General features: G+C 40.6%; 10 protein-coding genes across 22 annotated transcripts; 6 read left to right on the forward strand and 4 right to left on the reverse strand.

Annotated features, from left to right (window-relative positions):
* Nucleotides 1–2,952: 2,952 nt before the first annotated feature.
* Nucleotides 2,953–39,384, reverse strand: LOC113172639 (protein FAM126B). Of its 2 annotated transcripts, XM_026375620.1 has the most exons (14): nt 39,299–39,384; nt 38,602–38,844; nt 26,072–26,156; nt 22,728–22,805; nt 21,207–21,308; nt 19,644–19,823; nt 17,627–17,707; nt 15,553–15,668; nt 13,975–14,070; nt 12,065–12,181; nt 10,327–10,414; nt 9,962–10,118; nt 9,056–9,247; nt 2,953–6,641 (listed from the first exon to the last, which is right to left on the reverse strand). In XM_026375620.1, the coding sequence occupies exons 4-14, from the start codon at nt 22,776–22,778 to the stop codon at nt 5,980–5,982; spliced, it is 1,842 nt and encodes a 613-aa protein (XP_026231405.1). In that variant the 5' UTR covers nt 22,779–22,805; nt 26,072–26,156; nt 38,602–38,844; nt 39,299–39,384; the 3' UTR covers nt 2,953–5,979. The 2 variants fall into 2 exon arrangements, with proteins under 2 accessions (XP_026231405.1, XP_026231406.1); XM_026375621.1 differs by lacking the exon at nt 9,056–9,247 and having other exon boundaries at nt 38,602–39,326.
* Nucleotides 39,385–39,710: 326 nt separating this feature from the next.
* On the forward strand, nt 39,711–43,100 carry LOC113172640 (CASP8 and FADD-like apoptosis regulator). Of its 2 annotated transcripts, none has more exons than XM_026375622.1 (10): nt 39,711–39,976; nt 40,065–40,394; nt 40,495–40,600; nt 40,732–40,867; nt 41,336–41,385; nt 41,472–41,541; nt 41,776–41,822; nt 41,930–42,008; nt 42,340–42,844; nt 42,962–43,100. In XM_026375622.1, the coding sequence occupies exons 2-10, from the start codon at nt 40,102–40,104 to the stop codon at nt 43,086–43,088; spliced, it is 1,413 nt and encodes a 470-aa protein (XP_026231407.1). In that variant the 5' UTR covers nt 39,711–39,976; nt 40,065–40,101; the 3' UTR covers nt 43,089–43,100. The 2 variants fall into 2 exon arrangements, with proteins under 2 accessions (XP_026231407.1, XP_026231408.1); XM_026375623.1 differs by having other exon boundaries at nt 40,068–40,394.
* A 2,621-nt stretch (nt 43,101–45,721) lies between these two features.
* On the forward strand, nt 45,722–113,401 carry dip2a (disco-interacting protein 2 homolog A). 11 transcript variants are annotated; one of them, XM_026376152.1, is made up of 40 exons: nt 45,727–46,340; nt 83,337–83,408; nt 86,987–87,106; nt 87,199–87,318; nt 90,097–90,366; nt 92,297–92,434; nt 93,527–93,568; nt 95,906–96,025; nt 97,176–97,373; nt 97,492–97,583; nt 97,692–97,802; nt 98,820–98,943; nt 99,026–99,135; nt 99,309–99,411; nt 99,862–99,926; nt 100,379–100,472; nt 101,031–101,150; nt 101,272–101,386; nt 101,934–102,073; nt 102,520–102,656; nt 102,904–102,984; nt 103,355–103,482; nt 103,664–103,778; nt 104,040–104,241; nt 104,336–104,445; nt 104,764–104,844; nt 105,229–105,346; nt 105,684–105,805; nt 105,988–106,099; nt 106,248–106,357; nt 106,576–106,706; nt 106,870–107,038; nt 107,422–107,592; nt 108,266–108,295; nt 109,523–109,584; nt 109,826–109,883; nt 110,244–110,318; nt 110,583–110,757; nt 110,927–111,050; nt 111,349–113,401. In XM_026376152.1, exons 1-40 carry the CDS (start codon nt 46,217–46,219, stop codon nt 111,599–111,601), a joined length of 4,842 nt encoding a protein of 1,613 aa, XP_026231937.1. In that variant the 5' UTR covers nt 45,727–46,216; the 3' UTR covers nt 111,602–113,401. The 11 variants fall into 11 exon arrangements, with proteins under 11 accessions (XP_026231948.1, XP_026231937.1, XP_026231938.1 ...); XM_026376153.1 differs by having other exon boundaries at nt 104,336–104,436; XM_026376159.1 differs by lacking the exon at nt 45,727–46,340 and adding an exon at nt 47,884–47,944.
* A 282-nt stretch (nt 113,402–113,683) lies between these two features.
* si:dkeyp-118h9.7 (sacsin) lies at nt 113,684–132,248 on the reverse strand. The gene is made up of 8 exons (XM_026376257.1): nt 132,118–132,248; nt 131,651–131,696; nt 130,724–130,811; nt 128,013–128,124; nt 127,251–127,397; nt 125,710–127,141; nt 125,523–125,611; nt 113,684–125,355 (listed from the first exon to the last, which is right to left on the reverse strand). The coding sequence occupies exons 2-8, from the start codon at nt 131,677–131,679 to the stop codon at nt 114,428–114,430; spliced, it is 12,825 nt and encodes a 4,274-aa protein (XP_026232042.1). The 5' UTR covers nt 131,680–131,696; nt 132,118–132,248; the 3' UTR covers nt 113,684–114,427.
* An 82-nt stretch (nt 132,249–132,330) lies between these two features.
* LOC113173024 (zinc finger protein 154) lies at nt 132,331–134,687 on the forward strand. The gene is made up of 2 exons (XM_026376259.1): nt 132,331–132,543; nt 132,826–134,687. Exons 1-2 carry the CDS (start codon nt 132,520–132,522, stop codon nt 133,891–133,893), a joined length of 1,092 nt encoding a protein of 363 aa, XP_026232044.1. The 5' UTR covers nt 132,331–132,519; the 3' UTR covers nt 133,894–134,687.
* prmt2 (protein arginine methyltransferase 2) lies at nt 134,067–138,385 on the reverse strand. The gene is made up of 9 exons (XM_026376258.1): nt 138,174–138,385; nt 137,888–138,094; nt 137,414–137,575; nt 136,282–136,446; nt 135,927–136,102; nt 135,258–135,387; nt 135,025–135,161; nt 134,733–134,904; nt 134,067–134,557 (listed from the first exon to the last, which is right to left on the reverse strand). The coding sequence occupies exons 1-9, from the start codon at nt 138,258–138,260 to the stop codon at nt 134,525–134,527; spliced, it is 1,269 nt and encodes a 422-aa protein (XP_026232043.1). The 5' UTR covers nt 138,261–138,385; the 3' UTR covers nt 134,067–134,524.
* Nucleotides 138,386–139,056: 671 nt separating this feature from the next.
* ercc1 (excision repair cross-complementation group 1) lies at nt 139,057–142,179 on the reverse strand. Its single transcript, XM_026375743.1, has 9 exons — nt 142,015–142,179; nt 141,409–141,834; nt 141,210–141,313; nt 140,910–141,009; nt 140,394–140,470; nt 139,917–140,016; nt 139,643–139,714; nt 139,416–139,484; nt 139,057–139,326 (listed from the first exon to the last, which is right to left on the reverse strand). Exons 1-9 carry the CDS (start codon nt 142,072–142,074, stop codon nt 139,264–139,266), a joined length of 1,071 nt encoding a protein of 356 aa, XP_026231528.1. The 5' UTR covers nt 142,075–142,179; the 3' UTR covers nt 139,057–139,263.
* Nucleotides 142,180–142,960: 781 nt separating this feature from the next.
* si:dkey-67c22.2 (uncharacterized protein LOC792544 homolog) lies at nt 142,961–153,574 on the forward strand. Its single transcript, XM_026376436.2, has 10 exons — nt 142,961–143,112; nt 144,770–144,860; nt 145,403–145,610; nt 145,820–145,896; nt 145,989–147,812; nt 147,912–148,308; nt 148,467–148,996; nt 149,881–150,368; nt 150,496–150,588; nt 151,381–153,574. Exons 2-9 carry the CDS (start codon nt 144,833–144,835, stop codon nt 150,568–150,570), a joined length of 3,627 nt encoding a protein of 1,208 aa, XP_026232221.1. The 5' UTR covers nt 142,961–143,112; nt 144,770–144,832; the 3' UTR covers nt 150,571–150,588; nt 151,381–153,574.
* Nucleotides 153,575–169,259: 15,685 nt separating this feature from the next.
* Nucleotides 169,260–185,153, forward strand: LOC113173812 (neuroligin-4, X-linked-like). Its single transcript, XM_026377383.1, has 9 exons — nt 169,260–169,621; nt 170,991–172,049; nt 172,787–172,939; nt 175,652–175,837; nt 176,269–176,719; nt 176,951–177,164; nt 177,562–177,686; nt 180,878–181,487; nt 182,263–185,153. The coding sequence occupies exons 2-9, from the start codon at nt 171,419–171,421 to the stop codon at nt 182,668–182,670; spliced, it is 2,778 nt and encodes a 925-aa protein (XP_026233168.1). The 5' UTR covers nt 169,260–169,621; nt 170,991–171,418; the 3' UTR covers nt 182,671–185,153.
* A 31,025-nt stretch (nt 185,154–216,178) lies between these two features.
* LOC113173750 (immunoglobulin superfamily member 10-like) lies at nt 216,179–232,365 on the forward strand. Its single transcript, XM_026377284.1, has 12 exons — nt 216,179–216,282; nt 216,750–216,976; nt 217,167–217,296; nt 218,741–218,982; nt 219,532–219,683; nt 220,435–223,874; nt 224,537–224,678; nt 225,203–225,338; nt 226,270–227,403; nt 227,536–227,743; nt 228,587–228,808; nt 228,910–232,365. Exons 2-12 carry the CDS (start codon nt 216,789–216,791, stop codon nt 231,076–231,078), a joined length of 8,163 nt encoding a protein of 2,720 aa, XP_026233069.1. The 5' UTR covers nt 216,179–216,282; nt 216,750–216,788; the 3' UTR covers nt 231,079–232,365.
* Nucleotides 232,366–248,116: the final 15,751 nt, after the last annotated feature.

A 248,116-nucleotide genomic window follows, 5' to 3' on the forward strand; every position in this document is an offset into this window, starting at 1 on the left:
TATTGTTTAATATCCACTAACACAACTACAACAAAAAACTCCACCACCAAACTCCCCGTTGTAGTGATGTGTCTTCAAACACACAGACTGACTGAGCTTTCACTCAGCAGAGCGGCTCATGGGATGGGTGTACGTGCTGGGCAGGGTGGCCCCTTAAACTATGATCACCATTTGATCACAAGTCAACACTCACCCTTTTAAAACGAGTAAACAGTTGCTGTAGACCAAATTTATTCCCCTCCAGCTGCTCGATCATCTGCTGTGGGTGGACCATGTTGCCAGATTTGGGTAGCATTTCTGGAAAATAAATAAATAAAATAAATCAGTTCAGCTGCTAAATTAAGTTCTGTTGACCGGCTGGTATAGGGTGGCTGCAGGTGAGTGAGTGGGCGGAGTCGAGAGAGCCAGGTAGAACTAAAGGAGAAGAAGGGAATTGCACCAGACAGAAAATGACATTTTGTGTCACTAGACAACAGACGTCATAAGACAATGGATGTGACGGAGTAGTCCAATTAGTGCTGGGTTCTTCTTTGCCGTTTTCATCTACATTGTGTAGCAACTCAAACCATCAGATTGTGTAATTATTTCTTGTGCAGGTAAAATCCATTCATTACAAACTATTGCAGCTTGCACTGGCTCCTCCACCTTTGTGTGGTTTCTCTCATCTCTTTAGCCTCATTGTTACTACACTGTGTTTATGAGAGATAATTTCCAAGTTGCTAAAACAGAATCTTTAAATAAAATCTAACCGGTTCATCTGCACAAGGTGTTATGTAAAAGTATCAATAATGTTAAAGGAAACTCCTGAAAAATCGACTTTATTCTCAACATTTCAACTTAATTTTAAAGCAGTCGTCTAAATGAGAGCTGAGACAAGCAGGAAGTCGAGTATTTCATCCACAGACCTCCACACATTCCTGTCAGCTTTGTCAGCTCTTGGAGGATGGAGAGAAGAACGGTTCCCCGATGTTGCAAACAGAAAAACAACAACACTTTACAAGTGATTTATCATAGTTTACTTTACCCTTTTACTGTCAGTGGCTCCTTTCACTTGGTCAAACGGCAGCAACAAGCAGAGGTCGGGAGAAAGTGCTTTGTTTCATGTCAGGTGTTAAAGAACTTGTTGCCAGGTGACACCTGCAGAGGAATAAACCAAGGATCTTATTACTGAATGGAGCACTGGTCGACTCAGTAGACGTATAGGACAAATTTTATTAAAGTTGTTATTAACATTAGAATTAAAAATTTTGTCATTTTATTTTTTTCTATGTATTAATTTTATTTATTAGTTAATATTATTAATTATTTTAATAACATGGGTCACAAGGTCAAACTAGTAACAAACAACTTTTATTTATAATTGTAGTTTAATGTAAATTATTACTAATTCTTATTTAATATACAGTCTTATATGTTTTCATTTGACTGTTATTTGCATTTTGTTATTATTATGTCATGTTGTGTTATGTAACTAATTCCTTTAGTTTTATCAGTTTTTCTATCATGTTAAAAGATAAAAGTTTTGAATATATTAATTGTGTTGAAGATGACTTATATTTTAGTCACTCTCAAGAAGTAAACATAAAAATGATTCCATCATGTTCAGGTGTTGCTCTGAATTACCACCACCAGATGTCAGAAAACCACCACTAAGGGCGTCTCATCACAGACCTGGACCAAACTGTGAATAAGCCTCATTATTAAGAGTTACACTTAGTACAAGTAAGTGGTGCTGCAGCTATAATTCAGATTCTCTGATCAGGTAGAACTGTGTGGTCAAGAGTGAATGACTTCTGTTACTATAAAGACATATATGACATATATGATATCAAGTTAAGTAAAAACAGCAGCTGCTAAAGCTGATCTTAACCACTTTACGTAGTGAACGTTTACGTAGGCTCAAATGAATACATCATTTATTAGGTGATTCATTTTTTTTTTTTTAAACAAGAGTCTACATCTGCAAAAAGTATCTGAAAGCATCATTTAATTGTAGTGGATCAGCATCAGCAATGAATTAGATTTACGTTACCAGTATATGTCGGCACCCACATCAGCTATTATAGGGTCCTTCCTTATTTTTGAGGCATCGCTTTATTAAATCATGTAGCAGAGAAATCAAAGCAAGAAGAGATTTGATTCTGTTGCATTTGATTATTTCGCACCAAGAACTGTCTTTTTTTTTTGCCAGATGTAGTGAACTGGTGCTGTGTTTTTTGTGGTTACGAGAGTTCAGTCATACACTGAGAACTTCCACACACAAATCAGACAGACACTCTGATTCCCTTACGGCACAATATTTATTCAACAATATACAGAATCATTTCTCTCTACATATCAGTCTGATCTTCAGGGGTTTTTTTTCTTTATATTTATCTTGCTCTCGCCTTTGTACATTTATTTACAAGATTTAAAATAAGTCTCTCCATTTATACAACATCAATAGTACAGTGTTATCACATCATACAGCCGCTTCCCTTGAAGCAGGTAGATTAGATTCATCACTGATAATCTGTTTATATCTCATACACCAACTGATGTCTTTGAGCCACAGAGCAGCAAACTGACAGATGGGCTCAACATGCACCAAAAGGTCCAGGTGTGGCTTTCTCTCTGTGAGGGCAGTCGGATGACAAATGGATGGTCCTCTTATTTCACCCACATGAGAGAGGTCCTTCACTCTGTAGCACCACAACAGAGTGTTTGAAACAGAATGACTGCATGGGGATACTGTTGAGGACTTGCACCTTAAAACAAATAATCAGCTTTAATGCATCTGCCCCATCCCACATGAGAAGGATCAATGAAAGCCAGTGTAAAAAATAAAAAGGAGGGGGGCGGAGAAATGTTGCATAGAATCAATTCTGACCTCGAGAACATAAATTTTGGTGCTGCCATTTTTAAAATGTGGCTTTTTGATAAACTCCTGAGACCATCTAGACCCCTGTAACGTTTTTTTTTTTTTTCTGGTTTTAAAAAGAAAAATTATAAAGAGCTGTACCCTTAGGCTTTAACAAAAATAGCATTGTGTTGGATGTGACATCACATAGAAGTACTACTTCATAGAAACTAAAACCCTGCATTGAGTGTATACACATTTGCACATCTATAATATATCATCTCGATAACTATCTTGAGTAGAGAGGTGGATGGATTAAAGTGCATTATACTGTATGAAAACAAAGCCCACAGTTATCACGTGCAGGACGGGAAATGAACTTTGACCACACAGTAGCAGAAGCCGTCGGAGGATTCATTTTACCACACTGTAGGAGATTTGTTTTGAAATGTAGGTGGACCTCATTAGGATTTCTGAGCTTGTAATTCAGCAAAAAAAAAAAAAAAGCCACTGCCAAGTTTTATTGACATCTGGTGGCTGGTGTTCATTTCCCACCCTGATCACATGCAAATAACAACAGACAGAGAGGGATTACTCTAAGTCAACATACAGTACCAACATGGCTGCTGGTAATCTCAGTCAGGGGCACTCATATTAATGACACGAACACATCACCAGTTTTAAAAACAGTGAAAGGTGCTACTCAACTCACAGCAAAATACAGCAAATGGGAACCTGGCTCATTGAGAGCCGCACAGCACAGAGACAGACCAGGTGAGAGTTTGAACTCAAGCTTCACTCCTCCCTTCTTTTTCTTCTTCTTCTTCTTCTGCACTCTGGTCCAACAGGCTGAGGAGGTGGAGCATTGTGAGACCAAAGAGCAGACAATCAAAGCTTTTTGGCCTGAAATGTTTAAGGCTAAAGCACGGAGAGGACTCGCTCCACACCAGGAGTAGCAGCTGCCAAGGTTTTCAGCACAGCAGGAGCAGGAGCAGGAGCAGGAGCGTGTGGGATTTACACTGCAGACTGAACTGACTTTTATATACATTACATAATTCATCCTCATTTTACAAGCACGTGAGCAGGACATGGGAAATGCAACACAACAGCGGACATCTACAGTACATCTATAGACCCATAATATACTGCTTTATACGGCCAACAGCACAGCTTAGTAATGATTGTGAAAGTACAGTGTATCACGCACGCTTGTGACGGGTGAAAAGAAGATGCACGGCAAAACAGGTGAAGCTGGTCTAAGGGCACATGGAGCCATACCTTCCAAACATCCCTTTTATTGTCCCTTAACTTTGAAATAAGACAAGTAAGCAGAAATAAGAGGCATTTAACTTAAGACACCCAAGCAAAAAAAAAAATTTTTTTTTCTTTAAGGAGAGGATGTGTATTGGCACATCTGGCAAAGACAAGGACAAGACAAGGGTTTGGCTCATTGGCTGTTTCACGCTCAGTAGGGCACTAGACATGCAGACAAGCACCCTGTCTTTCAATCACTCAGCCTGGACAGGGGACACTATGAAAAGGCTAGGCATTTAACAGCAGAGAGGATCCAACTCCATGCACAAGGATAAAAAATTGCACTTTTGAAAATCGTTACATGAAATGAAAAAAAAAAACAAACAAAAAAAACAAAAGATAAGCAGGACATTTCTGGGAAATTAAAATAATAAGGTAAATCTCAACGTTGTTGTTTGATACACAAAGAAAACATAAAGACAGTCATGTTCTTGTTTTGCAGCTTTGTGCATGAGGCCCATAACTCCTTGTGGGAACACAGGCAGACTCTTCAGTCATCATAGATGCTGTGTCAAACCATACCGGTCTCCGCTCAATATTTCCCCCCCCCCAAGCTGGCCAAGCTCTCCTGTTTCAAACCAAATGGGGTCTTTAAATCCTGCCTCTGACTGGGAGGCGGGTGTCTGAGTGGCAGGTGAACACATAATGAGGTAGAACAAAATGTTTCATGAGCATCCAATCAGAGCACAAACGAGACGATTGTCGTAGTGACTGCTGCTGCGGAGTGACCAGTGCAGGCCTCCAGAGGGCAGTAATCCACCGACTCAACCGTGACACTACACCACAGCCCTGAGCACCAACTGACAAACAAACTTTCAGATGGTAGGACCCATTTAACAGTTTGAGCCAGAATAACAATCCAGCATGAAACACAGCCGTTGCCTTTGGCCTCCAACACAAATCTGCACATCTATAAATTCTGGTTGTTTCAGCTTCAGATTTTTAAATTCAGTCACATGACATTGTTTTTCTCCTGTAGCTGCACAGCAGTGATTTGTCCAGGTAAAAGCTTGGGTCAATACAGATTCTTTATATATTACAGTTTGGTTCTACCTCCATTTTAAAAGTTTGTTTCTATAGAACAAATCATCGTCATCATATTATTGTTATTAATACAGAATAAAATAAAGGTAATGGGCTGAAAATTGTGAAAAGTGAAAAAAACAAAACAAGAAAGCTACCTTCTTTGGATTGTAATAAAAAAAAAAAAACATTTAAATAATATTTTTTGCCTAATTAAAAACAGCCATTTACAAGGAAGATAATCAGCAAGAACGATTGCACGTGAGCCCGAGAATGAAAGGGGAAGGAATGAAGAGAAAGAAATAGCTCTCCTCCACATGAGCGATGGGGTTATTGCTGATTCACGTTGACTGATTCAGTCAGGAACTCAAAAAAAATCTGAAATGTCATATTTCCCCTGCAGCTAGGGCTCCGACTTCTCTCTCGACGTTTCCTCCTTCTGAGGAGAGTTTCTGTGTGGAATGCTTAGCTCGGTCAGACGGGAGGATGCAGTGACATGCTCGACTCGTTCTCTTGTTACGGTCTCAGTGAATCTACCCACCAGCGACGACCGCAGGTCATAATTGTACATTTAATGAATGTAAGAAGGGTGGAGACGCAGTTCTTGAGATCTGAAGATGTTTCCTGCACATACACACATACACACACGCACACATCAACAGAGACAGGTAGACAGAGGTTGTCATAGTAGGACTGTAGAGAGTCGCAGAGACATCTGCATGAGGATGTGTGTTCTAGGTATTTTTTGTGTGTGTGTGTGTGTGTGTGTGTGTGTTTGTGTCTACAATGCCCTGCACTACACGTTAGACCTGTGATATGATCTGCATGTTGAAACTGGGGGAGCGGGACTGCTTGGTGAGGGGAGCTCCAGGAGATAGGAGTTCCTGGGTGCCCTCTGGCCTAATGAGGTGCTCCTCCTGCAGGCTAATGGCGGAGTGGCGGTGCGAGCCCCCTGCTGGAAGCCCTCCTTCCTTGTCAGAGCCTCCCACTGCTTCCGCTCGCTCATCCTTACCTCCGTTCACGTTGAAATTCATGCAGTCAAAGGACTTGCTGGAGGAGGTGCTGCCAGTCCTGACCAGCGTGGGCCCCACAGGGAAGCTCAGGTGCTTCTTTATGGGGCTCAGCTGGATGGTTTCCAAGGCGATGCTGGTTGGGGGCGACTGCTGCCTCTGGTGATACCTCTTCACAGCAGCCTGGTGTTCTGCTGACAATTCCGCCTGCTTATCTGCCTCCCTCTCTCGCTCCTTCTCCTTTTCCCGCTCTCTCTCCTTGTCCCGAGACAGCCGGGCCGTGATGGCTTTCTTGATGCTGCTGCTGCTGCTGTTCAGGCTGCTACCCCTCGGCCTGACACTGACACCTGCCTTTGTGCCACTGGGCTGGCTGCTGTTTGACGCCCCGGAGGAGAAACCCTCATCTGGGTCGTTGATGTTGAAGGAATCCTCTCCACCACTCATACCATCAGCATCTGAACAAGAGCATGAGCCGACATACACAGAAAGAAAACATGATAGACAAACAGAAAAGTGAGCAAGGTCAGGCATATATATTCATTCATTGTTATACCCTGACAGAGCACCTGCAACCTCAGAAGCTAATCACTAATAGTACTGTACTGTACCAAATTGAGCACATTCCAACATTTAAGTAATTTAAATCTATTAATCCACAGAAAGGTCAAAAGCTTTGCTGCTGATTGTTGTTAACACTGATGTCAGCAGCCCTGTGACAAACTCTAATTAATCTGAGGAATAAGAACAATAATGATTAGAGCGTGTATAAATAATGTTGAATAAATTAGCTGACTAAATTCTAAGACACACACACACACACACCCACTCGACAGGGCATGCAGCTTCATTAGCTCAGTCATTATGCACCAAACCGAAGTACGGTTCAATACAGTACACAGTGACCTTGAGCTCTTGGTCATCTGATGTAATTCAGATCGACAAAAATTGGATTATCTGTCTGCTTAGGAAGGGCGTGAGTTCTAAAACCTGCCTGATACAGTAAGTGTGCAAAGCTTGCTTAGTTAAATAAGTCATTTTAATATATTTTAAATGTCAACAATAAATATCTGCTGATAATTTGTTAGGATTCCAACATGAAGACATCTGAAGAATAAAAAAATTTTAGTCCATTTATGACCTTATTGATTGAAAGCTGAAAGGGAAAAAGATACATTGAGTTAAGAAAAAGCATGTTATTGACATACAGTATGTAGGGTACATCCTGTTAAAAGAAGAGACAGGATCAGTTGTCTGTCTCCGTCATGCATCGCTGGGACAAGCAGAACTGGCAACTGACACTAGGGAACCACGGGCAGTACCAGAAAAGAAATGGGGAAACCGAGAAGAAGAGGTCTGGACTGACATGCACATAACATGAGGAGAAGACACATGCTCTCCTGCCCCATTCCTCGTTTCTCCTGCAACACTGACCCAGTGGTCACATGGTCGACCGGCGGAGACAAGCCCGTGGAGAGCACTGAGGCAAGTCCGTACACCTCATCAGATCAACAGCAGTCCAGTCAGAGCTGACAGCCCACTAGGCTAAGTGGACCAGTCTGCAAGGCAAAGCCAACCCAGATCCAAATCTAGAGCAAAAAGCTCTGAAATTTCAAAAACATAGCTGCAACTAAAGTGTGTATGCCAGTGTTTTAGCATGCTAAAACATGCTAAAACACCGTTTTATTTAATCCTTATTTACATATGTGGTGCATTTGTAGCTACTGGTTTTCAGTAGTTGGCTGCAATATAACAAAGAGCTGTGTGGTATTTTGTGGTAAATGCAAAGTACGTAAATGCAATTTCAACACCTTTCTGGATTCTGTCACCTCAGATGTATCAAGTTTATCAAAAGATATATATGTTAGGGAAAAAGACGAGATGGCGCACAGACAAACACTGACTGTCAATCCAGGGAATGAGGTGATCTTCGGTCATTTTACAGGAATCCGAATGGTGTTTTGAGACCACATGTGGAAATGAGCACACATTCAACAAGACAAAATGGCTCATAAATAGCTCCTATGCAGCATAGTTTGTTTGTTTTTTTTAACGTTCCGTCTGTTCATTTGGCCTCATCGTTTAAAATTTTAAAAAGTTTGAGGGTTTCATGTTTTAGCTGAAATTATCGAAGCTTGCTGTAGCATGCACATGCATGATGAATGGCTCATTCCCACTCACTGAGCTGAAGAAAAAGACATGTAATATGGCAGGGCAAAACATTACCATATAATAATGCTGCTGGACTGAATAAATAACACAAACTTAATGGCCTCTTCCTGCAGAATGACTGCTGTCCTGAGTGACCCAAATATATGGTGCTGCCAAAAACTGTGGGGCAGTACAGGAACAAGATGTTGGTAACACTGTGGCAGTTTTGTTAAACGGATGTGTTTTTTTTAAAGAAAAAAATTAATCCACAAACCCAATTAAAGGACATGGAAAGTCAAGAAAGCGCAGAGTAAAAGGTCAAGCTGCAGGCTGGGCACTGAACATGCTCAGTGAGTGACAAGGGCAGCAGTCTAAAGTAGACCGGAGGCATGGTGAGGAAAAAGAAGGGATATGACAGGCCCATGCAAAATGGCCACTGGCCACTCTTCCTTTAAACCCGGAATAGGCGACTCTTCCACTCTTGGATGAGATGAAAGATAGCAGTGGTCTGCTAGTAGAGGGGTTGTTGGCTGAGGGTCTTATAAACTGGATGAGTTAGTATACTCTGGGGAAGTGAAGAGGCAGCCAAAATGGGAACAGCAGATTAAACCCTCTCAAGTCGAGGAGGGGTAGGAGGAGGTGGGTTGGGAGGATACAGACTGAAAGGGCACTTCCTCCTGAGATGCTCTCTGCTGTGAGAGTGTCCGCCCCTGTCCCCTACCCTCAAGTGTGATGGGGGGAATGATGCTGCTGCTGCTGCTGCTGTGGTGGCTGTGAGCCCTCCTCTCCTCTTTGGCTGCTGCATCCCAGGGAGTGTGGTGGTGGTGGTGGTGGTGGTGGTGGTGGTGCTGGGCGAGGCTAGGAGTATTGACGGTGAGGCTCAACTCTGCTTCGGTTGAGTAGTCAAAACAATCTGGGAGTCAACAACACAGATGGGGAAATGTGTTTCTTTAGTGGCAGCAAGCCTCAACCATATTGGGCCTCAGCACAGCTGGCACAGCAGGCCTAACAGTGGTCATGTGTAAATTACAAAATACAGCAAAAAAGGAAGTGGAAAAATATGAAATGCCGATTAATAGCCATTCTCCTGGGTAAAATTTAATCAGCAGAATCTATAGGCACCATTTTGTCAAGAGCTCCTCTTGAGCCAACAAATTTTAACTGATGATCCGAAGCACAACACACACTTAATAGACAACACAAGCAAAAGAGCAATAAGGAGCAGTGAGTAGCACAAGCTCTGCACAATAACAAACATGAAACACCATCTGGATGATGCCAATGGTGTGACTGGGTTGTACAGAAAACAGCTTTCCTTCTCACTGCTAAGGACAAACATCACAAAAGTAATTTTCTCACCAAACAGTTCCCTCTTGTGGACTTTCGCAGATCAAAAAAAAAAAAAAAAAAAAGTAACAGCTTGTAAGGTTAACTGAACACTCAAACACTGAAAACACTTCTTGCACAACGTTCCTGCCCAGTCTACCTTGAGGTGCTAAATGAACAAGGATGACAAATTAAATTGTGATGGATCTACTGTGCTGTCACATCTACTCAAATGTCTCCTGTGGCATGTTTCACTTAGCTGCATGTTGCAGGGCAAGAAGGCAGATTTTTTCAATCTTACCCTCTCTCTTCCAGCGGTGACGCCGGATGGAGGCGGTGGTGATGGCTGAGATAGAGATGCGGCTGATGGTGGGTGTCACCTCCACCTGGAGCACCTTGCGTCCCCGTGGTTCATCGGGGGCGCTTTCTGGCAGCGAGTTCTTCATGGCGTTCCCCAGCTTGAGTAGATAAAATACACACATGCACAATCAATATACACTCAAATGACTAAACCAGGACAGGACAAGATTTAAAGCGCAGTCATGAGCTAATTTTGCTACAATAACGGATTTTAAAAACTGCACAGAATCTGCAGCGATTTATGCAAAACATGGCAGCTCAGTATGTAATTAACAACATGCACACACATGCTACTTTTGATCTTACCAGAAGAGGCTGGGAGTAAAGCTCCAGCTGAGCTCTGTACAGAATGTCCTCCAGAGCTTCCCGTCCCATCTCCCACTCTCCATTGTATCTGTGCATCAGAAAACAAAACACAAATGCACACGTCACCTCACACATGCATCTTAATGATGTCTTACTTGAGTGAACAGGCGCGTCTGACAAGATGCCTTGATGTCTGAGTCACATTGCTCTGAAATATTATTAGACATTTAGTAACACCTGCAGCTACGGCGAGCGAGGGAAGGAGGAGTTTGGCACATGTTCAGTGAGTGATTAAACGTCTCCGTCATTATTCGCTTCACTGTTGTCTGTTAAACTTGTTTCCAACCTTTTTTGAAGTAGGTAAAGTAAAGTAGAACACAGAAAGAGAGCTTAATGAAGTGAAAGTGTTTGAAAATGCACAAGGTAATAAAAAAATCTTACATCTGAATATGTGCGGCATGTGTAATTAATCTAAAAGGAACAAATAATAAACAGAGCAACAATCATTTGGAAATAACACAATGTATACTGATGCATATTTATGAAGATCCAGCCCAATTATGTAATATGCAAAAGAAGATTAATTATACTGCACAAGCCGATATAGTGCTCATGAAGCAGTACATTGCTTGCTATGCATAAAGATCACTATGTGTTGTAAAGAAAAAAAAAAAAAACAGTAATTACATTCATACGATGCATGCGAATGGTAACTTCTTTGAATCATCTGTCCCTTTAATAAAAAACAGAGCTGTCTTTAGCTAAGATTATGCCACATCCCCCATATTCAGCCAAGAGGGATGAGAAGAACGGTATGAATAAATAAATAAATACATTACGTATAACTGCACGTCTGAACTCTCTTTTATCTGGTCCTGCACATGCAACAACCACACAGCCACGGAATAATGCGTTGGGATCCCTTTATACTCGAGATGAAAAGAAAGGGGATGAATGGGCAGGTAAAACGGGTTCTCTGATGTTGTGAAGGCTTAAGACAATAACTCCAAAAGATATATTAATCCTGATTTGATATTCTAATATCCCTGCACACTGCTCCCTTTCTCTCTTCCTGTGGCATTACAGTGCTGTAGCATTAGCGGACATATTAACCTAAATCCTAGACTGTCCTCGGCAAGTTCCAAGGTCTCTCTACAGTACTAGTATGGACCTCTGGATTCATGTTGATCTGCTCTTCACGTGCTCCTGTTCGCACCAAGGGTGAATATGAAAGCTCCAGCTGGAACCAGGGTGAACTATGGTAGGGATTACTAAAAAGGCTATTATTCCTTCTCACACATACACACTCAGTTTTTTTTTCTCCCAGCAGCAGTGACTGCTCCAATCTCCTGATTGCTGCTGTGTAGCCTCATGTGGTCGATAAAGCAGAATGCATACTCATTCTCTCCTGCTCTCCTTGCTACATCATCCTTAGCAGCAGTGACTTCAGTCACTACCGTATCAGGGGATCCATCTCTGAGGACAAGCTGCCATTGTGGAGCTATAATCTGCTTTGCAATGACTGTCCTCACCGGGGATGAAATCACCTGCCTCCACAATGTACTCTTGATGTAATCGGTCTATACAGTAGAGAGCTTCTGTCCTTGGTAGCGCAACTTTTCATTCTCTACAGAATAATATTTCTGTGGTCAAAAACAAAACTTCAAATAAGCTGCTGGGTGAGAATATAAGCACGCATATGGACACAACTCGTTATTTCAGCAACAAAGATACATACATAGCGTGATAAACAGCAGTCAGCATCTGCACCATGAATTCGGGGTCTAGTAGCACGCGGTTGCACGGTTCCCTCCAGAGCTTCTGCTGCTGCCGAGGGAAGCCACATACACACAACCTGAGTTGGGAACACACACACACACACACAGTTACATCAGTAAGGTGAGTAAAGACGTACTGAATCAAGCACACACAAAAGGAAGTGGTTTAGGAGGAAATAAAAAGATTGGAGATATTTTAATGTGTACTTAAGGAACATTAGGAGCTTCGGCAAGTAGCTGTGTTTTGAACAATTTTTAAATACAATGTAATTGTGGATTGAACATTTTAATAATATTACTGGTGGTAATGTTTCACAGTAAGAAATAGAAAGAGAAAAGAAGTATTGTTTGTGACTTTGGGAAGAGTCTCCAACTTGTCTTTACAACACTTCACTGGTCTTGGTGGTGAAGAACGTTGCTATTGGTGAGGCTTAACATAAGTTGGGAAAGGCTAATCAAAATAAACCATGCAAGTGTGCAACCCTCAGCCATGCTTACATGTGGTGATTGGACCACGATGTATGTGTATCAGAGGACAGCTAAGAAAAATAAGAGAGCATTGCAAATAGAAAGTCAATTGAACTCAATTTGCTGAGAGCAGTTTCTTAAAAAAATACTGCCGGACATGCTCCTCTGGCGCTGTACATGTCTACTGATGAACCCAGCCTCTGTGCAGTCGTCTTCACACTGTTCAATGTCTTGTGACGGAGACTTATGGTGATTATGGAGTATGGTGCTTATGGAGTATCTCAGTATACCCCACCCTCTGTGTCCAGACTATAAATGGACTATTTCACTGTCACCTATAAGGAAGTGATTCAGGTGTAAAACTGAGAATGATGAGTGGGAGATTTGGTGTGAAACTGCAAACATGAAGACAAAGCTACTGGGACCCGTAGTTAATAGAATAAAAACAATGTACGACAAATATGTTATTACTTATATTTTTACTCAATAAGCAAATAAGACCACCTCCTCTTCCTCACTCCAGCTCCTCTGACAAACAGAGGAGCTGTTAACTGACTCCCCGTCATGCTATTTCAGTGTTTTTTGTTGTTGTCATTAGACCTGTCTGTTTACACTGAATCAGGTGCCACTGTCACTTGCAACAAGGGCGATCAGGTCTGGTACTGCCATTGCAAACATTGCACATGTAGTTCAAAGTTTGTAAGCCCACAGGGGTGTCTCTGCATGGCCTCTAACCTCTGCAGGACATAGCAGAGACCAGACAGGAGATGAGGAAGGAAGATCTAAACGAAGAGGGAACATATCAAATTGTGAGCTAGAGGAGCCAAATTCTATCTACTCTACATCGATACAGGTCAGGAAAGGTTGGATGAGGCTGTTTTCAGGGTCCGTATTGTGAAGCTAAACTCAAAGAGAGCATTGTTCTCGTGCTCTGAAATCTTCACAGTCACAGTTTGCCGTCTGTCTAGACGGAGCCTGCTTCAGGCACTGTCTGCTCACTCGCAGCGGGGAAGTCCTCACATCCTGAAACATCTGCATGCTGCTGTGAAACAATCACTAGGCAGTGGCTCAACTACAGATCCTCATACTGTGAATTTCACATTGATCTTTCTTGTAACTCCAGGGCATCTCGGAGTTTCCAAGACAGAGTAAGTTAGGCATGTGCCCAGGACTGATGCTTATTTTTTTGGGCCAATAACAGAAATCTGGTTCCTAATTAAAGTGCACTTATCAAAACCTCCTGCAAAGACGCAGGTCAGTATCAAGGTCAGAGTGTATGGGTACAGGGAGGAGGAGGAGGAGGATTTAATCCTAAATTTCGATGATGGTTATCGACGGAGAGAAAGGACAAAACTGTATGTGGAAAGAAAAAAACAAAAAGCCACACATGCATTTTTCTCACCGTGAGCTCATTCTGCAGACTGATTGATAGGACGAAAGGGGCATGTAGACCACAGCAGAGTTGTAGCAGAGCATGAGGAAACACAGCACTTCAAACCTACAACCACAAAGGGCAGTGTTAGAGGGAAATAATTGCATTAATACAAACTCTTATTAGACTCCAATGTTAAGACAGAGAAGAAATGTTAAATCGGTTTTAATCTGAAATCAATTTAACCTCGACCGACACATTCAAACCCACCTTTTCTTTGTGACACATCAATCATATGGAGTTGATCAAGCAATTTATCAAATTTGTGAACTATGAACTCTAGTAAGCAAAGTGCTTACCTAAGCAGCTTTGCTTATTGTGTGCTACAATACTGCATGGAGATAGTACAGTTACCATCTTGAAACTCTAAACTCATCACACACCACACAGTATTATCAGGTAAATCACTTGTACTGTAGAACTCAACACCTGTTACGCAGTTGTTTAAAAGGCATACACTACCAATTTAGAATGACATATAGATCATGCTCCTGAAATCAGTGTACTGTAATCTAATCAATTGACATCAATACGATTCAACTGTTACTTAGGTGCAAAGTGCACCTCTTTATAAAATCCATCATTAACTGTTACTGTTTAAACCAGACTACTGATAACCCGCAATGTTCATTGAGCTTTTAAAAATCTACCTACTGTAGAAAAACTACAAGAACTAAGCTGCCTATATATCTGAAGCCAAAAGAAATATTGCATTTGAGTCGATTTGTGACAAACTGCAGATACTTGGGAATGCTGCGTTGTATAGAGATGAATTAGGAAAGTCTTTTTTGGATGCACTATATGCACACAGCATTGTAGTTACAGCATCATAGATAACAATGGTAGGATGCCCGGGAAGTGCTTTCAAGCTGAAATAGTGTTTATGAGAAGTAAGCCCAGAGCTCCTGAGATGTGCCGGCTCATACAAATGGATTTCCAGATAAGCTATGAGGACGTGCCTTCCTGAATTTCATTCAGTATATTTGCGATGCTCTTTGTTCATTGTAGCTGCAGGGACATGCGACACCTAGAATGAATCAGTTTGATCTGTGAGGACCTCACAATCTCATCTCTCCTAGTTCAGATGTGTCTGTGTGTGTCACTGTAAACAAACACATGTACAAAGTGCATAATAATAATAAAAAAAAAAAACATTTTGTGGCATGATTCCAGCACTCTTCATTATTATGCTAAGATTATCATTCATCCACAGTGGCAGAGAAAAGTGGGAGCCAAAAAAGCTTTCAGGCCCACAGAGTCTGTGCAGAGGTAGAAAGTATTTTTCATCTTACAGTGATTGATTAGAAGGAGGTAAAATAAAACTGTGATAAAAAAATACAAATAATATCAAATATAAAAAAATAAGAGGACGATGACATGAGCGACGCAAATGTTGTTGTCTACGTTGTTGCTCATTCTCTGTGTCCCAAAAGCAACAAGGTTTCATCTGGTCTGGTAACTAACTGAACAGGCCGGATTTCACCCAATGTCTCTAAACTGCCGCAACCTCAGTTTAGACATTTATACTACGTGTCAAATGATTTGTACCTGTTCTGAGCTGTGAAGGTCTCTCTCTGAGGGTGGAGGCCACTGTACACCACTCTGATCAGGTCATGTTGACAGAGAGCCCCCTCTGTCAATGCCATGGACCCCAGGCTTGAAGGCTACACACACACACACACACACACAAAGAAAAACACTTTTACAACATGCTAGTAAACTGGCAGTGAGGACGGTGCGAGTTAACAAGTGTAAACAAGTCAATGTGCCCTTCAAGCTGTTGATTGACAAACAGGGTTTTTTTTGCTGTGCTATGATGGAAAACTGATTAGTGTTCACATTCTATTACAGAGACATTCAATTACTGCTGGATCTCTGCCAAACTCTCAACTTTGACTGGACCACTGCAACTAGCAGCACTGGACATGTTCCTTTTGGCCCTCTTGACTGGTTTCCAAATTTAAAACTGATTTTTAAACTTGTCAGTTGATAAATTATTGACGATGCAATCTCCACTAGAATATAATGTATCTGTTACAATTTTCTGTTATAAATTGCTTCATGCAACAATGTAATAGTCCCTTACAATACTTAATCCATGTTTCAGTTTGAGCCTATCCAGTTTCTTATAATGCTTCTGAACACCTGTATACTGACAGGTCAGGGTTCCCTGCAGTGTTTCAGTGCAGCTGAGCCACCTCTTTTGACATAAGAATCACCACCTATAACATAATACAACGTAGATCACCTGAAAACCTAAATTCTTTGTTCAAGTGGCAATATGTCACAAGTCACATTATCCTAGCAACTCTAAATTGAATTGATATTTGGTTCTAAGTATCTAAGGTGACTCTGAGCAGAGAAGGAGGGGAGGATGGATTAATTCAAGAAGAAAGACTGGAGAGAATGCTAATGCTGAAGGGCTTGGGATAAGGTCATGTGATGTGCAAAGCCATACTACAGCCAGGAAGCTTGTTGCCAGTTAGGTACGTTACACACACAGACACACACACACACACACACACACACATACACATACACACACATACACACACACAGCCCTCCTCCTGCCTTCATGTTTTCTTCATTCTCTCAGAAAGGAGAGAAGAGCCTCTCAAGCTTGTAATTACTGCGATAAATTGCCCCTAGTGCACACCACACGCTGTAGTCCCATCAACATATCAACACACATACTGAGAACCCTGTACTGTAGGAAATTACACTGCGTACTCTTTGCTGTGCTCTGGGTAGCAGAAAAAAAAAAAAAAGCCTGAACAATGGCCAAAGAGACCCTGCGTCTTTCTGCCCCTAGTAAATAGTCCAAGGTCAGCATGTCTTGTTGAACACCTTGCTAATGAATTCTAACTCAACACAAATATCAATACTGTGCTCTGTTTTAGCAGTCAGGTCAGAGGTTTGGGGGGGTCGTAGGAGACACAAACCCAGCATGCCAGAGAGCACAACTAAAGCTCAGTGAATACTAAAGTTAAAAGCTTCCTGCTTTCAAAAAAAACAAAAAACAAAAACAAAAAAAAAAACAAAAAACAAAAACAAAACAAACAACAACTCAGACAGAGAAGTGCAAACTTGATATAGCTTGATTAGTTTTTTTCTTTCAAATCTGAACTAACAAAAACCAGAACAGACAGGGAAGGTATCAGTACGGTCAAAACTAAATGACAATAACCAAATGAAAGGTGAAGAGCCCGTCGTTAGTGAGACAATATTTCCTGAAAGATATTTAGAGCAGAGCTTTTGTATGCACAAAAGGTGATAGAAGTAACTTTGTGAATAACCCCCGCGGTTCTGAAGCTGCAAGCGTTATGACACCTTAACAGACAGAAATGGATCAGCCCTGGAGAGGAGGTTAATGAAAATGCATCACAGCCTTGGACACTGAGGAGGTGTCAACTTCCAAATGGCCACTTAAATTAAGTCTCCCCCCAACTCCCATGGTCAGAGAGTAGAGGAGAAGAGGCAAAGAAAGAGAGATGAGTACGAGGATGCAGCAAAAATGTTAAAAGAGGCAGAAAGAATAAACAGTAGAGTAAAAAGTGACTACACCTCTGAGAAGAGAGGTGTAGGAACAAACATTGGCTGAGACGACCGAGGAGCTTCTTACCTCATGATATATTGATGGTTTGGACAGAGATGGGATTGTAAAGGAAAGGAGTTTGCTGTTGCCGTCTTTGTCCACGATCTCCTGCAAAACCGGGGAGAAAAGAGGAGGGAGGTGATGACAGAAATGCAGTGTCAGTGAGGGGATGGAAAATAGTTAACAGCCTGGTGCACGATTCTGAATTACACTGATTTGACTTGGTAAACGTCACATTCAGATTTCAAACTCACTCAGTTTAGCTCTTCTCTCAGGACTGGGTGATAACATTTAACAGCAGACAATTAACAACTGCTGCACACGCCACTGTCTCTTTCTCTGCCGGTACATGTTATTGACTCTGACAGATTAAATGTCATTGCCAGGACCCTCGGCACTCAATTCCAATTTCACACAGTGATACACAACACAAAGATGAACGTGTCCCAGCAAATGATGCCATTTAAAAAAAAAAAAAGGTAATGCCTGATTATCTGCACCAGTCTCAATCACAGACAAAATGATAATCAAGAGCATTTACAGAGAAATACAGCTGAGCATTTTTCATTTGGCAGAGAGCACCTGTTACTCCTACTTTGCTCTGCAAACCAATTATATGCTGCTGAGTAGAATCCAAGTGCTGTGTTCGAGTCAACAAACCAATTATTTCTACCATATGTGAGCATGGGAGACCTTGTTAACTGATTGAGTGTTGTAAAAATAATCAGTCTTTACAGTTTTACATCTATTTCTACCTACCTACTATATTTTTGACAGATGTGGAAAGTGGGGGAGTTTGATATAATACTAAATATGGATCAATGTACTTTAACAAATTTCCTTTTTCTTATCACAGTGGTCATATTTACTGCATATTTTCAGCTGTGTGAGGTCACTGCAAGTATATACATGCAATGAATATCAGTTTATCCATCCATCTAACCTTCCATTATCTAGGTTTTGGAATGTGGTATCAAAAAGGCTTTTATCCCTTTTATCTCCCATTCCCTGACATTCAGCATACTGCTGGTTCGGGGTTGGTTCAGGCCTTGCTCTGCCCTTCACTGGATAGCAGTATATCTCTGAATATCTGATGGGCTTGTTGAGAGCAAAGCTGTTTATCAGAGCTCAGTCAGCAGTGACCATTGGCAACACAGTGTTAGGTGTACATACAGTGTGTATGTGCGTGCATGTGTGTGTGTGTGTGCGCAGAGTGGTATAGACACAGGGATAAATTATGCATGGATATACCTTTAGCCATGCCAGTTGACATGCATCTCTTTCTATCAATACTCCAGCTCTTAGCCCATTTCCCTGAGGGTGTTTCCTGGTGATGCAATCTAACCCGGGTCTATCCATTAACCAGGCTTTTCCCTGTGGATTGTCTTTCTTGTCAACAGACAAGCAGCCCGACTAATGCTCCACCTGTATTAGGTCTAAAAGATAACCAGTGATTTGCATATGTTTTTTTTTCCCACACTAAGATCTATTCATAGGCACCTTCATGGTTGTAAAAACAAACCAGGCATGTTGTTAAGAAAAGTACAGCCGTTTTCAAACAATAGTAAATATGTCTTCTTTAAACTAGTATATAATAATAATGCAGGCAGAGTTTAGGACAGAGTTGAGCATTTAGAGACCATGTATTTGAGGAATTGGGACACTGATACTAATAGCTATGTTCCTCTGTTAGGGTCTATTACAGAGCATTCACAGTTTCTCTAAAGGACTTATCTTGACACGGCACACAGTCACTGTCTAAAAAATGCACCAACTGTCCAACTAATGGACAATTTTGCAACAGATGTTCATATACCTCTGATCCTTCACTTGTTTTAAGTCAAAAGCTCCTTTAGGACAGCCTTTCTGCTGGTGTTACTTTGCATCTCTCTTGCTAACCACTTGATCACATTAAAATATGGATGCAAAAAAGATGCAAAAGTATATCTCACAGCTAGAATGTTTGGAAATCATAGGGCTGAGTCTATTTTCTATAAAACGGCCCAACTTTGCCCATCTCATCACCACCCCCCTTCACACCCACCAGGTTATAGATGCCCAGGAGGAGGGCCTCGATGCAGCCATTGCTCTGGCGATCCCTGCTGGCCGTGATGCGCAGATATACCCACACCAGCTCAGGCAGGAACTGCAGGGTGAAGCGTCGCAGGCGATCTTCAGAGCTCCGGTAAAGCTCGAATAGCTGGTGGCACACAGGCTCCAGCAGCTGGATTGAAGGAGGAAATAAGTGAATGCTAATTAGCACACCACTGACACCATACTCAAATACTCACTAAGGTTCTACTAAGATTAGAATATAAACTTAATATAAAATGTAAAGTCTAAGTCATTTATACCACCACTCTGCAGGCCTACATTTTATTTTTATCTGTTCCAGTTATGACAGTCTAACTAGTGACAGTCTTTCTGAACAGGCATCAGGAAGAGAGCGTGACAGTATCTTTGCTCCACAGCTCTCGTTTCAAAACACGAATGGATGCCACCCAGCTGTAACATGGTAGAACGGACAGATGGAGAAAAATGTTTGCTGCCCATTAGTAGAGGGAGGTGCATAGGAGCAGAGGGGATAAATCACTACAATGAAAGTCTGGTCAGATGTAGTCTCAGGGCAGCCAGCAGCAGCAGCAGAGCCAGTGTGTTTATACTGTCCAGTGGTCAGAGGACTGAGTGCCCACACAGCATTACTCCGCCTCTGTGTGCTGCACTGTGGCCAACTGTGAAATAAGTGACAACTTATTAACACATTTGGTAAGGCATCTGGCCCTCCCTGTCATCAGCCAAAAAACAAACAAACAAACAAAAAACAACCTTAACATGCAACAGTCAAGTATGCTTCACAATCCTCTCCAACTCGCACGCACATTTACATGCTCTCACTTCCTGGATTGCTTGTCCAATCATTAATGGGATTGTGCAGTCAGACTGACAGCAGTAATGGAATTTATATCCCCGGTTGCTTGACACCAAGATTCGACCATGAAAGAGCAGAGAAAAGAGAAATGGAGGCACCAACTGTGTCATTAGAGTGAAATTAAAGTCCCGTCTCATTGAGCACCCCAGGCCTTTGCTCAAAAATTGTGTCATTATGTCCTTTAAAGAGGAGAAAAAAAATAATAGTTTAGCCCTCCTGGTGTAGGAAATACTTGCACATTACCAGTGGAATGCCTTAGTGTCGCACTACAGAGTGCGTATGAGTCTGTGACTTAGGTTGTTCATACATAGTATGGTATCAGTGTTTCCATCTCTGACTACGTATGCAGCTTCTTCATTGCGGGCAGCAGATGTTCCAGTCAGAGTGCTCTGAATGTGTGTGTGTGTGTGTGTGTGTGTGTGTGTATAGTGAGGGAACACTGTGTGCCAGCTACAGGTAACGTAGCTGGCAGTGCCACTGTGCCTGTCTATCACACTCTCCCACAATGCCGTGCGCTTGTGTTTTGGTGGCACATTTACCCTGCAGCCACAGCTGTGCGTCGGCTTCTTGCTCATTTCCAACTGAAACCATATCATGTGAGTCACAAGCAACATATTTGCTTGAGCAACATCATACTGGGGAATCCCTGCATGTGGGTGTTCGCCCTCTGCGTCTCACCTCGCTGTTGGGGTCTTGGATTACTCTGTAGAGTGCCGATACCAGAGACTTCTTTAGATGAAGGCTGCCGGCGTAGCTGGGGATGTGGGTTTCTGGTAAAGACTGATGGGAGGAAAAGAATGGTTGGCTGAGCAATGGCAAGCAATTTGACATCTCTTCACCAAGCTACTGTGACACACGGGAACTAGAAAATATTATATATTTCATATATAATTATTAATACACAGACTTTTTACAAATATGACCACTTTTAGTGTAAGCCCCTGCATGCATGTTAGAGGTGGTGAGTGGGAAGACCGTAATTGAGGTTAATGACAGTAAAATGCTTGATAATAATTTGTAGACTGCTGTTAGTCCGTTGGCCATGCAACCTCCTGCAGGTTATGTTTCCAAACATATCCACTCTACCTCATGTTCCCTTCTGCTACTTTTAACCTGCCAATATACATGTGTGTGTATATGCAGGGTGTTTAAGTATTTATCACTGAGCAACAGTTCAGTGATCTTTCCTTACTGCCTCCCTGTAAGTGAAGACCACAACTCTGATACAGAAGTCAGTAATTAATTAGCTCTATCTGTGCTTTTCCCTCTGTGCTGTGTCAAAACACCATTAAAAAAAAAAGAAAAAAAAAAAGATCCCCTTCTCCGAGGCAGAGTCAGAGGCACTATAGAAAATGTGGAGGAATCACCGACTGAGAAAGTACATAAAGGAAGATCAAGTCAGAGTTGATACATTGGTCAAATAAAGAATCACAAAAGTACTCTTTGAAGGCACCGAACATGACAAGAGTGATGACAGGCTCCGAATGATTGTGTGTTTGTCTGCAGATAACAGAAGGCAGAACTACTCTCTCAGCACGGCCTCAGTATGGTCATTTTGAGGACAGAACACAATGTGCCAGGCCTGCACCACTCACACCATGAGTCATACCAATCTATTCTCCTCACTATTCATCATACTCCCTTCTTTCTCTCTTTTGCAATCCTCTGCCACCCCCTTGATGCACTAAGTACTAATTCCTTGTGACCATTAATACAGCGGCCATTTCAGGACATCTATGTCTGATCTGTTTTCAGTTTACTCCAGTGTCCACTGTTCAACTTTCACTCAACAGCAGCCACATTTTCAATACAATTTTGTCACGTTGTTGTTTAGAAGCATGCTGAATACACTCACTGCAGTTGATTTATGAGGTTACATACCGACTCGTTGTACATGTTTCAATTAATTTAAGTACACGTACGCGGATTGCTAAAGGGAACTGACTCAGTTCTACTGTTTCATTATCAATTAGTGCTTGGAAGTAAATTATATGTCAATAATAGCTGTAATATCCATAGCCTAATCCTTTTTTGCTTCAGACTGTATAGAAAGTAAGGGATTTGAATAACTGTGTAGCCTTAACTTGAACCGGACAATTAGCTTGCACTGATGAAAGTTGGATGATTCTGTCCTCCAAGAACCATAGTTACCATAGCTCATAGGTCCAAAGAAGAGCTTCTGGAGTACGTTTTCTTTACCTTGAATTCTGAGAGCCATTCTTCTACAACACCACGCTCTGAACCCAGCATCTTCCTCAGCGACCACCACTTGGCTGCCTGTTGGACAGACAGGGACAGAGAATGGGGCAAGAGGGGAGGAAGAGATTCAATGACAGAAAATGGGAGCAGTGATTGTGAAAGAAAAGAAGACATGAGACACGAGAGCAAAGTGGAGGAGAGTAAAGTGAACATTTAAAGAAACAGCGACTTAGTCAACAATCTTCGCTTGCAATGATATGGTGAGAGACAATGTCCGTGTTTTATAATGAGACCCCATTTAGGCCATAAAAGATGTACTTGTTTTTTTTTTTATTCTAAAATGCATGTTCTACACTACACAGATTTTTCCCCCCATTACTTTCCACGCATTCCAGTCCAGTATGTAAATTAAGGGACTGAATATTTAGTTAGCATTTAAAGTATTTTATCAGTGCTAATGCAGTGTGATTTGAACAAGGGTTATGTATACTAATCCCTTTTTGTGAGTGCTTCTCTGTCAGTGTTACTAATCGACTATGTTGGAAATATGTTAAAAACTGTGAATTCTAATTAAATCATCTTGATGATGTTTAAACTAAACCTGGCAAGAAACAAATGAATTTAACTGAATAATAAGGGCTGCAATATATTAATGCTTTACTATAACAGAAATCAGAGGTGTGAATTTCCTCAGTGCTGCTACATAGTCCATATCAAGACAGATCAGATAAGACATAAAAAAGCCCATCTTTAGTTTCTTTAAACATATTCTGTCAGGCTGCAGGCACACTCTTATCCATGGTGCAGTTCTCTGGATCCAGCAGCTAAAATTAACTTCAGCAAAGTGCCCAAAATAACAAGTCTTCAGACCTCATCTTGTGCAAAATATATTCCGATTTAATGATCCCATAGGAGGTTTGCTATGAACCAGGCATGTGTCTCAGCATGAGAGTGTGTGACAGACTCCAGTGACAGTCTGGATACAGACTGTATGATGTTGCAAAGGGACTCTGTGTGCCAAGCAGCCAAAATGACAAGATACGATGATGAGATAAAAAAATGCTTATGTAACGGCAGATGCAGCTCACCATAGCACTCCATCCTTTCTCCCTATCTGACGCTTAACACCCTGCAGAGATGATCGTGATTGATGATGAACATGACATCATTAGTCTTTAGGAAAACCAAAAACACATGATAAAAATGTGGCAACAACCAACTCTCCACCCACCATACTGCTCAGTAAAACTTTTTCTTTTGAATGAAAAACAGAACAACGTGAATATAAATGTAAAAGGCAATCGACCATAACCTAGATGCTATTCTCATAAGCAACTACATGATTGGCACACACAGTATATATGTATATAAATCTTTCAGACAGACGCAATCCCTAAATCTAACCTCAATAACAACACCATGTGGTGAATGAGTCATGGTAACACTGGAGCATGTCCGACAAGAGCCAACAATGAACACAATATCCACGGTCAACATGTTCCATGTCTTTTTGTGTCATGTGCGACCTATTGATTTTTAGTTCATCTGTAGAGTCACCTGTCACCTGTTTACGGTCAAAACAGCATGTAAACTTTTCCCCTTAGAAAAACAGTTCCTCTTACAAGCTTGTTGTGGTTTTGATTTAATAGGATTAGGGATTAAGACTAACTCAATTTATTTACAGGTAAAGGATCCCACTTAACATTTAAGGCAACAGTCACAGTATACCAACCACATGCTTAAACACTAGTACTATAAGTGTTAGGCTTAGATTTAAATTATATACTGGGAATGTAACAGTGGCGTTCAATTGTTGTAAAGTATGAGACTATAATACTGATCACATACGTGTCTAAATAAGTGGCATATATACACTCACCGCAGCTTACACTACGACTTCACGTTATAATTATTGTATGCAGCAAATTAACGTCACAACATGTGACAGAGCGAGACAAGAGTGTTGTAAATAAACTTAGTGCAGCTTTATCTAGGCGTCCTTGGCTGAATTTCAGACCACAGAGAAAACGCAGACAGTTATTCAGTTAGAGAGCCAGGAAGTAGGGGTGGATGAAACCATTCAGATTCAGCACTGAAAATGCCCGAACTGGTAATATGCACACACAGACTTTGTCAGACTTAGCAACCGGTGCTTTTGAGACATTACAGCAATTGTCTTTCCTGGAAGCCACAACAGTGTAAAACTGTCAGCAATCCTAATGCTCACTCCCACAGTAAGTGTTAATGTTGACACACCCATATTTAATCTTATTTAGCACACCCAAATCATTAAAGACCAGGAATGTTGAACAAGCTCTAACACTTCTCTGCATTTACAGTCCATGTTTTTGTTTTTTATGTGAAAATGACATCCAATATAAATCTCCAAACGTGTAGTAAAGGGTGGAAATCACACACAAATGCCATATTAAAAACTAAACTAAAGGCCAGAAGAGATAAAGTTTATATTCAAATTAAGTAATATATGTGTTAATTATCTTATACTAGCCATTCATATAAGTCTAGTATTACTAGTATTTCACACGAGTATTCAGGAGATATCATCTTCAACAAATCCAACATAAAATGATGCATAACTCACTGAATGATGCAGATAAGCCTGAAAATGTTAGAAAACAGGCTTAGAGGAAAATATTCAATTTGCTGTTGGGTTGGAGGAAGCAGAAATTATGTTCATTGCTGAGATCAGGTGACGATCTGAATGAGCAAAATCTTTGTGTGTGAGCACACTCCTGAAATGTGTGTGAGCTGAGAGGCTCTTTTTAGTAAGCTTGTTCAGCTCTTCGAGAAAGGCTGACTCATTCATTTCCACTGGCTTGTCAAACTGTCAAAAGACTCGCACTAAACTGAAATTCTCCATCGGCAGAGCAGGCTTACCAGTTACCATAGGAACTGTGACTTTCAGGCAATGATAAATATTCACCAACAAGCCATATCCATTCTGAAATAAAACTGTTTAGACTGTTTATTTTTTCTCAAATGTATGTTAAAATGATGACAGCACCACACAACTAAAATCCGAGAATGGGAAATAGTTGTTGTTATGGCACCAAAACACTTAAAGTGAGAGCTCAAAAACCAAAAACCAGATGGAAGTGATGAAAGTCAGCAAAATTAAGCTTTGGGTCTCACAAGTCATTGCATTTGCAAGACTCCAAATGACATGTGTGCACACGGAACATGAAGTCTCTTATGGTGACTGAAATGTTTACTTTATCTTTAGGGATGCCAATTTGCACTAGACAGGAAAAATGCACTGGTATATGGAATTCAGTGTTGATTAAAAAATAGTATATATATACTTTTTTTTTTCCTGTACTCACCTCAGTGTCCCAGAACTCAGATCTCCACTGGGAGAGGAAAATGGTTCTCCACAGCGTCACACATCTGTCACTCACTGGGGATCACCTACAGTAAGAAGACGCAAAATGATTTAATCATCATAGGAAGGAAAACATGGACATAAGATGTGCATAACATAATAATTGAAATGCAACGTTACAGTCTGTGCTTAACAGGAAAATGCTTCTGGTACTACAGTTGTCACTTCTGTCATATTTTCCAAATGGACATGTGAAGTCAAAAGTGTCCATTCCAAAAGAAAGAGTATTTTAGAATATTGATCAATTATTTGCCATTTTTGTTTCAAAAATCAAAAAATGCTTAGCTCTTCGGTTAAACCCCCTTTGCAGCAAGGATTACCAAGAAACACAGTTTAAATGAGTATTTCTGAATCCATCTTTGATTGTGTTGAAAATGAACATTTTGCTCGTAAGCAAACAATCCAGAAAATAAATAATCAGTCAGGAAATGGAACAAAGCAGCTGACAACCTGGAAGACTGTGCTGCAGCACAACCCTTCACTAAAGATGCTCGCTTTTAACATTATCAAACACTGCTGTGATGAAGAGAGGCTTTACTTACAGGCATGCACACATTTTTTGTTTTATAGTAGCAACAATTTCTTACACATAAAAGGTTATTTTGAGTCACGGCACAAGGAGTCAGTTTTTAAGTTCCTTATTGTTGCATAGCAACAGTCAGCTGGCTAACTTGCTGTCCTTGTCTGCTAAAAATGCATCTTGAGGCTCCACGCCCATAGAATTTACTGTATTTGGCAAAATGAATCAAGGCTTCAGTGAAACACAGGAAGAAGCTGTGGAGACCACGTCTGCAGTGCTGCGTGTCCCTGACAGTGCCACGCCACTGAGTGCTCATTCTGATCTCAAACATTTCCAACACAGCCTTGTGTTTATGTCGAGAGATCCTACATCAGCAGGTCATTACAAAGAGTCAAGGAAATTAGCCTGCAGAAGTTCAGCCTCTCTAGAATAATATGTGTATCCCCTCAATCTACTGGAAGATGTAAAGAAGGTATTCATTTTCCTTTCTGAGATGAAGTGTACTCGTGTGAGTCATCGAAGCCGAGGTTAACGGTGTCTTCAGGCTGAGTAAGGAGGTACAAAGAATGAATAGTACAACCTACTTCTACAATAAAATGTAATTACATTATACATTGTATGACATTATCATACAAGTTTATACCATAGTAGTTCTCTTTTTTGGAATCCTTGTGTGTCACTATACAAGATAAACCTTTGCATCTGATACCCCCGTCTGTCAGACTGGGCTCTTATTAGGTTTTTATCATGTAGCCTGAACCCAACATGACATTTAAAGTTCAAAATACCAAAATCTTTTAAACTGCATTAAACTGAACTTTGCAAAAGTCAAAAGCACTTTGAAAGATATAATAAGATGTTGCAAAGTTTAGCCCAACACAAGTTTCCCCCTGAGAACAATAATTTAAATATTCTAAAATGTTTTTCTGTAATGAGAAACAAACAACTTCTTAAATCCACCAATTTCATGCTTAAAGCATAATTTGTACTGAAAAAGAACACACATATTACATCCAACAATGTCTAGGCAACAGGAAAAAACATCTAATAGCCTCACACATACAATAATCTGTTTTGTAATGTATGTAATCTGGTTACAATATTGCATAAATGGCTGGAACTGTACTTGCACCCTCCTCATTCCAGTATTTGTGTGTCTATTAACAGCAGTGCTCTCTCCAGTCAGCCGTCACTGGCTAAATATGTCATATACCTAATGAGGCCTATCGAATGACAATAAGCAAACTTTCCTTCCAGGGCTGCTCTTCCTCTACACAGGACCTGCTCATTGTCCTGTTGTGGACTCTCGAGGGAATAGGAGAGTGCCAACCCATCCTGTTTACAGCACTTAAAACCTCAAATCACAATCACATTGCTAGATATGCTGCTAAACGGCCCATGAAACAAAGGAAACAAAGCTTCTTTGTAAATTCATAGTGAGGACCTTCCCCCTTGACCAAGTTAACACAGGTTTCATAAAGTGTTTAGTATTCAGTGTGTACAGTGTATATTCAAGTGTATAGCCTGTAATAATCAATTATCATAACTTCATCACATTCAACATCTGGCAACCTTGAAAATCAAAATTCGTAAAATACAATTTTAGGAAAATCAATCCAGTGGCAAAATGTTTAACTAAAATTGAAATTTGATAATAACTTCTCAACAATTGTCAGATCTCTTTTGTCAGCCTCTACACACCATGTACTTGTTGAAACAATAGTTCATCACTTTCACACCACCGCTGATTAATACGAAAAGTGAGACGCCAAGTCATGCACACATTGAGTATTACGTGCTGTTCTCGCTGCCCTTTAGAAGAAGGAGAAATTGCTCAATATGCAAATTCTGACTGCGAAAGTTTTCAAATTGGATCCTGGAAACTCAGCTGTCGCATTACTCAAAAAGTACTGCATTTGGTAGGTAATGTGTTAAATGAAAAAGAAAAAAAAAAAACACCATTAGATTAACATCTCCAATGCTTGGGAAACATTTGGGTGTGTGGGTGGGTGTGCTATGACTTGACTTTCACCCAGTCGCTTCTTACTTCTCCTCTCTCCTACCAACACCTGCCAGGACACAGGACAAGAACAGCTGCAGTGCGTGAACCTTACTTTACCGCTCTTTGAACAAACACTCCAAGCGTGGTAGTGAAGTCGGCGCTACGGCAGACAGAGGGCTCGTATGTTTAATCCCACATTGCTGTTCTCTGTACTGTACACTGTAAACATAAACAAACCTCTTACGTTGGTGCTTAACTGTAAAATACCTTAGGGGGCAAGCTCCGGTGCAACAGATGACCATGCTGATAAAAACAAGGGCTTTGAAAAAGCTGACATATTAGCTACAATGCTGAACATAAAACCAAACGCCTTAAGCTTACAATCCATCCTTTTACTGGCTGGGTTTATATTTTTTTGTGAGTGATAAATGGAGGACTTCCCCAATCACCCACTCCTCACTCATAACAGACAGATGAATCATGTGAGCATCCGTGACTAAGTGACTTATTAACCAATGTAAACAAACACATGGTTACAGTACAAAGAAACACTGTCAACCACCGCTGCACCCAGAGCAAGGGACAGGTGACGGACCTGAAAATTCAACAACACACGTGATCCTGTCACAATCTACTGCAAAAACTACCCTTGCCCCAGTTGTCTCTGGGGAAATGGGACTTCTTTTTCTGTCTCACCACAGGGCCGAGGCGCAAGGAAGATTAAACAAATGTATCCGCAGATGTATCAAAAGCATGATGGCTGGTCGCTTCCTATGTGTGCAATTGCCAGGTGGAAGCGCCCTGTTATAGTTGTGTTATAGTTATTTTAGTTGTTATAGTAGTTATAAATTTAGACTCTGTGGTTTCAACACAGGTAGAGTACCAAGGTCCCTCAAAGGTTCCCATCTGGACAAAGATCCCGCTGTGGAATAGGCGTCTGAAGACAAACCAATTAACACTCAACTTGTCTAAGTTCTTTTTTGGGGACAACATTTCCCACTTTCCCTGCCTGTGTTGGCACTTTCTTTTCCCTCGGCTCCTGAATGAATGGTTTTTGAGCTGTAATCAAGAACTGGCCTAAATGCCACTGAAATATAAGACACAACCAACACTTAATATTTGGATCTCATACTGAAAAAGGGCTTTTCCCACTTAGCGCTGTGGTAGTTGCTATTTGAGCGAAAGGGAAAAAAACTATTGTAGTATTTCTCTGATAATCACCTAAAGTTTATCAGAAATGAACCAACTTCCCCCACATGAGCTGGCCCCAAACACAAATCTGCAGGCAAAGGTTCACAACATCCATCAAAGCACAGCAACATGTAAGAACATTAGCAAGAAAAATGAGGACAGTGGAGCACTGTTATAACAAATGCAAATAAAGCAGTATCATTAGTGAGCAGTGCGAGAACTGGGTGCGATTCTTTTTAGCGTACCATGCACAGAAATGTTTTAACTGCCTAAGCAAAAGATTGTTGTTGTGTGCTGCAGACCTCCAAACAACAGTTTATCTGCACCACAGCTGAAATGTCACCTTTCTTTCTTTTTCTTTTTTTTATATCACAACTGATATCCACACACAATTATTTGGGAGTTAAATTATGAGGCTGTCGTGACGTGATGATGAGATTAGCGGGAGGCTTTAGCAGAGCAGGGCGTGGTGGAGAGTCAAAACAAATCAGATTCCCTGTTAGTTCAGCCAAGCGATGGGGTGGACGTCTCGCCTTTATTTCTGGCAGTTCTCTGTTTGGTGTTTACACAGTGCCAGGTAACAACAAAAAGACAGACTAGACTATGAAGTGTTTTGTAGTCAACATGCATCTTTCTATACCCATTAGAAAGGACAAAACAGCTGTTAAACAATAAAGACCACTGACACCTGCAAAGTTTTTTTTTGTTGTTGCATCCTAAAATATAAAAGATAAATAATAATAAGTGGTACACGTTTTCCCTTTTAAAGCCAACTCCAAAGTTAAACCTTTATGTGACAATGCATTAAAATAATTCCAGTGTTAGCATCTGACTTTGTTAACTTGTATCAAGGAAAAAAAGAAATAAAATGACTTACTAAATATGGAGGCAACACATGTAGCGTATGTGTATGTGTGTTTTCTGTCAGCCTGTCTCAGCTTCTCCTCTCTGCCCTAATTGAGCAGTGCCAGGTTTCAACAGTCCAACACTGGGGATTTTTCAAGGTCAGCTTAGCTCACTCAGCCATGAATTATTGAGCTTGAGCAGCACTGTGCCTGTTCTGTTTGCATTACTTCTTTGACTCTGCCCTTTTTCTCTCAAGTTTGATCACGGCGACCATGACAAACTCAATATCCAACAATGATAGTGTGACAATTTATTGATCCCTGTTGAAACATTTTCTTTTCTTATAACCTTCAACAGGAAGGTCAGACCAGGACTGATTCAGTCTTCAGTGCAAACAAGTATTGAGTAAATTAAATACGTTGTACGTGTACTCAACTGGTGCTACTCAAGTGCTCCAATCAGAAAATACACGTTAACATTATATGACTGAACCGACATGAGTCAGGGCAGGATTGAATTTCAGGTTAACAACAATCTGGGGCAGGCTCATGACCACTGTGACTTTTGCTTCAGTCTGTTTACTTGCACACAAACACAAACCAAAGCCCACAAACAAAAACAAACAAACACGTGTGAGCTAGTCTCGTCTCCTCGTTGCCCAAGTATTCCCCTACCACATTTGACAAAGTCACCAGAGAATTGTAGTCATCATCTTTGGTGCAAGTGTATTTGCAGAAAATACACACAATCGCAAACACACACACACATACACATTATCCAACCACTTTCCCTAGGTAGAGGGATTAACTCTAATACCTGACCACAGTGAACCAGTCTGCTGTAATCTCCATCCCTGTGCCTCTGTGTCAATCGTAACAAGAACCAGCCACTCATGAATGGAGCAGGCTGCCTGCACAGGAATAGAATGGGGTTTATTAATAGACGATACAGCACGGGCAAATTACCCCTGGTGCCTGGTTTTCTACACAGAGTGATGACCATACACAATTACAGAGATGGGAAGGGAGGCAGGTATTCACCACAGTGAAATGTCATCGGACAGACTTCGGTGGGGAAAGGTCAAAAAGGATGGGATGGCTTCATTTTTGATGTGTTCAAACACATCCCTTACAGAATCTTTCAATCCCAATCTCTGTTTAGTTTCTGTCGCCTCTCCTTCTCACACTACAGGCATTGCCCTATGAAAACAAACACAGATGACATACACAAATGAATGATACACAAATTCTGTTGCAAGCAAACATGGTGGACAAATTCTGATGCTTCGAGCCACTCATCACAAGGATGAGTGCATATTGCACAAGGGTACTTGTGTGTATTTATCTGTAAAACAACATATTAATAATAAGAACTTGTGCCATTTCTGAACTGAAAACAGTGACTGAAGTCGATACGTTCCGGTCCAAACCAAAATTGTGGGAAGAGACACAAAAAAACACTCCAAAACTGAATTTATACAGGTAATAACACAGAAAGAAAATACAGATGACAGTTGCACAGAACAGAGAGAAAGAGTGAAAAATTGGTTACTATTTCTCTCTCATCCTCTGCTCATCTTTCATAGGCCAGGCTGAGGGGAACTGAGGCGTACGCACATCCTGGGCTAAAATTAGCTCTGCTGCAGCTGCAGGGCCAGACGTGTAGGGATGGGCCCATGTTGCAACTAAGCATACACACACAGGACCCCATCAATTAGACAGGGTGAGTCTCACTACACAACAGCACAGGTGAGTGCCAGCAGCACCCTGTCTCCTTTCTTTCTGCTCCTCTGACTGAGGCATACAAATGCTTTCGATGCAAATGAAGTGTGTACACACATACAGCATAAACACACTCACGTACACATACAAACACACACATGCTGGCTTTTGTTGATGTCCTCCAGAATGCCCAAATGTAACCTCACCTCGCACTGGGATCAAGGAGGAACACTGACTTCATTGGTCAATAGGAACTTGACTTATAAATTATTTGCATTCAAAATAATAGTTATGTGATCTCCTGAGTGACTCACTGTGAATTCTTGTATACAACTCCCTGTAATATTCAGAAGCGTATGATAGAAGCTGACACATTCCCAGAACAGTAAGTTTGTTGTCATTTATTTGTGGCTGCACAACACATACAATATGTTAATATTAGCACTTTTTAAAGTGGGATCATAAATCCTGTCCTCCTATAGGTTGAATTCAGTAATGTCAGTTATTTTCTAAGCCATAGTTAGTGGTGGTGCTAATACCTTTCATTTTAAAACTGTCCATTATTACATGGCCACTAGGTACATCCTCAAATGAATATCAAAGAGGTTAAGAGCCACTTCTGAGTGTGAAAAAGAACTGCTAATGTACTGCTTGTGTGCTGTATTACGTTAGATTGTATGAGGTTTGCCTAATAAACTGCTTCAAACAAGAGCCATGAGGCGAGGGCAATGTTTTTTATGAAAGCTTTGGCAGTCAGGGGTTCACTGACAGTTCAAACTGCAGACACATGACCACTAATTCCACTGCATTTAGCGCTGCTGCTGACGGTGGGTACATGGTGTGCGTGTGTGTGTGTGTGTGTGACTGCATGTGGGGCGTCAGCTAAGCATTTAACTTTACTCTAGAGAAATGGAGGAAAATGCTGTGCTGCCATATAAGCTGATCAGGAGTCTTCTAACAATGGGCCACTTCCAGCTTTCATGACATGCCAAGACCACAGCCTGCATAACCAACGGATCAGCAAAAGGAGAATACGAAGAGGACGGGGCTTGTTACCACCTCAGATGCTTGGGGGTCTGCAAAACCGCTGAATACCAAGAAAGACCTTGGCCTCTCAACTTCCTCCCACCCCAGAGACACATAATAGTTCTTAAATCAAATTGTTTCCTATTCAGTATTAAACACAATGTGGGCTACATTTTGGCTCCATCCATTACACTCTGCAGAGAAATTACACGAGCTGGACAATGACATACTGTAGTTCTGCTAGCCAAGTTAATAACCATTAGCCATTGAGCTGTGGCCAGACTTTGCCTTGCCAATGAAACACTCAGTCACTCTTGGTATTTTTAAACCCTGACCCCTAAGAATGCAATTATGCAATGAAATGTTTTTGTTTTAGAATTCTGATTGTATTTAACCCTCTGTATTTGATTGCATAATAAATTGGCATTACTTTTTATTCCCAAACAATAGCCTCTCCACCTGCAGCATTAGACAGACAAATGCAAGGTACAATAACGTGTGCTAACTGGTGCTTCACTGTCTCAAAACACATCTCAGAACTTGCTTCAGCTAAAGCCTCCATTTTCCTTCCATGTCTTTTCCGCCACATCAAAACAACAAATAACTGGCAATAACTCAAGGGCTGCGGGAATAAAGCAGGCTCTGGCACGTGTTTAACTTCAGACAGGTGCTGAGCCATGACCAGAAAGCTGAGCTGGGAAGGTGAAGTCCAGCAGAGAACACGCTCACCGTTCGGTCATATTAATGACTTCACACTCACACTCACGACACACAGGACTAAGGGCAAAGTTCAGGTGCATTTCAGTATCATGTAAAATGTGTTAAGGTCACCCGCAGGATGTGTTGCTTCCTTCTGTTTTGCAGCACATGAATTGAGCCTATCTGATCAAAGCACGGTTGTAATGTTTGGCAGAGAAATAGAATTTATGTGGTACACACGTATTTCATAGAAAATTTGTTGGAAAATATCAGTGTCATAACAAGAGATGTAAGAAAAAAAAACCAAAATCTAATTCCTTCCCATAGTCTTCAACTGAGTTCAGTCAACCTGTGCAAAACCTGTGTAATTTTCTATCTAACTATCTTAGCCGTTTGTCCTCTGGACCTTTCACTAAATAGCAGGTTGGCTCTTTTTAAGCATAACAGTCAAACATTCACCGACTCTACCTTCTTAAGCATGGACTCATTGACTGTCAGTAACTGTTAACTAAATGCTTTTTTGATGAATGAATAAAATAAATCAACTTGAATTTCTATTATTGCACCATGTGCAAAATGTTGACACATGAGAATTGAATGATTACAATAAGCACAAATCTTTGCCAGGGCTCTCCTTGATCTGTTGATCTGTGTTTGTTCACAAAGTATCACCAGGTTGCAAGAGTGAAACTCATTGAGTCCCTGCTTCACATGTAACTACAGCAATGCTGGCTATCTGTCTACAGACTTCAATGCCGTGTCAACAAACGGCAACAAATAGATGAATTAATAAGCAAAGGTTTCAGCTTAATCTCTGCTAGGAGCGATTATTAAACAGCTTCATCATCCACAGCTGTTATTTGTAACTATGCTTCTTTGTAACAGCTTGCAAGATTTATTATTCTTGCTTAAGGCTGATTTAGTGTCATCTAGCACTGAGGGTACAGATAGCAACTCACCGAATTTGCTTTCATAAAGGGGGCTAATAATTCTGACCTTGACTGTATATCTCAGTGCACATGAACTTACTTTTCTGACCCAGTGACTAATTCTTCCTCAGATTTAATATTGTGGATGTTTTCGACTGAAGGAAGCAAAGTAAAAAACACCTTAAAGCCCAGTCTAACTGCATGCTCATGTTTAAGGCAGTCTGCTATTTGACAGGTTGTAAAACAAATTTAAGATGCTACTTCCATGAAAATAAAACAAAATGAAAACAAACTCTCCAGAGTAAACCCTCCTAAATTATATGCACCTTTAACTGTCTCGCAAAGTCTCGCCAATCTTAAATATGTTTCAATCATATTTTAGTCTTTTTACAGACATTTTACAGAACAGAAATTTAATTAAAACCATGAATCAATGCTTTAAAAAAAAATGTGACTTTATTTTTTGGCCAGCCCTGGAGGAGTATGATAGTTTGAAGTATAATTTTATAACTGTCCTTTTATTTTTAACTGTTTATTGGACAGGGCTAAAATATATAATCCTTCTATCTAGTGCACAATGGTGGATCAAAGGCCACACATGAAGTGTGGAAGGCAAGGTGAAGTCTGTGACACATACATACATACAAACCAACCGGTCATACTGGACAGCAGAACAATGACAATGGCGTTAGCCACTTCCATGGGAACAAGCCTAACATCTCTCCATAGTGATAATATACGTAATCTAATCGAATCTAAACATTAGCATGCATCCTGCAAACCACCACTCTGATAATGGCAAAAGAATTTAGCCGCAAAAGTCATATTTGTTTTCACTAAATATTAATTTTAAACTTATAAACTATTGTATGAATAAAAAGCAAATAAAATAAGTTTACAAATTCATATGAAACACATAATAAAACTAGCCACACCACTGTCTTGGGAAACATACCCTGTGATTCCCAAACCGTGTTGCAATCAGTTTTGAAAGTACTAATTCATTTACAAACAAAACAGTACACACATCATGCTGCTCTACCTCTTTTGGAGCCCCGGAGACAAGGAGAAAGAGACGAGTTGCTGGGCAGAGACATGCTGACTATCATGGAGACAGCAAACAGACAGACAGGCCTGATACCTGGCAGTGCAGTGAATCAGCAGCACCACAGCTCTCTCTACATATATCCAGCTAATTCTTGAGGCTGTCCACAAACACATCATGACTAGAATGACTAAAAAAAAAACAAAAAACAATCTGGATAGTAAGTGACAACAAACAAAACAAAAAAATCTACTTAAGAAATTAACTATCTTGTTTTATTGGCCTCCAATATTAAAATTCAGATGTTTCTACTGGACAAAGAGCAAAGGCGAGGTGGTTATGTGTCACTGTGGGAGAACATACAGTGGAAAATAGCACCCACTACTAATCCATGGCTGGCTCATTACAGATCTGATCCCCTAGGCGTGTGCATCACAATAGGCTGGAGGAAGGCGACACAGTCTCGATACAGTTAAAGCTATAAAGCTATAATATGGAACTTTTTTCAAACATTTTAAGAGAAATGCTATCAATGCCTTGCGTGGGGCATGGTTCACCATTCTAACCTATTGGTATATTTAATCATTTGTGCTTGACCTGTAAGCTTTGCAGATTCGTAATCAGTATAATTTTATAATACCTAATACCTGCAGGGAGAGTAGAAGACAGTAGAAGAGCGTAGCAGAGCAGAGTTGTGTTATCTAGTCAGCTCAAATACTGGCACAAAGTTTACAAAAGTTGACCTCAAGCTTCCTGTGACAGGCCTCTGAACCATTAGGCAAGCTGTCCTGAGTGTCCTGTTTGATAAGTGAACTGAACAACTCCACAATAGCTGGACATGCTACCACTGGATAAACTGAGCAGCAGGAGAAACTCCTGGAGAGAGAGAGAGAGGTACAGATTAAACAGGGTAAATTGAGTTTCTCTCTAAAATAGACCACAGCTCTGTTAGACCCAAAACGCACAGTGGCAGAGATAGAGCAAGGGAGGAGGAGAGCGGAGGATGACGATTGAGGATGAGCAGCAGATGGCATGGAATTATCTGGATCTTCAGCTCTACATCTTTGCCCACGACGCCATTATTTGAGGGGCGGCTTACTTATCACGGCCAGTGTCACTTCGGCAGCAGTCAGTTCATTTACCGATATCAGTGTTAGAAACTGCAAACTTGTCAGCTACAGAGCAACTTGGCAGACGCCGACTGATTTTGGCAGAGAAGCAGAGAAGTTGCTGTTGTAAAAATGGGTTTTGTTGATCACTTTGGTCCTTGAGTGACTGGTCTAGACTACATCTGCGACAATCAGTCGATTCCATTTAACTGACTAGTTGATTGTCAAATTTTTTTGTCATTGAGTTAATTGATAAGGTCATTTTTTTCATGAGCAAAAGGACAAACATCTCAATGATGCAATTAACAGGGAAAACAATCAGCAGAATAATCAGTGATGAGATATAAATAATGAGTGTTAGTTACAGCCTCACTCACTGCTCTGTGCATGTACAGCTTGTTAAACAGTGCTGCTACAGAGTCAGGTGTTGCAGGTTTAGACAGAGTGCTTGAAAAATACCATGAACAATATGAAACGCTTCTATATAAAACGTTTGAGCAGCATCAGGCCGGATGCTAAGGTAAGAATAAGGTAAGTTCATACCTAACATAACTTGGCCACAAGTACAAACACGTAGCTGCTGCAGCTGCAAACCCACAGCCACGCTGGTGGGATGACTAATAGCTGCCCTGAGAGACAGAGAGCAAAGAAAGCAACAAAACAAACACATCCACAAGTCGCTGACTTGCCAACCAGGCTAGCAAGAGAAAGAGTACAGCAAGCAGAGGATCCTCGGTCACATCTGTTTAACGTGACTGTGATTTGATATCTGCGCCTGGAGGAGCTGCGGTGGCACAACAAGCCGCTCGGCTTCTTTTGGCACCAAGAAGAAAAAACAAGAGAGACTTTTTCAAAAATAAAGCCATTTTAACCCAAAACAGGAATCACCTGAGTGTGAAGCGCCACAGTAAATAAAGAAAGCCAGTGTCCGTGCTCAGGTGAGCCTCACTACATGCTAACACAGGTGCTGTTTCCTAACGCGTCCTCTGCGCAGCTCCGTTAGCCGCTCAGCGGACGGACTGCTAACTACCAAACCTGCCACGAAGGCTGGACCTGAACGTCAACGTTAGCTAAGGTTACCTTAGCCTGGCTCTGCATGCCGCTAGCCTGCCTGTTCTCCCCTCCCTCAGCGGCTGCTGGACGTCCTCACCCCCCCCCCCCTGTTTATCCCCAGTCGTGACCAGGCCAAATCCGCCGGCTGCCTGGCTCCACCACCACAGCGTCCGCTGTGTGGGCAGCTGGCAGCGCGCTAACGCCGAAGCCTCCTCGGTTTTACAAGCACATCCACGGAGCTGGTGATGTCCCTACTCACCAGCAGCCCGCGACTACGACTACCTGGGAAACCGTGGACGTTTTCCTGCCACCAGGTGATAAAATACTCACCCGATCTGAAGCTGGTTATGCCAATGTCAACCGGGTGACTGGGAAGGGGACAGCAGGAGTGGTGTTCGCCCCGAGCAGTCCACCCTGTCCGAGCGTCTTTCTTCCAAATGCCCCCTTCTCTCTGCGACCAGCACCTCAGTAGCCTGCGATCTCTGCAATGGTGCTGCTGAACCACAGCGAGACGCGATTGGACAGGCTGAGCGGAACTCAGCGCGCTGTGGCGAGCGGAGAGCATGAGGAGACCTGCAGGGGGAGCAGCAGTGAGGCCTTCACGACTGGCGGAAATCTCACCACCACATCAAATTTCACTGTCCAGTACACACACGACGTGAAAGCAGAGATACTGTGCGCACTTCAACGCACGTATGTGGTAAAATACATGAAAACTAAACGTAGTCTAAAGTAAATAGCACGAACCTACCCGTAGCAAATACATACGTTTATTGTCAGGCGAGCCTATTCCTAGCACATGTGCAAAAAGTACACCTTGTTGTTATTACAATAGCCCATTTGCATAATATATCACTTATTCTCTCCCTTTTATGCAGAGTCAATTTTGATTTGCAAATGTCCTCAAAATCTTTTACTTTAGCATTAACAACAGCTAACGATTTTCATTATTGACCCATCTTTTGATTCTTTTCTTAGTCAATTGTTTAGCCAATAAATCAATGTAAATGTGCTCAGAGGTCTTTACCTTGTTTTAATCCAACAGTCAGAAACTCATGACAAAGAAGAGATTTAAAAAAATAAATAAATGATGAAAAGAAATAGTTTTTTTTTTTTCTTGGAATAAGAAGCAAAATAACATATAACTGATTAACCGTGTTCTACCACTATCTCTATAACTACCATAAACTATGAGTAACTTATTACAGTGTCGGATAACATTAAATGAGCTATTAAAGGGATTGAGGAGAGAGTTTTACAAGTTGTCACAGCGGAGAAGTCCGATTCTTCCTTTAAATCAGCAGGAACCAGGGCTTTTTTTTATTAGTTTATCCAGCTGTAGCTGCAAAGTGCTGCTTGTTGATGTTGAGCCAATCACCTGCTGCCACGGACTAAACAACTAACGAACTGCGCACATTTTGCTTTCACTTTCGGTTTTGGTCGTCGTCTAAAACTTCGTGTGCAGGACATAAGATAGTTTTTCCGACGTAACAGCTGGGGGTACAATCACTTCGAGACTATTAGGACCGCCCTGATATGTGCGTGGGTCGATATTTTCCAGCTATCATCGGCTTTGGTTCCTTTTTCTTTAACAAGGTACTTCCCGATGGGGATTTTTGAAAAGCTTTGCGTCATCATTCATATGTTCCGTAATTGCTCACGTTTGTCTGTCAATCGCCTGATTTCGAGACCCTCTCCTCTTAAGGTATGCTACTCTATCATCCCTCCACTATCTACTGCATACATATGTTGTGTTTTATAATAACATGGACTGTCTTCTTGTTGGTTGTTAGCAGTTAGCTCCCAGCTGTCACTCCTCTACCAAAGCCCATGGCTCTTTCAAACCAACATCAGCTCCAGATGATCAGTCTCATGGTGGAGGCTCTCAGCAGCAGTGAATGCAGGACCCTCGTCTATCTGTGCGAAAGCTTGGACACCGACGACAGCGTGACCTTCGCCAAGGAGATGCTGCAACGTAAAGTGACACATGAGAAAGGCCAGCTGTTCATGCCGGCTCTCACATTGCACCTCAGACGTTACGATATACTCAGGAAGGTTTTTAAAACCAGCAGAGAAGAGGTGGAGAGGGATCCTGAATATAGGCGAGTCCTGTCAGCATTCAGGTAAGACGTGTTTTAGGATATCATGAGTCACAGTTTAACAATCCTAGTTTACATACTTGTTATTCTTTAAATGCCCTAACTGTAGTTTATCTCTCTGTAGAGTACTGATGGTGAATATAAGTGAAGATATGACCAAGGATGACCTAAACAACCTTAAATTCTTGTTAGGCAATACGTTATCTCGTGACAGGATAGAAAAAGCAAAGGTACAAAACAAAATGACCGTCCTGTTCTGTTTTCACTACTCACTGTGGCAGTTAAATTCTGATGTTATTATTTGAAACAAACATTGAAATGACCCAAACACACATTTCCCCCTCTCTTTCTCTTCCGGCAGAATTTTTTAGATGTTATCATTGAACTGGAGAAGCTGGATAAAATTTCACCCGAAAGTGTCAACTTAGTAGAGGAATCCTTAAGACACATCAACAGGATTGACTTAGCCAAAAGAGTGGCTAATTACAAAACACCAGGTACGGCTGTTTTTTATTTTTAATCCTTGTAAGTTTGTGTGTGTACTGAGCATGTGACACGAAAATGGTGGGAATGGAAACTGAAAACTTTTGGGTAGGTTTCACAGCGCTGAATTAGTTCACGACCCAGTTATTAAAGGCTGTTGTGGTTGAGGTTCCAAAGAAACAGATCATTGCTGTATATGGCATACTGTACATATTTCTGAAACAAACTAAACAGTAATGATGAAGTAAATGATGCTTTACCTGGGAATAGAAACCTGAAACTCCCACCACAGGGAAAGCCAAAAACTATGTCAAGACAAATGTTTGAATCTGTTCAGGTGCATTCCAAGTTTTAGGTAACTCCATGAATAAACAATGGTTTTATTTAAACACATAAGTGCATAAAAGTAATTGCAAAGTACCTTAAATTCTACTTTATATGTCATATTTACTTAAATTTCCCTCTGTGTGCACGTTTTACAGTTGCAACACCTGAACAACATTCATCTCATCAGCAAAGATGCAGAGCTCCTGTAAGTATGACACTACAAAAATGCATTTTCTCTCTGATAAACTATATCAAGTTAACAATACTAATACTAAATGGTACTGTCTTTAGTGCCCACTCGCTACTCCAAATGGCTCCCATTCAGTACAGCAACCAGGACGAGTACAGTTTCGTCATACTGGTAAGACAGTCTATATATTATATATATATTAACATATTACAGCAGCTTCAAAGATATGTATTCACCAGAGATGGCAAAATCAAAATAGTATATTCAAACCAATGAGAATATTGGCAAATGTTATTTCAGACAATGATTTATACCGTTGATACCCAGTGAACAGCTGGAAAACACCAAGTCACCCACTGTACAGTAGTTTACTTTTCATGTTTCCATATTACTTTCTATCATCAGCCACAGCAAACATGGCAGCACCCATATACATCCAGCAGAACTGCCAGGTGAGGTTTATTCTTATTACTGGAGCACTTTTTATCCATAGTTTTTAATGTGTTGAATTAGTGATGGACATTTTTGAAGCTCCTTTGCTTGTTCTTTTGCATTTCAGATTCCAAGTGATTGGTACAAATTTAATACTAATCCCAGAGGAGTTTGTCTTATCATAGACTGCGTGGGTAACGATGGAGGTGAGATTCAAAACACTTTGTACCTACTAGACCCACGGTCTTTATTCTGTATTCAGATTCTTTACCTACAATGCTCTGCTACATGTAAACCCCCTGCATTTCAAATCCTACCTTAGTAAAAGTACATACGTATCATAATGACAAAATGTCAACTTACTTTTACTTTGGTACTTTCCATTACGGGGGTGTGGTCACAGTGTGACAACTGGTAAATGGCTGCGGGCAGTCAAACAACACTGATGCCCTGTATAGACTGTGTGTGTGTGTTTATTATACAGATCCTACAAGGATCTCAACATTGTACTTAACTTATTTTGTTTTGCTTCCTCAGACATGTTGGAACAGACATTTAGGGCTCTTCATTTTAACGTGGTTCTCTACAAGTGGCTCAGTGTGCATGACACACTTTCAGCTTTAAGAGTGATATCCAGACAGAGAGAAAACCTCAATGGGGATGGGTTTGCCTGTTGCATTATCAGCCGTGGCACAAGAACTCACCTCCTATGCACAGACTATCACAGTACAGATCTTCCTCTGGACAGTGTCAGAAGCCTCTTCACATGTGATGCATGCCCCATGCTGGCTGGCAAACCCAAAATGTTCTTCATCCAGAGTTACAGCGTCCCAGAATTTCAGCACTGTCACAGGATGCACCACAGGGATGAGGATCTGGAGACCGATGGCTGTGATGGGATGTCCACATATGGCTACATCCCTAAAGATGCAGATGTGTTCTGGAGTCACTGCTGGACGGATGACCGTCAGCTGGAGCAAGGACACCATCGTTCCATTTACCTGAAGGCTCTGACAGATGGCTTACAAAAAGGCCAAAGGAGGTACAGGCAAACACTCAACACCTAACTTACCTTCCCCTTGTTTTAATAAATGTTCCATAGAAATGATAAGCTCTAGAAGCTACAGACTAAAATGTTGTCTTGTTTGTGCTCTTACAGGAAAACTAAGCTTGTTGATATTCATACTGAGGTGAACGGGGTAGTGTTTGAACACAACAAGAGGAATCCGGGAGAAAACTATCGCATCGATCTGAAACATACTCTAAGGAAAGATCTTTACTTCTAATAAATTATTTCATAACATCACCCTTAAGCGCTTAATACTGTCAGATGCATACTAAGCTAGCATATCATAGCCTGAGGAGAACAGTTTTACTATGTGTACAGAGACACCTACTGGTTGTATTTATTTGAAACATTGAGTGGGTACAGGAAGATGAAGGACAAAAAATAATATTTAACTGGGTGCTACTCAATGCTGTACAAATTTGTTTTTGTATATATATATATATATATATATATATAAATATTTGTAAATGGATATACAAGTGTACTCACAGGTTATCAACCCCTATATCTATTATTCAATAACAATGATGCTGTGAATTGCCTTTTTCTTTATTTAGTGCAGCTAAAACACTAACGTATTTTTGTGAGTAACCACTATGTTGTGCAATTAAATATTTTTTTCTATAACAGCCAGTAAGCAGTGCATTTTTTTGTTTTTTAATGATTTACACTATTTCTGTTATTGCAAAACCCTATATTGTACTGTTTTAAAAGGTCTAAAATTAACTAATTCCTACCTAACGTATTTATTAACAATATTCAATTATAGTTTCCAATGTACGGTCACAAGAAAAACTATTTTTTATATACTTTTTTTTATAGAACATTCCTGTTAATCATACAGAGTGGGGTGGAAAAAGTAATGACAAGTAGTTTATGTCAGAGTCAAGATTTAAAAAAAAAAAAAGAGTGTCAAGGTTGTTTTGTGTTTGAAGTGTTTTGTTTGAAGAGCAATGGCTTAATATTTGTTGTCCTGCCAAGGGTGCTATGCCTATTTGACTATTTTGTATATGGTTGACTCATGAACTGAGGTTTTAACCAGCTCCAATTAATCCTTCAAGTCTATCTTCCAACTTACTAATACTTTATCCATCACTCTGTATGTTTCATATGTGTGTTTTATGAACACATTAAATATCATGACTGTGTTTTATCAGCTTAGAAATATTGTGTTATTTTAACTTTGTTCTTTTAGTCATGATCAGATCATATTTCATGACCCATTTATACAGAAAACCAGGAAACCTTGCCATTACTTTTTGGTGCGGCAGCATTAACTTTTAAATTATATTCACTGATCAGCTATAACATTATATGATGATATGTGAGGTTAATGTTGTGACTGACATACATAAGCTATCTTACTCCATTAAAGGAACTTGATAATACTGTATATTTAATATTATTGTGAGCTTAAATAATCTGCCATTTGAATGTATGCATGTGTGTATTTTCCTTTGAAATAACCCAAATTCTGCCAGTGCATTTGTCTTTCCTTGAAATGTTCCTATATCAATCATTGTTATATGTACAGTTTGTTCCACAATTGACCATTTTCATTTAATACAATGTCAAAATATTAAATATTCTCAAACATTGATTAAGATTTTGTTTAGTTCTGATTTAAATATGCACTACTTTCAGTTTACTTGCTACACTTACAGGACAGTGCAGCTGAATGTACAAAAATGTATGTTTATTTTGTCAACTCTGTTCCTCTAAGCACTTTTCATATTGCAAAATAACAGTGGTAAAATCATATTTTTAAGTAATATTTATGAATAATCCTTATAAGGTCTGATCAGATTTGGGATTTGACCCCAGGATATTTCCCTATTTCTTGCCACCTCTGGAAAAAAAATGTCTCAACTAGTCTAGTGCAGTCCTAGAACCTGAAGTAATAGAAAATCCTTTGACACCTAAGTTGTCATTGAGTCTTTCTTAGTGTTATGCTGCAATAGCACCATTCTGGTGTGAAGAGTAGAGCAAAGGTGGACACTGTGATAAGCACATTAACTGCTACTGAGGCCACTAATGGGACAGACATGTTTACAGGAGCAGAAACCAAACCCGTCTATATCTGTCCAGTTTCCTCTTCCTGCTCTCCACATGTCACATCCTGCTGTGTTGGAGCCTTATTAGCAATATCTCCTTGTGCCTTCTGCTTCTCTTCATTGCTTCCCTTCAGATGACATGCTCTTCTTTTCTTTTCAACTTATTCAGTGCAATAAAATAGACTTTAAAAGGTTCGTTGATTAATCAATTGGTTGATTGACAGAGACATTAGCAGCATCTATTGTCATGACTGAATTTCCAAGCAAAGATAACGAAAAAGAAAAGAATTCTCTGGTTCTGGCCTTTTAAATGTGATCCTCAATGTAAACGGAATATCTCAGGGACTGAAATTAGAGTAGTCTTTTTACCACAGGTGTATAGTTTTCTGCTGTTTGTTGGATACTAAGTTTTTTTTAATGTTTTCTCAGAGATGAAAACAAATTGTATGATTTATGCTCAAGACTAGAAAAATAAGGAAACAAAGGCTTTATTTATTATATATTTATAGGACTTAAACACTTCTATTTTAATCACTACTTAAACTTCACCCAATAGGCTATTTGTTGTGTAACTATTTCAGATCGAGGGTGATCTGGCTTGATGGTGTAATGATCAGTGGTGTGTATCTTATTACTCTTAATGTGTTAAATAATTCTTTTTTTGTGTGACATCTCAAAATTGTCTTAATTCAAGAACACCAACGCTGTAAATAGCTCAGATCACTGCATGCTTTTATCCATTCAGCTGCACTGTCCTGCAAGAAGCAGCAGCAGCAGCAGCAGCAGCAGCAGCAGCAGTAGCACCGTTGTGACAGCAGGGGGCAGGCGAGTCGTACGGGCAGCAGCAGGAGCAGGAGCGCGCTCACAAACGCGAGAGTCGGCGTCGGGGGGCGCGCACCGTGGGGGCTGCTGTTGCTATGATGCAATGGCGACTGCGCCGTGGGACGCGAGCGACGAGTTGAATGAGTGTTGTCCGCACAGTTGAAGTGAAGCGGCCGCCGTCAGACGGCACGGAGACGCCGGCAGGGCCCCGTCCCAGCACGCTACACGGGAAAGGCGCAGCCAGGTGTGTCCGCTAGCCTCGCAGCTATAGCCGTGTCATGACGCTCGCAGAGGGGGTTTTTCTACTCACACATCTGTGCGACGTCGCAGCGAGAAGGGAGAAGCACCAACACCCCGTTTGTCCTCTTCAGCCGAAGCCAAGTGAGAACGGGTGGTTTGATCATTTGAACCTTTGCTGCCATCGTCCTCTACACCGGAGAACCGGTGGACCTCTTCTTCGCGGACCACCATGGCAGAACGAACCTCCGCCGGGTTTCTAACCATGATGCTGGAGCCCACGCCGGCTGTCGCTATGACCCTGCCGGCGGAGGTCCGCGAGAAGCTGGCCGAGCTGGAGCTGGAGCTCTCCGAGGGTAAGCTGACAACATGCACACGAAGTGCCGTGAGAAAGCGTGCTGGTCTCCTCGGAGGGGCTGGTTTAAACGTCGTTTGTGTGTAGCTACATATACATTCAGCCTATGTGACAGCTCCAGAACCACCGCCCTTGATCGAGGCTTTGTGGCTCAGGCTTGAAAACATGCCAGCATCATCGAGGGCAATCTGCTCCTATCAATCATTCCCAAACTTGTGCTGTAGTTTTCTCCTCATCTCTGTCGACTGCAGCTCAAGGACTTAGTAAACTAACCTAGACGTGACTGGTTAATGGGTTGCACGGTTTTGTGAAGACTGATCGTCGTGGAGGTTTAGATAACATAAGTCAAACTCCAAATAACACGCCCGATGTGATGGCTATCTGCCCTCATGTTAACAGCTGAGCAGACACACCCATGCTGCTGTTATGTGGCTCTATTCTTATTTGTTTTTTACATAACCAAACGGGTTGTCCTTTTTTTTTTTTTTTTAAGTGTCTGGAAACTGCAAGTTAAAAAAAAACTAAAACGCATTCGCTGGACATTAAGATAAAAAGTTTGTCAGTCAAACAGTTTGGCTGATCCTACCAGTCTGTACAAGGCTGTGTGTGTGCAGCCATGTGTGAAATCATGCGTGTCCTCAAATTTATATCTTGATCAACTTTAGTGCAATAGAGCAATGACAATGGGTCTTACAGGTTCATACAATCTTTTTAAAGTTATTTAACAAGATTAAGTTAAATCTGAATTCTTTGGGTTGCAGCAATGAATTCAGATTTGTATGTACCTGCTTAAAGTCCTGCACATTGTGAAAGCAATGTTAATCCATAGGATTTATTTTGCTTAACAGTTAACTGTGGTCATCTAGCATTTCACAGAGTAAATAAAGCTAGTCTCATCCTTCTGTTAAGTAGATATCCTTAAATACAGTGTTTCAGTACAGTGTAAATAATGGGTAGAGTGCTTGTTTTTCAAGCTTTAGTTTTTTTTTTGTTAGTTCAGTGACTCATTATTCAGTTGTGTTCCTTTGGTTGAGCAGTGCTCACTTGGTAAAATTGGCTGAGCTGTGGCAAAGTCATACTAATTAATGACCCACATTAGGTCTGATTAGATTTGGGATTTAACCCCAGGCTGTGACCCTATTTCCCCCCCAACCCTGAAAAAATGTCAGCTCAACAAGCCAATGTGTGTAGTCTTAGAGATTATAATAATAGGAAAGCCCATGTGGGTGGATAGTTCAATTCTGCATTGAGCCTTTCTTTCTAGCACCATACTGGTGTGAAGAGTAGAGGAAAGGTGCACGCTTTGATAAGCACATTAACTGCTACTGAGGCCACTAATGGGATAGACATGTTTTCAGGAGCAGAAACCAAACCAGTCTATATCTGTCCAGTTTCCTCTTCCTGCTCTCCACATGTCACATCCTGCCATGTCAGAGGCTTGATAGCAGTATCTCTCTCACTCTTGTGCCTTCTGCTTCTTTCTGGCTTTCCTTCCACTGACGTACGCTGCTGTCTTTTTCCAACTGTCTAGCTCCTTCCCTGCCTCTCCCCATCTCCATATGTCCTCACTCATCTCTCTGATCAAAGACTGCCATTCTCTTTCAGGTAAAAGGAAACCAACCTTGTATTTCTTCACTCTCAAATCTTGTTCTTGTATGCTGCCTTGAACTTTTCACCTCATGATGATGGTGCCCTTCGGTTGCGTCCCCGTTGCATCCTGTCTCGGAAAAGAATAGAAGACTTGTTTTATTGGAAGGAGATGAGAGCATGGGAATCCTGCAGGTTTCCTATCCTTCTCAATGAGCTCTTCTCACAGGGATTTACCGTCAGGCCTATTTTATCCCACAGAGAGACACATCTCAGTGTTAAGTATGTGTGAATATGCCAGTAGGTGTGTGCGGGAATCCTGTATTATTCATGAAGTAGAATAGATGTGTCATGTATGTTTTCTTAAGAAGTGTAGAAGCATCAGCCGCTGAAATACCAAGACTTTGAGACAGTCTGCTGAATACTACTCCAGCATCAGCAGCTTAGGCCTGCTGATGTGTGAAATAAACAATCTGAACTCTTATTGTGGTTAGAATAAATAGTATTTCCTCTAGAGATGCATATTCTTCCATTTCTCTTGCCATGTTTTTATTTACCTGTGAACGTGTCCTGAAATCTTTTTATTACCTCTCTCTGCTGTCTTCAGATGATTTTTTTATGGCAATGAGAACACCTAACATGTTCAAATGCCAAGTTACTTTTTCTGTGTTACTTTTTTGTTTTTTTGCCTAAAGCTTGTCTTAGTGCTGTTTGGTTATTCAGTTGATCTGTTGTTTAATAATTTAAATCCACTTAACTGTAGTTTTAGGGGTCTGTCTTGTGGAGCAGGATTACTAAGTAATCTGGATTCAGTCACGTGAGTTAAAACCTGGTTTTGCTTTACAGTTGGAAAAATCCAAACCTTAATAAATCTTTAGTTTTAGTTTTTAACATGACAAGACTAAAGGGATACTGACATTATGCTTACTCCCTTTCTTCTGCTTACACTGTAGTCTTTATATGGAACGAATGAGGTATAACATGTTCATTAATTACCATTGGCAGTTGAATTTTTGTTACTTTTGTCCGGCCTAGCTGTTTCCCTCCACTTTCAGTCCTTTCCAAAATGCCAGTAGACCAGTATTTTTAAGAGTTTAAGAATCAAAAACTTGGCTGCACCAGGCTGTGTGGGTGGTTACCAAGCAGGCCACCAACTGTCATCAGATTCTGATTCAAATGACAGTAAATCTAAATGTTGCTGACTGGTGCATGGAAATATGTAACAACAGATTTCTCCTACTGAGCCACAACAAACCAGTGAAAGAGATGAATATGAACAGAGACTTCTTGCAGAAAAACCAAAAGTGTAAACTTTAGCTTATAGGATCCCATAATTAGCAGAAAGAAGCTCAGTGAAAAATATGTCGTTAGAACCTTTCATCAGTGCAATTATCTATTTAGCGTGGTAATTCTGCTTTGTGAGATATGTTGCTGTTGCTTTTCCCAGCAATACTGGTAGACTGAAATCTCCTCCTACCGTATTCTACACATCATAGTTATTGGAAAGGATCTGTATTATTTCTCAGCTGACCTGGATGCAGATGATGGGGCGTAAAGGAGGGCAAGAAGATGGATGATCTCTATTATGTCCTGCAGGGAGGAAAGAGAGGGAGAGACATGTCTGCTGAGTAATTCATAGTCTCACTCTATCATTCCCTGGTTTTCTTCCCTCCTCCCCTGTTTGCACTCTAAACCCTCTGATTACAAAGTCATTTTTAGTCCAATGCTGGTGTTTGCTGCAAAACTGCCAGACCCCTGGTTGGTCATTGTGCTTATTTTGCGTGCTCCCATTCAGCAAACATTTACAGAGCAGCATGGTGGGGGTTTGGTGCCGTTTAGCTTGTTTAAATTCAGGGGAAAGTGTTATAGCAGATCTGAGGTGTTTGGAAGAAGAGCCAGTAGAAAAAACTAAAACTGAAAATACACAATTGTGGAGTGTTCATCATTATGACACAGCTTGTCAAGGCAGTTTAATGAGACTCATTTGTTCTTGTTCTTATCTGTATCCTACTATCTGCTGCTGCAATGACCCAATTTCCCTGTTGAGATCATTAAAGTTTCACCTTATCTAATTACTTAGATAAGGTCAAACTTTGCTCACTGTAAACCTGTAAGTAAAGAAGAAAGTGAAAACCCTATGGTTATCAACCTCTGGCACTGATGGTGTAATGATCAGTGGTGTGTATCTTATTACTGTTAATGATTGCAATCCACCAAAAAATACCTCTAGTTGTAAAATCACCATTTCAAGGCATTGTTCTATATAACCTCATTGTTATCTGGCGTTTCTGCAGCATTTACATCATCAAGGAACTCTCTTGCATCAAAACGAGTGCTCCTAATTACTCCATAAACATTAATGGTAAGACTACATATTTTGATTTGATTCGTGTGGTCATGTGATAATGGGTAACATTTATTTAGTGCAATTGTATTAACCTAGGAGATGAATGATCAGTTTATATGTCAGTCAGTACAACAAACTTTAAAAAATTCACATTAAAATATTGTCAACGTAAACACTGTTATTTAACCCATGTCCCTTTTTTCTGAGTTCACTGATTACAGACATAGGCCTTATATATGTCAAACCTAAAAATACACATATCTCTGATTACAAACAACCCCAATCTTGCTCTAGTTAGCTGATTACCTTTTGCCTGACAGGTTAGCAGCTGTAGTTGTAGGCAGCACCACACAGTAATGGATTTTATAGACCTATTATACAATTAAAATCACAGTCGTGGGTCTGCATACTAGGTGGGGTTTGTGGATAGCTTTGGTGGCCAGCAGTTCTATGAAATGTCTTTTTGGAAAGTATGAGTGTACAGGAAACCCCAGTGGGTTGACCCGCAGAATTTAAGGAAAGACCATTCAGTGAAGGGAAAGACTGCTTATTGGTCCTGACTCATTCCTTTCTGTGTCCACGTACTCCCACCACCAGCTCATGAAGAAAGAACTTCCACTGGACTCACCCAGTGAGTTTAGCCTATTGTTGAGCAAAACCAAAAATGTGATGAATGTAGACTCACATTGTGCATTAAGAGCTTTGAAAACATGATGGACTTAGAGTGATTATCGAGGGGACTTTTAATGACTGCTGGTTAGCGCCAAACTAAAACAATGTTGATCCTTGGAGTGAGCTAGCATACTGTAGTTATTGTCCAGTTCAGAGATAAAGAGGCAGCAACAGTATACTGTACCCATGCGGTAGAGGACGACAGAATGTGGACAATCATAAATATTTAAAGGGTGTGTCTCAGAGCAGAGTAGAGCTTCTGTGCTATTGTGCCTGTATACTGTATGTGAGTCCGTGCACATTTTAAGCATGTACAGGTTTGGTTGTCAATCCATTAACTCTTTTATTTGTACCTCTAGGTGCTGTGTTAAAGTGCTCCTTTCTGTTTATAGAGTACAAACCGCGGTGCCGTGTTTCATATGAACCCAACAAATATCTACAGTGTCAGTTACTGTCCTGATGATTCACTTTGCTGTTTATACTGTAGGTTCTGGCAGTTTGTTTTCTTTATAGTACCCTGTCTCTTTCTTAAGAGGAGTCTTGAATATTTAATGGATTGCACTATGGCAATGTAATATCTATAAATCAGTATTTTCCTGCTTTGTTTATTCAACTGTGAATTGGTCGGCTGAGAAGTTTTAACCATTGCGGTAATTTAAGTGTCTCTACAGATTTCTGTGCCAGAATTGCTCATTTATTTTATTCTCTTTCATTGGATTTGACCAAGTGACACTGACGTATCGGTGCTGATTCAGCAGTGTTTTATCGCATTGCTGTGGTTATCATTGGGGTTACAATTAAACGCCGCACATTTAGATTACATTGTTCACATTTTGTAACAGTAATCAGCTAGAAGAGCCACTGAATGAGTACCTTGTAGTTGGTATAAAAAAACTTGATTAACACACAGGACATTTTAGGGCTGGAATGTGGAACACATCAATACGTCACTATATTTACAGTCATCACAAATAATGGTACCTCCCACTCCCCAGCGTGCTGAAAATACATTCAGTATTTATCCCCAAAATCCCAAACACTGTTATTGAATATATGGGATTTTATAAAACGGAGACCTGAATAAAATGTTGCTCTGTACTTTGTAAGACAATTTAACAACAAAACATCTTCGACCTCATGCATAAGGTTTATTACAGTGAGCTTTGTCTTATTGGTTGGTATCAGTACCTGGGAGTAGTTGTTGCCTTGACAAAAGCTCAATGGAAGATTCCCTAGAGCAGCAGATGCTAATGGCTAGCATGGCAACACCAAGATGAACCAACCAGGATATTTTTTTTAAGGTAGCAGCACTTGGCACAACTTTATATCTTCTTCATTTTCATGAGTTTCATGTCATCTTTTTGTGTCCTTGCTGTGAGAACGATGTCATGTGCAGTGCAGAGCAGGACAGTGCAGTGGGTGCTGGTGCCAGGGAGATCTGCTGACCAAACAAGCCTCATAACCCTGATCAAGGACAGAATTCACTCTGCTCTGTGCACTGCATGCTTGTGGCTTTTGTTCTGCTTCTATTAGCTTCCTTATGTAAATTGTCTTCTGTCTGTTCACCTATCTGTGTGGGTATCTTTGATCCCTCACCCTGTTGGTGCCCATCTGGTAAAAACGGAGGGTAAGCAGTTGGATAGCAGCTAAGCATCCCACTTTGGCAACCACTCTGGACTCTCTGTGGTTCAAACACAGGGCCACTGTCAGATAGCAGAACTTACTCTTAGTGCTGCGTATTACAACTCTAAAAGACAGAGCATCAGCTGTAGGACCACGTTTTCTGTTCATATTTGTATTTTCTGCCTAAGTACACACACAGCATGTGTACTGCAGTGTTTTCAAGGTGCCTTACTTGCTGCAGAAAAGAGGGGGTTGCAGGGCTGAGGTCACTGAGCTGTGCAGGTAGCCTTTATATACTAATAAGTTTTTCAGGGCCCAAGGTAAAAATTCACAAACTTTGTGTCTCTCTCTTTTTATTCACTTGCCTATTTTGTTTAATTTTAAATTGTTGCTTAATATTTTACTGCTGTATTATGGTTGTAACATAATACACCTTGCACAATATACTAACATTTTTCCATACATGCTTTTACATATTCATTGTGTAGGATTAATGGACTTTATTTGCTTTCACTGTTCTAAAGGTTTTCTGCTTTTGTTCACCTGTGATACTGTTGACACAGCCAGGTCTACATCTCACTAACTCCACTCTTTATCTCCTGAATACTTGCTGTTTTTACTGCCTTTGCTGTATTGTCACATCCCCTTAAAGGGTAAAAGGCTGTTATGTTGATGATGCACATGTGAAATCACACCTAGAGGCATTACAGAAGCTCATGATTGTCTATCCTATCATCTGCCAGATCTTGTTGATTACAGTGGATAATCATATTGATTATAGTGCTGTTAAGAATCCCTGGTAAAAAAAGGCATCCAATGAGAAGAGTTTGTGGCATTAATTAAAATGTTTGATGGTAATTGATTACAGAGAGGTGATGTGCTGGTCAGTGTAATCAACTCCTATTAGCTTCTCCTGACCTTCTCTGACCAAGAGCTAGCAGAGGTCGGCCTGCACAGCATGACAGGACCGTGTGGAGTGCTGTGAACTTAGCTCTATCAGCAGCTGGCCAACAGGCAGCCCTCAGTGAAAGTAGGGAGGGAATCCAGATAGTTATCAGTGCTCAAATGCTAATATGGCAATGCTGCTTTACAGGATCATCGTTTTGATAGGATATACCTAGTCTCAGTCTTGCTTTGTAGCCAAGAGTGATGCCTAATTATTGTGATCTGCCTATAATGTAATGTCACTAGAAAAAGGTATTTTATTTTTAGCAAAACAACAGTGATACTTAAGAGATGACCATAAACAAGATTACAATTGTTTTGTTCATTCAGTCTGTGTCTAGACTTACTCAGGTGTGATGTGCCGATCAAAGACAACCAGAGCCCTTTGTAGCAGCGGCAGCGGGCAGCAGGCTGCATTGTGAACTTTCCTAGTGGAAAACAAACAGGCAGAAAATGTCTGGAATGTGCTGTAACCTATCAGCTTAACTGTGAGGAGAGGGGTTTCTAAACACCCACCACTCCTGGGGGGATTGACTACACACAACAAACACAGATAGAAAGGATAGTAGGTTGTCCCAGCTGTTAAAAAGAACAAGGCCAAGTTTTCCCTGCTTCTCCTTCCCTCATTCCCTGAGGTGTCCCTGTAGAATATGAGAGGGAAGAAGAAACAGAGAAGAACTGATTGATTTCTTTTTTTTTTTTTTTTTTTTTTTACTGTGGGGCTAAAGCCAGGCTTTTTTTAGACATTGAGCTTAACTTGCCAGACTGTTTCTTGAGTCTGTGTGATCTGAGCAAGCAGTTTTAGGTGAGCTCCGTTGCTGTTGCTCTCCAGAGACTTTTCCCAGTGTGTTATTTAGCATGTACCTGTAGCCTGAATGAAAGAAGCGACACAAAGGAAGGGCAAGTCAAGACTGCGTTGAAAGCTCCTAAGGCATAACTGACAAGCTGTGGAGACTCTTTCAGCTTTAAATAATTACTAACTAATGCCTGTAAAAGATACATTGTAAATCACTTTTCCTTTTGTGTTGTAAATCAACTTGACGAACACATTGTTATCTATGGCACTACTTTTTCTGAGTCAATGCATGAGGCATACACACTAGTGCCAAGTGCCTTGGGTTAAGGAAAAACCTTGGGTCTAAAAAATTTACGTATTCCAACAAGACTGAGTCAGTACCATGATTTAAAAGAAAAACAATAGTAAACAGGGGAATTAATATTCCAAATCTCCAATGCAGCTACATTAATATCTGATTTAACTCTTGCTTTAACGCTTGTTTACAAACTGTCTAATTATCAAGTAGAAATAGTGGACATAGATACCAACTGAAATTACCTTTTTTTTTTTTTTTTTTTTTTTCTTTAGTTTTGATCAGTTAAAAATAAGGAGAAATCCTTCCTCCTGCTGCTTAACTGTGCGATGAACGATAAATTATGGTTTGATGTTGCTAAACATTGAATTCCTTTAAACTCACAAATAACGCTAATAGATTGACACGGCCAGAAAAAAAATATTCTTCTCCACTTTACTTGACCTCCTCTTTGAAGATTAGAGTACAGTAGAGTTCCATATTGTGCTTTACTTCTTTTCCTTATATTCCTTATTCTTCTGTAGCTATGAAAAGAAAACTAAAACGAGCATCTGCAGTTATGTAAATTGGCCATGCTCTCAGTGTCTTTTTTATAGTCAGGTGGGAATTACTATCTAAGGAAATTGCATTCAGTCTCCATTCCTGAGTAATGATGTATGAACATGGTTTCTCATACTATGTGTTCAAGGTCTAAAGTAATCACTGTGATGTTTTCTCTGGCACTGGCACTTACACAGATGTTTTTACCGATAAAGACTTCGGAGAGCAGTGTTACTTCTACTTGAGACCGTGAGGAGAACTTTATTAAGCCAAGTGTCTTTAACTGAACTTACACAACAGATGAATGCAGCTAGTTTTTTGCTCTTGTGTCCCACGAGTAGTATCCAAAATAAACCAAACACTGGTCAATGCTGATAATCGGCACAGATCGTTTTGTCATTGCCTTTGGCAGTTTTGCAGCTTGTCAACACACCCAGAGATTTTGAATAACCTTTTTACACAGCCTTACTTGTGGAATCCCAGGCGCTCGGGGAGGAACAATGTCACAAATACAACTTTAAGCTGACCTGTAATCTAATATAAAACACACACATCACATCTTTGCGCTCTTACTCACAACATTCTTGATATAGAGGTCACAGGCCTCTGTGGTCTGTGGTAAACTCGCCCCATGATGACAGTTGTAGCTCAGCTGTTGAATCTTAGAATTCTCCTCTTATCCCCTTTCTGTTTACTTTGCTATTGCCCCGTGCAGACTGGTGTGTGCTGTCTGTACGTTCCACAAGGCTCTAATTCTTCGTGGTAAATGTTCATCAAGTCGTTTGAGAGCTTGTCTTGCTTTAAAGCGTCTTTCAGTCATGTGCAACAAAGCCACAATCTGATACGAGCTCATGATTCAGTATTGTCAATAAATATAGTGAACCCAAATATACTGCCCAGTATGTCATTAGCTGAGAGAAGCAGTCAAGTCTGAAATGCCAGCAAGTGGCAGATAACTGCTGGCAGTCTCTCCTAGTGTGTCATGCCCCTGATGACACACACACACACTTGAGTGCAAACTTTCTCTTGAGGCTTACTACTGCAGCCTCCTCCTTAATTGGCAATTGTGTGGCGTGTGTATGTGAGTGAGTAAGCCTCGTGATCGGAAAACCAGAAAGTCAACCCATGACAGAGTTGCTGCTTCCTTATCCCGTCCTTGTTATTTAATTTGACGAGTCGAACTGAATTTAATTTTACTGTTGTTGTGGTCGGGCTAGGTCTATATTTAGCTATCAGGACATTAAATCACACTATGCTGATGACCAGGTAACTCTATTTGCTTGACGAGGAGAGTAGTATGAGGAAGAGATCTGGCACAGCTGCCATGAAAGATGAAGATCGATAGGACTAAAGAGTTACAGAACAGAGGCTTGTTTTTAATAAAGGGAACACATCAACTAAGTTACAGCTGAATCCTACATTTCGAACTGGTTCCCTACTTGTACACATAATTTTGTGTTACTCCTTTGACTACTAAATAAAGAGTGCATTCTGTCTTTAAGAGTAGTTAACTCTTACCTTTAGAAAATATTCAGCGACTGTAATGTTGGCCAAGCTAAGTGCTTTTAAAGGTACTGAAAAATGTCAGTGAGGAAAATAGTCAGTTTCTTTTTTAAGATGACATACCAGTCAACTCCACTCCACTTTGCAGTTTTGCCCGTTTTTTTGAGGTCAAAGTCAGTCCTTCCAAGCCAAATTTAAAAAAGGTTTGTATTTACATGTCTGTGTCCAAAGGGTCAGCTGAAGGGGAAGAAAAAAGGGAGGAAGAAAGGAGGAGTGGGAGGTTTCATGAAGCTGGATTTAAATTTCCCCTTCCACAAAAACAGCTGGAGAATAACAGACCAGGGGAAACTCAGTATATGCCAGTTATTCATAGTTATAGTTGAGTTGCAATGAATAGTTGAAGTGCTGAACTTTACCGGGATATAACAAATGCTGAAAGTTAGGGCTGTGTGTTCAGATACTCCAAACCCTTCTATAGTATGTTCACTCAGTTGAACCTGTCACACTGCAGCAGTATAATGTTCATATCTGCTTTTGAAGGAACCTTTGTGTAGTTGCATATTAATCTATCCTTGCTCAGTCGTTGAAATAAATTATTTCTAGGTCATCACAGCAAAAGTGGGGCTGACATGCCTTATTTCCTTAGACTATTGGAAATGTGGTATATCTAAAGCACTTGTCCTTTACGGGCTTTTGTAGCAGTGTGAACACACACACAAAAAAAAATATTATTGATATTTGTTTGCAATCACATTTTCTTTTGTGTTCACTCCTAAAGAAATTTGCAAAGAGCAGTGCTAATGAAAATCAGTATCATTCCATAATTATTCCAACATCTGAGCGCATTGTCACTTTTGTCCTTTTCAAGGGTTGTGAAAAATAAACTGTCTACAGCAGGGTCGTCCTCAAGGCCTTGACCTCTGACCCACTGCTACTGATGCTGCATCAAGATTAGAGCTATATCCCCAACAGGTCACAGAGTATGAATGATAGCTAATGTTGAGATTCAGCATGGCTACCAACAATCTGCATGTTTGCCTCAGGGCAGAATTACTTGGTTGCTGGATTAAGATCAACTGTTGCTCCCTGTGCCCACAGATGATCATCTGGGAGCCCTGACTCTGCTCTGTATTTTTTGCTGTCAGCAGGTTATATGCATGTTGGTGTATGGGCCATAGACTCTATAGTCTAGGTTATGGACATAGACATACACACAGATGTTCCTTCCCTATTTCCCTTGTCTCAGCCTGTTAGTTGAGTTAGATCGTGGGTCTGGCCTTTGGCTTACATGTGTGTGAGAATAAGTGCAAAAGCAGATCCCTGTACTGGCCACCCTGTCTGTCCATGTATTCTTACTCCCAGTCTTTTGTTCTGCAAGGAGTGGTGTAGGGTGTAAAGCACTGCGCTCTGCCTCGCTAAGTAAAAAAATGCAGTTATAAGTTTAAGCCAGATAGTTTGTTTTTGTCTTAGAATCAGCTCCAATTGTTTTTGAAGTATCAGTTCACAACTCGAACCCCACCCTCAGCAATCTAACACTGGTTCCACAAATAAGGGATATTTTGTCTGGTGTAATGCGGCTGGTATTTATTAATTGCATTTGTGGAGATGTTTATTTTAAAACAATATGCTACAGAAGTTCATGCATTCCTGTGGTGAGTTCATGACAAACCTTTGGCTAAATCCTCAGGAATGACCAGTAATTCCTGAGGTTTGAATTTATCCTCTTTACTTCACCACTTGTATGTTGTTTACCGCATGAGAACAGATCACATGGTGCCAGGGTGTCAGTGTCACTGTAGTGTTACTTAACCGACTCTGAAATAGTCTACTTTTCTGGCAGAGATTAAGTTACTTATACCTAATAAGTGTCACCCATCTCTTGCCCAAAGCGGTTTCAAACTTACACTAAACATTACAAATATTTGACTGTTTATATGCAACTTTAAATAATGAAATCTCAAAAGACCTGCTTGAAACTTTAATTTCCCTAGAGACTGAGGCATCACCACATTAGCTAATAGAGGCCGATTAGCCTCCAGTGTCGTTGGCAGACAGTATCAGTTGGCTGCTGTTGCTGAGCATAAGCCTTGCAAACAGTATCAGCACAGCAGACTCTCTTTACTATCCTTCACATGTCGTGGAAGAACAGTGAGCAGCTCTGCTGCTGCCTGGTCTGACGGCTCCCTAACATTGAATTGTGGGCGTATTTGGAATGTGGGGCTGGAAAAAGGCCTGGGAGGGCTTTGAGAAATTTTAGAACAAGCATATTATTCAGTTGTTTTCCCCATGTATGGGGAAGCAGCGAGAACTGGCAGAGCACCTCAGGAAGCTGGTGGAATGGACCTCAGGCAGTTGTCTGTTTGACAGACATGAGCAAACAAGCAGTTGTTTGTTATTATATATATATATATATATATATATATATATATATATATATATATATATATATATATATATATATATATATATATATATATATATATATACACAGATAGCATTGTTTTCCCACAACATATGTATTCTGAGTTACTTGTGCGCAGGTATACCCTGTGAAGTGACATGTTTGTTGGATTGAAGGTTTACATGCTGGGTTTCTTTAAGGCACATTTCTGCATGTTATTGTACCACAGATATGACAGAGCAGTTTACTGCCGATCCTTTTCTTTCTTTCTCTTTGTCTCATGAAGCTAACCTCACATTACCTTAGGCTGGAATCCTCTATGTCTTTACTGGGTTTCTGTTTGCCTGCTTGTCATATTCCTCGCTGACAGACTCACTCACGGGTTTGACCGACAATAATGCTTGAGGTTTCAGTGTGGAGGATATTGATTAAGCTGCTTTGTGGATCGAGACACAAACCATGAGACAGTGAGAAAGGGAGTAATGTCAGGCAGGAAGGGAGCATGAAGTATACACAAGAAAGTAAAGGACTGAAGGAAGAGAACAAGAGCTGCTGACATACAGAACAAAGGATTAGAGTGTGAAGTTTGGAAAAGGAAAAAAAAATTACCACAGGTTACCACAAGTATACACAGAGATGATTGAAATTTAGCTTGCATCACAGATTGAGTTGCTGGGAAATACTGTATGGGTAACATCACATTTTGGCCATAATTTTTCACCACCTACAGTTTGAAAGGTAAAGATCATGTTTGGATTTTTCAAAGCTGTTTCAATGCTCTTGTACAGTTGATGGCTCTTTATTGACATGTTAACAAAATGAATACATCTGGATAAAATTTACAAAACCTGTACAGATAATTGAGTGTTCCTGAAAAAAAGAGAGACTGAAAGACCGTGTTGTCTTTGGCGTACTGGTTGAGGGCCGGCCATCATACATATTTTTATTCTGTATGCTGTGACTGCTGGCAGAAAACAACAACCTCTGTTTGAATTGCTTACTGTATATGTATTTTTAGCAGAAGAACTTCAAAAGGATTCATATATTCACATGCCAAGGCCATAAAAAGGCAAATTTAACTGGAAGAAAATGGTGACTCATGAGACTTGTGAGAAAAGGGTTGGATTAATTGTGTAAATCCTTTTGTAGCTTCATCAGTTACTGTACATTGTCTATCAATGGACTGTACAGGTGTGTGTTTTACAGACGAGGCTTCAGGCTATGCCAGCTATGGGATATGCCTGTCTCACTTTTACATCAGGTATACAAGGGAGTAACGATGAGACAGATAGAAACCTAGAGCTCTTCTCACTGATCGCTGATTAAGCTGCAAAAGAATCTCTGTTGGATTGTTAAATTACTTTAGCCAGGAGGTGTTTTTAGTTGTGTTAGTGTGCACATACAGGTCACAGAACAGACAGAAATATTTTTTTTATGTTGACAGTATAAAAATTGAGCTTTATTCCAGTTACATTCTTTTCACCTACACTGGGCTGCATGCTGTGTTTATATCAGCATGTTAGGCCTGAAATACAGTAAATAAAACATGCACTAATGTGACAAGAAGTTCTTACTTTTATTTAATGGTTTACATAATAGATGGAGTGTAGTTTGGTGTGCTTACACAAGATCTGACATGAACACAAAATAGAAGTGTAACCATGTATACACTAGTGTGTGTAAAATAAAATTCAATACAGACTAGTGTAAAACCAAATACAGCACAGAACATTTAGTCTCAGAGCACTTGTTGCCTAGTGATGTAATGAGCCTACAGGTCACATGGGACCACTAAGGGTGTCCACTTACACTCTTAGTCTCAGGCCATTTGGGCAATTTGTGTGCTTCCTGCCTCTAGATGAGGCCTTCACAAGTGGCTTTATCCCAGTGCTGGGGTGTGTGACTGAGCAGCCAAGCATCCCTAAATCAAAAGAGGCTTTTTGATATAAGAAGCTGTCCTTCTTCACCTGCTTATCTCAGCCATCCAGCTAGTGCGATAAAATAAAAATGTATCCAAGTGGACGTGAACATAGATAGATAGATAGATAGATAGATAGATAGATAGATAGATAGATATAGATGCACCTGCTCAAGCAAATGTGGATGGTGTGTGTCCTGTGATTGCAGATTGGAATGTGTGTTGTGTTTGCTTCTGGAGGCAAAGCGCAGTCATGGGTCAGCAAATGCCCCAGTCAGTTGCACACTTCCTCTCTGTCTGTCTGTCTGTTTCTCTCTCCAGGAACTGGGCAGCTTGCCTACAGAGGGAAGTGGGGATAACACCATCCTCTTTAAAATGATTGCTCTCCTGTCCTCATTGTCCTTAAACATGTAGACAGGCTGCTCTGATTAGTTAATGAGCTGGTACATGGATGCCTCTTTTATGATGGTGTTGCTTCATCATTATTATTGAACTGTCAACCATTAATGGATTTTTTTTTTTCCACTTTCTCAACGAAAGCAAGAAGCAAAAAAAGCAAATGTTCCCCCTTTTGGCACTTGATCTCTGTGGATCCCTCAAGTTTACTTCTGTTTACTGTTCTTAAACACTGCGTGATGTGATTGCAACTACCAACAGCCCCGAAGATGCTTTATTGCAGACTGGCTGGTGATATTTCTCGTTGATATGTACCACAGAGGACATGCCACACATTCAAAAGTTTAGTTCACGTAGTTCTTATTGTGAAGGCTGCTTTATGTTCTTGCCTCTTATACCTTTGTGACCCAGACTAGAGTAAAAAAGATAGATGAATGGTGTCAGTTAATTCCTAAAATATGTAATAGCATCACGATTTGTACAGAGAAGCTGTAACAATGGCGTCTGGCTTTGTGGATTTTGCAATATTATGCTAGTAAAAATGGAACTGGAAATTTTTCACCTCTTTCACAGTAATGTCTCATGTGGCGAACTCCTCTGTTGGAGCACTGTGGGTTGAAAAAAGTCTCATGTTCCTGGTTGTCATATAGTGTTTAGTCAACCAAAGGAATAGTCCTGAGGCCTAAACAACACACCTACAGTAGCTTCATCCCCCACTGAAATTTCACCACTTGAAATGATTGTTGTCCACGGGTATATTATTAAACCTTTCGAATTCTGAAATTCAGTGCCATTCTTCTGAATCTTCCATTGAATCATTTTGGTTATCGCCTTTTTGGATGGTTGGAAAAGCAGGAAAGTCTTTTCGGATGAGGGGTTTGCTGTGAGGTAACCAGTGTAAACAGTGTTATCAGGCACACTGCAGGAGGAAGTGTCCGTCATCAGCTGAGCGATCAAACCTTAGCTGCATCCTTGACCCAGCTCCTTTTTGTGAAAGTTAGATATTTTAGAGGCTCCACATTGATAAGCCTATGGGTTTCTACACACATTTAATTGCTTCTGGTGCATGACTGAAAAAATTACCACTGTTTACTTTTTCAGTTGTATTTGCTTATAGTTTTGAATTGATCTTAAAAATCTATTACATACCATTTAGAAAGCATGTTGATGATGCTTCTTGCTTTTATGTAAAAAGAACAACACAATTGTTATACCATAGCAGTGCATCAAATCAAATTTATTTCATGTTGTGAATCAATGTAGACAGTTTTACCTCTTGAATCAGCTGGGCAGGTTGAACTCTAAGGTTTACTGTGTAGCTGACTGGCTCTTATGCGACACATGCAGAGCTGCAGGCCTTTTCAGCCTCAGTGAGGGGACATCAGCTTCAAAAGAGCCTGTGGTCTGATGTTGACCTTTTATGCTTTACGTACACCTTCAAGCTGTACATACGTTTGAGTCATAGCTGGTGAACTAAAACTAAAGTTGCAAACAAGTAGTGGCAGCTTTGCAGCACCATTAAATTAACCAAAGCCCAACAAGGTCGCACGTGGCAGGCCTATTGGCTTCTTAACATCAGTTTGTGAAACTGTAGCAGAGAGAAGCTGCTCTGGATTAATGTTATTGAATTTTGGTGCGGGAGATTAATGGAACAGTGGTCTTGTTAGGACCAGTAAGGACCACAGTAGTTGTATTATACCCCCTCATAGTCTTTCCTTATACCTTTCCTATAGTTTTTCATTGAGTCATAAAGCCCAGCCCAAACAAAAGACAGTTTCCATTTCTCACTTCTAGCTTGAGGAGGATGAGATGGAGGTTGGTATTCTGAAAGATGAGACAAAGCTACGAAACTCCCTTCAGGACACCATGAACACAGACCTGCACTTTTTTAGAGCTTGTGTGTGAAAGAAGTAGAAGACAAATGGTAAGATGAAGAAATTCAAGAAGACGGAGTGAAAGAAAGAACAAAGTGGCAAAAGGGGAGAAAGACATGAAATGAAGCTCATCACTCCTTCTCTATTGTATGTAGCAGATCTCAGGCATGTTTTAACACTGATGACATTTAGCACATCTGTGACCTCTGCTAGCATCTTGCCTTGCAGCATTGCACCATACAGTATGGCAACCAGATGACTGATTTGCAAAACTATCCAGTGATGTAGTGCTTTTTTTGTGTGGAACCTTTCTCACCATACATGGTCACAGTGAATTATTCATCGCCTACAGATAATGGAGGAAAGAACAGAACATTTTTCTGTGTGTACTTTGTATCAGACTTGAGGTCAGAAAACATGATTTTAGTATTTAATTCTGGGGGAAGTTAAATTTACAAGGCCAGCATAAAGCAGCAGAGCACCTCATGTGCAAATGTGGTCAGCGTTACTGTATTTACTTAAAAACACGGCACCAGACCTCCGTTATCAGGTTCATTTCATGTTAGCCTAAACAGGCTAACATTACTCTCTGGTCTCAGCTTCATAATCCTCAGTGCACATTTAATCAAACAGTTCACCATGAAGGACATTTATTAGCTGTTCTGAAGCTTTTCACGTGATCTTCAGATGGTGTTTGATCACTAAAATTCCATTTTGTCTAAGCACTGCAAAGACTGCTCATTAAGTCAGTTTAAAACATGTGATTCGGAGTCTGCTTGCTACCCTGGAAACACCAGTAAACTCCAGCTGCTGATAAAGATCATATAACATGATCAAAAGCTCCAGAGCAACAAGATGACACTTTTGGAAAGTCTGTATTCCTAATGGCTGTTTTCAGTGTCGGTAATGAATGTTGTACTGAGAGTGAATGTATTATTGAATGAATGGTTTCTGCTCCACTCTGATCATTACTCTGAAATCCTAAGTTCTGTCTGTGAATACAAACAGCAGCACGGCACCATCTGTATTTTGTGCGTGTGTGTGTCGGTGTCAGTTACTTATGTTTGAGTGAGTGAGTGAGTGTGTGTGTGTGTGTGTGTGTGTGTTTTTGTCTGGTATGAACGTGCAGTGTTTTTTTCCTTCCTTTTGTCTTTGTGTCTGTGTGTTTTGATTGGGTGAGGGCAGGCTGTTAGTGTGCTTTGTCTGAGCTGATAGTAGTAGACTGGCCATGACTTGTGTCCCTTGTTTCCTGTGGGAGGCCTACTCACAAACACACACATTCAATCACACACTTGCTTTTGCTGTGTCTCCTGTCAGCATGTCTTTATCTAGTGGAGCTGTGCACTTGTCTTTCGTGTCATTCTCTCGTCTTTCTCCTTCTCCTTTTCAAAGATCTTTTTTTTGTTTGCACATTTACTTCTCTTCTGTCTTTCTTCCTTCCGCCCTCTTACACACCCCTTGGTCTTCCTGCCTCCTGTCCTCTGTGCTTCCTATCCAATCCTATTCAAGTCAAGCTTCCTGTTGTAGTCGATGAAAAGCACTAAAGTTTTTCTGTTCCTGCAATAGTCTCACTGTATCACTGCATCACCAGTCCTTTGGTCCTTATAAGGAAATGATCCAGAGAGCTCTGGCTTTCTCAGAGAGATGTTTAGTTGATGATTTATTGTAATGCCTCCCCCTCTATCTCATCTCGGAGGATTCATCTGGCCAGCACATAGCACACCTAAATGGTCTGAGTCAGCATCTGTATTTATAAACTGCTGTGGGGTTGTGCTAAAGAGCTGGTCCCAGGTTTATTATTATGTAGTATCACACAATGATCCGTGTGGAAAACTAGAAATGCAGTTCCTCTTTTTACCTGCAATGGTGATGTTGTTAGACAGCCTTGTTAGACAAGCTGTTAAGTCATAGTTTGTGATAGATAGTCCTAAACAAGAGAGCATGTGTTTACATTATTAATCCTTCCAGTACAATGAATTTCTGTCATCATGTCACTCTTCAACTGTGAGCAAGCGAATGAGTCTATGAATGCTCTGTAAACCATTGCATGCTCCTGCATGCATTAGCAACACATGTTGCTCTGCAAATTGAGCATGTATAGAATACAGTATGTTCTTTATTTATTTATTTTTTTTAGTTCACCTGTGCAATTAAACAATGCTTGTTGGAAGCCTCATAGTGGAGTGAGCACCAAGCATTTATTTAACAGCAAATGACCGACTTGCCTGGTTTCACTCTTTGCTAGGACTAGAGATACAGTATGAGGACTTGTGACAAACCTGTGACAAACACACAGGTGGTTCTCAAGAACAAACACAGACACAGAGATCGGGATTAAGGTCTTGTATTTTATGTGTGTGTTAATGCGGCTTGTCATAAATGTGTAGGCCTGTGGAGATTTCATTACTTTACTCATCTTTGACACTTTAATTTAAAACAAACATACAAACAAAACGGTATTTGCATCCATTAAAATGTCTCTGTAGCGTAGTTTAAAGCATGTTTCTTGTACATGTATGATATCTGGGCGTGAACGTGTTTTATTGTTACTTTTGTGTGGTCCTGTTTTCCCTAAGCCTTATCTTACGTTGTGCCTCTTTGTCTCCTGGTATGTGCAAACAGGCATTCGAGTTTACCTGAGTGTACATGTGTGTTAACTGTTTACGTTTCCCACCTTGTGCTTAGTATGCAAGCATGTGTGTGTCATACTGGATGACATTCATTAAGTCATCCTCTACAGAGTGTGTTTGTGTGTGTGTCTGTGCGTGTGAGACATAGCCAGTGGGCAGGTGTCAGGTGGAGTGACGGTTGGCAGCTGGGAAATTGGAGGATTTCCTCTTTTTAACAACAACTGATTAACTCCCACACTCTGCACTGTGCATTCACACATAGGATTCTCTTGTCAAGACTATAATTTTAGTGTTATTTGTAAAGTTTAAGAGCAGCTGACTTGAAATTACTAGCAGATCTGTGTCTAATAAAAGAAATTGTGTATTTTTTGAGATTAATAAATAATTGGTTACACCTCTTATGAGATGTCTGAGCCAAAAGTGTTGCTTTAAAGTTGTTCATTTGCTGGAGCAACTGTCATGTGGAGTCATTTTTTCAGTGGAGAAAATTAGTTAATGCATAACTGACTAATTGCTCTGTGCAGAAGAACGAAAACGAACTACTCAAAATTATAAAATAGACAGCTACTAAAAATAATATCTAGATACCTAGCATTTATAGCATTTAGACAGTCATGTAGCTAAAAGAGGAAGGGAGAGAGACAGACAATGAAAGAGAAGAGGAAAAGAAGTAATGGCCTGCAATGGCTTATAAATAAGCTTGCATGGAGAAGGAGGGAGAGAAGGCAGTGGAGTTGTTTGTTTTTCATGTCAGTCTTGTCTGTGAGAATTGCCTTTGTGGAATAAGACTTCCGTCAAACAGCAGACAGATACTGTACAGCTACTAAATACTGACTCTCAGCCTCCTATCTCTTTTTTTCAAAACTAATTTTGTTGTTATTTTCAATAATGTGCCAATCCATGTGTTAGCAGTTAAACTGCTCTTACGATCACATTTAGTTACAGATCAATTTCATCTCCTGCTGTGCTATTGTTACTACACAAAACTTACCATTATTCTGTTCAGCATTTTTTGGGGGGGGTTATTTTTCAGGTTGCGCACACACACATGCGCTCTGCCTTTCTTCTCTTCTTGAATTGACCTCGAGTCAATCAGGGTCATTTGACCTCCCATCACCCCTGCAGATTAGTTGCCATTATTATCACACTCCATTAAACTACCATGAACAGTTGAAGAGGCCAAGAAATCACGGGCCCAGCTGCCTCCTTTGTAGTCTAATCATAGACCTTCTATGAGTCTAATCTACAGATCTTTAGCTTCTCAGCTGAATGTTTGATCTTTAAAGTAACACACACACGCACTACATGTGTAAAACGCTGCATGAGTACTCAAATTACTTCTATAATGGACAGAGAGGCCTACTGTAGCTGTGAGCTTTATTTGATAGAGGAGAATATTAATGAAAAATAATAGATGTTAGATTTCAAGCTCAAGAAAGAGATGGGAATTCCTATAAAATAGTTTAGATATAAGATATAAGATAGAAAGAAAAAAAAGATATAAAGAGAAAAACAATAGACGAAAAAGTGTCAGAGCTTCTAATACACACTAAACACATAGTGTGTATTAGAAGCTCTGACACTGGTAACAAAAGGATAGACATGGAGTGCCCTGTGATCTAAAATGTCATTGAGCTGAAAACGTGTTCCTCCTCCCTCTGTATCCTCCATAATTCTTATTGCTGCTCAGCAATGTGACAGATCCTCAAACTCCCAGTGACATCTGACAGCACAGAACAACATCGCAGTTTTCCTCTTACTGCCTCTTACCTCCCCCTTTTACTTTTCCTTTTTTTATTTCTCTCCTCAGAGAATTTACCATGCACACAAAAACACACTCTTGCCCTGCTCTGCCAGCCTTGTGAAACGTTGGTCTGATTGGATGATGCTGGGCTGTCGTTGCTCTGCTCTTCTTAAATCAATTTCCAACAGCTGCACCCACCTCTCTGCTCCCTTCACCTGTCATCCTCATCTCTCTAGTTCCTTCTCCGACCAGTCTGTCCAGTGGAACTGGTTTCCTTGGCTGTTGGTAGATGCATGTTGACTTTTCTCTTTCTCTTTCTCTCTCTCCCTACTCTCTGCTTTCCTGTAATATAAAGAGGGACTGTAAAAGCTCTACACACATTTAAGTTTTGTCAGTGCCAAACCTAAACAGTAATAAACGTCTAAGGTGCACCCTGTGCAGTTTGGCGCAAAGCATATCCCTAAGAATTAAAATGAAAATAGGTCAATGCAGTAGTGAGTAACGGTACAACTAGAATGACTATAACGGTAGAACAGAAGTATTACAGCAAATAAGACATATTGTCAGTAAATATGAAGACTAGTTCCCTTGCAGTCCATTGGTTTGAACATTTTCTCACTTCCCCAGTTCTTAAAAGAATTACAAATGTATCATCCATTACAAAAGCTTCAGTGTAAAGTGGGTAAATTGTGAAATTACACTGAACACATTCTCTGTGGATTCCAGACTGAGCTGAGTGTTATCTTAACAAATCCTTTAAATATGAAGTGATGAGGAATAACTTAACTGTTGAAGTCTATCTTGTGGCCCTGTGTACCCTCACCGGAGAAGTGGGTTTCAACCTCTTAGTATATTGTTGACAAATTCTTTCTTCTCAGCTATCAGCCATGCAGGGTAGATTAACTGGTGGATGGATGGTCTGTTTTGAGCCAGAAAGAGCTTCACATTTCCACAGGCTATTATGTAGGTGTGAATCAATAAAGGGTGGTATAAAGAGTTGGCTGACATGACATATGTTGCAGCTGAGAGCGTGCCATTGATGATTTATTCTGCTCCCTGATGACTCATAAAATTGATCAATTAATCACAAAGGATCAGGTGTCTAATCGGTTCAGATTTAATGTTTTGCATGTGGCTGTCTGTATGTGTGCCTGTGTTTAATGTCTGTATATTAAGTCTCTCATATTGTCCCATCTGTGCGTTTTCTAAATCAAACCTCCTCCCTTTGTGTTGGCAACACCTTCTCTTTTTATTTGAAGTACAGCTGTACACTCTACCGTTGTGGGTGTTTTCATGTCCAAACGTCTTCACCAGGAGCTCCTTCCTGGTTACGTGTTGTCCCTCGCTCCCAGTATCCACACACTTTCCACGCTTCACCATTCTTAAAACCAACAGGAAGGTGGAAAGGAAACAAAGAACCCACTTCCTGTATATACAGCTAGCATGCTACACAATGGAGGAGGAAGTGCCTGGCAACTGTAAGGGAGGCCCTGGAGTGTGAAGGGAAGATAAAGTGGTCTCCTTGTCCTATAAATCGGTCATTCCCCCTCTGCTTCTCTTTTTCTTTTCCCATCCTCCTATCTTCTTGTGTTGACCTGCGCCTGTTTATTCTCTGAAATGATAAAACACATCCTATTTCTCCTGTAATCTGATACTACTGAGTGCAGTGAGCAGAGACATCTAGCTTTTTGCTTTTTTGAATATTCATTTTGGAGTTCAGTGATTAGGAGTGGTTTAAATTTACAATGTCTAGTGTGATCTTTTTTCTTTTGACTTGGTCTTCTTCTCTCACTTAAAGCTGAACTATCAGTGTCTGATTAGTACATTTACTCCCTGTGTCAGACAATCCTGGAGTTTGCTTCTGCTGTCACCATGGTGACCTTTGCTTGGGACAGGCAATGTTGGACCACAGGAGACTCTGGTCTAGTGTTGCAGATGCTGGAAGCCTCCCTTTAAATCACCAGTGCCGGAGTTGCTGAATCGGACTGAGAGATACACATGCTGCCAAAGTCTGTAAACAAGAAGACAACAAAGAGAGGGCAGACTTAATACAGTCACGTAACTGAATGACAATAAAGACCAAGAATAAGTGTGTTCAGTGTTTTTCTGCCCATGCTTCCCTGCTTTGTATCATTTGAAAGATAAAACACAAGTCAGAGAGGTGAAAAGAGAGGTCCACTGTAGCTCTTATCTAACCCATCATGATTCATCACCTTTCCCTTTCCTCCTACCATCCACTGTTTTCGACTGCAGTCTGCAACCCTCCATTGGCAATACTTTAGGGAGGCAGGTCTTTGCTTGGCTCATAACTTCAAAGTGTATGCCCTCTTCTCTTTTTCCTGCCGACCTTCTCAATCCTACTCTTCCTTTATTTGTATTCTCTCTCTCTCTCTTTTCTTCTCAGTGTTCAATCAATACCTTTTCCCCTTTGTGCTCTTTCTCTTTCTCTGTCTCTCAGCACCTCTTCCCTTTCCTGCTCTGCCGATCCTTTTTCTTTCCACCCCTATCTCCCTTTGAGTGAATCTCAGCGGTCCAGAGACATCAAAGGAATGTCTCCCCCTCTTACAGCAGTTATTTACCCAGGCGGGCAGGCAGATTTCAAGGCCAGGTACCCTCAGGGGAGACTCCAGAGCAGCATGGAAACACACTGCACCTTATCTGGTAAAGAGACTGTGGAAAATGTAATGGCTTGTATTAGGATTTATGTCATCCTTAGTAGAATGTATAGAGAAATGGTTATGAAATACGAGGCATTGTTTGGCTGCAATCTGAGAGCAGTAAGAGAGCGAGAGGATGAAGAAAAGCTCTGCCTGAGAACTTAAAACTAGGCTGTAATCTAAAATGACTAACCTACTACTTTCTTAATTTTCGTCTTCACAAGTATTTTTAGCAGAGCTTCCTATTTTCCAGGAAAGACCATAAGGCCTATTGTCAACAGCACTGAGAGGAACAGCATGGCATCCATCTTAACCACTGAACTTTATACTGTATAATAGTTGCCTGTAGTCGGGATTATACAGCAGGCCTAACCACAGAACTTTATAGTGACATGCCTCCATTATCAAATTTCCTGTTCTGCAATCTGCCCTCTATATCATGCTTTACAGAAGTATAAGGAAAGTATGGTTTTGAAGTTAAAATGGCGTGTCTTGCTCATGTACTCTTTAAATTTAATTCCTTTTGAATTAACGCTTATAGTAGAGACTATAAACTAGAAAATGTGTTGTACTTATTCTTTCAAGGTGTTTGCATACCTAGTTCACAGAAGGTAACACATATGTCCAGTTGTGGGTTAAGGTGTTGGTGACTTACTAGTGAGGGGTCCCTGGTCCTGTCATGTCACAACTTTGCTTCTTTAGGACAAGAAGATCTACGGTAATAGTGCTACATGGCAAAAATGTAAACGCACCCATACAGTTAGTAGCTGATAGTAGCTAGCTCTACTAACACAAAAGAACGCAGTGCAATTCCTACACATGCAAATGGACTCACCCCTGGTTTCATGACCCTGTTCAGTCAGAGGTGACCTTCGGTCAGAGGGTGGAAGGTTAGAGTCTAACATCCTGCACAGATTAGTTTAACCTGAAGGGAGCTGTGCAGTTGCATTAGCCTTGTAAATGCCTTTGAGAAGAGGTCACATGCTGACGTTGCTTTCACATACATTAGCTCACATGCATCATCACAGCAAAGAGCAGATATCTGTCACTCACCCTTGCATCCATCCCTGCTTCCCTTGTCCTCTCCCACCTCATTGCCCTTTTTCTCTCACCCCCTTCCTTTCTTTATTGGCTCACATCTACATTCCCAGTAGTTACACAAAAAACAAATTTCTAGCAAAGTGATTTCGTTTGGTAGCTGCTCCTCAAACCTATTAATGTTACTGTTAAAGCTGTATTCACGCTGTCATTATCAAATCATAGATGGATGGTCTGTCTTGTATTTAATCTTTGATCCAAATAATCACTGTACAGTAGCAATAGTAATTATGGAATACTGGCAAATGTCCAATAATGTGAGAAATCCTTAATACTTTCTATTATTTCAGTAAGAGCCTCCAACAGATTATACATAGATATACTAAAATGTAGGAGCATATAGTTTATGCATATACTGTTTATAGTCTGCAGCCAAGTTAAAAAAATACACTACCTAAAACCCATGTGGAATAATGATGATTACCACTTGCCTGGGTGGGTCAAGCCTGTTATTTTGCAGTTCAGTGTAGTTCTTTGCTCGAGATCCTGAAGTAAAGTGATCACACAGAGTCATTAGAAAACACACAAGCACTGTGGCAGATGAGCACAGGCTAAATCCTGCCACTTCCTTTGCATTTATACACACACCTGAAGACAGGTTTTGCTTATACAATCTAAATATACAGTAAATCAATCTGGCAAATCATATATGACAGTATGAGGTGCTGTCTGAAAGCTGCTGGTCTTCAGACTGTGTCTCACACTCATTACAGAGCCTAGAGCTGCTTGAGGCCAAAATGAAATTATGCTTTTAATAGTCTGAAATAGTAGTAATGGGGAGTTATCCGTAGGAGATTTCACTGTTATACTGTATTAATTGAAAAGTGATGCTTATTTTTAATGCAAGGGCAGATGTTCGAAAGAGGGACTCGAGTAGTGCAGCATGAAATTTAATAGAGACATTTAGAATGAAAATACAAAGACATGAAGCAACCTTTTTTTCCTAGAAATTATATTTATGTACACCTGATTTGCAACAGCTATATAAAATGTAATTGTGACCAGATTTGTAATAACGTTAATATATGTATTTGTCTTTGAATAAGTTAGTGTTTATGCTTGTTTTAAGAAATTGACAGTACTCAGTTAATGTTTGAGGAAGATTGTGGTCTAAGCAAGTTTTTGCTTACATTAAAGTAGATCAATGACCTTTCACCTTCCCCCGAAATGTAAGAGGAAGGTATACTACAGCTTTAACAAAAAATGGGAAAAGGAAGTTGATAAAGACAAGCTGACAATCCTAAATGACAACAAGGACAAGTGGAAACATTCAAAGCAGTAATGATGCAGGCTACATGTCACTATAGCACCCTCTGTTGGACAGATTAGACAAAAGCCCACTGCCATCAAACTTTCAGTGTGAACTCCGGAGGGGCTGAGCGAGATGTTATCATGTAACACGATATGCCTGTTTGACAGGAGCATTATTCCCACTGTTTTCCAGCTGTGTGGATCACTTTATCACAATGTCATGTTGATGTGGGTTTGACTATAGCTAAGGGGCCAGAGGACACTTTAATTTGTGAATGTAAAGATGGAAATAATAAATATGTATAAAAATTTGTATTTAAACAATGCAGTTTGTGTATGTATGTGTGTGTGTGTTTGTGTGGCAGCAGCTGTAGTTGCTGTTCCTCTGACTAATGAACTCATTAGAACAGGAGCTCTGCACATGTGCTCCAGCTGGACTGTCTCCTCATACTACCTCTGCTCTCATTAATACTACTACTCACCTTGTGTGTGTGTGTGTGTTTGTGTGTTGGTTTTAATGTTAGTTTAAATGTTTGCCATAGACTGCATGGGTAGCAAAATGAGCTTTCTCTTTTTAATACACTCTTTAATTCCGTTTTAAACTGGTTCATGTAATAACCAAAAAAATAAATATAAATTAGGAAGTCCTGTCTGAACGAGAATGTAGGCACAGCAGCGTGATGTCAGGTTGTTACTCAAACTTACCTTGTTACCAAACTCAACACTGTTTATTTACTGCATTTTTTATGTCCTCTCCTCCAGTAATAAATATACTGTCTGGGGCAACCAGATGTTCCAGCCAGCCCTGGTCTTGTTAATAGGGGCAGGGGCAGTGTTGAGCTGTGGTGTTAAAATTTAAAAGGCTTAAGTCCAGGCCTTGAGAGCGCTATCACTACTCCACTTAATTGCTTGGGTGCAGCTAGAGGAGCACAGTTCAGCTCGTTGGGGGTGGAGAAAGTAAAAGTGCCACACTATTGAATCATAGATCATTGGTCACATGCATAGACAATGTGTATGTACAGTATGTCTACATGCTTATCTGTATGCAGGAATATATTTAGCCCGTTTTCATGGGGATCAACTTAGAAACCTGTACAGAAACTGTTGTCTTCCCTCATTATCACTGCCACTTTGCCGAACACAGATTCTGCCGAAGCTATTTGCAGGGATAAAGCTGGAGGTCTCTAGGATTGAACAATGAACATTACTAAGTAGAAAATACAAATTGCAGATTTAGAAGTGTTAGGGTTGCATTTGTGTTTGCGACACCTCGATTCTATAATTTTAGGTGTTGATACTGTCAGTTTGTGATGTAGAGAGAGTGGGAATGGAAAGACAGGAACAGATGGTTTGTGAAAAGAGGTGAGGCTTGTGGTCATCCTGTCCAGCACCTGGTGAGCTCATCCTGTTGTACTGTTTATTTATGTTGGCAAGAAAGAGAACGACAGTGGAGCAGTGAATGACTGTGTCGGTGTATGTGAGCAAAAGACAGATAGAGATACTATAATCTAGCTATCTGAACATATTTGTTGTGTGTCCACCTTTTGTGTTGTGTTTTGCTGTGTTGTGTTTTGTTGTAGTTATGCTGTGTTGACCCTGTCTAACATTGCGCCTGTACCACGTGTTGAGATTTGTGTGTTATGTAGCCATCTTTAGGCTTAATTCAGATTTAGCTCAGACCTCAGATCAGTGGAAAAATAGAGCCCTCTTCAGTATACAGTAGTATCCTGACATGGACAAATGAGTTTACAATTAAAATAAATAATAATAAAGTACAATTAGTGTTTGTACACATGGGGTCACATTGTTTTGCTGTTTCAAGCCGATTATAAAAATACTAGGTCCCTACTCTGCTCTCTTTAAGCTATGTATATCTGGAAACAAACAGTTTCACATCAGTATTGGTGACAGGAAATAAAAGGGCTTATGGTAGGTGTCTAAGATAAAAAAAAGTAAACACAGAGCTTTCACGTAACCATACACTGATGTCGGACTCCCTCCATGACATGATCCAGACATGATTAACAGGCAAGAAACAAAAGACTTAACTGTGCCGCTTGTTAGACCTCAGGCAATGCTAGTTATCTGTAGCCCCTGACATGGTGATATGGATACACAAACACAGTTGGGTGCAGTAGTATGTAAGACCACAAAGTGTATGTGTGTATGCACCCTTTAATTGGATTGCCACGGCGCCCATGTGTAGATGTTTAGCTGTCTTGTGTGTCCATGCAAAAAACACCTGGCTCTCTCCCACCCCTCCATCCCTCGCTATGGCAAAGGTGTTTATGTGTGTGTATATGCAAGGAGCTTAACTGCTAAGCCTGTGTCAGGCCGGTGAAAGCATGGTCATTCATATGGTAATAACCAGGCAAAGGCGAAGACAATAAATCTCTCTACATCCAGGGAGACGGAGTTTCTTTACACAACAGTCGATGTTGGAAGAGATGGAAGCTGCTTCTGCCAAGTGTGGGGGAAGCCAAACTCAGCAGCATTAGTTCTTGTTTGGGCAGTAACTTATGTTTTAATTGTTATCGCTGTCTGTAAGTTTGACTTTGGAAGGCGAACTAAACAAATGACTTGGCAGGATTATGCCTGTTACAGTACATTTTTGAACAATAACTAACATTTGCAAAGAAAAAGTAGTTTAATTTTTAGCCTCATATTAATCAGATCAAATTGGATTTAATCATTTCCGGCTCAGGTTATTCAACAGATCCCTTTAGGAATGGAAAACAGCAGCATGTGTGTCTACGCATGTAGAAAATATAGCAGTAAGTTGCCCATCAGGGTAGTCCTGTCCACGTTTAAGATTCTTGAGCCGTGACGTCCTAATGGGAGGATTATTAGTAAAACTGAGATTTTGCTTGACTTAATCTCTTCCTTCTTCACCTAATCATTCCATCATGTTAATAGTCATTACAGTCCATATCCAGCTGGATATTTCAGTCATTTCCTGTGAAACCTGGACTGAACACAGACCAAGTTTTTCAATGAGAGCAAGTTGGATGAAGCTCAGGTTTTAGACAAGGCAATTTCTTAGCACCTATTTACACACTATTGATGCTTCTTTGTGTAATGACAGTATCAACTTGGAAGTACTGGCCAAACAACATCAGTAACACGCATGGTTTTCTGCAGCTCAAGAGAGGCGTTGAAGCTGTCGCCCCAAGTAAGGCTGATTTATGGGCATGCCATCGAATAACTGAACCAGCATGGAATACAGTAGGGTTGGCACACATGATCTAAACATGTTAAGTACAGTAGTAAGCCTAATTGTAACTGGAGGCACATGGAGGTTCTTGGCAGTGAACAAATTCTTGTGTTTCATAAGTCTTTACTTTGACGCTCCCACAGTGGTTACGCCTGTCACACAGATGTCTCGCTCCACAAATCACACACATAGAGAAACACATACACTAAGACACAGGCAACATAAAAGCACTTTTAGACAATGAGGGAGCCTAGTCTGAAATTACTTTTACAACACAATTCTTGCATTTCTTGACTTTCTCCAGCAGCTATAAATAGTAAAATAAATGTCTATGTGCAAATGAGATCCCAAAGGAGAGTGGATATCTGAAGATGTCAACAGGAATACAGATAAGGCTGTTTTTTTTCCCACCCCAGCGCTCTTTGTTCTTTGTAAGATAGCTAAATTCCCAACTGCACTGCATAATGCTGAATAGGACAGCTTCCACAGCTAAGTAGGTGAGATGCATGTTTACACATCATGAATCTCTGATCTTGCTGAGATCCAGAATAGCAGCACATCGCTCTGCTGCCGTGCAGCTTGTGCTACTAGAGCATATGTGTTCGTGTTCATGTGTGTGCAAAGCCCTGATCACTGACTCTGACACTGCTTTAATAGTTGACTTGATCAGCATCTGTCTCTTTTTAAGAACTGGTGCAGCCATCGCACACATGTGTCTGTGCCTGTGTGTGTGTGTGTGTGAGTTTCTGTGTACAGTATCAGTGTTTATTTGTGACTGTTAATTATGGCCCCCCTCTTGTCTGCTGCTCAAATCAGTGCACAGCTGCAGGGCCCCCTGTGTAAGGCAGCACTGCATCTAATGTCTTATTATTCACGCTGTCTGTCTGCTCACCAGCCACACAGAGCCTGGGGGATGGAGGAGGATTTGGAGCTCTGTGTGTGTGTGTGTGTGTGTGTGTGTGTGTGTGTGTGTGTGTGTATATATCTGATGAGGGGGTTATGTATTAGCAAAGTGGTAATAGAGGGTTTGCTCAGTCTCCTAATTCGTTGGCACTACTTAATTAAAAGCGATGCGACAGTGTGATTGGAGCCGTTGATGGATGGAGACTGAGAGACGCCCAGGCACTTTAGGATCAGGGGTGTCAGAGTGTGTGTGCGTCAGCATGTGTCTGTGTGTCTAGTGAAAGGAAAAGGAAGTCATTACCTTTTAATCATATCCTCCTTTATCTCTTCTCATTTTTCCTCTTCTCTCCTCATCCCCCTTTTTTCTGTCTCTGAATTCTCCCTAAAGCCCCCTTCAGTCGGCCCCGACCCCCTCCATTTCTCCAGCTGGCTCTCAGTGTCAAGCTCCTTGTCATCTTCAATCAACCCCTTTTTTCTGCAACACTTAACCATCTTCCACCCATCCCTGACTGTGAGGATATGTGTCACATAAAGGATCCTACACTGTGCATTTCATGTCATTCAACATGACTCGAGCTGTATTTTTGTTATAGCTTGAGGTTACACAGCATCTCCTGGTATTACTTAAATGCTGCTACTGCTGTTTACATCTGGGAGCTACATTTAATATATGACTTAATTGAACCAAACTGCAATGGGAGCAGGTTCAGGACTGCTGTCATGCCTAGCTGTCAAGCCTAGCTGTCAAGCCTGTTGACAAAACACACTGCATTTAAGAAAACGGTTGCTACATTATTACCTGTGTGAAATCATATGTAGTGCCTTGAATGCTTTGAAGAAAAGAGAAACTTGTTCAGTGTGGTTCAGTTCAAATTATGCTCTCACCTTGAGGTAAATACCTGTGTAACAGTTTTTATCTTACAAAACTGAAGGAGCCCTGGGACAAAATATTATTATAACGTTATTATGATGCAACACAAAAACTCTGCTTCTAATTTTAGTAAATACACATTATTTGCTGCACAATTCAATTCAGAGTTCTTTTAAAACAACAATACATAACGATTTCATAATAAAAAAAAGAAATCTGTAAATACAGCATACAGAACCCAGTTTTTTATATAAGGCTAAATACAAAACATGCAGGAGATGTTCAGTTTACTATCAGTGTCACAGAAAAATGTGAATGTTACTTATTCATTTTTTGTGGCTTGACTAGTCAGTTATTCAGCTAATTGATTACAAAGGTAGTACTTATTGTAGAACCTTACTGTATAGTGTAGGGGGCTTCTTTTTTCTTTTTTTATCCAGTATTTAATGTGTGAACAGTCTCACATTGTTTGAGCTTATGCCAACACGTAGAAAGAGACTGACCCACTAGTCTGATGTGACATGTAATTGATGTCAGTCTCTAGCGGTGGAAATGATCCAATGTGTGTGGGTGTTTTCCTGTAGTGATAGTGCAGGATCATTAGTGTGTGTTAGCAAGGAATAATAGAGTTTAATTATATGAAGCTATTCATTGCAAATTACTGCCATAGGGGGAATAGGTCTAATTTTTACAGCGAAATGCTAATACACACGCAAACATGGGCAATAAGCCTGCTGGGACTTCAGCAGTAGTCATTCTCCAACCAGTTTAAACACAGGACTGTGTTTCTCTCCACATCAAAGGGTTCCTCATCACAATAAGCCAAACCTCACCCCATCATAGTTTCTGCTTCACTTAAAGTACAGTCTAACAATTTCAACGTGGGAGTTACAGCTAGTTACAGTAAGGGCTTCAGAGACACTGTGCAGGTGTACATATTTTTAGGTTTGGCTGTGGCATCCAGGTGTGTGGTTAATGTACATTTACCATCATGCAATGCTATGGACTCAGGGAAACATTAACTCTAATGCTGTAGTTACCTGTACCAGTATAGAACTGTTTGCATGTTCTGTAATTTGACCTGTGTAACATGTTATAACAGGCTAACCAAGCCTGTTCCGTACTTCTTGTACAGTGTGAGTAGCGTGTGAGATCGGCATGTGGGAAGGTGGGGGGGCAGGGGTCTGCTTTTACACCCTAATCTTGCAGCCTAGCTTGGCTTTGTGGAGCCCTTAGCTGGGAGGAAAGAGAGAAGAAGGGAGGGATGGAAAGAGAGAGAGTCAGAAGGGGGGGGTGTCAGGGTAGTCTTTTGAAGGGGAGGGGAGAGTGGGGTTTTAGAGAGGGCGAGGGAGGGTATTGATGGGAAGGCAGAATGAGGGAGATGGGGTTTGTTCATTCTCCAGCTCTCACTATGAAAGGAAACAAAGGATGCTGAAGGGCCTGATTTATGACAGACGGACTTTTGAGAGTTTGTCTGTTAGCGTGTTAGCTGGTTGGGCTCTGCTGACCTGACTGCCTGTATTCTGCCACTGGCCTCTTCTTCTGCTGTCCCTCCCTCCCTGCGTCTGTGCATCCCTCTGTGCCGAAGACGTCTCAACGCTACCCTGATAGCTTCCCTGGTTTCTAAATGTGAGTGATTCTTCCTGCATCTGTGTGGAAACTATCTAATGGGGCTGCTTTTCTCATTGCACATTATACTTTTACTATACTTTTATTCTGCAGCATGTTCAGTGTGGCATGGTTAATAATCTAGACATGTGGTTAGGTTTGAGGTGTGGATCTGCTGTTTCTCCATTTATCCTTCAGTTTTCCCCATATTCATATTTCTGTGCCTTTTTGTCTATAACAAGTACATCTTCTGCATACGTCTTGTGCACAGCATAGGTAGAGCATATGCCCATTTCCTCCAGGCTACACTTTGAGAATAAGATGGATAATTCTCAGAGCACACTGTGCACACCTGGATCAGGTCATTTCTGGTCTTCTGATGGAAAAATGACAGCATGTCACAACCTGTCTTGGGTAAGGCTTAATCAAATGCGTGAAACCACCTTTTGTTTGCTGGAACGCTAATGCTGAATGACATCTGGCCACATCTGCTGGTTTTGGAATAAATACACAAACAGGGAGCAAATGCTGCTCTGCCTAAATATTTAACTGTGGTTTTTTGTGGCTCAAGGGCAGACGGCTTGGTTGCTGGCTTGGCAGAAATGTTGGCACATTGTGGGTCAGCCTGGTCCAGGAGCTGTCATTAAGGGCGGGCCACTACTTTGGCTGTGTGTGATGTAGGAGGAGAGGGTGGCAGCGTGGCACAAACATGAGGATTTTAATTTCATGGTTAAGTTAAATTTTGGACTATTACTGTAAAATACGGACAAAAATTCTAAGAGATTTTTATAACATTGGTAGTGTTGATTGATTGGCAGCCCAGAGAAAGATTTCCTTCATAGCTCCACATGTATGCACACACATAAACCTTGGTGCAATATTTTGTCTTTTTAAGAGGCAGCCAGCACGAGGGGATAAACACAGAGATGCAGGTTTTAGCCACTGAGACCAATCCTGTGTGATTGTCTAACCCTTGCTGCTGCTGTTCTGTGTGTCTGTGTGTAGGTGTGTGTCTGGTAGTGTTGATACAAGTGTGTATGTGTGTGACATCAGGGCAAATTGTTGAGAGCAAGTGCTGACACACAACACGGCCTGGCTTTCTGCATCTAACGGAAGAGAGAAAGTGAGTGTGACTGTGTGTGAGATTGTATACACCTTGTCATGGTACTAATTTATTCCACTTGTTTTTATTAAAATAAGTCACACCCTAAGACTCCCCATCTTCATTCAGAGCTCAGTATTTATCCTTATTGTGTTCGTGCTGGCTTTGTAGAGGAATGTGCTGTGTGTCAGTTTTTTTTTCTCCTGATTGAAGAGTTCTGTCCGGGCAGATGCAACGTAATTCTCTAATGGGCCTTCATTGGACGAACAGCTCCAGTCAATAGCCATCAGTCAATTAAAGTCAATAAGACAGAGCAGAGAACAGCAGGCTCTCTTGCTGTCACTGTTAGAGGGTCACAAGATGGACTGTCTTTTTTTTTTTCTCCAAATTGGATTTGTGGCTAGCTGTGAGGAATGTTTCATGTTTACCGTAACAATACTGGATGATTTGCCAGAATAACAACGAAAAAAGCCTCTAGTTTCTGGTAAATAACATTTTGTCACTTCAGTTTGATGGAGACTAGAGTAAATAAAATTGGCATTAAAGCCCCAAAACGTTTACCAAATGCTTATCTTCTTCTATTCCTTCCTATTCCTTTCTTCTCATCACAAGCTAGTGCAGGTAATTAAAGGGCAAGCGTGTTAGTTGGTCAGAAAATGACTGTGACACTTGGCATGTGTGACCTGCCAGCCCTTGAGGGTTGAGATGAAGGTGAAGAGGTTAAAGTGGAGGGATGCCAGCTAAGGAAAGAAAAACCTTGATGATGTTCTCTCTCTTTCAACCCTCCCTCTTGTGCTTTCGTTCATCTCTCTCTTTGACACATTCGTTTTCAGTTTTTATTTACTTAAAACCCCCCTGCACCCTTTCCTCCCAGGTGCTTGTTTGGAGATGTTTCCTTTTCTTTACTGCTCAGTTACATGGCAAAGCCTGTAGTCAGTGCAGAGAGGTGAAGAGGGTCATGAAATGTTTCTCACTCTGCTGTAAACAGATTATAAACTACAGATTGTCCCTTGTGGCTAGGTAATTTGCCATTTGTGCTAAGCTTCTCTACATCCATCCTTCCATCTCTCTTCCCTCATTGACCTCACAATCCTTTCCCTCTTTTGTTATAGCCAAAGCAGCAGGCCACATATTGACCTTTGAATCTTTGAATTTCTCCCCTTATGGCACTCAAAGCTCCAACAGAGAGCGAAAATGTAGGGTCTGTCCAGGAATACAAACACATACACAGATGTGCATTATGTATATGGACACACAGTTGTTTGTATATTGATACATCTTTTTTGTTTTGCTGCTTATGATTCGAGTTGAGGGTCAGTCTTTACCATTGAATGCTTAAGTCTATTCCTGCATATTGAATGACTAAGCTGTTTGTTCTCAGATCAAAAGATTAGCTCCACTGAGACATAACTTGATGGATCAGTGTGTGCTAGGGGCTGCTAGGCCAGTGAGGCCACTAGCCAGAATTCGGAGCTGCCGTGGAGAATAGCCCTCTATTGTGTGGTTGTCAGGCTGCTTGGCTGCTGTGGTGCACACACTCAGACATGTTGGCATGCACACACACATATACTGATATACACACAAACACATACACACAGGCACACACGTAAACAGAGACACTTATCACCAGAAAGAGTCAGTGTCAGGTCAGCCGGCTCAGTCTGTGGACAGCACTGCATTGTTGCTAGCCTCCAGCTCTCCTGGACATTTAACAGTGTAGGCATTCAGCTGTTACTGGTGACTCAGGACCAGCGGGCAGCACAGCAACCAGTGTGACCAACAACACCTGCCTTCACACTTACACACTGTTGTGTTCAAGAGACTTGAATAAAGTGTTGATAGAAGGTTATAAGTGTGTAGTGTACAAAGGTACTCTACACACAATACACTGGACCTGTAATAATTAATATAGGTAAACACTGACTGTGACCCAAGCTGAGAGCCTGTACAGAATAATATATGTATATGTATAAATATATATATATATATATATATATATATATATATATATATATATATAAATAATATAAAGGATAAAGTGCCTCAATGTTGCGTGAAATGATTGTTTGATGCTTTTTTGACATCTGTCATTAGAAGAATTAGATAGTGCTTGTTAGAGGTTGTATTTAGAAGCACTGTTGTGTATATACATATGGTTTGTGTAAGAGGTGCTGACAGTGAACTCTCACTACATGAATGAATAGCCTTTTGTCCATGAAAGAGCAACCCTCCACACTGTCGGCCTCAGCCTGTCTGATATGCAAAAATGCGATAGTACCAAAATCATATCCCGGCTAGTTCAACTCAGCACCCTGCCAAAATGTGTCAGATTTAAGCCATTGCTAGATCTACCATGCCATAGTATTGCTTAGCCTAATACTGTACTACCATGCTCTATCTCTCCATCTATCTGTCTCTCTCTGCCTTCATCTTTCTCCTTCTTTATTTATTGTAGTTACTGTAAATCCGATGCTTGAGAAAGCTGGCATATCGATATTTTGTTCAAATAGTGCCATTAAAATACCATGCAGCCAGAGTTTATTTAACATACCGCCTTTTAATTATGTGTGACGAGACAACTCAGGCAGACTCATTTCATGCTGAGATCAGCAATACTTTTACTTGTGGTAGAAATTCTGAAAAAATGTCCCTTGTAATGTATCTTTCTATCATTGATGAACAATTGCAATATCACTTCCTGTGTGTGTGTGTGTGTGTGTGTGTGTGTGTGTGTGTGTGTGTGTGTGTGTGTCTGCTTGTGGGATGTCCAGTTGGTAAATGCTGGTCATCTGCTGCCCCAGCCCTTCTTTGGTGCCCCATGGTGCCAGTGTATCTAGCCTGGCAGTGTGATCCTGAGGCACTTGTGCATGCTCACACACACACACACACACACACACAGGCCACCGCCACCATGGCACGGCTGAGCTAATGACTCATCTCTCTGTCCCCCTCTCCTCTCTCTCTCTCTCTCTCTCTCTCTGTCTGTCTGTTCCTCTGTATTTCTCTGTCTCTGTCTGTACAGGAGACATCACTCAGAAGGGCTATGAGAAGAAAAGAGGCAAGCTGTTGGCACCATACATCCCACAGATACAAGGTAAGGTTCAGAGAGAATTTACTGTGCAGAACAGGTTTCTCTCTGCACTGGCTACTTGCTAGCATTGCATTGCAGTTAGCTTAGTATCCTTGCAGGAACAAAGACAATAAAATGTTATCAACTGTTTATTTACTTGTATCTATATTCACATACAGTGCATTTATCAATGCAACAGTGTTCCAATAAAAACTGACATTGCACTTACAGAGGCAAAGAAGAAAAAGGAAGACAAAATCATAGTTAGAGAGAAGCGAAACAAAAATAAAACCACTAAACCGTATGTAATTATGTACATACAAAGAGCGAAAGCCAGCTGGTTGGAGATGTTCCTGCTGGGGTGTCCTTAATTCTCTGGACCAGGACTTTAACTGGTCCACATCCATCCTTGGATCTGTTTATTAATGACACATTACTGCATTACATTACTGTATTCATCATATTTCTTTATACTGTAGTACATAAGAGCCAAAAAAATGGGTTGAGATTGTAATGATAAATCTAGATTTGAATTGTGATGTTATATTATTATATGTTCTATTGAATAATGCTGTCATAATACATATGACAGATTCTTCAAAAAGAGGGATTTTATCACCTTATTATTTTGTCACATTATTTTGAAGATTTTTTTTTTTTTACTTTCGTTTTGGGTGCTTGAAAAGAGAGGTACTGATGTTGAAGAACAATAGATGTGTGTGTCTTATCTGTGAGTTACTACTTATTATCTGTGTATGGTCTTTGACTATGTAAAGTTCACTCATATATATATATATATATCAATTCAGTGTATTTTTAGTCCCAGCCGGGAAGTCAGTCAGTGCTGGCTGCCTTGAGCAGACTATGAGGTTGAGTTGGTTTGTGGTGAATTGGAGACAGGAGTGTCTGTCTGTATCCTTCATGCTTCTCCGTCCTCTTTGGGGTCCATGGCAGTCTTTGGTTTGGCCCGGTCTCAGAACATCAAGCCTTAGTGGAAACCAGAGTCTGGTGTGGGCTGCTCGCTCAAGGCTTTCCACTGGAACAGACCTATTATTTAGCTTGGGTGTATCATCTCCATCATTCTCTGTCTTTCTCTTGATCCCTCTCTCTTGTTATCATGGATTTGTATTTGCGTTTGTGTGTGTGTGTGTGTGTGTGTGTGTGTGTGTGTGTGTGTGTGTGTGTGTGTGTGTGTGTGTGTGTGTGTGTGTGTGTGTGTGTGTGTGTGTGTGTGTGACTTCCATTCAGTCTGGATCCTAACACCTAAAGAAGGGAGGTAACAGATAAAGAGCAGATATACACAGTGCATATGATTCTTCAAGTCCAAAACAGGCTTTCTGTAGGATTTGTTGGTGTTTAATGGAACAAACATTCAGCACAATGAATTTGTGGGTTAGGGTTGAATAGTTGGTTGAAATAGGAGTCCAACAGACTGTAGGTTTCTGAATTTCATAAGCTGGTTTTATGACCCTATACTTAACTGTAGGACTGTTCATGTGCCAAAGGCAATAAAGTAGGTGAACAAAGCCAGTGGTGACCCTACTGGGAATTCAAGCATTCGTGTTTGGTGAACTTTCAGGTATATTATCTTAGCTTTACCTTATCTAAAGTAAATTTTTATTTTATGAATTTGAATGCACCAATCGCTCTTTTAGAATTATAGTATAATAATGGTAAATAATATTAATCAACTCATTAGTTTATATTACACACATGCAATGGGTACAGACACAGCACCGGTAAGTATGGACATCAGACAGGTGCTAAAAATTCATCAGGGTTCACTGCGAACCAATAACAACATCTGCTGTGACGGAGCACACCTCTGATTGGCTCAGTGCCATGTGTCTCTGAAGTGTGATCTACCCAGCAACCCGGGTCTGGTGTCCTGGCGTGTTTTAAAGACCTTTTTCTGCTTCTCCTCCAGGAGCCGTTGCATCAATGTTGTGGGTTATCAGAGTGACTTAAGGAACCAGCTTATATATTTCTGTTTCAGTCCATGCTTATAGGATTTGATGTGAATGTGTGGTCCCATGCAGGTCTGTCATATTCTATGCATTATGTGTGCTTAAATGTTCTCAAGGCAATATTGAACTTGACTATTTGAAGCTTCTTTCGTTTCATTCATATATTCAATTCAAATACAGTAGTTGAAGCATATGTGAATGTTGTTTAGCATTGCATTGTATGTGCTACTGCTGTCTGAGAGTTGCTGACAGTGTGGACCACAGTGATCCCCACTAAGCTGCTGCTGAAAAGCCGGGTGGGCTGATGGCTGGCTGTCTGGCCGAGTGTCTGACTGGCCTGCCAGCATGTGTTGGATCTAGCAGGCTGAATGTGGCCTTGGTAGAACTCTGTCCTCAAAAGTTTTTTGTTTTCCAATGTTATACCATCTAGTCAAGTGGTGTTGTTCACAGGTCAGAATAGGTACACAAGTAAACCCTTGAAAACGCCCTCAATCTGGTTATTGACAGTTTTTAGGTGCACCATTTCTGATTTTTAAGCCTTCTCTGAAGTGACTCATAGCTTCTGTCATATTCAATTGTAGAGTCATTAAAAATGATTGGGTTGTGACAGCAGGCCAAATAGATACTGGAAAAATGCCTAGTTGTAATGGTTTAGTGAGACAGAGCTACAGAACTACAGGATCCTTTTTAACTACACTCTTTGTCCCATAGTAAGGAAGACACACCTTGTGAAGCTGTTGAGGTGTATTGCTGAGTTACAGGACAGATGCTGTTGCTTTCACAGCTTTCTCCTCCACTATGTCTGATGTTGTTGTCCAAGTCTGCCCAAAATAACTGCTAAAAAATTAAGCACAGGAAAACAGGCAAATCATGGATAATATATTTCTTCAGTTGGATTGTTTCTATTTGGTATTGTTATTATGTGTGCAAATTTACATGGCTAAAAATATGCACTGAAAGTATATTTATGTCATTTAATCACATTTACATCGTCTTTGTTGCATTGAAAGAAGACTCACATGCCCCCCCCCCACATACATCAAATACATCACTATGAAAGAATGAGGGGCAGCACTAAGACAGATATTAAAAGACTGCTAATAGGGCTTGAACTGTGATCTTACAGACAGACAGCAGTCTTGGGTCTCCCCTCTGATGCTAACCACTACTTTGTTAATAATGCTCAAATGAGAATTGCATGAACAAAAGCAGGGAGGTTGATGAGTTTGATCATTGTTGAACACTCCAGTCAGAAGATGTTGTCTTTTTGACATTTGTGGTCCCGAATCGCCTCGTTTGTGTTGCGTCTGTGTAATTTGCATTTGCTTTCCTTGGAAAGCTCAGAGGCAGCTGCAAATCTGCGAGAGAGGCTGGATTAATTAAAATGAATACTTTCTTCACTCCAAGCTGCTGTATTAGAAGAAAGCAGCCTAAATAGGGATTACCATTAAGGCTGTGGATACTTGATCTTGTCGAACAATGTTAAGCAGTTCTATGTCCAAGACATATTCTGAAATGATTTTATGTGCTCGTATTGTTTATTGATATATCTTTTTTTAGGTAGAGGATTATGTAATATTTGTTTCTCTCTTGTAATCAACTGTCTTCTCTTGCTTTGGTCTTGTCTTTCTGCAGGTGTAGATCCATCATTGCAAATTGACAACAGGATACAGGCCTCCTCCCAAGCTCTTCTTCCAGGTTCAAAACACAACAAAACGCGGGCTGCCAACACCCGGGATGAACGCTTCAGATCTGGTAATCATGTGTCCAAGTCTTTAAAGTATCTGGTGCAGTTTTTGTGTTGTTTTTTTTAGCTGTGGCTAAACTTTATGGTTGCGTTCTTGTAGATTTGCACACAGAAGCCGTCCAAGCAGCTTTGGCAAAGTACAAAGAGAGGAAGATGCCCATGCCCTCCAAGAGACGATCTGTGCTAGTTCAGTCTTCTGTTGAGGCATGCACCCCGCCAGGTAAGACCTCCCACAGTCCACCCAGGGCACACAGGAAACTGTCAAGATATACTGTATGTATACTCTGGATTGTTTACATGTGTGGTGTTGTGTGGAACACTGACACTCCAGTATCTCCAGTATGAACATAATGTGGACAAGCATTTTCCACTGGAAAGACATGCAGTTTGATGAATATGTCCTTTCTTTGTGATGAAGGACTCTCAGTACTCAGTACTTCTCAGTATTGTATTTCCCAGCAGACCCTCCCACGTGAATGCAAATGGACGCATAATCAGATGTTTAACAGTCTCAAAATGTTGACCTTTCCCCTGCTTTTATAACAGCCTGTGTTGTGGCCCAGTTCTTTGAATTTTTGCCATTCACTGCATTGTAAATGCAATTGTGTAGCTTCTCTTTGTGAGATTTCCAAGGTCCAACAGCCCATTTAGTGTTGTAACTTTTGCCTAAATGTTTGCTCAAATGATAGAAAACATGGTGATCTCTTCAATGTGTTAATGGCTTTATCATCAGTTTTGGGTAAAGAGAGGACACAGCAGTTTAACAAGCAGCTAGATTAAGAGCTCATACATTGGTGTTTGAACAGAAAAAGGAGGTAGGTGCGTCATGGTTTTGAGTCACTCAGTGATCTGCTGCTGGGATAAGGTGTATAGGCTTGGCTCCACAGACCCTCAAAATTACACCTTTTCTACCTGTTTCAAGGCTTGTGGCTGCTATGGGTTTGGTGTGCACACAGTGACTATGCTTGTTATTTGTTTGAGTGTTATGTCTAAGATTTGTAAATGACAGACTTCACGATACCACATTAGCATGGACGTTAAATGTAATGTGGTTGTGCTGTGGGGTAATATTTCTATTATCATGTACCAATATTGTTATCTTTATCCTACATGTGCATGTGTGCATCCTACATGTCTGGCCTCTAGGAGCACTAGTATAACTAGAAACAGAGTCTTATTTGCAACCTTCATGGTTCATGCCTCAGTCACACAGTAGATGGTGTAAAATATTATATGTGATAAGCAACAGCACCTTACCGTTGTCACGGCCTCCTTGTACATCGTGAGTGTAGTCAGTGCCACTTTCGTGCACCAGCCATAATGAAGGTGTCACCACTTGCTGGGCTAGTTTCACTGATGCAGTAGAAATAACTGAGATTTCACAATATCTCTCTACCTCCATCACTGCCTCTTTCTCTGGCTCAGTCTTTATCATATTATTGTCTTTGTCTGTATATCTGTGAGTCATTTTGTTTCTCAGTTTCTTCCTCGTTCTTTCCACCTCTCTGTTTCTACTTTGTTCTCTTTCTCTCTCCCAATATGTAAGTGTGTCAAGGTTACTGAAAGAGACTGGAGAGAGGCAGAGGAATAACAAACAGAATCATAAATGTGAGATAACCCACATGAGTCTGCCAGCTGTAGAGACATTAAATTTTAGCTTGTTATAATCAATCTTCCTCCAGCCTTCTTCTGACAGCCTCTGCAAGGCCACGAGGAACCTTGAGGAATGTAACAGTGATTTTAATAGTTTCTCAATTGATATACTTGTAAGCAGATTAATCACATGAAGGCTCATTAGTTTAGAGAACATCCATCAGGCATGTGCTGATCACACACACAGGCTTAACCTTTGTTTTCAAAATGTTTCTTTCTCATCCTCTCAGTGGACTTGAGATTGGTTTTCCACATTAAAAGCTTTGGTTTGTAAAATATTCTCAGGGTTCGTTGTATAATATTTTTGTCGTGTGAGTGAGTTTTGTACTTTTCTCAGGGGTTACAGAACAAGCACTGCTGTTGACTTTGTTAATGATGAACAGGGGTAGTGTGGCCTTGTCTTGGTGATTTTGAAAATGGTTGTTCATAGGAATATTTTCTTTTCTAAAGTAGTTGAAAGTCTGTTTAGCCCTTTTACTGCACTTAGAATGCAAATCTCAGACTAGCCTGCTCTTGTGTAACATTCACATACGCTTACTACTGTAAACGTACAGTATCAAAGGAATAGACATTTCTAGGAGCTTGGCAGATGAAGTTGAATGTGTTCATTTTGAAAGATCCTTACCGTACTTTGAAGTTGTTCCTGTTTGGGCTATTTTTATTTCGACCAAATTGCTGCCTGGAGATATGTCCAAATCACAATAACTGAAACATAAAACATAGCTTGCAATCTAGCAAGTAAGTTTTTAGCTTCTGTTTCTACCTTATTCAAAGTATTATAGGTATGCATATATGCAAATTTCATAAAGCAGCGCTCAAGCACAAATATTGATCAGTTCATGTATAAATCTAGTGACACACTGAAAACACAACTCACATTTTTTGTCTTAAAATGCCCATATTTCCTGTTAACTTCAGGTGTGTAAAAACACAATCTCCCACAAACTTGTTTTCCCACAGAACTGCTTTGTTCTCACTCTTCATGTCATGTTTAAATTGAAACATCTGTTGTGTCTGTATTACACTTTATATTTTATATGCAGTAAACATATAGTTGTAGTGTGACTTTGTTTTAGTGTAGCTCTTTTTACAGGCAATTCAATAATAAAGTCAGACTCCAGACTGCCAGTGAACTCATAACGCATAGAAGAGCTTCCCTCAGCTTCCATCTCATCCAAGTCATCCCTCTGGCTTATATGTACTTAAAAGTACATATACTACTTATGTGTACTGTATGTACACTAAAAGTAGAAAACTGCAACATCAGCATATCTAAATCCATTACTTTGTTTTACCATTTAGTGTTTTGTTGTGACGCTGCCCTGTCCTGACCTATCAAACACAGCCACCTCCTCAGCTTCGGAAGACGAGGGCTCACTACGCCGGCAGGGACGTCTGCCCACTTCCGTGCCCTACCAGGGCCACGGCCACCCAGCCGTTGAGCACTGGTTTAATCGTGTCATCCAGGGTTCGTCCACCTCATCCTCCGCGTCATCCACCTCATCCCACCCGGGAGGGAGATCCGCAACCACCACCAATACCACTGCCCACGCAGCCCTGAACGCCAACGCCGCAGCTACTGCACTCGCCAACCTTATGGCACACACCCAGCTAGGTCAGTGATACACACAGCTTCACAGATTGGTTGACTTGTCTGTATGTTTTGTTCCCTTTTTAATTAATGCAGAGCTCTCATCCAGTTAGCCCAGAGATAAATACATTTTTCTCAGTGTTAATTAAACTCCCCACCCCCCTGCGCTATTGAGGAAACTGTCAAAATGAATCTAGTGTGGTTGTGAGCCTAAAGCAGGAAGTCTTTTAGGACTAGAAAGTAATGTGAATGTGTTGATTTTCAGTGAAAATTAATTATTTAATTCATGTAGTATTATCGCTTTTAAAGTGTGCTGTTGGAAGAGTGCTGATTATATTGTCATTGCGTAACAATAAAATGCATTCAATAGCAGTTGCTCAACATCAGTCTACAGACTCCCTCCTTAGCTGCTGTTTTTAACCTTTTACATGTGAGAATATACATAAATACATATATATATATATATAGTCTACTGGCTGGTTGTTTCTATTGTTTCACATTTGCTGATTGCAGCATTAATTTGGTGTTTGCTCCTAGCCAGTCAGACTTATTCTCAAACATACCATCTGAACTTATATTATGTCTCTTAGACTTTTTGAGAGTTTGCTGAATCAAAGATAGACAGAGGTGTCCTACACATCTGCTGCAGTGGAGGTCTTATCGCCCTCTAGATACACAAAAGCAAGACAAAGGGAACAAGCGATAGAGTTTTAATTCACATCTTTCTAATTAGTTGTCTCCATCTGCTCTCTTACTGTCATTCAGTCATTTGAAAAGGGCTCACACTGACTTCCCCATCAAAGCTCCTCGTTCCATGTTGCTATGTGAGTGTCACAAGCTGGTTAATCAGATTCAGTAGATTTATCTCTACCCGTCTCTCAGCAGCAGCTAAGTGAGATGGTGTCTTGGTTGTGTGTGTGTGTGTGTGTGTGTGTGTGTGTGTGTGTGTGTGTGTGTGTGTGTGTGTGTCTGTCTGTCTGTCTGTGTGTCTGTGTGTTCATGTGCATGTGTACGATATCCTATTAGGATGGAGCTGTCTGATTTTTGTCCATCTCATCTACCCTCAAGGTCACTGTCATAAAGTAGCAGCAGTGACTGCTGCTGAATAGAGCTGTAAATAACTGTCCCATAACCCCTCATCTTTGGACCCCAAACTCTGTCTGTCATTCTTTCCAAGTATTTATAATGACTAATACACTGCACTGGGGCAACGCCTTATAACGTGGATGGATATAACCAAACAAGCATGACCTTTTCTTCTGAAATCACACTTTTCTGTAGGGCAGGTTTGATATATACAGTTGTACAGATAACTAGAGATATGAACAAAGACAACACTTAAAGTCTAGACTATAGTTAATCCAGGAAATTTGAATCTCACTGTTTATAGTAGAGTTCACATTAACTTAAACATTAAATAAACAATACTCTTTCTACTTTCAAAGTATTACAGGTTTGCATGAATGCAATTTTTCATAACCACGCTATAGCAACAATTTTGGTTCCAACAACAGTGTTATCATAATATATTTACATTTTAAACTCAATTTTCCATGAAATCCTAACTGTCTTGCCACTTAGTTACTTATTAGTTACAGCCCAACAACTCGCCCATAAATTCCACCTTTACACAGACAATGATTTTAAATTGCAGTTGACACTGTCAGATATATATAATATAATAAAACCGTATTTGTATTGCTGAGATTGCATCTGGCAGTTGTGTTGTACTAGACTACATTATTATTATTGAAAACTGTACACAGGTAGTTTAAATAGCACTGTTCACCTGTGACAAGCTTTCCACAAATGACAAAACGGCTGCTAGCCTCCCACTCAATTTCCTAAACTGTGAGATCCTTTTGTTTGCTAACATATGAAGTAGAATTTTATTTAGCTGCCACAGCCTAAAGTAGGCCTGACCTTTTGACCCCCAACACCCCACTCATCACAGATAACCACTCAGCGCCCCCCGATGTGACAGGGCTGTCGGAGCGCTCCTCACTTCACGTGGAACGGCCCCAGGTGGCCTCAGTGCGAGGCGTTTCCCGTGGCTACAACCACCACACCAGCGTTATGGAGACCGCAGATGGTGAGTTTCCTCACACACACACACACACACACACACACACACACACACACACACACACACACACACACACACACACACACACACACACACACACACACACACACGGCCACTTTCCTTTCCCTTACTCCCCCACTGTCTTTGCCTGTTTCTTAGTCTGACTGGCAGAAGCTAGTGACTGATCCCCCTGTGCTGCCATGGTAACAGTGCACCACAGCCCCTCCAACCACCCAAAAAGCCCCACCATATTACTACCTTAATGTTTTATGTATGACAAAGGCCTTACTTGAGTGAAAGATGACAAACCAGATTACTAGAGATGCATAAGTGTTCAGTTATTGTCATGTTGTTAGTGAATCAGTGCATAAAATTGAAGCCTACAAACATCATTCAAACAGAGACTTATGTAGTATTCTCCCACTCCACTGGCACTTTCCACATGGGCCACTGCAGATATTGACAGGTAGGGAATGTGTGTACAGATAGGTAACAACTCAAAAGTGTTGAACAAAGACAATTACAGTACAGGCAATACAGTAACTGGTACTTACTGATATTTATTCATCTTTATTCAGGATTTCTTTTTAAGGTGACTTGACATTAATGAGAAGGTAAGGTAGATGTATTTCCAATAAATTCACCTAGTGCCTACAGAGAGTTGCCTCTGAATTCTTACTTTTATGTCCCATGTGTCATTACGCTAGCAGCCTAAAACCTTCCAGCCACAGAATACACCAGCCAGCAATAAGTGTAAAACTACTTGGTGGTCTTAATGTTCTGACTGACTGGTGTATGTGTGCACAATGCAAAAAAGTGTTGTTTCTTTCAACTCAGGCGATATTCAAGATGTTTGAAACCTACATCTCCTATGCTAGTTTTCCCACACGGGTTATTAAAAAGTGACAAAAATAACAAAAACAGTCCTATCTTGTTTATGATGAAAACAACAAAAGCAGTCTGAGCTCTTTATGAACCCATTCTCAACTTCATCTGACTGCTGACAGATACCTTGCACCTTGCACACACACACACACACACACACACACAAAGTTAGCAGGAACTTTTCATTAACATCCTGATGTGTCTCTCCTGTAGGCTGTGAGTGGCGAGGTGAAGGATCCCTCAGTTTAATGGATGGTATTTATTAATGTTCCTCCAACTCTATGGCAGTCTGCTAAATGTGCACTCTGCTGTCTGTGCATTTTTTGTTGTTAGTGTTCTTTCTGCCTTTGCCTATATTGTCATGTTTAGCACTTGTCCAAACCATGTGTGTTTTCTCAAAATATACAAAGCTAATGTACAATGAATTCAGTCACTACTTTCTTGTGTGCGTGTGTGTAGCTGAGTGTATTGCAAAGGCTTTAAGAAATGTCTCAACTAAATGCTCTTTCTATTAATGATGTCGAAGAAGGCTGTGTGAAAAGGTCTTGTCTGCAACATTTGTAACAACTCATTTTTGGTTGCAAATAGTTAACATGTTGACATACTGTTTCCTCTCTGACACCGAGACTAAGTCTTGTCAGTTTGTGTTTCTCACTACATACTGTGACACCAGCCTGTTGATCTGTAGCGACACTGTGGGCTTTTTGATGGCTGCCTTCTAGCACTGCTGCTGTTTTAATATGGACACATGGCTGGGTGTAGAAATCATGCCACATGCCGTCTTTGGTTTCATCTGTAGTCTGATATGTGTTTTTTGCTGATGGAATATGTGCCCTGTGGTGCCAGGTGATACTCTGTATCTGTCCTGACTCCTGCTTGTTTTTCAACTATCCCTGTCATACCCACTGCTGGTTGCCTGGATCAGGAGTGTAGAGATGGTTGGAAAACAACAGGACAGGATCAAAGATCAGGATTGGCCATCTCTGCTTAGTATTATTCAAATTTCTACAATAAAAAGACTAACATTAGCAGTGAATTTATTCTAATATTTATTAGTATTGTAGTATACTAATAATACTAGTATTAGTATACTAGTATTGATTCTATTTTGAAGGCCTGACATGTCTCGTTTCTCTGTGCCATTAAAGAATATATGTACAGCGAAGATTATTTTTAATCAATCCTGTATATAATGTCATGTCACATTGAAAATGTGTATTAATGCACTTATACCTAAAAATTGTCTCTAACAAATGCATCACTACATCATTTTTGTAAGATCTACTAAAATCTACACTCCTTGGCCGGTTATTTGGTCTTTTTAAATGAAATTGTGCAGAATATTTGTGACCGATATTTTAAGAATCACATCTTAATTTGGAGCATTCGGGCTTCATGCTGAGAGCGTCAGACATGTTAGAAGTTATCTTTATTATTTTCCAGGGATTGGTTTAAACAAGTGCACAATAACATCTTTATTTCCATCGACACTATGTAATGTTTTCAGACTTGTCTGTAAGATCAGAAAGCTCAGAGCTCTTGAGTGGGTGGGGTTCAGGGCCCTCAGATGTCTTACTGTGTGTCTGGGGCTTTCTAATTGGCCCATCAGGTGTTGCTCTGGCCCTCACACATTTACTCCCAGTACATCTGTTCATACACGAGGAGGCAGAGTGTGTCTGAGCTGGGCTTATTATAGTAAGACAGATCAGGGAACCCGCGTGCAGCTGTGGCCTTGGTCTTCTGTGCCTGTCTGAAATGTCTGACGCAAACCACCCCCCTCTCAAATATAACTATGAAATGAAGGAAATGATTTCTGATGGTTATCATAAACTGTACTTGGTCATGTCTGAAGCATGACGCCACTCCATCTAGACACTTCTCTTCTGCTCTTATTTCAAGTCAGTTTTTTTTCTCTTATTTTCTCCCCCTTCCTGATCCATATCTCTGCAGGTTTTGTCTTATGTGAATGTTATGGTTCCATTGTCTTGTGCTCAGGTGTAAAAGATTATTAACATTAGACGTTTGTTCAAACATACATGTAAAATTATATTTTACATTTTTTTAATTGGCCATAGTGTTTCTAATGTTAGCCTCTCACAATTATGAATTTTGCATAGCACAAGTAAAACAGACACCTTTTCAGACACCTCATAAAAAAAAATCACAGTTCAGTGAGGATAGCTTTGTTGCTAGGCAGCAGGCATGACTGCTCCTTGTTTTCTGATTTATTATGCCTGTGAGGTTTTTTCAGTATTTCTGACTGAAAGACTGTAACCTTCGACCTCCAGGTGACTATGGAGGAGCTCATGGTCCACTGTTTTATTGTTTCGCCTCAGCATGAGTGACAGCTGTTTTCCTCTTTGTCTTATTAGAACAGCACACTGACCTTTTATCTGTTCTTCCCTTCATACATTTCTTCCCCTTACATCATCATTTGTTTTATATACATGTCTTTCTCTACTGTGTCCCCTCCCCGTTTCATTATCCAATACATTACATCACATATTCTTAATTTCCACATCTGTCCATACTATACCCTTGTCTTGTCATATTTACCCCCTTTTTTTCATCCTCTTCATTCTCATTGTGTAGGTGTTCCAGTCAACAGTCGAGTCTCCTCTAAAATCCAGCAGCTGCTCAACACGCTGAAGAGACCAAAGCGACCGCCGTTGCGGGAGTTCTTTGTCGACGACTTTGAGGAGCTTTTGGATGGTAAGCTAGCCTGAAAGTAATTACATTGCCTCTATTAAATAAATAAATCATAACAGCGCCCCTTTTCTGTGGTGTAAGAAACATAGAGCATGCAGCCGTTAACTGCTGAATTTGACACAAACCTTCCTGCTCTTCTGAGTGACAGGCCTGTGAGCTAACAAGATTTACCTAGTTTTCCTGTTTCAGTATTGGTTACTTATTAAATTTTTATTGCAGCTGAGATAACAATGTCACATTGACATCCCCACGCCTCCCAAATAAACAGTTGAGGTACACTTTTAGATCAGTGGTTGTTATTTTGTCTCTTGTTGAAGCTGCCATCACCAGGTGTACAGTGAGAGCGGTTAGGGAATACCGGGTACAGAAATACACACAAGTACAGTGGACCAGCCCTGTCTGACCATTTCCTCCATTCTGACCAGCCCATAGTGGGTTTAGCCAGGCTGAATAAACATTGTGCAAATGAAAAAGCAGCAGGAATAGTAATACATCAGCAGGTAATTCCCTCCCTGACTCTGGCACAGAGGCTGTGGCATGGCAAGCCTCATCGGTCTGCTTGATTTGAGCAGAAAAACACACACAAAGCTGAAACGGCAGTCAGCTGAACACTGTCTGTTTCTGATAGAGGTGTTTTATTTTCTCCTTGCCAGCTCACTTGAACAATTCTGAATCCCAGTTATCAGAGAGTTGGTGTGAGAGGGCAAATAGTGATGGTGAGATGGTTGTCAAGTTAGAGTGAGTAGGGTCTTTACAGGAAGAGAGAAACATTTGCTTTTCAATAGGTTGTAACTCCAAGTTTCTCTACAATTTACAATCTTTGGCAGCTGAGACTGAATAAAACAGATTACAGCATTTTTAAACCTCAAGCTTTTTCTCTTCAGTCACTGGGACTGAAAAGTGAAAGAGGAGGAAGGAGAAGAAGGAATTTCAGTCCCACATTCACTTTATTACCTTTTCTCCTTTAAGAGAGTTGTGTAATGCATAGATTTACATTCTCTGTGTAAATAACTCACACAAAAACTGACACACAGAGTTCCTTTCTCAACACTGGTGGCACTTCTTCAGAAAGAGCTGATTCTGCTTTGTTTCACAAAATACCCACTGACTTCATCATCACGCTGATGTGCCCTTCTCCTCCCCATTTTTTCAGTCCAGCAACCAGATCCCAACCAGCCAAAGCCAGAAGGCCAGCAGATGAGTCCCCTGGAAGGAGAGCCTCTTGGGGTGGTCACCAACTGGCCGCCCTCCTTGCCAGCAGCCTTACAGCGGTGGGGTACGACTCAGCCAAAGAGTCCCTGTCTTACTGCGCTCGACAATGCTGGCAAGCCGGTCTACACGCTCACTTATGGTAGGTGTCACTTGTGGATGACTGGCCCTAAGTTATTGTATGTTTGACCTTTGATTAGATTTTTTTTTTTTTTTTAAATCAAAGGAAAATATTTCACAGTTTGTGTTCAATTCTGCAGGTAAACTGTGGACCCGCAGTCAGAAACTGGCTTACACTCTTCTTAACAAGCTGAGCACCAGAAATGAGCCTTTACTCATGCCTGGAGACAGAGTAAGTCATGAGATGAAACAACTTGCTCTTTGGTTGCCATATCTTCAATTAAAACAGCTGTTGCATAACATCACATCATGACATGTACTATCCATGAAACACCTGCAGGTTGCACTTGTGTTCCCAAACAACGATCCAGTGATGTTCATGGTGGCCTTCTATGGCTGTCTCCTGGCAGAGCTAGTACCTGTGCCTATCGAAGTGCCGCTGACCCGAAAGGTAAAGGCAACAACTGAGTACAGTCTCCTGGGAATGGGTGAAGTTTGATATTTTTGTGCCACACAGCCAGTGAAAGATCAGCAGTGACCTCTGCTGGACATTTAACCTGTCAGTAATTGAAGGAGAGTTGACATAGGTACAGTCAGTTATGTTTTTCCAGTTTGCATACGGTAATTTATTCCAATATTCCTGAAACTCTGTTTGTGCCAGTCACACTAGATCATCTAGTGATTACAACTGCAGCAGCATCACATATCTTTCCGGTGCTTAAATTACAGTGTTATAATGCATTACAGTTTCCAGCATATCCATCAGCTCATGCTGAATTAAATATATCCACATTAGTTACACAGGATGAATATTAATGCCTGTTCTTTATTAGACTTAATAAACATGTTGTTGGCAGATGCTGCACTGTAATTATTGAGATTTGAGTGAGGTGAAATGATGTTTAATTCCAGTCAAAATATTAGATCACAAGCCAACTGTTCTCAGGAGTCAGACACTCATCTGCTTCCTCTGCCAGGTCTTTTTTTCTCATTATCGTTCTCTCACTCTTTATTTCGTTTTCTATTTCCATCCTCTCCCTATCCATCTCTCTCTCTCTTCTCTATCATGTGTCTTTTTTTGTCCCTTCCATGCATTAGCCTCAGGTTTTATGTGTATCTGCACAGCGTGGTTTGCTCAGCAAGAGTCTAGCTTTAAGCTAATTTGCACAGCCAATCAAATATGAGTGAGTGCGTGTCAGATCTCGGGTTTCGCTCCTGCGACGATCAGACTTTGATGCTCAGCAGTGGAGTTTTTAATAGTGATTGGCTGTCACTCTGCTTTCTTAACTGCTGCTGCTTTGATGTATGATGCTCTGAGGTTTCTAGTTCTTTAGTCATCGTCCTTCTTTCTGTCTGTGTTACAATTCCCACATTCCCTCAGTGCATTTTTTTTTCTCGCTGCTTTTATTCTGTTTGTCAAAGTTTGCCAGAATGACCCTGATTTTGTTCATCTCCTTTGGTCCCTCAGGATGCAGGAAGTCAACAGATTGGCTTTCTGTTAGGCAGCTGTGGCGTCACATTGGCACTGACCACTGACGCCTGTCAGAAAGGCCTTCCCAAAGCACAAACAGGGGAGGTAGCCACTTTTAAAGGTACTGACTGTTTTATTTTTTAATGTTGTCTGTCTGTAAAGTTTTGTCAGTTTGAACTTATTTCAATTCTTTGTGTCTGCAGGCTGGCCGCGGTTACTGTGGTTTGTGACAGATGGAAAACATGTTGTGAAGCCTCCGAAGGACTGGCATCCTCCACTACGGGAAGCCAGTAATGACATTGCCTATATAGAGGTACTTATAGCTTAACTGATATTGTCTATAAAACAAGAGATAGATTTGTAATGTTTTTATGTATTGTTGTTATTTTTGTGCTTCTAATTATTAGGAACTCTGCTTTTGTTATATAATATACACCTTATTTTTTGGAATGAAGCGGTTCAATGTTCCGTATGTTTTAAATCTAGTATAAAACCAGCAAGGAAGGAAGCACCATGGGGATCACAGTGTCCCATTCAGCCATGTTGGCTCACTGTCATGCCCTCACACAGGCCTGCGGCTACACTGAAGGTGAGAACACTTGTTATTGCATTTACTTCTCGAGTCTTACCTTTGGTGGTTATGCTTTTAAGCTATGTCTATGCTACCGAGAGAGAGAGAGAGAAACTAGCTTTTGTAATGAATTAATAGCGTTGTTATTAAATCAACAGATACCACATTCATTTGAAACCTTTTTTTTATTTTGTATTATTACATTTTCCCTTCCCGTCAGAGAAGTGTAATTACATTTTAGTTTGATTATAACAGCTGCTCACTGGGTTGTGTTTGTTTCTGTCAGACCTGGGTCAGGTTAATTTAGTGCTTCTTAGTCACTGCTCTGACAGTCCAGATTTGCTCTTCATTACCAAACTTGTTTTGTGTTATTGATGCAATAGGATGTTGGCTATTTGTACTAAAGAATAACAGCTGTTTCAAACCCTTTTTTGCTAATACTTGACAAAATCTCCTCTCTTCCTGCAGCTGAGACCATAACTAACGTTCTGGACTTCAAGAGAGAAGCAGGATTGTGGCATGGTGTTCTTACTGTGAGTGGTCTTGAGCTAATAGGATGGTTATATAATCAGAAAGCGAAGAGATCTATGCCCAGTTTGCTGATAACAAGTCTGATTCACCCATCTTCTCAATGATGGCTTTATCAGAATGTACATGGAGTCAAACTAATGAAATCTCGATGAGCAGAAACATCTTGTTCATAACTCCAGTGTTTGAAACCTGTAAAAATATTATTTAATTGAACACATAGCCAATCCAGCTTTGATAAAGTGTGTTTAAACATGCTGTGGAATTTCCACACAGTTCATACGTGCCCTGCTGTTTTGTTTAAATTCCTGAAATAACACAGCAGGAGCAGAATTTATTTTTATACTGACAGTGGTAAGGGAAGTTGTGATGACTTTATGCTGATGTAATGTAGTTGTAATTAAGTTCCTGATTTTTTTCCTATGGCATGTCTGGTGGTCGCCTGTTCTCATGGCAGAGTGTCATGAATCGGATGCATGTGATAAGCATCCCTTACTCCCTGATGAAAGTCAACCCCCTCTCCTGGATACAAAAGGTTCACACATTCAAAGGTAAGGGTCAGGCCACGTGGCGTTTGTCACAATTTGTTATCTATCTATCTGTCTCAGCCATTTGAGAGCAATTCTGTATAGGAATACATTTTATCCAAACTGTAGACTAAACCAACATTTATTAAATATTTAGCATGAAAAATCACAGTATGTGTAAAAGTACTTTGACAAAAATACATTGGCAGCTTCCTTGATGATGATACTGTAGTTAATCAGTTTAAAGCAAAGTTTGACTTGAGAGAGAATGAGTTTCTCATAACAGCCTTGGTTCACACTGCACATTTGCCGGGTGGATGGATTAATACAATACAGTAGTTTGTTGGATTGATTTCTTGCTCGATTGTATTAGCCCAGTTGAGGTCAAGGACAGGATACCAGCAGTGCTGAGTAAAATTCAATTATTTCTGTTCTGAGCTCTGCTGAGTCACCTGTTAGCAACCGAGTCACTGTGCTGCTATTTGCTATCCGATTTTATAATTTTTGTGATTGCTTCTCAAGCTGCAAAACAAAATGGTTCCATTCTGAGCCAGACTCTTTGTCTTTCTGTTCGCTGTACAGCGCGGGTAGCAGTGGTGAAGTCAAGGGACATGCACTGGTCTCTGCTGGCACAGAGAGACCAGAGAGACATCAGCCTGAGCTCACTGCGTATGCTGATTGTAGCAGATGGAGCTAACCCATGTGAGTCCATCTGCAGATTCTCAAACACCCTGAAGTCACAAGAGATTATCATTGATTTTTATTTTGTTTGAATTTGCTTGTTTGACGGTGTGTGTCTATGTGTGTCTGCACATTACCATAGGGTCGATATCATCGTGCGATGCCTTCCTCAATGTGTTCCAGGCACGTGGGCTGCGACCTGAAGTGATCTGTCCATGTGCCAGCTCTTCAGAAGCCATGACTGTCGCCATCCGCAGGTGAGCTGCCGTTACTGCATTGTATCAGTGCAATCTGCTGTTATATCACACTTTGGTATAGAAGCTGGATCCTGCAGGGAGAGGAGGATGACGTGTGCTTCTATAACACAGGGACAGAAACCACAATTTAGAGCTTTTAGAGCTTTCCACTGATCAGCTCAGTTATAAGGAGAATTATGATGGCAGATATACTAACACTAACTAATACTAACACATGCTTCACATGGATAAATTAAATCTGTTTTTAAATTATTGCCTTATATACATGTATGAGAGTATATGATTTTAGTAATGTGATTTGTCTTCTTTTCTGATAGTAGTGCTATAAAAAGGATGTTGTTCAGTGGCAGTAAATGGTTCAGGCTGCTATTTTAAACACCCTACAAACTATATTACATATTTGTATATTTTGCTTATTGTGTGAGGCAGAGGAAATGAAAAGAAATAACTCACAGCGCTGGTTTCTTACAGCTGTGGCTATCTTTAACTGTGTATAACTGTGTTTGGCTGTAAAGAGAGAAACTGGAATAATGTGTGTGTCCTACAGACCTCCAGAAATGGGTGTTCCTCCTCCAGGGAAGGCAGTGTTGTCTATGAGTGGGCTGAGCCACAGTGTAATCCGTGTGGACACAGAGGAGAAACTCTCTGTCCTTACAGTTCAGGACGTGGGACAGGTTATGCCTGGAGGTACAGTGCACCATGTTGCTTTTTGACATTTTGCCATTACTGAATGAATAAACATGCTAACAATAAAGATAAAAGGTAAAATACAGTTTGTGTGTTTATACCACAAAAAAAGGGGTGACCTGGTCAGATCTGATGGAAAAAAAGACTAAATTCCAAACTCCCAGTGTTAAGTCCTTAGTCTCAATGTGTGAAGAAAAGTACTCTTTACCAGAAAAGCTTCTGTTCTTTGTTGTACTTTTAAAACAGAATATCAAATAACTTTATTAACAGTAATAAAAATGGTTAAAATCAAAATGCAATTAAACAATCAAATATTGATGATAAATTATGTACTACTAAAGCACTCCAAGCAGGAATATGTACGCCAATGAAGATATCTACAGTACAACATATGATTATTTGTTGTTTTGATGTCAAATTCTCCCATCATCTTTGTGTGTCTCCAGCTGTGGTTTGTGTGGTGCGGGTGGAGGGCACACCTTATCTTTGTCAAACAGACGAAGTTGGAGAGATTTGTGTGAGCTCAGGTAGCACTGGTGTAGCTTACTACGGCCTCCCAGGCATGACCAAGAACGTCTTTGAGGTTAGTGCTTTACTTCTGCAACTGTTCTGGTGGGAAAAAAGCATGCTTTAGGTATCGCTAAGTACTATATTAATTAAGTTAAACTATTAAGTATGTAGTAACAGTTCAACTTGTTTGTTTATAGAGTACTGCTGGATAAAACCTTACTCAAATCAATTCAGTATCCAAACACACACATAGAACTTTTTGTACTTATTTCTAGTAGAAATATTGATATCTTTATTTATGTATGTGGTTCATGTTGCAGACCATACCAGTAACATCATCTGGGGTCCCCATCAGTGATAGACCCTTCACCAGGACCTCACTGCTGGGCTTTGTGGGACCAGTAAGTTGCACCTCCTTTAATTGCATTATGTTGCTGTTAATGTGACCAGAACATGAAGGTCTGTGAAAGCTCGTGTAGAGGATCAGTTCTCTCACATCAGGGGGCTTTGTACCATTCAAATAGTTTATGTTCCGATTGTGAGGAAAGAAAAAGCTGGGGGATGGAATCAGGGTGATTATCAGTTGACAAATTGTGATGCAATTCTGCTGAAAGCTGTTTTTTCCTTTAAGGACATGGAAGCTTAGTGATATTACAAGCGCTCAGTAAACCTACAATGTCTCAGATGCTGAACTGCACATTGTTTGGGTGCACTAATAAATCTACCCATCTAACTAAACAACTAAACTGCATGTTCTTTGTGTTTCCCCAGGACAGCCTTGTGTTTGTTGTGGGAAAGATGGATGGCCTGATGGTGGTCAGCGGGCGGAGACATAACGCTGACGATGTAGTCGCCACAGCGCTGGCAGTAGAGCCCATGAAGTTTGTTTACAGGGGGAGGTAAAGAAGCCTGAAAGTTTTAAGAATTAAAAATTCGACATCTATTTATTGTTATTTCTTATATCAAGAGTCCGTCTTATCTGCACTGTTGTCTCTCTGAGGACAAACAGGACATCAGTAACTGAGTGGTTTAATGGAATGAATACAGTCAGTTGTAATTATGTTGTTTGTTTTGTTCTAGGATTGCAGTGTTTTCGGTTTCTGTGCTTCACGATGAGAGGATCGTTGTTGTGGCAGAGCAGAGGCCGGATGCCTCTGAAGAGGACAGCTTCCAGTGGATGAGCCGTGTACTTCAGGTGCTGACCATGCTCTGTCTTTTTCACATTTTATCATTTAGTGGCATCAAACTAAAGGACCTGTAGTTTTCTCTTATGAAGTGCAATTCAGTTGCACCTGGATAATATTACTCTTGATTGAAATCTACAATATATCACAAGGTCATAGATTGATTAAGAGCTTTCCAGAAACCTTTCAGAAGTGTTAATATAAATTATTATAATTAAAATAAGGGAACCTACCTTCTAAGAATAACTTAAGTGCTCTCCATATGTTTCCAGGCCATTGACAGCATCCACCAAGTTGGAGTGTACTGCCTGGCTCTGGTGCCTGCCAACACGCTTCCTAAAGCTCCTCTGGGTGGCATCCATATATCTGATACAAAACAGCGCTTCCTGGAGGGCTCTTTGCACCCGTGCAATGTTCTCATGTGCCCTCACACATGTGTCACCAACCTGCCCAAGCCAAGACAAAAACAGCCAGGTAACCCTCCAGATGTGTTTGTGTTGCCGTCGTGTGAATGTTGGTGCTAACTTAACTGGCATATATGATAACATTGTTTGGTTGTGCTGGACAGAGGTCGGTCCTGCTTCTATGATAGTGGGTAACCTGGTGGCGGGCAAGAGGATAGCACAGGCCTGTGGGAGAGACGTGGCACAACTAGAGGACAATGATCAGGCACGTAAGGTAGTTAGTCACCCTCATTTCACCCACACCACATCTCTACACATTTACTGCAGTCACAGGTAAGCATCCATATATGGGGGAGAGGAATCACAAATAGATTTGTGCTTCACACACCTCTCTGCTGTCCTAATGTGTTAACAAATATCTAAATTAATATGAGCTTCATCCAACTTTTGGTTTGACCCAGATTCCATTACAATCATTCAGTACTCTCATCAGCTTCACTTGTCACATCATGAGTCATCATTGTCTATTGACTTTTTTCTGTGGTAATTTGATTTCTCTGCATTTACACCTGTTTCTCTCTCTCCCCTATAGTTCCTCTACATACAAGATGTGCTACAGTGGAGAGCTCAGGCCACTCCAGACCATCCGCTGTTCCTTGTTCTCAATGCTAAGGTACTACCTCAGGGGCTGGTGTTTTTGTAAAATGCATTTTGGCTCACATAGGGAATATATGTATGTTTGATATAGTACATTCTTTGCAATATAAGTTGAGAGGATGTTTACAGATAACTATTTATCACTACAACGATGGCTATTTTTGGCTAATATAGTTAATACCTGATAAATCAAGTCAGTTTTTTAATTAATCCAAAAATCTTGTAACTTTTAACTAAAGATTTTTTTTTCCTATTTATAAATTTTCTGCAATGGATATTAAATACAAATCTTCAGACTAAAACGTTGCTCAGTTTAAGACAGTGAGTGATCCTTGAACGTTTAGATCTGTTAAATAATGAAAACTAAATGTAACTTGTGTTCTTTTCTTTTGCTTTTCAGGGCACAGTGGCTAGTACAGCCTCCTGTCTGCAGTTGCACAAGCGGGCAGAGCGGGTGGCAGCAGCGTTAATGGGACGCCTAAACACTGGAGACCACGTAGCACTTGTCTACCCACCAGGTAGTTCCATCAAGCCTTTTAAGACACAGTATTACAAATATGTGTTGCTGTTTTTGTTTTTCACAATGCTAACAAAAAACTGCAAATTAAGTTCTTTAGTTTATTCAGATGTTTTATTGTTCAATTATTTTATGAGCCACAAACAATCTGTCTTGACCATAAAAACATATATGGTCTAGTGCTGCTGAAGTGGGATTGTTGGGTTTTCTATATTATATTCTATATTATTAATATATAATATATGGTTGTTGTTATATTGTGTGGGATTTAAAATCTTAATTTGTAAAAAGCCTTAAGCTTAAAGTAAATGAACTTGAATTCAATTGCCTATGTACAGGAATTGACCTGATTGCCACCTTCTACGGTTGCCTGTACGCTGGCTGTGTGCCTGTCACTGTCAGACCCCCACACCCCCAGAACCTCGCCACTACGTTGCCCACTGTCAAGATGATTGTTGAGGTAAGAATGCCAATTTAATCCTTATAAACATAATCATTACAATTATTAAACCTGATGAAAGTCAGCTTGAACAGATCTTTCTTAAGTCAGGATACTTTTTTTTCTAACAGCAAAATATGTGAGTAATGCAAGTCATGTAATATATGTATATGTAGTAATTATGCAGTGTCTGTTTGTTAAAGGTCAGTAAGTCGGTGTGTATCCTAACCACCCAAGCAATAATGAAGCTGCTGAAATCCAAAGAGGCTGCTGCTGCTGTGGACATCAAAAGCTGGCCCATGGTGCTGGACACAGGTGAACTACACACACACACACACACACACACACACACACACACGCTAAGGTCTCCTGTTTATTTTTCTTCTTAACATTTTAGTGTAAATTTATTTAGTACAGAGAAGAAAAACTTTATGTCCTCTGTTCTCCTTTGTTTGTCCTCCAGATGACCTGCCCAGGAAGAAGAGTGCCCAGATGTACAAGCCCCCAACACCAGAGATGTTGGCTTACCTGGACTTCAGTGTGTCCACAACAGGCATCCTAGCTGGAGTTAAAGTATGTTGAATATTGTTGTAGATTTAAATAGTTTTTGTGCTATTTTTTCATATATCAAATTTTGTCTGTGAGATGTTTTGACAGGGTGATGTTAATAGACTACACCTGGTATGGTCCCTACAGTAACAGCTCATTGGTGTTTAGTGATACACATGAGTGGGACAGTGGACTTTTAAAGTTTTGATGCATCACTCTGTGTGTCATATTGTCTCCCCTAGATGTCGCACACTGCCACCAGTGCCTTGTGTCGCTCCATTAAGCTGCAGTGTGAGCTCTACCCTTCCCGGCAGATCGCCATTTGTCTGGACCCCTACTGCGGCCTTGGCTTTGCTCTCTGGTGCCTGTGCAGGTAAACCTGCAACATCGAAAAACAAAAAAGATAGTATACACTGAAATATTATCACTAGAGTTATTATGACTGTGTAAGTTGAAGAAAATGGAACAAAAAAAAAAAAAAAAAACAACTTCTGTGTGTTCTCAGCCTCTTTGTTGCTGTTATGCTTTTGTTGTAGTGTGTACTCGGGCCACCAGTCGATCCTAGTTCCTCCTTTAGAACTAGAGAGCAATGCTTCTCTGTGGCTTGCTGCAGTCAGCCAGTACAAAGTGCGTGTCACCTTCTGCTCCTATTCGGTCATGGAGATGTGCACCAAGGGCCTGGGTTCACAGACAGAAGCACTCCGGGTCAGTTTGTCTTTTCACTTGTTTAATGGTGGTGTCACTGAGGAAGCCACAAACTACAGCATTTTCATTCATTCTGTTCCCTTTGCTGTTTATGCCACAGTGTGGTAATTATCAATACAAAATTGGGGCACTTGGATGAAACACTTCACTTCTTTATCTGTGTGCTCATTACTATCTGCAGGATTTGAGATTTTTTACAGATCATGTCTGTGGTTTAATGAGTAGGATCTAAAACAAACGTTCCATTAAATGCATCCTGCCAGCTCTTAATTTCACATTTGTCTTTTCAAACTGAGATTGTTGCATTAGCCCTATAATTACTGTTTTCATTACATTTTTAGCGTTTGTTGATACAACTGTTCTGTTTTTTTCTCCATCTCCAGTTGAGAAATGTGAACCTGTCTTGTGTGCGCACATGCATGGTGGTAGCAGAGGAGAGGCCCAGAATTGCACTCACACAGTCCTTCTCAAAGATCTTTAAAGACCTGGGGCTCTCACCACGTGCTGTCAGCACCACCTTTGGCTGCAGGGTGAACGTGGCGATCTGTTTGCAGGTGAGCAGCTGTTGAAGGGTGTAGAGGAGGTGGAGGAGGAGGGGAGGGGTGGTTGGGTGAAGAGGTCTGTCCTTCCCACACTCTGTTTTGGGAATGCCTTTGGGCAATATCTTCAAATTTAGCACAAATGTCCATCCAATCACAAGAACAGGTCAAGGTTGTTCCAATTTGGCACAATCGTTCTTTAAGAATAAGTGATGAACTGATTCAGTTTTGCTGCTCAACGGTCAAGGTCACTGTGACCTCATGTATTTGTGTGTCCCATTCTTGTCAACACTTTAACTCTAAAAACACTTTGGGGGAATGTCATAACATCTGGCACAAATATCTACTTAGATCCATGCAAGAACTTAGAACTAAAATATAGAGTCTGCATGTAAACTACAACTTGAGGGCTTTGTGGGGGTATTCAATTAAGATGCAATAACTTTAGCTTTACATTCTCTTGTAACAGTTTACGATTTTATCATAACGATAATCTTTGAGATATTTAGTTAGCGAGCTGACCGCAATCTCAAGTCATCATATTTTTTCGTTTCTCTTGTGACCCTTAAATGTTCTGTTACAATGGTTTCTCCAATCCCTGGTGATGTTCGTTGTTGTGTGCATGTCTGTCCTTGTATATAAATATAAATATACATATTTATCTATCTGTCCTGCCCTGTCCTGTCAGCCCAACAGGTTAGGGAAACTGGCTGAGCAGGTACTGTGGGATAAGAGTGGCTGTTTGCACATCTGGCTGCTGCTGGGTCCGTGTGTGTGTCTGTTGTTTTCCTTGCATGATTCTTTGATCATTATTTCTCTCTTAGTTTTCCTTTCCTTTAGCTTCATGCTATTACAGTACATATATTATGAGCTAGCAACATTAACTGTTCAGTGATCCATTTGTTTTAGGAATATTTCTAACTGGAAATTCTAGTCATTTACTCTCATACATTACCGTCATTGCAACACTTAGCTTTGGTATTACTCTTAGTTAGCAGTAATATTAAGATATATGTAATTATTTGTATAATTAATTTTCTTATGATCCAGACTTTTTGTGAGAATCGGTTTTAGCTTTTATTTTTTTCCTCCCTTCAAATTAGTGAGATTTCAGTTTTTACAAAAAATCATCATTAACAAATGCTACCCACACTTTCTATTAAGTTCTGTTTATTAAATTAATATACTGATCAGGTTCATGAAGGGAAATGTTGGACATTAGTGATGGGATTCAGAGTGCGGTCTTTGTTTTGTGTTTGTTTGTTTTTTTGGCTGAGACTAATCTCTGGATTGAGTCTTATGATGTTTCCAAAACACAGGTGCTGAATCAGTCTGCTCTCTGTTTGGTTTTGACCTCACAGATGTCTATACAGTGAACCATTGCTAGCTTATGGTATGGCTATACAGCAATGGGAAAAAATGACTAGTCTAATTGCACATAATGATGACAAATGCCAAAGCAGAGCGAATGAATATCTGGGAACCAGAATCTGTACTTGAGAAATTTTTCAGTTAGAAGTGGATGTACATGGCTTCAAGACAATCAAAACAAATGATGCTCAGTGAGAAAACTCCTGACATGTCTAGACCTTTTTTGTTGCAGAAAATAAACTTACAACCATTCATATCAGTCTTTTTGGCTTCTAATAACTAGCACTGTAGCTTTTCCCACCTTTCTTACCTGTGCAGAGACCAACTGGCAGAATTTAAAGATGTGAATTTAACTCTGCAGGTATATTCCGTGTCTGTGGCTACATGGTTGAGTTTTGCCATTATCTAACTATAGTAGCCTGGCTGGTTGGCTTCTGGCTGCCCCCCTTGCTTTGTCAGCAGTTGTGTCATGAGCAGCTTCCACCTCCCCTCCACTCAGGCAACAAACAGCATCTGTTAATGTCAGTGTAATATGAGTAATAGTATTGACTCATGTTATGCTTGATTTCTTCAGGGCACAGCTGGACCAGACCCCACCACCGTTTACGTGGACATGAGAGCTCTTCGACATGATAGGTAATGGTTTCCACTGCACTGTCACTACAACAGTAGTCTGAGATGTAAAAGTTGACTTAATCTGATGCAAAGTGCTATTATAATGCTAGTACAAAATAGGAATAGGAACTAATTGTTGTTTTTACTTTCATTAGTTGAATCTTTCTTTTTATTAAATGCAGGTAAATGAAATGTGCTCTTTTTTTTTGAAAATGAAAGGATGAACATGCTCATTCTCTCTTTTAATCTTTGTCTTCTCAAGGGTTCGCCTAGTTGAGAGAGGGTCACCACATAGCTTACCACTGATGGAGTCGGGGAAGGTGCGTCATCATCACACTACTAACAACTGTGACTGTAATGTGAATTCATGAGTTTGTCATTGTACAAGTACAGTGAAAATGAATGTGTATATTAAAAATATGTAACATGTATGTATGTATCTAATACAAATATGTATAAAGACATAATAATATATAGATATATAATACTGAGAGTCTATGAGAGGTGAGGAAGCAGTAGTCATCATTGTGTTTGGGGTCTGTAGCATTGTCCAAGAGGGAAGGTGTATGATGTAAATGTGAGTAATTACGTGAGTGATACCCTCTCACTATGTTACATGATGGCCAGTCTTTTCTTAACCTGCTTTTTTAAATTTGAAATATGGGTGTCTGCTATTGTAGATCCTTCCAGGAGTAAAAGTGATCATTGCCAACACAGAGACTAAAGGACCCTTGGGAGACTCCCATCTAGGAGAGGTGAGTCATAAAGTAAATCTGATGAGCAGATTAACACAACATTTGATGAACAGTGCTCTGACTATAGCTGGTCCTTTCTCTAAACTTCCAACAACCTCACACACTCACACACAGGTTATTAAGTTGACTTTGACAATGTTCGTTTTTGTGTGACACTGTCATAAAGGTGTAAGAGTGTGTGCTTGAACAGTCTAATAAATGTGAAACTTTGACAATATACAGTACATCCAGTATATACGTTACATGTTGTTCTGTTTGTGATAGATCTGGGTGAGCAGTCCTCACAATGCCACGGGCTACTACACAGTTTATGGTGAAGAGGCGCTGCATGCTGACCACTTCAACACCAAGCTCAGCTTTGGTGACACCCAGACTGTGTGGGCGAGGACAGGCTACCTGGGCTTCCTGCGGCGCACTGAGCTGACTGATGCCAGTGGAGGTGAGAGTCGCTTACATTTTTTTTCACCACAGAGAAGTTCATATATTTCCTAGCTCCTTCTTTACCTGTAATGTAAAGAAGGAGCTAGACTTCAATTCCATAACGTATCATCATAAACTGACATCTGTCACTGTGTGTGTGTGTGTGTGTGTGTGTGTGTGTGTCTCAGAGCGCCATGATGCTCTTTATGTGGTGGGATCTCTTGATGAGACTCTGGAGCTGAGGGGAATGAGGTATCACCCAATTGACATTGAGACCTCTGTTATCCGTTCTCACAAGAGCATAGCTGAATGGTGAGATATTTACATCAATTATACACCAGTAGATGATTATTGTTCAGTCTGAATAATTTGTGTAGTCAGAATTTATTGATTTAAGTGTAATTTAAAATATTATTGTAATGACTCCTTTTTGTGCATTTATTGTCACCTTCCCTTTTTCCGCTTCTCCTCTTCATCTACTTCCCTACCTCCTTGCTCTCTTCTTCCCTGCGCTCATCGCATTTTCACTTTGTGCCATATCTTCTTTTGCTTTGAATTCCCTTCCTCTGTTCCTTCCCTCCATGCATGCGTCACCTCCTCCTCCCTTCAGCGCGGTGTTTACATGGACGAACCTCCTTGTGGTGGTTGTGGAGCTTGAGGGATCCGAGCAGGAGGCTCTGGATCTGGTGGCCCTAGTCACCAACGTTGTCCTGGAGGAGCACTACCTCATCGTAGGGGTTGTGGTGGTCGTCGACCCGGGTGTCATCCCCATCAACTCTCGAGGGGAGAAGCAACGCATGCATCTCAGAGACGGATTCCTGGCAGACCAGCTGGACCCTATATACGTGGCTTACAATATGTGAGGGCCCTGCTGGTGCAGTGTTACCCCTCCATGTGGCTTATGACACAGGACAATACATACAGAACTTATTGTAAGCCTGGCATCAGCATGGCTTCTTTAGAGAGTGAGCTGCCTTCTTCTTTCAGCTCACAGGAAGAACTACAGTATGAAAAATACATAAATGCAAAACAAAGAATTCCAAGAGATTTAAGATTGGCACAAACCTCATGTCTGTTTCTCCCGGTGATTTCTTTTTTCTGAGGGTGATTTGGGTTTGTTAAAGTTAGTTTTTGTACGTATGACTTCAACTTCTGACTCTTTAAACCCAGAACACCTTAGTAAAGGATAATCCTACACTGTGCCATTTACATCATTTAATTTTGTCAGTGTCCAAAATGATGAATGTTTGTTATGTTTGCCAAACATTTGTGCCATAAAATCGAACTGATGCCAGTACCAAACCCTGGTTTGGGCACTTTTGTTCAAACAAGCTCAAATATGTTTCTATTATGCTTTAGATAGAAAACGTGTGTCCCATGAGCTCTTGTCATTTCATCTGTGGGAGCAGCTCTTCAGTTTACTCCTGCACTGTGTTTTTTCTGCTCCACTGCAATTCAGATCAAGTTATAGCATCAACAGAGAAGCACAGCAGTGGTGTTATACAGAGGGCAGTTAGTGTTGTTTGTTGCTCATTGCAGCAGTAGTGCTTTAGTTTCTCGTGTCAGTGACAAAACAAATAATGTTGTGGTTTGACTAAATTGAGTTATTTTCTAATTCTACAATGTGTAATATTATAATTTTTTTCTGAAGAAAATGCAATACGAGTGGTGTGAAAGATACCGCTTTGAATGACTGCAGATGGTCAGTACGGATCATTCAGAGTCACAAGATGGAGAGAAATAGAATTGTTGCTTACTATTAGCAATGTGCCAAATAATATGAATTAAGCCTTAAGTGTTTTTTTTTTTTAATGCCTCGTCCTATCCCAGCTCCTGTTTAACTTAATTTTATCAGCTGTTGGATAGAGAAGGAATATGCAGAAGGAGTTTATTTATGGTAAATTCTGCTCTTGTTGCACCCAGATCCTCATCTTTTTGGCTAAGATGAATATACTTGATCCAAACATCAGCCATTACAAACACACACTCCATGACTATTTTAATGTTTGTCCCTTTTGTCATACGTGTTGAATGTGTGTTTTTATAGCAAACGACTGCAAGAAATTGTAATTTGTATGGGTTTGATGCAGAATGTCATAGCCTCATTTCAAGGTATATAAGGCTGAGTGAGAAATGTCAGTTGCATGTAACATGAGACATGTGTCTGCTCATAACATCTTAAGCTTCCATCTCATCATTTTGACTTGTAAAGATGAACTTCCCTGTATGTTGCTTCTTTTTATGTGTACATCCCTTCAGAAACAGGCATTCAGCCTGCTGTAACTATGTACAGGTTTCGTGTAAATTATTAACGGATGGAGGAGATGACAGGATGAATACCGCCAAGACTGAATCTAGGATATATGTCAACTTCTTCCCTAAACAAATGCCCGTTGTGGACATTGGGAAGAGACGAGAAAAGTCTTGTAAACATTTTTATAGAATGAAAAGACAGCGGGAACTGGCCACTTCAGGACAAGAAGCACACGTGAAGACACGGAGAAGACGGTTATTCTCTGGTGACTGTCACGACCTCCAGAGCAACCTTTTGTTGTTAACATATGGAAAGATACATTTGTCTGATACATGGTTAGTCGTCATTATTTTCATAACATGATTTCTTAATGAATAAAAAATGCTTTTAACTTAAAATATGAACAGCCAGGTGTTCTGTCTAATGTGAATATTTGAAGATGGGCCTATTTCATGTTAAGAATTATTTAACATAATTATTTTTCTAAATGCTACAGTATGAGGTCGACTGAACAGAGATTTCATTTCTCAGGTTAGAGGTAAATTAGAAGTAAATGATTCAGCCAATTCTATTTACCAGTGTGAATTATACAAATGTATACACTGTTCATGATTCTCATTTGCCAGCAGGTGACAGTACAGCAGTTGTGCAGATAATCTTTTCTCTATAAATGAGTATAGTCACCGTGAAATATCTTGATTACAGCTTTATTTTTTATTATTTTTACCAAAGTTTTATTGTGGGGGAAAAAGCCAGAACATAATTCCCAACTCAACAGTTACAGTTACAACATTTCACTGTGTTATTTAATACATAAGACAGAAATCTATGTTTCTAAAAAATAAAGTCATACAGTGATCATTCTGGTCCTGAATTATAAGTAATAAACAAAACAAAAGTCTTACAGTGGTTAAAAATAACTATTAAATGAAAAACCTTAAGGTTTTACAGTGATCATGCTGATCCTCGGTGAGAAATAGTAAATATAAAAGTCTTAAAATGATTATACTGATCCTCTATTAGAAACAATAACTGGAAAAACAAAGTCTTACAGTGATTATACTGATCCTCTATTAAAAATAATAAATGTAAAAAACAAAAAAGTCTTAAAATGATTATATTCGTCCTCATTAGAAACAATATATGGAAAAAAAAAGTCTTACAGTGAATATACTGATCCTCAGTGAGGTAATATAAACGATGCACATAATGTTATACAGGGGATTGTATTGATCCCAGTGAGCAGTCATAAATGTTTAACAATGCACAGAGTAACACATTCATATAAATAATCACATACATGTTGGTTCAATGATGATTCATAAAAGGTCAAACTTGGATTATTTTACAGTTTATAATAATGCTTTACAGTATTTTCATTGAACTGACTCCACTAACATGACAACATGTTTGTCTGTCTGTTTGTCTTGAATCATTAATTGACGTATGCCTCGACTTTACTGAGCAGCTCAGACGCTTTGCCCAGTGCTTGCATTTCATTCTCTGTTTTGAACTGTCCATTAGGAATGTGGGGAAATGGGTGACAGTTGGGATATTGAGTTTTTTTGGCGTCCACTCCGAGCATCTTCAAACTTTCCACAATTTGGGGCAGAGCTCTCAGTTGAGGGTTGTAGACGGAAACTCGTGCAGCCATGGCTGAAATGGAACAGTTGCTCGTGTGTTGACCGCATCGTTTATACTCTGCAGCTATGAGAGACTTCTCCACTGCTTGATGAACTTTGAATAGACACCATTCAGTGTTCTTCTCACGGTCATTGTAAGCTGCCTGGAGATCACAGCGAGCCTGCCTGCACCACCGCTGGGCCTCCGCTCTGTTTGGCTTCGGGACGTTTCCATTAAAAGTCCAGAAGTTGTAGGAATTGAAGCCTCTGAAAAAGTTCTCTCGCCCAGTTCTGTGATGCCTCGCCTCCTGATTCCACTGCTGGTAGAAGTCTCTGAAATGTGAGTTTCTCTTTGGAGAGGATGAAGCTGCAGATTTGCCTTTGCCTTTGCTGAGTTCATCAATTCGATTCTGCAAGTATTTAAATGCCTCAGTGGCAAGATCTGGACAGTCAGGGTTTTTGTCAGGATGCCATCTTAGGTACAACCGTTTAATGGCTTTATGCCTCTCCTCCTTAGGAAGAGTCCAGATCTCTGCCAGACATTTGTCAATTTCCCTTTTAGCTTCATCAACAGAGGCAGGTGAGGATCTTGGAGATGATGATGGTTGGGAATAATGTGGCACAGCGCCTGCTAGTGGCACCAGTTCCATGCAAGAAGCTTCAGCAGCTGTGCAAGTCCTGCTTTCAGGTTTTGGCTTCTTTTCTCTTTTTAACTGATATAGGTCAAGACAACTCACTTCAACTGGCTCATCTTCTCCAATATCTATTAAGTATCTCTGTGAATATTGTCCAAAGTCATTGGGCAGTTGTTTAACAATAACTGCATAAATATACTTATTGTCAATGCTGTAACCAACATATTCCCCCTCTTCAAAGTTATTGAGGATGTCCATGTCTAAGGAATCATGCCACTCCACTGGAATATCTGTCCCAGGGGCTGGTGGAGTAGAGGAGCAGCTTTTGCTCTCGGCACTGTCACGGACTCCAGCCTTAGCCAGAGTTTTCTGAACTTCTTGCAGACTGTCACACATGAGAAGTTGTCCGAGGACTATGAGGTTAGTTGCTGTCATTCTGTTTGGTAAAAGAGCATTAATTTCCTTTGTCAACGTCAAATTGACTTCACCTATCACCTTGGGAGGCATGTCGTCATTGTGTCTTAAGTAAAAGATGCATCCTTGTTGCTCCTGTTTGACAAAAACATCGGTTTCTGTGGCAGTTTTATGAAGCGGTTGTTGGTTCAGCCAAAGTTTCGTTTCCAGGTTTTTGCAGCAGACAATCTCAATACGGCCAAAAATCTTCTCACACATTTCAGTAGCATCTTCTTGTGTTGTTTTTCCCCGCGACTCGTCTCTGATGAGACATATTAGCCCATGTCTAAATGCTGCTGAAGACAGATGTTGGTCAAACCATCCCCGAAATTCACAGCCAGTCCCAAGGTCACAAAACTGTATATATGCCTCCTCTACTTTCTCCTCTGTGCATTGAGACAGCATTTTAAGCTGAAACTTAGGAGGCAGCAACTGCAACAAGTGATGATGCACGTAGACGTCTTTGCCCAAATGACATTCACTGAGTTTCTCAAGCATTAAGAACTTGTTCTCTAGTGCTTCTTCTAACCTTTTGGTCTCAAACACTGTGTCATTGTAGTAGAGTGTGCTGGATGGGTATAATTTGCCATCAGTTGCAGGAAGATATAAAGTCTTTACATCATCAACAATGGACTGGTTTCCCTTATGTTGGATTAAACGAAACAACTGCTCAACAGCACGTTTGACAGTTTTCAGTTGGTTTGGGTTTAGTTGTGGTTTAACACAGGAATCAGCATAAATCGCTGCCAGAACATTACAATACTGCTGCGCAGTAGGTGTCTCTTTTACAGCAATTTTCTTGAAGAACTCCTTATATATGACATCGTGTGGAGGAATTCCGTACAAATATGGTCTGAACTCTTGATGATGGGGGAGGGAGAGACACACATTGTCAGTTCTCACAAGTTCTGTGTCTTTTTCAACCAACACAACTGGAATACCAGCCAGTGGCTGGCTTACAAACCGGTTTGCTTGGAGGTATGCATAGGACTTTCGAAACACATCAGCACGGGTTTTGATCAACACTTCATTTTTACAGGGAGACTGACAGATGTTGCTCATGTTACTGGTCACACATTGCGGCGGTGGGTTTTCATGAGCCCCTGCATTTTTTATCATTTGCAGGATCGTCTTTGACCGGTAAACTGGTAAATGTATGATCGGCATTGACGACCATATCAGTTCTTGAGGGTTTGCATCAGTTTCTATCAAAGATCCTCTGATTTTAACAGCTGTTGTCTTATCGGCAAATGGTTGGTGATAGTTGCACAGTTCTTCTCGGATTGTCACTGGGAAAATGAACTTGATATCGGCAATGCTCTCCAGCAACCCGCCCTGTTTGTTTTTGTCATTATCTGCTTTAATCAAGGCTGCTCGGAAAAGTAATGACGATTTCTGTTTCAAGTCTTCATTCTTGCAGTTTTTTTCTTCTATGTCTGATTCTAACTGCTTTGCAAAATTTATTATATCATCGATTGATACTTCATGCCTCATTCCAAGTTCTCTGAGCAGCTCTTTTAGTTGTAGTTTTTTTTGCAGATTTCCTTCACACAACTGAGTCCAAAATCTCTCAGGCACAAATTTCTCCTGTGGCAACATTTTCTTATACAGCTCAACACTGTCATCAAAGTAATACGATGCCATCTCTAATCTGCCTTGAGAATTGCAAATTAATTTCACCGTCTTCATTGATGAGATGATTTTGTCCTTATGCTCAAAATAATTTAGTTGGTTTTGTAGTGACAGTAACAGCTTGAGGCAGCTAATAGTCTGACTTTCTGTGAGTCTGTGTAGAACAGGCAGAACAAACTTCATGAAATACATCAAATCAGTCAGGACTTGGATGTTGAGTATTTGTGACAGGCTGCAGTTCTCTGGATTATCTTTGAGAAAAATGCTGTTGGAGGGCAGGGAAAACAAATCAGGAAATGTCCATGAATTTGTGCTAGTGAGGAGATATACAGGCTTAAGTCCATCAATCCTGACTCGTTCACCATGTATGGTTTCAAATATTGGTAAGGATTTGAGCTTTCTCTGATACTCTTGACTGTCTTTGGCTTTAGATGCTCCATACTGCAGGAAGTTCTGAAGCTCATTCATCTCAGTGTTTGAAAGCTTGGAAAACTCAGAGTGGTCAATGTTGTAGACTTGGTCCAAAACAGAGCTTTTATCATTCACATGCATAAGCTCTGGCTGTAGAAATGCATGTGCATGTAGAGCAGGTGTCTCAGAGAAGAATACACTGTTGAGTTTCAAGAACCCAAGTTTAAAGAGGATGCTTGATATGTCCTCTTCTGAGGCGAACTGAATCACACTTGGCATGTCTTTCATTGTTTGCAGAAAGCGCTTGTTGTTTAACCTTGGACATACAACAGGTAAAATGCAGCAGTCGCCAAAGAGCTGCCTGACATCTTTGATTGAGAGACTGTGCTCATCAGAGCTAAATGCTGAGGTATTAGCTTCACTTAAAAAATACTGCCAAAGTAATTTTAACACTTTCGACATTGTCTCATCTGGGACATGAAGACCACTGTGTGGATCGATAGCACAGTTTTGAAGATAACGCTGAATTAACGGCTTCAGCATTTCCGCTGCACAGGGAACAGTCAAACTGTTGACAACATTGGCACTTTGGAGAATGTGAATGTGGTTTTTGTTGGTCTCATGATCTGCAAACCTGTCCTCATAACCACAGAAGAGACTGTCATACCTCGATATCAGCTTGGGTGAGCTTGAGTTGAACACTCTCAAAACTTTGTCTTTTGTGAGAAGAAGTGGAAGCCCATCGAGTACACTGCCATTATCCTTGTTGCCATCTTTTGAGCAGTCTGTTAAGCAGAAACTCAGGAGCTGTGCACAGTTTGCTTCATTTCTGATTAGAGTGGCAGTTATGGGCAGGGGTAACCCCTTATCTGTTTGAGCTGGGTTGTTGGGTGATTTCTTTCTCAAGAAGGTCCGCACTGTTGAAGGATTTACATCTTGCAACTTAACACCAGCAGATTTGAAACTATCCCAAACTTTTTTCATTTCAGTGGAAAAGGGAACAAGTTTCATTCCAAGATGTTCCAAAATGGGATTAACCCTGTCATGGTTTGGATCTGTCAGGTGAGGTGCCTTTGTTGATTCTGTTTCACTGATGTTACACCAATCAAAAGAGTACTCATTGATGGTTCTGCCTGCAATTTCACGTGGTGAGCTCTTCATCACTGGCATCACATTAAGGCCTCTTTCTTTGATTGATCTGTATACCTCATGTATCATTTCATGCCAATCCTGACCCACATCTTTGGACACAGTTGGCCAAAAGCACAAGTATGACTTGTTGAAACACGTGTCAAATGCTGAAGCAGGGACTTTCTTCACTGCAGTGTTGCGGCTGATGTAGTGAAGGAGATCCGCATACAGAGGAGCAATGATATTTTGTTTTAAATATTCATTCCACTTAGCTTTCGAACTTTGTCCATCTTCTTTCCAAAGGCCTCTTCTGGCAGAATCGACCTCAAAGTTTGCATTAACATGCACTGGCAGTCCAGTTTCCCCTGGCAAAGGGAGTGAACAAAAGGCTGCTCCTTTAAAGTCTGCATAGTCGGGTGGAATTTTATATGAACTCTTTAAGCCCACACGTACTGCTATTGCTGCTTGGGGAAGTTTGGCTAATAGAGCTACTCCATCACTGTTTTTGAATGAGCCAAACTGTTCTGCAATGATCCATTTACTTTCTCTTTGGGACGATGTGGAAATCATGGTTCCATAAATGGCGCTGTGTGGCATTATTGGCTTGTCAGACTGTAGCGCACTTTGCTGAAGTTTCACAAATTCATCTTTTTTTTCTGTGCATGTCTGTGGGATACTTTTTTCAACCATGAAGATGGTTTTGAGTTCCCCTGAATGGCTGATTTCATGGATCTTTATTTTGCTGATGTTTTTCAGAAACAAAATGAGTCCTTCAGGATCTTGAGAGAGAGCATACATTAGCTCGTTCATGTCTTGCTCAGTGATTCCCTGCTGTGATATTTCAGAGCTGTTTGCCATGGTACCCATCCTTAGAGGTAATCTGAACATGGTGCCTGTTGCTAGAGCAAATTTGTCTGGAAGAAAGGATTTGTACACATCTATGTACATGTCCTTGAAAGTCTTATCCAGTTTGTAGCCGATGCCAGATGGTTTGTCTGAATGACTTTCAATGAACTTTTGGTTGGGATCGGAAATGCAAAGTAATTTATCTCCAGTGAGGATTGAGGGGCAGTCGGTCAGGTGGTAAACAGAGTTGAATCCAATTCCGTATTTTCCTGTCTTCCCTGGAGAGTTGTGCTTTCCTCCTTCTCCCAGCTGCTGGATGCCAACCAGGTCAGTATCAGAAAAGACTTTGTTGTTGAACACACACAGTGCTGGACCCTGCAGAGGGTTCCATCTCTTCCCAAATGTTTTGTCTTTTCCATGCTGTCGTTTGTCCCAAACAAGGTGAATTTCTGTTGCTCCTGCATCATCAGCATTTTGGAGAAGCTCTTTAAGGATATCCTTCTTTGAGGGATAGGCTGAAATGATGTTTTTAATTCGAACAGTTAGTTTCTCCTTCTGTTCAAAGTGAAAAGCGAATGGTGAAATGTTCTTAACCCTGGAGTTATCCAGAGTTTGGTGCCTGGTTGTTTTGATTTTGAAGTGTTGAGCCATAACACGTGAGATATTCTCATGGCATAACGTGATCCCTGAAGCCACTGGCATCCATGGGCTGTCATTGTAAAACAGCTCATTTGCTGGTTGTAAAACACCATGCTTATTTGGTATCAGGCAGTTATCTTTTGTTTTCTCTTTTGCCTGAAATATCCCAGTATTTAAAATTGTTAGGCACATATTTAGATCTTTGTCGGGCAGTGGCTTTTTTCCATGTTGCAAGTGCAGAGCTTGGAGCACAGTTAGATACTGCTTGATTGTGAATTTCTTTTCAACACCTACACTTTCCCAAAGCTTTCTGAAGCCACAGAAGGTCGGTGGAAGCACGTGGAGAAAGGGTTTTGCTTCAAACTGCTCATTTTCAGCTACATTTTTCACATTTACAAATGTATTTCCAACAAGGATGAATGGGAATGAATGTGCTCTCTGTGCAATCCAAGTTGGATCCCCCAAATCACTGAGCCACTGATCTAGAAACTTATAGCATTCATATGCTATTTTGTGAAGCTTGGTACTGTCAGTGGATTTGGATTTCTTAAATGCTTCTTGTAGCTGCTCAAGCACCGTCTCAGCACTCGGGCTGTCTTGAACTCCCAACATTTGCAGGACTGGATCAGTGTTGTGGATTTTCAGACTGCAATGATCCAGCACTGGTTGCGTCATGTTAACGAGAAGGGAGCATTTGTCACTAAAAACATCAACGGGCTTCCTAAGTGTTACACTTGTTTTACCAGGTGGAAATGCAGGGAGAAATTCAGTAGTCCTCAGTCTTTGCCACTGTAGAGAGTTTTTGTCATGCAAGTGACTCTTTAAAAGTTCAAGAAGACATTTCAGCCGCTCATATGCTTTGCTCCTGTCAGTCCTCCAGCATTTGCTGATTGTTCCTGCTTTTTCTGTCAGGTCTTCCAATGAGAGATTATCATTTGCCATTCCAAGTTCCAACAAGCGCTGAATTCTTCTGGGGCTGCAAAAGTCATTTTTGGTACCCCCAAGCAAGCGTCCCTCGTCTGGTTCAAAAAGACAGGCAGCTTTCCCTGAGGGATTCACAAGTTTCTTGATATACTGGAGCTGCCCACCACTTGTGGGGATACATGGATGGCAGGCCAGCAGATCGTCAACCTCTTTGATGTGAAGGTCAATAGCATGCAGCACAAGAGCATCTCTAGTTACAGAGTCCATGGTATCAAGGTTGTTAAAGACGGTCTCCTGATAAAACTTCTCCCAGTTCCAAGTTCTCTTCTGTAATACATTTTCTAGGCCTGCTTGTTTGAAGTTGTTTCTCAACCACAGGGGAAGAGGTACAACATGGTTGGGTGCTTTTGCATATTTCTTGCACACTTGCACTACAAGTGCATTGACGTTTTTATCCTCTTCAATATTCTCATGCAGAAATATGGCATTGTTCATTGAGCACCAGTGCACTCCATCACTAAAGAGTTCTGGACCAGTGCAGTCCTGGGCGATGGCGACGTAGAATGCATCAACCAAAGGCTTGAACATTTCACTGACTTTTGCTCTGTCGGGCCAAACGGTGTGATAACAATATGCTTCCAGTTGCTTGTTTTCAGACATGTTCTTTAGTGCAGAGAGTGCAGTAACATATGCTGTCACAACAGGATCCTGAAGAAGAGCGTTGTTCCATTCACGTTTTACCCCACTTTCCCATAGGCCTTTACGGTTGCTTGTCACAGCAAATGTTCCATTTACATTGACTGGAAGACCCGTATGAATGGAAAGAGGAAGAAAGCAAAATGCTTGTCCAACAAGATTTGATGGTACTGGGGCTAGTTTTCCAGTTTCTGTGTTGTTTTGCAAAAGCACAGCAACCCCTCCAATGGGCAAAGAGAACATAGCTTGCTTTTTTCCCTCAAGGGCCATTTTGAAGGACTGATGTGTCCCAAAGCAATTGTATAGGAGCCAGGACTGGACTTGAGTTTTACCTGACTGCTGACTGGTTATCTGGACAATGTGGACTTTGCAGCAGTCGATTATGTCTTTGCATTTTCCATCAAGTTTCATCAGTGATTTCTCTGCCTTTTGCTGCTTTAATACGCTAGTTTCATCAGGAATCTGCGTTATACTCACAGTGGTTTTGGAAATGGTGAGGATGGTTTCTATGTCATTGTCTCTTGGTGGAGTTGATGCATTGTTTGACATAGTCTGTACAGATAGTGTATTGATGTTTTTCAGGAAAAGCAGGTGAGTTTGTGAATTCTTGGTAAACTGCTGCTGAATATTGATGATGTTGTGTTTGTGAAACACCTTGGTGCTTAATTCTGACTTGGCAGCCTCTTCTTCAGTCCGGAAAGGTAGTTTGATCAGAGTCCCTGGATAGGGCTCAGGGGGACTTTGTCTGCTCAAATTACAATCAAAAATGCGTTCATATGGTCCAAACTGACCAGGAAACCAATTGAAAAGTCGCTGCTGAGAGAGATCAAGCTTAATTCCCGGATTTGTTTTGTGTTTGATGTGTTTCTTCAAGTGAGTGACATTTGGGTCAAGTATGAGAAGAGAGTTGCCACTAAGGATGGAGGGGACATCTGTCACATGATACACAGTATTGAATCCAAGTCCAAACTTTCCAATTTTTTCCACCTTGTTCTCCTTTGAGGCAGAACCAACTCTGACGATGTTTGTCCAATCCTCACATGTGAACTTCTCATTATTAAATGCCCAAAGACAAGGTCCTTGACAAAGGGCCATGTCAGGGTCAATGAGACTGTCTGGGGCATCTTTGTGTACTCTGAAATCCACCAAGAATTTACAGATCTCTGCTCCCGCGTCTTCTGCATTTTGAATGAGTTCTTTAAAGATGTCACTTTCTTCATCATACTCTTTAAGAATGTTTTTAATCCTTGTTGTTATCGGTTCAGATTGTCCACACTGTTCTATGCCCACCAACTCTGGATCAAGGATGTAGGTGCTGAGAAATCGAACGTTCAACCATTCAGCCGTTGCTTTTGGGATTTCCTCATGTATGACATGAATGTTCTCCTCTGTATTCTTAAGGTCTTTCAATCCATTTTTGCTGACATCACAGAAAACTGCCGTTGAGCGTTGTTTCAGAGTGTATTTTTCACCCTCAATGAGGACTGGCACAGGAATGTCATCCTGGACTGTCTTCTTCTCTCTCCACAGCCAGTTAAGAATTTCAATTGACACTTTTACCTCAGAGGAGCTTGCAAGTGCCTGCTGCCTTTTTTCAATGGCTTTCTGAATAGAGTAAAGAATGCCAACCACTTCTTCATCTGAAAGGAGAGATCTCAGACCAAACTTCTGGAGCAGCCTCTTGTAGGGCAAAAATTCATTTGGCACCTTCCCGATGTAAGAGCTTAGATCTAGATTACATGGATAATCTAGGACCAGATCCTGAGGTGATACAAACTGTTTCTGGTGCCACAGCCAGTGCATGTTCATATTCTTCATTGCTGCAAATTCAGACATGTTGTCCTGCATGTATTTGTAAATACTATGCAGCTGTGTTTTGAAATCCACGTCCGTGTCAGGATCAGCCATTTTCTGTGCTTTCGATGCCAAGACTGACAAATTCTGTCTCACTTTTTCAGGTGGGGGTCGATCTTTGAGACCAAGTTTGCTGCTAACTCTGTCACTGAGCTTTCCTACCAGAGGCATTACATGCCCAACGATGTCCTTGTACATGATATGTTTTAAATTATTTGGGCAGAACAAACAATCTTTCTTTTCTTTGTCCTTACCAGGTCTATCACATGGGACCCATTTTAGCATTTTGAGGCGTTGAAGCTGCTCGTGAGAAAACTTTGATAGCAGATCATTGGCATCCAACATTTTCAAGAGTACCTGGGCCCTTTTAAGAGCCTGAGACTGAGTTTTTGGGACTGAATGAAGTTTTTCAATCAGTGTGGCAGCGTGTAACAAATGCTCTGGTGACACATCTTTTTCTTGATTTAGCAAGCCTAGATCTGTTAGGCTTTCAAGCTTCTGTGGCGTGTCAGTGTATACATGAGGGGGGAAGAAATCGGACTCAAAAATCACTTGAAATGTTTGAATTCTTGGATTGAAAAAGTTTGAGGTCTTTTTCAGCACTCCGTTCACTTTAATAAAGCTCAAGTCCTTGCATCTGTGTTTCAATAATTGGCTTTGGGAGAAAAGGATTTTGCCATGCTGTAAAATCCAAGTCATGATTTTTTCTGTGTCTTCTTTGCTGCAAGCCCCTTTCTCAACACAGTCTATAAGGAGGACGGCTGCATCAGCTGTGTCCAAAAGATCCACTTTGAGCAGCTGTAACAGTCTACGATCAGCCTCGGAAGCACACTGCACCACTGAATCAGGCATAGGCAGCTCTGTTGGTAATGTTAGGCCAGAAATGAGAAGCACAGCCTGTTTTGATTGAGATGCAACACAGTGTCCTTTCATGGTTTGAAAGAGAGGTAGCTGTGAGAGTAAATCTTTCTCACTCCATGCCGGAGAATCAAGATGGGAGAGATAATTTTTCAGTTCTTCTCGTGCTCTGTGAGAGGCAGCCTTGAGCTCTTTGGTGATGAGATGCTGAGAGTCTACATTCATCAACACTTTCAGGACACTACTTGGAGATGGAGACAGCACGTAAGACTCTAGGTCTTCGTGCTTGAGCCATTTGTTTTCTCCCACCACTGTACCACCGACTTTGTTCACCAATTGAGCTATTTGGTCTGGCAAACTAATCTGTTTATTTTTCTGGAAAATGAGGGTTGTGTTGTGTTGGAGCTTTGCTAGTGACACAGGCTGACTGCCAGATAGGGGACGGACAGGTATTAATGGTAATCCAGAGAATCGACTTAACTCACAGAAGTGATTGTTCAGATATTTCCAGAACTGCGGGAGCCAGTCTGATGGTGGATGTTGACTGTTGCTGATGTCCCAGGTAACAAGCCCTGCACTCGTCTGCTTCCAGTCTAGTGGTAAATACTTCCTTGTATACTCAGCCACCTGGTTTGCATCAATTTTGATGACCTTGAACAAATCTGAAACACAAGTTTTGGAAAAACATACCAAAGTCAAAATCTGTTTAGCCAAGTTCGCAAGCTTACCAAGAATGTGCCTCAAAAATTCAACATAAATGAATAAGGAAATTTCAAATATTTTAGGCAGGTGTAGTATGGAAGAAATGCATATGACATGTAGGTATTACTTTGACTCGCTAGTTCTTTCAGGTGGGTTCTACAGGCTGGACTGAGATCATCTGCGATGAAGAGGTGTTTGCAGCACGGTAGCAAAATTCTGCACAAAAAAAGATTTTTGTTTATTGTTCAGATAACAAAAAAAATTGTCATGTCTTATAAAATTTTTATTTTATAATCCAAAAGTTACAACCCTACCTTGGAAATTCTTCACTGTCAATTAAAGCAGTGTCCTCCTCTCTGTCTGTGAAAGATCTGAAAGAGCCATTGCTGAGTGGGAGCAGCTGAAGACCCTTAAGTTCGCTGTATTCTCCATCACTCAGAATGTACTCCAAAAGACAGAGTTTGTCATCTTTCGAGATGTTGGTCACGTTGATCCTGTGGAGAATTTTCCTCAGGAAAGTTGGTGTCACCTTTTTTAGGGTGTTGAGGTGCGGATAGGCTTTTTTTAGTGCTCTATCAACACTGCCTGGCAATGTGACAAGATTTTCTCCAGAGGAAACCAAAGTCCTTTTAATGGCAGCTAATATGTCAGAGCCTGTTGGACCATTACAGGGGAACACAGCTTCTGATGGAGTGATGAACATTCTTTCATCTTTGGCAAGAGAGAGGACGGCCACATTCTGTCTGAATAACTGATCAAGAACATCCAAAGCTATGGCATACCATTTGTCTTTGTGCTGTACCTGGGCGATATCTGGCCACAGGTCGTACACGGAAGAGACAGGAAGGATCGACTGTTGAGCTAGTTTGATGGCATCTTGAATGATCATGAGATATGCCTGCGGGAGCAGCTCCTTCATCAGCAATTCATTCCACACAGCGTGCTCGTCGTGCTTCTGGTCTTCCTCTTGCCACTTGATGTGTCTTCTGTTGTCTGTGAGACCAAAGCAGGCGTTGATATAGACCGGGAGCCCTGTCTTGTTGGATTCATTGTTCGGGAGGGGGAGAAAGCAGCTCAGCCTGCTCTCGGCACAGTCTCTCTTCTCACCACAGGGGAATGCCAAGTCAACTCGAGGGAAAAAGCTCAACTTTTTTGCAAGTGAATCAAGATTGTCTACATTGCCTTCCTTCATGGTGCATGTTGTAACAAGCCACTTTCTTTCTTGGTGGTCTTCCGAGTCGAGGGTTATCCGTTTGAACCTTGTCAAGCCCTCGACGACGGATTTGTCTTCTGACTCCAGAGCGACACCTGGGAGCACTGAGGATTTCACTTCGAGTCTGGTGTTTGCGGTGCCATGTATGTTAACATGGATTAATGACACAGAGGTGACATATTTGAGGAACAGTAGGCTTAAGTCTGCATCTGCAATGAAGCTATCAAAAAGCTCAACCACCTTGTCAGAGTCATATATGTTATCTGAAATATCTGATGCCTCATTACGCAAGGGGAATCTGAAAATTGTCCCATCAAAGTGCTGATCCTCCATCACAACTTTTGACCATTCTTGTCCGCTTACAAGCGAAACTATATCTTGAAAAGGTTGGAACTGATCACGCATGGTCATCAGGTCTTCTTGGTGTTCAGCATCATCCAAAGACCAGCGAAATCCTCCATTTCTATCTCCAAATACTTTTTCTTGGGGGTCCATCAAGCCAAGGTGACCTGAACTGAATATACCTGGCACATCTGCAGACAAAATTAAACATATATTGTGCCATTAATTTACAATGTGTGTTCTTTAAGGTCTAAAACTTAAATTAAACTATTATGTATTGGGTAGCTGCGCATAATTCACCTGTTGTGTGATAAACAGAGTTGAAGCCGATTCCGAATCTTCCAACCTTGTTTGGGTCATTGCGTTTGACACTCCTCCCTGCCATCTGAATCCCTTCCCAGTCATCATCAGTGAATGCAGCATTGTTGTAGGCATAGAGAGCAGGACCTTTGCAAAACAAAGAAATGAGTTCCATAGAAAAGTGCCTATGATGTCAGGTTATGCCTCTACTTTACTGACTTTTCTTGCATTAAAACAAGACCATGTAAAACCAAGCCTTTTAGGTCAATATGTATACTTTTTATTACTACTATATTTAAGAAAGCATACATTTAATTAATTGTATGTCAACATTTTGATGCAACGCTTAAATCCAGTACACTGTAACGTACTATTTTAACCATGTTGCCACTGGAGAGTTGTAAAAACGGCTCTCTTTTTGTACCATAAGACACTAATAGCTGTATACCATGCACTAATGGGAATACCAAAGTTAACATTTTTATTAATTTAATAAATTATAAATTATTAATTTCTACAATTTCAGATTTGTGTGTAAAATATTTTAGGGAGTTAACAATGGTCACAGTTTCTGATGAGGAGAGATGGGTGTCATCCACTGGCTACAACCTGCACTAACTAAACAATCTACAGTATATATATCCACTTAAAGGTGGCAAGCATTGTATTTGTTAGTTCAATCTCCACTTCATATTATTAGAGCAACAAGCCTCCTGAACTGTTAATTTATTTAACATTAGTAAACATTAAAAATGTGCATACCTTGGTATTTTCCCAATTCTTCTGTCCAAAGGCTCTTAGTCCCATAGCTTCTCTCATCGTGGATGAAAACCACTTTTGTGGCTTGAGCATCATCTGCATTTTGAATCAGCTCCTGCGTACAAATGAAGTGAATGATTAAATGATCTCAGCAGGCCAAAGCCATCATCCTTATTGTACACAGAGCTTGGTGACATCATGTAATAATAAGCCTGTCTCCATTTCAGAACTGGTCTCTGTATGAGTGACTTAAGTGCAACTCGAGTCCCCATCTCTGCTTTATCTTCTGTCACCATATATTTTATATAACAATCAGCTAACTATTCAGTCAGAGCAACTGTAAACAGCAATTTTAAAACTGTTCTGAACAGGTTATATAAAAATAAATTAAATGCAGCAATAATTAATTTAATTTGTTGGTTAAATACAGCTAAAAGGCTAAAAGGCTATGCTAAGTACAGTATGATGTAGGGGTTTTACTAAAAATCACATTACAGATTACAGACACATTACACATGAGCAGATTTAGTCACAGAATAGGCTGCTGGTGGTAAACTGTGTACTGTTTAATACAAAATAACTCAAATATGAATAAATTAAGCATCATTTCCCTGCTTGCAACAATCCATTTATTAACTAATTAACTTTGACTGTTTACTAATGTTACCGCTTCTATTATTTTAGTATCTCTTTATAATATTCTTAAGAAAAATGTCTGGCTGCACTGAACTGTAGGAATATGAAGCCTATGTGGAACTTAAACATAATAAATTGCTGATCAATGAATAATAATATCTCATGTTTTAAATGGTTGCACATGGTTATGTTAAAACTTTTCTGTTAAACTCATTATATGACATCACACTATCACACACTGGAGATTTTTTTTTAAAACTTATTTATTTTAGTTTATTTTCCAATATTTAACACAACAGAAGGATCCCTGACAGCCATTCCCTTAGTGTTAAACTAAAAGAAGAGGAAGAAAATATGCTATTAACATTCTCATTAAAACACTGGTGTCTTTTTGTTACAACCTCCCATCTTATTTACTCCCCTTTGACGCGACCACTTTCAGCTGCAGACTCGCAGTCTTTCGCTCCACTGCCTTCACCCGTTTCAGCCTCTGTGTCGACTGAGTTGGTGGTTTTATCTCTTTCCAGTTTCAGGGAATCAATAAACATATCAATATTGTACACCTCTAATCTGTACGCTACATATCTCTAGAGACAGCATTCAGCACACCATTGGATCTAAAACAACCATTTCTAAAATATTATTATTTATAGTTATTAGTTATAGTTATATCCTGTTTTCCTCAAATTTCCTCCATCATAATGCCACAGAGGGCTCTGGTAAAAGATGGCAAACTACTGAATGGTAAATTAAAAACTAATTTTTAGTTTCCATTCCAATTCTTCCATAGTTGACTTTTAATTCCTTTATATTTCTTTCCATTTTTCATTGGTTTTGACTTGAGTCTTGAGTTTTCTTTACAGGTGTGAAACATGTTTTTTAGTTGGGAATTGTTTTTACTTTAATGTTATTCGTTCTTCTATCCTATTGGAACTTTCTGTTACTTTTTCTCCTTTGTTATTGTTTTTAGACTAAATGTGCTGTGTTCCATTCAACAATTATTTGTTCTTAAAACTTCATCTGCTGATCTGCTACATGCACTATACCACATGGAGGGGAAAATTGGATGTTTCCTATTATTAGCATGACTCTTGAAGTTTTATGTTTTATTCACTTGTTTCCTTTTTTAATTTTGGAGATTATTTTTACATTTCTCAGTGAAAAGTGTTTGACAAAGACTTTAGTTTGAATTTATTTCTCTGTAAATTAGCATAACAGGTCTTTCTGTACACTATCCTGCAGCTATCATTATAAGTTATAGCATCATAATGATTAGTAAGCCAGTTCCAGACGATGGTATAATCAAGGCTAAAACCAAGAGGAGAGGATTTAGAGCTAGTTATTGTTTGAATCTCACAGGACACACTGTACCTGGGAAACAAGAAACAGTCACATGTTACAATACTTTTACTCACCAAAAGGTGTGCATCCAAAAAATTCTGAAATTCATATCATTCATATTTTATATCCTGATCCTAAACCCAAATGTCTTCAGCCTATAGCACAGTTTACTAAAGAATCTGATCTGAACTTGATCATAAGCCTAATTCTTGGAGTTTCTGTCAGAGGAAACAGTTTTTGTCTTATCAGTTCAGAGAATTGTTTCCCTCATGCTCTCAGAGTCTATTAACAGTTGTTTAGGCAACTTAACTTCAAGTAGGTAGTGTCATCTAATAACACTACCATAAATGCCTGAATGATTGAGTATGACTGAGATATTTGTCTTTCTGCCAGGTTGTCCTGTCTCTGCAGAGGACTTTAAACTTCTGTTAGTGTGTTATTCACTGTTGGATGGCCAACTCGGGGAAGAGTTATGCTGATTCAAAACTTGTTACATTTCCCAGGTGTTGGCCACTGTGCTCCTGGAAACACTCAAAGCTTTAAAATTGATTGTTCCATCAAAATAAATAAATGTAATCATATTTAGCACCAAGCAGACCAAGTTGGTACCTGAAGCCCTGGTTTGTGAAATCAATATAGATGCTATTATTAGGTTGTGTGTCAATTGGACATCAGCATGAAATCTATAATAAAGTCATTATTATAAGCAGTGTTTGACATGTGGGCAATGTACCAACCTTCAAAATCTGTCCACCATCAGGATAACGCCGTAGAATATCTTTCAGGTAGTCGATGAAGGGCGGTGCTGTTGCCCCGAACGACGTTCTAAACAAAGCAGCAGGATGAACTTAATTCATGTATGAAGAATCGGGATTAGATTCAGGTTTTATCCAGATGTAAAGTATTTTGTAACAAGGTGAAGAGCTTGACTTGAAATCAGGGCAATGAGGTGAGCAACTCACTCCAAAGTGGGTGATGTTAAGTTTCGTCCAATTTTAGGAGTTATGCTCCAATTCTTCACCATGAAGTGTGAAATCAAAGAAAAGTGATGATGCATATGGGTAAATAACTGGTTTCTCTGGTGTTCCTGGAGTTACTGATAGCACACACACTCCTGGCATAGCCAGAAGGAAGACTTTAGGTATGCCTCAGAAAATCTGGGTGTGTCGACAGATAAAGATAACACCACCAGATCAGGTGGATTTAATACAGCATAATTATTATTTAGTTGATCAGTGTCTGAGGCTTCTACAGTGATAATGCATCAAAACCACATTCTGCTACATCACTGCAACCATGACGTGGTTACAAATACTGCAGGAACATTTGTCAATGGGATGTTACCAGAGCAGCGAGGCAGAATTAACCAACAGCACGCCGTGACTTTTCCATTTCCTGTAAGTATTTTTCTCAGGAGATCTAGCCACACAGGTTCTTACATCTGAATATTTTATAGACTCTCAGCACAATTTCCTCGAAGTGATTCAGAGATATCTGTGCTAAACGTGGGCCCTGATGATATCTGCTTTGAAGAACAAGGTTGGTCAGTACAGTGGAATGGAAATCTCTATTGATGCACTCTCTGGAGGCTTTATTCAATTTGATTCGATGTGTTGGCTTCTCTATTTAACACAATGACAGTGTCTTAATATAACCCAACTCACCGAGACTTCCTCTTTGTCTTCAGACTCATCCTTCCTGAGTGGGATGCTGTTGGAGGGTCACAATGACAAAAGCACTTTACTGGCATCATATGAAATCACTGTGGTGGAACTGGTAATAATTATGGGCTCCATGAAGCCTTTGTTCATGTCTAACAGTACACACGGCTTGTTGGTTTTCACACTTTTACCTGAGGCTCCTCCACTGCTACAGTACTGGTTTATAAAAATAAAACATCCTGTAAACTACAGTAAACAACACTGAGTCTGTAGTTTGGGATTGAGTCATGCAAAAGTAGGCAAAATACATCACATAATAAATAAATATGCATGTGCAAAGTATGAAATAGTACAAAAATATGAGTGCACAGTTGCTCAACAGCCTTTTTAAAGTACCACATACTACTACTACTACTACTACTACTACTAATAATAATAATAATAATGATAATAGATAAGAGATACAGTACCTCAGTCCTGTCAGCTGAAGGGTCGCATCAGCTCCTCTACTGCAGTGTCAGATCTACTGGGATCAAGTGGTTATAAATGCAGTAGTCCAGCCCCAAAAAACACGTCACGAACGGTTTCTTTCGTTTCTCACCGGTCTTTAGCTGATTTCGCGTGAAAGAAAACTTAAGCAAACAGCGGTAACGACTCATGGTTTCTTTGGTTTACTCCGATGAAACGAAACTAACGGTGTTGTTCCGCCGCCCGCCGGGTGGCGCTGCAGCTCATCGTCGTCGTCGTCGTCATCATCGTCGCTGAACTTCCGGCAGGGAGGCGCAGGACGCTCGGTGCGCGCTGCACCAACCCGTCTCATCCGTTTCTCTCATCTCGACGCTCACCTGCGCTCTCGATTCCGGTCCGAGCACATGTGCTCAGGAACAACGAACGCGGTATGTGAACGTGTTCGTGTGCTGTAACCCGCGTCCTCCACGGAGCTGCTGCTTGTTCAGGGAGCTCGGCCTGCGACGCAGCTCAGTGCTAAGAATTATAATTACACCAGTTCAGACTTGCACGGGGGAGGGGGGGGGGGGGGGGGCTGTTGTTCAGTGTGCATTTATTTAACAGTGTCATTAAGCTGATAATAATAAGCACAGGTTGACACTTTTCTAATGCATGTCTGCTCTCAGTTATACTGCTGTGAATGATAACAATCATCTGTTTATTCCTTGCAGATGTCACTACGACGTGACGTTGAAGCCACCATGCTGGATAAAGCCAGTGATAAAAGCCAGCAGTCTGTGCAGTGCTCAGACTGTGGATGCAGTTTCAGCCTGCCACAGCCCGACTCTGACCCTGATTCGACAGACACTCCAGCCCCCTCTAAACAGCAGCGTGAGCACAAAGCGGACAATCCGTCCAAATGTCCGTCGTGCCGGGCGGGCAGCAGCCTCCCCAGCGGTCGGCGGCCACACCGGCGCATCCGGCTGGACCCTCACAGCTGCAGCCTGTGCTCCAAAACGTTCATCTCCTCCGCCCACCTGACCCTTCACCTCTCCTCCCACAACAAGGAGAGGAAGTACAGATGTAGCACCTGTGGCAAGTACTTCCATCAGTCCTCCCACCTGATGGCACACAAGATAATCCACAGCGGGGACAGGCCGTTTAAATGCCCGGAGTGTGGCAAGACCTTTGGCCGCGCCTCGCATTTGAAGACCCATCGCCGGCTCCACACAGGCGAGAAGCCCTTCAAGTGCACGTACTGTGACAAGTCGTTCACCCAGAAGGCCGGGCTGCTGGCACACGTTCGTCTGCACACGGGGGAGCGGCCGTACAAGTGTGAGCAGTGTGGTGAAGGTTTCCGCTCTCTGTCGCTCCTGCTCACTCACAAGGCTCAAGAGTCTTCTGGCCAAAGCAGACCAGTGCCAGCGTCGGCTCCATCACTAGCCAAGCCCCAGAAAACACAATGTAGCCAGGACGATCTGAAGTGTGGCGTCTGCTGCCGCACCTTCGTACGGTCCTCATACATCAGGCTGCACATACGCCTCAAGAAGGGACAGCGGCCTTACCACTGCAAAGTGTGCAACAAGACTTTTGTCAAGCTGGACACGTTTGTGAACCACTGTGATAAACACTTGAGACAGAAAAAGGACAAGAGTAAGGAGGTTAAAGTCAAAGTTGTCAAACCGCCGCTGTTCGTCCCCCTCTCCAGACCTCCTCCTCCTGAATCCTTACCCACTCAGCCTTCATCCTCTGAGGTTAACACACGCTCCAGATCAAAAGCTAAGAGTAAGACAGAGTGATGACTGAAGGTGCATCAACTCATACAGTAATGGTGTTATAATAAATGTAATAACATCTCACAAATAAAACCAAGAGAAAATAATTTAGAAAGAACAAAAATGTATAGCTGATGAACTAAAAAAAAGATTTTATGTAATTTATATCAACAAAAGTTTACTAAGTGTATATTTGTTTGTAATTAGAACAATTAATTTTATTGTGTAATACGATGTTGGTTTTAATGCAGATTTTAACTCATGAGGCAAATTAACATCTGTAACATTTCAGTCACATTGAAAAAAAAGAAAAGAAAATAGTGTAATAATTTTAGGCACTGTAATTTGAAGTACATCTTTTTAATCAATACGAGCCTATGTGCATATACGGCACTTGTACATATTATAATGTGAACTAAATTCTAATTGTGGAACAATATGCACAAAGAGTAAAAATCCAAATCTAAAACCGTAGTGTGCAGGACTGCAGCAGTACCTGACACCATAAATATGTCTAAAACAACACTGTTTGAGTCCAATAAGCATGTATGTCAAAGTTCCAGTAGTGCTCTGCAGTTCATTGTACGCACATGAGTTCTTCCCTGCTGACCTGCTTTTGCTTCATCCGAGTCTGTAGTAGCTTTTCCAGTGTCTGTCACCTCCACATGGGGAAAGTCTTTGTTCCAACCTATAGACACAGAGAAAACCATGTACCAGTTAAATGTCAAGTATGGAGGCTAATGTGCTAATGTGGGATACACTGCATGGAAAACTGTAACCGCAATGCTATAAAACAAAATAAAACTATCTACAACAGATGCAGTCAATGGATTACTCATATATCTGATATATTAGCTGTTTGCCTGGGAGCTGTCGGTTTCCCCTGTGCTGCTAATGTTCCAGTTCAAGGTAACGGTCATGTGGCGTCTCCAGACGGGGTTCCTGCGCAGCAGAATGGTTCCACTGATTGAGTCTCCTGCACAAACACTCACTGGTTTGTCAAGCATGAATAGAGTCTGCTTCCAGTGTGTCGGCCTGAAGAGAAAGGGGGTCTGCTGTTATTGTCAGGTATGGAGATCATGTAGTCAGACACCACAAAATTTGTATGTTGAGCATTCACTAATTTTGCTTATTTGAATTGAGTTTGTGTTATACTCAGAGTTTGGTCCCGTGTTTAGCTCCACTGTTGTCCCTCCTTCCTCGAGGCTTTTGAAATGAACAGTGAACCAGGCAGTGAATCCGTGGAAAACACCAGGCTTTTCCACACAAAAATGAAACTGGCCATTCATTTCCTGAGAAATGAAACTGTGTTAGGTGGACTCACATTAGGTTCAAATTTCAACATTTATAGGATGTAGCAAGTTCAGATTGTGAAATGGATCCCGCACCTCCAGGTCTTTCACTTGCAGAGTGTACATGTTCAAGCAGATGACATCGCACGGAGCGGAGAGGCAGTCGTTGGGCTCAATGAGGTGACTGAACTTGGGTTTGGTGAAAAACTCCTGGTGTGCCAAAGGCCTGTAGAAATGAAATGCCATTAAACACCATGGAGAAGCTAACCAGATACTAGATACTATTATGATTTGTCCTGCCCCATGTAAACATCATACAGTGAATATGAACAAAAGCAGCATGTGACCGAAACCATGATACTGGTGCAAGTAAACACAATTCATCAGATATGGCTGAAGGCTAAATGAAAAGCTGGCAAAAAATGTGAGCTCGTTTGCCAGGACTATTTAACTATTTACAACAGCAAGAATGACGCATAGATAACGTTTATTCTCATAAAATTAATCACTCTGGTGACTGATGTACAATTGTTCACGTGTTGCTTACAGTGATTTTATTGCTAAGATTAGTTGCCGCACCTGGAGCATCTTCCTAAAACGTGTGAAACCTTTTTTGTGCACATCTTAATCGAACACATTGCAAATTTGTACTGAAAAATGTTATTCATCACTCAGTGAGTATATGTGCAAAACGGTAAAAACAAGTGAGACAGGACAAGACATTAGTCAGCTGTTCACTGAGAACAGCTGACTAATGGCCCTTACTGAAGAGGGGTGAAGTCCAGGCCATAGGGCTGCTCCCAGAAGGCCATTTTCTCTGAGAAATAGCTGTCGGCCTGACACGGCACCAGCGTGAGGGCTGCAGATGAAGGCCAGATCACCCCACCTTCCCTCAGCCAACGGTCCCGGGCCAGCAGAACTGACTCCACCATGAACTCAAACTAGACCAAAAAGAAGATGTTACATTTATATTTTCAAACCTGGAAATGTATGTTTTTGTGTCTTCTTATACATACTTACAGCAGAGAGCTGTAATACTGCTGACATAACCTATCCAGAATGCAAACGTCTTCATGCTATAGCGTATTAGTAGTAAAAGTGTCGGCAGTGACATTATTACCAGCAGGCAGTTACCCATCCACTCAGACACCAAAACGTCCACCTGCTCAGGCAGCTCGATCTCCTCAGCTCGCCCCTGGAGCACCACGACTACCTCCTCATATCCATTCTGCTTAACCAGCTGTCTGGTGTATGCCGCCATAGAGCTCGCCTCCACAGCATACACCTACAGCACCACAGATACAGGAATTCAGGTTAACTGACACTGTATATACAGCACACCATACTGTTCACACAATATAGTAGCACTCCTTGCCCAGCAGATGGCAGTAGAGCTATGGAAATGTTCCTATATGGGTTTATTTGGCAGAGTTTCTCTGGATTGAATATTTTATTTAATATTGGTTATAAACTCAATTAGATGAATACAAAAAGGCTCAAACTAGCCACACAGACTGAGACACACGGTACTACACAGGGATATAAAACCAAAGTATGCAAATGCAATGCAAAAAATAAGTTTAAGTTAATATGTGAGTCAGATTTAACTAACATACTGATAGTTTCATTTCTCTCCATACGTGGAAATTAGAAATGCAATTACTATCCCTAATACAAGGAAGAGCTGGATGAACATTTTGCAGTTTGTTAGGTTAAGGTGGGATTGTACACAGCGTCCAAACCAACAGCCATAGTGTCTGTATATAGAGTGGAATTTCATTGTTTTCTGCATTAATTTGTCATAAAAAGTGATTTGATCTTCATCTAAGTCAAAAGTATTAACAAATAAAATGTGCCTAAAGTAATAATACAAAGCAAATTCTGACCTTTCATGTCTATTGAGAACTATAAAAACCTCAAAGTACTAGTGGAAAAAGCACGTGAACCCTTTGAATTAAAAAAAAAAAAGGCAGTTTCAGAGGATGTGGTAAAAAAAAACACATCCAAATGACAGCCAAACATTTGAAGGCATCGCTGGAACAAAGTAATTAATTCCAAGGGTTCACATACTTTTCCCACTTATCCATATTATCTTTTGTGGTTGTTCTCAATAAAGACTTAGATGAAGATCAGAGCACATTTTATGACAAATTATTGCAGAAAACTATGAAACCCAAAAGGGTGACATACTTTTTCTGGCCACTGTAAGTATATATTTAAGAGTTTACTAGTTTATCAGGCATTTCCATTACCACTGAGGGTTGTGCCAGCTGTGCACAGAACAGGCTGATGATGCCAGTCCCGCAGCCGAGGTCCATCACCACCTTATTCCTCAGAGAAGCACTGTTGCTGAAGATAACCTGCCGGTACGCCTCAGTGCGAGTCTTGTCGGACAGCATCTCCAAGTGAAGCTTCTGTATCATTAAACAAAATGAAATAAAACACTATGAGTGATGTGAATTGGTGACATTAATAAAGAGCAGTATACCAGTAAATGTAACAAGTCAGGACACATAGTGAGTTCACATGTACTGTTTCTGTCGCTCTCTGAACACAAGTTCAAGTACATTTAAGTCTGTGCATGTTGACTTTTGCAGCTATCACAGAGAAATGCATGACTGCGTGCATGAGGGCTGCAGTTGTACAGTATACCTAAAAGTAGCAATGTGTGCAACACACCGAGACATGCAAAACATTATGTGTTTTTTTTTTTTCATGCTTCTAACCAGTGTCCCATAACTGCCGAAGTATTCTTCATCCTGCCATGGGTCCTGTAGGGAGGTGTCCTCCTCCTCCTCCTCCTCCTCCTCAGCACCATCAGGTTGCAGGTAGCTCGCAGGAGCATAACCTGTGACTCCCTGCAGCTCTGCCCACCACCAGTCTGATGAAGGCTTGGTGTGCACAAGCAGTTTGTCGCCGCTGCTAAAACTGAGCTGTGAAGCAAAGGGCGACACGGTTAGCCCTAATAACACCCCGACACTGCGGTGCCTGAAGTCTGTGCGGATCTCTAACCTGGTCGCTGCCACTTCCAGTGAAATCGCAAAGAGCAACATACTCTTCGGGAGATGCATCGTCCTCATCTTCTTTCTCCGCCTGCATGTCTGCTTGTTTGGTTTCGTATAAAAAAAAACTACAGAAACCTTTCCACGAGGTCACTGAGTAGGTAAAAGTAAAGTAAAAAAACAAACACCGGTGTGTACAATAAAAACTCCGGCAGGCGTGGATACAGCGAGCACTTCCTGTTTTACGTCACATAAAGTTAGAGTGCCTTCAGGGACTGTCGTGAAAACCGAGACTTTGACTTGGAGAGAAAGGTACCGACACAGCGAGCATTTCTTGGCAACGTTTGTACGAGGTGATCGTATCAGAAACCACTAATATCAGAAGACCACTATGTTGCTCTGATGTGCAGTTGATATTATAGTAAAAAACACCACGTATGTGTCGCTTAATTTACACTTTGAGAAGTCTTTGTAAACTGAGTGCTGTTTACTTGCTTTTTATGGCGTTTATTAATTACTGAAAACAATACTAGTAAACTAGTAAAACGGGAATCTCCGAGGAGTACTAAAAGCAGCACTGTGCTATGCAAACCAGACGATCCACTCACATGATTTTAAACGGTACAGTAACTCTTGTTCCTGCTTTTATAATACTCAAAAACCGGTACTGCAAAATTGACAAACATTCAAATAAACATGTACACTGAAGTTTATTTAAAGCAGATCAGTAATCCAAATAATCAAAAAGCTCAATTTCTGTATTCAAGTAAGTTTAATATATATATTAAGCTGCCATTAACTTATTTGATGTATTCCTTTGTATTATTATTAGCAACAGGGTTTAATAGGGTCTCAACGGTTACTTCACAATGGAAATAAAACAACAAAAAAAGTAGAAGAAAGATTAAAAAAATATTTATTTTCATACAAAATCTTTATGAACAAATTATATCACACCATAATACAGCCGTACAATTTGCAGCTCCAACACTTGAAAGGTTTGTATCTGTAGTTTTTTGTAGGATTTAGTAAGTATGTTGGATGTGATGACTGATTCACACAGTTTACAGGAGCATGTCTCATATTGTTGGTCAGAAGTTTCAGCTGTCTTTAGTTTTTGACTTGAGGAACGGTTTGTGCAGTACATCATAGAGTCGCCTCGCCTGGAAGCAGAAAATGTCAGCATAATAATTTAACAAATGTTCCATCAACCCTGTGTATATTCACATCATCCATGTGTATTTTTACTCACTTTCTGTGGTCCGAGGCCTGGGCAGAGAACTAGGTCTTCCTTAGAGGCATTGATGATCCCTTCAATAGACTGTAAAAAAGGCTCATTAGCTATGAGAACATCACTCAACAACATCACTAGATTAATTCAGTTTACACGAATGACAGCTTCAATGTGAGGATTAATATCTGCCGTAAAAAGAAGCTAATGGAGTGAAAATACTGTTCTTTTTTTACAGTTGTACTCACAGAGAAAGTGGACAGCAAGGTAATGGCATCAGTCTTGTTTATGGACTTAACAGTGGTCAGACAGTCTGTAACCTTAAAAACAAACATTAAATTCCAATCAGCATTGCGTTGTACAAAGACCAAAGACTGCAAGACCTTTTTAAAATTGCAGATTAATTCCCTAGTTTCTATATGATTGCATTATAGTTACATTAAAATGCAATCTATATTTTTCAAATTGTCAAATGTATCACATAAAAAATAGAAACAACAGAAAACAGTGAATCCGACACACCTTTGACAGATAATCTTTTTCAACTTGCTCCTTCAGCAGGTCTGCTGGTTTCTTTTCATATGATTTATACGTTTCCAGGTAACGCCCTGCCTCCTCTGGACTGCCAAATCAATAAAACAAAAATATTAGGATTTTCTTTCTTAGTTTATTTGTCAGGCACTAACTTATCAAGGGCTAGTTAGACTAGGATGTAATTTCTTACCTATTAATCATGGCCAGAATAAACAAACATATTTATAAATGATTATTCTACTATGGAAGACATTACCTACCCATTACAAACCCAAAGATGCATTACATAATTATAAAATGGAAATATCCTTTTTCAGCTCCTGATTACACTTGTCTTTTGCTAGCAAATCAATATCACTCACAAATCAAAATATAGAATCAAAACAGTTCCCCAGCACACTCTGTAAATGTCTGTGCCCTTCAACAAATAGTTCATTCTTCTTGGCAATCTGTTGCAGGTCTTACCTCCAAGCCAATATAAGAGTACAGTCCGCCATGATGCAAATGCGAGCCAGCTCCTTTAATGCATGATGAGGATCTTTCTAACGTAGGACATAACATAACAACATTAATTCACATGTCTGAAATATGAATAATCATTCGCCTGTGCCATAGACATCCATTGTTGTTCACAAACTATTAAAAACACATCAATGAACACACCACTGACATGTTTCTTCCTCACAAAAAACATTGTGATGAGTTTTTAATAGAGCATCAACATTACTTGACTCTTTCTTGCAGAAATGCTTTTCTGAGTCCAATCTGAGCCCAAAACATTTATTAATTGACCTCTAATAGTGAAGAATGCACCAACAACACCAACAAAAAGAATGTAACCGTTAATAAGTTAAAACGCTATTGTTCAAGATGTAGCACTTTCTGTGCCAGAGAGTAGTGATTAAATTAACATCATTTAACATAACATAACTTGTGAATGCCAAGGTCAGTGTATTGATTACAATATTTCATTGTACTTACCACATCCACCTGAACTAGTAAGACACGGAGGCTGAAAGTCTGTCCAAGCTGCTTGAGGCGGTCGTGGATATAGTTTGGGTTAAGGTTGTGATACCTCAGACTTGATGGGCCAAATCCAATATCACATCACATCAGAAAAAAAATATATGAGTGCAGAGCCACCAACACTACGAACTAATACAAATGTCAGTGTTCATCACAAGGAATGCAGCACGAACAACACGAAATCAATGCATAAAACAAAGTATCATCTCAGGATCTCACACACATCCACACTGTTCTTGAAGCATAAAAACCCACCTAAGGAAGAGAGCACATGTTGTCTGGCCCAAGACATAGTCTGGTACAACATCTCCAAACTCCCACGGGACACTCCTCACAAACTTCAGAATGGGATTTCCCCTCTGAATAAGTAAGAGCAAACATGTGATGTGATGCCTGTGCAAATCAATCCACAGAAGCGGGGTAAGAGCCTGACCGTCCACATTCTGAAGCTTACCTGTCGAGGACTAACAATAATGCTGCTCCCAGATCCCACTGGTTTAGGACCCAGACTGAGACTTGGATCTGACTTTTGAGAATCTTTTTGTTCTGTGTCAGCCACCTGTGTCTCTTCACTCGTCTTAACTCCTTCAGATCCACCTTCAGTCACTTTAACACTATCCTGAGCTGTTTCAGATCTTCCTGTTGAAAAGGACAATGAACCAGTCTCGTTTTGCTTCAGACTGCTAACAGCAGCACCTTCAGACGTGGGTAGTTTGGACGGAGCTGGTCTCTGAGGTGGATCAGCCACGTTGCTTTTACTCTGGACTACATATTGTGCATAAGACAAGGGTTGGTCCACTGTCCCAGGAGCAGACTTTGCTGAAGATGCAGTGGAGGCTTTCTGTTCTCCTTTGGATGAAGGAATAAACTGCGGCTTTGGCTGAAAAACAGTAACATGTTTTCTGTAAGACTCGATAATCATGAAGTAAGGTTGGCAAGCAATTAAACATTTTTATTTGTAAATACCAGCTGAAAAGCATGTTAGTTAGCTAGCTAACTAACTAAAGCTAACGTTGCTACGGCTAATTCTTAGGTAGCTAATCTCTAGGAAAACACTGACCGGTGTTCTTTCTTTAGAGAAAGCAGAATCATCCAGGTTGATGTTAAACCGCTTCTTCATGTTTCTCAACTGCTAAAGTATTTTTAAGTAACTACATACATAACACTGAGTAGTGAGGCGCAATATCGACTCGCACCGACAACAACTGACATGCAGAACAGCAACAATGGCACTTCCGGTTGAGATCTTTCAGGCTAAAAGTTTAATCTTCATAAATATTAAAGTAGAAATCTTCTATTAGAAATGTTTAAGACATATGAAATCATTGGACTTAGATCAGACAAATGAAAAGACTCAGGATTCAAAAGGAACAAGACCTGAAGGAGGACTGAGTAGAACAATACTGCCCGAGTGATTAAAAGACTGAGGTGAGACTCAACTCTTACCCCAAGCTGAAAGCAACTCTTGGGACTTAGCCCCATGGTCATATTTAGTACTTAACTCTATTTCACCAAGATCAGCACCTTCCATAATGGATTCTTAAGGAAAATTTACTGCATCTTCTGGCGTGTAAAAATCTCAAAGGAAGAACTGTAGAAGTAAACAAAGAGCTAGAGCATATGTTGGATATTAATCGGCACCTCTCTTGATGGTTCGGACATGTAGTACTGAAAATAGAACTGGGCTGTATCCCCAAGGTTGCCATTAGATGCACACCTGCTGTGGAAATGAAGTATATTTCATAAAATGTGTCCGCATGAAATTTAGCATTTTGCAACACAGGGCCAGTGTAACAAAGCTTGACTAAGTTCTTGTATAGAAGATCTACACAAAATAAAAAAACAAGGCAAAACAAGAAGTTGAGATCAGGAGACCCTACACATTTATATTATTAATTCATGATATTATTTAGATATCCTTCGAAATCCACTCTGGTATTGTGGAGAGGAGTTGCCTAGGCGACAATGACGCCGCCATTCAAACCGCGCAGCATGGCATGTTGGGATATCTTTTTCCATCATGGCGGAACAGTTGGTTGCTAACGTTAACGGGTAGCATATTCAACGATTGTTTGGCACATTTTAGGATTCTAGCCATCTGGAAATTACTACACAAGGACTGCAGCCAGCAAATATAAACTGGGCAATTACATACTAGGTAATCATTAGTCGTGATAAACGACCGAACTTGCTTTGTTGAAACGAGTAGCTAGCAGCTAAATGTTTTAGCAAACTAGCTAGTTAAATTGCTCTGAGCATGCTAACTTAGCTAGCTGTGGTAGCTTAACGTTAGGTTAAGTGAATAACGTTAGCCGCTTAGGCCGCGGTACGAAGGGAGCATGTTTGGCTTATATGTTGTATGACGGGTAAGCATGCAAAATAACCAGCACTTAGTAGAGTAATTCTTTAAACAACATAAAGGCATTGGTATATATATGTGTTAGCTAGCTAGCTAGTTTAGAGCCAGAAAAACGGGTGAAGTGATTGCACATAAGCTAGCATCGACCTGTGAATGAATGTTAACAGTAGCTATGGCGGTGCAGGCCCGATAATGGCTAGCGTTATCTAACGTGTTATTGAAATGTCTTGTTCAAAATTTTCTCAATTTTTATGTTTTTTTTCTACAAAATTTAATGAAATGCATTTTTGTGTCATTTAACACTTCGACATAGTGTGTGTTGAACAGATCTTGAACTCTCGATGTTACTTTTAACCAATATTTAGCATTATATGAATGGACAATGATCACATAATGTGTTAGATGCATATTATTAAAATGCTGGTATTCTCAGTTTTTAGTAGTTTACAGATGTTTTGTAACTATTGCCTAGTGGATGCTCATAGATTTCTGTAAGTAAAGTCTTTAGGCGCTTGCTGTAAAATGAATCTAAGACTGAATCGCCACTGCCTGTTTTGTGAACAACAGTGGTTCCCACGTGTTATGTATGTATAGTGGCATAATGTTGGTTGTGTCAAAGTCATTACCATTGTAAGGCAACTACATTCCTCAGACGAGCGCAACGTTTGGACTTTTAAAATCTTGATTAAAAATATATAATCTATATGTGCCTAATAGGGACCAACAGTAAAGTAAGTATTGATACTGGTATTTTGTCTTTGAGAGATTTGAGTCAATTAAAAAAAGGGGAAAAACAGGAGAAAGGAAATCTTGATAGGTTGACTGGTAGGGCCACTAATCTGTGCAATTGGATATTTAAAGTACGGCTTTTGTTTGCATTATTAGTCCAGCCTCCCACTAAACTGTGTCTCAATGAAGTGAATTCTATCCTAGGAGATTGGAAGATGGTCCAGCTGTGGTGTTGTAGATGGATGTTTTTTTATGCCATTAGTGCTCTTATTCAAGTGCTATTTGACCATGATTCTTTTTTAGACCCTAAGCTATATCCCAGCCAGTAAAGTTAAGGCGGTTATTTTGTCTTTGGCAATTTTATTTAGTCACTAAAGAAAGCCAATATGTTATCACAAAATAATATTATTGTAACGTTCCACTGTTCATATGAACATTTCTTGTGTGTTTTTTTTTTTTTTTTTTACCATTTGTGAAGTGTGTTTACAAACTGTAGATTGGGTATTGGATAATAAGGCAGATCCATGCTGCAGATCTATTCATTTCAATTCTGTTGTTGCAATGTGTGGTACCTCATGCATCAGCAGCATGTGCAGCAGCACGTTGAATATAATATTGGGAAAATGACAGTAGTTGTTGTGGTGTGCATATGAAATCTATTCAAATCTGTCTATTGGTGCAGCATTCTTTGTTGCTTGAGTTATAGTATGTTTGTTTCCCTCCCCAGTGTCAAGTGAGGAAGCGGTGCACCAGTGACATTAAGAGGGCCTTTATTTGGGGTGTCAGCACAATGGAATGTGCAGTGGACATCCCCTCAGGTGAGTGAGGCACAAAGGAATCTGTCATTTCATTTCTCACTGATTTTGATTTAGTTTATTTTACTGCTTTTACTAAATGAATGAATGTACTGCAGTTCTCACACAGCTTTAATATTAAAATTTGTTTCTGTCAGTGTATTACAACAGTGTGCCTTTGTCAGAATTTGGGCACTTTGATGGACAGGTATCACAGTTTCACTTTCACTTAGGAGGAGCTTAGGTCTTTACATGCAGAAATAATGAACACTGGCCACATTTGGGCTGCTGATGAAAGAAAAAAAACTCCCCTTATCTAATAGTCTGTACTGTTTTTCGTGTGGTTTGTTATTAGTTTTTTCTAAAATGTATAAACAGCATTATTCAATGCCCCTTAGCCACACATCACTTTACCCTGTGTACTGTGATAAGCTGACATAGGATTTCTGAGACCAGTTCGCGTTCTAGATAATCAAAGTAAGAAAAAAGTACTTATTAATTTTATGTGCAGCATCAATAAATAAATAAATAATTTAATTAATTATGTAATCATGTGTCATGTGCAGGTGAGGATGAGACACCTGAGAAAGATGACTTGAATGCAAAGGAAATGAATGAACTGCCCCATAAGAAAAACAAGAAGCACAGAAAACACAAGAGCAAGAAGAAGAAGAGGAGGAGGAAGGGGGAAAAGGAGAGCAGTTCAGAATCTGGTGCTGAGTCTGACGTAGAACCACCACCTCCACTGAGACCTGTCAGGACCACCAGAGCCAGGTCAGGAGAACTTAATTATCATCTATTTATACTTGTCCATGTAAGACAAGTGGGTATGGATAGATGATACTTAATAATCATATTTAAATATAATAAAGTATAATGATGTTGACAGATAGTTAATGGTCTAGAATTGTAGTTTGAAATAAATTTCCCATCATTTTGTATCTTACTCCAATTTGTGAACATATTTTTCCTTGTGTTTGTAGCGCCAGACTAGCAGCAGCTGCAGGAGCTGGAGATCATGCTGGGTTGAAGGAGGAGTGTAAAAGGGATGTAACAACAGGTAAGAGATCCTCGCAAAAAAAACTAGCCTTAGAAAGCGATGAGTAATTTCACTCTTATTTGATCCTTATTTTAAATACTTTATCCTCTTAGACCATGTGGATCATGTGGAGGGAGATGTAAAATCCAAAAAACACAAAAGACATGCTGCCAAAAAGAAGAAAAAGAAGAAGAAGAAAGATGAAAAGCAGGAAAAAAAATCTCCATCTCACTCGCCATCTGAAAGCAGCTCAGCTTCGGGTTCTGAGTCTGAAGGTCAAGGAGGTAAAGGGTCTGCTGATGGGAAATACTCTCCAGCTACAGCATCTGACCTGCAAGAATCAGTATCCAAACTGAGTTCAAAAAGTAAACGAGGGGAGGAGAAGGGAGTTCCGATCATTACTCAGAAACCTGAATTGCTTATGGTGAAGAATGAACAGATATCAGATATGGATGTCCCCCAGACTGGAGTGAAGAGCAGTAACACCAATGGATCAGAAAAAGACATGGGGTTGACCCCTGCAGGCCAAGATGAGATAGCAAGGGTTAAGACAGAGGCTTGTCATGGAGATGGTGCATTCAGTTTTGCCCAGGAACTGCCAGACATCATCCCTAAACAGGAAGGTGCTACCTCAAGAGATGATCCAGGCTTGAAAGATGACGTTATTTCAGCTCAGAGAGCAAAGGCCAGGGAATGTGATACTCCCAGGTCCAGGTCTCCTTCTTTTTCCAGAGATCTTCACATTAAGAAATCTGGCTCTGATCATAGTCCATCGCCAACATCTAGTCCCAGTAGACATCAGTCTGGTTCTCAGACAGAAACAGAAATGAAAGAACAGTTACAAACTCATTCCAAGTCAACCTCAAAGGAAAAAAGGTCTTCAACACCTGTGATGATTCAGCAGCTGTCCTGCTCTCAGTCTCCAAAAGCTACGTGGAAATCACCCTCTCCTCCTCCCAAGTCTCCCAAAAGAGCTAGCGGCCAATCCCGGTCCACATCTCCTTCCGTCACCCCCAAGAAGAAGGTGCCAAAGTCTCAGAGGAAGTCTAAGTCTCCTAAACGTCGTAGCAGTTCTATGTCTGCTTCCCCAAAGAGACGGCGTAGTTCCCTCTCTCCTAAAAGAAAAGTGTCAAGATCACCGAAACACAGCAGTCGCAGGTCTCCCTCGCTATCTCGTTCTCCAAGGAGAAGTCGAAGGTCAGAGTCACGTTCTCGTGGAGGCACAAGGCGCTCCAAAACCCGCTCACCTAGACGAGGTGGTGCTGCTGGCAGGCGTTCACGGTCACGTTCGATCACTAGAACTCGGCGCTCCCACTCTAGATCCAAGCGGCCTGTTCGTCGCTCCGTTTCACGGCCAACAGTAAGGCGCGCAGGAGGGAGGCGCTCCAGGAGTCGATCCTTATCTCGCCGTAGGAGGTCACCACCACCCAGATCCCGCCGCTCACGCTCACGGTCGATCCGCAGGAGCAGGAGGACTCGATCACGGTCTGCTGTTGTCCTTAAGCGTAGTCGACGCTCCAGATCCAGGAGTCCACGCAAACGAACCAAATCCAGAAGTCCTCCCTCTCGGCGGCGGTCTAAATCCAGGTCCCCAGTCAGAAGACGCTCTCGGTCCACTGCCAGGAGAAATCGTTCTCCACTAAGATCCAGCAAACGCTCCAAATCTCCTTCATTGTCTCGAAGACACCGGTCAAAGTCGCACACACCACTTCCTAGTAAGAGGAGATCCAAATCTCCCAAGAAGAGTACAAGAAGATCAAAGTCGAAATCCTTCTCTGCAGGCTTGAACAGGTCAAAGTCCAGGTCTGTGTCAAGTGATGGGCAGTCTGACAGCTCCTCCCTAGTCAGATCCACATCTTCTTCTCCTGTTAAAGCAAACAAAGCCTCTCCTAAAGCAGAGGAGACACCTGAAGAAGCTGGTGCTTCAGCCACAGCAGGTTGGACTTTTTATATTTCTACATTTTACTTGAATTGTTTTTGTTCTTAAAAATGTCCAAATGTATTTTTATGCCATGTTATTTAAATGTATTATGCAGGTGGTTGGAAAGCCGTGTCCTCCGAACCTGCCTTCAGCCACCAAGCTGGGAGCTCCTCAGAGCAGTTGCAAGAACAAGTTGCCCCCCCTGACAAGGAGCAAATGGAGCATACCAGTTCGTCCAATGGACGTGACGTCTCCAGGTCCAGATCTGCTTCACAAGAGCCAAACCCAGAGGGGTCTGATTGTTCGGATGGTTCAGGTGAAGAAGAGGATTCTTCCTCTCCAGTAAAAACAATATCTAAATGCCAGAGAAGCTCCTCAGGTTCCGCATCTCCAGAAGTGCAGAAGCAGCTTTCCAAGTCACAATCTCCCACAGATCAAGGGAAACTTTCACGCTCAACTTCATCACCTCGACGGTCAACATCCAAGTCTACGTCTAGAAGGAAGCAGTCTAGGTTTGTGGGGTGTTTGTTTTCATAGCTAAATTACATTTATTCTTAAAGGTATTGGATATTGTTGCAGTGGCAAATACAGTATAGTAGACTTCAATGTAGTCCCACTGTGTGGTGTTGTGCTGTGTATAGTGCTTTATCAGTGATTTACCTCTCATCAGGTCCAAATCTCCAGTGAGAAAGAGAGCATCTCTATCTCCATCAGAAAGGAAGAAGCGAAGGTCAAAATCTCGGAGTCCTGGCCGGCGGCGACGGTCACGCTCACGTTCCACCACGCGACGAAAGCGTTCATCCTCCAGGTCGCGAACCAAGATCCGTCGATCCAAGTCTCGCTCTCCAGCCCGCAAGAGGAGATCCCGAACTCGTTCACCCAATGCCCGAGGGAGGAGGAGGTCCAAGTCTATAGACAGGAGCAAGAGGTCCAAGAGTCGCTCTGCAGGCCGGAGAAAAAGATCCAGGTCAGGAGAAAGGAGCAGACGATCTAGATCTCGTTCCTCTGATCGTAGACGCAGGTCTAGGTCGAGGGGTCGAGGGAGGCGCCCAGTGTTTCGCAGTCGTTCATTCGATAGACGGGACAGGTGGAAGAGGGAGCCTAGTCACTCTCCAGTTCTCATCCTCCGCAAGCAGCGACGCTCAGGGTCCCGGGCACGGCGCAGCACCAGCAAGACTCCTCCACGGCTGACTGAATTGGGTATAACTTTTAGGATCTAAGTAATGACAGCCATGTTCATTAGAGATGCACCAATTGCTATTTTTTTTTTTTGGCTAATTCTGGTTTCAGCTCAGATTCTAATTGACAGCTAAACTACTAAATATTTAACTTTTTTTTTAATGAATAATGATTTGTAATTGTGTTTAATTCATTTTCCATCTTTTTCACTCACTCTCATTTAAAGTTCTTCAGATTACTGGACAAACCTCCAAGTAAAAATTAAGTGTAGTGTTTGTACTTTTCCAGATGTAAACAGGTGCTACAAACAGAAGAATACAACCGGGTATAGAAGAAGTGTTGCTGTGATGTTACAGCCTATTTATCTGTGCGTGACAGAGTACGTGAGCACAGCAGACCTTTGAACACAGTGCAGAGCAGCTTTTTTTGGTAAAAATTTTTTTTTAAAAAGAGGAATGAGCATCTTTCTATGCCCTGCTCAAATTTCTCTCCATTACCGCTCACACCATGAGCATGAAGCATTGCTAAGCCCAACCCAAAAGAAGGATGTCTTTGAGAGGGGCAGCAAAGCGAAGGTGAACAAGAAGCCATGAAAGAGAAGCGAAAATCCTCAGCACTCTTTGCACCACGCTTGGTGCGCAACTTGATCATTAAATGCGATCAGTGCGATTGGTGCATAACTAATATTCATGTATCACTATATATCATCGTGAAAACTGTTAACTATAACATAAAATTATTTTAGATGTATGAATATTAAACAATTTTACATTTATGAAAAAATATTTTTTTCTCTTTATAGTTATTTTTAGACTGTTTTAAGGCTTAACCGTTCCTTATTTCCCTCCATCTATTCTCCATATGCATCATTGCATTACCCCTGTCCCATGTCTCTCTTTCTGTAGATAAGGACCAGTTGCTGGAGATAGCAAAGGCTAATGCTGCTGCTATGTGTGCTAAGGCAGGGGTTCCCATTCCTGAGAGTCTTCGGCCAAAAGCTATCCTCCAACTCCCTCTACCCACTCCATCTCCTACACCCCTTTCCTTACCTCTACCTTTACCTCTCCCAATGGGTATGGGGATGCCCAACATGCCTAATATGCCCAACATGGGTCCAATGGGACTACCCAGTATTCCAGGAATGCCCAGCATGTCAAACATCACCATGAGTGCCGCTATGGCAAGTATGACAGCAGCTACTATGACAGCTGCCTTGACCAACATGGGTGCCCTGGCCGCAATGCCCCCCCTTGCCCCACTTCCAACCATCACCAACAAGCCTCCCCCGTGCCTCGCTCCTCCAGCCCCATCTCTTAACCTGGACCACATTGAGGAAGCCAAAAGGAAGGTCACTCAGCAAGCCAACATTCACACCATCAAAGAGCTTACTGAGGTAAATGGGGGAATCGTGCAGTACCTGTACATGTTTAACAAAACAGTGTTGAGTGAAAGATGTTCAACTATGCATACATGACCTTTGCCAGTGTAAAGTAACTGATGTGTTTTGTGTCTTTTTGTAGAAGTGTAAGATGATTGCAAATAGCAAGGAGGAGATGGCCATTGCTAAACCCCACGTCTCAGATGATGAAAGCTAAAACCGCCAAGCCCTTGTGGTAAAATTTCCACTCTTTTTTATTATTTATTATTTATCAGCCTGTATATTAGTGTTTTATTTAATTTAAGTTCACTGTATTGAGGTTGAAATCATTGACATTGTATGACATTTATCCAAACCTGAATTAGTTGAACCATTCATATTGGTCATCTCAATTTGGAATCGGCCTGTTTTACTTCTTACTCCATTTTCACTAAATTCCCTGATCTTATACACATTTTCCTTATTTTTTAAAGATGTGTAGAGCCAATTGAAAAAATTTGGGGAGCTGTTTAACATACACTAAAGAGCAGAACATAGAAAACATATTCAATGTTTGAACAGAGAATGTAAGCATAAAATAGGGTAATTTTGAAATTGATAGCAGCAACACAAACGTTGGGGGGTAATAGAGTTTTTAATAAATTTACTTTTTTCTTGATATAATTTTCTATTAATATATTATCCAAAATTACATAGGCTGCAGCATTTGATTATCTTTTATACTTATTCTACTAAATATTGCATTCAAAGTTTAAATATGCTAATTATAGACATGTTACATATGATTTTTGGACAGGTTTAGCAAAGATACTAGTTAAACAAGTTAGCCAAGCTTATACTCATAACATCGTTTGTTGAATCATTCCGTTTTCATTTCCTACCATCAAATTGTTCCTTTGGTTATTATATAGATAAGCTGTAGTTACAGTGAAGTCCAGTGATGTTTTCTGTGGATACTAAATAATTGATACAGAGTAATTAAGCAAAATGTTTTGGTCTTTGACCTTTTCTCTCTTTTTACACACAGCCACTCCCATCAAAGGACTGAAGGAAAATGTAAAAAATGCTTTACTGGTGGACGAACTTTTCCACAGTTCCCTTTGGCAGCCAGATAACTTGACTGAGCCTCACAAACCACCAGTATGAAGAGGAGCACCCTAGTTGTCACAGCTATAATATTGGAGCACTGGCACCAGTTACTGCCCCACTCTCTTCCCAGTTTGTTTCTATTTGTGTGAGAGAGCGAAAGATTGGCAGACTGTCACCTGTGATACCACTGAGAAAACTGGACACACTGACAGGTGTGCACAGTCGAATGACTGAATAGTGAGTACAGTGAGTGTGTATATAGTGATTTTGATCATCAACTCCTCAGTGTTGCTTGTTCAGCAGTCACTGTTGTAAAGACTGAAGAGGAAACAAACCAAACTAACTAGTGGCGCAAGTGTTTTTGTAAAAGATTAGTTTCTCTGGATTTGGATTAATTTTATGCTTTCTTAAAGGATTGTGTTAAGTTGAGACTGCTTCAATGTTCTGCTGTATACCCTCAGTTATCTGTAGTCCCTGATTTTATAAACAAATAATGCAGACAAAGCCTGGTTCTCTTGGGCAAGATAGTGTTGACATCGTAATTCCTTGAACAGAGTGCCGGATCTGATTATTTTTGAAGGAAGGGAATGATAATGGCTGCAATAAGGTTTTGAATTTTAACAAAGATTACCATCTCCACTCACAAAACATACCTAATTTGGTTAGTAATGCCCTGGGTGTGATTTTTCTTTCCCTCTGTTGTAAATGGCACCAAGCAAATCTTTGGCTCTCACCTTTTGTTTGGGTGTTGTTGGGGTATTTTTTTTCAACTAGGAAACGTGTTTGCTGAAGATTCTAATGGCCATTTAATGTACCACAGTTATAACACCAGTCTCCTAACATCCATCTTTGTATGTTTTACAGAAGACTATAGTACACTTTGAGATGCACAGAAAACATTACTTTGAATTACATTTGCATTTTAAAACTAAAAGACTTGTTGTTCAGTGCACACATTTGAAATGTCTGTTTTATTTGTCATCCAAGTTTGACTTTATGAAAGCAGTTCTAGTTTTGGCTATCACAAAACCTGAGACCAGAGCAGTCTGGTTGACTGGTCTTTGAACCTTCAAACCTAATGTATAGCTAATTTCATGATAAGAAACCAGGGGTAAAAATGCAGATCTCCTTAAACTGTATACAGAGATCATAATTACTTGTTTTAAAGAACATTCTATTTCATTGTGTGACAGCACACAAACTGTTTAGTTTGTCAATACAGAGCCGTTTGCTTTTCTGTCATTTACATTATTAAAAGATGATGTTGGAGTCTTTTTTTTTTTTTTTTTTTTTTTTTAAAGAGGCACGCTTGGAGAACAAAACTTTTGCTATTTCACTGGAGGTGACAAATACCCTGTCCTTATAGGGTTGACTATAGAAAGTTGAGATTGCCCCGAGGTGACATTAACCGTTCTTGTGTGTTAGACAATCAGATTTTTTTTTATTTTTTTAAACATTTTTAAAGAACCACATAAAATGTAATCGTATTGCAACTTTCTAACCAAGCAGCAAACCGGAGAAGTGTTATTGGGAACAACATACATAGTAATGCGCAGACATATTAAAACTCCAACAAGCCCTTTTCATTCAATCTACTGAGGTGGTTTATTCAATGTTTCTTATAAATACTGGTCCTCATAAATACTGGCCTGTAAAACCTGGCCTGTATTTGGCCCTTTATGTGAGCTGAGTCCAGGGTCCATGTTTTCTGTAACCCTTTGTCCCATTGGATAACTGAAGAACAAAGACAAACTTGGTGCTTTTTTGGAAACTGGCAGGGATGAGTTTCTTTTTCTTTTTTTTTTATGGAATCTTGCATTCGTAATTCATTTATTTTCAGTGTAAAAAGAAATGACGGTCTACCCTCCTGTGTCACCCACCCATGCCCAGGGCTGTATCATTGTTAAAGATGATCTTTGAAGGTTATGTCAAACTGTAACTATACAGACTCTGTATCAAAAGTGTTGAACTGTTTTTGAATTGATTCCCTGAGGTAATCTTTAGCAATTTTAATGAAAAAAAGAAGAAAATGCATTTTAGGATTATTTTTTGTTTTTGGTTGTTTGAATAGGACACTGCTTGCTTTGTACATAAATGTGTTGATGATTATTAAAACCTCAATGATCTGTAAATATGTGTGTCGTGTGCTGTATTCACTTTAGTTAGGCTGATATTGCATCAGTGTAAATTATATTGAATTCCTGTTAGAAAGAAGAAGAGAAAAATACAGTGGTGTAATTTTTACAAAATTTAATTGTGCCTAATTTATTTATTTTTGGACAAACAAAAAGCACGTCACAGCCCTTTACAAAGTCTGATTTTTAATGAACCTTTATTGGTAGTTATATATGTTCATTAGCTTATTGAATTGAGAAGCTTATAGATAATGTACTCAAATATATGATTGAATATACTGTACATATAGTCCATACTTGTAATACTCATTACAATTAACACTATTGCACATGCATTATAATTAGAGTGAAAAGATAGACCAGAAACATTACTCTCCACTAACTAGTTGTTTATTTCATATGAAAACAACATGTAAGAAGTACATTGCATGGTTTTCTTTGTCCCATTTTTTTCCCAAACCAATATTAAGAAATGATGATAAAGTTGTTCATGTTCATTCAAATGATCTCTGGTTCCACCTGGTAGAGCTTCTGATTAAAACAGGAGAGCATCAAGAGAGTGAATCTTGTTTAAGAAAAATGTATTTCCAAATGATCAGCCCATGAAGGCATAAGAATTTTGCTAAGGGTGTAGATAATGGAGGATCATGCTACTGTTTAATGCCTAAGTCCTTAATCTACACAGGCTTTCAAGATCAGATCTATCAACCAACCTACCAAATTTTAATTGGGACTACCTAGTATTAACTCTGCAAACGACAACACACTGCAAAATTAAAAGGTGCAAATAGAATGAAGACTATAGAGCACATACAAAATACTATAAGCAAACATAGAGGGATAAAATCAGTTTGACACCTTGTTAAATGTTTCCTGAAAGTTTCCTTTGTTTAACATTAGCATCAGGCACCGCCAGGTGTAAAGATAGTCATGGAATAAATGTTGAGCGACCTTGACCTAGATGTGCATTGCCCAACAGCGTGTGACCAACATTCAAATGTGGAATGAATGGCTTCACAGCAAAGATGGTCCTCAACTTCATAACATGAATGTGCAGTCGAACTATTTGCAAGACAACTGTGCTGAAGTGTGGATCTTTGCCTGGTAACAGAAAGACGCAAATAAATAAACATAAATATGTAAAATGTAAAGAGCATTTTCTTTGGCAATGGTTGTCTGAGAAAGTGACAAATGTCATTATATAGCCTCTACTTCTAAAAGAAATGTACGCGTGCAGTAATGAAACCCTCCTGCAAGTGATTCACTGTCTCTCCTGTCGCTGCACGTTTATTATGTATGTTATTGAAATACAATTACAACACATTTCATTACAAAAAAATCAATTTCAAAAGACTCTAATCAATTCACATTCACCTTGTGAAATCACCAAAAGCTCCGGACCCTAAAACACTAAAAAGCTCTAACAAACTGTACAGAAGCGGATGGGCTGTAAGGGCTTTGGCACACTTTAATTTTAGTTTACAAAGTTTTGTGATTAACTCAGATGTCGAGTGAAGAGGAGCAGCCCAGGGCAGTCTTCATGAAGGAGGCTTAAAAGCCTTTAATCTGTGGATTTGCTCTGTGAATTGGATAAAAAGGTTAAAACTCCACAGTGAGAGTTTCCGCCTCAGTCTTCATTTTGAGGTTTAAAATACGAATCCTCGTGGCGTACACTGAGATGAAAAAGACAATCATTACCTTAGTCCTGCATTAGAGGCTTTGGTCTGCTGATGGGTATCGTGTTCTTCTTCAAATGAAACAAACACCAGAAATGGAAAAGAAGACAAAAAGCCTCCTCCTGCTCCTCCATGTGGGTGTCTTACACAAACTTTCAGACTTTCCCAGTAATTACCGTTGTTGACTTGATGTGCTGGTGAGTGAACAGGCTGATTTTAAATCATGTGCTATATGCATTAAAGTAAAGCTGACTGATGTGACTGCATGCAGGCTTGTTTACACACAGCGGTCACGTTTGCATGTATATGTATGTGGGTTGCATACTGAGCAGCCGGTGAGTCATTGGACTTTACAAATCAATGGCTATTGGTCGATGAATGACTTAGCGCTTGAAACAACCACACAGTTGAAGATCTCTACATATTCTGTCAAGCAGCCAGCAAAGGAGCCCACAAGCCTGGCTTTCCTCTCACTTCTCACAACACAGCTTCACACTGCTCTCATATCCCCATTTGCGTGCACACATACACACACACACTGGATAATCCGAAGAATTCAGCCTGTGTTGGAGCGAAACTAGTTTCACCACGATGTGAGGCAGACTAATGGAGACGAGAAAGACAGCAACGAGAAAAGGAGAAAGGAGGATTTGAGAGAAATGAGAGGCACAATGAGATAAAAGCTGACAAGAGCAAAGTGAAAAGAGAGAGAAAACTGAGAACAAAAGAGAAAATAAGATGCCTAATTTTGCCGAGGAGGATCTGGAGTACTGCCTACAGAACCAAGTCGGCTGTGTCTGTAGCTATAATGGTCCATGTACTGGTCAGACGAGTAAAATAAAGGTTATGACTTTGACTGTACTTGTCAGTTCATTGTACTGTCAAAGCTGTGTGAGTGCACATTTCGTTTCACGTGTGTGTGTGTGTGTGTGTTTCAATGTCCTTGACAGGACCCAATCCAAAAGTCTATAAAAGCAGGAGATTCTATGGCAACAATAGTATGTGAATATTTACTTCTACATGATTGAACAGGCGCGCTGCATTCGTGTATGAATATTTTATGTGGGCTCTGGGAAGGAGCAACTATAGATCTTAATTTATGGATGAGAGAAGTTAACCCAATTAAAATATTAATGTGAACTGGAAAGTAAATATAAATAAATATGTGATTTTCATTGATCATTTTCATTATTGGTTCAGATGTAAATTTTTTATGAGTTTGCTGGAAATATTAAAATGTGACTAGTTAATTCTAGTTAATTAGTTTGTTACTATATATATTTTAGTTTGTTTATCTTCCAATACTCATATATTCATACAAATAAAAAAACGGCAAAGTATCCTGGTTTATGGTGGCCTGCTCCACATGGCAAAGACAGTTTTTGATTAATTGTCCTCAAACTATGTTAAAGTGTATGTCAGCCGGGTGTCTGATTTCCTATCTGATGCACAGATGGTATATTTTTTTGGGGCTTTTAGTGGTCCTCACTGGACTCAGCAGCCTGGACTAACTAGACTTGGGTCATCCAACTATATCTAGAAGGGGGGAGGGTAGAGGAGAGGCTGGAAGCTGTTGTAGAATTGACCTATGATGTCAGCCACAGAGACGAATCCTCATTGTAGCACTAGTTGGTGTCAAAACACTGAGGTTGTACAGTATAGTTGTGTGTGTGTGTGTGTGTATTTGTGTGTGTGCATCTGGTAGAGCATACCAAGTGGTAGATTTCTATGGGGTTAGTGTGTGTGAATGAGACGTTGTGAAGTGTGTGTAAGTTTGTCTTTGAGTGTTTACAGCAGCAACATTGTGTCCTCTATGTTCCCCTCACTCTGTGTTTGTGTGTGTGTGTGTGTGTGTGAGTGAGACAGAGACAGAATATGTACGTCGGTTCCAGTCAGAGTGCTCAGAGGAAGCACACGTGTGTGTTGTTTGTCAGAGAGAAAACCAATGATGACGTCCACATATCAAGGTAGATCAAGGTTAATGAATGAATGTGTGTGTGTGTGTGTGTGTGTGTGTGTATGTGTGTGAGCGTGTGTGTGCACTGTATGTTATCTCCAGGGAAACAAAGCTCTTTCTTTTCTTCTGTCTACACTGATGAGCATAGCACGGTGAGACTCTTCATTCGTGTCTGAGTATTAAACTGACAGTTGGCAGAAAAAGGTTATATTTTTTATTTGCATTCCCTAAAATCTCTAATAGCCTAATTTAACGACTCAGTTAGACTCAGACAGTTATACATGAATTACTCACATTGTGGGGAGTGATGTGAGTGCATGTTGTATGTGTGTGCAGTTTCAGTCCAGTGCTCACACCTAAGTCCCTGACCCGAATGTTGAGAGTGTAAAGAGAGTCATGGATGTTTCGGTCCATCGCCTGTATGATAAAGACATAAAGGTTGTTACCTATGGCTGTTAGCTATGAGCAGGTGTCCCCTGTCTAGTGTTTTCTTCTTTTCTGACTCTCAGTTTTAAACATACACATTGAAGATGTCAGTATTCAGATCAGCTGCTGATTCATGACCTACACATGGGAACCAATAAACCATTTACTGTAGATGGGTAGAAGATTATAAATAATCATAAGAACATCCAGGTTTCACACTCATGTAGCAGGCTAATTAAATACTGAAATCTGCCACTGGCTGATCGTGTACTCCTACTTGCCACAGTGTTGTTAAAAACTCGCGTTAATTAGATGAGTGGTCTCCCACAATTACTGAATGATCATACGGTAGGTTCTGTTCCTGGAAAAAACGAGTGTAATGTTTAATTATAAAGTCATTACTCATGTATTAGTCGCCTCTTGCAGTCATGGTATAATGCACATTCTTTTAACGTACATCTACTGCATTGTGTTAGTTTTGCATTTCATCCAAAGAGCATCAATATCTAGGCTTTTAGTTGGAAAAAAGATATGATCAAGTGCGTTAATCATCTTCTTTTTCAGTTTCTTTCTTCAAATGTTACTAATGAAATCGTCAGAGGAAGGAAAGCGGGCAAGGCGGGAGTTACGGGTTATTTCTTTGTACCTGTGCAACGTTAGACGTACATCAGGCAGCAATAGGACAGATGAGAAGAACACAGCAGATGACATGAGTAAGGTAATGAGTCAGACTTGAAACCATCTAATGAGTCCATGGTGACAGACTTCACTTGTATAGTCTCATTATTATCACATAAAGTTAATCCTATCCCTCCCATCAGTCCCATTCATCGTATCCTATCTCTTATTCCACAGTTATGTAGCATACAGACACAACAATGTCTCTTCAGTGTTCACCAGCTTTCCCCAGTGGACTGTACTTTGTACAATTTATTCATGCAAGGTGTTAAATGACTCACTTTCAGCAACAGCAACACACTTTCTCACTGTGCTGCTGTCCCAAGACTTTTACCTCTGACTGTACTTGTACCCGTTTTTATACACAACAGCTCTTTTAAAGTTAACTCACTGTTCCCTGACATAGCAAGACAGCCAAGAAATGTATTTTTTTCCCATTGCTGCATGCATTAATTATGACTTCCATGCAAAATAGATTGGATCTACAACTTCACTGAGTGGCTCAAGCAGTTGTGGAGTTTATGGCTCACGTGATTCCCTTCCAGTCCAACTTAATGGAGCCCCCAGCAGTCTAAGAAAAGAACATCAACCTATATATATGATGTTAAGCCCTCTCATTTTAAATGTTTTAGTTCATGGATATTAGACCCTTTTTTCAAAAAGGGCCAAACTCAGTGTTGTTGAGAAGCTGGTGTGCAGCTTTTATCATTTTTACTTTTATTATGAGCCAGTAGTCCCAGGAGCATGCATGGTGGACATATTCAAGTATATGCTGTGTCTACGATCAAGCCGGGAAGACACATCGCATATAACGTATCGTTGTTTATAGTATATGTAATGGTTCAACACAGAGAACAGCTCCTACATTTAATTTCACAACCCTACAGAGGGCTACTGTTTCTGGAAACGTGCCGTTTCAGAGAGAAGATGAACGTCTGATGCGCCTTTATATTATTCTTCTGTTTTCCTGCAGGACATGTCTGACTTTGAGAAGAGGCTGCCTGGTAACCTGTCTCTTAGCGTTTCCTACATTTGAATGCTCGTATGACAACACTGACACATACTTTATTTGTTTTCATAGATTGAAATGCACCGATTCTTATCATTGTTTATTTTACAGTCATGTCCCCAGAATGATGCATTAATATGCACCAGAACAAAGTGTCTGCGGAAGACACATTACTTAACTGCAGCAAGATGTGATATATTGGATGCTGTCATTTTCACTGGGTGCAAACGTGGACTGCGGATACAAAATTATTGCTGTGGGGAATCTGTTCATATTTTATCATATTCATGCATTATACAGCAGAATAGACCAAACTCTTCTCTGTGGCCAAAGTATTTTCAAATACACCTCATAATAGGGAAGCATGTATAAATATGTCAGCTCCTTTGATTTGGGACTAGACTTTTTTGTTAGTAGGGTTTTTCAGCTAAAGAATTTGAGTCCTGGGCTTTTGAGAGTGCACACCTTCATCTGTGGAGAGAGTGCTTTACTACCGAGGCTGTTATCGACCTTCTTTACCCCTGAAGTGATGTGCTTATTAGTCAACTGACAAACAATCTATGGCAAATGGCTGAAGTGTTGCAGCACATACAGAACAGCCAGGAAGCCTTTACTATCCTGTCTTTGGTTCCGTCCTGTCCAGACCTAACATTTATTCTTAATATCCTCCTTGTCATCTCCTCATGTTTCTCACTCGTGTGCTTCTGTGTGAACATGCATGCTGGATTCTCTGAATGCTTACACTACTCCTCCCCTCTCTCTCTTTCTCTTTGGGTTCAGTTCAGTTAAGCTTTATTTATTGTGGATCACAGCTACACTTATTGTACAATACATTAAGAAAAAGTTCTTCAGAGGTCTTAAGGTTACTACAGGCATGTGATACTGTACATAAATGATGTTGCCATTTCTAACTTTCATCTGACTGCTGTTTGTCATCGGTTTGTGGTGTTCAGTGTAGCCACAGTTTGCAATCTGTCTTGTGTCCCTCTCATTTTGCTGTATTTCTTTATTGAATGTGCCTGAACCTTTTCCCATATCCCTCAGCTTGTTCTATACACTATCATTTCAGATACACAGATACATTGAACAGATTGTTTGTTTTAACTACTGCCCACTGCTTCCAGTCTTTAGCTAGACTTGCCTCTTGCCTCTGTACGACACCCATTTGCATGACAAATTAGATCCTTTGTCAGTGCTCCCAGCCTCCCCTTCAGAAACACTTTGGCAAAGGTTGAGGAGAAAGTACCTGAATGCCAAAGTTATACACTTTGTGCTTCCATGAGGTCAGTGATTATTTGCATGATCGCCTGTCTGAACAAACAACCTACTGTAATTTTCCTTGTGATGTCTTGTAAGGCAGCAAGAAGCCATATTGAAATGCTCTTTGACCCACATAGCAAGTCCAAAAAGAAATGTTTGCTCCATGTTCTGTGACTCAGTGCAATCAGTTATCAATGTTGGGTTTTACGCCCACATAAATAAATTGCTGAGGTTCTGTTGTGTGACTGAGACTCGTCTCTCTCCTGTTTGTGACCTAGATGGTCTGCACCGTTTGCCTAATGTTGCAGCTGTTAATTAATCTTTAAATTAGTATAATTTCCCCAGTTCTTCCTGCTTTAATCAAATTTTCATTATTTTCATTTCAATAATCCATGTGCTAAAAGCATGCATATTTCCAGTTTATCTGCTTATTTAGTGAATGTGTCTGGAAATAAGGGGACGGCCAGAGCAAAAGATCAATTAGACCATGCCATCGGTGCAAATCTAATTTGCTCTACTTCTTGCATTTAATGCATAACTTATTTAGAAATCTAAAATTAACATTTACACTAAACTTTTTTTGTCCAGTGAAAAACTAGTAAACAGGTTTTCATCATCATGTTTCATTATTGTTTGGTTCATCTAGAGATAAATCTGCTTATCAAAATGTGTTCTTAATAGACAATAGGTGAAATATTGAGGTAAATAGTGGTAAAAAATCTATGTTTCTTTGCCTAGCTTTATTTATGAGCCAGAAAAACATCACTTTTTTCCCTTCACATGTCAAATGTACAAAATAATAAAACAGCAAGTAAAGAATGGTTTAGTATATTAAATGCACATACTGTAGATGTAGCATGTTTAAATCTGTGCAGTTGGCTGGAAAAACATCAGGGCGTAATAGCTGCAGAGCTTGTGGCTACAATGGATATGACCAAGTGTTGGAGACATATTCTGTGGTACATCTACTTGGAGCTGATGCACGCACATTTGTAGTCACAACACAGAGGTGACTGGGAGACACCAGAGACAGGCAGACAGATCTTCATGTTAAGAAACGCTGCACTCCAAGTGGCTTTGTCACCTAGTAGTGCTTATAGATCAATTGATTGAACAGCTGCTGTATCAATTCAGGGGACAGTCCCATGGCTATTACAGCTTAGTACTTTTAGTAGTAAATCTCCAGGCACAGATACAGAGGGAGACGTAGACACGTAACGTCATGTTACGTGTGCACTGTGTTCTTGTTGGATGGGCTGGAGTTTTGACCGCTAGTTATAATTTGTGGTTCCACATGTGATCTACAGATATTTTGAAACAGAGAAGCTCCAGTCCCTGAGCGATGAGAGTTTTATTTTTCTATATGATATGAGATGACAGCAGGAAACCCCCCTTAGGGTTGCGATACATGGACATCAATTTCAGGCACTGTGGGTTTTCATGGGCAATGCTTCCTGGAACATGCTGAGACAAAAGCAAAAATGATTATCACCGGGTTATGATGTGCAATAAATATGAATTATTCAAAAATGTTTTAGAATGGCATTTAGATCATGAAGATATATGTTTAGAGCACAAGTAACCATGCACTGTAAACACATAGTGACTCTGTATACCAGGTAAAAACCTAATTTGGTGAATGTGAAACAGTGAAATGCAATGTATCTGTTTTTCCTTCTACCTGTCTGTCAATTTCAAACCACTAAGCAGTCCAATCGACCAGGCCTGTCAGTCAGTCAATTAATCAATCAATAAACTGATTATAGAGTCAGAAATTTGATGACAGCCTGGTTTCGGACGCTGAAAGACTGCTCACATTTGTTCCACAATTTAATAAATGAACTGGAGGAAAATGGAAGTTCAGTCCAATAATTACACTAAGTTGCTGATTTAGTGAATTATTCCAGTTAGTTTCTGCAAAAAAAAAAAAAAAAAAAAAGTCTCTGATGGCACTTTGAACAGTCTATTTGTTTTCTACCTATACCTATTCCCCTACTGGTCCGCAGAGAATGACCAATTACAGGGCTTTTATGGCCCAGACATGTGAATTCTCCCACAGCCTCTGCATGTGTGTATGTGCACTGTGGTGTTGGGAGCCGGTCAATAATCATTCCCACCGTGGTGTAATATCCACGGCCCTTAAACTGCGATCACAGTCGAGTTGCAAAGCTGTTAATTCAAAAGATTGATAAAACACTGTAACATCTTATTATTTTCTATCTTGGCATTGCTCTCACTTGCCCTAATTGCTTTTCATATTTCTTCACACCCAGTACCCCCGCTGTTAGTTATGTTTCCCTTCCCCACCTTTCTCTTTCTCTCTCTCTCCCTACTTTCTTTATCTCTTGTCTGCACCATTTTTCGTTTCCTAATATTGTTTCTCCTCATGTGTTTTCTTCATGACTCGCTTTTCCTGTTTATTTCCACTCACCCCCCCTGTCTTGATGTGACATCTGTCTTTTATTTGCCAATCTCTGTCTTCCCCTCCCCCTCTGATGTTCTGAGAAACACCACTAAGGACTGCCTTTTTTATGCAGGACTGTGCTCTGAAAACTGCACAAGTGTGTCAGCCAATGCTATACACCACTACCTCCTATGCTCCTGCAACCTGCAACAAATGAGCTTGACTGCACTGCACAGAAAACCAGTGACTTCGTGATTGACCCAGGCCCAAGCATCGAGCACACAAGGGTGGCTGTGTGCATCTGGCGTTTTGAAGATGAACAAAAAATGAAATCCAAAATAAATCTAATGTTGACATATAAATGCTTTCCAATGGGAGCCCAAAACAAAGACTTTTGTTATGGAGAACAACAACTTGGATATGATGTGAGAGATATGTGTGTATACGGTCCTTCTCTGCTGTATATGAAATATGTGGTAATTAAATTAAATTAGGTTAGTATGATTTGTACCCACAGACACCACTCAGTATAAACCAGTTTTGTCCAGGAGCAATCCAACATGGCTGACAAATTACAGCTGAGGAGGCAGAATCTTCAGCCAATCTAAATAGATGCTTAAGAGCCCATAACTCAAGAGCTAAGAGTGGATTTCTGACCCCTTTGTTTTAACTTTCATTACAGACTTTTCAATAACAATTACAACTGATTTAATGTTATTGTGACTTAGAGCAGTTTTTCTATTAACACATAATCCCTCACATCAAGTAACTGGGTTCACAGTGGTACAAAAAACCTAATGTGACATTCTCTTTTAGTGCATCGGTGGTTTTATGTGAAACCATTTTAGCCGTCTGTTGACATCCAGCGCTTGTGACTAAACTCGTTGTAAGTGCGTAGAGAGTAAATGTGTTAGTTTGCATTTGCACTACAACTAGTCTAACATGGATAATTACTTTACACCAGCAGATACATGTACATCTCCCCAAAGTTACAATATTGTCTCTCTTGCCATAACTTGGAGATATTTTATAATACAATACTGCACAGTAATTCCCACTCGCAATGTACAGGTCTCTGTGACAGCCCACTCCTTTCATCGTTTCAGACAATGTGTCAGGCTTTACTTCTTAAAGCATGGCTACACCAGCACACTGTGTTGGGGAGAGAGGCAGGGGGAGAGAGGCTCCCACACTGCATTACGCAGGTTGACTGAAATTTAATTGGAACAATCATGACTTAAATGAGATCTCATGTTAAGAGGACGCACAGAGACGAGTCGTGGAGCATTGTTTTTATGTTATCTGAAAGCCAGAAAAATTCTCTGATGGGTTTATGCGTAAAATGTGTTAATCTCTGTATCTATTTGCATTTTTGTGCACAGACAGTAATGAGAAGATGAAGACACTTACTGATACACCCACTACAGTGAATGCAGATCTGAATATGGTTTAAAAGCAATGATTTCTATGAGTTACGCAAAAGGTTTTAGTTTAGTAACCAAGTAACAAGGGAAATGCATTTTGGTTTGAATTCTCAAGCTTAGCCAGTTGTTTATTTGACATTATTTTCCCAATGCACTATAGCACAATTTCCAGCATATTATGCATCCTCCTATTTTGCCATAATAACAATTATTGACTTTTGGTACATAACATACAGTTTATTGGATAATATCATACAGTCATCAAGCCAGAAAGGGTTTTTAAAATTGTGAGATTGAATAAGATAGAAAGTAATAAGTATAAATCCAAAATTAATGTAAATACATTTATCTTTTGTCTTTTTAGATGAATACAGTGGCAAGAAAAAGTATATGAACCTTTTGGAATTTTGTGGTTCTGCATTCATTCGTCATAAAACTTCACAAAACGTCTGATGTTTATCTAAGTCAAGAATATTAACAAATATAATGTGCCTAAAATAATAACACAAAATTCTGATGTTTCATGTCTTTATTGAGAACAACTACTGTATAAAACCTTATATTGCTAACGCTTATGTGACACACACCTCACCAAAAGGAGATTTCAGAGGATCTTTGATCATGAATTGATGGTTTACATAAAGCTGGAAAGGGTTACAAAGTTATTTCAAAGACTTTAGAAATTCACCAGTCTACAGTTAGACAAACAATCTACAAATGGAGACACTTTGGGACTGTGGCTACTCTACCAAGAAGTGGGCGGCCAGTTAAAATAACACAAGAGCACAACAGTTAATAATTCCAAGGGTTCCCATTCACTTTTTCCACTAGCACTACAAAGTTTTTTAATGGTTGTTCTCAATAAAGACATGAAATATCTGATTTTTTTTGGTGTTATTATTTTAGCACATTATATTCACATACTTTTTCTTGTGTGGTTATGTAATGTATGAGAAATGCACAGAGTAATGCAAATGGTAAAGATGGAATGTACCGTGTTTCAAAGAGACAGAAAAAATGTTTAAGACATCAGTGAATATTTTAAGAGAGCGGGAGCTGTGGGCGGGATGGGTGAACTCAAAGAGAGTTGGACTGCTGAGAGACTGAAAGATAATTTAATAGACGGGCAGAGCAAATGTGTTGGAGGAGAGACAGAAAAGCTGGAGGGATGGGAGATGAATGAATGGTGGACTAATCTGGACTAAGCGATGGAGAGAAGAACTGACATTAATTTAATAAGATGGATGAATGGACAAATAGATGCATTGTGCAATGTTCAAAAAAATCCACAAACCTGAACTGCTTGGTGACACAAAGAGTGTGTGTGTGTGTGTGTGTGTGTGTGTGTGTGTGTGTGTGTGTGTGGGTGCACAGAAGGACACTTTAAGAAAACAGGTGACTCAAACAAGTTCTGGACTGATGATGTCTGTTTAGGTGCACGGAGAAATAAAGAAACTAAGATGGAAAACAAATGAGCAAAATAGTTAACAGTTACCTGCACAGACAAGCTCAGCCTCAAGTATGGAGATAAAATGCATTTTATTCATCAAATTCATTTTCAGAACTATTCACAAATGTGTATTTGGTGGTTTACTTATCAACCCAGTGCTTTGTTCAGTAATCTGCACGTATTATATATCATAATTATGCATAAGTGTTTTTGTGTTGAAGTCTATTTACACATTTGTACATGTACAAATACATGCTATGTTTAAAAACAGGTGGAAACCTCAGACAATGTCGTGTAGTTATTTTCTGTTCAGTCCAAAGCTGTTTTCATAATGGTTTAATTCATTTTCAAATTTTCAATTCAATGAAAAATATCATTTTAGCTTTTGTGGAATCATCTGTGTGCTTAATAGAATATGTTTTTTTTACTGTTCAAATCAAAATATTGCATGAGGATGATGAGATGTTAACGATTGACCTAATTCATCAGAAAATCATTATTACACATTTGTAAATTCGAACTGTATTTGTAATCCACCAAATTCAAAAATCAACAGGGGCAGGTTAAAGGTTCATTTTACCCTAATGCCTCAGAAGAAAGACTAGGTGGCAGTCTAAGACTAAGGCCACTTACAATGACCAGTAGGTGGGATCTGGGGGGCATTTGTAGGGAAACCGGGCTTGTTCTTTCACCCTACTGGTCATGCCACACTAAGGGGCATTAGGGCACAAATTATAAAGCACAGCAGTTAATGAGAGGAAGCACAAATGCAAGTACAAAGAGGCAAATCCCAACACGAACTTTCAGTCTCTCAGCTGTGGTCAAACACATTTTGAGCTTCACAATCACTTTTGCTACATGCAGCAAAGATAAATGGTGAGAGGAGCGTGGTGTTCATGCTAATCCACAGTTGTAGAAGGCATTTCCTTCTCAGTGCTTTTCCTCGGGAAACAAGGGGATCATTTTATCTGCTAAAAAAGAGAATATACACGCTGAACCACCTGTTTAGTTGAGAGAACAGCTGGTCTCTGTGCATGAGAATTAACAGATTCTTTCACTTAGTGGTTAACATCTCCCACTGAAAAATGGTAACAGTAGTTATGGATTCTTGATGCTGATAATGTTTAATTTTTCATTTGTAAAGAAAAGAGACCATTTAGGCCATGCAGAATTACTACCACTCGTGCACACAGTAGCATCCAGCCGTCACCTGCAACACTGCTGCCACTGGGTTGTTTTGTCATGGTGCATTTCAGCCTTTCACAACTTTTGTAACTTTCCTCTCCTGCTAAGAATAATGACAATGTGCATGCGCTGGGCTGGATTGGCAGTAGGCAGAGAATCTGAAAAAAAAAAAAAAAAAAGCACTTATAAAACCAGCAGGAAAAGCTCAACAATTGTCCAGCACAGCATTTCTTTTCTACCGGAGGAGTAGGCTGCAGTGCCTTAAACCTCCCATCACACAAGTCCTCTAAATGAAATGAGTTTTCTAATCTGATGTCATCGTGGGATGACATCATTTGTACCTTTCAAACCCTCGAGACTGCTCCGAATGTAGTTGTTATTGTGACAATGAAAAACAAATGGTTGAGCAAACAAGGGAGTTCAGGTGCGTTGACAGGAAGTGAATGATGGCAACCACAGTGTCCACCGTGTCCTCTAAAGTCCTAGTGTCCAAGCATGAGGGCGCCATGTCGTGACAGACGCAGATGTAATTTCTGTTCACAACTTACAGCTTTCTAGTGAACAGCTTGGGTCCAGGTTCAGAAACAGTGAACACTTGAGTCTTTTTGCACCTTGTTGTTACCCCTGAGTTCATTTCTAATAAAACATTTTGAGATCTGCTTGGTCGTTTACCTAGATACCACATTTTTGGTAACCACGGTTGACCTCTGAGCAGCCGTCCTGACTCATCATGTTTACTTCAGTTGGATAATATCTCCAATGAAATTCATGAAGGGTGCCTTCTGTGCTGCTCGCCGCTTGTAACACCTCCTTTGTCTTTTTTTCCAACTGAGAAGCCGTGACTCCAGAAGGTGCAAATTGCTCGAGCTTATTTTTACTCTCTCACATTCAAACCTTGGCAGCTGTAGAGTTATTCCTCGGATTTCATTGATAACTTCTTTGAGGTTGTCTGGGCCTAACCTCTAGCTACAACTCTAACCTTTTAATCCGATATGAGCCTGAGCACAGATTCTGATACTAAAGCAGGGCTTTTTTTTTTTTTTTAGCAGTCTTAAAAGAATGAGTGACAGGGCTTTTGCTGTTAGGGGCCTCATGGCTTTGTAAAGTTTCCGCTATAAGTCAGTTTCATCCTTCTAAATAACCTCTCAAACCCCTTCCTCACAAACAAAGCCTCTTCACAAATTGTTTTTTTTTTTTTTTTTTTGGAAGATGCTTAAAAAAAAACAGCCCTGCTTTAAAAGCGGAGAAATTATAGGAAAGAGAGGATGTGAGTAAAAAAGCAACGAAGAAGAATAAGCAAGTGCATGGGCAGACAGTGAGGCAGACAAAGAGATGGATGGCTGGATAGAGGATTGTTGAGGAGGAGAGGAATAGAAAGTCCTGAATGCTGCTGCGGCAGGCTGTGCTGACGTGAGGAGTGTTCCCAAACACAGTTAGTTTCGACTGCAGACCCACTGCATTACCATACTCACACACACCACAGACACACACACACACACACAGACACAGACACACAGTGCCTGAGGGAGAAAGCTGCTAGTAGGCAGAGCTGAATAGAATGGGGACAGAATCTCCTGTTCTGGTCCTGAAGAGGTCACTGTGTACTTCAGCACCATTTGTAAATGCGTTAAGATATATATATATATGTGTGTGTGTGTGTGTGTGTGTGCAGGTGGATCTGGACATGTGTTTGCTACAGGTTTTGAGTGTCTGACTGTTTTCATGAGGTGTTTAATTTGTGTGTGCATATGTTATATATATATATATATATATATATATATATATATATATATATATATATATATATATATATATATATATATATATATATATATATTTATCCTTCTACAGGTGTGTTTAAATGTGTGGAGTCATGCGTGCTCATGCACCAATGTGTTTTGTGTGGTGGGTGTGCACTTCTACGAGTGGGCGTGTGTTTTTTTTCTGCACACCTCCGTCCTCTCCTCTCCTCCTCTCCTCCTCCTCCTCCTCCTCCTCTCTCCTCTCCTTCATTCTTCCCTCTTCTCTCTCCAGTCTGCGCTTCCTCACGGAGCAAGGTGCGTATCATTGGATCAGTAGCTGCTGCCCGCCACACTGTCCAATCGCATCTAGTGGGAGAAAGAGAGAGATAGAGAGAGAGAGAGGGAGAGGGAGAGGGAGAGAGAGATTGGGGAGGAGAAAGACAGGAAGAGAGAGGGAGATTGATCATTTGAACGTCCTGGGCCTTGTATTCCTTGGAGAAACACTAAAATTTCCACTGTAGCCAAACCGTATTTTTCCATTTCCAACTTTTTTTGAAAGATTAAACGCCTGAGGTTTGGTTTCCCTTCTTTTTCTTTGGGGTTATTCCCACCCAGGAGACGTGCCACCACCACCACCACCACCACCATCAGCATCAGCATCAGCAGCAGCAGCAGAAGCAGCATCAGCGGCGGCAGCAAAGGAATATATCTCCCAATATCCCATCCCGGGCACGTCGGACAAGCTGCAGCAGCGAAAACGAGAGGCAAATATTGCGGTGGACGGAGAAACGGGAGCATGCACCGTGGGATTTCACAGCTCTCACCCGGGCTGGGTACTGGTATATCCTACATTTTTGTCATTTGGATATTTTCTACTGCAGCGGGGGATGCAGGTCGGGGCTTTTGCATTGGAGCGTGTCTGTGTATATATATATATGTGTGTGTGTGTGTGTGTGTGTGTGTGTGTGTGTGTGTGTGTTTTGCCGTAGTCAGCCTCAGTGGCGATAGAGATTCAGACAGAATATTGTACCTCACAAGCAAAAAGCGCGTTCTCCCTCAGCGCTTACTGTGCTGCTTCCTCCTCCTTTAGCATCTCGATAAGAATAATGTGGATGATGTTTTTTTTTAATGTGGGGATGTTTTTTTTTTTTTTCTGTATGAAAATATACAAGGGGGAGGGTGGCAGGCGGGTTTGCCTTGATAAGTGGAGCATTATTCATCAGCGTGTGTGATCACCACTGGAATGTTAACTAGCACCTTGGACAGCAGACACCAATACAGTCGAACATGGGAGGAGCGACAGCGCGGATCATTTTTACACTCTGATGTCTTAGTGTGGAGTGTGTTTGTGTGTGTGTGTGTGTGTGTGAGTGGTTATACGGAAATTGATGTTGCTCTCTCCGTGCGCATGTGTGTGTGTGTGTGTGTATGTGTTAATATTCTGCCCTGAGGCCCTTAGAATAAAGAGAGAGAGAGAGAGAGAGAGAGATAGCAGTGTCCGCTGGGGAGCAGCTGTGTGTGTTTGAGATAGAAAGAAGGAGAGAAAGTGTGTGTGTGTGTGAACATGCAGGGAGATCAAGAAAGTGAGTGTGCGCATCTTTGGAGGAGAGAAAAACCTGCGCTACTCTTACTGCGCGACATAAAGAGAGAGAGAGAGAGAGAGAGAGAGAGAGAGAGAGTGTGTGTGTGTGTGTGTGTGTGTGTGTGTGTGCGCGCGCTCTCTCCACCTTCCTCCATGCTATGTGCAGGTCAGGAGCCCCGCGTCTATTCAGGGTTTAATTAAGCGTGTGACTGGACTCTCCTCCACCACCCAACCCCACCCCCCACCCCCCTCCACCAGATCACAGGACCTGGTGTAGTAGGACTGTGACATATGTCCGCGGCTCATATCAAACGCGCTCACGCACCGTTCCTGTGTGACACAGCAGTTAGTGTGACACCGAGTTAAGCTGAGCGTTTGCCCCCATCTATCGCACTCCCATCTATTTTTAACGTCAACAACCAGTGGGGTAGCACAGCCTGTCCTTCTGATGTCATGTGTGTGTCCACTCTGTGTGTGTGTGTGTGTGAGACACTTTCATTGATTTTACACTGTGATTGTTCTAACGAAGACTAATTAAATCCCCCCCCCCCCCACCCCACCCCACACACCCCTCCTCCTTCCTCTCTTTCCCTCTCTGTGCATCTCTTTCTCTGTTTCAGGAGGCAGTTTGAGCTTGTTATGGGGGTGACCGGATGGAGAGAGTGACAGAGGAACAGTGATGCTACTGTTTACATAACGAGAGACTCTCTCTCTCTCTCTCTCTCTCTCTCTGTCTTTCTCACACACACACACACACACACACACAGACACACACATGCGTGTGCACACACAGTCGCACACACACACATACATGCTCTCACACATGTCGCTTAAACACTTCTATGCATACATACATACACAGACACTTACTTAAGGGACTCACTGACTGAGTCACCAGACACTCAAAGGCACAGCATCACTGACTCACACACAAAACCGCACACACACACGCACGCACGCACACGCGCACACACACACACACACACATAGACAGACAGATACACAAGGGGAAAAGGTTGTTTTCTCTATAGCCCGGACAGTGTGTTGTATGTGCTATGGGCCAAGCTTAGTAGCATCTGTGTGTGAGTGTTGGATACATTTGAAGGGTCAGCAGAGCCATAACTCTCACCCTCCCCCAGTCCCTTCCTCCTCTCCTCCCATTTCTCATCTCCCAGCTCCCCTTAAACACACCATCATGTCGGAGCTGAGGACTAGGAGAAATCCCACTCCCTCGTTTCCCCTCGCATCCTTCTCCTCCCCCCATGGATTCCTATGCCTCCTCTTGTTCTTGTGCCTGTCCCTTTCTCTCTATCCGGCCTCGTCATTGGCGCAGCAGACTGTACCTGTCATCTCGACGGCACAGGGCCGCATCCGTGGAATTCTGACCCCGTTGCCCTCAGACCTCCTGGGACCTGTAATCCAGTACCTGGGAGTACCATACGCAAGGCCTCCAACCGGGGACCGGCGATTTCAGCCACCTGAACCACCTTTACCCTGGCCTGGAATACGAAACGTGACGCAATTTGCTCCAGTGTGCCCACAGTCACTGGATGAGAGGAGCATGCTTGGAGATATGATGCCGTCCTGGCTCACAGCTAACCTGGATATAGCAGCGACGTACCTCACTCACCAGAGCGAGGATTGTCTCTACCTCAATATCTACGTGCCAACTGAGGATGGTAAGTGGAAGCGAGAGTCACTAAATATAAAAATAAAATAATGTTCTGGTTTATGTTTTTGGGTTTTCTTATTTTTGTCCGATTGGAAAAAAGAGGAAACAAAGAGACAGTGGTCAAATAGGGAAGGAGTTGGGGCTGTTTTCTGGGGCATTTCAGCTGTGACAAATGAATGAAACATGAAAGTGTCCTGTCAGGGCACAGACATACCCTTGTTAAATAAATAAATACCCGTTTTTGTTAAAAACAAATTTGGAACCTTTCCTTCCTTCACCTATCCATCCACCCTATGTTCATGCAGCTGGTTGAACCAACACTTAATATGCATACACCTGCGTCAGTCGCCAAGGGGTTTATGCCTTTCCTTGTGAAGGAAAGTGGGAAGGACACAGACTCAGTCATGCATACATATTGGTTCATACACATGCATTTGACCCTACGCACACAGAAACACTCACACACACACACACACACGGCAAGCATGAGCACCTCCACAGCCAGAATTCATATCCACCTGCTGAGAAATGAAGATAGGGTCATATGAAGCATATGGAAGCATTGGAGACACAGATTGTTTCTGCTTTTGTATGTATGAACCCAGAGAGTGATCACAGCACTCTGTGGGTACATACAAACAGAACAGGAGCAGAATATAAGTGGGTGGACTTGTGCATAAACTCATGGACAATTGCTAATCATATGTAGCACAGGCATCATTCGTCTTTCTCTCTCTTTCCCAGACATCCATGAAGAGGGGGGTCAGCGACCAGTGATGGTCTACGTCCATGGTGGCTCATATACAGAAGGCACTGGGAACATGATGGACGGCAGCGTGCTGGCAAGCTACGGCAACGTCATAGTCATAACCCTCAACTACCGCTTAGGAGTACTGGGTAAAATATTATCTATATCTAATATGTCTTCAGTGTGTGTGCGTAATTTGCCCAAGACTGATTTTTATGGTGGTGCAGAGTATAAGGTTTGCATTGATGTAGCCATGTTTCAGAATAAACCCCAAATCCCTGTCCCGTTAGTTACTATTAAATCATACCTCTGAATTCTGCAATCTGATCATTTTTATCCCATTTTTTTCTATGAGTTTAATCAATTCACTGTAGGCTTACAGATATCTTGACCGAGAAAGCAGCGGTTAATATATTGTACCTTTTAGAGTTGACTTTTTGTTGTGCACTTTATGGAAGAGACTGGCAATCCATGTTTAAAATGAGCTGTAATTGTGCTTCAACAGCACGCTCCACCCTTTGAGCAAGAACAATAGCAGTGCAATTACTGCCAAGGTGCTCTGAGTACCCCGATAATATCACTGCGGTATCATAAACCTACTGTATAGTAATTTACTTAATGAAGGGAGCTAGAAAAGGGCGACGACTGGATATTCATTTGAAATGCAATTTACATATTTCACTTGGATTTAAATTGGGAATTTAAGTGCTTAAAAAGCCAGGGAATATCTGGATCAGACTTTTTTCACATGAAATTAGATATTGCTTTTATATCTTAACACAACATTTCATTATTATGTGTTCAAATTAAAACCATATTCACCATCTGCATTGTTTAATCCTTCAACATGCTAGAAAATGTGAAAGCTATTAGCGAGTTGTTTTTATCCAGAGAGCCTTTATTTAATTATTTTTTTCAGTGAAAACAAGTTCAGTATGGGCATCCCTAGTGGAAATAAGCCCCCTAGAGCCAATTTTTTCCACTACTAGCATCGACTCAGATCTGATCCTTTTTACCTCCATGTCTCTGACTCATTGCTCTCTGAATGGGGAAAATCTTATTCCCTGTGGTTTTTCTAATTTTAGCCTGCTATGCAAAGCTCACGATTTGAATAAATAGGATATCTTAAAATCCTGGCATTTAAGCTCACTGTGGCTGTAATTATAAGAATAAGGGGCCACAGTGAGGTTAAAAACATTCTTTTAAGACATTATTTCCTACCACACTGAGGGCATGGCTACTGGGTAGGTTACGTGAGCGCAGGAGCTTTCATGTTGACTGCAGAAAGTCAGACTCACAAGAAGCATATTATTCCACTGACTTGGTTACATCATGCCCTCAATTTAATTAATTAGTATCCACTATTTAAATATATGCCAGCATGTAAGCAAAACTTTGCATACGGTGCATTTTATCATAAACACAACAAAAAAATTAGCTTTTTATATAAATGAATAAACCTAAATGCACTGATTATAACAGAGCAAAAGAATTCTTGTGGCATTAGTTTACTAGTTTTCTTAAAATCATCCAGTACTATTATTTTACTTTTTAGCACACTTTATAGATCATGTGTACAAAGCATGTTGATTTTATATGAGTGGCTGGGCTCTCCTTTAATTAGATGGAGAACCTATTTGAAAATGGACAGGGGTAAATTTGGATACATGTTGAAAGGTTCAACAACAAAAAGTACTAATTTACATTTATGAGGTCCATGTTTTCTGTTGTCTGTTTTTAGAACTTTCAAGACTGTCATTAGATTTTTTTTTTATAAGATGTCATAAATCTACATCTATTGGAGGATAAAAGGAAAATCTATTTAATCCTGACCATAGGGGAAAAAACTAGTGACCACAGCCTTAATCACCATAATGAGCCTAACAAAGCCAATTCTATGTGTGTGTTTTTTGTCTTAATTTCCATTCTGTGTGTTTTACACCATCTGCAATGTGATCATCATCATCATCATCACCATCATCATCGCCATCATCATCACTACCATCATCATCACTACCATCATCATTCATCACAAGTCGTGGTTATCTTCCGCCATCTTCTCCTTCATCGTAAGGATGCATGAGGTGAGCCCATACATGCAAAACAATGTACAATGATGCACTTGTTATGTTATTAGTACTCTTACTAGTAGGCAGCTGTACAGCTGATTATGTCGCTATGGAAATGTACACATCATAAATAAACTGAATGACTGACACAGGTCTAAGCGTAGCATGAAAGCACAGTATATTCTGCAAAATGAAGACATTCTTAATGATCACATTAATATAAAATTCACATAATATTCTTTTTTTGCATGAGCAACACAGAGCACTTAAGTGTTCTTGCTGATTATACTCTCGTGTTTCCAGGGCCAGCTTGAGGTTCAGAAAAATGAGCTTCTGCACTAATGCGATATACTGTAGTGAGTGAGCCATTAGGATCCTTTGTGTTTACCTAATAATGTAAGAAGTAAAGGGAATGAGGGATAGCTGCATTTGATGTCTATATATTCACTTTGACGAACATGGATGTGCAGTGTCTTGTTGAGTTGATTTAAAGTCTGTGTGAGTGGCACACAGTGTTTCATTAATAATCTCTTCAGATGTATGATAAACACAGCTCTTGCATTATTTATGTTGCCAGCAGGGTTGCATTAGTCTCATGTCCAACCAATCACCCCCCTGTGTGGGTCTTGTGTATCTGTGCGTATCTTCATTGTGAGATGTGGATGCTCTTTTTCTCTAAAAAGTCAGTGACTTATTATTTTGCACATGGATTTCAAGTAATGAATTGAACGCCAACGCTACGTGTTTTTTACGGCATGTAATAACAAGATGGCTCTCTCTGTCTGCCTGTAGGGTTTCTTAGTACTGGTGACCAGGCAGCAAAAGGGAACTACGGCTTGCTGGATCAGATCCAAGCTCTGCGCTGGGTGAAGGAGAACATTGCTGCCTTTGGAGGAGACCCAAACAGGGTCACTGTGTTTGGATCCGGTGCCGGAGCCTCCTGTGTCAGCCTCCTCACCTTGTCTCATTACTCTGAGGGTAAGGGAAAATGAGTTTCCTGTATGTGGTTCAGATGTGATGTGGAGTTTCTTTACACTTTGATAAAACAGAGAAAATTATGGCAGATGGACAAGTACAGTACCTATGATGGCTGATAGGTAGCTGCTGCGAAAGCTTTAGACTTATGAAACTTGTCAAGGTCCCCTGTGGGCTCCTAGGCCTTTCATTTACTGATATAAACGCCCGAATAAGTCTTTCAATCTGTCATCTGTTTGAATAATGCATGTCTATGAGTTTGTTGTTTTCTTGCTGTGGAAATGCAAATGTTTTGTGTAACCATCCAAGTGTGCCCTGATATAATTGTGCATTGATGCATGCCTGTGTGGTGAATGTGCATTCATACATGTATATGCGTGTGACTCAGTGCATATGTTTTCTAAAACCCACATTTGTATTCACGTGTGTCTCAGACCTGTTCCACAGAGCCATCATTCAGAGTGGCAGTGCTTTAGCCAGTTGGGCTGTCAACTACCAGCCTAGCAAGTATGCCCGACAGCTCGGTGAGAGAGTGGGCTGTGGCATTGAGGACAGCACCCAACTGGTCGCATGCCTCCAGGGCCGGAGTTACCGGGAACTCGTGGAGCAGAACATAACGCCGGCCAAATATCACACGGCTTTTGCCCCGGTGATTGATGGTGATGTTATACCAGATGACCCGCAGATCCTGATGGAGCAAGGAGAGTTTCTGAACTATGACGTGATGCTGGGGGTTAATCAGGGCGAGGGTGTGAAGTTTGTGGAGGGCATTGTGGACTCAGAGGATGGCGTCACTGCTGAGGACTTTGACTTTGCTGTGTCAGACTTTGTGGACAGTTTGTATGGATACCCAGAAGGCCGTGACACACTCAGAGAGAGCATAAGGTGAGCGGTGTGAACAGTAAATGTCTGAAAGTATTTAAGGAGTAGTTAATGGGGAGAAAAATGTAGTGGGTTAAAATTCAAAGTTAATACTCACTAAATAACATTTTGTATCTTGTTTGTTTAAGTTGTAGAAATCCCAGTTTTTGCACTTCACTTTCTCTTGCTTGTGGTTTGTATTTTACTGCAGTTCAGGGTCTCAATTAGCTTAAAGCTTTGAATATATCTGTTTAGGTTCATGTACACGGATTGGGCTGACCGCGACAATGCAGAAACCCGACGTAAGACCCTGGTAGCGCTATTTACAGACCACCAGTGGGTCGCCCCAGCGATTGCAACAGCTGACCTTCATGCTCAGTATGGGTCTCCTACCTACTTCTACTCCTTTTACCACCACTGTCAGAGTGATGCCACACCACCCTGGGCTGACTCTGCCCACGGTGATGAGGTAAGATGATGTCACTGAGCTTTACAAAGGCAACTGCATGTATATTTGTAGCAAAAGGAAAAACAAGTGTTTGTAAGTGGGACAGAATGAAGTTGCAAAAAAGCTTAGAGCATAAAATATTCAAAATGGCAATGGAATTTTTTTTTGCATGTTGGATTTTGAAGCAGTTTTAAATACCTTGTTTACGTCTTTTTTATTTTTTTGTTTTGTTTAGGCGTGCATCTGTCCTATGTCAACACACGAATGTGCGGCTTGTGTTTCATTATCAGTTTAAGATGAAATTTGTTTCACTGAGATTAGGTACATTGACAAGATTCTTATGTATAGGTCATGGATGAATGTAATCTTTTTACTTCGATAGTAAACTATTCTAACATGTGTGTGTGTGTGTGTGTAGGTACCCTATGTATTTGGTGTACCCATGGTGGGACCCACTGATCTGTTCAACTGTAACTTCTCCAAGAACGACGTGATGCTGAGCGCAGTAGTCATGACTTACTGGACCAACTTTGCCAAGACTGGGTGAGTTATTAAAATGTACACTGATGTGAGACACTGATTTCAACTGGAATATCCCACAGAGAAAAGCTTTTTCATTTTGCTTAACGGCACTATTTAGAGCTTAATTGAGAAAGGAAGACCAGCACCACCAACAGCTTCAGCATCGTTCTGTTCTTCTTTATGTACGACTCTTTAGACACACACAAAGCTGTTTCTAATATCTAATCTCAACCCACATGTGAACAATGTTGCAGTGATAGCGATTGAAAGCCAGGCTGTTTAATCACGTTTTAAAATGTAAAAGAAAATGCACAGCTGTCAATAGGAAAATCAGTCGTTTTTCATCCTTTTATCTTGACTCTGAGAGATGAGGTTTTTTGGCAACATCGAGTGTTGCTGTAACTGTGGACAGCTCACTCTCGATTTTTACAGGAACAAATCTCCTCCAAGCTAGAAGTGAGACAGCCAAGATTCAACTCCACAGTGTCATCAAGAAAAACAGCACAGTGCCTCTTCACTTTGCAGCGCTTGATGTTTAATTGGTTGGACTGATTACCAGCAAAAAAACAAAACAAAACATAGAAACATAGAGGTGGGCATGGAGTGTAGTTGTCTGGCAGGAGTTACATGAAGAGTACAACAGGGAGATTAATTACGAAAGGTTTTTGTAACTGTATCATTAAGTTAATGTATTTCCTGCAATTGTGTTCATTTGCAGCTATTTTGCATTAGTTAAGTACAAAGTGGGAACATTTTTTTTGGTGCCAGAGAGATGTGTGCAGGAGATTTGAATCCATCTCTCCTTGCCCTGTTTTTCAGTTAAGATACGTAACATTTTAATAGCTCAGAAAGAAAAAAAGTTTTTGTGAAATATTAAGAGATGCTGAGTTTCAATTTAGCTTTAAAAGAAAACCGACAAACAAATGTACAATAAAAATAATGAGCTCACAGGCAAAGGACGGTTTCTTTCAATAGATCCTTGATGTCTGACAAGAAGACAGTACTTTAGATACAATCATAAAAGTAGCACCGCAGACTAAATTTGGCAGACGGTGCACACAGGTTCTCTGTCATGTCACAGTCTTGACAAGGCTTTTCTTCTCTGGGCCTTGGCTGAGAAGGTTAAAGAACCCTAGCTTGTAAAATAGTGAGAGAATCCAAGGTAGTGTCTTAGAAGAAAAATGAAAGGCATTGGTTTTGATAAATCTTCTCTTCTCTTCTCTTCTCTTCTCTTCTCTTCTCTTCTCTTCTCTTCTCTTCTCTTCTCTTCTCTTCTCTTCTCTTCTCTTCTCTTCTCTTCTCTTCTCTCCTCTCCATTCACGGGTGCCATTAAATGTTAAATCACAATTAAAATAATATGTCAGTAGCTAAAAAAGCTTCCACAGATCCAATTTATTTAATTGGAAGTGAAATGATCCGTCACAAGCTAAGAAAAATACGGTTATAAAAAGCATCCACATTGAAACTTTGTAAAAACCTGACTGATAAGAATACCTTTTATGTCTCTATTCTGACATGATATTGCAAGATAAAAGTAATTGTTGAGGATGGACCCTCTTTGTGCAGTGCTCAAAGTGAGTAATTACCAGTAATTAATCCATTCGAGGCTCACTCTACTGAGACCTCTTCAGATTTACATCTGTAGTCTAGACCTTGATCTAAATCACCACCGAGACTTGCTATCTGACAACTTACAGAATCAGGACAATACTCTCACATTCACTCAGCTGGCGGTTTGTTAATTTACATACACCAAGCTAAAACAAATGCAGTCTAATAGCAATAAGACCTCTATCATAAATGTGCTAATGTTCTGTTTTCTTTGTTCCAACTACTTATGAGAGGTGCTGGAGTCTGCTGAATTTGGACTGTGATATGAAAACAAGCGTCTTTAATGTGGGTTCATTAGAGAATCGCATCAGGTTAACGGTTTCTAGCCCATAGTCTATATTGTAATTACCACTGCGGCAAGCTGCAGAGCAAACTCACCACGGAGGGATGAGAAGATTTCAGTGTGTGCTTCAATTATCAACGGGGGAACTTTTTCTGAAGAAACATTTCACTCGGCTCCGAGTGCCTCAGATGGTGCGACAGCTCAATTTAACGGTGTGGATGTGATGCTCCCTCATGTATATTCTGTAAGGCTCCGTGCGAGTGTATAAATCCTCAGATCGTGTGTGTGTGTGTGTGTGTGTGTCGATAGGTCTTCACGCTAGCTGCCTTTTTGCTCTGCTCATAAGGTGTTGATTGACAAGCGAGCGCACAGTGTGTAACTGGCAAGTCTGTGAAGATTTGCTGCCGTTTTTTAAAATGTTTTTATGTTAGCTGCTGACACGAATAAGTTGGTAAATCAACAAATACAGTAAAATGCCTGTCTGGATGTGTTAGAGGAGTGATTTTTCTGGATATGTTCACTGTGCCACACACACATATTAATCTCAAATGTAGGTATCTGACATTTTAATGTTTACCACAGAGGCAAATATCTTTCTCCACATTGTACAAACTGCATTCGAAGCGTGCATTAACTGAGATGTTTTTGTAAGAGGCATGCAAAGTGGGCTGAAATCAATGTCAACTTGTTTTGCTTTGTACACATTTTTTTTTTTTTTTTGGACATTGGTTTGTCTTATGTAACTTGGATATTGATTGGAAAGATGTGTGCCAGCGGCGGTGAAACTGTTGGGCAGCATGAGAGAAACTCAGCTTCCTCGGTGGAGGAAAAGTGCTCGGCAACTCTGTTGGAAATCTCTGACACGTGAAAAGCAGAAAAGCGTGAACTATTGATATTTTATTCTTTTTGCGAGTATATATACTCTCAGTGATTCTTGGTGGTTCATTTAGTCCTGTGTTTAGAGAGGCTGTATTTGTTGTCACGTTGCATTTGTATATTTGGTGATTTAATTTTTATTTCCATGTGATGTTATTTTATTTGCTAAGATGCTCACAGCTGACTGGTATTTCACTCTTGCTTGTAGTAAACCTGTTTATTGCAGGTTTTTTTTGTATCTGTATCTTTTCGTGCATGATTACAGGTATTTGTCTGAGAGCAGCAGGCTCAGGGTATAAAAGAATTTGTGTTGTATAATTTGTGTTGCCTAACACAAAGTACTAATCCTTCCCTTTTGTTAGCACTGAATTATAAAAAAAACAAATCTTTTATTCCAGCCAACCCACGTAGATGAATAAATATTGTGTTTCACGCTTTCCAGTGATCCAAACCAGCCGGTTCCTCAAGACACCAAGTTTATCCACACTAAACCTAACCGCTTTGAAGAAGTGGCCTGGTCTAAGTACACCCCTAAAGAGCAGCTGTACCTACACATTGGCCTCAAGCCCCGTGTCAGAGACCACTACCGGGCCACCAAGATCTCCTTTTGGCTCCAGCTGGTCCCACATTTGCATCATGTCAACGAGCTTCTCCAGTCGGTGTCGTCCTTCACGCACAGTCCCTCTCCACAGGATGACACGCCTTATTCTTACACAAAGCGTCTATCCAAAGGTTGGCCTCCTAGCAGTACACGACACCCGGGTTCACAGGGAGGTACCCCCCAGCCTCCAGAGTCTGCTTTAGGCCAAGGCGGAGCAGAAAACGGGGTCCGTGTCCCGAACGAAGACTACTCCACTGAACTCTCAGTCACGATTGCTGTGGGAGCATCACTGTTGTTTCTCAACATCCTAGCGTTTGCAGCTCTGCTGTACAAGAAAGACAAAAGGCGTCTGGAGCATCGTAGGCCTCGTCCGCTCCCTCCCCCGAGACGAGACATCACACCTGCAGATGTCGCGGCCCACCTACAAGGAGAAGGACTGATGTCTTTACAGGTGAATAAATGTGTTTTTGTATTTGTCTTGTGTATTGATTATGCCTCTGTGTAGCCACAAGGGCACACAGACATCTGGAAAATTGTTTTGCTTATTGCTAGTAATCCCACATTTTATTTCAAGTTTATGCAACGTTAAACCACATGAGGTTGTGTGTGTTTATTTCACTGAGCTGCATTCTTGCCATTGGAGCAGCTGCCCAAAGACCGCTCGTGCTAAACACAGCTTGTCATCAGAACACCTAATAAGTGTGAGATTGTGGGTGTGACGTGTGTTCAGTTGCCTGAATTTCTTTCAATTCAAGTTCATTCTTCATTCGGCCTCTCTTGAGCTCCGTTGGTTGCTTTGACATCTCACATACTGAATCCTAAATGTCAGATCTCTTTTGTAGCTGACAAATACTGTTAATAGGCTATTGAATTGCATTAGTGTAGCTTTTAAATGTCACCCCTTTTTATTTGTTGTTTTCTGTTATCATGACATCAACTTCTGACTTCTCAGTTGAGGGGATGTCCTCATTTCACTGTTTATATAATTTTAAGTTTAGACCAGGACAAGATCTCCCTTGTGAAAAATGTCAGTTGTTGCATTTATGTTAAAGTGTTTGTACAAAACAGAAATAATTTACTGGAGAAAATAGTTGGTAGTTTAATACATATTTAAAAAATATCCTTAGTTGTAGCTCTAGATTAGGTTGTGTGGTTTTATCTTTATTTGCCCTCGTTGTTTCCATTCATCATCATCTCATCACTTATCCAACCGTTCAAATTTTCAGGTGAAGCAGCTGGAGTGTGATGCAGCATCAGCAGATGAGAGGAACAACACTCACCACCATCACACTCTGGACACGCTGGACGCTCTGGACGGTTTGGACACCCAGGACATCTACAGCACACTGGATACTGTGCGTCTCACGTGCCCACCCGATTATACCCTCACCTTGCGTCGCTCACCCGATGATGTCCCCCTCATGACCTCTCTGACCCCAGGATCACTGCCTGTGACCCCTGGGTCACACCCTGTTACCCCGGCAACGCCAATGACCCCCATGACGCCTGGATCAGTAGTGGGGATGAGGATGGGTCATCCTCACCAGGGATACACACACCATAGCCCATATAGTAATACACACTTGCCACACACACACATTTCCACACACACACATTCCACCACACGCGTATAACCGCAGCAAGACGCTCGCAAATACAGGGACACGATTACGATACACACTCACACCTACACGCGCGCACACACACTGAGACACATACAACAAAAGACTTAAATACCTCTACTAATTACCCTGCAGGATTGTTTCAGACGGAGTGACCAGAGAGACATTTTCAGAAACAGGACGAAAAGACAGACAGCTGTGTGTTGCATGTCGGGGGAACTGAAGACAGACTGGTTCCCAGGAGATGCAGTTCTATGCATCATTTGCTCATAACCTGGAACAAGATGAGACAAGGCTTGCTTTGGATATTAATTCTTCTGCTTTTTCTCAACGTGCAGAGGAAGATGAGCACTGTGGAAAGAGGGTCAGTTATGGATCGGTTTACACCTCCTACTGTACCCGTGCTGCACAGTGAAGCAGTGCCAGGACTGAGCAGAGCTGATGCAGATACTGAACTGAGCTAAGAAGTACCACACACACAGACTGCTGGTGTCAACTTGAACAACCTGTGAAATGTGAATGTAGCATTTTTTTTTTTCCCCATTAAAAGATCAAAGGCCCTATCTGCCAAGGATCAAACCAAGCTGAGGAGAAAAGAGCAAAACTCAGAGAGAGATGGATGCAAAAAACAAGACAGGAAGGAAAAGAGGGATTAAAAAAAAAACCCCAACATTATCTGAAAGAAAAGTTAGTCAGGTGGTGGGAAAGAGATTAGGATTTCATTGAGAGGGATTTACCCCTGCGATAGAGCGATACGGAAAACAGGAATGGAAAGTGTGCCAAAAGAAAGAAATTAGCTTCAGAAGGGAAAGAAGAGTCTCTGAAGTGTTGCCAGACCTACTGAAGAATCACTCTAACCAGCTATGTGTTAAACTCCTGTAAATAGAATGGAAAGATGATATATTATGATTTATAGCATTTACTTGCTCTTGCATTAAAAACATGAATTATTTAACCACATTATTGCTTTCATTTCAGATATTACTATATTATTGTATAGATGTCCTGAAGCAAAGGCTGGCTGTCTTTTCCTCTCACCCACTGTAGTATGTACACAGTACCTTTATTTAAAGGCTATATTTGCTATGCAGTCATTCTTAACTATGTAAGCATTTAGATACTTGTTTAGCAGTTGAAGCGTAGGGCATTTTTCGCACCATCCTGTCTATGTGTTCGACCGTCGGAACGAGGAGCTAGTACTGTGTAGATAATGCAAATTGGTTTGATGATTGAGCACCAGCCAAAAAAAAAAAAACCCACAACAATTAACCCTTTGTATCTAATCCCATCCTGCCCCCTCCCCACCCCCACGTTCCTTATATTCTTCTTCTAGACCTCAGCTCTATTTCTTAATATGTCCAACCTTAATTGATGTCTCCACAGACAGACAGATAGACTGACAGACAGGTGGTGATGATTCAGGTGATCCCATTTCGCAGCAAGTCCTGAAAGTTGAAATGCATGAATGCATTGAAAGCATCTTCACATTTGTTTGACTTTTCCACCTTACCAGGGTTCCTGGTATCTACTGAAGAACCGCTGCTTGAACTACCTAATGCTGATGAAAACCGTGTCCTCCTCAAAGGCATTGATCGAACAAAAAAAAAGATTTAATCTATAATGTCACTTCCCTCCCTCTAAAATCAAGAGTTATTGTAGTTTTAACATCTCTCCACAGTATCACCCATAGTGTGTAGAGACGTGTGGATCTGAAACCCACATTTTGGAGCCTGGAGTTTGGTTTACTACCTACCCCCCCATGTTGTCAATTGTTTGGAGCCGAATTTGATGAATGAGGTGGAGCCTGTGTGTCATAGAGGAGGAACAAAAACCTGCCCAAACATGCTGCTTTTTAAGCCTTAATATATTTTTAAAGGAGCAATACTTATTGGAGCAATACAAATTTCCACTAAGACATGCTTTAAAAGAGGCTAAATGAATTATTAAAAACCCCAAACAACAATTTGTGGTGACTTCAGAGAATTGGCTGACTTGGCTGTAGTGGTTCTTTCACTGTAATCGAGTATCCACAATTAGGAAAATCTGCTCCAGGCAGTTGTTAGGTTTTTTTTTAATTTAGCTTTGATACCATCCTGAAAACTACTAAAAAATCTAACTCTTGCCTATGTGCCAACTAAGCAACTGACCCCTAACTACTGATCAGTAAATCAACCAAAGGCCTTAACTCTGATATTGTAACTTCTTCTTCTGTTTATTCCTAGTTTCTTTTGCTCCTTACCTAACCTGTGCCCCTCCTGCCTCCCTTCCCAGCCTCTTCTGTGCAACCACACGCAGCTTTGTCACAGTGAGGCCGACAGTATTTAACCTCCTCTCATCCTGAGTAATGTCTTCATGAAAGATTTTAGTTAATTGTCAACAGAGTACGTGACAAATGAAAGCTGACAAACTTGTGGATGACAAACAAAGAACTTTTACAAAATTATATAAAAGTAACATTATGGACGTTTGATTGACTGATTTTTTTTTTTTTTCAATTTATTGACTCAGCAGATGGCTGGATTGTGTCAAGCATAAAACATTTCTGCTGCATTTTTGAAAATAAAAAATATCAGTATTTTACAATTTATGAGCATTTTAAATGTCTTGTACGTCTCAATTCACAATATTTATGGTAGTAATCACTGCAATTTAGTTAGAAAGCAGAAGCATTGCATCCTCTGTCTTATTCCTTACTATAGAATTTGTTGTTTAGTTTGTTATTTTTGATTGTTGACAAATTTAATTTATAAAACAAAGGTAGATGTAAAGATTGATGCCACTCTTAGATCTATTATCTGGAAGTAGCAGGCAGTTTGCTTAGATTAAAGAGTGGATGCAGGTGAAAAGCACCTTCAAACCCCATTACTACTACTACTACTACCATATTCACACATGTTTGTTTAAAGATAAAGATAGTGTGTGACTTTACTGGAGGTTGGGCTCCGTTCATACGTGCCTTGAAATAACACAAGGGGCTGTGATGATTTAATGCAAATATGGACCCTTGATGACCTTGACCTTTGACTTTTAACCAACAAGATGTCTCAGTGCATCCTTGAATCCATGTGGACATTTGTGGCAAATTTAAAGAAATGTACATTTAAATTTGCTTAAATTTGATGTTTTTATTCAAGTGAGTATCAAGGCAAAAAAAAGTGTAATAGGAGGAAGTGTTTCATGGGGCAGAGATTTTTTTTTAAGATTCCCTCAAAGTGTTCTTGTTAAATCATAAGCAACAGAATGGACATACATTAAGTAAGGTCACAGTTACCCTGACATTTGACCTTTGACCACCAAAATTAAAATCAGTGCATCCTTGAGTGCAGGTAGACATTCAGGCCAAATTTAAAGAAACTCACTCAAGGCTTTCCTGTGATGTCATGTTTTACAAAAAATGGGATGGATGGACAACCTGAAAACATAATGCCGTGGGCACTGGACAGAGCGAGACTACCTGTGTCCTGCTTCCAGTCTTTGTGCTAAGCTAATCAGACTGACAGATGTCTGTAGCCTTATGTGTGCTGTAAATAATGTTACAATATTTAGTACCCATTCTCTCATCAAAATGCAGATAAGTATAACTAAAGCTACCAAAACTCATGTAAAAGGGATTTTATATGGATTACCTTTTAGCCGTGCTCCACGCCGCATATATTGCACAATTAGTGAAGTCACTGCTGCAGCAGAAGAGGAAGACATTACTGTAAATCATCAAGGACCAGCAGCCCCTGCCAGCTGGCTGAGGAGACCCTGTGAGATGTGCGAGAACCAAATCCGTGGCTGACTTCCAGACCAGATTGATGTCTCCTACACTGTGTCCCCGCTCTAATCCCATTAACTAGATATAACTGCAGTTAATTTGATTTACGGAAGGCAACACATTAGAAAGCACGGGTTCATGTCACTACCAGGTGTTTTTTTTTTTTTTTTTTTTTTTTTGACGTCAACATTCGCACAAAGGTCCTGTAAAAAAAAAAAAAAAATCTGAAACATCACTTTAACAATGCATTTACAATTTGGCAATTGGGAACCACAGCATGGTGGGCTACTCTTTACTAAATCACATTTCCCCACAGGTAACTGAACATGTTGCGGTTTGTATCTTGGCTTTTTATTGAATGGAAAAAAACTTGATTGAGGACGATTTTATCAGGACATTTTAAACATGCAGGCCAGAATGTAAAGTAACATAAAGTTAGATATTTTCTGTGCTATATGTGCTGTAAAATAGGTCGCCCGCATGTCATAGTAGAAATTAATTTGAAGGAGATGCAGATGATTCTGAAGGGGATGTTTTATCTTTGTTATTATTGGTTTAACAACACAATGAGTCTGTGTTTAGGCACAGTGGGTGGGATGTCACTTATTTTACAGGAGACAAGTTATGAGACAAATTACATTTAGTGGAGACAAAAAGTAAAGCAGTTGCTACATGTATTATGTTTCAATCCAAAAACCAAAAATCTAAAAAAAAAAGTGTACTGGCACAACTGAATAATTCTTTTCATAATTCTTTTAATCAAAAATGTCAAATATTTGCTGTTAGTAGCTAGTGTGTGCTCTCCTCACACTTGTAAACTATTAATGTATGCATCAGATGATGTATAATGTAACTGTATCATGCTGAATTATCACGATAATCCATCTATTAGTAATATTAGTCTGCATCAAAGCAGTGCACTGGCAGAAAGAGAGAGCCATCCCTAGAGCCACATCACAAAAAAAAAAAAAAAAAAAACACCCAACATACAGTTATATAAGTGCGATTCGGAATATAATCAAATGTTGTTCCACTTTTGCTCCTGCTCACAAGGAGCTTTCACAAATTAGGCCTCTGAGAAAATTACCCTTGCTTGTGTTGCATCCCTCAGCCTGAAAGATCGTGACAATGTCATCTCCTCCTGGTTTTTTTTTTTTTTATTCTAGGGAAATCGAGGGAACAAGGAGGATGGGGAGGGTGGGAGGAAGATAAAGCTAAAAAAAAGTAGTTGAGCAAGGAAATATTAAAAGGCGAGTAGAAGCGGAGGATGCAAGAGGAATGGTAATGGGGTATGGGGGGGGGAGTGAATGAGATAATATAAAGGAGCGTAAATAAAGGATGCATGGAAGGAGGAGAGGGTAACAGATAAGGGGAGCTCATTAAGGAATGGAACACAACCTGCCTGGTTGTTTATTGGCTGACAGGCTCATTGTACTTAATCACTCCCGCCAAGGCGTGCACACACACACACACACACACACACACACACACACACACACACACACACACACACACACACAAACACACACAGATATCTAAACACCTGCCTGCATGCACACTTACTTTTTTTTTTTTTTTTGCATGTCCATTCTGATACATAAACACTGTGCACATGTTCACGCATGCCTGCCTCATACCCACTCAGTGCATGCATCAACACACACACACACACACACACACACGCACACACACACGGGCACAGGAACACTACTGCATTCCTGACTGAAGTCACCGAGTCACTGAATCATTTTCTCTGCAGCCTTCATCACTCTCTCTCTATATCTCTCACTATCCTCCTCTTATCTCTTCACGGTTCCTTTCACCTTCCTCTCATCCTCCTCACAGTTTTTTTTTTTTTTTTTTTTTTGCTTTATGTATCATGTTCTCTTTCTTTCCTTCAATCCTTCTTTCCTTCCTGTTGGTTTACTCGGTATCACAATTTCACCCCCTCACTCCTGTTACCCTCCGCACCCCCTCACCCGTGCGGGTGGGTTCCCTCTTATCTAACAACCTTGAGATGATCTTCAAATCGTCATTGCAGCTGAGCATGTCTTCACAGTGTCTTCACAGCGTCTTCACAGCGTCTTCTAGTCTCATCTCCTTTCTACCCCCTCTCTTCTCTTCACAGCACTTCACTATTCTTATTTTTCTTTCTTATTTTTCTTTTTTTTTTTTTGGCTCCCCTCCTCTGTTCTCGCTCCCTCTGCATCCTTCTCTTTTTTTTTTCATCTCACACTCCATTTCTCTCCTCGTCTTCTACCATCTATCTCTAGTTCATCTGGTCTCATCTCCTCTCATCTGATCTTCACTCAATCTAACTCCCTTGCTCTTCTCCTCTCCTCTGCTCTCCACCTCCCAATTTTTCTCAGTTTCTCTCTTCCCCATCCACCCTCCTCCTCCTCCTCCTCCTCCTCCTACCACTGCCTCCCCCTCCTGTTCTAGCCCAACTCATTTACTTCCCTCCTTGCTCTTTTTATCCCTGTTTTCATTACTCTCTCCTCATCTAAAGAGCTGTGAAAAGAGGTGATACAAGGTTGTTTTGTCGTGTGTCTGTGTGTGTGTGTGAGTACATGCTCGTTTTGTCCGTGTCTGGATTTTTGAATGTGTGTGTATGTTGCTCCAAGTCTGTTACAGACCTGGCAGGTGAAAGCCACCCAGTGTTTTTTCTCTCTAATTAATTAAGCGTGGGATGTTTTAGCGCGTCTGATGCTTGTCCGTCTTTCTTGCTTTTTGTCTGTCAATCATCTATCAGTACATCTCTCACCTCTGAGCTGCCGCTACAGATCAGTCTCTCTCCATGTTTATACATCTTCTTCTTCTTCTGTCTGTCTCACTGTCGTCTCGCCTGTTTTATCTTCCTTTTATCTTCCCGTCTGTCTGACTGTAGGCTCTGTCAGACTTCTCTCTCTGTGGGAGAATTGCTACATAATTCAGTCTTCTCTGATGCCTGCTGCTTTTCATAAGTGTAAACAACAGTAGTAACACAATTAGTCCAGCTGAGGTCAGCATTGTTCCTATGAAATTAAGAGTAAGAACACCTTCAGTTCACAGGAAAAAGTTATACTTCTTAAAACCCCTACTGAATTTCAGTTAACTTTAGAGCATGATATAGTTCGATAGGGGAAATTGAGCTGTTTGTAAGCTGAGTACATGCATATTATGCCATGCATGCTGGTTTTTTTGTGCATTTAGTGAGCCTTGACCCTGTTTTTTTATGTGTCACCACCTCCAGTGTAGATAGAAGAACCATTTTTATAGGGCAGCTCAGCATAAATGTTTTGCACACACACACATCTGCAGGCAAAAATATTAGAGGAGTAAACACTACAGCTACCATTAATGAAGCATTTCTCAAAAATCAACAATTGTTAAAGGCATGTGAAGCAACATATATACTGTTCTGCATTTTATGACTGGTACAGATGAAGAAAGATAAAGAAGATACAGATACTTTCTTACAGTCTGTTTTAGTCTTTCTTATCCATGGAAGGATGGAGGAAAGCATTTGTACCATTCCCAGGCTGCCCTGCTGCTAGCCTGGATTGTGTCTGTGTGTGTGTGTGTGTGTTTGTGTGGGAGTGTAGCATTCACTTGAACCATCCCTGTCGGGTCTGTGCAACTGCCCTCAACTAGAGAGAGAACGACACAGAGTGTGAGTGCATGTGTGCCTCTCTGTTATTGTTGGCCTGTGATATTGCTCAGACAGGAAGGAAGTTTGGCTTTTCAGCATTGACTTTCCTCACTCCACAAACTCTCTTACCAAACTCACACACACAAACACAGACACACACAGTAGGGTGTGAACTGTCTGTGACTATGTGCGCACAAGGCCTGATACTCTGCAGCGTCTCTGAATGTTCCTTTGCATGAAGAAAACTAATGCCATTTCTATTTACTTTCAAATTCCTCATGCAGTTGCTTCTAACCATGATGCTGTCCCAAAATAGCCTAGATACCAGCCTAATTGGTATTGCAGTGTGACCTCCTGTGTCACACTTGAGCCTCCAGGGCTCTAGGTTTGTCTGTGTGTTTGTGTTTGTTTAGGAATGCAGAGCATCTCTGTGCTCACACTGGGCCTCATTTATTAATTTTTGTTTGCTACATAAAAAGGAGCTAAATTACTTGGGTGTCGGGTGAATTAATGCTTAAACTATTCCATTGTTATTGTCCGTGTTAGTGCTGATTTTATTTTATCCTGCTTCATTTTTGCTACCTCAGCCTATTGTGCAGGTTGTTTAGTTCAAGCCTCCTGCAGGTTCTCCCTATAAAGCTTGGAGTTGAGGAGATGTTACAGCTTTACAGCATGTTTTGAGTTTTGCTTTCTTTGATTTTCATGTGCACTCATATGAGAGGTCTTTGTGGTAACAGGAAAATTGGATAAGCTCCACTTTAATTTTCCATGTTTTTACCTACTACTGTACTAGACCACTGTACAGTAACCACAATGAACTGAGGTGGCATTTTGTAAATTATAATCAGATGGTTACCAGATTACTTCCTGCATTATACAGTTTAAAAACCTTTAGGTTGCCTCTTATTTTATCTTTACAGTTTGGTGTTTTCTAGATAGCTACAGCATTTTTTTTTTTTTACCTAATTAGAGCTTAAACCATCAAACTAATGAAATACAGGCTCTTAGTAATTTCTATTCTCCTCCTCCACAGACAGATCCAAAAACAGGGCACCTGTATCCTTGTGCGAGAATCAAACTGAATAGATGCATTGATTTGGATTAATTATCTACGCTTGTTCAAATTCTGTGTCCTATAGTGAACATCAACATAATGTAATCTGTCTTCATATGAATTAATTAGATATACATTGGTTTATTTTTAGTTTAAAAATACAAGTTTAACAACTTAACATCATCTAGAAATGTTACTTCTAACCCAGTGAATATAGATTTTGTTGATTAGCAGTGCTAACCACTTACCTTTGTCACCTAAGAGCATTTATTCATTATCTATCCAGTATGTGCGACTGCTCTGGTCTTATTAGTTTCAGTGACAGGACTCTTTTACACAAATGGCCCTGCTTATCCAGTCCAATCATGTAGCGGCAGATGAGACAAACAGAATCACTAGCCAGGTACTGTCTGTGTGCTGATTCACTCGACAGATGCACAGCCACACTCCACCGAGCCTCTGTGGACTGTGGCTGTATTCCTAATTTTATCTAGCCCGCTCCAGACCTGCACACAGGCATTTACGTCGTTGTGTATGGCATGCAGCTGTGTGGACACAATTCTTCAGGTTTTGTGCATTTTGTGGTCGTGCTTGTGTGTACTTCTCTCTCACTGCGTCGTGTGTGTGTCTCTGTGTGTGTGTGTGTGTTATGTAAAGCACCCAGGTGTCTCTCTGAGCTGTGATGTAACACAGGTTAGTACTTGCAGCTGGGAGGGAAAGATAACTACCTAGATGTATATTTGTGTGCTTGTGTGTTGTGTGTTTGTGCAAATTCTCTCAATATTCTCGGCACTCTGGATGTGGTCATAGATAAGCTGCTTATAAATGAACAGGGGTCCCATTTCACCTTGTGACGCATTGAAGTGTTCTTCACAAAGACTGACCAAATAGCCTCCAGCTGTCTGTATTAAAGGCCCTGGGTTTACATGACTTTACATTTTTAGCTGTCTGTTCTCAGGTGTATCTCTAAAATTAGAAAACAACCTACAGCTTCCTGAAATATCAAGGTCACTGCTTAGTCCTATTTGATATGATCTAAACAGGAGTAAAATATCAGTATTTTAAGCATGTTTCAGAAGTTACATTTATTCTGAAGCACATTTTAAAATGAGTGACACCCTCCGGCAGCAGGTTGTTCAGATGAAGGCCAAAGGGATGACCCTAGCAAGAGAAGTTGGTCGTTCCAAATCTGTGATTTCCAGAATATGCTAAGTATCTGTCTTACACTGTCATACAGGAGCATTTGGACTGAAAGCCCATTCTGCAGTGACCAAACCTCCCATTAGCAGAAAGAATCAGAAGAGACCTTTGCTGAGGAGCATGTTGTGTGGACAGAGAAGAATTGGTCCAAAGTTCACTATGGTGATGAAAGCAAGTTTAATTTGGGTCAGATGGGAAACATTATCTTTGTCGTCGAACTGGGGAAAAACTGAACACCAAGTGTGTAAGGAAGGTCAGTGGAAGGTGAAAGAGTGAGTGTCATGGTTTGGGGGATGTTTTCTGCAGCAGGAGTTGGGCCTCTTACACAGCTAAATGGCAGAGTGAATGCAAACCGAACCTTCTTCGACAACTTGCAGTTCCTTCCTTGCAATTCGTCACTCAATCTGCCAACAATTTTTAATGCAGGACAATTCCCCCCTGTCACACAGCCAAATGGGTAAAGCAGTTCTTTGCAACTGAAAACACTGAAATAATGAAAATGAAATGGACCAAAATTACTCCAGAGCAGTGGGAGAGACTAGTGATGTCCTGTGGAGACAGATGTGCTGAAGACATTCAAAGCAACGGTCTCTACACTTCCTATTAATTGTTGACTGTGTAGCCTTCAGAAAATGTTGTTGTAACCTTTTTCTGTGCTACAGCCATCGCTGTTCTCAAATTTTAATCATTGTGTATATTGCAAAATAACGTGTGTGTGTATGTGTGTGTGTGTGTGTGTGTGTGTGTGTGTATGGTGATCTTTTGGAAACTTCGGAAGTGACAGACAGGAAACAGAAAGGAAAGAGAGGTTTGAGATGCAACAGAGTTTCCCAGCTGAAACCAAACTGGAAACACTGTGGTCATGTTTGGTGACAGCACAAATTAATATTGAGCAAGCAAATAGTCTACAGACGCACTTTTGAACCCAAGTACCAATGAAATGGGCTGCTTTGGATGCAGAGGTAGAGTAGTTGTCGGCCAATCACATAATAAGGTGATTATTCTAACATTAAAACTAAGGGAAATTAAATGTGAATGTTTGAATAATGTCTTTTTTCTCTCTGTGGTTTCTTTTGCTGTGATGTTTTTAAATTAACAAAATGAAAAAGCTTTGTTTGCATCAATAAAATAAAGTATTTCTTAATTCCATTTTTAATTTATTTAATCATTTAATCATTCAGTGTGTTTTCCTCAACACTTCAGTATCTTCTTTTTTTGGTATCTGAAGGAAATGAGAACAGTTTTTTTCCCCCCCACACCACCTTCTGCCACTGGTGGTGGATGCAGCTTTGTTGACAGTGTAAGGAGCAATTTTGTACTCTGCTGTTCAATTTTGATGGTTATGCTGATATGACTTCCTACCCAGTGAACATACTCGGTACCAGAATACTAATAATCTGAACAAGCAGGGTGAAGCTGCAGCTTCTCAATTAGAAAGACTGCACTCTGTGATTTCGGCCGATGAGACAAAAGCATCGCTGTGTAGGGGACTCACTGTATGAATTTGTATGAGACAGTTACAGATACAGAGCGAGCTACGTGGACCAGAAAGAGAGAAGACTAAAGAGTGAAAATGGCGGCTAACAGCTTTATAACAGTGTGTGTGTGTGTGTTTATTAAAGGTTTTGGAGCAACTGTATCTTTACACATGTCAAAGGTTAAACCCTGTTGGCCTTTCCTGCAGAGGTCAAACTCATATTCCCCATGTTCTGCTTTGATGTTTAGGTTCCTTCATTCCCCCCCCCCCCCCTCCCCCCCCCCCCTCCTTCTTCACTGCCTCCTGTTACGTCTGCCACAGCACACGAGGAGAATGACAATTTTTCATCTCCCATCTTGCTGCCTTCCTTGCGCCCTGTGACTGTGTTGCTAATTCGTTCCCTTTCTTCCTCGTCTGGCTTGCCTGCTTTATTGCCTGCTTTCTCCCTCTCCCGTTCACTTTACCGCTCCTCTCTCTTTAACTAGACAGGTTCGCAGAATATTGAAGAATATTCGAGCCAAAAAGCTCAGCTTTGAATGTGCATCTGTCCAGGTTTGCTTGGGAGGAATGTCGGACGGTTCCTCCCTGCCTGTCTGCCTTGAATAGACCTAATAGCTCCTTTAGTCCAACTTGGAGAGAAATCGGGTCTCTGTTGTATAAGTATTCTGCAGGAGTTCAATATCTTCTGTCAGTCCAACAACAAATCCACTGCCTTGTTTGCACAGCAGAGGCCATTTCCCTCTGGCCAATTGTTTTAGAAATTCACAAACTCAAATTCACTTCAATCTACTTCCCAGGTCTGTTATCTTGTTTCATCTCTCTCTCTCTCTCTCACACACACACACACAAACACACACACTGCCAACTTTAATGGATTCCCACTTAAAGCTCCATCTGAGCAGACGATTACAGTGCAGGTGTGCCAAGGCTAGCATCGACAAGGCCATGGGTGTCAAAACAGGTGTGTGTAAGAAAGTGCATTTGAAAACGTGTAGCTGTGGGTGCACGTAGGTGTGTGCACGTGTGTGTGTGTGTGTGTGAGAGACAGTCTGTGGGCGTATTTGACCAGAGGCTGTGTTTTAGTTTTAGCTCTGACATTAGTGACTCTCAAAGTGCCCATCAAAGTACAAACTACTACCTCTGTTCCCAATAAATCCCTTACTGCACCTCTCTGTGTGCAGCTTGCATGTCAATGCATTCACAGTATATGTTTACATATGTTTATTAGTTAAGTATGGTTTATTTCACTCTTACAGTCTGTAAAAACTAATTAAAAATTTCTTTTTAATAATGTCTTTTTCATTCTTTAAGGGTTCACACGAGTGTGTGCACAAACACTGAGCCATTGAAATAGCCATAGAGTCTGGGAATGTGGCTCTTCTTTCAGCCAGAGAGCATCGCGTAACTCTGGTATTTTACTTTTCAGACAGAAATGATTGTCTTGTTTAGTAACTCTGCATTCAGAATGATGGGTGATATGATATCCGCTGGTTTTAAAAACACAAACAACACTCTCTGCAGGGAAGGTTTGTCCCTTACAGGAATCTGTGTTTAGAAGAACCATCTTTAATCTGACTTTCATCTTCAGCATTGCATAATTTAAACCCAGATTCTGCCCTGTCAGGACAAAATCTAACTGCAATATTTTAACTCAAGAGGCCAAAATTGCTTTTGGAAACAAGCACACTCATCCACACACACACACACACACACACACACACACACACACACACACACACACACACACACACACACACACACACACACACACAAGTCGAACAGACACTTTGAAATAGATCACAATGATAACACTCTGTAGCACAGTATGCATTTCTGCAGACAGGTTTCTCCTCTATAAACTGTTCTCAGCAGCACAGGAATAAATTACAAATAGGATCAATAACTTATTGTAATATCATAGATCAAATGTTGAATTATGCGTGTAAACATTATTGATTTCAGTTTAAAGTAATTACAGTTAGATAAAATTCCTATAAATCACACCCCAGCATCTCTTGTAACAAATTTAAAAAACCTTACAACTTTGTTTCATTACTTGTGTTGTACTACAGAAGCAATTTTTATTTTCTATTTCGTTTTTTATTTAGTTTGAAGTTTTGGCTTGTAACCTCAGCCTGTACATTAACTTTCCTCCAGATGACTTCCTTTAATTACATCATTGTAAAAATATGCATAAAAAATACACTTCCAGTCATGTACATGCTAACACATCAAAGAGCATTCGCATTAGTAAAGAAAAACAGCTTTCATGTGTTCCCCATCATATTTCTGCCTCTAGTGCACAGTGGATGCTCAGCGAGTGTGTGGAGCGGAGTGCACCAAACGCTAAACCTGACAAGAGCTGTGGTGAACTTTGTGAGCTCGTTGTTGACCGCCGCTTTTACCGAAAGACTTTTGAAAAACAAATTAATTGTGTCTCTGAATTTCCAGGACTGTCTAGTTGTGACCTTGAATCAAGGCCAGAAAGAGATAATATATTCACTTGGCAAAATGTCTGCATGCAGATGCAGATACCAGGTTTGTTATAAAAACAAATCTTTGAAATGTAGCAATCCACTGCTAGCAAGGTTATATATGTTGAAATGAATCAAAGTTCACGTCTGTTATAGTGGACATTTCTTGAGAAAAAGGAAAGACCCATCAGCAGGGTGGTAAAGTAATTCACCTATATTTTGTTTTGCATTACTGATAATTTAAAATAAACTGACCAGTTTTCTCAGACCCGGAATTCAAGTCTTCATTGGATCAGCTGTTGGTTTCTTAGAGTGGATCCTCATGAGACGTTTTTCCTATTATTATTTCTACAAAACTCTTACATTAAATTGAAACAGCATGAAACATTTGATCTTTTCCACAAATTAAATAAGCAACAGAAAAGGTGAGCAAGATTAGAAAATTTGGATTTGGCATAAGGAGTGGGTGTTGGTGTTAATGTGATCTGGATACTTGGCTCCAACTTGCCCTGCAGCTCAGGCGGCACTCCAGAAACACCAGGAGTCCAGCTTGCACACAACTCTGTGCTGTGATTTTATTCACCAACAAATTGCACAGGGTGTGCCCACTGTTCTCCAGTGCAACGGGGGGGAAGAGGATATATAAGAAATATGTGCCCAATCTGCTCATTCAGTGTATTAGCCTAGAGAAAGAACCGTCGTAATTAGAAGCAAACTGTATAACTATGGTTTGCAGATAAAGGCATAAAGAAAACCTTTTCCTATGCACTGCACATGCCTGCTGTTTGGAGACCAAAGATACAACCAAACAAAATCAATCCAGGCCACACCAGCAGAACGCAAACATACTGGCTGGGGCATTTGGATTTTGTTTGTGTGTGTGTGTTGGTATGTGCATTTTGTGTGAACGTGCATTTGCGTGCAGAAAATGTAGAAAGACAAGTATGTGTGACGGATCTCTTTGTATACCAAAGTGTTTGCATATGTACATTTACGTGTGTTTGCCATGTCTGTATACATATGCACGTGTGTGTGTGTGTGTGTGTGTGCATATTGCTCATGAATCTTGGTCTGAAAGTGTTTCCGTGTGGCAGTGATTATTATTCTGTAGGTGGTCACATAGAGGCCAGAGGGGCTGGTTTATACCTGTACGGTTGTGCGTGTGTGTTGGTGAGAGGGGTTCGTTTGTGAAGGTCATGTATGATGTGCTAGTGTCTGGTTTGTTTACCATCCTGTAACTTTATTGTGTTCATGTATTTGAATTGCTTTGTGTTTTTATTCTTTTTTTGTGTGTGTGCTTCAATACAGCTCACCTGTGTGTTTGTATGTGGGGTTATATAATGCATATTTGTGTGTGTGTGTGTGTGTGACTTTGTTTCCATCCCAGGGAATAGGCTACTGGTACCTGGGGATCAGCGATCGCATTTATTACTACCAGCAGCCACGGACCAACAGTCAAACACTGGACTCATTCATACAGATGACGAGGTGTATCCATAAGTGAGGTATGATTTCACAGGCTGATGCTGTAATGCGGGCAGGGAAGACAGCAGACAGCCAAGATTTTCCAGCTCAATGTAAGATTACATCTGATCAGGTGTCATGGATTACATTATTTCAAAGCCAGGAAGTGTTCTTTATGTATACTTAATCTTATTTATGCCAATTTGACGCTTCTCCTTATTTGTTTTTTAATATACTGTATATTATTTCACTCTTCTTCTTCCTCTCAAAGCGTCAGCCACGGAGGCCAGATCAGATTTTTTAAGACCGAAGGAGCCTGGCTCTGATCTTCCCTTGAGCATCTGAAAAGACACAAATTGGTTTTCCTACATTTAAAAAAAGCCAAAATATTATCAGCTGCGAGTCACACCTCGGTGTTGACCCAACCTGAATAGAAGAACAGATCTTATCAGCCGATCCTCACATGGTGAATGAAAGCTGGTCAGAATTTAGACAGGTCGAATGACTGATTTCAGTCACATAACCAGAGTTTTATACATCCTCCCCTTGGCGGTCGCCATGGAAACATGGATTTAGATAGCGAGAGACCCTTGTGTTTTCAATGATTTTACCATCCTCCGACCTCTCTCTCTCTCTCTGTGTGTGTGTGTGTGTGTGTCAGTGGAATTGATGATCCTGTAGTTTTCTTTCAGACAACAGGCGGAAAGCAGCTTTAACTCTCTCTGTGGTTGTAAATCTCCACCATTCACTCAGTGATGAATGTTTCATGTGTATTTAATGTTTATTTAATCAACAAGAAGCTGTAATCTTTATTTACACCATGTTTACCATTTCTTTTCCTTATCCTTGTTCTCCTCTTCTCTCTAATCCCTTTTAAAGAGAGACCCCAATGTATTGCTGACAAGTGGTTCCACTATGATAGCTTTGCTTATTTACATTTAACCAAGCAAAGGTTGGCAGAATGCCAATCCAGTGATCATTTTACACAGCTGCTAGCATCCCATTAGTAGAAGCATGAGGTTCGACCCAACATCTGGTGTGACATATAACACATGTCAAAGATACAAAGCATAGTGGTGTTGCTTTTGAAACAAAATTGGCAGCTGAACAGTGAGTTGATGTGTCACATATTTGGTTTGGAGGAGAAACTTTGGATGTGTTAAAAAGGACTTATTCCAGATTTTACATTATGACGACATCAACAACAAAAAACTCTCTTTTCTCAACACTGGAGAAGTTTTGCAATTATAAAACCCCCAAGAAAAGAAATTCACAAAAGAAAAAGTAAAAACTTACATTGTTTGGAGTTCAGGTGGCCTGTCAGCAGTTTACCACTTCTCTCTCATCACAATAGTCTCTAGATGTTTTCACATGTAAACTCCAGAAAGAGAATCAATGTTGGCAGAATCAGGTCCGGACACTTATAATGCAACATTACCTGGACTTTGTGATCTTTTTCGCCTGACTTGCTCATTTGCGTTTTCTCATGCAGCTAACCCAGGTAATATCTAGATGTGGTCAGGGTTCTAGTTCATGTCTGTATACAATTTATGTAGTAAATGGGGTGGGGTGTCCAACAAGTCCTCCATCCTGAACTGTAAATTAATATACAGTAGGTTATTTGTCCCTATTCTCTAACATGGCCTGAGAGCCTCTCTTGAATTAGCACAGTGATGTATATGAATGCTGTCCTGTCTGGCAACAAAAGTGCTGTTGTTGGCCCCTGTGGCCAATGAGCCAATTACTAAGAAGGTGTTGTGAAGTAGTGTGATGCAGAGTTTCTGAAATTGCGAGGGGTTTTGCAACACTTTCCAAGGGAAGTATGCCTTAGAGAGCAACCCATGAGAAACAACCCCAGCAGTAGTATGGAGAAATAACTAACTCTAACATGTCTTCGCTCCATGATACCTCTCTCTTTTTATATGGCCGAGGAATCAGCACAGACACAGCAATTTTACTACTTCCACTGCTGGCACAATGAAGTCAACAATACCCCCCCACTGGTTTCCCAGAACGGCATGGCGGCAAAATGTCATTTGTGGATGCAAAATGTCATCAAAAGCCTACCTTGAACAGGCAGTGCGAAAAGTCTGGTCTGGCCTGGTCTTGAATGTGCTGCTTGTTTGTCAGAGTGGACGTTCCTATCAGAGGCATTAGTGAGTTCTAAACATGCTCTCGCCACAGGGAGTTTTCCGCTGGTTTCTCAAAGGTCATTTTTTGAGAACAGATTGGAGGGAAGTGTGCTCTTTATCAGAGGGGCAGGAGACTGTGAGTCAGTGGATGCGGCGCTTTGATGATCTCATAAAACCAAGAGCAAAATCTGCTGAAGATTACTTACATGCATTAGGTTTAATTAATCTCTTTGGGTCACATCTAAGATTTGGCGCGGAAACACGGCTACAGCTAAGGGTCCAAATCCCACTGGCCACCCATAGTGAATACGTGCACACTCGGTATAAGCAACAAACCTTTTTTTTTTTTTTTTTTTGCATCACAGTACTCACAGTGTCTCATCCAGAGATGTGAATATGGTGGGTTCAAATGTTTGGTTAGGAAAAATAGCAAGTAATGGGTTTATCAAGGTGTTTCAAGAGTATGAGGACATTCTTAACATCCTTGCTAAAAAAAAGTTTCACGGTTATGCTAAAAGCTTCCCTGAAAAGTCTTGTGGTAGAGTGGCAAATCCTCATTTATGGGCTTTCAGTGGGCTCTTAATGTCCATATACTCTGTGTTTGAAGGAGTACTTTATACTTGATGCAATGTGTCTTTATATGTGTTTCCATTTTTATTAGTTTGTTGCTTTGTTGGTTCTCTATCAGTCTTCTCACCTAACTCTGAATTATGCTGGATTACTCCTTTAGTCCTCAGCATGTCCTTTTTGATGTAGTTCTCTTGATACTGCAGACAGTTTTATTTCCAAACCTGCGATCCTGTTTACTTTGCTGTTCGGCCAAGTGAAGTACTCCAGCTGAGAGACTGTTTGCTCAGACTCCTCTACTCTTTTACAGGGCCCAGACATATGAATTTGAATCATGTCTACAACTTTTTAAATAGGTAAAACTCATTCAACTTAGCTCATTTCTGTATGTCTCAATGACTCAATACATTTATCCAGATTGATGACATTGACACCTCTCCTGTGAAATGACAAAGAGGGAGATAGAAATGTAGAAATTCAGATTATTTTCGATTGGGAAGGAGAGCGAGCTGAGAGACACACTAAAGCCAGACAGCGTGAAGAGGATTCATTGAGTGGTTTACGGTTTCCTCAAACAATAAGGGATTCAGTTTGTATATTGAGGGATCTAGCTAGATTTTGTTGTCAATATTGTAGTCAATAAAACTGCCCTCCTACAAATAGAAACCTAGGATTTATTTGGATGTATTCGTACACTTATTAACTTCTGTAGCTATAAGAAGTTATTTTCAGTTGCCTTGTAAAATTCTTCAACAATATACCATATATGGCTTTGAAGTGAAGTAACTTGAACCATTTCCGTGGAAGTTAGTGAATTGAATCTGTACAAATAATATTCCAGTGGTTTGGAGTCCATAGAAACATGTTAAACAATGATTTATTACATACAAAAATACTCATCACCTCTAGTCTTATCCAGATTCCTCTGCTCCCGCTGTTAAAAAGCTTTACTCTGCCTACACCATTTACACGTTTGCAGCTCAGCCTGAGCTACCAGCGATCCACCACATAAAGAGAGAAGGGATCTGCGGGAAATCCTAGAGAATTTCCTGTTTGCGGTGTTTCCTTTGCACTACAACACATCAGCAGCCTATAGTTGATACAGTGTCTGTGTGTGTTTGTGTCTTAGACACACACAGTCTTGTCTCTCATTATCTATATGTCTGTATGTGTGTGTGTGTGTGTGTGTGTGTATCTGGATTTGTGAGTACTTATATGTGTGTGTGCATGCATTTTATGGAGGTCTCTGGGTTTTCTCTGCCTTTCATTTACGCTGCCCGGCTGTTTTTATCCCTTTATAAAATGTATGCAGTAACTGGATACACATGTTACCTAGGTAGGGAGGACCAGACCTCAGCGCCTCAGCTCGTTCTTTGTATGGACAGTAGAAGCCAAGTACAGAATTTTCTATACTTTCTTCTTATCTCTTCATGGCCATTACATTTAACTATTAAGCTTTAAATAAAACTATAGTACATTTCAATCTACACATCAAGGAACTGACAATCTACATCAAACAGACATACAGACACGATTAGGTCACAAATCTCTTTAGGAATTTTTTATTTTTTAAGCATTTAGACAAACTAACACAATCATAAATAACACTGTCAGCTTTAATTCTTGATTGCAAATACTTTGCAGTCAATGACTTCCTGAAGTCTGGATCCCATACACATCACCAGATGTCACCAGTTTCTTCCCTGGTGATGCTCTACCGGGCTTTTACTGCAGCTGTGTTCACTTTGTACTTGTTTTTGGGGGTGTTTTGGCTCCAGGAAGTAAAAAGCACATTGAATTCGATTAAGATCAGGTGACTGATCTGACCATCACAGAAACTTTCACTTCATTATATGAAAGAACACACCGTTGAAGAGTTTGGAAAAAGAACTAGTCATGATCTGAAGCGTTCTACTTCATCTGTGAAGTCTGGTGGTGGAGGCAGTGTTATGGTATGGGTATTTACACTATGGATATCACAAGAACTGATGACGTGACCACTGAAATAAGCAACAGCATGAGCAGGAGTGTTTATGGTTATATCAGTCTGTATATCCACCAAATTTTTCATCACCAGGGGTAAAAACATTATCAGCTGTGGTCTATAGGTTCCAGACTTCACTCACTGGCTAGGTACAAAGGTACAAGCAACAAAGAACATGAATGAAAGATCTCATGCTGATCAAATAATGCAATGCCATGTTTTCACTTTTAAATGATCTCTTTGTGTTTGTTTCTTTTACTGAGAGTATGTGCTAGGAATGAAGAATAATGGTCTGTTTTACAGTACATACATACAGCGTCTACAGCTGTAACCTGGAAGTGACATTCTTTCCATGCCAAATCTCCTTCCTCCTTCATTCTTAATCTCCTCATCTCTTTGACCCTTTATCTGTCTTTTTCTTTTTTTCTACATATCCTCTTCTCCCTCTTAGTAGACTTGAGGAGCATTACATTATCCTTTAATGTTCTGGAAAAGAAAGAGCCTGGAAGGATGAAAGAGCGCAGATCTTCCATGCGATTAACTTGCCTTATCTCACAGCAGGGACATATACACTGCCCTACACGCGCACACACACAGTACACAGAAAGTACAGAACAGAGCATCAGATCTGATGAGACTATTACCGTATAAAGATAATCCTGCGTATGTGTGTGTGCGCACATGCCCACAGTGTGTGAGTGTGTGCTGAACCATGTGTGAATGTCCAAAACCCTGTAGAAGATAGCAGTAATCCCTCTGGAGAATTATATTGACTATACTCTTCTTTTAAAGCTCCTCATGTTTTTAACTCTCCATCCTTCTCCTCGTCACCACTAAAGCTCTCTACTTGTCCTTCTTAGTTTTTGTCATTCTTTTGCCGCTTCCCCAGGACTACTTCCTTCCTAATGACTTGTAAGCATCAAATGATCTCAGGATTCCTCTTGGCTCCGGCTGCCAAATCTCCTGTCACATTTCATGATTTGATGTAGCACACCAACCTATCAAAAATGCCACAAAGCAACAAAAGCCCTTCACAAATGGTTCATCTAAACTCAGACAGATGGATATATCTACAATACATACATCTACAATATATCTAAACTGAAGTCACATTGTCAAAACTCTTCACACAGTCAGCAAAACAGAGGTCTATGTGGAACAAACTGAATGAGCTTCTTTTGAGACACGTATGATGTGTTTTGTTGGTGAGAGAGGTTTTTGGAGGTGAGATGAACTTTGAAGTGCATGTTTGTGCGAAGAGTTTTGAAAAAGTAGTTTCACTTGTTAGCACCGAAAAAACGTCTTCTTCTTCTACGCTTTTCTCCTTTTATCTGTCCCTTTTCTCCTCCCTCACAGGTTGAATGTGTGATTGAAAGTGTTTTTTCTACATCAGCAGTCCACTGTTATGTTGGCCGTTGGGATTTTTCGTAAAATGAATACGTATATAAATACAATTTATATGTGCCAGTGATTAAATGTTGTTTTGCCAAATTGTGCCTCAGCACCAAAAATACTGAGAACCTCTAATTTGGATGGTTTGGTGTAATATGGTTTGCAGTACAGATTCTACACTTCATCAATCTCTATATTTACTTTGTGGGTCTGGCTGTTTCCTGTTTTGGTTTGGTAGGTCATACAAAGACTGTGCAGTGTTGATTGTATGTGTCTGTGTGGCACAGATCACTTCACACCACATTCTGAAAGCCCTGTCTTTTTGCCCTGCAGCTGGTCAAAGATTACAGTGCATGCCCTCCACCAATGCGCACTGACATTTGACACTCACGCAGTTCACACTCTGCTTTCGAATGCAGCTTGCCGGGAAGAACTCAAGACAGAGAGGTAGAGACAAAAGCACAGTTGGTTGAAAAAGTACAATAGAACAGCTCTAGAAGCTGGACCCCTGACTGGGAAACTCCAATTCACCCCGACTTCACTGAGAGGCAGATGCTCTGATGCCACTCAACATGGCAGCGTTGACAGAAACTTTCAAATGGCATTATTATTTTATTCTGGAATTTTATTTTAGCCTGAAAAAAAGTAGTGGACTGCCTGACCGTCTCTGCCACCCAAAGCGCCACCTCATCGCATGGCTGAAAGCACAAGCAAATATAGAAACTGCTGCATGTCACGTTTTACACGGAGTGAGTTTTGGGAGTGGTATCTCATATGTGCACCATTGCTTTCTGTGTCACGGAAACGCCAGTGTCTCGTCATGTTTTGTTTATATGCCTGTTCCCATTTCACAAACGTGCCTGTTTCCTTGTTACTGTGCTGTGTGTATATTTAAGTGTGTTAATGAGGAGGCCTTCCTATGTTGTTGCCTTGTTAATACGCTAAGCGAGAGGTTAACAGCTTTTACTGTGTGTTTACAAATGGTGTTTAGGTATGTGTGTATGTCTGCATTTGTATGTATGTCTGGAGCCAAGGAAAGGTTCCCCAGGGCGCCAGACACCTCATTAACCTTCTCTTCATCTTTCCATTGCTCTCTTTCCTCTCTCTTCCAATCCAAATAGCGTTCCTCTCTTCCTCCATCCCGAACCAACATTCACATCAAAGACCGTCATTCATGTGTGCTCTGGGAAATTTCTGCCATTTAAAATGATGCATATGGTTACATAGTATACATGGGATTATGATGAGTAAGAATGCTTGGTAATGTCCCTGGGCCACATAACAGTATGGCAAATCATTAAAATCAGTGGAGCTCCAGAATAAAATATAAACTGTAAAATTGTGTTTTTCTGAGATAAATTTCACCATTTAATACGTTTGATGCTAAAAAATGACCCTGCTTTTAAACGCAATATCAATAATTTGTGGCCTCACTAGGCTGAATGGTGGTTGAATTTAAAATAAAGAGTAATGTAAGTTGTGCCTGTGCAGTGTGAAGAACACATTTCTGATGTGTTTTCACTCCATCAGTTAGCCAGAGCAGAACGTCCCCCGAAGCATGTGGACTTAAGTGTTAGCGATATTTCTACTGTTGGGATAAGAGAAGCCTCTTTAGTGTTTTTTATTGCTCTCCCTCTGTCTTCCCTCTCTCGGTTTCCTTCTGTTCCTCACATGCTCTATTTCTTCTCTTTTTTTTTTTACTCTCTTTCGTTCTCTGCTTCTCTCTCATTCTCTTTTCCTGTCCCTGTCAGAGGGGAATGACGACCATCTGCAGCCCTCCTGCCCCCTGACATCTGGAGACAGGCTGAGACACAACGACAAGAGCACACACACACACACACACACAAAACACACATACTCTTGTCACTAAAGTGATAGCTGTGCAGCACAAAGAGGAGACACAGAACGGGGTACGGGGTGGAGTAGGAGTCAAGGAAAGAGGAAGCAGAGAGAAGCACATGGATATTAGTGAAGTCTAATCACATGAACACATCATGCTATTGTTGGACTGCCATCATTAACAATACATTTAATTCTACCTAGGACTGATAATATTGAGTTACTAAGGCAGTGTAGAAGCTGTCTTAATGAGGTCTCTGTGGTCTTCTCCTCAGGCTCTTACTTGCAAAAACTACCTGCACATGTGTTAGTGTGCAGTGCTTTATTTATCTAATTACATTAATCTACTGTATTTCATGCTATATTATACTAGAGAGAGGAGAAATTGTTGATGCTGCAGATGCACTAAAAACCTTCCTTCATATCTTGCAAGTCAAAATTAAAACAATTATTTTAAAAGAACATAAGTTGTCTCTCCTGAATTATTACAGTTGCAAATCTATGGAGATTCTTAGTCTTGGTCATTGGTAGAAATTGGATGCTACTAATGACTCCTCACAGGGTAAATGGCTGGGATTTCAGTTAGAACTGAAGAAGTCTCTTCAATGGAAGGTGAAATGTCTTCAAGTACCTCAAGCAAGCCAACTGAATATTTGACTATATTATGTATATCATTGCACCTTTGCAAAAGGTTTCAATCCTCTGTTGAGGTATATATAAGACTTGCAAAGACTTGCAAAATGATGATGTTATGTTTAAAACCTTTAAAGTCAAATATTCACATACGTTTAAGTAAATCCTTCTATAATATCACTTTCTGCTCTGTCTGCAAAATATGCTAAATCACAGTGTAGAGTGTGTTTAGATGCAAAGATGCAGATAGGTCATCTGAACATTTTTGAAACAGTTGTTTCATTATATTATCTAGATAGATAAACTAAGGTGGTCTATGACAATGCAATAATCAAGCTCAGTGCATTGCTCCAATTAGTTACGAAAGGAAATATGCATGGCCAGTATTAATAGCAGGAGTAATTGACATAATAATCTTTAAAGTGCTACTTAATTACACACAAACATAGAGTTACATCAGGATTCATTTAGGTCTGACAAAGTTATTCTCCTCTTAGTTATAATTTTTTGGTTTCCCATCGACTTATGGGAGAAATACTGTATCTATTCACCAGCTATCAGCTTATTTAGTCTGTCTGTTGCTTGGCATGTGGTTATCCACTGCCTGCTGCTGCTGCTGCTGCTGCTGCTGGAAACAATCGGTGGTAAAGTTGCAGGCAGTAACGCCAAAAGAGAAAACTAAAAAAATGCTAAGATGTTCTGTAGATATCAGGGGAATTATTGTTATTATCACCATGTGTTACTATAACACACAGATTAATGATATACTGCTGTACGATAAGCCTTCAGATAGAAGTCATGCACAATACGTCACTGTAGGATAGACTAACACCGTCATTTTGTCAATCCGTTTAGGTCAGTTATCTTAAGCTTGAATCATGTTAGTAACTTTCCTACCTTGAACTTAGCCCAAGTGCAGAGCCCGCCACAATGATAGATGGCCAACTTATCACCCGAACTAATTAGAAATACAAGCTCTTGAAGTGTATGAAGGATAGTATTTCCACTAGAGTGAGTTTAATCAGCTTCCTTCATCTTAGTCACACTTAGAGCTAATTCAAAGGACAAGCTCTTGAAGGCGATGAAGGATCATATTTCCACCAGATCCTAAGTTAACTCCTTCTCCTTAATGGCAGCGACGCCTCAGCAGTGATTCAAGTAAATGACTTGTTTACAAACCCTCAATATGCACTAGAGGAGTAAGGTCAAACCTGGCTAACTTATTAAACATGATATTTTTAGCCGTGCTCATGGTGTAGCTTGAATGATGGCACTGTTGGCCTGTAAGTCCGCTGTTTTGAAATCATTTTAAAGCATTGTTTCTAGTGGCAAAGTGTGCACATGCCAAATCTTCAAAAGTATTGGAACAGTGAGGCCAATATTTGGGTTTGACATCAAAAGATAAATATGAAACAAAAGATCAAAATTTCAGCTTTTATTTCCAGGTCTTTACGTCTGGATCTGATAAACAACTTATTTTTAATGTAATCAAAAGTATTGGAAATGTGATTGACAGGTGTGTTTTGTTGCCAAGGTGTGTCGTATTAGATTGATTATTTAAACAAGAAATAGGACTGAATGTCTAGCCTCAGTTTCAGATTTCGGTTTTGCCTGTTCAGACTGTATTTATATGATTCGTTATGGACAGGCAGCTGCATTTTAGGCACCAAGGTTCAGGGTTCAGTGGATTGTCCAGGGACGCTTGACATGAAATGATGTGACCCAATGACACAAAACACACTGCCAAAAGAACAAATGATAATAAGTGGAAGGTTTTAGACTGAACAAGTCAGACTTAAACCCTATAGAGCAGCATTTTACCTGCTAAAAAGGAGACTGAAGGGAGTAACCCCCCAAAACAATTGGTTGTTGTTGCTACTTTCTATTTTGTACTATAGACCATTTCATGGTTAATACTGTACTAAAACATCATATCTAAATATCATGGTACTTTTTGTAATTTCAGAAAGATCTTTAACATATGACACATAACTTAAAACCACACGGGCAATTCTGCTACTAGTGCATAATTGTCTAAACAGTGTGTAAAAAAAAGCATGATACAGGTGGACATCTGGAGCTTTTGCTAATGAGGAGACCAGATTACACGCAGCAGAATATACATTGTTACAGTGTGACATCTCATTTGCAAGTCCAGAATAAATAGTGTCCTTTAGTAACTGCAAAGCCAGCTGTGTTTTATGCAATAAACCAAGTCAGTAGACTAACAGGTGAGCTACATCTGTGCGTGACTTAGAAAAAATGTTTAATTTACGTTTCCAACATGTTTCTGGGCAAGACTAGCCATTACAAAAGAAGGTTTAGATTCCTGTGTGCAGGTTCAATGCAAAAGTCAGTCTTCCACTGAGATAATTACAGATTCTGTCAGTGTGACCTGCAGGGCAGCAAATGTGTCTGCTCTGCTGCCTTTGTGCATGTCTGCAAGTGCTGAAGTGCATCTGAGTCCATTTCTAGATTTACTGTGTGAGCGAGAAGAGGTAAAACACATAAAAAAAAAAAAATTGCCCCAACAGGAAAAAGTCTCTTAATGTGTGTCTGAGTGAGTTCCAGTGCTTCAGCACTTCTCACTGATGGTTGTGTGTTTTTGTGTATAACAAAAACCACTTCAGTCAGTCTGGATCCAAATGAGTTCCTGTCATTCTCCAGAGGACATGTCTTCTCAGCTTGCAGTCTGACACTAATTTCCCTGCAGTTCTTGATCAATCTTAAATTAAATTATAACCTTACTTATGATGTTTTCTTTCTATTTCAGCTGCCTGTGTCTGTCACACAGTAAAAAGGAACAGCTCTGAGACACTGTGCTCATATAGTAGAAAAAATAGCTGAGCCTATCCAAATCCTGTCTCTGGGCTGGTCGGCTGGCTGCCACTTTTAGCACCCTTAAGTGAACCAGCTAAATTACCGTGGCAAGCAATGAAATGTCATTTCTTTCCCATTTAAGATATGTGTTTGCCACTCAGTCTTAAATTGTGTTTGTGTTTCAAGCCTGCATCCATTTATTGGACAAGCACTGATGTGTGAATTCGAAACCTAGTTTAAAATGCATTCGTTTTGAATTAAATATTAAACATTCTGATATTATTTGGCCCTGTTATGACACCTTGTGTGTCCAGGCTAGAAGCTAGACAGTTCAGCATTTGACACACATCCCTAAAATACAACCCTACCAAGTCTGCATAAAGTGCTGTTTATTAAAGTTGCCCTCAAAGCAGATGACCTGCCTCATGTCAGCAAACATCCACTCTGATGGCACAATTCAACAGTAAATGCTTCACTGGCTGCACAGAAAACAGTATTATCCTGGGAGCATCAACAAAGTACTTTTCTCTTGTCAGCAATTAAAAATGATAAATTGAGCTTTTTAGACTATTAAATAATTCCACTTTGGACAGAGGTACTGACAGGACTTTATCTGTACTCTTATTTAGGCCGATTAGACCAAATAAATACATGCCAGTACCAGTTACAGTCAAAGCATGCATTTCTGCATTATTGTTTTTTCAGATCTCTTTTTCTCAGTTCTTGAATGTCAGCTTTCAAACTGAATTAGATCAAAGAAACTCACTTCACTTATAGCCTCAGGCCAAAAGCACTATGGGAAACAAGGCCCGAGGGATTAGAGGGGGCTGAGAAAACCCTTTTTAAAAACTGTTTAGCACAACAGCTTACTCACATTTCCATGTGAATGTACTCTATGGACTTGCACCATTTAGAGTAAGTTACTGTCTAAATAGCTACTGTCTATTTATTGTTTTGTAACCTTGTTTACATATACATACATATAGAGACACCTGGCCAAGGTAGCAGTATTTACAGGTTACACAATATAATCAGTTACAGTAGGTGACACACATATAACATACAACATTATAAACACCATAATGTAATCAATACAATATGATGTGCTAAGAGTGAGACATGTGCAGAGAACAATTATCCATGTCCACAAGGATGAGAAACAATGAGCACAGAGACCAGTAGAAAGGGAATCAGTCACCACAGATTTGACAATGGCCTTGAATGACTAGATACCTGAGATACCAGATGATTTAATTAGATTTCCCTCTGGAGGTTGTCCCAGGTGTCTTGAACAGAAAAGGTGAAATACTTCCCATCTCCCTCTGCATGTTAGGCTTGACTAGGTTATGATAGGAAGATGAGGACTGCAAGGTTAATTAGAAAAGATACAGGAAGTGTATCTGGAATGACTTTGTAAATGAAAATATGCCAATGTCCAGCGAAATAAGATAAGATTAACACGACCCAGTGTAGTTGCCGTTTTCTTAGATTGTAAATTATTCAACTGTTTCGAGGGGAAACTGGGGAAATGTTTAGCTTACCCTGGTGTCCAGAATCAATAAAAAAAATGCTTCTGTGCCTTTTTTTGTGAGAGGCCACAGTTGAAAGAGGAGAAATAGCTCCTGAGGATTTTTTGGCTCCCTAATGAAGAAACAGACAGTGGTATAATAAGTCTTACAAGTTTTTTAGTCTGCATTGCATTCTGTCTATGACAGAAATTACATTGTCAGTTATTCTTGCCATGGGAAAAAAAGCCTACCCAAATGTAAATGAATAATTGTTCTGTATTTGCAGGCAGCATAACATAGCCTAATAATAATTGCACATTTGATACATATGGTAGTGATGGATCATATATGACTGAGTTGATATGAATGGTTTTTAAATGGCTTTGTTTGTCCTATCTATTCTCAGTGTATCTACCCCATGAGTTGTTTTTGGTACTAATTAGAGCAGGCCAAGCACATTATTTAATTATTTATGTTGTTTGCGTCTGTTGCAATCCTGCTAATAAGCTGTTATCAGTTGTGTAGTTGCAGAGACACACGGTGGGAACTAGCAGAGCAGGGGGTGAAAGAGAGCTGTGATGAAGAAAAAGAAAAGGAATTTCCTACCAGAGCCTTTGTTATTGACACTTTCTATGTGACACTTTGTGTGTTGGTGTTTCATGCTGATTTAAAAGCACTGCTATTGGGGCGCATATGTAAAGGACCACAGGCCACCAGACATCATGCCTCCAGGATCAGCACACAGTTCCGAGGCTTTAAGAGTTAATGACATCCTCAACCCTTGTTGACCCCACTCACCTCCCCGCGTCTCTGCTCTTCATCAGCTCTCTCCTTCTTTTACTCTAACCAGGCATAGAACTGCTATTGCTCGTTCTCTCTCTGCTTGCTCGTTGCCTCCTCATCAATCTATGCAAATTTCTACCTACATGTTCACTCCCTCCTACCCTCTGTTTGTTTCTCTTTATCTTAATTTCCTCTGTCAATGGCCCATCTGTTCTCACTAAAGTCAGAACCATTGTAAAGCTTTAAGAACATCCATAACCACCAAACAACCAGAAGATGAGGTCTTACAGTAAGTTTAATTTCTAACATTTGAAGGACATTCTTTGCTTATCCACAATATTTAACTGAACTATGACTGATCTTTTCAGTATGGGTGGCCCCTTGGGAATCAAACTAAAACATTTTCTATAAACTCAGTGCTGACTGCTCCGATTTTGTGTGGTACAACTGAACAGGACAATTATAGCAACAATCTGAAAAACAAATGGTTGCCAGATTTTCTATGTGTTTTCCGTTGTTTAAAAATCGGCAAAATGCAGCTTTCTAAATACCTTATCCTGCGGGTGCAGTGGTAACAAAACAGCAATTTACTTTTGCCTTCTGGTAATAATACAATGGCTACATCTGCACATAATAGACCTCCAGCTCTCTGATGGACCCCTCTTAACCTTCTCCCCTCCATTTTTCTTAAACTGCTATCTTTTTCCTCCTGTGACTGCTCTCTCTGTCTCCTTTGGCCTGAGGGTCAAATGCTCAGGGGCTCTGAGTTATAACCATTTTTATGCTGTCTCTGTGTGAGATTTAGTCAAACAACCTCTGTACAGTCCTCAGAAAAACAGGGGCAGTAATTGTAGGCTATCTCTGTGCATCTCATGAGTGAAACCACTCTCCATCGAACTCTCACACCAGTTTGATTTACTTCATTTTCTGAGTGACGACAAAAATTATTTTAATACAACAAAACTCTTGACAACTCTTGTTATAGTCTTGCAGTTGGATACAAATTCCCACATAGACCATCCAGAGTAATGCCCTCTGGGGTAATTTAGAAATGTCTAGTTCCATGGAGACATACATACTTTCAGCTGTGCTAACATATTTGCAAAATGGTTTTCTAATGATCAATTAGACTCTTAAATTGAACTTATATTGGCAAACACAAGGTGTCATTGGAACAATGTTTGCTGTAACGGTATGCCTTTGTAGATATTCCATTAAAAAGACAATTGTTTCCAGCTATAGTAGTAATTTACAACATAAAACAATGTTCTAACAATAATTACGACAATATGTGCAAATTTCTAATGTTGTCTGAGAATGCCCACTTAATATACACCTTCTACTGCAAACAGAAATATCTGTCACAAGCCATTCGGTCTAGGACATTGAAATCTTGTTATCTAAGTGATTCGAGCAAATTCTTAAAATAAACTTTTTTTGTATTGGATGTTACTTTGAAGTAAACTGTTACCTATCCGTACACTACCTACTGTGCTTCTCTGCATCTAGAGACGTGTCTAATCCCTGAAATGACAACTGTGAATTCTAATCTACAGGCAGTTTTTAAGTTTTTATTCACATAAATGTACTGTACACAGTATAGTTTGGGGTTTTAATTGTGTTTTCTTTCCTTCTGTTTCACCCCTCCCCAGAAAATCATATTATAACATGATTGTTATGTTCTAATCTTCTATTGGCATCTTATCATCTTAATGCACATCACAAAACAGTGACGATTAAGGATAACAGAGAGGTTCAGATGGTGTAGCTCTCTCTCCACTTGATCTCAAATGACTTAGTTTCCTGTGGAGAATGAAGCCAGCATGCTATAAAAATAAGTCCTTGTGGCCATCCAGCCCCGCGGATCCCTGCCAGGGCCGCCCACTCGGCTGCTAAGCTGCAGGCTCTCATTTGGCCATTCAAGCTTTGACCCCGTGGAGTGCTGGATCCTCAAATCAATAATAGACTACAAGGTCCTGGTTCTGGTGCCACAGCTCTGTCTCAGGCTCTGAGAGAGCATGCTAGTTCAAAGTCAAACTTCACGAAGTTCAGTTCTCTTGTGAATGAGTTATCTAATGCTATATATTGAATTTTAACATCATTGATGTGAAGTGTAATTATTGCGTATACAGTATGTTTATAGTATTTTTACAGTAGTAAGTGTTTTCTGACTAAAAACACTGTAAAACAAGAGGAACTTTTGTAAATATTCAGCAAGTGTTGTTGGAAAATCATAAAATCTTGCAGAAACATGATCGCACTGCACCTGAGCAGGAGCTAGTTGTGTCAAGATATGTTATAATATGTTAACTTAAAGGTCTTGGTTCTTTCAAGGATCGCTTTTGTCTTTCTGCCCTTTCTGATCCTTTTAAATCCTGTTTTCACTTTTTTAAAATCACGTTGACTCAGTGGGGGTCTTGTGTGAGGATATTTGTAATAATTTATTTTCTATTGGTTTTGATAGGTAAACTTTTTGAGCTCCAAGGAACACAAATCAAGTATTACATGACAAAACAATCACATTTTTATGACAGTAATCTCAGCTGCGCTCACAGGATGAAAAAAGGATCTGTAATTAAAGAAAAGACAGAAAAAGAAACGTATTGCTGTCAAGGTCAGTAATATAAAGAGTAAAACACAAAGAAAAATGTTAGTAATGAAATGTGATGATCTTTAGTTTTTAGGACTTTCAAAGACTTTATTCAGATCAAAGCCGGATCAAAAAGAATACATAATGCACATGATTTGAAATTATGTATCAGCAAGCTGGTCTCATCTCGGCAATGAGTTGTTTACTTCCTGAATTCATGATTCAGCACAGGGATGATAGTTGACCTAGATAGCACCAAACCCCACAGACAAAAACACAGAGAGCACTGATGACCACTGTGCTACTTCAGATCTCAGTAGAACAGTCTGGTTGGCAGGCACATGGACCGAGACTGGAACTTTACTTATCGTGGACTATACGGGAAGTCAAAAGTCCATGAGTGTGACATTATTATCAATAATATAAACTGTTAGCACTCATGGATTTATGGATTCATTGATAATTAATTCATTTAACTGGTCTCTGCCCTTAAGATAGGACAACAACACAATTACTTTAACCCTCACCCTTTTCATTAATTCATTTCTTCCCCTCCCCCAAAGTGCCATCGATATTACATTATGTCTTTGTTCCTTCCTTCAAGTCAGACAGTGATTCGTCTATTATGGCCCACACATTCCAAAACAGTGAAGAATATTGTAATGAACCGACCTGGGACTGGGCCTAATGTTTTTCACAGTCACATCACATCCATTGCTAAAGGGAATCAGTGCAGTAGGAGAAATGTTGAGCCCTCACAGACCAACATTGGGTCATCTGCTGAAAATCAGCAGAGTGAAATGTGCTGGTAAAAGCATCTTATCCAATCTTTGAAGATGTTTACGGCTGTTTGCTTGTCAAGTGTCAGGCTAGGGGGAGGAATAGCCATTCAAGAATAGTTTTCCAATCCATTATTCAGGCAGCTGATGTGAGAATTCAGCTCCTCAGTGGTGACCCTATTCCCACATCTGCTGCTGCTCTTTGGCACTGTTTTCCCTTGAGTTGAGTAGGAAAAATACATTCAGCTTAACTGAAATGATGACGTCATGTATGAAGAGACTCAAACTGGAATTCTTACATATAGGAGACGTAATGTCAAAGTTAAGAAGTGTGACACAAACCAGTGTTAAGTGATCGAGGCCAGTGACTCACTCGCCGACTTGACACACACCCATACGTGCACGGGCCGTTAAAGAGGGGTGGGTCGGGGGTTACTTACAGAAGACAACAGCTGAGGAACATCAGTCTATTTTTGCTCTCTCCTCAAGTCTCTCAGAAGGAGGTGTGATTGTTATAAGGTGACTGAGAATGTGGGATCACGCGAAACAGAAGGCAAACTCTCATTTAGTTGTCTCAACCTATAGTTCAGGAGAAGTGTCTGAAACTGGGTTAAATGGCCTTTTATTCACCTTAAATATCCCATTTCATTTTTTATTGTTTATGTGAATGCAGGGGTTTTAAAGCGTGTGGAGGAGTTAGATTACACATGATTACATGATTTTAAAGGATCTCTTCCCTGCACTGAATCACAAATGGAGACATTTTGAGGAGAATAGTCACAAAATGAGTGGACACAGATGGTGTAAAGCGAGCTGCCACTCATCAGGACGAGCTCCATTTGGCCTGCACACACACACACACACACACACACACACACACACACACACACACACACACACACACACACACACACACACACACACACACACACACACACACACAGTGCGTAAAGATATGTCAAGAGCAGCCTGAAGCGCCTCAACTTGTTACCTCTGTGTTACCAGAAAGCCCCTCCTTAGGCAGACCCCTCTGCGCGCCGAGCGTCCCCCCTTTTCCTAAAAACCCAACACACAGTTACACACATCCACTGTCATCAACACAAACACACACACACACACACACACACACAGACGCGCTCACACAGCGCCAGACGCGTTTGGAAACAGTCCGCCCGCCGCTTCCAGCGCAACTTCTTCCTTTGCAGGAGACGCGCAACAAGACCTGTTGGATCTAAACGCGCTTTTGGTTTTCTACCGTTTTTTGTTGCGCAAAGTGGATGAAAGTGTCACCACGTCTCACGTTTTCCTTGCAGATTCGACTGACACCTGATGTGACAACTTTTTTTGGGGGGGCGGGGGGTGTCTTTCCCTTTTTTTTTTTTTTTTTTTTTTTAGTTCAGCTGTCGCGGAGCTAATGGGCGAATCTGGTGAAGCGCAAATCACATTTCCAAACCGCGCAGTTTAAAAATCAGCAGTCGATGGGCAAAATGAATAATTCCGTGAAATAACTCACTCCTCGGGACCAAAGGATTTAAAGGTATACTTTTTTTTTTTAAATAAGACATGCATATATGCATTACAATACTTTACTCTATTAATCTCGGAAGAGTCTAATTTACCTTAATTTGTCCTGGAAGTTAAAAAGTGTCTCGCAGCTACAGTTGGTTTGAATGGTGAATGCTTTGTGTCCTTTCGTGATGTTAGATAAGAGGGAGAGAGAAAGAGACGTGGGTGGGGGCAGGGGGGGGCACGTCAGTGTTGTACTGACGTGGGGCACGTCAGTACAACAATCCACCTTTTTATTGAATTGTGCGCATTTTATTTGTATTGTTTCTCTATTTAATATTTGTAAAGTGATAGAGCCCATTTGTCCTATAGTTGATTCAGTAGATGTCTTTTGTTTGAGACAGGTGCATTGTCTTGTCCTCTGGATTTTGGGACATGACATTCTGGTGTATTTTACTTCTCCTGCATTATGCTTGAATTCCTTTTTCTCCTTGGCAGTGACAGTCTCAGTGCAGCTTCTCCTCTAGAGGAGCGAAGATGTGTCGGAGTGTCTGTGTGCCAGCGGCACTGCTGGCTCTTCTGGTGCTGACACTTGTAGTACCTGAGGGCCTGTCTTGTCCCAGGAGCTGTAACTGCTACCAGGCCAGCGAAGTCCACTGTACCTTTCGCTCTCTGCTTGCCATACCACCTGGCTTGCCTGCACACACGCGGAGAATTAACCTAGGGTATGGTTAAAAAAACACAGTTAAAGTATGAAAGTATGCACATATGCATGCAAAAATAAGATGCTGAGCTAGTGTTTTATTTAACTTTGGAGTTTGGAAGCATTGGTTAAACTACAGTTAACTAATGCTGACATGGAAATAATATTTGCTCTCATCTCAGGTTCGTGACAGTGCTTCTCTGCTCCTCTAGGTTCAACAGCATCAACAGAATCGTTGATAGTTCACTGGCTGGCCTGAAAAAGGCGGAGCTTCTGATGCTCCACAGCAATGACATCCACCATCTTCCAGACGGAGCGTTCAGGGATATGAAATCGCTGCAGGTAAACAGAAAGAACAGCAACAACAACATCGCCACTGTGCAGCTGGTCCTGTACATCCTCTATATTCAAGTTACAGAATCTGATCAATTAATTGAAATCGATTGATCAGGTGAAAGTTGCCAAAGGACAACACTTTGTGGCAGTGGGGATTAGATGTGACCCCAGATCAGTGTATTTTAATCTATTTCACACTTAACCCTTTGTAAAATATAGTTTTGAAGGACACAGGTGTAGAAATCACACTTAGAACAAGGCTCCAATAAATGTGCTGCACTTCCTCCAAAGCTTCAGGCGACGAGCGAGATACAGGGGCTCCTGCACTGTTTCAACAGTGCTTTGCTGCAGACGGCACAACATGCGTAGTACTTCTAATTTGCAGACTGCATAGCTCCCTAATTATGAGAAATGAATACGCTAAAGCAGTTTGACAGAACAGATTTCAGTTTTAACAACATGAGTAATGCAAGTATCATCAAGACATATGGCATTTGTCAAAGGGTTTCGTACAGCTTTGAGAGAGCTCTACACTGATAAATGTGACTTAATCTTGAAGTCATACTGATAATAACAAATAGATGAATTAAATGATCAGCTTTACACTTCATCTATGAAACTACTATGCAGACTAATATACTGTAACAGTTTACTCCTGTTCCCATTTTTCAGCAAATGTTTCTAATTTCTCTACTGCATAATTTATGTTTCATCATTCTTTTCACTTCTCTGTAACACACTGGAAATTTTTGCAGCAACCTAAGGGCAGAGTTCACGGCAGTCCGTGGGGAAGTGATATTACTCAACAAGCAATTGTTCCCTTCCTCTCCTGGGCAGATGTTGATGTATTTGCCAATGTGTGATAATAGGATCCATATTTCCGTGTGCTGACATCTTCACGTGCTAGATCCGTCAGCAGCTGGAGCTCTTCCAGCTAAGTAGCCTCCCTAGATTTATGTCAAAGAAGCACAATTATACGACTTGGTTGCTTTTTCGTGGTGTGCCTTCTTAAAATTGTGGTGGGTACTCACTCCATGGCTGGAATAGTGATAGGTCCCCTGGAGCTCTCTGCTGAGGATAAAGGGCTAAAATTTGTATTAGAAAAGTTCCAGAGTCCACAGTGCAGGAATATCCTTTTAGTTTTCCTGCCTTGACCCAATAAACTCTGGGCTTTTTGTGGAGTTATACGCTGTGGGCTAGGTTCTCATTTTTTACATGTGATATGGTCAGCTTCTGGAAATAATTTCTCCCATTTTAAAAGCGCACACGGAGTTCAGTCAGTCACATTTGATAACATAGAGTTTTTCAAGTCCAATTCTCCTCAGGTGATATGTCATAAATTAAATTCAATCTGTTAGATTTGTGATAATAGTTCATGCTTAATTTCCTCATTAGCCTCGACCACTGTTGTGATTTTCTTCTTTTCACTTCCTTTCCTCCACCCCCACAGATACTAAAACTGAGCTATAACAAGCTTAGAGAAATCTCTTCATCTCTGACCTTCACTGGCCTGACCTCACTTCTGCGTCTGTACTTGGATCACAACCTCCTCCAACATATCCACCCCCGAGCCCTGCTCCAGCTGCCTAGCCTAAGGCTGCTCCGCCTGCAAGGGAACAGACTGCATCAGCTGCATCCCCACACTCTGTGCACACTGTCCCTCCTGAATACATATTACTTCTCTACACTCAGGTGATCTTTAACACACACAGTAATGTAATCATCAGTGTTGCGTTAGTTACCATATTTTCAGTGTGATGTTTAAACAGGAGGAGGCTATAGCCCAGTTGGTGACTGTTTTCTGCATAGTCTGTTGCTGCTACATTGGACTTTGATTCAACCCTCTATCTAAAAATGAGGAGGGAAGATTCCTTATTTCTAATAAAGCTAACAACTAACTACTACTACGACTCAATTTTGGAAATAAAGTAATGACTTGACTTACTCTCAGAGAAAATAAGTAGCCTGATGGGAAGGTAATCTTTTCAATATTTTTACTGGCATTTAAAGTGACACTAAATCATCCACGACTCACTCATACAATTATTCATGGGTGTAAACATAGGTCGGATTTGAACATCTAGATGATGAAAATGATGAATGATTTTCTTACCTCTAACCGGGCACTTCTCACTGCCCGCTCCCTCATTCTTGCATTTGTTACTCTCTGACTTTGAATCAACCTCTGTGTTCTCTCTCTTCTCCTCTTCCTTTTTTGTGCTGTTTCTGTCCTTTGTTTAGACACCTAGACCTGTCCAACAACAGTCTAACCACTCTGCACAAGGACACCTTGGTGAAAGCGCCATTGCTGGAGACTCTTGTGCTAAACACCAATCCATGGAGTTGCGACTGTAGGATGAACTGGTTTCTTACTTGGAGTCTGGCTCACCCAGGTAACTGCCATGTCTGAAATACTGTTCTTTGTCACACACATGCAGCCATTTTTCTGGTGTGGCTTGGTCCATTTTCTTTGGTGAGAGATGCTAAAGAGCTTTAATGATTAAGTGAAAGTAAATAGATAGATAATAGATGAGCATTTAGAAATGAAGAAGGCACTTTGTTGTTCATTTCGGCCTAAAAGAAGGTAAATACATTCAATTTATCATTTAGCCAGATGATAGAAAGATGGGATATGTTACTGCATCTGGTTTTGTTATAGATACACTTTTGACATCTCTCCAGCTGCTTTTCATCCTTGGCTGTTTCCTGTTTCATACTATTTTCTGTATCTCTTCCAGTCTGTCTTGTGGCTTTTATTGAGATGTGAAAGAAGGCTGGGCCGTGAAATGTGGTTCATTGATATGCCAGACTTAACCTGCCATGACTAATCCACAATGACAGCATTGATGTGTACAGGCAGCTGAAATATAGGCTAATGATTGCTGTATAATAATGAAGTGATGCATATTTCTTATTTATGAGTAGATAAAGCAACCATACCTAATTAGTAACTGATATAAATGGTAATAAATACTTTAAAAGAGCTGGCATGACTAATATATGAGGCCACTAATAGGTGCAGACAACTGAAATGTGCACTAATATGTTTGTGTAGTTGCTATGATGATCTACAGTACACTGTTGATGTGCCAGAGTTGTAAGGCTGCCTTTAATCACATAATTATCTCTCTTATTTCCAATCAGGTTTAATGAAATGTCCCGGTGGCCCACAGTGTCCAATGTGCACCTCACCCAGTTCCCTTCAAGGGCAGGGCTTACTCGATCAGACTGACCTATCATGCACTTCACCTGTTATATCATCCCCAGGAAGAGGCACATTATTGGATACAGACCTCAGTGAAATCCAGTCAAGTGATGAATTCAGAGAACCTTTAGGAGCTGCCTCTCTGGGCCTATCAGACCAACAAGGAAACACTGTTGATCTGAGTTGCAACATCACTCACTCTTCTGATTCTCAGGATATTGCTCCTCTTCCCGATCTCTCCTTGTCCACCTCTTCTCCTCTCCCTCTGGCTCTGTCACTCGCCTTGGAGTGCCCTGTGGAGAGACAGAGCTATGAGAAACTTTGGAGGATTCTGGCTTACTACAGTGAGACTGCGGTTCGCCTTGAGAGGGAGAGTAAAGCCCCCACATTGGCCTACCGCTACAAGCAGTCAGCAGAGACAGGCGGATATTATCACACTGGAGTTAAAGCTTCCGTTAAAGCCAGACCACAGTGGTTACTACAGCCAGCCATTAGCATCCAGCTTAACAGGGCCCTGTCTAATGCACACAAAGTTCACCTTATATATTCCACAAAAGTTTCTGCTCATCCTGGCCCAACTTCTAACCCCTCTACTTCTCATCCATGGGTTCTGATTTCAACTAATGATACCATCACAGCATTGACAGCAGTAGTAGGCAGTACAGTAGAGCTTTCATGCCCTCTCTTAAGTTCTGGTAATCCTAAAGTACAGTGGATTCTTCCAGATGGATCCAAACTCATCTCCTCCTTGAGTAGTCAGGATGGCAGGCTCCAAACCTCAGCCACTGGTTTAATTCTCCAACATGTACAACTCTCGGATGCTGGGCTTTACTACTGTGTGGCCCAGGCTGGAAGGGATGTAGATGTCCTCCCCTTGCGCCTAGCAGTGGAGGAGTCCTCTGTTCCAGCTTCAGGAGTCCAAATTGGATCATCTGTTACTGGTGCAGGTGGAGCGCCTGTCAGTCTGTCCTGCAATGCATCTGGTTCACCAGCACCTCTTATAAGTTGGGTGTTGCCAGATGGAAATATAATACGGTGGGGAGTAGCTGTATCAGGTGGGCTCACTATACAAAGAAATGGGAGTATATTTTTGCCTAACCCTTCTCTAAGGGATGCTGGTTATTATCGCTGCATTGCAGTCAACCCTTATGGTAGTGACTCTCTGTCCATGCAACTGGAATTAAAGGCACTTCATCCTCCTCCACTTAGGACTTCACTTCCAAGAGGGCCACAGTCAGCCGCTGGCAGGTCAACCAAGATCAGAGCCCCTTTACTACACCAGATGGGGGAAGGATCAGGAGATGAAGGGGAAGAGGAAGAGATAACTCTTGTTGGTAACAGAAAGCGTCTAAGACCTTTAAAGCCTCCCCAAAGTAGACGTTATCCAATTGAAAAGCCTAGAAGGCGTGGATCTGTGAGAGGACGACCTTTATCCTCTACTGACAGGAGAAGAAACCGCTTTGACAACAGACATAGAGCCACAGCAAACAAACAAAGAATAGACCCTAAGAAATGGGCAGACCTCTTGGCTAAGATACGACAAAAAACTGCTCACACTGATACCAACAGCCAACGCAGCACAGGTTTAAAGACCACACCTGAACCAGTGGTAAGAAGCAAAGAGAGAGACACAGCAAGAGATGACAGAGCCGATGATACAGTGAGAGGTAGAACTGAGGCTGCAGGGGTGGAAGCAGAAAGTGAAGGGTCATCTGTTGATGATAGTGTTTTACAAGAGGAAGGTCTTCAGCCCATCCATGCTGTTCTCACAGAAACACAGAGAGAGACAAAACCAGACACAGAGATAGAGGCACAGACAGAAACACAGACAGAAAACAGCAGACACATACCGACACAGAAACTAGGTCCACAGACAGAAACAGTGACAATCCCCCAGAAGACACAAAAAGAAGTAGTCACATCCAAGCCAATCTCTGGACCAAATGAGATTATCCCAGAACCAACTGAAGGAGCTGAGCGAGAGTCAAACCTCAGTCCATCTAGAACCAGACCTCACAATCGACTAGGACTCCTACCTAATTTGGTTCCAAACTCTAGACCTCAAAGTCCTTGGAACTCTCGCAGGAGGATCGAACAGCGAAGACGGATAAATAGGCTAAGGGTGCAACCTTTGACCCCACACCAACGTCTCCCTGACCCTGCAAAACAGAGGCTGCAAACTTTGACACCTGGCAGTGTTACAAATCAAATTAATAAGTTGTTGTTAACAACACCTCCCACATCTCCAACTATTTCGTTGAGTAACAATGACCATGTTAAGACTGTTCCAAATGGTGTGACACCTAATCCTCATCCTCCCCCTGTTTCTTACACTCTTGCTATCTCTACATCTGCCTCCCCCTCACTGACTCCCTCTACCTCCGCCTCCACCTCATTATCTCCCCCTCACACAAAGACACATATAGACATGATGACTCACTCAGCCGACATCCCAGACACTGCAGAATCCACTTTTTTCAACACACCAACACCAGCAACCACTCACTGGGATGATGTTATTTCGCCAACATCAGTGCCAGACACACACGCCAGGACACTTACGCATGGCATACACACTCACACACAAACACACATAGCCTTGGGCAAACATGTTGAAAGACCCCCAGGCAAACACAGTGAGGAGCAGGAGAGGAATTTATTTGGAGTACCTTATGCATCTCCCTCCACCACAGCCTCCCCTGTTCTTTCCCCTGTTGTTGCCTTCACAGTCCCTAGCACAGCTACAGCTACAGCTACTCCTGCAACAATCACAACTCCCTTACCTACTCTCAAGCATAATTATTTTACTACTTCAGCTGGAAGCACTACAAGTATATTTACCATGACTACAACTCCAATCATGTCTACTACAACTACTGTTGTTGTTCCACCTAACACTCTCAGAAGCACTACTGAAACTTCTCCTACCTCTACTACTACCACAGCTCCCCTTCTTACATCAGCTGCACCCACTAGTACTTCTTTAACTAACTCTTTTACTGCAACTTTTACTACCACTACTGCTGTTACTAGTATCAAAATGCCATTTAAACCTAATCCCACAACTTCTAACACCAATACTCTATCTACTGCCACAATTCCTACTTCTACTACTAGAGTGACCACCTCAGCCAAAACGTCTCCAACCACTACTAGGGCAACTACTTCTATTACACCTAGCACTACAACACAAATGACATCTACAAGTACCAGAGCGTCATCCAAAGAGAGGTCATATGTTAACCTCAGGGAAAGGCCTGTTTCTGGGACTCCAAACCAGAGTCGACCATCTACTGACTGGAAGAACCCTGGAGCTAATTCAATTCCTGATTCACACAGCAGCAGACCACAGTCCTCGTCACAACCTGCCATCCCCTGGGTGAGTTCAGATTGATTCAAATAAAATAGTCATATTGTGGATACTGTTACAGAAATTAGTTTGAAGATCTGAAAATAGTTTATTCAGTATCCATGCAACTTGCTAAGGGACGTGTATGACAGTTATTCAATTTCATGGATTTCAAGAGCTCTTACAGAGTCGCTGTCACATCTAAAGTAGAGATTAAAAGCATATGTTGCATAATCAACCACATTTGGCCTTTTTAAAGCATAATCTCAAGGGACTTAAAACAATCAATTGTTAATTAATTTTCTGAGCTGTGTTGGCAGGAGACTGAACCACTGGTCCACTGCCAATAAGTCATTCTAAATCTGGGGTCATAGTAAAGCTACAGAATAATGGATGTGTGCTTCTTTTTAACAAAAGGTTTTACTAAAGAGTTTATATATCTAAACTGTATCTGTTTTATGCATTTAAAATACAAATAATAGCCTAGATTGTTACAACTAACATTTCAGTTTTTCTTCTTTTCATCTCATGTTGGCTGTGTTGTTGTTTTTTTTCCTCACCCTTTACTTAAATATTGTCATACAGTTATTATCTGACCTTTATTGCATGAACTAAAACATCTTCTAATTAAAATGATATTTTTATCCATTACTCATTTTCTGGTATAATGTATTTACTGGCGTTTTCCATAGGCCTCAGCTGTGAGAGCCAGACCAAGAATTGCAGATCCACACATCAGGACAATGTCCTTCCCAGCAGAGAGCACTGCCAGGCTGGCTTGTGAAGCTCAAGGAGAGCCGAAACCCTCCATCACATGGACCAAAGTTGCCACAGGTATACACATTTGAGCAAGATTAATTTTAAGTCTTCCAGATTACTCAGTAAACCTGCTCTTTGGAACAGGCCCAGGGCCGTTTTTAAACTATGCTGTAAAACACAGAAATACATATATATAAATGCTAAATTTAAATCTGAATAAACAAAGAATTGTGTTTCTATTCTGATGTCACATACTGTATGTAAAAGTAAATCAATGTGAGCTTTAGTATTTACTATACCTAAGTGAATATGAACACATTTTATATCTATTAACACCCTGCATTACACACTGGCACGCTCACAATAGGCTTTTCTCATGCTTGCCATGGGGAAAAGACATATTGCGAGAAAGTAATGGAATATTTTGTGCTCTGCATCACTGACTTTATGGTGTGACGTGTCCCTTTTCCTCCTTTCCTCTGTCTCTTCGTCACTCTCGAACTTTCTTGCCCAATTTGTCTCTGCTTTTCGCACTCTCTCTGTTCACCGCTGCACTCCCTCACTGTGTGTCTGACTGCCCTTTTCTGTTTCTCTCTCAGGAGCAGTGATCTCAATCCACTCCAGGGCTCAGCGTTTTGAAGTCTTGCCAAATGGCACCCTTGTTATCCAGAATGTTCAGCTGCAGGACAGGGGCACATATATCTGCAGTGCACACAACTTTTTAGGTCGCGACAGGTGAGGCTACCGATAACAGGTATAAATATTAAATCACTACATACAGTGGCAAGAAAAAGTATGTGAATGTATGTGGAATTTCATAGTTTTCTACACAATTTTTTTATAAAACGTGGTCTGATCTTCATCTAAGTCAGGAGTACTCACAAATATAATGTGTCTAAAATTATAACTCAAAAACAATTCTGCTCTTTCATGACTTTATTGGGAACAATAATAAAACCCTCATAGTGATGATAGAAAAAGTATGTGAACTTGTGGAATTAACAACTGCTTGATTCCCCCCCCCCCCCCCCCCCCCCCTCTCCCTTGGCAGCAATAACCTCAACCAGGTGCTTCCTGTAGCTGTGGATAAGACCTGCACATTTTTCAGGAGGGATTTTAGCCCATTCTTCCTGCAGAACTCCTTTAGCTGCTTTATTCATATTCTTTGGATGTCTTCTGTGCATCTCTCTTAAAGTTGTTCCATAGCATCTCTACTGGGTTGAGGTCAGGGCTCTTACTTAGCCACTCCTAAAGGCTGATTTTGTCTTTCTAAAGCCATTCTGTTTTGTGTTTTGCATCATTGTCGTGGAGCATCACCCAGCTTCTACAAAGTTTGAGCTGACGTACAGACATTCTCAAATTATCCTAAAGAATTTTTTGATACACTTAAGAAAACCTCTACTCCCCAACCATTGCAAGCTGGCCAGGCCCTAATACATCAAAGCAGGCCCAAATGATGATGCTTCCTTCGCCATACTTTAGAATGTGGATGTTTTCATGATTATATGCTGTGTCCTTTGTATGCCAGATGTAGTGCACTGTGTTCTTTCTAAATAGTTTAATCTTAGTTTTATCAGTCCACAATACATTTAGCTTGTAAAATACAGTTCAATTTGTTTATGTGTTTCTGTATTGAGTATTTATGTTCTTTGCTCTTCCATGTGAGGTTGCTAACTACCCTGGAAGTGTGGACTCGCCCCCCTCGGATGCAGCTGGTCAGTTACAGAGAAGCCACAATTCAACAGGGTGGAGAGCTGCTCTTGGAGTGCCAGGCGGCTGGTGTTCCTGCCCCTGTGCTGTCTTGGGTTCTGCCTGATCGCTCTGTCCTGACCTCTGCTGCCAGGTCCTCCAGTCGCATCTTTATGGACACAAATGGAACCCTTCATATCTCAGTAACTTTACTTAGTGACAGAGGGCTGTATCGTTGTGTAGCCTCCAACTCAGCAGGTGCTGCCAGTGCCTCTGTGCGTATACATGTGTCCTCATTGCCCCCGATGATACAGCAAGCCAGGGAGGAACACCTGCTCTTGTCTCCAGGGAGGCCTGTTTATGCCGACTGCTCTGCTCGAGGTGCTCCACCACCAACCCTACGCTGGCGAATTCCAGATGGTACTCTGGTTCGTCCATCCCAGTTTCTCTATGGCAACCTTTTTGTCTTGCCCAATGGGACACTGCATATTAGAAAATTTGGGCCAAAGGACTCAGGAAGTTATGAATGCACAGCAAGTAATGCTGTTGGAGCCGATAAGAGGAGAGTGAGGGTAGAAATCAAAGGGGAAGCAAAAGGAGGAATAACTGAAGGGGGTGCAGGTAAAAAAGAGATAAAAGCAGTTACTACTGAAAAACCATCTTCACTTAGTAAAGACAGGACTTTATCCATCCCCAGCCCCCCCTCACATCCATTCCCTCAACTCTCCCCTCCATTGCTTTCTGACAGAACCAGAAAATTAGCACTTGAGCCAAACGCCTCTTCTCACCCTGAGCAACTCAATTCAACTAACACCCTTCCTAAAATCAATAAACCAGTCCCATCCACACACTTTACCAACAACAATAAAACAAAACCTTTGTTGCCCAGCAGTGCAAACAACACAAGCTCTGAGAAAAGTGGAGCTTCTGATATTTTGCATCGCTTAGCCAACTCCCCCTTCAGTAAAGCCCATATTGTCTTTACATCACCCTCCATCACTACTGTCCAATATGGGCAAATTTTGCAACTTCACTGTTCTGTAACCGGCAACCCGTCCCCCATCATCATTTGGAGAACGCCCAGCAGGAAACTGGTGGACATGCACTTCAGGTACAGGGGGTGTGGGTTTGTGTGAGATCAGTAAAATGTTGTATAATTAGAATACAGTTGTTGGTATATTCTGTGCCTCTTTCTAAATGTGTGCCTTTCTGTTTGTGGTTTGTGTTTACATTTAATTTAAAGTTTTGATCGACGTCTGAAGGTGCACCCTAATGGCACGCTGTCAGTTCAGGCAGTAACGGAGAAGGATGCTGGAGATTTCCTCTGCATTGCACGCAACAAGGTCTCAGATGATTATCGCCTCATGCGTGTGTCTGTAGTTACTAAGCCTGCCAAGATTGAGCTAAAACAGCCACTCAATCAGATCGTGCCACTCGGGAAACCGCTTAAGGTATGTGCAATATAAAAATAATGTTGGCTACTTGCATCTCTGCCAAACAATGATGCTTATTTCAAGAAACAAAAAACTGAATTTATTAGGTATCTTTATCATGATAAGAAGGGCTTTTGAATAAGAGAGTTGTTTAACTCTCTAAATGGTGAAAATGGTGCTTCCTGCCTTTTTGGTTTTGGTTTTACTTTAAATGATGTAGAGTCACTCTCAAATATAGTACATCTCTCATATGTTACATGTCTGTCACATTGCATCTGTTAGAAAATGCTTTATTTTTTATTAAGGCAATGGTACGTATGCGATGCCAAAAATTTCTGCAGCTCCGAGCTGTGTCTTTGGTTGTTTTTGATCAAAAAGTTGCTTCAAAATGTGTGCCTCAGAAAGAAAAGCAAGACCTGCTAGGTCACAGGCTGTTATGAATCATCAACAGCGGCCTTCAGGGGATGGTACTTCACACATGAATATTTAACAGCTCAATGAAAAACAATGTATCCCAGGGTGAAATGCAAGAAAGAGGACACCGTATTGTTGTGGGAATTTGTTGCCCTTCATTTTTAATTTCATTTAAACATTTATGAGCTGTAAATTGTATTTTTGAATCCTTCAGTGCTTCTGGTTGCTTAGTTGTGTTTTGGCCCGATTAATTTCCTTTTTCTAAGGATAATAATATAGCCTTAAAAACCCTTAATGCAGAGTATTAAGAGGATATATTACTCATTATAAATAGGAGAATTAGTTAATTCTCAACACTTCTCAGATCGTCAGGTTCCATCACAATAAAATGTACAAAACTTTTGTAGACACCATTAATCATTAGAGCACCAATCCTGTTCCATACAGGTGGACTGCCAGGCTTCAGGACTGCCTGACCCTGATGTTCGTTGGAGTCTACCAGATGGAACCATGGTGAACAGTGTGTTGCAGGGGGAAGACAGAGGAGGGCGAGCACGAAGGCTAACTGTGTTTGACAATGGGACATTACTGGTTCTAGCAGTGGGTATGGGAGAGGAAGGGGAATATACATGTTATGCAGAGAATCAAGCAGGTCAAGACAGCATGAAGGTAAGGAAACATTTCTGCGAAGTAATGACATTATAACATTATCTCATATATTGTTAAAAAATTAAAATTAATTAAGTTTTTTATTTATTCAATCCTTCAAGGTCAAAGTGAAGGTCATGACGACATCTCCCCCAGCCTTTGCAGATGACAGAGGCTACCATGTCTTCAAGGTTCGTCAGGGCACAACTACCAAAATTCGCTGTCAGGCTACAGGAGATCCTGCCCCAACAGTGATGTGGTTTTCCCCAGCACACCGTGTGATCCCACAAAGTTTAGGTTCTGGTAATTTTTTAGAGCGTGTTGTGGCAGCATCAGATGGAACTCTGGAGGTACGTCTGGCCCAAAAGATCGATGCAGGAAACTATACATGTCGAGCAAGCAACCCAGCCGGGGAGAGAAGCATGGTGGTGGGCCTGGAGGTGGAGACGTCCAACTATGGACTGAGTGGCCAAGTGGGAGGAAGAAGTTGGAGTATTAGCAATGAGTCCACCCATAGTAGATCAGGCGACAACAAAATTAATAATGCAGGGTTAATTCAGTATGGATTTTCCAATGGAGCCACAAGAAAGCAAGATAGCAATAGTGGCTACAACGGTAATAATGGGAGGATAAGACACATTGTACCAAACACTGGCATTAACACAGAAAACAGTGGATCTAATCCTGCCCTTAGGAGTTCTAGTCAAAATGGATTCAACAGGCCTGTCAGTGGGATTGCAACACAAATTGACAGCAGTGGAATCAGTGTTGGGGTGAGAAATATAGGCATTAAGGCTGCTACCACTGGAGGTAATAGAAATGAACCTGGCATTGTGAGTAGTGTTAGTAATGGTGTGGCTAACAGTCACAGCAGAGTTAGAGGAGAAAGTATTAAAAAGGATCCTGGGAGTAATCTTAATGAAGCCATTGTGGGAAGGCCTAATGATAACACCAGTGGAGACAACAGTAGGATAAGTGGTGTTCCCAGAAATGATGGGGCTAATAGCAGTGTGTATAATAGTAGAGCTGGAACTGGCACACTATTAGGAACTGGCTTCAGTAGTAGTAGCAATGTAGAAATAACCCATAGCAGAAGGGGTGATTCAAGTATTAATCCTATAGCTGCTAGTAATGCAGGTCCTAAAAACTCTACTAACACAGCTGTGGGTGTGGTGACGACAGTGAAGCGCCGAGCAGTGAAAGGCCAAACTGTTCTTTTGCCATGCCCTTTCCAAGGCTCCTCTCCCCCACATCTGTCCTGGCATTTGCCTAATAAAGGTGTGTGGCCAGCTCCATACTATGGCAGCCGACTCATAGTGCACCGAAATGGGTCCTTGGAGCTGCGAGGTGTTCAAGCGAGTGATGCTGGAACTCTGACCTGTGTAGTGAGAAGTGAGAGAGGAGAGACGAGGATAAAGGTGGAGTTGGAGGTCTCTGAGCCACGTGAACAGGCCAGAGCTCCTCACAGAGGACAAGCTGTGGACAGAACTGTGCAGAAAAGTACTGGTTTAATTGAGATTCCTCCCTCAGGAGCTTCGCTCGACTCAGCTCAGTCCCTAAGCTCACAGATAATGTTACCTGGGGGGATTCATCCTAGAATCCCAGTTACTCAAAAGCCTCTACAGAAAATGCTCATTGTACCTACTGCACCTCACCCTAAATCTCCTCCACCTCTCCGAGCTAGCCCTGTGTCAAAGCCAGAAGTAAGCACCAGAACAGCCCCCTTGGTGAGCATCATTAATGGTGAGACCCTTCACCTGCCTTGTCCTTCTCCTCAAATCTCAGGATCCAACCAGGGTTCCGTCTTATGGACCACACCCAGTGGCAAAGTGCTGTCCTGGAGGGAGAGGAGTGACCAATATCAAGTTCAAGAGGATGGAACACTAACAGTGCAAAAGGCCTCTGTGTTTGACCGAGGCACCTACACCTGCAGATCCACTAGTCATGACTCCTCCTCAGTCTCAGTGCTCACAGTTCCTGTCATTATCATCGCCTACCCTCCCCGTATCACAACAGGACCCTCCCCAGTGACCTACACACGACCCGGGGTTGCTGTGGAGCTACCCTGCCTGACCATAGCAACACCCCAGGCAACGGTTACCTGGGAAACGCCAGACCTGACCCAGCTGAAGGTGATGGGCCAGGCTCGTATCTATGGCAACCACTACCTTAGTCCTCAGGGTTCCTTGGTGATACAGAAGCCGACAAATAGGGATACAGGATTTTACAGATGCACGGCCAAAAATGTAATAGGAGTGGACACCAAGGTGACCTACCTGCATGTTATATAATAAGGTAGAGCAAACATGCACTCAAATAAACAAGCAGCAGAATACAGAGACTTCACCACTCTTATGAAGCCTACTGGTAAAAGAACTCCTGAATGGTAACACTATGTGACCTATATGCCCAAAGGAACTGCAAGTTTCTGTGCAGGAGATACTGTTGCGTTAAAAAAAGACACTACTCATACAGTATATGTCTTATCTGTGTGATTTTCCAATACTGTATTTCACATCAGAGTCAAAGTTACTTTACATGTAAAGTTTGGTGGTACACACTACATTCTTGTCTGCATTGGTCTTGGAACAGTGCTCATGTTACACATCCACATTCAGTTACATAAAATAAACGGCATATTGAATATTGCTGCAAGACATTCTTCAGTAGAAATAAAGAATTACATTAGCCAACTGCATTTTTAAAACAATTGCTTTTGTTTCCTTACTTGTGTTAAAATTTAGGACCAGGATAAAATTATAATCTGGACTATAAGCAAGTAATCTAGTAACGTTTTCACTATGTCAAAACCTTGCAGTTTATGAGGTTTAAAGACTTGTGAAGGATTATATAATTACTCTTCAATTTTGGACAGTTTCAAACCACTAATTGTTAAACTCAATAATACAAAATCCTAAACACAAAGGTGCCTTGCTTGGCTTTATTACTTTATTATGCATTTGCACATTAACACTGAAATACAGTGTAAAGGGGATTGAACCTTTTCCCTTATTTACTATTATAATAACATCTGCATTTTTTCATTTATAAATTGCATATTTTGTAAAGGGTGGATGCTGTTGTTGTGGTGCTTACTGTATGTAGCAAACGGTAACTTAAATGGCATTGTACTGCCTTTACATTATTTTAAGTCTTTGACAGAGCTGAGTTTGGACCCATACGAACACCTCCTTGTTCAGGACTTTTTTTTTTTCAGGTTTAATACCTTGATGAATATTGATCCACTGCCACTGACTGTATTTCATATTCTCATTTTGTTACTGAGAAAGAATGAGATATGGTCATAGTTAACTTAATAGCCAATTCTTTGAAGAGTAATCTTGATATAAAGAATGTGTAAATGTTTGTGTGATTCACGAACCTCTTCTAAGTTTGTGCAAGAAAGTAGCTCATTGTTTTCATGTTTCCTTTACCTTCTCTTTGTTGTTTCGATTTTGTTCCTAAGTTATTTGTTTCGTAAAGAATCTATTGTAAGACGCAAGTATTTTACCATAAAATGAGAAACTATTAAAAAAATAAGTTTTGGGGTTTACTAGCCACAACAAATGCCTGCTATATTTTTAACAGCTTTATTTTACAAATAAAAATGTCAAATTATTTTAAGTGTCGACTCCACCAAATGTCAGCAGCTGAAGAAAAGCTTTGTTCAGAAATGTGGTGCAAACAGAGCGTGTGCTTGTGAGAGTGTGTGTGGAGTTAGAGCGGGAAGAAAAACACCTAAACTGTTCCTTGGGTGTATTTTGAGAGCAGAAACTCCTTATCCCCAACTCAGCTGTCTAACCAGGAAATTCGGTCTTAACAGTAGATGAGACACATGTTGATGACATCATATTCTTTCTCAATGGGAAATGCAATAAAACTCACAGGACCCTTCCGAGCAACTCCACAAACCACCCTGCTCTCACACCTGCCAAGTGCTGTTTACACTGTTAATTCACTAAATAGCACCACGTACTTACATATTAGATACAAGAGCAGTGCACATTGACAATCCTAAAGCATCAGAAACAGGTTTATTATTGGATATACTTGTTTGAGCTGTCAGCAGAACACTGTGCATGCTATAAACCACAGTCTTTACACAGTTTTGACTTTTCCAAGCTGTGACCCACTTCTGCATTTCTGTCATTGTACTCTGAGGTAATAGGTGTCAATCAGCAGCACATTCAAAATTCAGTTTTTGCCTGTATCTTGGTATTTTTATATTTGTTTAGTTATTTTGTGGTGTGAACACACAGTACTCCACACTCAGAACACAGTTAAAATAATAGTACAAAAATGCAACTAGGACACAATCCAGGACTATATCCTCAGTGCTTGAGGCTAAAACCAGTCACTTGGCTAATTTAGCTCTCTTCCACGGTCCACCAGTTGGCCCGGGGCTAATTTTTATTATCTTATTGTTCATGACACAAAGTTATTAAGTTGTGGTTTGTACTAGCCTAAAACCATGTCCAAGAGTTTGTGTGCAACCTTTAAAATGCTCCAACTGTTGGACCAAATTCCCTGTGATGAGACCATTTAGTCCAAATGAACACATCCAGTTATGTTGATGCCATAAGCCAAACCTTGTAGAAAAAGAGAATGCTTTTGAAATGCAAAACAAACAAACAAACAAACAAGGCAAAAATTAAAATGGTGCATTAAATCATTGTTATTCACAGATCAAAAGCTGTTATAATTAAAATCATTCCCATGCTCTTTCCAATGCAATGATGTGGACGGCTTCACATGGTTTGATTATTTAGGAGGAAATATGATGCAGAGAAGCTACATTAGAACTATGCTGTGTGGGTGTTTTCTGTAAAAGATTACCATGTTTTGAATTATCTCCTTTATAGTGTTGGAGCACTTCCATTCATTGTGGCACACCAATTTTATAGTTCTATGTTTGTCATTTCTCTCAGGAGATAGATGATTGCTAATCCTTATTTTTTTGTACTTTTCTAAACATACAAGCATATAGTTAATAATAAGGAATGATACATGGGAATTTTGTTTTACAAAAGATGTGTAGGATGTTGCTACAGTGACTGCATTGAACTAGCTGCAAATATGTAGCAATTGCCATTATATTGTATTGACTGTTCATCACCTCCCAGCTACTGCAACATTAGCATTAATAAAGCTGTCTATACACATTCCTCACATGCTAAACTAATCTGTAAAGGTTAATCATTACGTTTGATGACCACACGTTAGCAAATCAATCACTTATCAATCAATCAAAATTAAAATTGTACATGAACATGCTGCTTGAATTCACAGGTAGAATAAAGTTGATTTCTTTAAAATGGATTTAAAGCACTTTGCAATGCAAAACACACAATGCTGCTACATCTGCTCTCACATTTTTCATATTCACAGGAGTGGTGTCATCACAGATTAGTTATGCCAGCTAAATCTGGCATAACACACGTCACGGTCCACCCACCTTTCATGTTTGTATCACAGTGAGAAGACAGACAGCAGCTAGTCATCTGTTTCTCCTGTGCTCTAATTTTCCTTGTGCATATGTGTGTGTGTGTATGTGCAAATGAAAAACAGACTTTTTGCATTAATTCAGCAAAGCTCTTTTTCTCAAGACTTCGTTCTGGTGAATAAATGGACTTGATTTTTCTCTGCAGTGAGCCACATGCACCCAGGTGGATGAATTATTTTCAAATGTGCTCTGCTACTGATTATATACAAAAATTGTAATCAGTAATGCAATCGCTGTAGTTCAGAGATGTAATTTAGTGTAACTATCCCTTCTCATTGGGACTCATCTCTCGTTACTTTAGATTTGCTTTAGAACAACAGCACACTTTGGCGTGAGTGAACACATTTCTTCTTGACACTTCATTAGACCCACCCATCCTGCTTGTGTTTTTCCAGTGGACTTTTTCTTTTTTTCAATTTTGCTATTCTAAAGGAAAGATAATATATAAGAATATAAAAATATGTAAGAACTCATTCATTTCACAGCAATAATGATTATAGAACTGGAAATAATTGGAAATTTTTTCCTGTATGGAAGAGTGCTTGAGAAATACACCACTTTGCACATGACATTTTCACCCTATGATTTCAGATACATGGATGGTTTATTTTTTGCATTCCTCAACACCAGTACATCAGCTGTAAGTAATTGGATGTTAAAAGGGCAGATTTGACCATATGTCTATATCTATAATGATTATCTATTATTTCTCTTGCATAAATGTCTATCTATAATTTCACATTAAAATATAAGCTCCCCATTATCTATTTGATTACTCATTTCCCCCTTCTCCATATTCTTTAGAATCATATTACTAAAGAGCTAAAGTGCAGTCATGAGATAATGGAAAAAGAGAAATTAAGCTGATGTGGTTGGGGGGAGGCATACTGCAGCAATCATTGGGATCTTGAGTTGTGTGTCGCAATTGGGCTTCAGTCATATAGATTTCATAGATATGATACAATGGGAACACAGATGGTCACATAAAATATGACGTCTAAGACAACATGCAATTAGAACGTGCAGTGTGAACCAGATGTGCAACATATATGAAGAATACTCACTTAGGTCAAGATATATATGTACATATGTATATATATAGATATTTATATATAGATAGATATATACTGTATATAATTGCTCCTAGGACTGCACTCTTCTGGACTTCTGGATAGAGATCTTGGATATCATTACTGGAATCTGCTAGGACCTCTCCCCCAGTTTTGGGGTCACTGCCCCAAGTGTTTCGATTACCACACGCTTAGTGTACAGGCTCAGGGTGCTGGATTTGGGCTGAAACCCTCCATGCATTATATGGAGCTTCCTGGTCTTGATGTCAGTGGCTTCTACTTCTTCCTTTGGTCAGCTTATTATCCCAGCAGGGTACCTGATAACCGGCAGTGTATAGGTGTTATTCGCCAGGATCTTGTTTGTTCCATTAAGCTGACTCTTCAAGATTTGCCTTACTTTCTACAGGCATTTGGTGATTGCCAACACCATCTCTCTCCTCAATATATATAACAAATATAATTTCACCCGCAATTCTAAATGTTTAGCATGAATTATTATAGTGTTAGTATTTGTTTAATGTGAGGATGTCTGTACATCAACTGAAACTCTGTAGAATTTGAGTGATGCAACAGGACAATGACCCAAAACACCAAAGCAAGCAGAAGGGCTTCAGAAAAATAAAATGGCCAAGTCAGAGCCCAGACCTCATCTCAATAGAGATGCTATGGAACTACTTAAAGAGAGCAACATACATGAGACGTCCAAAGAATATGACAGAGTTAAAACAGTTCTGCAGGAAAAATGGGCCAAAATTCCTCCTGAACAATGTGCAGGTCTGATCCACAGCTAAAGGAAATGCCTGGTTAAGTTTATTGCTACCAAGGGGGATCAGCAATTAATATTTTTTAACATGCTGCTTTTCCACTACTACTATGATGCTTTTATGGTTGTTCTCAGTAAAGACATGAAATATCAGAAATTCTTGTGTTATTATTTTAGGCACATCATATTTGTTAATACTCTTGACTTTGATAAAGATCAGGTAATGTTTCATGAGAAATTAATGCAGAAAACCATGAAATTTCAAAAGGTTCACACAATACTTTTTCAAACATATCTGATTGCACAATGCACATACTTCACATGGTGGTATTACCTCTGACAGCAGGCTGTGTTTACACACTAAAACCCATTAGCAACTTGTGTTGGCATAAAACAAAATGTCCATAGATTCATCATCGATGTGTGTTGTGTGTTTTTGTTGAGTCAAAATAATGACCATGGGAAAGACAGATCAGCCCAAAAGCAGGGAAAAATATTGGGCTGTGCCTTCATTACATAGTTGACCCATTTCAAACGTGTTAGCAATCATGTCAGTATTTCTGCCTAGGAAACTAATGTTTCCTAATAGCACCTGCACATGCTATTATTAACACGTGGAAACCGTGGTGCACTGACATGTTGGGGATTTATCTGGATCCAGCAAAGGGATAATTCCCCCTGCTCTGTCTATAAGCACCTACACCTTAGTGAAGCCATTTATTCTGTGTTCTCAGCTCAATCCCATTGAACCTTCACAAGGCAAAATAGTGTTTGAATACATTTTGAACACACACACACACACACACACACACACACACACACACACACACACACACACACACACACACACACACACACACACACACACACACACACACACTATACTATTATGTTATTAATAAACTTGCATCTGTGTGAATTTAGTGTCCCAGTTCCCTCACTGTTAAAACTTAAATTACACATTACAGCACCTTTACAGTTTGTCTTTGTATCTATCTTTCATGTTTTGGTCAGTCAGGTCTGGCAGATGTTACTATTTCAAATCACACATAATAGATATATTGTAAATGTAATTCTTTCATGGCCAAATTGTGTACGTCATTGGTAAAACATCTCATAAATATACATATAGCTAAAACCAGAAAATGCTAAAGTAAAGATGAAATCAAAAAGAGAAATAATCCAGTCATAACTAGAGCTAGACTTAGACATTGTTTATTGATCAGAACCAGGTTCACGTCAGCATTAATTTAAATTCAACAAACACTCAATGACCTCAGCACAGGATTTATTCACGGGGGAGACAAACAGTTACAGTATCCACGAAATGATGCTGTGGCCGGACTGGGTGTGTTACTGCACGGGCAGCAGGTCAACTGTGTGTTTGTGTGGGTTTCACGCTCTTGTGTCTTTGTTTGTGTGTCTGTCTACTGTTGGAGTTCTTGCACATGTACGTTAATACAGAAATGTATGTGTGTGTCCAACTGGTAGGGTGTGTTGGTCAGCTGTTATTGATGCTGTCATGTCAGGGAGTCTCCTTTCTCATGAGAGAGTTCAGACTCATGGCCTCACTGGTTGGCCTACTTTTGCTGGATTACTGCAGGAAACACAAAAGCACAAATGCAGTGCTTTGCACTTAGAAATCCAAACATTAGTCAGGTGCAGAGAGCAAAGGTCACAGGTAAGACAGGGATGACAGATTAACTTTCTCTGTGGAGAGTTAGTTTGAAAAATGCTGTGCAGCCCATCTGATCCACTGTGTTGGTTTGACTTTACTGAGGGATGAAGTTGCAAAAGATTGTGCTCAGCTCAGTCTGTATTTTTACCTGTATGGACGTCCCAAGGTAGCAGTAGTTTAGAACCACTCAATCACCAAACTTGACACTGCTTGCTTTATTTATTCGTTTAATTAATTATTGCTGTAGTGTTTTGTTTATGCATTTCAGTCCAGACTCCCAGAAGGCCGATGGATTATTACAAAACTGACAATAAGAGCTCAGCAACCTCACAGATAATGATGTACTGTATCTGTTCAACAGAGCACTATACACTCCTTTCAGCTCTCAAAACTAATTCAATTCAATACTGGAACAATAAGTAAATAAATAAATAAGTAAGTAAGCATCTAAAATAGATGTTTCTTTTATTAAACTGTATCTATGATGTATATTATAATGTATATATGATTGTGATTTGATGACAGTTAAATTCCTAAGTTCTTAAAAGTTTTCTTCAAATATATATTTATTTTAAATTCACTGTATGATAATATAAAGCTTGGCCAGCATGCAACATGAAATAAATTCATTTACATACAAGTAAAGCATAGTGCAGTTGCTTCCACCATGTCTCAAAAGCACTATTGAGTGTTATTGTGGCTATTTAGGTTCAAGCACTAAGGGTTTCCCTGGGTGCCAAAAACACACTGAAAATGATGTTGGTCAATACAGGTCACTGGGATGACATCAAGATGAGTGTGAATTGATGAGGGAGGTTACTGCTGATGCTTTGTTCACTCAGTCGAGTTGGATTTTAGTTGTGAAGGACTTCAAAAAATAAAATAAATGAAAAAAATAAATAAATAAATGAAATGAGGCAGATGGGAAGTCCAGAATTTATAGGGGGAAGGGTTCCTGGGAATATTGCAGAGGGGAGTGTTTCTATTGTCATTATAAAATGCTGATTTAGAAGAGAAGCCCTTAAACTTTCACCAGATTGAATAAATTCTCAGTCACACTGGGACCTCAGCCCATTAAAGCTAACTAATGTTCCTGTTTCGTGGGAGAGTCCTCAGAAACAAGCCTGCACCGTCTTTTTTGGGGTTGATTCATGGCTTAGGAAATGCTGATTTGGTCATTGAAAATATCATATTTTGAAAATGTGTCTAACACCCAGGGATGCAAAAACAATCATACACGCTCATACACACATTTTCCTACCCGTAATTATAAACATAAATTGTTGTGGAATGACCACTCTTTTTAGGGGTGATAAATGAAACACATACTCACAGTATGAATCCTGATAAAAAACCCCAAAACCCTGCAGTGCAGCAACAAATAGAGAGACACAACGGCTCATGGACGCACGAGCACACACTCATCAGGTGGCAGAGATAATGAGACTCTTTCTAGTCTGTAGCAGGTGAGCTCGCCTTAGGTGTTCTGGGATGGAAAAGATTAGTGGAGGCTGACATGATCGAAAAAGAGAGAATAAAAGCAACGCATGAATAAACAGACAAGTATGAGGAGGATTAGCAAAGCAATAAATAGGCAGATGCAAGTTTATTTTTTCTGAAACAAACAACCTGATTTATGAGACTCCAAGGAGGGTGGTCAGAGCACAAAACAATAATGCTGGAGCAAACCGAACGAACAGAAGGATGATGGATACAGACAGACAGTTGTATGGAAGGAGGACAAATGGCTAGAAGTCGTGATGAAGTGATGAGCCGGCATGTGCTCGTCTCTCTAGAGGAAATAAACAAAAAGGAATGATGGATTTTTATATAATGTACATCAAACTCTAAAAAACTCAAAGTTTGAATGCATGACAAAGAAACAGACAGAGAAAAATATTGGGGGAATGCTTGAGATGCACAAAGACAGTTAGTGAAGAACCAACAGCGACTTTAGGTGGCCAACTAAAAGAACCGGGCCGTGAGCATTAAACAGAGTCAATACTTTCCTCAGTGCTTGGTCATCTAAAAATGATCTATTCTTCCACAAAGACACTGAACATGTAGAAATTTAGCCTGAGGAACGTAAAAGACCAAACTGGAATGCAGAAGAGTAGTCTACAAGGGAAAAGGGACACAAAATAGACGGGGAAATGAAGGTGGGTGAAGACAAAGTGAAAGGATAAAAAAGTGGAGGAGCAGTGATAGCGGGAGGACGGAGAGGATGTACAGACATCTGTTTTGTGTCAGAGGCAGGTTAAAGGCTGATAGTGTGGCTCAGAGAGAGGGAGAGAGAGGGAGCGAATGAGGCCGAACCACACGAGGGAGAAAGGGGACGGACTAAAAAGGGGGAAAGAGTGTGAGGACAGTGGAAAACTTAACAGAGATAGAGGTGTCTAATTGGAAAAAACAGAAAATATCGTTCATTGCAGAAGTCTTAGAGCATGTCTCATACCGTGTGTGCAAGTGCGGAGGTGTGCCTATTTTCTGAGCGTAGGTGTTTGAGTGTTTTTATGTGTGTGATATTGCTGTATCTCATTAGGGTGGATCTGTCTGCAGCCAGTGTGTGTGTGTGTGTGTGTGTGTGTGTGTGTGTGTGTGTGTGTTGCAGAGAGAGACAGAGGGAGTTAGAGAGATGGAAAGAGCCTGAGATAAAAACAGACAGATAAGAAAAAGACTAAAAAAAGAGCATCTATGTGGAGAAGAAGCTGTAATAAAAGATGAAAGACAAAGCACTGGAAGGGAGCAATAAAAGACACCATGACACAGAGAGAGCTGGTTAGTATCAGGAAGCCATAATAATACACAGTCTCAGAGAGGCAGGAGGCCCGTGTCAGAGACTGTGTTTGCAGTTTTACTGTTTCATTTCCCAACGCTGCCTTGCAGAACCCTCCTGTCTCCAGTTCTGTCTTTTGCACTTTCCCCAAATAACGACAAACACCAGACTCCTACCAGTGGAAAGAAAATATTGCTTTTCTTAAAAAAAAAAAAAGAAATCCAAGGACATTGAATCTACAGTACAGTTTACTTCTGTAATCTCTTCTATAAATTAGCTTTAACTTTACATAATTTTGTGAAAATGCAGCTGTACCATTTTCATTTTTTAACTTAAGTGTGGCAGCGCAGCGGTGGAAATTAGGTTTCTTAAAACACAATAAGAGCCGAGGGACTCTGGCAAAGACCCGGGCACAGTAATTATGCTCTTCTCCTCAGAGAGACAAAAAAAGAAAAAAAAAAAAAAAAGATCTCGCTAATGTAATCTCAATTTTATCTTCTTTGGGGGCATGAGGCTGGGTGGGAGACTGAATATAAGGGAGAGAAGCAGAACAGGAGAATATGAAAAAGAGGAAGAGCATCAACTAGAGGAAATGGGAAGATGGGGACTGCCTTTTCAGATATAGAATGAAAGCAGGATAACATTAATCCCCCGTTATGGTGATGTCTTCTTATTCCCTTGTCTCCGTCACAGCCTACATTCATATTAAAGTCAGTGAAGCGATTCTCTTCTCTGCACAATGACTTATAGAGAGAGCATCAGATATATTGAACATATCTTTACCCCCTTGTGTCTGTTCGAACTTAAATGTTACAATACCTTCACATCGTTGGCACTGAGCTGACGATCTCTTCAGCGTTGACTTGCAGAAGAGATGGGACTTGCTGTATGTATCTTTAAGCAGTCTGAATGTGCAGGCAGCTTGCAACTGTTGAAGATGTTGAAGGATTTGCAGTGCACCATCTGCCTGTTAGTAACAGTTAGCATATGCTAAAGATGCAGAGGCACAAGTAAGATTATCTTTGGCAAAAACATCTAATTAGCACTAGACTGCTATAAGTTTTTTAAAAAAAAACGAGTCTCTTGCGATTTTCCGGACTTCATTAAAAAATTCTGATTTAAAGTGTTTGGTTGTAAACATGCACAAGGCTGCTCGTGAAGGTGTGTAGGAGTGAGTGCTACATGATGTGAAGAACAGTGTAGTCAGGACCCTCTGTTGAACCTGTGATCTTTGTTTTGGTTATCTTTGTTTGCTGAATATAATATAATTATAAACCTCTTTATATTGTTTTAGCTACAGTGTGTTTGTGCAACCAGAAGCATATTTTTCTCCTTCATATTCTCTTTTACCTACATAATTACTGTGAGAGGGTATTTTAACTTTTGCCTAGAGAGGAATAAAAACACTCATGCATGAAAGGGTTAATATTGTGCCTGAATTCAGCACAGAAGTTGCTACTGCGCTGCTACAGTAACAGGCTGCTTTCAACAAAGCAGCACAATATCTCAGTTCAGCATATAGACCAAGTAGAACTATGCAAATTTAATATAAGTGTTTTGCAGACATTTCGTCACAACAGTAAAGCAAATTGAAACTTTTACAGGTGGGGCTAGAGGTTAAGGGAACATCAAATATAAAACAATTCAGTCTGAGGTGAGCATGCATGCAAAAGATCATTACAATAAAAACCAAAACTAATTGAAAGGTCTGTTCAGTATTGTAGTTGTTCAGATATCGCAGCCTGGGTGAATGTGTCTGTGTTTGTATCTATGTGTTTTTGTTCATACGCTGTCTTGTGTAACTACGGTTTTGTGGCATTGTGTATGTTTAATACATGCAGGAAGTGTGAGGATGTGTCCAGGAATAGTTATTACATTTGTGCATGTCACACACATAATCTGGGAACATCATTAACATTGCCTGCACTCCCTGTAGCATACAAGGATTGCAGGGACTGCCATCAGAGATTTAGCGAGAGAGGTTTCTGAGTCGGCAAACCTGAGGGACTCTGACTCAACTCACGGCTGGTGGGCGTGTTCGTGCACGTGTGTGATGTTTATGCATGTGTATGATCAGGGTAATGCAGTGTTTGAAGGAGCCACATGTTTGTCTTCAACGTGACTATGTAAAAGGGCAAAGGGTGATGTTGGTGATTATGGTTTGCTAGTGGATGGTGTTAAATGACCGTCAGAATTTTCTCACGCAACAATTTGCTGTAAAGCCTTAGTTATATAAATAAAAACTTTAATTCACATTTTCCTACATAAACCATATGTAGTTAGAAAGCTTATGATTATGATTTCCTGTCAAATTCTAATACTGAGATAAACCTTTTTCAAAAATTGTACCTGTCAAAGGTACACTAGCAACAACTATAGGACATTTTGCTAAATTACAATGAAGACTGACATGACATGTCAGGATCATTTTGCAGGACATCAAGTAAATGTTTTTATTTGGGAAATAGAACAACCTCTGTTAGAGCATCACAGGAGAGATTAGAGACAGGTAAAAAAAAAAAGGGATAGACAGAGGAGCCACTGAATTGAAGGAAGAGTCCAAAAAAAAAAAAAAAGGGAAGAGGAGGGGATATAGCCAGTGAAACTGAAAAAGACAATGGAAGAGTTAGGATAACCAACATCCCCTGAAGCATCGGTTCACATTTAGACAAACAGACAAGAAGTCAGTGTGCCAACTCCACTAAACAAACTGATTCAGATTCACTGGCTGCTGCCGACTTCAATATGCTGCACAAACCAGGCGTTCCTAAACATTTCAACTTGGAAAAAATTTCAAAATGTATGATGTGCTGCGACACAGTATTCCTATCATCTGACCAGAACTCACCCTTTAACTTTTGACTGTTCACTGCAACACTCACTTCATCTGCTTTTAGTCTTAAAGGCTGAATTCTGTCCTAAAATAAGGCAGATTAAACCTCAAGTGTCTGGACAATTTGAATTTATTTGGCACAAGTTAATGTGGTGCCCATTCTGATGCCACCATTGTAATAATAAGATACTGTAACAACTACATTGGGAGACTGAGCATGATGGCTTTTCTGTGCGGTGTCACACTTCTTAGTTCTTGTTGTTCAAAATATTCCCCAGGCAGCCTCTCCAATCTGTTGCTGTGACAACTGAACAACAGCAAAAAAAAAAAAAAAAAAAAAAAAAAAAAGGCAAATTCAGTTTTCTTCTCTTATGGTAAAGAAAAAGAGAAAGAAAAAGTAAATGATGCTAAAACAAGTGTGATTGTGTTCTCAGATGAGAAAAACACATTTAAAATAGAATGTGGGCCTTTAACCTGTAGACTCAGCTGGCTCTTATGCATTGGACCTTCATCTGCGTGGTTACAATAATAAAATAAACTTTCAGTTTGATGGTATATAATCATATATAACAGTCTTTTTAAAACAAATTTGACTTCATACACTACATCAAATCATTCCATACTTTCATTTTTCTGTACATGACTTGTACATATTGTCTTGCCCTAGTTGGCAGGAAGCAGGAAGTAAAAAAAACATCCTTTTGATGCATGTCTAGTAATAGCTAAATCAGTGAGTACAGTTTTCACACTCCACCCAGATGAAGTTTAGATGGTTTGAATGACGACGACAGATCAGGGAGACACCACCCTGTGCTCAACTCTTGGCTTTTAAACGTCTCCATTCTGCTGTTATTTTCACAGACACACAGCATCACGAAGGGAATAAGAACTTTAACAAGCACGAAATGGGTTAATCCTATTGCTCCAATAACATCATCTGTTTATTTAGCAGAGATCCCACATGAAGAAGCCCGGACAGAAGTCTGTTTGGACGCGTTGGCCAAGAAAGGCAGTGCAGCTCCAGCAGGGTGACACGCTAAAGTAAAACCAATTTATGAGTGATGCCTGGAGGAAAAAGCCAATGAAACTTCTGGGTATGATAAATTGTGTTGTTGGCATGTCCAGAGTTGTCCTGTGAACCTAATTGCTGTTAAGACTATATGCAAGGAACACTACATTGAGGGTGTAAACTTTACCGTTTTTTTCAGTGACACGTTATCAGTAGTAGCTCCCAAAAAAAATATGTAGACTTTTCTTTTTCCTCTGTGTTTCCATTCTTTTATCTGTCACACACTTTGCATGCACACTTTCACTCACTGAAAGGCAGAAGGATGTGACCTGAAGATATTTACCAGCCTCACCATAAAAAACATCACTTGATCTTTTTCAAATACCTAAAATGACTTGTGTTTTACTCTGCCTCTAGTTGGTGCTCACATTTGGACCCTTGTGTCTCAATTATGATGTTAAACTGTGCCAATAGTAATTAAACCAAGACATGGGAAGATAGTTCCCCTAAGCATTTCCTCCTAACTGAATTATGTTTGTTAACAACTACAGTACCCAGCTATACTAGGCAATAACTGTGCCAAACTGAGTCAAAGAAAGAGAGAAATTTATGACCTATTTTTAAATATTTAGGTCTTAGTGGGAACAAAAAGTCTTTGTGCTCAGTGCCACAGAGTAGAGAGGCCAGAAAGCATTGATAGACCTCATAATGCATTGTCGGTTTTAGTATTTTAATTAAATTTGTTGACAATGGAAAGCAAACTTTTTTACTTTTTATTTGCAGCAGCTTTGTCCTTTAACCAAATGGCCTATTGTGATGATTTTGTGCTGGTTTTCCTATCAGTGTGGATACCAGACTAGAAAACACTGGGTCATTTTGGAAAGAAATTAGAAATTACTAGACATAATAATAATAATAATAGGTGCGATTTGGAGCATTTGCTGATCACCACAAAGCCCCCCCACACACACACACAGACACGCTGCAGGCACATTCCAACATGTCATTTTCAGTAAGAAACAGGTGTGCGTGACGTCTAAATGATCGGACGAGAGAGAAAGCCGGATGACCTACATATGTTTATTGATAGCTAAAGCATGACCTCACTCGCACCACGCCCCTGACCCTTCCTACTCTGTTCCTCTTCCCCTAATAAATCTCCTCCTGTGCCTCCCTATTCCACTTTTCCTCTCTTTTCTCTGCCATTTCTCCCACTCCTCCCTTCATCTTCTTTATCTCTTCTCACCCACTCCCCGGTTGCTTCAGCCTCGCTCATTACCAACATTTTCCTCCCGACTGAGTGACTCAGCATTTTCTCCACCACCTTCTCCCTCACTCATCCGTTCCCCACTCAGGCAATCACTCTCCCTGGAGAGAAGTCGGCCTGTCTGACATGTCACCTCCCTCTTACTCGCCCCCCCCCCCCAAATCATGACATGAAATGATTTAACAGTATGGTGGATGTAGTGAGATGCAGCTGAACAGTTGAATGTGAGAGAATGAGAGTAAGTTTTATTTCTTTAAGTATGAGGTTTGGTCTAAGAGCGAATAAATAGGTTTTATTTTAACAACGAATGTGGGGCTTGTGCTTGTGCACAGCAGCCTGCTGCCGTTCTTTTTGTTCCTCTGAGTTGCCAGTTGTCTGTGTCCATCTGTGTCAACAACCAAGACTATGATGTCTCTCTCAGTTTACGGTCACTTCGGTTTTTCCAGGCAATCTGAGGTACAGTGTAAACTTTTGAAAAGGGCTGATGTGCTTCTCCAGAGTTTGATGGGTCCAGATTGTGCTGAGGCTGTGTGGAGCTGTGTGGGGAGCTGGGCCTCGTGAGCTCGGCCTTCTGTGCTGTGTGTTCTCACACTGTCCTCATACTCTCGTTTCGTCACGAAGTCACATGCTTATTTTTTTTTTAAGTATTTCTAGTCAGGTTCACCAGGTCCGTAGACTTTTCACAGGTAGAATTAATCAAACCCCTTTTCACTTGCTTCCAAGTTGATTTTGTCTATAGATGTAATTGTTAGTCCTAAATTTGTAATATTGATCGTTGAATCTGTGGAGCCTTGTGAAGATCTGTTTGAAGTTGCCTGGTCTGACTCAGTTTCCAGAGATGATGTCTTCATCCGTCTCTTCTCTTCTGTACGTATCACTCCCTTCTAACGCACAGATAAATCACTCTTGCTTCTCTTACTCCCTGTAGACTTCTTCTGGATAAAAAAACTGGATCCCTCATGTTGCCTGCATCTTTCCGAAACATGAAAGAACTGTCTCGATGCAATGCACTAAGTATTCTCGTTGGATTTCAGCTTCTCGCTCTCTCTCTCTCGCTCTCTCTCTCTTCCCCCCCCCCCCCCCCCCCCCAACTACTTTTTTCACGTCCTTTTCTTTTCTTATCCCTCTGTGGCTGTTTCCCCCTTCCAGAATCTCATCATGTCTGTCTCTCATTTGCTTCATCATTCCTCTCTCTCGGTAGCGCCAGAAGCCTTCTCTCCATCCCGAGCTGTCTCTCTTCATCTCTCTCCTCCCTCTTCACATCAATATCCCTCAATCTCTCCTTTCCCCATAAACAGAGTGACCCTTCAGTCTGCTGTCGCCTCTCCGCCTCCAGACTCTCCACCATCGCTCTCTCTCTCTCCCTCTCCTGTGGGTAAACATGACCCATGCTTCGATCATCCTCTTGTCATTTTGTCATTATTATGCCCCCTGAACCCCCTCTCCATCTCTCTTCGCGTCCCTTCTCCTCTCTTCTTCACTCCGTCTCTCTCTCATCCCTCAGTTGATCTTACTCTCTTCTTCCCATCTCTCCAGGGATGACAAATGTTTCTATCAGTCTTCGGCCATCTCTCAAGAACGTCGCCTCTCCTCCTCGCTCTTTCAATCTTTCCTGTCATCTCTCCTTCTCCTTCAAGATGAGATGTCCCTCTCCATACACCCAGTCTCTTCTTTTCGTCTTATAACACGTGAGATTTTTTATGTGGATTATAATTTGCACTATTAAACCACATCTGCAGCGCCTAATAAGTAACTAAAGTTATGAAATGAATACTGTGCAGTACCACAGTATAACAGCAAAAAGTTAAATACTAACTAAAGTACAAGTACTTCAAAACAGTATTTATTAGGTTACTTTCCACAACAAATGTTTATTTAGGCTAATCTTAGCTTTACTGCACAGTATTCTTATATGTTTCTCTCTCTCCTCAGCGCTCCTGTTTTTGTGGTACCTCTACAAAAACACCCACTTCTCACTGTTACCATGGCACTTTGCAGACTTTCTACCCTCCACCACTAGAAGTAGTGTGCTCCTCAACATTTGGATCAGCGTCTTGCAATTATTTTCTTTCTCTCATCCCTACTTCAGCCCCTCTTCTTGGATATCTTTTCCCAAACATTCTAGTACGAGTGTTTTTCTCAGCTCCAATGTCTGTTCATCTCGTCGCCAATTTCTCTCTGCCGTGAAACAATATGACAAAGAGTGGTTTTCAAGAATTCTTCAAGAATAATTTGGCTCCCTCCCTATCTCCTGTAACCCTCCCAGGATAAAAAGGCAGCTTTTGTTCGATTTGTCATCAGCCTGTCTGTATCTTGTTGGTCACACATCAAGCACTTCTCTTATTCTTATTCCTTCATTCTCTCTCCTCTCTCTTCTATTCCCTCTATCTCCTATCCCACCACACCTCCTTCCTTGTGCCTTCACTAACC

The sequence above is a fragment of the Anabas testudineus genome, chromosome 21 (genome assembly GCF_900324465.2).
Source record: "Anabas testudineus chromosome 21, fAnaTes1.2, whole genome shotgun sequence".
Classification (NCBI taxonomy): domain Eukaryota; kingdom Metazoa; phylum Chordata; class Actinopteri; order Anabantiformes; family Anabantidae; genus Anabas; species Anabas testudineus.

Bases quoted from the DNA above. Each gene is read 5' to 3' on its own strand.
- LOC113172639 (XM_026375620.1), bottom strand. From the start codon at position 22,778: ATGCTGGGTTCAGAGCGTGGTGTTGTAGAAGAATGGCTCTCAGAATTC. The intron at 17,708-19,643 runs GTGGGTGTGAAG...CCGGTTTTGCAG, and splicing joins TCCTGGGCATCTATAACCTG to GAGATCGTGGACAAAGACGG. The intron at 10,415-12,064 runs GTATGTATCTTT...TCTGATGCACAG, and splicing joins ACTGCTGTTTATCACGCTAT to ATACAATGGAGAGTGGGAGA.
- LOC113172640 (XM_026375622.1), top strand. From the start codon at position 40,102: ATGGCTCTTTCAAACCAACATCAGCTCCAGATGATCAGTCTCATGGTG. The intron at 40,601-40,731 runs GTACAAAACAAA...CTCTTCCGGCAG, and splicing joins ACAGGATAGAAAAAGCAAAG to AATTTTTTAGATGTTATCAT. The intron at 41,386-41,471 runs GTAAGTATGACA...TACTGTCTTTAG, and splicing joins AGCAAAGATGCAGAGCTCCT to TGCCCACTCGCTACTCCAAA.
- dip2a (XM_026376152.1), top strand. From the start codon at position 46,217: ATGGCAGAACGAACCTCCGCCGGGTTTCTAACCATGATGCTGGAGCCC. The intron at 97,374-97,491 runs GTAGGTGTCACT...TCAATTCTGCAG, and splicing joins GGTCTACACGCTCACTTATG to GTAAACTGTGGACCCGCAGT. The intron at 101,387-101,933 runs GTGAGCTGCCGT...TGTGTCCTACAG, and splicing joins ATGACTGTCGCCATCCGCAG to ACCTCCAGAAATGGGTGTTC.
- si:dkeyp-118h9.7 (XM_026376257.1), bottom strand. From the start codon at position 131,679: ATGAGTCTGAAGACAAAGAGGAAGTCTCG. The intron at 127,142-127,250 runs GTGAATTATGCG...TTTTGTCTGCAG, and splicing joins CTCTGTTTATCACACAACAG to ATGTGCCAGGTATATTCAGT. The intron at 125,612-125,709 runs GTAGGGTTGTAA...TTTTTTGTGCAG, and splicing joins GACAGTGAAGAATTTCCAAG to AATTTTGCTACCGTGCTGCA.
- LOC113173024 (XM_026376259.1), top strand. From the start codon at position 132,520: ATGTGCTCAGGAACAACGAACGCG. The intron at 132,544-132,825 runs GTATGTGAACGT...TATTCCTTGCAG, and splicing joins GCTCAGGAACAACGAACGCG to ATGTCACTACGACGTGACGT.
- prmt2 (XM_026376258.1), bottom strand. From the start codon at position 138,260: ATGCAGGCGGAGAAAGAAGATGAGGACGATGCATCTCCCGAAGAGTAT. The intron at 136,447-137,413 runs GTAATGGAAATG...GTGGTGCTGTAG, and splicing joins AGCTGGCACAACCCTCAGTG to GTGTATGCTGTGGAGGCGAG. The intron at 135,388-135,926 runs GTAAGGGCCATT...TCATTTCTACAG, and splicing joins CTGGACTTCACCCCTCTTCA to GCCTTTGGCACACCAGGAGT.
- ercc1 (XM_026375743.1), bottom strand. From the start codon at position 142,074: ATGAAGAAGCGGTTTAACATCAACCTGGATGATTCTGCTTTCTCTAAA. The intron at 141,314-141,408 runs GTAAGCTTCAGA...TTACTTATTCAG, and splicing joins TTATTGTTAGTCCTCGACAG to AGGGGAAATCCCATTCTGAA. The intron at 139,327-139,415 runs GTGAGTAAAAAT...TTCTGCTTCCAG, and splicing joins CAGGCCTCGGACCACAGAAA to GCGAGGCGACTCTATGATGT.
- si:dkey-67c22.2 (XM_026376436.2), top strand. From the start codon at position 144,833: ATGGAATGTGCAGTGGACATCCCCTCAG. The intron at 144,861-145,402 runs GTGAGTGAGGCA...TGTCATGTGCAG, and splicing joins TGCAGTGGACATCCCCTCAG to GTGAGGATGAGACACCTGAG. The intron at 148,309-148,466 runs GTTTGTGGGGTG...ACCTCTCATCAG, and splicing joins TCTAGAAGGAAGCAGTCTAG to GTCCAAATCTCCAGTGAGAA.
- LOC113173812 (XM_026377383.1), top strand. From the start codon at position 171,419: ATGTGCTATGGGCCAAGCTTAGTAGCATCTGTGTGTGAGTGTTGGATA. The intron at 172,050-172,786 runs GTAAGTGGAAGC...TCTCTTTCCCAG, and splicing joins CTACGTGCCAACTGAGGATG to ACATCCATGAAGAGGGGGGT. The intron at 181,488-182,262 runs GTGAATAAATGT...TCAAATTTTCAG, and splicing joins AAGGACTGATGTCTTTACAG to GTGAAGCAGCTGGAGTGTGA.
- LOC113173750 (XM_026377284.1), top strand. From the start codon at position 216,789: ATGTGTCGGAGTGTCTGTGTGCCAGCGGCACTGCTGGCTCTTCTGGTG. The intron at 216,977-217,166 runs GTATGGTTAAAA...CTGCTCCTCTAG, and splicing joins ACGCGGAGAATTAACCTAGG to GTTCAACAGCATCAACAGAA. The intron at 219,684-220,434 runs GTAACTGCCATG...ATTTCCAATCAG, and splicing joins TTGGAGTCTGGCTCACCCAG to GTTTAATGAAATGTCCCGGT.